Genomic DNA, 288,358 nt, shown 5'->3' with positions numbered 1-288,358 from the left:
ACATGAGGCCTGAGGGATTTGTGAAAACGCAATGCAACCTCCCTTTCTCGGTCCCTCCCCGGCGCCTCCCCAACCCACCCCCAGAGGGGTTACTCAGTTAGAATCCTGGAATTCCTTTGCATAACTCTAGCGGGGGTGGGGAGGAGGTGGTTGGGGAGGGGAGTGAGGGGGGGAGGCAGAGGACGGAAAAAGGGCCAAGCTAGGAAGGGACCGAATTGGGGTGGGGGGGGGGGTTCAGCCCCGAGGTTAGAGCTGCCCACTGCATTGCCAAAATCATACAGGAAGAATGACATCCAGGAAGCCCGCCTCTGCTTCTCCAAGGGGTGGTACTGCCTGGATGGTCTGACCTCGGACTCGGCCTGTCATTTCCTCCCTTCTGAGAGTCAAACATTCCTTCCCAGAGGTGGTTTGCAGGGTCAAGTCACCCCGGTGGGTGGCTGAGCTGGGACTGCATTTACCACAAGATGATCAGTTTTTCTGGTGTACAGGTCAGGCCGGCAGAGGGTCAGGATCCAGAAACAGGGTGGATATTGTGCCCCCGACGCCCCCCCCTTGTTACCGAGTCGCTTCCAACATCCTATTTCCAGGGGGCTGGTGTGCTGGGTCTTGGCTGTTCTGATCTCTGCTTCTTCTCTTCCCCTTCCTCCCAGGGAAAAGTGGATGAACCATCCACCAAAAGTGGATGAACCTCCCAAAAGAGAACTCTTTGTGAGTCACTTTTCAGTTTGGTGTGTGAGCTCTTTTGGGGCCGGGGACCTCGTCTAATCTTCATTCTCTAGATGGTAAGCTCGTTGTGGGAAGTGAACCTGTCAGCTAATTCTTTTGCATGTGCTCTCCCAAACACTTAGTACAGTTCTCTGCACCTAATAAGCACAAAATAAATATGATTGATTGATCCTTGGATTTCTTTCCCAGGGCTTGGAAGAGTGTTCTGCACATAGTGAGCGCTTAGCAAATACTATTACTACCACTATGACTAGAGGTGATGATGGCGGAGGTAGAAGTGATAAGCTAAATGATCTCTGTTCACTCTGTTTATCCTCCCCTTGTCCCTTCTCCTCTCCCCTTGTGTCCTGGGTAATTGAAATCCACATTATGGTCATTAAGTTGCCCCTAATTACACTCTGATGATTTTTTTTAACTTCCTGGGCAGTGCCTGGAGTGTCTGGGTGGTGAGGTTTAGGAAGAGCAATAATTAATATTTTTGCTCTCTTGGCTTTGATTATCTGGACAAAGGGATGTCCCCTCCCGGTGCTGGGAACCCTGAAGGAACTGCCTCGGCAACATTCTTGGTGGAGTTCCCTTGGCATCTGTGGCAGCGGTTGTGCAACTGCCACGTCATGAGGGAGAAGGGCAGGGAAGGCTTGGGTGGGGCCCTGAACACGCTCTGCCTGGAGGTCCCAGGGAAGTGCTCCGCTTCTGCATTTGGATGGTGGTAGCAGGGGCGGGATCTAGAGTTCAGTCTGGAATGGGGACCTCCCCCCGACCCCCCCCAAAACCTCCGTGCTGGATGCTCCAGCTAGCGCTCTGGTCATCTGCAAGGAAAACTCCCTGGCCCCAGTGCTATTCATCCCTGCTAGGCCTGGAGCCATCACTCCTGCTGGCTGTCAGAGTGGTGCCTGCCCTAACTCGATCAATCAATCAATCAATCAATGATTTTTATTGAGTGCTTCCTATGTGCAGAGTACTGAAGTCCAATGTCTAAGAAAATGCCAAGCCACCACAGGGTCTTCCCACTGCTCGTGAACAATACTTCATAACCAGTTAGTCCTGGGCCCAACTTTGTGTGTGCAAATAGCACACACACAGCTAAATGGCCCTCTTGGCTCTTCTACTGATTCTGGGGTTTGGAGGAAACTGCCCAGCTATTCTCCTGCACCTGCAGAACCACCTGCAAAATATTTAATACGGTTTTCGACCCTTGGAGAACTGCTGGGACAAAATGCTAGGTTGAGCTCTCAGTGGTTGAAATGTAGCCTGTGAGGAAGTTAATCCACCTTAAAGTATCCCCGTGCCTTATTTTCTTTATGTTTCCCAACGACATCATCCCTCTGCTCCACAAAATTCTTCTCTCTGACCGGTGTTTGTGAACAGCAGCAGGCTGCTCTGCCCCCTAGTGGTCGCTACCTCAAACTAAACTGCCTTGGGTTGGTTTTTCTATTCGGGTTGACTTCTGTTTTGGGTGTCCAGTAAAGAAGGATTTTTAAATTCCTGGAAAACAGCGTGGATCAAAAACACCCAGCTGGGTTGCAGGTATGATCTTTTAAAAGGTGAACACAAAGGCGGAAGATATTACATGGCCTCCCTGGTAGTCAGTCAATGGAATTCATTGAGCACCTACTGCTTGAAGGGCACTTAGTGTTTGGGAGAGTCCAATAGAGTGAGAAGATATGGCCCCTGACCTTAAGAATAATTAGAAAATATATATATTTTTAGCCTATGAGTATCTTTAAAAGGAAGTCACTGAAGGGACTGACAGAGGGGCTAGAATACCTGGAGAGATTTGCGCAGCCTCATTGTCCATGAATTTCATTTAGGATGCACTGTTGATTTGCATTGAATTGACAGCAACAACTCAGTAGAACAATTGAAAAGCAGCATGGCCCAGTGGAAAGAGCTCGGGCCTGGGAGTCAGAGGGCCTGAGTTCTAATCCTATCCCTCCCACTTACCTGCTGTGTAACCTCTGTACTTCAGTTTCCTCATCTGTAAAATGGGAATTAGGTACCTGTTCTCCCTCCCCCTTAGATTGAAAGCCCCATTAGAGGTTGTATCTGACTTGGTTGTTTTGAATCTACCCAAGAATCTACACATTAGAAAGCTTAGCAAATTAGTATAATTGTTAGTATTATTGTTGTTATTAGCTGAAGTAGTATTATTATTAAAACAAATCATGTGATGGTCCATTTAGCTCCACGGGGCTATGGCCTGCACCTACCCTGAGTATCTGGGCTAAGCAACGATATAGTAAACCCAAGTCCCTAATTGGGTGATGGATGCATCAGTAGCAACTATTGAGCATCCATCATTTCATTCATTCAATTCAATTGCATTCATTGAGTGCTTACTGTGGGCAGAGCACTGTACTAGGTGCTTGGGAGAGTACAATATAACAATAAACGGACATATTCCCTGCCTTCAGTGAGTTTACAGTCTAGAGGGCGGGGAGTCAGGTTTCAGTGCAACCTGGGCAATGCACAAAATGAAGGAAAAAGTGGTCCCTGCCTTCTGGAAGTTGAAATGTTAAGCCTGTATTTGTCTGATCAGGGAAAGAAAGTGTTTCTGTTCACTCTGTGAATTCATCATCTTTGAAAATAGCTGAAGTCCATCGTGTTCTGTTTCCCGATTTCAAGCTGTCTGGTGTCTTGTTGCCCAGGCTCTGTGTTGTACCAACCTGTGGTCGAAAATCTAACCCCATCTGCTCTCCCCAAAGTAGGGTGGGCATCTGACCTGGACCAGAAGGGAAGGGCTTCCACTCTTGAATCACCCCCACCACTTCCCAACCTGTGGTCGAAAATCTAACCCCATCTGCTCTCCCCAAAGTAGGGTGGGCATCTGACCTGGACCAGAAGGGAAGGGCTTCCACTCTTGAATCACCCCCACCACTTCCTGTTTCCCCTTGGAGATTTTCCTCTGGAGACCTTACTACTGAGTGCTGCGAGCCCAGCCCTGCTTAGTAATAAGAACAACAGTACAATACTTAGCTTTCAAGCAGCTCTGGATGGACATTAGTCATGGCTCCCTGCATCACCAAGAGATGGGTTAGGGCCACGGGTCACTAAGAATATTTTGCTGTGGCTACTATGTTACCAGCATCACTTTTAATTGCTTTGCCTTTTGAAACTGGGTTAATTATGATAGTGTTAATAGAAGGTAGCTTAGAAGAAAAAGCACTTCATAAATTCATGAAAAATGGAATATTCATAAAAACATTTATTATTTTGATCATTTTGCTGGTGGCCTCCCCAGGGCTATTATTAGGAGAAATACTGGGTTGGGGGAATGTGAGTTGCCTGACACCACAGAACACAGTGGAAGAGTAAATACTTTAGTCCAGAACTGTCTCCTGATCGTGTCCTCTTACCATGGGCTTCCTCAGCTAGAATCATCAGGAAAGTGAGAAACAGAGAGGTAGACTATAAAGCAGACTCTCTTCTTTCCTTTGGATTTGATAGGCACTTACTACACAGTTCGATTAGATTAGAGGTAGCCAAATATCTGAAACTGACCCTGCTTCATGATTCCCCTCTCCTTTTCCTCTTGCCAACTCAGTCCTTTTCCCAAACTTTTTTGACATTAGCCAGAAAGGAGGGGGTTTTCTGTGGTATTTAAGTGCTTACTATGTGCCAGGCACTATACTAAGCACTGGGGTAGATACAAGCTCATCAGGTTGGACACAGTCCATGTCCCACATGGGGCTCACAGTCTTAATCTCCATTTTGCAGATGAGGTAACTGAGGGACAGATAAGTTAAATGTCTTACCCAAGGTCACACAGTAGACACAATGCAGAGCCAGGATTAGAACCCAGGTCCTTCTGACTCCCAAGCTCGTGGTCTATCCACTAAGCCATGCTGAGGTTTGATACAGGATCCTATGGTAAAATATCCCATTGGAGCTCTGAGTCTATATTTGGCAAAGGGTTTGATCAATAGGAAGAGGCTGGGCTGAGCAGAAAAAGAAAGCCCAACAGCTGCAAAATATAGATTAATTAATCAACGGCAGGCTATTCCTAAATGCCATTCCCTTTCTAATTTAAGTGAATGATGTCAAATGTTGGCTGCTTATTGCCCCTAGGAATGTCAGGAAGATTGTATAGTTTTAATTCAGCTCCAGTGGGACTCATTGAGTTATTCCAGGGAAGTGGCAACCTTAGCTGTTTGTATTTAGAGGTGGGAGTGAGGTTAATACATAAATAAGATTATGTCTGGAGGAAGCAAATAGTTTTGATCCAGAATCTGTGCTATGGCAAGGTAGGACCTACTGTTTCAGGCCTCCATGAGAGGACATGGAGCAGGGTAGCAGTGTGGCCTAGTAGAGAGAGCACAGGCCTGGGAATCAAAAGGGCCTGGGTTCTAATCCTGGCTCTGCCATGTGTCTGCTGTGTGACCTTGGGCAAGTCACTCAACTTCTCTGTGCCTCAGTTACCTCATCTGTAAAATGGAGATTAAGACCGTGAGCGCTCTGTGGAACAGAGACTGTGTCCAACCTGATTAGTTTGTATCTACTTCAGGGTTCAGTAAAGTGTCTGGTACACAATAAGTTCTTAACAGATCCAAAAAAAAAGTAAGGGAGGGTAGTTTATCTAGTGACTGCAGTAGAGGGTATAGTAGAGTTTCTCATAGGCCTCTGCCCAACTCCTCTATGCCTCTGCTCTTGCCCAGAGTCAAGGTAGATTTAAAGGGCCACTATCCTTTACACTTGCTCTTTAATCTCTTAATCTGGTGAGTCAGTCCCATCTGGCCAGGAATCTAAATTCTTATATCACCAAGGAATTTAAAACATTTTACCTTAGCTGTACTGCCAAGAGCAATTTTTTCTATCATCTGGTTAAATTGGAGCTTAATTTAGTGGAAAGCAATTGGATCTGGGAGTCAAGAGACTTGGGTTCTAGTTCTGGATGTCACTGACCTGCTAAACCTTGCGCATGTCACTTAGCCTCTGAGTGCCTCAGTTTCTCTGTGCCTCAGTTTCTGTGCCATATGTAAAATGAGGAAGAAATACCTGTTCGACTTCCCACATTGACTGTGAGCTCTATGTGGGACAGAGACTGGGTCCAATCTGATTACTGTGTACCTGCCCTAGTCCTTGGCACATAGTAAGTGTTTAGTAAATACTGTCATTATTATTAAACTTGGAAATGCCTGTGAGCTGTTGTGTGTTTAGGATTATCTTTCTTAGCTGTGAATAACATTGAGGGTATTATGTTTGTCTGTTGCCCAGACAACATCTCCAAAAGTTCCTAAAATAATTGTGATTTTTTAAGCGCTTACTATGTGCCAAGCACTGTTCTAAACGCTGGATAAATTGGATCTGTGGGTAGAGGGAGGAGTGATGAAATTCCATGCGATGGATGGTCTTCTCATTATTACATCAATTTGGATTAATATGGCCATGAGTTTCTTATTTAACTCATCACAAAATTTGAATCTGGAATATCAGTCGGTGTTATTTATTGAACGCTTCCTATGTGCAGAGCCCTGGGAGAGTTGGTAGACATGTTCCCTGCCCACAACAAGCTTACCGTCTAGAGGATATGATGTCTTGTAACTGTCAGTCCATCATAATAGTGGAATACACTTACTGCCCAATGTTATTTCGAGGGGTAAGAGCAGGGAAAGGGAGCTGAAGAAGTGGTGAGAGACAGAGGATGGGAGAAAGATGAGTTGTGGAAGTGTGACAGTCAGCAACAGGGAGAATGTTGGTGGGAGGTGGGAGGAAGCTTGGGATAAAAGGCAAGAGTCAAAATTACAGAAAGAAGCTGTGGAAGGGCAGAATATGAAGGAAGGAACAAAATACATGCAACCCTGGAAAATAGAGTTTAGTTTCTAATTCAAGTAATAATCGTCACGTTCGTTAAGAGTTTACTTTGTGTCAAGAACCATACAAAGCACTAGGGTAGATAGTTCATTCAATAGTATTTCATTCAATAGTATTTATTGAGAGCTTACTATGTGCAGAGCACTGTACTAAGCGCTTGGGATGAACAAGTCGGCAACAGATAGAGACAGTCCCTGCCCTTTGACGGGCTTACAGTCTAATCGGGGGAGATGGACAGACAAGAACAATGGCAATAAATAGAGTCGAGGGGAAGAACATCTCGTAAAAACAATGGCAACTAAATAGAATCAAGGCGATGTACAATTCATCAACAAAATAAATAGGGTAATGAAAATATATACAGTTGAGCGGACGAGTACAGTGCTGTGGGGATGGGGAGGGAGAGGTGGAGGAGCAGAGGGAAAAGGGGAAAAAGAGGGTTAAGCTGCGGAGAGGTAAAGGGGGGGTGGCAGAGGGAGTAGAGGGAGAAGAGGAGCTCAGTCTGGGAAGGCCTCATGGAGGAGGTGAGTTTTAAGTAGGGTTTTGAAGAGGGAAAGAGAATCAGTTTGGCGGAGGTGAGGAGGGAAGGCGTTCCAGGACCGCGGGAGGACATGACCCAGGGGTCGACGGCGGGATAGGCGAGACCAAGGGACGGTGAGGAGGTGGGCGGCAGAGGAGCGGAGCGTGAGGGGTGGGTGGTAGAAAGAGAGAAGGGAGGAGAGGTAGGAAGGGGCAAGGTGATGGAGAGCCTTGAAGCCTAGAGTGAGGAGTTTCCTGTCCCACACTGGGTTCTCAGTCCAAATAGGAGGAAGAAGAGATATTGAACCCCTACTTTACAGTTGAAGAGACTGAAACACAAAGAATTTAAGTGTCTTGTCCAAGGTCACACAGCAACTAAGTGATAAAAACCTGGGTTAGAACCCAGGTCTTCTAAATCTCAGGCCTATTCTCCTCTCTTTAGCCCACTGTGCTTCTCACCAGCCTTAGAATAATCCTAGTGGAAATTTCTAATTTGTGGGATTTTAGAAAATGATTGTCCTCTGTGCATCCTGCCTAAATCAAATAAACCAGTCCTGTATTCTGGTGAAAAAGAGCTGACCAACTCTGTAGCCAGCAGTATCTAAGAAACAAGAATGACCATGAGTCCCTCAAGCTAGTCTAATCATGCTTTTCATTGAGTCGTTTATTCATTTATCAGTCTTAATCGAATCCCTATTGTATGCAGAGCACTGTACTAAATGCTTGGGAGGAAACAATGAAAGTGAAAGTCTCGGATGATCCATGCCCTCCAGGAGTTAGGCAGTTGCTCAAGATCTGATTTACTAATTGTTGCTGTCTTTTAGCTACGCTTTTAATGGAGCAAAAAGAATGTTTATGAAACTTGTAAAGTGTGCTTTCTGAATCTAAGGACTCCCTTGACTAAGACCCTATTTCCCCTTTCTCTTCACCTATGCACGTTGGTCCGTATCCCATCACCTGTACTTTGGCCTTACCCCTTTCTGTAGTTTATTTTAATGTCTGCTTCCCCATCTAAACTTCAAACTGCCAGTGGGCAGGAATCGTGTCGACTGTATTATACTTTCCTCAAGCGCTTTGTATGGTGCTCTGCACACAGTAAGCAATAAATAAATATTATCGATTGTTTGCTTGATTACCCTCTTGGTAGTTGTGGAGACACTGGAACCAAAGCTATTGGTATTTATTGAGCACTCTCTGTGTGCAGAGCACAGTACTGGGCTGTTGGGAGAGTCCATTACAACAGAATGAGTAGACAGTTAATGTAGGACAGAAAACTTCTAGGACTGGAAGTCCGGAGACCTGGGTTTTAATCCCCGCTCTGCCTTTCACCACCTGCTGTGTGACCATGACAAGTCACTTAAATTCCTTGTGCCTCAATTTCCTCATTTTAAAAATGGGGATTAAATACTTATTTTCTCATCCCCCTCAGACTGTGAGCCCCAAGTAGGACAGGGATTATGTCTGACCTGATTATGTTGTAACTACCTCAGCATTTACACCAAGCTTGGTGTATAGTAACTACTTAACATACACTTCCATTTAAATAGGCGTTGTCACCGACCATCTCCTTCCCACCTGGTTCTAATCCTTCCCTTTCCACAATTTCCACCCTTATTTCCCACTCCATCTTTTTTTTTTAAAAACTCCGTGCATTTCAGTCAGTGGACAACCATTAAATCCTGACCAGGAACCAACAACAGTACCTGCTTCTGAAATTTCAGGATTTTCTGCTTAAAAAAAAAAAAGTGTCTTGACACACTTGTTTCTAATCTAAGATGATCTCTATTTATTGTTGGGACACAGTTTACTGTCTTTATTTATATTGAATTTTGGAATGAGTTAAGATAACTCACTCTCAACTGACAGAAAACAATGGAGTAGCATTTGGGTAATTCTCAGTTGTTCTACTTCCTGGAGTGAGGGAACATCAATCAATGGAATTTGCTGATAAATAACTGCTAAGCCTTCTCTGCAGTACTGCAAATTGCAAGAGTTCTTCTTGTCCCTCTGTTGAAGGTCTTCAACCTGAGGCTCACGTGCCTTTGGATCTCTATTTCTTGTGGCCTGAAGGAAAGCCTTTTCCAGGCAACTCCTAATTGAATGGAGACTGATTATCCAGTTTTTGGATTATCCAGAGTCTTTGTTTCTCTGTCTGCTGCCCACCTTTCAGCCATGTCACTGCTCATTGGGAGAGAAGAGGAAAATCAAATCATTCAATTTAGCTACTGGTTAGTGAGTGGAACTAAAGGCCAAAATGAGGTTTTCAGATTATCTAAATGAGATTTCAGACTCTCCCCCAGGACAATAGATAATCGCGAATTGGTGTCTTTATATAATAAACCCTCATCCAGAACAGCCACACTGTAAATTCACCAGACCTGTTTTCACACTAAATCTATCTTGGCCCCATAGGAAGTGTTAGGGGAGTATGTGCTTAAACAGGGACAATGAGAATCAAATACTACATTTCATTTTTCTGATTCCCCATGTAAACCTGGCTCAAAAGCAGGAATCATCTCTGCCAATTGTATTGTACTCTCCCAAGAACTTAGTATAGTGCTCTGCATACAGTGAGCACTCAATAAACACCACTAATTGATTGATTGATTGACTGATTGAGAACAGGCACAGTAGGGGCCAGGAGTCTTGCTGAGGTGATTGCTGCTTCCACATATAAGTGGCGGCATGGCTGCTGCTAGGTTTTAACTCGCTTATCTAAGCCATGGCCACTTCCTTCCCAGTAGGTGAAAGGATAGAAAATTGAAGTAGGAAAGGGTAGACCTTCTACCCTCTTTTTTCTCACTCCCTTTTTTCTCCCGTTTTCTCACTTTTCCTTCTCTTTTTTTTCTTTAATTTCTTTTTCACTTCCCTCCCCTCATCTCTCTCATTTCTCTGTCTCCTTTTGGGGCTAGCCATAGTGACCAAAATGCTGATTGATTCCAGATCCCTACTGTTCTCACAGACTGTTCCTTTTAATAAATAGAGTAATAAAAATCTATCCTAACTGGGTTGGATAGACTCCATTTCAAGGTGGGTCAGCAATATAGATTAGCTGAATGTGGCACTGTCCTACCGATATGGGGATAGGAGGCCATTTTTCTCGTGACAAAAAGAGTCTTTCACCTTAGATCATCACACTTGCTGGGACCAGAAGAAAAGATGCATTGTTGGCTGTGAGTAGCTATGCATTTTGTTGGGATTTTTTTATTATTATCTCGATTAAGGTTTCTAAGTAAGTGTTTTTTTAAGGATGAAGTGCAGTGCAAATGATAAAGCTTGAAAACTCTGGTAGTTTAGAATTTATATCTTCCAATGCTATTGTGATATTTCTGAGATACTCTCAGAACTAAACCCCAGTCAAAATAGCCTGGTGTCATTTAGGAGAGGCCAAGTCCCTGATAAAAGAGGAGAATGAGAAATGAATGCCTGTGGAGAGGTCTCACAGTGTTGTATTCTTTCATTCATATCCAGACTTCCTGTCTATCCTATTTGAGACTTAACGTTGGTATTTAAGCGCTTACTATGTGCAGAGCACTGTTCTAAGCGTTGGGGTAGACACAGGGGAATCAGGTTGTCCCACGTGGGGCTCACAGTCTTAATCCCCATTTTACAGATGAGGTAACTGAGACACAGAGAAGTCAAGTGGCTTGCCCACAGTCACACAGCTGACAAGTGGCAGAGCGGGAATTCAAACCCATGACCTCTGACTCCAAAGCCCGTGCTCTTTCCACTGAGCACGCTGCTTGTAGCAGATGATTAATAAAATTAGTTTATTTGTACTATATTGTAATCATGATCCCATGACTATCCGCTATCTCATTAATGAAACTTATTTTGAGAATAATTGCCTGGATTCTGTCTTACATAATCTCTAGCTGGTTGTGAGTAAAATGTCCATTAACTACTTTACACTATTCATCGATTACTGTATGTAGGTGATACCCATCAGGAGAGCAGGTCTAGATGGGTGAAATAAACTTGGCCAAATCACAGTAATTGTACTGGTTGAAGAAAATACACAGAAAAACACAAATGGTCAAATCAATTATGTTTATCAGGGGCTATAGAGAGAGAAGAATCTAATGATGCCTAACTTATATTTTAGAATCTAGTATATTATTATTGTTCCCCTGTCATAATAATAGTAATATTTATTAAGTGCTTACTATATGCTAAGCACTGAAGTAGATATTAGGTAATTAGGTTGGACACAGTCCTTGTCCCTCATGGAGCTCACAGTTTAAGTCGGAGGGGGAACAGGTGCTTATCATCATCATTATCATCATCAGGTACTCAATAAGTACCTGCTGTTTCCCTGTTAAAACCATAGGAGCATTTAATAAAAGTAGAGGACAAGTCTCTGCCCTTGAGAAAGATAGGCTCTAATTGTGATAATGATTTGGATTCTAAATAGACATTGACTCCTTAGAGTCTATTGTTCTGGGTGGTGGTTTTAAAGTACCCTGCATTTATAATGCCCTGAACAGAGGTTTGTCAGTCAAGGCAATAGAGGCACATTAAGAAGCAGAGGGCAGTAAGTATGATTACTGTATCTATATCTCTTTTCTTATTTGAAGATGTCCCTTCTGATGATGGTAAGTGTATGTAGAGTGTCCTTTCTCAGGCCGATGTGTAGGGTACTTTCAGCTTCTATCACTATTTAAAAATCTGCTTATTGGAATCTTGATCATCCCACAGCCAGTACTCAAGTTCCCTGATTGCTGCATGCTAGTCTGGTCTGTTGGCTGCTGTTAGCATTCAAAATCAATCAACAGTATTTACTGAGTGCTTGGTATGTAATAATAATTCTAATGATGATGGCATTTGTTAAGCACTTATTATGTGCCAAGCACTACAAGCGTTTGGGAGAGTACAATAGTTTGCTGCAGATATATGATCATTTGAAACTTTGTTTTGCCAAATTTTGAAAAGTGCTACTTGCTTTGGTTCTATTTGTTTGCCAATAATGAGCTGCTTGGGGATCCTGTTCACATCCCTCTCCCCTCACCTTCCTCCCAGGGAAACTGTGATGAGTTTGAGTGTAGTGATGAGTTTGAGTGAGTGTAGTAGAACAGATGTCAGGATTCTTGATGTGGGTATCACCAATCTGCCACCTGCTGGTGGCAGATCCCTGCCATGGCTTATTTTGGAAGGGTTCTTTTTTCTATTTTTTAATGGTATTTAAGTGTTTACTATGTGTCAAGCACTGTGCTAAGTGCTGAGATAGATAGAAGTTAATCAGGACAGTTACAGTCCCTGTCCTACATGGAGTTCAAAGTAGGAGAGAGAACAGTTTTTGAATCCCCATTTTGCAAGTTGAGGAAACTGAGACACAGAGAAGTTAAGTGACTTGCCCAAGGTCACACAGGTGGGATTAGAACCCAGGTCCCCCGACTCCCAAGCCCATACTTCTTCCACTAGGCCATGCTGAGCACTGTTCTAAGCTATTGGGAGAGTATGATAAAGTTAATAGACATGATTCCTGACCTCCAGGAGCTTACAGTACATGAGAAAGACCCACACTAATGTTATTTACAGATAAATTGAAGGAAATGGGGCTGTGTAGATGAATTAATGACCATGAAATAAGGAATGTAAAATCTGTACAAAAGTACAGAGAAACCGTGTGGCTAGAGAAGCAGCGTGGCTCAGTGGAAAGAGCACGGGCTTGGGAGTCAGAGGTCATGGGTTCAAATCCGGGCTCAGCCACTTGTCAGCTGTGTAACTTTGGGCAAGTCATTAACTTCTCTGTGCCTCAGTTACCCCATCTGTAAAATGGGGATTAAGACTGTAAACCCCACTTGGGACAACCTGATCACCTTGTATCCTCCCCAGCGCTTAGAATAGTGCTTTGCAATTAGTAAGTGCTTAAATGCCATTATTATCATTAAGTGCTGGAGATGGTTGTGAGTACAAAGCACATAGTTAGCAAAGAATGCCTGAGTTTAAAGTTTAGGGGTAATAGAACCTGGGAAAAAACGAAATTGATCAGGAAAGACTTTGAGAGATGTGATTTCAGAAGGGTTTGAAGAGAGAGAGAGAGAGTAGTGGCTTGGTGGATATGGATGGAGAGGGAGTTCTGAGCAGGGAGAAGGGCATAAGGAAGAGGTTGGAGGTGCCCACCCCTCACTGCCATGCCCTTAGACACCTATGCCTGCTGCTAGTAACGTTTGTTGCAAGGTAGCCAAAAAAGAATGCAAAATGATTAGATTTAGTAGTAGTGGCAGCATTTATTGAGTGCCCATTGGTGCAGCACATTGTAGTAGGGGTTTGGAAAGTACATGTTCCCTGCCCACGGGGGAGCTGACACTCTAACATATGTAAATAAATTCTTAAGAGTTGTAGTTGGTGTTGGGAAATCAACCTGGGAAATCCTTTTGGAGGAGATGCAATTTTAGGACTTTGAATGTGGGAGTGCTGTGGTCCATTGGATGTGGGAAGGGAATTCCAAGGAGGGGGAACAGCAGGAGCCAAGAGATGGAAGTGGAACAGTGCAACTTGAGGAATAGCTAAAAGCGTTGACTGGTAAGGAACAACTGGATGAAGAGAGCAGAGTTATCAGAATTTTATTCAATAGTCTTTACTGAGCACCTCCTGGGTGCTGAGTGCTAAAGGTACATCTTCTTCACGAAGCCTTTCATTCATTCACTTATTCAATTGTATTTATTGAGGGCTTACTGTGTGCAGAGCTCTGTACTAAGCCCTTGGAAAGTACAACTCAGCAGTAAAGAGAGACATTCCCTGCTCCCTTTGGGCTTATAGTCAAGAAGGGGAGAGAGACATCAAAACAAATAAACAGGCATCAATATAAATAGAGTTATAGATATACACATCAAAATAAGTAAACAGGCATTGATATAAATAGAATTATAGATATATACATATATATATATATATATATATGCACAAGTGCTGTGGGGAGGGGGGAAGAGGAGAGGGAGCGAGTCAGGGGGAGGGGAAGGGGAGCTGAGGAAAAGGGGGGCTTAGTCTGGGAAGCTCTCTTGGAGGAGGTGAGCCTTCAGTAGGGCTTTGAAGGGTGGGGGGAAGTGTGGTTGATTGGCGGATTTGAGGAGGGAGGGCCTTCCAGGCCAGAGGTGGGACGTGGGCCAGAGGTTGATGGCGGAACAGGCGAGAACAGTCACCATAGGAAAGTAAGTAGCAGAGGAGCGGAGTGTGGGGGCTGGGCTGTAGAAGGAGAGAATGGAGGTGAAGCAGGAGGGGGCAAGGTCATGGAGAGTTTTGAAGCCAATAGTGAGGAGTTTGTGCTTGTTACAGAGGTTGATAGGCAACTACTGGAGATTTTTGAGAAACCTTCCCTGCCTAAGCCCTCCTCTCTTCTCTCACTCCGTTCTGTGCCGTTCTTACCGTGAGAAACAGTGTGGCTCAGAGGAAAGAGTACAGGCTTGGGAGTCAGAGGTCATGAGTTCTAATCCTGCCCTCTGCTACTTGTCAGCTGTGTGACTTTGGGAAAGTCACTTCTCTGTGCCTCGGTTACCTCATCCGTAAAATGGGGTTGAAGCCTATGAGCTCCACGTGGGACAACCTGGTTACCTTGTATCTGCCTCAGCGTTTAGGACAGTGTTTGGCAGATAGTAAGCACTTAACAAATACCAACATTAGTATTATTAAAATGGGGATGAAGACTGTGAGCCTCACGTGGGACAACCTGATTCCCCTGGATCTCCCCCAGCGCTTGGAACAGCGCTCTGCACGTAGTAAGCGCTTAACAAATATCAACATTAGTATTATTAAAATGGGGATGAAGACTGTGAGCCTCACGTGGGACAACCTGATGACCCTGGATCTCCCCCAGCGCTTGGAACAGCGCTCTGCACAGACTAAGTGCTTAACATACCAACATTATTATTATTAAAATGGGGATGAAGACTGTGAGCCTCACGTGGGACAACCTGATTCCCCTGGATCTCCCCCAGCGCTTAACAAATACCAACATTATTATTATTAAAATGGGGATGAAGACGGTGAGCCTCACGTGGGACAACCTGATGACCCTGGATCTCCCCCAGCGCTTGGAACAGCGCTCTGCACAGACTAAGTGCTTAACATACCAACATTATTATTATTAAAATGGGGATGAAGACTGTGAGCCTCACGTGGGACAACCTGATGACCCTGGATCTCCCCCAGCGCTTGGAACAGCGCTCTGCACGTAGTAAGCGCTGAACAAAGACCGACTTTTATTATTATTATTATCATTCTTATTCTTGTCGGTGTTTCGGGGCCCTCCCTGGGGGGGAAGGTCTTCTTTGGTCTCGGGTCCTGCCGGGTGCGAAGGCTGCGCTTGGGCCTTGGCCGGTCCTTGGGGCCGCGTCACCGTTCCGGAAGCTTTAGAAACGGCTCCGGCCCTCGAACCGTTATTAAACAATCGTCGCCCACGTGGTTTACCCCGGCTCACCCTCGCGCGCGCGCGCACGCGCCCCCCCCCCGCTCACACTTGGCTTTGGCGCCGAACCTTTCCCCTGCCGTGGACGAAACCACCCGCCCGGCGCGCGGAGGGGGAGCCCAGGTAGACCGGCGCCGCTCTCCCGTCCCCCTGAGCGGATCCCCGAGGAGGAGAGAGGAGCCGACGCCGACCGAAGAGCCGACGCCCGTCGCGACCCGCCGGGTCCGGAGCCAGGTGGGAGTCCGAGCCCGGGAAGCGGAGGCGGAGGCCCCCGCCGCCCCCTCCCGCGGAGGGTGTGCGATGGTTGAGTCCGGAGCGGGGACTCCGCCTCCTCGCCCGCCGCCATTTTGTTTGGCTGACTGGAGCCAGCGGGGCGGAGGGGGCGGGGAGGAGCGGCGGCCTCGTCTCGGGGGTCGGAGCCCCCGCCTCGCCTCGCCTCGCCTCACCGGGCGGACGCGGCCCGCGGCCTTCTCCCGCCCGGGGCTCGCCAAGATGTACATCAAGCAGGTGAGGCCGCCGCGCTGTCACCGCCGAGGGCCCCGCGCCCTCCCGCCGGGCCGGTCCTGCCGCCCCCCCCCCCCCCCCCGCACCCACCCGCCGCGGGGCCCGGGGAGGCCACAGAGGGGACACGGGGGGAGCCGCTCCGGACAGAGAAGGGGGGAAGAACCATCGCCACGCTCCTCCTGCCCCGGAGGGGGACCCCCGGCGGGGTCCCCGCACGCCTGGGTCATGATGCGGGGGGGGGGGGCCTCGGCCGCACCGACCCTGCGGGACACGTGCGGGGTGTCAACAGAGACTCCTGCCCGGCCTTGTCCAAATGCCCCGCTCCTCAGCTCTTTCATTCGGTCGCATTTAGTAATAATAATGTGGTTTTTAAGTGAGCCCCAATAATGTTGGTGTCTAAGCGCTTGCCGTGTGCTGAGCACTGTTCCAAGCGCTGGGGTTGATGATAATCACCATGGCATTTGTCAAGGGCTTACTATGTGCTGAGCACTGTTCCAAGAGCTGGGGTTGATAATCACCATGGCATTTGTCAAGCGCTTACTATGTGCTGAGCACTGTTCCAAGAGCTGGGGTTGATAATCACCATGGCATTTGTCAAGCGCTTACTATGTGCTGAGCACTGTTCCAAGAGCTGGGGTTGATAATCACCATGGCATTTGTCAAGCGCTTACTATGTGCTGAGCACTGTTCCAAGCGCTGGAGTTGATAATCACCATGGCATTTGTCAAGCGCTTACTATGTGCTGAGCACTGTTCCAAGAGCTGGGGTTGATAATCACCATGGCATTTGTCAAGCGCTTACTATGTGCTGAGCACTGTTCCAAGAGCTGGGGTTGATAATCACCATGGCATTTGTCAAGCGCTTACTATGTGCTGAGCACTGTTCCAAGCGCTGGAGTTGATAATCACCATGGCATTTGTCAAGCGCTTACTATGTGCTGAGCACTGTTCCAAGAGCTGGGGTTGATAATCACCATGGCATTTGTCAAGCGCTTACTATGTGCTGAGCACTTTTCCAAGCGCTGGGGTTGATAATCACCATGGCATTTATCAAGGGCTTACTGTGTGCTGAGCACTGTTCCAAGCGCTGGAGTTGATAAAAATGATGATAATGGCATTTGTCAAGCGCTTACTAGGTGCTGAGGATTGTTCCAAGCGCTGGGATAGATAATGATGGTGATGGCATTTGTCAAGCGCTTACTATGTGCTGAGCACTGTTCCAAGCGCTAGGGTTGATGATGATAATAATGATGGCATTTGTCAAGCGCTTACTATGTGCTGAGGACTGTTCCAAGCGCTGGGATAGATAATAATGATGATGATGGCATTTGTCAAGCGCCTGCTATGTGCTGAGCACTCTTCCAAGCTCTGGGGTAAATGATAATGATGATGATAGCATTTGTCAAGCGCTTACTATGTGCTGAGCACCGTTCCAAGCGCTGGGGTTGATAATAGTAATGATGATGGCATTTGTCAAGCGCTTACTATGTGCTGAGCACTGTTCCAAGCGCTGGGGTTGATAGTAATCATGATGATGGCATTTGTCAAGCGCCTACTATGTGCTGAGCACTGTTCCAAGCACTGGGGTAAATGATAATGATGATGATGGCATTTGTCAAGCGCCTACTATGTGCTGAGGACTGTTCCAAGCGCTGGGGTTGATAGTAATCATGATGGCATTTGTCAAGTGCTTACTATGTGCTGAGCACTGTTCTAAGCGCTGGGGGAGATTCAGGGTCATCAGGTTGTCCCACGTGAGGCTCACAGTTAATCCCCATTTTGCAGATGAGGTAACTGAGGCACAGAGAAGTGAAGTGACTTGCCCACAGTCAGACAGCTGACAAGTGGCAGAGCTGGGATTCGAACCCATAACTTCGGACTTCCAAGCCCGGGCTCTTTCCACTGAGTCTCGCTGCTTCTCAATAAAAATAATGTTATCTGTTAAGCACTTGCTATGTACTGAGCACTGTTCCATGTGCTAGGGTAGATAATAATAATCATGATGGCATTTGTCAAGCGCTTACTATGTGCTGAGCACTGTTCCAAGCGCTGGGGTTGATGATAATGATGATGGCATTTGTTAAGCACTTACTATGTGCAAAGCACTCTTCTAAGCGCTGGGGAGGATCCAGGGTGATCAGGTTGTCCCATGTGGGCTCACAGTCTTAATCTCCATTTTGCAGATGGGGTAACTGAGGCACAGAGAAGTTAAGTGACTTGGCCAAAGTCACACAGGTGACAAGTGGCTTAGCAGGGATTTGAACAGGGTAATCAGGCTGTCCCACGTGAGGCTCACTGTCTTCACCCCCATTTTCCAGATGAGGGAACTGAGGCCCAGAGGAAGTGAAGTGACTTGCCCACAGTCACACAGCCAAGTGGCGGAGCCGGGATTAGAACCCATGACCTCGATGTTTACATTATCTTTGAAAAGCACAATCCACAGAACAATAAAGCTTTCAGCCTACCCTACCTGAAAGTATTCTGTGGAATGGGTTACACCATGAAAAATGGTTGAAACACTCATTATGGATAGAAATTACTTTGACTCTCAAATCCATATGACGACAATATTGGATTGCCCTTCAAAGGGTGGCATAAGTGATTTGGGATCAGGAATGGGTGTATATCCCATACTGACTCCTAAGCCCGTGCTCTTTCCACTGAGCGGCGCTGCCGCTTTATTATTTACCAACTTTATTATCATTACTAAGCGCTTACTATGCGCCGAGCACTGCTCTAAGCGCTGGGGTAGATACAAGGGTCATCAGGTTGTCCCACGTAGGGCTCACAGTTTTCATCCCCATTTTACAGATGAGGGAGCTGAGGCACAGAGAAGTTCCCCCGTTTAGACTGTGAGCCCGTTATTGGGCCGGCATTGTCTCTATCTTTTGCCCAATTGTCCATTCCAAGCGCTTAGTACAGTGCTCTGCACATAGCAAGCGCTCAATAAATACTATTGAATGAATGAAAGTTAAGTGACTTGTCCAAAGTCACCCAGCTGACAGGCGGCAGAGCTGGGATTCGAACCCAGGATCTCTGACTCCCAAGCCTGGGCTCTTGCCACAAAGCCACGCTGCTTCTCTGAGCAGCAGCTTCTCTGAGCTTCTCACTTACTGAGCACCTAGTATGTGCAGATCACTGTACTAAGCGCTTATAATAATGGTATTGGTTAAGCCCTTACTATGTGCCAAGCGCTCTTTTAAGGGCTGGGGTAAATACAAGGGCATCAGATGGGGTTCACAGTCTTCATCCCCATTTTACAGATGAGGTAACTGAGGTACAGAGAAGTGACCTGGCCAGAGTCACACAGCTGTCAAGTTGCAGAACTAGGATTAGAACCCATGACCTCCGATTCCGGAGCCCATGCTCTTTCCACTAAGCCAGGCTGCTTCTCTGTCCGCCCTTGGCCTGCCAAAGTTGGCAAAGCGGGACTTCCCTTCGTGAGGGCCTTCAGAGGGGGGTCAGTTGGTGATTTGCTTTAGGTTCCAACCCTCCTTAAATCTTCCCCCTTCCCCAGTTTTGCCTCCTACACTTACCACCCATTCACCTGCCCGTCCCGGGCACGGATTGTCTTTCTCTATGGCTATATTGTACTTTCCAAGTCCTTAGTACAGTGTTCTGCGCACAGTAAGCGCTCAATAAATCCCATCGAATGAATGAGTGAATGAAAGAGCAATTCCGAAAGTTTGCATTTGGATGATGAGCGCTCCGGCAGCATGAAAATCCACCCCCCCGCTTCATGCGTACCCATGAAGTAGTTATTGAGATTTGACACTGTGCGGAGCGGCCCTTTCGTCCACAGACGCCAAACACGTACAGAAAGCCATAGGACCATATTGACAGCGGTTGAGGTATTTTCTCTCTGCAGATTGATACTGAAACCATATTGCTTGTGCAGTGTTTTACAGCAAGCAGGTGGTTGAGCTCCAGTTCGCAGGATTTCCAAGTTCCGTGCCGAAGCTCCTATGTGAGATGTTAAAAGCTTTTGAAAATTAATTTTGTGGGAGCGAATGTGGAGGGAGCTCTTCATGAGGTGATCGTTTTAAAACATTACCTTGTGGAGCACAGAAAATCCTTGAACCTTAAATTGCTTCTCCACAACCGCTTCTCTGTCACCGGGTGGTTTTCAGCATGAAGCGGGGCACATCAGTGACATTGAAAGTTGTGATGGAGTTCATTAATACCAATCAGTGGTATTTATTGAGTGCTAACTGTGGGCAGAGCACTAAAATAAGCATTAGGGAGAGTATAATACATTAGTCACTTAACTTCTCTGTGCCTCAGTTACTTCATCTGTAAAATGGGGATGAAGACTGTGAGCCTCATGTGGGATAACCTGATTACCTTGTATCAACCTCAGCGCTTAGAGTGGTTTGCACATAGTAAGCGCTTAACAAATACCATAATTATTATTAGAGTTGGTAGACATGTTGGCAACAAGTTGTCAGTTAAACCACAAATTCCCTAATGTGTTTTTTTTCTCCCCTGATGTTCCCCACTAGGGCAGTATAGAAGCCAACTGTTCAAACTATTCGAAGCTAAGACCAAAGCAGATAATGAAAAGTTCAGCTACTCAAACAAAATGGGGTTTGGCTATCTTGAACAGGTGCATTTGCTCAGTTTTAATCAGTTATTCAAGTTTTTTATTATCCAAGATAACCTTGGCTAATACTCCTGTATTTTCCTAGGGTATAAATATGCCGCAATACTATGCTTAGAGGGCTGACATTCTTCCTCTGTTGTGTAAAATATCGATGTATTCTCGTTTGATGTGGTGAAGGGAGCTAAAGGTAGAAAAATTGGTTGTATTTATTGTGCATTTATTGATGCAGAGCATTGCACTAAGGGTTTGGGAGTACAGTACTGTTGCCTACAAAGGAGTTTACAATCTAATGGGGGAACATACCTCAGTGAACAAATAAGAGAGTTTAATGAGTGCCTTTTGTGTCTCCCTCTCTAGACTGTAAACTTGTTGCGGGCAGGGAGTATGCTCTGTTGTATTATACTCTCCCAAGAGCTTAGTACAGTGCTCTTCACAGCATAAGCGCTCAGTTAATTCAGTCATTCAGTCATATTTACTGAGCATTAAAATTCCATTGATTGATTACAGAACACTATACTAAGAACATGGGAAAGTACAACAGACATTACAGTTAACTACAGAAATGGTAGTATAAGGATATGTGCATACGTGGTGTGGGGCAGAGGGTGGGGTGAATAAGTGCATAGATGGCAGAAGGGGGGGCGAATGAGGGAGGAAAATCAGATTAGTGGGGGAAGCTCTCCTGGAGAAGATATGATTTTAATACATCTAATAATGGGCAAGACTGGTATAAAATTTAGAAGGAAAAAGAGACTGGAAAGTTAGGTGAATAAGTAGTGCTTCAAAAGAGCACATAATGTTGGTATTTGTTAAGCGCTTACTATGTGCAAGCAGCGTGGCTCAGTGGAAAGAGCATGGGCTTTGGAGTCAGAGGTCATGAGTTCAAATCCTAGCTCTGCCACTTGTCAGCTGTGTGACTGTGGGCAAGTCACTTAACTTCTCTGTGCCTCAGTTACCTCATCTGTAAAATGGGGATTAAGACTGTGAGCCCCACGTGGGACATCCTGATTCCCCTGTGTCTACCCCAGCGCTTAGAACAGTGCTCGGCACATAGTAAGCGCTTAATAAATACCAACATTATTATTATGTGCAGAGTACTGTTCTAAGTGCTGGGGTAGATACAGGGTAATCAGGTTGTCCCTCGTGAGGCTCACAGTTAATCCCCATTTTACAGATGAGGTAACTGAGGCACAGAGAAGTTAAGCGACTTGCCCACAGCCACACAGACGACAAGTGGCAGAGTTGGGATTTGAACCCATAACCTCTGACTCCCAAGCCTGTGCTCTTTCCTTTGAGCCACACTGCTAGCGCATAAAATCGATATGTACAAAACTGGCTGCTGGGCGGTTGTAGGTGCAAAAGTGATGATGTGACAATTGAGGGGACATGGCCTGGGGAGAAGAAAACCAAGGAATGTCTGCAGAGGAAAGAAAAGATTGCATTTGTCTTAATGTCACTAGATATATATATAATATGCTTAGATATCCCCAGTATTATAATGCTTATAAATAACATAGCATGTGAGAAGCAGAAGCGCGCAGAAACCTGTGGAAGGTGTAGCAAATGCTCTGCTGAAGCATCCCATTGATATATTTTGTAATTTGTTTTTCAAAGTTTATTGTATGCAGTTGTTCTTTGAAGTATGTGTTTACTATATAATGGTTCATTTAGGTTTGCTTGACCCTGTTTCAAGGTTGTCTAGCATTTATTTGATTAAAAATAAATATGTATGAGTATATAAAAGTAATTTCAAAAGGCCCACCTTAGTGCACAGTGCCCATGCATCAGAGTAGACTTGGCATGAAAGATTGACCCCAGCCACCTTCATGGCTGTGGTCAAGGTCTCTCTTTTCTGTTCCTCGGTCAGCTTCCTGGGAGAATATGGCTGGAAGAGAGACAGAGACTCCATGCGTGCACCCATGTACATCTTGCCAAATTCCATGTGCATGGATCACACTGAATGAGACCATGTGTGTGCTGAGGACAAGGGGAAACGGGAGGGGGGGGTCTTACTGAGTGAAGGATTGTGTTTGCGTGGGTATTGCCAAATGAGGCAGTGTAAGGAGTTGGGGTAATGGGGGTGGGTTGTGGGGGTGTGTGCACACATGGAAGCTCATACATCCCTTACTGCTGGTAAAGTAAAGCAAGTCTGTGAATCTTTAAGAAAGAAAGTAATGTTATATATTAAACATCTTCAGCATTATTTAAATGTGAAAGTTGAAAGTAAGGAAGTGACATGATTTTATTACTACTTCTGATCGTGTTTTTTAAAATAGTTAATAGTGATTTTAATTTTTTTTCCATTAGGTTATCATCCAGGGTTTTAGAAGTTACAGAGATCAAACAATTGTCGATCCATTCAGTTCCAAACACAATGTTATCGGTAAGTGATTGATGCATTTGTTGTAGTATTTAGTAAGCATTTTTTCTGTGCCAGGCACTGTGCTGAGCAGTGAGGTGAATACAAGATTAACAATTTATTTATCTCTGAGGTTTGTTCACATTGGTGGTGATGAAACAAGGAAAGTCTAATTATCAACTCAATTTGAAATAATCCTTATGTTTCTGAATTTTATAATTCTTTTGATATATGTGAAGAATTTTTCTGCCTTTGAAATCCTTTGTTCAATTCACATTCATTTGCAAGTGCATTAAAAAAGTTTTGTTAAACTTCTCTGGGTAAAGGATGAGCATGTTTCATAATGCACTCAGTTCTCCTTTAAGATGGGTGTTACATTCTTGGTAAACCCCACGTGGAAAAAAACCAAAACAAAACAGAATTATCGTTGGCCTTGCCCAGTGCTACCTGCATGCATTTGACATTGCATTGTGTTCTGTTCAGTTAGCAGTGTGTTGTCAGAAGAATGTTTTCCAATTCCCTATTAACATTCTGTCTCTTCTCCCACCACCCCGAACCACACGCACACAGTTTGGTCCCCTCCCCAGTAAGGGAGAGGCAAGGAAAATCACATATAGCATGGGCTTTCTTCCTAGCCCTTCTGTTTCTTATACAAATATATATGATTTGTTAAGTACTTAGTAAGTGCCAGGCCCTATCCTAAGCGCTGAGGTAGATACAAGATCATCAAGTTGAACACGGTCCATGTCCCAAGTGGGGCTCACAGCTTTAATCCCCATTTTACAGATGAGTAAAGCAGAGATAAGTGACTTGCCAAGGTCATACAGCAGAAATGTATGTCTGGGATTGGACAGCAGAGCTGGGATTAGAAACCAGGTCCTCAGAGTCCTAGGTCCATGCTCTTTCAACGAGGCCACGCTGCTTCTCTTCCAAGCTTTCTTGAGCCAGCTTTCTTCAGTTGCTGTAGTCCTGGTATAGCTACTGCCTTTCTGTCCCTAAATACTGCCATCCCGTCATCTGATTGAGCTTTTAGTTTAATAGTTTCAGGATTCAGATAATTATTGCAGGTGTTGGGAGTAGTCAGCTTTCTAATAAGCATATAAAACTGTTAATACCAGCTACTACTGCCAGTTTGGTTTTTTTTCTGAGGTTCGATTTTGGACAAGAGCAAAGATTAATAATATAAATTTGTTTTTACTACTTGCGAGACCAGTTTTTTGTTGGGTTCTTTAGTTGCATGTGCTTTTGCGGTTGGCTTAGTTTTTTATGACTTGATTAAATTTTATAAGGCATTAGAAAAACCTCTGAAAAGGTGGTTTCAAATGTATTTATGGAACCAAGTTCAAGTTGTTTTAAAATGTATTTTCATAATATGTGTTCTTTAATTTCAGTGGGCAGAAATGGCTCTGGAAAAAGCAATTTCTTTTATGGTAAGTATTTATGTATGTCCAGGAATATGGCCAGGTATCCAGAACCTCAAATATTTAGCATGTGTCAATGACAATTGTACGTGCCAAGCAAAATTGTGCATTTTAAAAATAAAGAATGCTGAATGACTTGGCCCAACACCTTTGGTTATGTGTGTTTTATTTGCAGCAATTCAGTTTGTCCTCAGCGATGAGTTTAGTCATCTTCGTCCAGAGCAGAGATTGGCGTTGCTGCATGTAAGTGAGAGTGCTTTCCAAAGTAATTAAATCTGTGGGGATGATATATATTTAATAAAATTCTAAAGATTTTAAGAATGTTATGGTTCTTTTCCCATTTAGTTAATTGTATGGTTATGTAGTAAAACCTCAGGTATCTTCTCTGAAGATTCAAATTTGCCACGACACAATGTTTTGTCCTGATATCCTAAGTGTAAACTAAACCCTGTGGAGGGTTAATGAGGAGAAAAGACACACAAGGGGAAATGAAAGAATCAGTGGTTTTTCAACAAATTCTTTAAAGCATTTATGAGGGAATTATCTAGGATACGATGGTTCTGGCTATTAAGTCTTGATGAGAATAAAAATGAAATATGGGGACAAAAAAGAAATGGAGAAAATTGTATTTAAGAAGGTGAAAGCTAAATTTGTTAAAAGGACTAAGCTTATTCTTTTCCTTTAGGAAGGCACTGGGCCTCGAGTCATTTCTGCTTTTGTGGAGATTATTTTCGACAACTCAGACAACAGATTACCAGTGAGTTATCAGGTTTTCTATTCAGAAACAGTACTGAGGATTTTCCAAAGATTAGGGGGATGGATTTCTAGACATATTTCCTTTGTTAATAGTATTATGAGACATTTTAGTAGAATAATTTATCTACATTGCTTTCATTTTATGATTTTATCCATAATTGTTTTTGGCTATAACAGTGATTTTCCTGCAGAGTACCAGCTATTTAAATGTAAAGGACCAAAAAAAAAAGTACAAAATTGTGAGTCAAATGACATCATTAAATAAATTGAAGAGTAGAAAAGATTGCAAGATCCTCCAAAAATTTGGGTGACTACACTAAATTTTCCTAATCTTTGCCCTGTGGTGAATTTTTCCCTCTGTTTTCTTTAGATTGATAAAGAGGAAGTCTCTCTCCGTAGAGTCATTGGTGCCAAAAAAGACCAATATTTTCTAGACAAGAAAATGGTGACGTAGGTACTTCTTAACTTCTCTTCATGTACCCAAAATTTATGCTCAAAAAATAATATGTTTTTAACACACATCTATTTCTAGAGTACTTCCTTAAAGCTAGCATTAGTAATTAGACTTTGAACAGTTACGCTCTGGGGGTATAAAACATCATTAGATTCATAATAATAATACTGAAATTTATTCAGATCTTAAAGCACAGGGAAGCAGGTCTCTCATGTAATACTTCTTACGTTTTATGAATTAGTGTGGTTTTTGGTTTATCTTATATATTAAAATTTTATTATTGATAAAAAGGTTTAGCAATTTATTTATTTTTTACAGGAAAAATGATGTAATGAATCTTCTTGAAAGTGCGGGTTTTTCTCGCAGTAACCCATACTATATCGTCAAACAAGGAAAGGTAAAATTTTTTCTTGTGCATTTTTCTGAGAAATGCTCTAAATTTTGACACTTAGGAAAATTCAATTTATTGAAACTGGTACTTGCAAGTTTAACTATTAACCTGTTTCATTATATGTATTGTAAACTCACTGTCCCCATAGTTTAAAGGATGCATGAGTTTAGCAGCAATGCACTGAGTGAGTGAAAAGTGTTGTGAACTAGAACGTAGTGATTCTTGTGTCTTAAAACTTCTTTGGTCCCATGAAATCTTAAAGCTGGATTTGCATGTGCTTCAAACAGGGTAGAACATGTTATTTATACTTTCATTGAATTAATTTTCATAAAGACCACCTTCCAAGAAACCTATTTGTAGTTTTGAAATAATCTACTCTAGATATTCCTTCAAAATATTTCAAGATGGGGTTACATACAAATCAGAATAATAGGTTCTGAATCTTCAGAAAAATCACTTTTACAAAAGCATTCATTACTTAAATGTTTGCTATTATGTTAGAATTTACTCATTCAGCCATTGATGATGCATAAAGGAAATTATATAGCTAAATAATTATTTAAACTTCCATAGATTAACCAAATGGCAACAGCACCTGACTCTCAAAGGCTGAAACTATTAAGAGAAGTGGCTGGTACTAGAGTCTATGATGAACGTAAAGAAGAGAGTATTTCCTTAATGAAAGAAACAGGTAAAATGACTCTCGTCTTACTCTGTCCTTCTTTGTAAGTCAGTCTCCCTGATGCATATTTCCTTGAGAAATAAACAGTTGGGTAATTTGACATAAATCACATGGCAGAAATTTGAATTTGTACTGCTTTTTTTAACCCAAAGAAATAAGCAATATATCTGTATATATAAAACTTGTAAAGTTTCTCCCTCCTACTAAAACTGTGAGCCCCATGTGAGATGGGTTCTCTCCAACCTGATTAACTTTTTATCTACCCCAGCACTTCAAATGGTGCTTGACATATAGGAAGCGCTTCACAAACATGATGATAATAATAATAATAATGTGAGAATTTTGAGCCAAAGTTCAGAATTAACTGCCAGAGAGTAATTGTACTCACAGACTTCCCAACGTCTATTAGCTATATGTAAAGTATTCTTCCTATGCCTAAATTCAGCTCTTTGAGGTGCTCATTTGAAAGATCTTAAGATATCCCCAAAATTTATAATTTACTGGTTTTGTAGTTTAGCAGTATTTTTAGAGTGCCTCTAAGTAGATTAGTGTTTGGATAGAAGAAGACCTTGGTAGATTAGTTTTGCTGTAGTAAACGTAATCTGTCATAGGGTAGTTCAGTCTTCCTGGTAAGCTAGTAATGAGGGTAGGTATCAAGAATGGATGTGTGCACTTTAGGAGGCACCACATATAGACATTAAAAGTCCAGTTACAGTATTTGCAAGCAGGGGAATGCTTATTTTGATTAACTTTCTAGGTAAATAGACTCTGCCTTCATTCCTACTACGATTTAATGCCTTTACTATTAACTTCCTGTCTCAAGTTATGAAGAGCTCTGCTTTAGGCATGCATAACATTTATTTGAGAAATTCAATACCACACATATTTTGAAAGTGAGATTCCTGTTTGTTTTTTAAAAAGAGGGTAAACGAGAAAAAATCAACGAGCTATTGAAATACATTGAAGAAAGATTACATACCCTGGAAGAAGAAAAAGAAGAACTAGCACAATACCAGAAGTGGGATAAAATGAGGAGGGCTCTGGAATACACCATTTATAATCAGGAACTTAATGAAACCCGTGCTAAACTTGATGAGGTAAGCATTTATTTACATTTGTCACTGAATCAAAATGTTTTGTTATGAGTTTACCTATCCCGAAATACCCAGTTACTTTCAGTATCCTTTCCAAAAGACTCTCAGGAAAATTTCAGTGTTCTTTTTTCATTTAAGTAAACTGACCTAAGAGGAACATTTTAAAAATCTATTTTGATATAAAATAAAATAGTGGCATTTCAATTTCTAAGTGAACTGGATCGCAAATTCTTAAAAAGCCATTGTCGTAGTGCTTTTCCCCTTGAGTTCTTAACCAAATTGTAGCAAGAAGATAATTATCTTGGGCTGAATGGAAAACTCTCTAGAGGAGGCTTCCTTCTGTCGGGTGTAGGATTTCCGGACAGAAGTGGAATTGTTCTATTCTGGAATTAATACAGAATGTATTTCTTTGTCTAGGACCTAGGCAAAAGTTAAGGTAAATTTATTCTTGAGCAGTCAAATCTTGCTTCCTTTAGCAACTTCAGTCAGTCACTCAGTGGTAAATACTGAGTGCTTACCGTGTGCAGAACACTGTATTAGTCTCTTTGGTAACTCAGGAGGTATTTTCTTTCTTCATATTTTTGTTCTTTGGTAATACTTTTGATTAACCCCAACACTTCAATAATGGGTAATTGTACTAATTGTTTCCTTTTCAGCTTTCTGCTAAACGAGAGACTAGTGGAGAAAAATCGAGGCAATTAAGAGATGCTCAACAGGATGCTAGAGATAAAATGGAGGTAAATGTTATGGCAATTGACTTGAGCGTTGTAGATTTATAAACTTGAGCAGCATTACCCAATTATACTGAATAAAATATAAGCCCATATGTTTTCCCATCTTATGATGTAGAAACAGTTAAGATATATTCTTGATAAACTTTAATAATTATATTGTTGATTTGGACTTGTATGGGTGCCTTTGTGTATTGTGTTCAGTTATCTTGGAGGATGCATTAATTAGCTTAGGTGTAATGACATTTTTATTTTAATGTTCAACACTAGAAATATGGTGAACCAAAAATCGCTCTGAGCATGTGCAAGAAAGCAGTCCCGTGTTCTTCTCAATCAATTGATCAGTCAACTTATTGAGCGCTTACTCTGTGCAGAGCACTGTTGGGAGAATACAATGCACCAGAATTAACAGGCATGTTCCCTGCCCATAGTGAGCTTACAGTCTAGAATGGGAGACAGACACTGATATGAATAAATATTTTATAATATATCATTTAAGATATGTCTAAGTGCTGTGGGTTTGGGGTTTTCTCTTCTCCATTTTTCTCCGCTTCCACCCCCACATGGTGACCTGCCCCTCACTGCACTGAATACTACAGGCATCGACTTCAACATAACAATATAGTTTTGTGCCCCAAACCCAGAGGTGAGCCTCAGTCAGAGACCATATTTGTCATTTTAGGTTAATTTTCTTGAGCACTGTAATGGTTAAGACAAAAAAAAAAAAACCAAACCAAAAGACCAAATCCCAACTACTTGTTGGTGATCAGACTCACTTTAGCCTGGGCTCTCGGAGTGGGACTAGGAAGGGCCTGGAGACAAGCAGAGGAAGCCTCATTGCCAAAGCTAAATTCCAGAGGCCTCTCAACCTTCTGAGGTACAAGCCACTCGGAACCTGTGGAATCTTGGTCTGTGGAGAGGTTTCAAAAAATACATAATCCTGTATCTTGAATAGGTTTAGTCAGTCACCTGCACAGATACAAGGGGCTGGACCAGATTAGCTTCCGAGGTCCCTTCCATCTCTAGGAAGCTATGATTGCAAGTTGTCCTGCTGATGCCCAGCAGCCAACTGGCAGATGATGGCACTGAGAGGGAATGGCAAAATGGGTCTGGGAAATGGGGGTCAAAGTGGCAGGAGGAGAGGACATTGGAAAGTAGAATCTAATAAGGAGTTATACTTTTATTTGCATCATAATTTCCACTGATTACTTTCTTCAGGATATTGAACGACAAGTTCGAGAGCTAAAAACGAAAATTTCAGCTATGAAGGAAGAAAAGGAACAGCTTAGTGCTGAGCGACAGGAGCAGATTAAGCAGAGGACTAAATTAGAGCTTAAAGCTAAAGATCTGCAAGATGAATTGGCAGGCAATAGTGAGCAAAGGGTAAGTAAGATATCTCTTCCCCCCCACCCTTTAAAATAAAAAGGGGTTTCACTTTCAGCCACTCAGCCGGTAAACCAGACTTCTTCCTCACTTCTTCCTGTCACTTCTGCCCTGACACACATTAGCCCGAATTGCCCCCATATTCCACTTCCTTTGCTGCTACACTCAGAAATGATATTGGAAATTCAAAACTTTGCCAGTTTATTCCATTGCAGATATACTCTGAACTTGGGGTGTAGCCTTTCATTTTGAGCATGGGTGTGAAATTGGGGGAAGAAAGTTGAGGAGGGAGGATGGAGAAGGAGAGAAAGAGGACACAGAGTACTTATTCATGCTGCTCTTTCTCCTTTGCCATCTTTCTGATGTTTTCTGCATGTGTACCAGGGTAGAGCATGCCCTTTACCTTTTGCAGAATCCCTGCGAAGGATTCTGTTTCCCATCTCCTTGCCCTGCATTGATCCTGCCTGATCCTCTCAAGTAGCTGGAGGGATCCACCGAGAGTGGGTTGGAGGTTGGAACCATGGAGTTGGTGTGTTGGCAGCGTGAACCCCAAGGGACCACACAAATGGCATGCCACTTCTAGGCCAGGTTCTGTTGGCCACAGCTTGATAATTAGTGCCACACAAGCATCCCAATGGAGGCTGGCGTATCCCGGCCCAAAAGCGGCATGGCATCAGTGAAGCACCCTGGGGTATGCACTACCAGCCCTGAGCTGGGACTCTCACCCCGTTCCCAGTGGATGCTCCAGGCGGCTGAGGTGGAGTGGGTAGGGGCGTGGCATTTTTTTCCCCGGTGCTGCGAAGTGGGATACAGAAGGATTCTTCCTTGCTGCCAGGTGGCTCCCTCTGTATTCATATTTAAATTCTGGCAGAGCAGATTTGTCAGTGGAAATGGAGTCCTTCAATACTAATGGTTATTTGCCGCCTTGTGAGTAATTCTTTTTTAATGATTTTGTTGCTTAATCAATAACGTTTCACCTTCTACTCCCAGCTTACGAGATTTAATTGATGAGTGACTTTTACTTTATTTTTAGAAACGGCTGTTAAAAGAGAGACAGAAGCTTCTTGAGAAAATTGAAGAAAAGCAGAAAGAATTGGCAGAAACGGAACCTAAATTCAACAGTGTGAAAGAAAAAGAAGAGCGAGGAATTGCTAGGTCTGGGATTTTTTTTTGTTGTTTTTTTCTTCTAAAAGTAGAAAACTGCAGGTTAACTGTCTCTATCAAGTCATTAAGGATCAAAATTAAGTCTGTTAGGCCTTGGATTCTCTGGATGGCTCAGGGCTGGGGCCAGTCTAACCAGTGAGCTAGATCACCTCGGTTCATGGAAGCTACAGGAAACCTGGCATGTAAGCTGATGATTTGGGCTTCCCTTTGCACTCTTATCTCTGTGGATCTTCCACAGTGCCCCTACTGCTAAAGATGGTGGCAGGAGCAGAGGCTATTTAATAGAGGGTAGCTGAATCCCGGAGTTTCTGCAGTCTCATAGTCAATCTGAAGCTCCATGTCCCTGGAACCCCCTCGACACCCATGATCAGTCAGTGACATTTATTAAGTGTGTGCTGAGCACTATACTACGCACTTGGGAAAATACGGTATAATAGAGTTGGTAGACAACGTCTCTGCCCACAAGGAGCTTACGGTCTAGAGGGGGAGATAGACATTCAAATAAATTACAGATAGAGAAAATGGATGTGTACAGAATTGCTCTGGGGCTAAGGATAGGGTGAATGTCAGTTGCTTAATGGTACAGATCCAAGCATATAGGCAAGTGGGAGAAATAAGGGCTTAATCAAGGAAGGCCTTTTGGAGGAGAAGTGATTTTAGGAGAGCATTTGAAAGTGGGGAGAGAAGTGGTCTGTCAGCTTTTCAGGGGTAAGGAAGACGTGGACTTGTGCCCCTCCTATGGTGGCAGGGCCCTGTGTGAAGTGGCATTAGGTCTCTGGGGATAAAATGCCATTTCCCTTTCTTCCTTTCTCATCCCTGTCAAAGGAACATTTCAGAATATCTCCACATTTATATTGTCGTAGTCCTGAAAAGAAGGTCCTACCATGTTTTGTAGCTCTTAAAATGAACTTCGTTGTTACCCACCTTCCATATGCTTTTCCAGAATTACAAAACGTGTTGTTTAGACCTTGCTGAAGTAACTTTTTCTGCTCTAGAAAAAACTACCAGTCTGTAATGAACTTTTTCCCTCAAATACATTGACTGGCTGTTCACCAGTAAGAGTAATGAGGAAACGTTTGCATGTTTTTTGTTAAGAAACAAGAGAAATGGGGAAATTTTATATAAGAAATATTTTAATTATCTTTTCCACATTAGTTTTTTAAAATATTGTCAATAGATTAAAAGTAAGGTTCACTGCATACAATGTTTTGCCATTACTTTCAAAGAAGTGGGGCATCATTCATTTAGTAACATCTTGTTAATGTCATCTGCAGTACTTTAATTTTTTTAAAAAAATGAAATGGCCTGTCTCTCCTTTTGAAACATTCATTATTTTTGTCCTGTTATCACTTGCTCTAATCTTGATTAGGTTGGCCCAAGCTACCCAGGAAAGAACAGACCTTTATGCAAAACAGGGTAGAGGAAGCCAGTTTACATCCAAAGAAGAACGAGATAAATGGATTAAAAAGGAGTTGAAGTCTTTGGATCAGGCCATTAATGACAAGAAACGACAGATTGCTGCCATACATAAGGATTTGGAGGATACTGAGGCAAATAAGGAGAAAAATCTGGAGCAATACAGTGTAAGAATTTTAAAATTTTCTTGTACTCTTTCTTTTTGTCAGGTCAGAGGAATTGGATCAAATTGTAATAAATGTTATTTTGATTAGATAAACCAAAACAGGATCGTGTATGCCTGACAGCTCTGAAGGACTGTTGGTTGAAGGCATGTTACCTAGCAATACAAGCAGCCAGTGCCCTGGAGAAATGGCAGGTGGCCAATATAATAATAATTGTGGTATCTGTTAATCACTTATTATATGCTAGATATTGTGCTAAGCACTGAGATAGTACAAGATAATCAGGTTGGACACAGTTCCTGTTCCTCATGGGGCTCACCTTCTAACTAGGAGGAAGGACAGCTATTTAATCCGCATTTTACAGATGAGAAACAGAGGTATAGAAAAGTAAAGTGACTTGCCAAAGGTCACACAACAGGCAAGTGCAACCCAGTTTGGGGAAAAGGCAACATGGTTTAATGAAAGAAGATGATATTGTCTATTTCCTTCTCTAGACTCTAAACTCCCTGTGTGCAGGTAATGTGCTTAACAACTCTGTTGTACTCTCCCAAGCGCTTAATACAGTGCTCTGAATGCAGTGAGCACTCATTAAATATGATTGACTGACTACAGTCCCTGGCACGGAGTAAGGACTTATCTAATACCATTTAAAAAAAAAGTCCCTTTTCATAAAAAATAAAAACCTAAGAGGTGAAATATACAGTTGGTTGCTTTTATATGCTTTTTGAGTGGAAATACCCTTTTAACTTGTGTGATACACTTTATCAATTCTGTGTTCTCCAATCAGCACAATTCCAAACTTTAGAAAGGCCAGTAGCAGTTTCCCAGTCTCCAGAGCTGCTTTGAATGCAGGCAACATCTTAGCTAAGAAAGATGTAAACAAATAAAGCTTCATAGATTTAAATCAAATTGTAGAAATGCTCTGAGAGAGAAATTCTCAGACATAAAAGTTGTCCTGTCTATTTCCCCTCTCTCTCCTCTGGTAGGGCTATTAATGACCAATCAGTGGTATTTATTGAGTGTTTACTATGTGCACTGTACTAAGCACTTGAGAGTACAATACAAAAGAATGAAGTAGCCTGAAGATGGCCAGCCTATAGAAAAGGAGGAGAAACTAAAGGAAACTAGGTAATCTTTATCCTTGGTAATTCATAAATAATCAAATGGACTGTTTTCCTCTAAGGGTTTTTTTGGGGGGGGTTTTGCAGTGGAATGCCTTCAGGGATGAGACACTGCATTTTACATTAGATAATGTTTCTGTGCCTTTGGCGAGTTATAATAATTCAACAGTATGTTCTGGCGGACAGCTGGCATCCAATCAGCTTCATGTCAAGAAGCAAATTTTGAACTTTCCAACTGTCTCAGGAATTATTTTTTAAGAAAGTCAAGGACTAGTCAGGATCCTTTCAGTAAACATTTGTAGAATTGTGTAGGAATGAGTTATTTTCATATTTGTGTCCCCTGGTAAAAGGAAATTTTAGGATCTCATGCTGTTTCTATAGATGCTTAAAAAGAAATGGTTATTAAATGATTTTTCATTTTATTTGCATTAGAAATTGGACCAAGATCTTAATGAAGTGAAGGCTCGAGTAGAAGAACTGGACAGAAAATATTATGAAGTGAAAAACAAGAAAGATGAGTTACAGAGTGAAAGAAAGTTAGTAATGTCCTAAAATTTGTCTTCATTTTATGTATAAAATTAAACTGCTAAATATTTAGTTTCAAAACATCCAATTACAGATACTTTTCTACAGATTATCACATCAACAATACCTTTTAAAAGTTTTCTTTTAATATTCTGTAATTTAATTCAATCTTATTTTTATTTAATAGTTATTTGTGGAGGGAGGAGAATGCAGAGCAGCAAGCCCTTGCTGCTAAGCGAGAAGATTTGGAAAAGAAGCAGCAGCTGCTTAGAGCAGCAACTGGGAAGGTGGGCAGTAGTTCATTTTCTTCTCCCCTTTCTCCCTCCTCCCCCCCAAATAAGCCCCACCTGAGAAACTATTCAATAGTCATTTCTCATTATCTTACATGATAATTATTTTGCTAGTTGCAGTTGATGCCTTGAGAAACATTAGCATCAGCTTGTAAAATGGGGTTATTGGCAAATCATTTTGTTACCGTTGAATTAATAGTAATTCTAGTCATCAACAGAAATAACTGATATGTGGACACAGGTGTGGCGATGTTTCTTGAGGTAGGCTGCTAGTACTGGGGTTTGGTTTTTGAACTTTAGGTTTGGTCTTTCTGGTGAAACTTTGACCAGAAACAACGGGGTGTGTGTTTTTGCCTTGTTGGTTTTACTCACCATTGTTTTTTTTTTGTTTTTTTTTTTTTTAGGCTATCTTAAATGGCATAGACAGCATAAACAAAGTCCTGGAACACTTCCGACGAAAAGGCATAAATCAGCATGTTCAAAATGGATATCATGGCATTGTGATGAATAACTTTGAGTGTGAGCCAGCTTTCTACACTTGTGTTGAAGTAACTGCCGGAAACAGGTGAACTGGAATGCTCTGTGGACCCACTGTTGTGAAGGGGGTGGGAGACAAGGAAGAGAGGCCGAATGATTTTTGTAGCTTGTTTGAAGACAGAGGCATTTTTGAGGTTACTTTCTTTGCCCTCTCCTTTTCAGTTTTTATCATCAATGGTATTTGAGTGTCTTCTATGTGGAGAAGACTGTATTAAACATCTGGGAAACATCAGAACTTGAACTTGTAGTGTAATTTTCTCCCTGAGAAAACCATAAACTTTGAAACATTTCCCTCTGTTCCTACTTTTGTTGGATTTACTTTCTTGTTTAAAGTCACACTCGCATTCTTAAAACTGCCAACAGCATCAAAAAGAGAAAAATAAATGCTGCTTTTGTAATTTTCTCAAAGTTCATGTCTCACTTGAGAATAAAACAGTAATGCGGCTACTTCTGCTTAAATATAGATTGTTTTATCACATTGTGGATTCAGATGAAGTAAGTACCAAGATTTTAATGGAGTTTAATAAAATGAATCTTCCTGGAGAAGTAACTTTTCTGCCTCTCAACAAACTGGATGTCAGAGACACTGCCTATCCTGAAACCAATGTAAGTGCTTGTGTTCGTTTTTATCACACTTGCATCTTTTTTTAGTTTTTATATTGATATAAAAATTAAACAGCATGTCACTCATACTGATTACCTGAGGGAGACTACCATCTAGTAGTATGTAATTGTGTACTTAAGAAAACTTCTTATTTCTGGAATATTCAAATTAAGAAATCCTTTTAGCTTCTGCAGAATAAATATCCAAATCTGAAAGTTAGTATGAAAGGGTTTGTGTTTTACCGTATTCTATAATGCAGAGGCTGCATTCTTGCAAAACCTGGCATTAAGGAAAACTCACCAAATAGTACTTAGACATTTTAAAAGTTTTGAGGAATTGTTTCTGCCATCCCTGTAGCATGTTATATCTGAACAGTCTCATGTGGCTGGATAGGCATTCCCTAAAAGCATTCTAGCCAGTGTATGTAGTGAAAACCCAAGTTATGGTAGACCTGAGTACATTTGATAGTCCACTGTAATGTTAAGATAATTAGTAATTCTGTTCAATAAAGAGATGTCATTTCATTTTCAGGACGCTATTCCAATGATCAGTAAACTGAGATATAATCCCAGATTTGACAAAGCTTTCAAACACGTGTTTGGAAAGACACTTATTTGTCGGAGCATGGAAGTGTCTACCCAGTTGGCCCGAGCTTTCACCATGGACTGCATTACATTAGAAGGTATGTAGTCAACATTATTACCATTTTGGGGGGAAAAAAAAGCCCCTGCGATTTCCAGAAATTATTCCTACTGCATTATCTATCATATAATTATCTATGTTATATGTACATATAATTAGGCACTGCTGGTGAAATTCATTTTCTGAGTGCATATGTGTCCAGCTAGGCTAGTGTGGGATCCATAGTCATGGCTGCATTGAGCACACAGGTTGTTTTCTTGTTGTGATGTTGTGCTTAATGTTTGTAGCACTTGGTGGTGTTTTCTCTTTTTTGGCTCCTTGTCTTTCCATATATGTCTACCAACTTGTATACTGTACTTTTGTGTACTGTATTCTCCTCTCTTGATTGCAGTGTGGCAAACAACTTAGTTTTCAGCTGAGATGATGCAGCACTCTGTGAGGCTTTATTCTACTCTATTATTAAAATTCCTCTTCTTTGCTTTTGGTTTCCCAGTTTCAGCTGACAATTTAACAGCTATTTAGCAGCTGTCATCCATTCTCAGCTGTCCCACACAGTATAACTGCATTGAGGTAAACATATGATAGGAGCCTGACTTTGTTGTAGAATTTTGTTGTTTTGAAATCCTACCGACCCATTTGAGGTTCATTCATTCATTCATTCAATAGTATTTATTGAATACTATAGGTTGGAGAATGGCCCTTAAGTAATGCTGATGGAAGTGCTCAAATAGCTGAATGGGTTGCCTCTGGAGACTCCAGCTCTCATAAATGTGGAGAAAGTTAGATGGCACTACAGCTCTGTACAGTGCCACCTCCACATTCTGTTTGGCTGAGAATCTACCAGAGATTTTGCTGGCCTTGATTTGATTTTCTCACTTCCTTGGCTATTGTGACAACTTAATCAGCGGACTGTCTCGGTATCAATTTTGAGAAAGCTATGAGCTCTCTGTTTTTTCATTTTGTGTGACTCCCTGGTGCAGTCAGATAACGTTATCTTTGTTTTTTGTTTGGGTTTGGGTTTTTTTTTTTTTTTTAAGACTTACTGATAGCTCATAATATCTGGCTGACTCAGTGAAGTGGTTTACAATCATTGGACCTGTCTTTTAGGGTGTGTGCAATGTAATTATTTGTTAACAGCTACTCTTGAATGTCTCAGGATTTTGCTCAGTCTATTGAATTGGAGGCATTTGCCAGTGGAGCAGATGCATATTCTAATTCCTACCTCCAAGTTGCTTGTTATTTCCCCCAGCATGGCTGTGTAGAATAAATTATACAGGAACAGAGTCACTGTGCATCCCTGCTTTGACCCAGGGGTGGCGGGAAATGGATGGGTCAGGATGTCCTCAGCTCTGCCCATCCAGCCATGTCATCATGAAATCATCTCAGAAATTTTATTGAACTCTTTAGAGCAGCCAGAATTAATAATCAGTTTCTAAAGCCCAAGTGACCTTTTCCAACAATATGAATTGCTAGCCTTGAAAATGTATAACTTGTAGATATTATTGTAGGATGATGGAGAATGTTATGAATGATAATTTATTACTTTTTTGTGGGAAGGAGCACAAAAAGAAAATACAAATGGATTTGCATGATTCAGAAAAGTTAGTTTCTATTTATCAGTACCCCTTGTCAAGAAAAGTAACTTTTTTAAAAAGGACTATTTCCAGTTTTATTTCAACTCTGGGGAAAAAAAAAAATGGAGCATTAATCCTGCAATTTCTAAGTACAATTTGTATTAATCCTGCAGTTTCTAAGTGTCTGTCTTTTCAAGGGAGAGGATTCTCGTACTAATTAAGTTACCGTTACTGATGAGCTAGATCATCAAGGAACAATTCTGATGTATCCTGTAAATATACTGGACAGAGTCACCAGATTCCATAATTTTGTTCATAGGTGACCAAGTCAGTCATCGTGGTGCTCTAACCGGAGGTTATTACGATACAAGAAAATCTCGACTTGAATTACAGAAAGACGTAAGAAAGGCTGAAGAAGAACTAGGTGAACTTGAAGCAAAGCTCAATGAAAATCTGCGTAGAAATATTGAGAATATCCTTTTATGTTGCACTCACCAATTTTGAGGAATGGGTTGCTTTTTTGTTTTTAATTACATCATGTAGGTGGTTCTTTTCTACCTGGTGAACTATTCGTGGGTTTTCATTCATTTGCAAGCACATAAAACATCAAACCTCATTAGGATTCTTAATTTCTGCAGTTAGTGGGAGGATAAAGAAAATTACTTTTTGCGGTGGTAGTTTTCCTAAACTAATAGCAGTGATTCTCTTGGAGATGATGTAGGTGCTTGAGTGGGTGAGAATGAAAATGTTTCTTGTGCTCTATGAGAGAACAGTATTGATCCCAAAAATGCATCATACAATTGTTCACTCAAAATGCCGACACTAAATTGAACCCCCTGCAGATTAATAAATTATTTTGCTTATTGTGTGCTTTTTCTGATCCTGCTGTTTGTCAGCAGTTTTAACTACTGAATTTTCTAAGGATGTGGCAGTTCCCATAGACTTTGAGCTTCTTGTGGACAGGGATTGCATATACCAACTCTGTACTGTACACTTTCCAAGCATTTAGTGCAGAACTCTGCACACTAAGCACTCAGCAAATATTATTATTTGAATTTAAAGATCCCTACTTGATTTTGGGACTCTCTCCTTCTGACGCCCTCATAGAGCTTTTTAGAGTTGCCCTTGTCCTAAGAATCATTTTGGAGCATTGTTGCCAAAGTAGCAAGTAAGTATCATTTGCCTTCTAGAGCTGCCGGTGTGTACTCAGGTGGGCCAGGACTGTTGATCCCATAAGCACATCTGGCCACTCAATTTTCTCTCTTCCCCAGATGCTGTCAGGAACTCAAATGATAGCCCAAAATATATTAAATGGAAGAAGCAGGTTGAGGATTGGATTTTCTTATTTTGTTGTTAAATTGACCTTATGTGTGTTCTACCTATCACCTTATCAATTACATTCTTTGGTGAGAGAAGCTGTTTGAATTGAGAGCTGTTTTTTTGGTGTTTTTTTAAAATTCCAGTGGCATTTATTTGAATTCTGTGGCTGTTTTAAGGAAATATAAAATTATAATATGCCTAGCGGGGACTATTTAAAATACCTCAGCTCCTTTCTTCAGGGTAGCTGAATACATTTTAGAGTGTTTTCCTCTATAGCAGAATTAATAGAATGCTTATCACATTTTAAAGGATAATTTTTTTTGAACCATTGAACCACACACGGCTTAATAGTTTTTGATTTTAAATGAAAAGCTGGAAATTAATAGCTGTGACATCAGAAATGTTAATAATAACAATTATGGTATTTAAGCACTTACTATGTGCAAAGCACTGTTCTAAGTGCTGGGGTTGATACAAGGTAATCAGGTTCTCCGCACGTGGAGCTCACAGTCTTCATCTGTGGGCACTGTGGGCAAGTCACTTCACTTCTCTGTGCCTCAGTTACCTCATCTGTAAAATGGGGATTAACTGTGAGCCTCATGTGGGACAACCTGATTACCCTGTATACCCCAGTGCTTAGAACAGTGCTCTGCACATAGTAAGCGCTTAACAAATACCAACATTATTATTATTATTCATCCCCATTTTACAGATGAGGTAACTGAGGCACTGAGAAGTTAAGTGACTTGCCCAAAGTCACACAGCTGATAAGTGGCAGAGCTGGCATTAGAACCCATGACCCCTGACTCACAAGCCCGGGCTCTTTCCACTGAGCCACGCTGCTGCTTATAATGCTGTGTGTTATACAGATATAAATATAAAATTGTAATTAGATTCTTGAACACATTGCTTTGACTTTCATCAGTCATAATCATCTCAAGACATCCTTATTACTGTAAATACGTAAATTACAACCTTCTCAGATGTGGAATAATAAAGTACTACCAAACTCTCAGAATTTGTCTAACTGTGATGCAGATTAGGTGATTCATATTGCAGATACTGTTGTGGCTGGTGGAGGGAGAGGAGGTGGATTTCATAAGGAATTAGACAATTCTGTGGGTGAATCATTCTATCTTAAATTTTGGGTGACTAAATAGCACTTGTATGTCAGTAGGATTTGTTCTGATATTAATAGCAATTGTTCAGTTAGGCAGGTAGTTGCAGTGATTTAGAGAAGAGCCAAAAGAATTGAAAAGATTAAACTATTTTGAAAGTTTTTTGTTATGGATCCTTAAAAGGAAAAATTACACTTTAAAAATATTTGGTACTTGATTCAAATTTCATTTCATTTTTATGTGTGAAAAGTATACCTCCCCCCTACTTATAGCAACCTCACTGAGGGCCAGGCCCGTGTCTTCAACTTTATCAGAGTTTCCCAAGTGCTTAGTACAGTGCTCTACACATAATATGCCTCCGGTAAATATTGTTAATGATGGAGATGACTGAGAAATGTTTAATTTTTTTTATAATTTTCTATACTGAGCCTAGATTTGACTTTATTTTTAAAGTGAACACGGGTTTAACAGAATAATGCATTTTTCTTTCAGCTATCAGTGAAGTAGCATATTTATAACTGGAGTTGGAAATGGCAGAGTAATAAGTGGGGGTCCACTGATTTGTCCCACCTTCCTAATCTGTCGATTGAGTCCAATAGAAATATTCAGTTCCTCAAAAGCTTGAAAATTGCTCTGATATACCGCCTTTGAAGCTGAGTAGATAGGTTAGAGAAAGGAATAGAAAAAGATATCTGTTATATTAAAAGCTTGAATAGAATTTTCCTTATCCCACTGTATGGATTAATAACGAAATTGACCAGCTCATGAACCAAATGCAGCAAATCGAAACCCAGCAGAGAAAATTCAAGGCTTCTCGGGACAGCATATTGTCAGAGATGAAGATGCTGAAAGAGAAGAGGCAGCAATCTGAGAAAACCTTCATGCCCAAGGTACAGTAATAGGAACTCTTTTGGGATACATTTTATAAATTTTTATTTTGAGATGTTTATGGTATCTCCAGGTGGCATTAGAGATTATATTGTTTTATATCTATTATACTGTCTTCTGAATCTGCCTTTGCGGCCCTGAACTCTCACTTTCTCTGCAGTCTTGCATTTCCTCTTGCCTTCAGGACAGCTCTGATCGGGTGTCCCACTGACAACACCTCAAACTTAACATGTCCAAAAAAAGAACTCCTCAGTTTACCCCTGGTTTTCCCATCACAGTAGACAGTACCACTATTATTCCTGTCTCAGAAGCCCACAACCTGGGCGTTATCCTCGACTCTTCTGTCTCGTTGAACCCAGATATTCAATATGACACCAAAACCTGTTGGTTTTCCCTTCACAACATCTAAAATCCACTCATTCCTCTAAGCCTTACTACACTGATCCAAGCACATATCATATCCTACCTTGACTACTGCATCAGCCTACTCTGACCTCTCTGCCTCCTGCCTCTCTGCTCTCCAGTCCTTACTTTAACTATGCCTCCTCTATCATTTTTCTAAAAATAAGTTCAGTTCACATCTCCCCACTCCCCAGAAACCTCCAGTGGTTGCCCATCCACCTCTACATCAAACTCCATGCCATTGACTTTAAATTAGTCACCTCACTCCCTCCTATCTTACCTAACTGATTTCTTCCTACTCATCTCTGCCCCTCTGTCATCTATCTTGCTGCCGACTACTGTCTCTGGCTTGGAGTTCCTTCCCCCTTCATCTGCTACACTCTCCCCACCTTCAAAGTTTTATTAAAATCACATCTCGGCCAAAAGGGCTTCCCCATCTAAGTCCTCTTTTTTCCCCTTCTGGATCTGTACCTTTAGGCACATGATCTTCATCCCATCCTCAGCCCCACAGCACTTACATACATATCCATAATTTGCTCTGTCTCCCCTTATAGACTGTAAGCTCCTGGTGAGCAGGGAATGTGTCTTCCAATTATGTTATATTGTACTCTCCCAATTATTTAATAAAAAAATTCTGCGTAAAGTTAAGTACTCAAATACCATCTATTAATTTATTAGTCTTCATTTCATTGTGGTATTCTTGAACTTACTGGTTCAGTGATTTTGTGTAAGTAAATGAGGGTAGGTTTTTTGAACATTTATTTGAGAAGTGTTGTCTTGTAACTTTTAACTGTTTAATAATCTCTCTCTAGCAACGGAGCTTGCAAAGTTTGGAGGCAAGCTTGCATGCAATGGAGTCAACTAGAGAATCACTAAAGGCAGAACTGGGGACAGATTTGCTTTCTCAGCTCAGTCTTGATGATCAGAAGCGAGTAGATGCACTTAATGATGAGATTCGTCAGCTTCAGCAAGTAAGAACAATTCACTAAGGAATTTTTATGTTGGATGATGTTCCAGAAAGCTAAAATAGATGGCACCTATTATTAGTTTGTATAAAAAATTTGGACTGTAATTACTGTCATCTGGTCAGTTATCCAGAATTATCAAAATGTAAAACTTATTTCCTTGCATTCATTCCCACAGTGTCAAGACTTAAACAGAAAGCCTTACATTATATCAGGTATTTTTTTCTGAATTCTAGGAAAACAGACAGCTGTTGAATGAAAGAATTAAGTTGGAAGGTATCATTACTCGAGTAGAGACGTATCTCAATGAGAATCTGAGAAAACGCTTAGACCAAGTGGAACAGGTGAGGTCATTCATCTTCTGAAGAGTCCTTCTGTTCTGGCAAAGCTGAATTTATTTGTCTATAGTATCATAAAAAAAAAAAAAATCAGCCGATTCCAACTCGTATTTTTAGAAGCCTTTTTTTGTTAGAGATTTAGCAAATCCTTGATAGGTTCTAAATGTGTTTCCTTGTGTACCTTAATTAGAGAAATGCCTTGGAATCTTTGGGTATTTTCTGGTCAGTAGTTTAACTCTTGTTTTTATGATATAGGAATTGAATGAGTTGAGAGAGACAGAGGGAGGTACTGTCCTCACTGCCACAACTTCAGAACTTGAGGCCATCAACAAACGAGTAAAAGATACTCTGGCACGATCAGATGGTTGGTTATTTTATTTCTTGGATTAGTTGTGATGTGTACATTTTGCATATTGCCATAAAATTCTAAACACATTTATTTTAAAACAGACTTAGGGATTGCAGCAGATGAGCAGGGAAAATTATGTGCTTATTATTTTTGACTGTTATTTTGATACTTGACAATAAGTTGCTATTAATGGGCCCTAGAGTCTTACAATAAAAGAATTTTTGAACAAAGGCAGTCCTGGCCAATTTGCAGGAGTTAAGGTGCCTCATTCTCCTGAGTGATAATGCAGCATTACCGGGACATATGTTTTTCTGCTAATGTGTCTTCAACTCTTGGCCGATGCCTGAGCTGCTTCTCCCCACAGCCTGCATCATTCTATAGCATCTTCATCACAGATAGGCAGGCTGCCTAGTTTTCCTCTTCCTGGGATCGTTACTCTTCTCTTCCACTTACTGGTTTGGCTCCGTAGCAGATAATGTTCTTTCACAGTCAGTTTCCCCTAAATTCCTCTTAAACCAAATGCATCTGGTTGTGACATGATTTAAAAATAAAGCACTTACCGTCATGTGATTTAAATCTAACCCTTCGTTTTCTGACCTTTGTTTAAAATTTCAGGTATTAGAATGTTTTTTTTTTTTTTTTTTTTTTTTTTGGTTTTCACCATCAAGCTATGATATATGCTCTTTAGGGATATTGAAACACCCTCTCCCTCTGACAGTAACTTCAGCACTATATTATCTATACTTCTTCCTAAAGTCCCTGATGATTATCCCTGATATTGTTTAATGGAAATTTTTAACTAACAGCCACGTCCTGTTTGGACAATAAAGCTCTTTACTGTATTCCTGGAATTGGGGAACTTGAAAAACTTTTTGCCTCCCAACAAAGGTGTGAATGAGTTGTAATGACAAAGGCATGCAATTTTGGGGGCTAACATTATAAAGTGTTACGAAGCTAGGAAAGAAAAGTTATTCGATGCATGTTCCTTCTGCTGTGGTTTGAGTAGTTCTTTATCATTGATTTTGATTATATAGTAAAAAAAAAAAAATCTTTATGAAAGCTGAATATGTGAACATCGATTACTAATGAAGTCCTTTCTTCTTAATTCAGATCTGGATAATTCAATTGACAAAACAGAAGTTGGAATTAAGGATCTGCAGAAGAGTATGGAGCGCTGGAAGAACATGGAGAAAGAACATATGGACGCTATAAACCATGACACCAAGGAGTTGGAGAAGATGACAAATCGGCAGGGCATGCTTCTGAAGAAGAAAGAAGAGTGCATGAAGAAAATCCGTGAGCTTGGGTCTCTTCCCCAAGAAGCATTTGAAAAATACCAGACATTGAGCCTGAAACAGGTGAGCCATATTTTCAGTTTGAAACCCAGTAGCACACTGTGATTGTACCTTAACACTCCTATTAGAATTCAGCCTCTTATTCTCAGTGATTATTTAAATTCTCTTTTGCAGTTGTTTCGTAAACTTGAGCAGTGTAATACCGAACTGAAGAAATACAGTCATGTCAATAAAAAAGCTCTGGACCAGTTTGTAAATTTCTCAGAGCAGAAGGAGAAATTAATAAAGCGTCAGGAAGAGTTGGACAGGGGCTACAAATCTATTATGGAGCTGATGAATGTCCTCGAACTCAGAAAATATGAGGCTATTCAACTAACTTTCAAGCAGGTTTGATTAACTCGTTGAAATTCTTTAAAGAGAATCTTGCAGCCACTTAATTTTTTTGTGTTATTCTTAAACTTTAAGCCATCTCAGGCTGAGGTTGGGTATGAGATGCTATCATTTTTTTTAAATGTTATTATGTGTTTACTTTGTGCTAGGCAGTATACTAAGCCGTGGGTTAGATACAAACTAATAGGGTTGGACACAGTCCATGTCCCATATGGGGCTGACAGTTTTAGTCCCCATTTTACAGATGAGGTGACAGCCACAGCGGAAATTAAGAGACTTGCCCAAGGTCACGTAGCAGACAAGTGCTGGAGCCTGGATTTAGAACCTCAGGTCCTTCTAACTTCCAGGCCCATGCACTATGCACTGGGCTTGCTGCTGCTTTATTTGGGTGTATAAGAGCTGGTAATGAAAGGAAAAAGTACTGCCAAAATCCTTTATTTTATTTCCCTGCCCAGACAAGAGAAAGTTACTTATAGCTGCTTTTTTCAATTATTAAGAGTAGGGGTTTTCATTACAAGGATTCTAAATTTAACTACTGCTTTTTCCCCTCAAGGTGTCAAAGAACTTCAGCGAAGTGTTCCAGAAGTTAGTTCCTGGTGGCAAGGCTACTCTGGTGATGAAGAAAGGAGATGTAGAGGGTAGTCAGTCCCAGGATGAAGGAGAAGGGAGTGCTGAAAGTGAGAGAGGCTCCGGCTCACAGAGCAGTGTTCCATCAGTTGACCAGTTCACTGGCGTTGGAATTAGGGTAAAATAAACAATTTAAAATACATTTTTTCCCATATCAATCCCATGGAAAATGTGTGTTGACATTTAAAATGACAGTTGGTCAATTTAAGTGCGTTATCAGGAAAAAAAATCACCCTTATTTCACAAGTGCCTTTTAAGGGTGATTTTAATTCTCTACTTTCAGGGTGTTCAAGTCATTATTTGGTATTTTCATAGGTGTCATTTACAGGAAAGCAAGGGGAAATGCGAGAAATGCAGCAGCTTTCAGGTGGACAGAAATCCTTGGTGGCCCTTGCTCTGATTTTTGCTATTCAGAAATGTGACCCAGCTCCTTTTTACTTGTTTGATGAAATTGACCAGGCCCTGGATGCTCAGCACCGAAAGGCTGTGTCAGGTATCTTTTTTTTTTTTTTTTGGCTTTTATGTCTTCATGCTCAACTTGTAGTGGTGACCTGATTGGAGGTGATATTTCTTCTAATCCCTAGACCTGATGAATCAATAGTATTTATTGACCATTCACCCTGTGCAGAGCAGTGAACTGAACAGTTGGGAGAGTTTACTAGCCCTTAGGCATGATCCCTGCCCTCAAAGAGCATACATTCTAGTGGGGAAGACTGAGAGTAAAATAAATTATGAACAGAGGGAAGCTTTGGAGTTCAAAGATGTACGTTCGTGCTACTGCAGGAGTAGGGAAAGGAGTGAATACCTAAATGCCTAAGTGATGTGGAAATGGTGAAGAGGCAGTTGTGGGGGCAATGGTGTGGAGATGATAGATTAATCAGGGAAGGCACCAGGAGATTAAAACATGAATAAATCTAAATTTCAGCCTCACATATTACTGTTCCCTTGTGGTACTATATGCAAGAATATATTCAGTGCAAGAGGAACTACATGGCAATGTTATTGGTGTAGCTAAGAACAAAATACTAGTCTAAGAAGATGTTTTGTTTGAAACTTTACAGTATTGAGGAATATTCAGTGCCACCATTAGACACTTTTTGTTTGGCTTATATACCCAGTCCTTTTATAACCCTGGGGCAGCCGAACTCTGTGTTCCGGAAAACGTTGCAGCATTCACACTTTTTACTTTTGGTTGAGGATAGATGTTGTGTGCCTCTTAGATATATTTTTATACTAAAGAGAAAAGTGTGCCATAAGTTGTGACTTTATTTTGCAGATATGATTATGGAGCTTGCTGTACATGCCCAGTTTATCACAACTACATTTAGGCCTGAACTGCTTGAATCAGCTGACAAATTCTATGGTGTAAAATTCAGAAATAAGGTAAAAATTTAAATGAAATATTGGTTTCAGTATTATTTGCTGGGAACTTTTCTGAGAAAACAGCTATGCTGCCATGGTAGATTTAGTTTCTGTCAGTGGTTCGAAATATGAGTTTGCTTGGGGCATGTTTAAATTCTGTAATTGCTGTGGCAGTCTCAACTGAAAACATTTTCTCACCCTCAAAAGGAAAAAAAGTCAGTCTTTTTTCCCCCCCCCCTCCAGTCTTACGGTTTTCTCCTTTCTCACTGCTTACATAAATCAATTAGTGGTATTTATTGAGCATATGTGTAGAGCACTCCACTAAGTGCTTGGAAGAGTACAGTAGCAGAATTAAGACATGTTTCCTGTCCATAATGATATTCAAGACAGTACTTCTTAAGTCATATACACATGCTCCATTTTTTATACTTCATTAGTAGGAAAGTTATGCTTTCTTTGTTGCTCTTCAACCCTGCTTCTCCTGTAAAGAAGAATGAGGTTGAACAGAATCAAGGAAGTTGCAAATAAAGTGTTGATGACGTACTTCATGGATGCTGGAGAACAGGGCAGATAAGAGCACTGCCTTAGCTGGAAATTTGAGGCTTAGCCTGGTGCTGTCCACCCACAAAGTGGACATGAATGAAACAGAGCAAATTAGAAGCCCCAAATTCACTTTTGGGGAATCATGCCACAAATTCTCCAGGGAGTTCTGGGCCACTACTGGGTCAGCCTCGTTCATTTTACATCAACTCCCGTCTCCAAAGTGGAAGCAGAAAGAGCAGTTGCTGATAAAGCAGTAGAATTTCCTTGGGAGAAACCTGGCGAAGTTGTTCAGACACCCCCCTACCCCACCAGTGTGTTGTAACTCCCTAGTTTGGACAAAGCACCATTAGGCTGCGGTAAGAATAAGCATGATTTGCTACTTCCAGAAAGGAGCAATGGATAGTGATTTTGATTAAGATGAAATAAATACATTTTAGACCAAAACTGAGGTGGATTATACCTGTGCTAGAGATTATTCAATATTTTAGAGGGTACCATTCACCAAATTATTTCGAACATTAAATCAAACTGGGTTTTCATATGACTGGATACAGTAAATTCTGTTTGAAAGTAAGAGTTAGCATATTTGGTTAAAATTTGCATGAAGGAATGCTTGAAAATTGCTTCTTTACCTTTAAACAGTGTTATGTGGAACAGTTGCATCAAATAATACTGAACAAGAATTACTATTGAATGAATTGCTTTGCATTGAAGATATAATTTTTTCTCTTTGGTTTTGTGTTATCAGGTTAGTCACATTGATGTGATAACAGCAGAGATGGCCAAAGACTTTGTGGAAGATGACACCACTCATGGTTAAATGGAAGTGTGTTGCCAATTTGTTTGGAAGATGTGAATAGTGTGATGCCTATACCTGGGAACTGTAAATTTAAACCTAAATATTTGGTCATTGTTAAAATAGTTTTTTGAACTTATATTTTAACTAAGAAGGCCAGAGGATTCTTAGTTCGAGGGGAGCTTGAGTATCCATTTTATGTTTCTGTTGCTGTATTCTTTTATAAGATGCCTATTAATGTTACCTTTATACTTGTAGTTTGAAAACTTTATCTCCCTCCGATCTTTTTGTAAAGTGTCCTGTTGCTGTTTTAAATCTTTTTGAGAAGTGCTAGATATTCCCTCCTAATTATAATTTTATTGATTATAATGCCTCACGTTTTTTTAAATAGCTTCAATTAAACAATTGATTTTATGGCTGTATTTCAGTAGTATTGTGTTTTTTTCTGAAGAAAACCACAAGTTTATCATTGTCCTTAATGCTGAATTTTATTGTACCCTCAGGATATTGAAAAATGGAGTTGGGCTCCACCTGCAGGAAAATGGAATTCTGTGGGGGGTTGGTTTTTGTTTGGATTTTTTTTTGTTTGTTTTGATTTTTAAGGCATTTTTCGGGAAGTGTGAAAACCTTTTTAAACCATTTTAACATAGGGAGCTTCCATTTATTTGTTGGATGGAAGGACTAAGGGCCAAGAATCTGGGTAGCTAAAATAAAATGTCTTAAGTAAAGCATTTATTTAGTTAAAACATCTCTGTGCATATTTTTGAACCTCTCCATCTTTTCCTATGGATGTATACTGATAAGAAATGTGTGAAGTTAGCATCTTTTTTGTCCTGCTGAACAAAATTTGTTAGGTACCTTATATCTACAGCTGATTCATGAATAAATCATAATCATTTTTGGAGCACTTACTATGTGCAGAGCACTGTACTAAGCACTTGGAGAATACAGTCCATTAGAGCTGATAGACGTGACTGAGGTGTTTAAGAAAGCCAAACTATATTAATGTCATACTATTATACTGAATATAACTAGCAAATTCTTCTTCCATATACAGATTAGGCTACTGGAAAACTTGCAGTACATTATGCAAAAACGTGTCTTCATAAGAAATTACTGTAGTTGAAACATGGTGCATTTACTGCTCATAATTTCTGCTTCAATGTGTACTGCTTTTTCACCTGCTACGTAAGCCTTCTGTTATGAAACACTAATAAATAATACAAACTTGTTTATCCATGCTGAGCCTGATATGATAGCCAGTGGAGGACAGGGAGGAAGCCCAAGAATATTCATTAACACAGTTTTTAAGGCTGGTGATAGGGGAAGGTGTTAGTTCTATTCCTACCCAGAAATGAGTAGATAATTGTTTAGAAATGTTCCTAACCCTATTTTAGCTTTTTTTTTTTCTTTTTCACTTTGAATAATGGAGAAATGGAGTGGGGAAACATGCACTGCTTTCCTCAATCTTTTCCATGTAGAATTTTGGGGAAAAAGAATAAAGATGTCAGCACTGAGTTTGATGTTTGTATAAACATTGCCCCACTTTCATGTGCTTTTCATTTCAAATCTTTTAGTGAAGTAGCTTGATATTTCTTAAGCATTGGTTGAGGTTTTTGGGTTTTTTTTGCTTTTTGCTTTTGCTTTTTTTTTTTAAGAAAATGATTGTTGTACTCTTCTCTAGATTGTCATTTTTCAGTTATTGATATAATTTAGCCTCTCCTCTCTACCCCCACCAAAATTTTGTAAATATCAATCAAGTGGGTTCATTTAATTTCATAAAAGAAAGGAGATTCATATCAGTCCTACTTTATTGCTCCATGAAGGTCAGCATTTTGACCATAGATGTGTTGAGTTTTTCAGAGACCACGAACCAGATTTTCATGGTATGTTTTACTTGAGCTGGTTTTTAATCTTTGCCCTATTTTTTTCCCCACCTGTCTGGATGCACTCTGTCATCAATCGTCTGCCCTGAACTATTCCAGGGGAGACTGGGTTACTTCTGTATGCCAGCCATCTGCAAGATTGATGCCAATATTGCCCTATAAATCTGCCACCAAGAGGCACCCAAAACAAACCCAATCCGTGCTCCCATTGGTGATGTAGTCCCCTGGGTGTAAGGCGACTTGTGTCAGCCAGTAGGAGCAAAGAAAATGAGACAGCGAAAGGATCATGTTTGTAAGGCGCTCGTGGATAAATTTACACTCGAGGTATCATGTTGGTGGATATACCTCCTTAACAGGTAGTAGTCTGTCATTTGAGATTGTCTTTGATTTCTCTACAGCCCAGCACTCTGACACTTGATAATACCAAGACTAGTTTGAATTCAATTTCTAGATCTCCATAGCATTGGAACTGCAAGAAGAGCTTCTGAATGATTGGACTTTAGAGTTTCTGATGGAAATTTAAGAGTTAAAGGATTCAAGTAATTTCCCCCTTAGGGTGTCAGAATTAATACATTTAGGTGTTTTCCAAATTAGGCATTTTTTGCAGGGGGTGGCAGAAGGGTTATTTCTGTGAGCTGAAGAAGGAAATTTGAGTGAGAAGTTGCCTAAGATTAGTGAAGGAATATGGGAAGAGTTACAGTGAGAAATAAAATGACTGAAAATTGAAGTTTTTGCAAACTCTTTGCTTGGAAATAATTTGATCACTTAATGTGATATGTCTACAGATGAAGTTTTGTGTTGAATTGTCATACTTTACAGAATGTGGACTTGCACTTTACCTGAATTATTCATCTTTACGTGAATTATAATGGAAAAAGATATCTGGGTTTTTCCTCTTAATCCGCAGTGCTATTTTTTTCCTCTTTTCCTGCACTTGCTGAATAATCTTGGCCACTAGGGAGAGCTCCTTGCGTTGTTCCTGCTTACCACCTTGGTTCTTAACCTCATTTTTCACAAGGCATTTCTGTCCTTCACAGTAAAGTCTTACTTGGACAGTCCCCTTAACAGTGGGGAAGGTCAAAGAGTGACACTCTTGCTATTTCTTTGTTGTGGAAGTTGGAACTGCTGGCTAACAGCCTTGTTCCACAACACACACTGGATGCTTTATAGCCGGTACTAGCGTCAGTTTACTTTTCTTCTGGGAAGCAGTGCAGCTGTTTCTTGTCATTGTGCAGATATGTTGGGATTTGTCATTCTGTTTACATCAGATTCTGATGACTGTTCTTGGGTACAGTGTTTCTTATTGTGTTTGCCATGGTGGTTTTCTCTTGGATAGAGTGAGGGGGTCAGTGTCTCCTTGCAACTCCTCTCAGGCCACTGTCTTCCTTTTTTTATTTTTGGTATGGCATTCATTAAGTGCTTACTATGTGCCAGGCACTGTACTAAGCTATGGGATAGAAAGTAATCAGGTTGGAAACATCCCCATTTTACGAATGAGATAATTGAGGCATAGAGAAGTGAAGTGACTTGCCCAAGGTCTCAAAGCGGACAAGTGGTGAAACTGAGATTAGAACCCAGGTCCTTCAGACTACCAGGCCTATCCTCTATCCACTAGGCCAGGCTACTATCATAACTTTCTCTGTTCCCCATGCCCACTGTATTTACCCAGTCCCTCAGAAGAGTCTGACATTGTTGCCATTATTCCCAGAATGTGTGTGCTTACTTGGTTTAAATAAAGCCCCGTTACCGAAGCCTTTCCCCAAAAGAGAATTACGAAAATGCAAAGATGTTACTGCTCCTGCCCCCTAACTTGGATTTTGGCTGTAAGTTTAAATGGAGTTGAAGTTTCCAGGATTCGCTATGGACAATAGATTGTAAAGAAGGAATGTGAAATGTCTGTCTTCCCCATTAGACTGCAAACTCATGGGCAGGGAACGAATATACTAACTCCATTTTTGCTCTCCCAAATGCTTTGTAAAATGCTCTGCACACAGCAAGCACTCAGTTAATACTGTTGATGATCTAAATGCCACAGTGGGTCCAGGTGACCAGATCATTACAATAACTTAAGTTTCGTTGGTGGGCTAGATTGTACAGGCTTCATATGATGGGTAAGTGAGGCCCAAGGCAGCGAGAAGCTCTGGAAGTGAGACCGAGGGACCAGGAGAAGTCTGCTTTCCCAGCAAGCCAGTGTGGGTGACAGAAGATGAAAGGTCCTCTGGAGGGAGCTGCCTAAGATGTGTTGTGGAGGGGAGCCAGATGTCGATGTTGGCAAGGAGAAATGAGGGAATTGTATTCTGGGGGAAGGGAAGTTTGCCCAAATGGAGTAGGGAATTCCTTGGGACAGAATAAACTATTAGTAGAGTGGAGGAGTGTGGGAGGCTGGGCCTTCTGGTAATGACGATAGGGGGAAGGTGGTATGAGTCAAGGGAGAATGGATGACGGGAAGCCTAGTACCGCTCCGGAAGGTAGTTGCAAATCCAGCAGGCCATTACCCTCCACTGAAGTACCAAAATCAGGTGCAATGCCACCGTGCATTGGAGCTTCCATTTTGAAGTCTATTTAATTTTGAGGGTGGGGGCTGGGGAGAGGAAGGGTATTGGAAGAGACGGTCCAAATTCAGTTGGGATTGACTTGGTGTTAGCCTGGTCAGCCCCCATACGCCTTCAACTCAGACCTTCAGGCTCCACTGACCAATATAAGACCAGACCATCTGTTCGGAGCAGGCTGGACTAAGCTAGTTTTTACATTCTGGGCTTGGCCAGAGCTTGGTGGAAGTGGCACTTAGAGGGATCTGTTTGCCTGCTTTTAGCTTACGTTCCCCAGCAGCTACTTCCCTGCCCCTGCTCTGCAGTCTCCCACATTACTCTCCTCTTTCTCTTTCTGCCTCCCTCCAGGGACTTTGCTGGACTTTGCTTCCATCATCTTTGTTTCCTCCTAGGCTGCTGCAGAATTAAGGCCAGACCATTCTCCCTACTTCCCCTCAAAAGGAAGAGACCTGAAACAAAACTATCCCAGCCAGACAAGTCTCTAGGGAAGATCCCATAAATTCTTCCATTACATTAGTAACCCAAGATATTCTCTCCTCCCTAGGCCTTAAGGTTGTTGGTTTAGAATGTGTGACACCCTCCGGAGTGGATCATCGGAATGACCTTGTTGCTTCCCCAAATCAATCTGCAAACTAGGAGCCTGTAACCAAGGTAGCTTTTTTCCCCCTCTAATCGATTTGGACATGTCTTTCTGAGTTCCTCCCTCTCAGACCACCTATAAGCAGCTCAAGTTTTAAGACCAGTCTACAGAACAGAAATTCTGTACTTCAGATCACACCCCCAGTGGGAAAGCATTAGCAGTTGAAAGCTAGCCCAGGGATAATGTGTGATGGGGGAGGCACCGCAGTGACTAGAGAATAGCTACACGTAACCCTTGAGTAACTCTAGAGAGTTACTTTTATAAGTGGGGTTTCCCTGACATTTTAAACTTAAGTCCGGGAATAGAAATGATGCTTTTAATGTGTGCTAGGGATGTCAAAATTAACCTTCAATTAGCCAGATCCAGGACCACATTTTCTGCCCATTCAGCCTTTTCAAGTCATTTAAAAAAAAAAACCCAAAAACAAACCCAGTCTGTTTAAAGCTATTTGTAGATAAGGTATCAGAGTGATAAGTATGAACTCTGAGGTCCTTTAGTGTGGCACAAGCCATATTCCAATATGATTTTCCAATCAATTGTATTTGAGTGCTTACTATGTGCAGAGCACTGAAAGTGCTTGGGAGAATAAAATGCAGCGGTCAATTGTATTTGAGCGCTTACTGTGTGCAGAACACTACTAAGTGCTGGGGAGAGTACAATATAACAGACCCATTCCATGCCGACAACAAGCTTACAGTCTAGAGGGAGAGAGAGGCATTAATATAAATAAATAAAATTACAGAGATGTGCATAAATGCTGTGAGGTTGGAAAGGGGGATTAATAAAGGGAGCAGCAAGTCAAAGCAGCTCAGAAGGGAATGGAGAAGAGGAAAGGAGGACTTAGGGAAGGTCACTTGGAGGAGATGTGCTTACAATAAAGCTTTGAAGTTGGGGAGAGAATTAGCAGACACGTTCTCTGCCCATAAAAAGCTTACAGGTTTGTGGGGAGATACACATTGATATGAATAAACTTACAATATATAATAGATTCCAAACGTTCCTCTCACTCACACATGCTTACTTGCTCTCCGGTAGACTGACACTGGTGCCTTCAGCTGCAGAACACTTAAGTTAAATGAGAAATCTCTTAAGGGCAGTAACCTTTGCAAGAATACCACTGGAGGTCAAGATAATCGCCAGAAAGCTAACAGTTCCTTTTTATGCTGCCCAGCCCAGGGCTAGAGGTTACATACACAAACCAGAAGCATGTCCAAGAAGATTTAAGAAGAAAAACAAAGGATAAGGGTCACTGAAAAGGTCAGATTAGAAACCTGTCTTTCCTGACTCCCCTAGAGTTTGTCTATTTTGGTCAAAATGTAGTGCTTTAGACCAGTGGTGCCCAATGGGTGGTCTGTAGCACACACACGTGTCTGTGTGCTTGTGAGGCTATGCTCCCTGGAAAACAGACTTTCCTTAAGTGCAACGTGTCTCGGACAGTTCACGTGGCTCTCCGGAGCTAGAAAAAGAAAAAAGAGGGAACTTCCAGTGCCACCAGAATTAAATGGGACCGGCTAAAGTGGTTCAAGAGGGACAAAAGGAAACAAAAGGCAAGGAGGGTAGCTGCTGCTGATCACTGTGGGATACCGGACACTGAGTTGAATGCAGTGTCCCGTGTTACAGTGGGCACATGGTGGAGCATAATAATATAATGTGTACCATTTTGCCTAAGTTTCTGAAGACACTCAAACTTAAAATGTTTCTCTTGGGGGACCTCTCACCATCACCCCAACTCGTTCCAGAGCCTTTGCTTCCATCTCCCTGCAAGGTCCCATTGAGGATACGCACCTTTTCTGAGCAGCTCAACTTGATGGCAGGAGCTGAGGTGAAGGGAGGTTGGGTGCTTAAAATAAAAATACTGGACATAAAGGCATCTGGTGCCATATTGGGACGGGACAAACCAGCTGACAGCTGGACGGTCCACTAGAAAGCCGGAGGAATGCCCACCCTGGAGGCAAAGAGGAAAGGATTAGACAGGTGGATGTCTAGGGGGTTGTGTTGGTGGGGGGGCCGTTGGATTTGGTTTCTTAGGAAGCAGGAATAAAGGTGCAGGGCCCCTCCACTCACTCCTGTGAGAGCGAAGTATTCCATATCCAAACAAACAGCAACTGTAGAATTCCTTACATCCCAGCTTTATTGGGCTCATTCCTGTCCCTGTTTGGAACAGGGTTAAGTCACTGGGACTGAGCTGTGAAATGATCTTAAAGCAAAGAGGGAAGCTGGGATGGCTGCACCTGGCAGCTCCTTTGACAAACCCATAATCAAACACAAAGAAGCAGTTTGGCCTAGTGGATAGATCACGGACCTGGGAGTCAGAGGGACTGGGTTCTAGTTCTGGCTCCATCACTTGTTTGCTGGGTGATCTTAAGCAAGTCATTTCATTTCTGGGCCTCAGTTACCTCATCTGCCAAATGGGGATTGGTGAGCCCTATGTGGGACAGGGTCTTTGTCCAACCTGATTACCTTATATCTAAGCCAGCAGTTAGAACAGTGCTTAGAACATAGTAGCTGTTTAACAAATACCATAACCCCACCCCCCCTGGAAAATCAGAGGGACAGTGTTCCCAGGAGCCAGCATTTTTCGATCTGGGCTCATTTTGAGTATAAAAAGAGAAGAGGAAGAGGGAGGAGTCCTGGGCATCTTTGAGGTTTTGTTAGGGAATAGACTGAGGGTGGGGTGAGACTGGGTGGCTTTTCAGTAGCTGGGGCATTGTGTGGGGTGGGGGAAGGGGGCAGGGAGAGTAAGGGACAATGGGAATCCTGAACTCAGGACTTGGCAGGCAAAGAAAGGATACAAAAGATACCATCTGCAAATGCTGAGAGTTGTCGTTTATCTTTCTACTGTCTGTATTTGTTGTGTGGCAGATTTGGCAACTCAAGCAGTTGACTTACTATGGCCACATTGCTTCGTCCACTTCCCTAGGACTGAGAGGCCGCTCTGGGTGGGAGACTCATCATCACGACACTGGAGGATCTACTGAGCATTTCCACGAGACCAAGCCCTGGGCCGACCTTCTGAGGAATTATTTGGGGATGATCTTTTCACAGACCTGAAGGCAGTCTTGGGCCCGCAGCCTTGGTCTGGTTTTGAGTTTTCTGGTTTGTGGAGATGGAGGTTCTTGATTGGCCCAGGGCCGGAGACCCCAGCTGCTATTTTCAGCTAACGGCCCTCAAGAGAGCCTGGCCTGTGATGGAATGGTGGTTCTATCATTGTGAGTTCAAACCTCTAGTGCCGGAAGCCCATAGCGTGAAATCCCGATAAGGAGGAAATGCGGACCCTCTAACCTATTACCGTTAATCACCCAACAGTGTCAGCCGCCTGTTAGCATGTTGATTTTTTCTATCCTTCCCCTCTCCCCCATTCCTCCTCCGGCCACCCTCCCCCCGCCGTGCATTGGGAGGTGACTTGACGGACCAAGTCCTGGGAAAAGAAGTGGTATGGCAGTGATTTCCTCAACTCATTGGGGATCGGCACGATCCCAGTAGTGGATTGGGGTGGTGGGACTGGTCTGGCCCTGAGCCAGGGCTGTGGAATTTACAATCGTCGCCGGGCCCGTAATGCTTGGAACGGCTTTTTTATTTCGGGGCTATGATGAATTGGGCCATCTGTCTTCTGTATCCGCCCCCCAGCTGGCGTGTCAGCTCCGTCGCATAGCCAGCCACGGCCCAAGTCTCTGCCCTTCACTGGGAGTTGAGAAAGGGGATGAATCTGCCCTAGGGAACTCCTGTTGCTCTCCCTCTCATCCCCACCCTATGTTCCTTATAATTGATAAGGGCAACTGGGTGAGGGAAAAATGCTCTGTATTCATTCTGGAGACCCTTTACTGTTTTTCAGACTCTACCGTCTACGTGGAACTCCAAGTGACTTTCAGATGTCTTCCCTGCAAGGCCAGAAGAGGATGGGTAGACATGGGTGAGAAAACCATCCCTTTATGACAAGGGAGAAGGAATGGAGAACTTAAACGTCCTGTCTGAGATCTGTCGGCAAAACTGAAGAGGAGCTGGTACCGTTGCCTTTGTCTGATGTTCTGTCCAGTGGAAGAGAGCTGAGCCTTCTTAGGGTTCTGATTTGTACCCCAAGATGTTCCCTTGGACTGGAAGATCTATCTGGGAGGGTGGGCCAGGGACTAGGGTAGAAGGAGCAGATGGGAAAGGGACAGCGGAGCCACAGGTTTGTCAGGCAGGGAGGGAATCGATAGGGGTTGAGGGAATTAGCGGGAGATGAAATTCTGTCTGTAGGGCACTGGAAGGTTGAGGACTTAGTGTCTTTACACCCATATTGTTGCTGAGTCCCCAGTAGTGACAAATATTCTCTAGTGATGAAAATCACCCTCCCCACTGTACCAGGTCTCAACCAATTTTACCGGCTCTCCAAACTTAACTGCTGTCTCTGACCTCTGGGGAATTCTGCCATGGGAAGAAACTGAGACTCAGTTTTCTGCCTTGCTTCTAGGACCTGGTCTCTTCCCTGGAGTAAGCACGGTGGTGTCATCCTCAGAGGTCTGCTGAAGCAGGGAAGACAGAATGCTTACAACTGATTGGACAAAGACTTACTATGTTTCGGGAAAGCCAAGAGACTGGAATTCCAGCTAGCAGCCACAGATTTCAGGGTAAAATGAGGAGGTGAGCAGCCTAAACTAGGCACAAGGAAGCTGAATCTGGCCTGGTACCCCACATTCTTCTGGTCAGGTCCGACCCCCTCTCTATAAAGGAACACAGGGGAGAGGGCTGTAGGTGCACAGTTGTTTGGAGTGGACCGTGGGGTTTTAGAGGGTCCACACAGGCTTGAGCTGATGCCCACACAGTGTGACGGCCACCGGTCACCGGTCCCGCATGTGCAAGGGATTGGCCTCCACTCCAGCTCCGGCCTCTAGTTGGAGTCTAGTAGGGCTTTCTGAGGCCCAAGCCAGGAAGGGGTGCCCCCATCCCCCTACCTCTTCCCACCTTGAGCTGGGCCTGCATTTCTCCTCCTCAGCCTGAGTTCCAGGAAGCTACACTTTTCTCTATGGGGGACTCCTGTTCACCTCACCTCCTCGCTCCAGGGCCTTTGCATTTCTCTGGCAGGTCCCTGGGAGCGGGGCACCACTGCTCAGCCACAGAACTCAGTGGCAGGAGCTAAGATGGTGGGTAGCTAGGTGCTTAAAATAAAAATACCAAATATGGTGGCAGTTCATGCCTATCCACACCCGTCAGGACAGGCCAGCTGCAAAACAGATAAATAACTACCCTAAACTTCTCTCTAGCCTGAAGTGCCTCAGCTCTTGGAAGCTACTCAAACCAAGTGGATAGAGCACGGACCTGGGGGTCAGAAGGACTTGGGTTCTAATCCTGACTCTGACACTTGTCTGTTGCGTGACCCTGGGCAAGTCACTTCACTTCTCTGTGCCTCAGTTCCCTCATCTGTAAAATGGGGATTAAGATTTTGAGCCCCATATGGGAGCTAACCGATTTAGCTTGTTTCTACCCCAGTACACAGTACAATGTCTGGCACAAAGTAAGCACTTAACAAATACCATTGGAAAAAAAAAAAGATACCAAATCAGAGTTTTACTCCCTAGCTATATGCAGTTTAAGGGCAAAGTCTATGACTTGCTTTCATTTATAACACCCATGGTGTCTAATACAGTGTTCTACATGTGGCAGGAACTCAATTCAGCTGTTGATGTAGTAAGGCATGGCAATATGCTTAAAGGAAGAGCCTGGGACTTGAAACCAGAAGACCAGGTTTTAGTCCCAGCTCTGCCAATGGCCTATGTGTCTTTGGGCAAGTCACTCAAGTCCTTTCATGTTTGTCATTATCTTTGGTCCTTCTATTTCTATGTCTTTGCTAGCCCTCTCTTCCCTAATTCTTGGAATCCAGGGACCAGGCCTCTATCATATTCATATATTCTTTTCCAGAACTTTAATGGTGTTTTGCCTAGAATAACTACTACTGTTATTTTAACAACCTCTCTGTTTTTGCCATCTGTCAAATAAGGATCTGATTCCCATTCTCCTTTTTTTATGGTATTTGTTAAGTGCTTACCATGTGCTAGGCATTGTACTAAGCACTGGCGTAGGTACAAGCTAATCAGGTTGGACACATTCCATGTCCCACATGGCGTTCACACTCTTCCCCATTTTACAGATGAGGGCCCTGAGGCACAGAGAAGTGAAGTGACTTTCCCAGGGTCACACAGTGGATATATGGCAGAACTGGGATTAGAACCCAGGTTCTTCTGACTTCCCAGGCCTGTTCTCTCTCCACTCCTCTAGGTCAAGCCACTTCTCTTAGATCAATAGCCCCTGGGAAATGGACTATGTTCTATGTGACTATCTGAATAAATATGAAGGGAGAAACAGGTGGGGATAGCCCAGCGTTGCTCTTTTGAGACATGAGCCATTTAAGATGATGTAGGAGATATCCGAATGGCCTCAGCCGTGCTGGGAGACAGGAGACGGCAGTAACAGCCAGTGCTTTTTACCCTAGAAGCACAGTAATTGGCCACTGTTGTGCGCCCCTCCCCCTCGCCCCCCCCCCCCCCCCCCGCCCCCCCAGCAGCCCTAGCTTCTAGCAGTTTCAGAGCAGAAATTCTTATCAAAGGCAAAACAAATCATATTGATACATTTATTGGGGTCACTGAGAAAAGGAACATCTGGCCCCTTTGGTCAGGGAGATTCACACTCTCCCAGGGGGCTGGAGATGAAAGTCAACTTGACTTGTCAGGCATTTTTTTGGTAAATGTTGCATTGGGCTTCTGGGCTTTATGTTGCTGAGCAATTAAACTTTTACTAGCTCTGCTCACCCCACAAATCCCAGTGACTGACAGGGCTCTAAGCCCCCTGGAAATAATTTGAACATGTGGAAATAGGGTGGGGTGGTTTATTTTTCCCTCCCTTCATTAACACTCCTGGCCATAGGTGCCCAAACCATGTGGGGGAAGGGGATAATCACCCTCACAGCTGCCTGAGCTTAACTTCCAAGGCATGCTCATTCCAGGTCCCTGACAAGACTTGAGAATTTAAAATCATGCCTAAAAAAGACCCCAAATTGTGACTTTCTGGCCTGTTAGTTCTGGGAATCTGTTTCTTCACAGTCCTCATCCCCACCAAAATCCCCACTCCTTTTTCACTCCTGCACTCAAAAGTTGGGAACTGTGATTCTAGCTCAACATACCCTTTTGGTCATAGAGAAGTGTTTGGCAGGGCAGGTGCTTACTCTTGAGGTACTAGCTAACTCAAATCCATCCAATTTCCACTTTTCTCCTCCTGAAGTTCAGGGGACACAGGTAGAATGGGGCAGGGCCTCCAGAAAGAGGGATTGAGATCAGAAAGGGAAGGGAAGAGGGGAAAAGTCAGTCTCTTCTGCCACTTCTGGGCAAAAATAGTGGCAGGCCTAGCTGGACTGGGCTTCCCTGGGGCTGTACAGGCATAGGAGTTTCTGGAAAGGCCAGAATTACATCATTCTGAGCAGCATGGAAACTCCCACTCATGCCTGGTTCCTGAATGGGTCCAGTCCTGCCTTGGCAGTGTTGGCAACAGCAGCAGTAATGGATGTAGGAGGAATAATAATGATGATAATAATTGTTGTACTAAGCCCTTATTATATGCTGTTCTAAGCACTGTACTAAGCCCTGGGATAGATACAAGACTGTCAGGTGAGACCCAGTCCCTGTTCCACCTGATGCTCATAGTCTAAGTTGGAGGGAGAACAGGTATTCAATCCCCCATTTTACAGATGTGGAAACTGAAGCACAGAGAAGCTAAGACTAGACTCAGTTTCTCTCTGCACCTTGAGGACAGCACCTATTTTGGCTGGGGAAGAGAAGGCAGATGAGGAAGAGGAAGCTCAACATAATGATGATAATTGTGGATAAATAAGGATTATTGTATTTGTTAAATGCTTACTATGTAAGAGGCACTGTACTACTAGAAAAGCAGCATGGTGTAGCAGATAGAGCACAGACCTGGGAGTCAGAAGGTCATGGGCTCTCTAATTCTGGCTCTGCAATTTGTCTGCTGTGTGACCTTGGCCAAGTCACTTCACTTCTCTCTGCCTGTTACCTCATCTGTAAAATGGAGATGAGACTGTGAGCCGCACATGGGACGGGGACTGTGTCCAACCCAAGTTGCCTGTATCCACCTCGTGCTTAGTACAGTGCCTGGTGCATAGTAAGCACATAAGTACCATAATTATCATTATTATTATTACCAAGTGCTGGGGCAGATATATGGTAATTGGGCTGGACACAGTCCCTGTCCCACCTATCGCTCAGTCTTAATCCCCATCTTTCAGATGAGGTAACTGTGGCCCAGAGAAGTGAAGGTGACTTGGGATTTACTATGTGCTTGGCACTAAAGTAGATGCCAGATAATCAAATCGGACACAGTTCCTGTCCTGTATGTAACTCACAGTCTAAGTCGGTGGGGAAAACAGGTATTCAATCCCCATTTTACAGATGAGGAAACTGAGGCACGGAGAAGTTAAGTGACTTGCCCAAGGTCAAACAGTAGGCAAGTGGCAGAGCCGGGTTTAGAATCCAGGTCTTCTGAATTCCAGGCCTGTGCTCTTTCCACTAGGCTATGCCATTTCCTCTGCTCCACTTCCTTTTCCCTACTGCTGTGGCACTGCCACAGAGGCATCCGCTTTCATGCCATCCTGGCTGAAAGTGGGTCCCTAATGGACCCTCCACTGACTTATCAGATAAGTGACAGAACCCTCCAAAACACGACAGTATAACCACACTGGGCCGCCTGCTCACTCTAGCCAAGGTAAAAAAGCCCTGACCTCGAGTGGCTTTTCACACTACTTTCCTGCCTCTCTTCTCCTCCCCCCCACACCTCCTCCCTTCTCCTCTCAGAGCTGAATCCTAGGAGCGTAGGAAAACCATGTAGAGGCAGCTGTGAGCCAGGCCAAAAAGGAAGAGCATAAATAGCATCAATGAACTTACAGCTTCCCCCTCACTTGTCTGAAGGATCTGTGCATCCAAGGAAATCTCTGGATCTGAAGCATCTGCTTAGTTCATTTCAGGCTCTGTGAGCATTTCTCCATTTGAAACTAGCAGCTTGATAGGGAGAATCAGAGTTCCTAATCTCACTTCATTCATTTAATTGTATTTATTAAGCACTTAGTATGTACAGAGCTCTGTACTAAGCGCTTGGGAGAATAAAATACAAGAGTTGGTAGATGCATTCTCCGCCCCATGGAGCTGACAGTCTGACAATCTCCATAATGATAATATTTGTGGTATTTAAGTACTTACTTTGTTCCAGGCACTGTTCTAATGCTGGGGTAGGTACCTTATGGATACCTTGGATTGGACACAGTCCTTGTCCCAGATGGGGCTCACAGTCTTCACCTTCATTCTCCAGATGAGGGAACTGAGGCACAGAGAAGTGAAGTGACTTGCCCAGACTCACACAGCAGGTACGTGGCAGAGCTGGGATTAGAACCAAGTCCTTCTGGTGCCCAGGCTCTATCCACTAGGCCATGAAGTTCTGCTTCCTCAGGACTCTCCAGGACACGGGAAGGTCTTTCCCCTCCCCTCACCAGAGACTGGCGCCGTTCCCCTCCCTTCCCCTAACCCTGGACTCTGACTCAAGAACAGACTCACTTCTGTCCCACGACTCCCAGTCTCATTTGTCTGAGATTAATCAAACAATGCTGTGTATTTAGCATTCGTTTAGTGCAGAGCACTGTACTAAGCGTTTGGGAGAGAATCAATCAATGGTATTTACTAAGCACTAGCTAGCTATTTGCAGAGCACTGTATTAAGCATTTGGGAGAGTACTGTACAGAAAAATTAGCAGACGTGCTCCCTGCTCATAACGAGCTTAGAGTCTAGAGGGAGAGGCAGATTTACAAATTATAAGTAAATAATTGATAATTATATATTATAAAGTTGTGTACATAAGGACTGTGAGGTTGAGGGTGGAATGAATATCAAATGACTAAAGGTCACAGATCCAAGTGCATAGATGATACAGAAGGGAGAGGGAGCCAGGGAAAAGAGGGCTTAATCGGGGAAAGCCTCTTAGAGGAGATGTGACCTTATTGGAATTTGTTTGGAGGTCTCAGTTTACTACAAAACAGACGGTGGTTCACGTGCTTTAAAACCTATATACTTTTGGGCTAAACTGCATAGCTGTAGATCGCAGGTATAGGGAACATTATGTGCCATAACTGGCTTCCAGATTTAAGATTTCCACATGCTGATGATCATTGAGAGTCATTGAGAGCTTTCTGTCTTTTCTCAATCTTTTCTGCCAGCCTTTAAAGCCACTGTGATGCTTTGGCAAAAAACCTCATCACCTCAGGGTCCCTTTCCTTTGAGAGTGTCTGGGGCCAGGAATCCCTACAAGAGAACAATTCCAGCAGGTTTGAGTTACTCTGGCATTTTGTGTAAAGAGAAGGGGAGTAGCCTGAACTGGGGAAAACATGAGGCGGAGACCTAGCTCTCTTACTGGTCTGCTCTGTGACACTGGGCAAGTCATTTGTCCTCTTCAAGCCTTCATTTCCTCTTCTGGAAAATGAGGATAATATGGCTACCTTCCCCTACCACTCAGGAATGTTATGATGGCAAAACGAAATCACTAATGTGAAAGGTTTTGAAATACTCTGACTCGCTCCTTTTGCTCTTCCCCCTTCTCCCCACCCCATAGAACTTATGTGTACATGTATATGTCTATAATTCTATTTATATTGATGCCTGTTTACTTGTAGTGACTTCTGTCTTTCCCCTCCCCTCCCCCTCTCACCCCCCAAGACTGAGCCCGTTGTGGTTAGGGATTGTCTTTCTTTATTGCTGTACTGTACTTTCCAAGTGTTTAGTACAGTGCTTGGCACACAGTAAGTGCTCAATAAATACATCGAATGAATGAAATAATGATATTTATTGAGCACTATACTAAGTGTTTGGGAGAGTACAGTATAGCAATGTTGGTAGACACATTCCCTGTACACAATAATAATAATTGTGCTATTTGTTAACCTCTGGGGTAAACAAAATACAATCAGATCAGACCAAGTTCCTTTCCCACATGGGGCTCACTGTTTAAGCTGAGGGAGAACACATATTTAATTCCCATTTTACAGATGAGGAAACTGAGACATAGAAGAGTACCATGGCCTAGTGGAAAAAAGCACAGAGCTGGCAGTCAAGCAACCTGGCTTCTAATATTGCCTCCATTAGTTGCTAGGGCAAGTCAGTTAAATTCTCTGTGCCTCAGTCCCCTAATCTGTAAAATGGGAGATTACCTGTATTTCCTCCCCTTTAGACTGCGAGCCCCATTTGGGACAGGGACTCTGTCCAAACTGTTGATCTTGTATCCAGCGCTTAGTAAAGTGCTTGGTAGATAGCACTTAATACCACAGTTATTATTTAGAGAAGTTAAGTGACTTGCTCAAGCCCATCCAGCAGACAAGTGGCAGAGCTGGGATTAGAACCTTGGTCACCTGCATTCTAATCCTGTGTTCTGAAAATCCATCTAGAAATTCAAGGTATTGTTATGTAAAAATTTTTGCAAAGGAGAATTCTGGATTTTGGGATCACCTCCATCTTTTTAGAAGTGTCTGAGCATAAATGGACTTTAAACATTCTCCTGAATTGTGAAAACCAGCAAATAAAATGTGACATATGTTCATAGTCAGTGGAGGGGAGGGGTGGGGCTCTCTGGAAGCCTCAGAGAAAGGAGACACACCTAAATTAAAACAAAACACACCTGTCATTTAATAACTCATGGAATTCAATTTAGAATCTGTTACATTTTGTTAAAAAGTTGCCTGAGGCTCATTAATCCAATTGCAGTTCATGATTTTATTTTGGGAGGTGTGAGGTTGTTTTCTATTAAGAACAAAAAGCCACAAACATAGTGAGCTATTACTTTTCTTGGCAGAGGCAAACAGAACAATGATAACATAAATCAATATTTAGGGATCCAGGAGTCTGACTAACCATCCTTAGCACTGCGTGATCAGTGGCTGCCATTCGATGAACCTTTTTAATACAGACACAGACTAAGAATTAGAGTCTGCTGCTCTCTGCCTTGGAAGGGCGGGAGGTTACATTATTATCATTTCTCTCTTATCAGGAGAGACTAAAATAATAGCCAGTCAGGAATGCAGTCCGTTATCAGACTCTAACATGGCAGTGCAGCATTTACATCATGTTCTGTAGTTGAGCTCCTTGGTTGCGGGTTGTATTTGAGAGTGTCTGGAGCCATCCCCTGCTGGTGACAGCTTGAGTAAATGAAGAATCTCTCGTGGGGTGTTGGAGAGATATGCCTCCCCACTGATATCTTTTTACATTCCTCGGTCCTGATGCCACTTGACTCTGCCACATTGGGATTTATATCCACCCCTGCGGATTAGCTCTTGCTTCCCTTTCCTTTCAAATGACAACCTCCTTCTTGGCGAGCATCATCCAAGAGACTTTCTACCTAGCCAGGTGGCCGGTTCTTCCGTAGCTCCGAGGGCTTCATCGGACGGGTCACAATGTGCCCTAAACAACGAGAAGCTGTGAGGCCTAGTGGCAAGAGCAGGAGACGGATTCTGATCTCAGCTCTGTCCCTTGCCTGATGTGTGACCGGGGAAAGGCGGTTAACTTCTTGCTGCTTGTCTACTTATCTGTAAAATCACTTAGAGGGGTATTTATTGAGTGCTTACTGTGTGCAGAGCACTGAATTAAGCGCTTGGGAGAGTACAATGCAACAGAGTTGGTAGGTAAAGATTAAATACCTGTTTTCCCTCTCTCTTGAACTGTGAACCCTACGTGGGACAGGTCTGCTCTGATTCTTCTGGATCTGCCTAATATTTGTAAGCACTTGACAGCTACCACAGTTACTGTCTCTCAATCGTATATATCCCCATTGGACTGTAAACTTTCTGTAAGCAGGGATGGTGTCTTTTACTCCTATCGTATTCTCCCAATGCCTAGTACAGTGTTCAAAATGTAGTAGACGCTCAATAAATACTATTGAATGGATGACTAGTCATGTGGGGTGGGAAAGAAGGGCAAATTGAGGTTGGAAGGGGGGGTCCCTTGTCAATTCCAGGTTCCCCACCCAGCTTCTGTAGCCTGTCATCCCCTTCTCTTCCCCCTCCACCACCCTCAGCTCAGTCGTTGCTTTGAAAGTATCACTTGTAAGCAAGAAAGGCGAGGTGGAGTCAGCAAGCAGAACCCCCGGGTGGGCCGGCACTGTGATCGGGAATTCTCCGAGGACTTGGCTCTGCATACTTACATTCCTTCGTCTGGCTTGCTCTATGGGTTTTGCTTTGCTCTTAGATCAGGGACAACAAAATCCCCCACCATGGCTCCTTTCAAAATTTAAGAACTTAGTCGTCTACCATTCCTTATCGGTCCCTGGACATTTTTCACACACAGTGCCATGAATTAGAGTGAAATAGTCGGGGCTGGAAGTAGCACTCTTCTATGGCTCCACCTAAGATTCTTCTGGCTGGATCTGTTGCTGTGAATCTCCAAAACCTCACCCAGGAAACTGGAATTCAGTTTCCTCATGGAAAAATTCTAACCATAAGCAAAAATAATTTGTTTGGGTATTCTCCTTTCCTTGACACTCCATCCAAATTCAGACTGACTCTTGGGCAATTTCAAAGTGGTTCTGCTAAAGTCCTAGGCATGCTCTGTGTTTGCTTTTGTCTTCAGTACTCTCTCCTTTTACCTCGCCTTTCTATCAAGTTTCCCCACTCTGGTTTCCTTAGCATCCTCCTCAGCCTCCCCTTTCAGTCTCATGTTTAAATCTCTGAATAACAGGTTGGGAAAAGGGGTGGGTGAGACTGTGTAGATCTGGGGTAAAATTTTTCTCTCCTTCCTTTTCCATCTCCTCTTCCCCTCCACCCCCCCACCTTCCTGGGGAGGGCTGTACTTCAGTGGGGTGGGGGTGGGGTGTAAATAGACTAACAAGTGTTTGGGATGACACAAAGGTGCTACACAAATGTGAAACATCGATACAAAGGTCAGCTGCGTGACTGCCCAGTGAAATCAGCAGAGGCTGCAATCCTTAAAGCGTCATGCTGGCACTAGGTGACTCTGGTGTTTCCTTCCATAATGGTCACCTGATCTGTGAGTCGGTGGGCAAACTTAGCTGGAGATTTTGTTACTCCAACAGCCTGATGGACAGTCTGGGTGAAAGAGAAGGAGGAGAGGAGGTTATAGGCGGCGGATGAGAGAAACCATTTGCCGGAGAGAAATGCTGACGTGTTTGGTGCCGAGGGAGTATCTGCCTCATGATGCTGATGTTGTTTAGGGGTACATTCCAGTGTCTGGAAGGTGTATCTCAAAGTGGGCTGTTGTACTTCATTGCCCTGAAATCTTGCCATTAACTGAATAGGCCACATTTCTACACTGATATCCAAAGAATCCATCACGAGAACACGAGACAGCTTTAATTTCTCCTTGGGCACTTGGTGTCTTGGATTCCCTCATGGTAATCTAAGGGTGCCAAGATATTGTCTAGATCTTTTGGGACTGTCTTCCCTCCTTCTTCTGCTCCTTATAATGAATGGGAGCTCTCATGGTTCTTGATGGGAAAGAAAAAAAGGACCAGTGTCAGGTGGGTTTGGACCTGCTCCATGGAGCACCCCCAGCACTTATGTTCATATGTTTAATCTCTGTTGCTTCCCCCTACCCATAAACTATTTTAGTGTCTGTCTCCCCTGCTAGACTGGAAATTCCTTGAGGGCAGGGGTCATGCCTACTTTCTCTACTGTGCTCCCCCAAGGCCTTAGTGTATAGTATTCTGTTACTATTGATTGAATGACCTTCTGCCATTGGAGCTCCAGGGTCCCTTTCCTTCCACCTCCATCAGAGATAAGGCCTGTCCCAACTGCTTAAACGTTAGAAAGGTTGTGACCAAGGATAGCCTGACTGGAGTCCAAAGATTCTTTCTCCAGCTTGTGATGGGCACCTGGATTTTTTTTTTTAGGGTATTTAAGTGATTATTTTGAGCCAGACACTGTACTAAGGGCTAGGATGAATACAAGGTAATTATGGTAGACACAGTATGGGGCTCACAGTCTTTATCCCCACTTTACAGATGAGGTAAATGAGGCCCAGAGAAGTGAAGTGACTTGCCCAAGGTCACCCAGCAGACAAGTGGTGAAGTTGGGATTAGAACCCAGATCCTTCGGACTACCAGGCCTGTACTCCATCCACCTGCTTTCTCCTTGTTACTGTCTTTGTGTGGACTGTGCTTTTTCATTTATTATTTCTCAGTTATTTCCCAGCCTGTCCTCCCTGGCCATGGACTCTGCCTAAACTACAAACCTTTCCGCCCCTTACTTAGAGCCATGCTGGGACCTAAAACAGTGACAAACAAGTGGTCAGGAAGAGGGGTTAGAACAGTGCCCTGCACAAGGTACAATAAGCTCAATAAGTACAATTGATCGATTAATTTACGGATTGTTTACCTGAAGCAATGGGGAAGATTCCCACCTCCCAAGATCTATACTTTAACTTGTCTTATTTGGTTTATTGACTGCTGCTTGATGTTTGCAACCAGTTGCTACCTCTGTCTTTAACACTCTATGCCCAACCAGCTAGGGAGCCCTATGTGGAACATATGTTTGTGCCTTCCCTAGCTTTTAGTAAAGTGCTCAGCACAGAGTAAATACTGAATAAAAAGCAAAACTAACTTGGAACTGATCCTACTTGGGTGAGTTTTCCCCCTGCAATCACTTGCCTTAGCAAGTGACAACAGGGGAGGCAAGTAGCCTTCTGTAGTGGGATTTGGGGAGACTTTTCTCAATCTCCTGGAATTCTCCTTGAACAGAGCAGGCAGGATGGACAAAGAAGCAGGGTCAAAGCCCGCAAGGATCAGGCTGGTGATACTTTGGTCACTTTGTAAACCATCAGTTTACACTGATGTTCTACAGTACATAGTATTCTACAGAATGGTACTTTGTCAGAATTGGTTTGAGGCACAGACAAAACCCCAGCCCACCAATTTTAATAGGGCTCTTCCCACTTCTGTGATAACGGCAGAACTGTTCAGACACACAATCCCCAGAACCAAAACCTCAAAGGCTCAGTCCAAGTGGGGAGGGAGAGATGTTTACGGAACAGAATTATATAATTTCCACTCCTTAAATCCAGCTATTCCTACACTGTCTCCAACCCAGTTAGGAAGCCTGTGCTTGGAAGCCGCCTTACTTCACTCAGTAATTTAACAGTCTCAATTGGGAAGCTGTGTGGAGTAACAAAGGAAGCATATAGCATAGTCCTTGACTTCGAGGTGTTTACCGACTCATGAAAGACATTAGGCTAACAAATACAAACATAGAAGTGAAAATATAAAGGCACAGGACACAAAAGATACATCGTGCAAAAAACCAGAAACAGAATCTCAGAGAAGTTGAGAATTCAAAGGTTAGAGATATGAATCCTCTTGGGTTATGTGCTCAATCTTCATAAGGTAAAGTCCCTGTCTGATTTCTTTCCCAGATAAACAATCAACCAGTTCACTGCCTCAGCCCTGGCTAAGTATGATGATGAGTAACCACCTTATTTTTAAATAGCATCTTTCACACTCAGTATCTTCTTGGGGTTTGAAGAGAATTGACTGTATGTGAAAGAAAGGAAGGAGGTTTTTGATTCAAGGATCTGAGAAGCCCAGGTAAAAATTCAACCAAGTGGGATATGGGATCAGAAGGGTCAATGATTGCGAGGGGGCAGGATCAAAAGACAGATAAACTGAGAGGTGGGAAATAGGCCAGATATTGAAATAAAATGAACCGAGAAAATCAAAGATGAATGAGTAGCGCAAAGAGGATTACTTCCGACCATTAGAATCAGATGTTCATTGCCTGCCAAGATTTTCTACTTTTATGTAATACAATTAGTTTTAGATGTATAAGCTTAGGGTAGATTCCTAGTTTGTTTTGGTTTGGAAGAACATACTTTTCTTTAGTGTGACCACAGAGAGATACCTTACCAGACATTCATTTCACTGTTATACTTTTAGTTCTATCAACTAAAGATGAGTCACCCAATATTTCTCTCACTTCTGTAATTAACTTTGACTCATACTGCAGCCTATAAAAACCAGAGTAAGTGAACTACCCTCTCCCCATTCTACTGCCACCCCTTAGCAACAGGCTCTCTCCCTTAGCCTCATTTTCAAATGGGGAAAAAATGAGAAATCCCTAACTTGCTGAAAAATACAGGAGAAGATTCTTTAACTACACAGAAAATTAACTAGGGGATGGGGATTGGGATCAACACAAAATATTCTTTTCTTTCCTTCTCTCAAATTCCTATGAATACTAATGTGGATGTGTAATTGATTTATTTAATCTATTACCTTGCGTGGATATGACTGGAAAACAATCATTTTTGTCATATATTAGGATCCGTTAAGGAATCAAGAAAATAATGCAATTCTTAACTGAACTGTAACACTGTTGGCAGAGAACTTGAGTGATCTCTAGGCCATAAGCTCACTGTGGATGGGAATGTTTCTGTTGTGGTACTCCCCCAAGCACTTAATACAGTGCCCTGCACAAGGTAAGCACTCAATGAATACGATTGATTGATCATCTGGTCCAGCCTTCTGCTTCAGGCTTGTGAATGACTAAACCATCCAGGGCAAGTGACTTTTCCTACGAATGGAGAGTCCACAGTTTCCAGTGCTTAATCACTTGGATAGTCAAGAAGTTCTTTCTTGCTCCTCAACTGTTTTGAAGAATTATTGGCCAACATCCTCCTCCATCAAAAACCATAATATGTAGTAATTAAGTGACTCTCTGCTTTTTTTTGTTGTTAAACAATCAAACTCCTTTAACGTATCCTCATAGGAGCCATTTTCCATCTCTTTAATCAGTTTTGTGGTTTTTCTCTGGACCCTCTCCAGGTTTTATGCATCCTTTTTAATGTGTGGTAACAAACTGTAGCATTCTAACAAGGGTATGATCAGTGGGAGTTATTTTCCATTGTTTCCTTGCCTTATTTCTTCGATTTGCCTCAGTACTGGATTTTCACACCTTAGACTGTTGTCATAATCAATCAGTCATAAGTTTGTTACATTGTACTCTCCCAAGCACTTAGTACAGTGCTCTGCACACAGTAAGCACTCAATAAATACGATTGAATGAATGTATTCGTGTCTCTCTAGACTGTAATCTCATTTGGGGGCAGGGACTGTTATATTGTACCCTCCTAAGCATTTAATATTTGTCAGCTGTGTGACCGTAGGCAAGTCACTTAACTTCTCTGTGCCTCAGTTATCTCATCTGTAAAATGGGGATTAAGACTGAGCCCTTGGTGGAACAGGGCCCATGCCCAACCTGATGATCTTATATCTACTGCAGCACTTAGGACAGTGCTTGACACATAGTGAGCGATTAACAAATACCATTGTTATTAACTAGGTATCTTTGGGGCCGAATGGGCTCCTGGAAAGGATGAAGCAGAAAACAAATATTTTGATTATGTAATAAAGAATGGGGAGGGGGTAAGGTGAAGATACACAATTTTGGGCCCCAAGCACTTACCTCTTTCCTTCTTGGGTACTTCACAAGCAATCTCCAGTCTCAACTGTCTTTCCGCAGAAGAGTTATGAGAGCAAAGAAAGTCTGGCTCTGAAGAGAGGTAGAAATTAAAAGATAAAAAAGGACTATTAAATTGTAGCTGGATACCTAAGTATCCTGAGGCAAGGTCCTTTTTTAAAAATTGGCAGTTGCTGAAGGGGGTGACAAAGGGGATCCTTTAAAGGGCAAAATAAGCAGTGTTGAAAGCTGCTTAAAAATAGAGTTGAATGATTATTTCATTTTGTCCTTATGCCCTCAAGTGAACTGCTATAAAAATAAAAAACAAAGTGAAAAAACAAAAGCAAACCGATAAACAAACAATGCTTTAGAGTCTGTTACTTTGGGAAAGTTGCCAGCCCATTGATCATTCACAGTGTCCAAGTAAAATGGTTAATCTGAAGACAGAGTTTGCAGGTTTTGGGGTAGGAGGTCAGGGAAATGATGTTGCAGGGTCATGACAAGCGTTACACCACATGTGCCCTGAAGTGAGAAGAGGTCATCCCCCCTCCCCTAGGCTTCTTTAAAGGTGGGTTCCCTGGGAGCTAGTCCCGTTCTGGGGGGCACAGGGACTGAGTCGGTGAAACTGAGTGATTGAGGCGATGTGCAAAACCAGACCAAACCAGATCTGGAGTCGATCCAGGACCCAGCCCAGCTTGGTTCCCTTCTCATGCTGCCCATCACCGCCCAGCTCTAATAATAATAATGGTACTTGTTAAGCGTTTACTACGTGCCAAGCGCTGGGGTACATACAAGTTAATCAGGTGGGGATCCAGTCCCTGTCATTCATTTAATCGTATTTATATTTACAAATGAATGAGTTTATTGAGCGCTTACTGTGTGCAGAGCACTGTACTAAGCGCTTGGGAAATACAATTCAGCAACAAACAGGGTCAAACCCTGCCCACAACGGGCTCAGTCTCCTACTCTTAACCCCCTCTTTTTTTTTTTTTTTAACAGGTGCAGAGCAGGGAAACGACGTGCCCAAGGTCTCCCAGCAGCCACGTGGCGGGGGCGGAATTCATCCAATAGTATTTACTGAGCGCTTCCTACGTGCACAGCACTGGACTAAGCGCTTGGAAGTACAATCGGGCAACAGATAGCGACAATCCCTGCCCAATAACGGGCTCACAGTCTAAACGGGGGCACTTCTCTGTGCCTCAGCTCCCTCATCTGTAAAATGGGGATGAAGACTGTGACCCCTACGTGGGGCAACCCGATGACCCTTGGATCCTACCCGAGCGGTGCTCGACGCCTGGTAAGCGCTTAATAGTAATAATTGGAATTAGAACCCGGGTCCTCGTGCTTCCCAGGCCCGTGGTCTATCCACTCCACCCCGGGGGGGCCCGGCCCTCCTCCGCCGCCTTCCCAGCTGGGGAATCCCCGTCCCCGTCCCCATCCCCATCCCGTGCCCTGCAGCATCCTCCCCGGCTGATCCCAATGGGCCGGGCCTCCCGTCCTCTCTTCTCCCCCAGCTTTGGAAGGTCATTTGGGGTGGCGGGAGGGCAACCCGGCCTCCCCCCCTCTCCGCCCCCCCCCCTTCCCCAAAGGAGTGGAGCTTGGAGCCGTCCAGACTTGGAGACGTTTGTCACCAAATGGTGGGACTCTTCTGGGAGAGGTGGGGGCGGTGGGAGACTCTGGCAGTGCGGGGCTCCCCCCCATCCCCGCCTCCCCGTCCCCCCCCCCAGCCCTGCCTGCCCTCCGCTGCCCCTGCGGGGGCGGCCAGGCTCCTTGGGGAGGGAGGGGCCCGATGCCCCCCGGCCGCTCGCCACTGCGCGGCCCGGCCCCGCAGAGCGCGCCTCTCTCCGGCTGGTCCTTCCCGCCCCCGCCCCCGCTCCGAGGACCCTCCCCCGGGCGGCGGGGCTGAAAGGTGGGGCGGGGGCGGTGCCAACGGGACCCCCCCACACACACACCCCACCCCACCCCACCCCCAAGCCGGGCGGCGCCGCTGGCAGGACAAGGGCCACCGCGGGGACCCCGCTCAGGGCGCGCCCCGGACGGGGGTGGCCTCGTCCCCGCCGCTGCCATGAAGCAGGCCTCGGACACCAACGGCCCCGACAGGGATGCCCGCAGCCTGCAGCCCGCAGCCCCGGGGCCCTCCACCCACCGAGGGATGCAGCAGCAGCAGCAGCAGCAGCAGCAGCAGCAACCACCGCAGCAGCAGCAGCCGCCGCAGCCGCAGGCCGGCCTCCCCCAGATCATCCAAAAGTAAGGGGGTGGGCCCGAGCAAGGGGGGAGCGGGGGGCCTGCCTTTCTGACGCTCCGACCGCCTCCTCTTCTCCCTTCCTCCTCTGCCCTCTGCCCTGCCCCCTCCTCCCCTTGGGTTTGCCGCAAAGACAAGTTTCTTTTCGAGGGACGGTACCCCGCCACCCCGGGGGCCAACGTTTGCACGATTCAGGCCGCTTCTCTGGGGGGCATTGGGGGGATGCATCTTCAGCCTCTCTAACCCCCACGCCCGCCCCGTCAGTAATAATCACGGTCTCTGTTCAACGCTTACTATGTGCCAAGCACTGTACCCAGCGCTGGAAAGAGACGTTTCGGGGGTAGGTCGCCAACCCGATCTCTGGGAAAATGACATTTCCACCACCCACCCCCATCTTCTCTGTTGGCATTTTCTCCGGGTTCCCGGGACCTCTTAGGGGGGACGGGACGGCACCTCCAACAAGACCCAAGAAGGAAAATAATGTGTCTGGGCAGAGGTGGAGGCCGGCATTGGATCGACAGTTTTGGCTGTCCTTTCGACATTTCACCATGTGCCGACAAGCTGAGCTCTCCGGAGCTCCTTTTCGACACAGACGCTCCAAACGTCCAACTACTTGCCCCTTAATGTTACCGTCTCGTAGCCATGATGAACGTTGCAAGCTGGATTTTCAGATTCCATTTTTTTTTTCCTTTTTAACCAGGGAGAGGTAGATACCCAGTTACCCTTCGGGGACCTCACACAGGCGTCGAAAGCCTTTTCAGCAGCGCTAAGGAGAAATGACCTTTGGTGTTAGACTTCTTTTTCTTTTTAATCTCTCCGTTTCAAGTTTTAAAAACATCAGTGTTAAGGCCTAGATGGAGTGGATTGCTGTCGGCTTCCAGTAAAGTTCCGGAACTGCGAATTTTCACGTCTTACTCCAACAAAACGTTCAAAATTCATTAAAAAACTAGTGGGAGCTAGGTTTGGATGTCTAATAGTTGAGAGAAATCAACCAACCCGACAAATGCCCCAAATCCAGTGGTGCTGAGAAAATGTACAGCTATTAGCCAATGGATAGGTGGGTGGTAGGGTGGAGTGAAGGAGGTTCAATTCGTTTGCATCCTGCAGATTAAACAGAATTGAACTGGGCTAAAAGAAGACTGTCCGGTAAATTAGTCAGTGGGAATAAATCACATTTAAGGCTCATTGTCTTTGGCCTGGTTCGTCAGGAGAGGAAAAATGGGGGAAAGTTAATGTCAGTCATTGCTGATCTACAACGTGCTCGGGACTATGAAATGATTCAGAATGTTTTGACCCGCCCAAATAATTGAATCCAACTTTTATTGCCGCAAGTCGATTTTTCTCCCGAAGGTGTGGTAACTCTTAGGTCGGTTGAACCCTTACTTTATTCTTTTAAATACTTACAAAATCGATGTTTCTTATAATTGTTCTGTCATGGTTTTTCACAATATTGAAACTATCTCACGTCTCAAAGTATGATGTAATTCAGTTTTCAAAAAATTATTTTTAGGTCTCTGGAAGTATAAACAGCTGCATGAAGGTTATTTTAAGTCTACAGGGAATACACATTTTAGAATTATTAAATATGCCCCTTAGAAGCAACCTCTTGCATGATGAAATTGGGTCTGATTGATTTAATGCTGATGTATTTAACTCTATGAACAACGTTTTCCCGGGCCACCGAGTTAAAATGCAAAAATTAAGAAATCGCATATTATTTTCCCAACTTTTGTGCATGTGTAAACATGTATGGCATTTGGAGAGCAAGCAGGGGAAGAGGTTGGAAAACATTTGGAAATTGGTCACTAAGAAAGTGAATTTTAATCCCCAGAAGAGACAAATCATTTGTCCAGTAAACTAAGCCCTCAAGTTAATGAAATCAATTTAAAAAATAATCAAAACATATTTGTGTGATTTTTTTTTTAAAGATGGCCCCCACTTGTTTCTAACTCCTAAGCGTGAAGACAAGGAGCGCCTTCATTTTTTCTGACTTGATTTGGGCATTTGCATGTAGTAAGGGCAGAAAAGCCACGGCTTTTTTGCTAATGGTCATTGATGTCTTATCGTGGTTTGCTTCAGAATCTTTCTCTGGGAGGATGATTTGGGTTTTGACATACTCAAAAAAGCTGGGATATTACTGGGAGAAAGCATAAAATGGCAAACGCCTTACAGGTCCATCTTTGAGGCACTGCAATTTGATCGGGTTATTTTGAAACTGCGTTTGCATAATTTCATCTGAGCCACCATATTTGCATTATAATTAGCAGTCCTTTGCCCCAACCATCTTTGATCTAAAATAGTGGGGACATTTCATGTAGCTTCAAATTTTAGCACCAGCTTTTATTTGGGACAATTCTATGAACCAGATTTTAATGGAAAATTCCCATGAAAGCAGAGATCACAAATGGATGTTTAAAAGACTCAGTTTGACATTTGTTTTATAAGTTTTTGCACACATAGTGCTTAGGGACTGTGGAAGGAAGACTATTTTTGCCTCCTCCAAGATATTGAAGTATTAATGTGCCATAATTTGTATAAGTTAAACAATTCTGAATAGTTTTTTTTTATAGTTTTCCTAGACTATTTTCTGATTTTCAGTGATTTTATTTCTGTCTAAATTCTGGCCTGACTTTAATAAAATATGTTGGCATTTCAATCTGTTATGATGGAAAGTGTACAGAGCTGCTAATATGTATTTGATATCCAACACTGAGGCTTATTTAGTTTCCTTATCATTTTGCTCAGTTTCATTTTAAGTGGTCTGGCTGTTTTCCTAAAAAGTTAAGTATAACTAGAGTGTTGCTGATATGTCATGTGATGGAAAGGGCAATATTGTACCCAGAGTAACACTGAACAGGCACAGTTAACATATTACAGTTCATTAAATAGTCCACAAAGAGGAGACTTTGAATACATTCAGAAACAAGTTCCATTTTTTATGACAACAAGCAATGACTTGTTTAAGCAATTTCAGGAGAAGTGTAAAACATGATTAAATAGATATTTAGGGATATTCTCCATGTCAAATGTTTGCTAACATTTTATTTCAAATCATATGGAATGTTTACTTTGCATTTACTAGAAGTACCTCACTTTTAAAATTTTATCAGGAAAATAAAATCAAAAGTTCTTGATTATATATATATGTATAAAGGTGTCAGATGAGGGAATCAAGAGTGCCATAGTTGTTTAATGCATGTTTTTAATGAAATAAACAACTTGATTTTTCTTTTAGTTTTTCTCAGGTATATAGTTAAAGTTTACATCCACTTAGCAGTAGGCACATTTATACCTAGCGTGTCATTGAATAGGTTGTTCATATGCATTCATTCATTCAATCATATTTATTGAGCGCTTACTGTGTGGAGAACACTGAACTAAGCGCTTGGAAAGTACAATTTGGCAACAGATAGAGACAATCTCTACCCAACAAGGGGCTCTGGAGTGTTTTCTTCATGGGTATATGAGATATTGGGATCTCTTCATAAAGTTCTTCTAAATATTGATGTGAAAAAATAAGAGAATTAAAAAAAAATAAGAGATTCTCTGAAGAGAATCTAAAACATTTCGAATTTGTGTGGATAAAATGAATCATATCTCTTTGCTTTATCACAAAAACATCAACAGTACTATCACACTTCAGCTTACTAGAGTTTACAGCCCTATTGCATATTAATGGGAAGACATTTGGAACATATGGGATAAATGATGATGGCTCGTTTCTCCCAGGTCTGATCATTGTAAAAAACAAATCAAACCAACTAAAGAAAAGTGAACATGGCATAGATAAAAACTTTGATTTCTGAAAACCAAATAAGCTGCTGTGTGCACTTTGGAAATATTGCAAGTAGCAAGTTAGGAAGAGGATGTTGGTGATAATAGATGCATTTTTGTAGCTTCCTCTAATTGATTCACATGTTTGCAAATACATTGAGGCATTCAGAACCAGAGATAAGGTTTATTTTACCTCAGTTAAATTTAGCACTTCTGTGAATGGGCAGGGAAAGGCTTGCTCTGCATGGGGCAGTAACCACTCAGTAAATACAATTGATAAGTTTGGGTCGGAATTGGGGGAGAATGAGGATACACATGTTGGGGTTGAAAATCTTCAAAATTCCTTTATCTTTAATAGGACATTAGAAGAGGCATTCAGCACGAAAATAAAATAAAAGCTTAAGTGACTTACCCAGAAATGGAAAGGAGAGACGCTTTCTAGCTGCCGTGTATTATCCTAAAATGTCTACTCTTTTCAGCTTGTCCTAGAAAAGTCACAGATCATGAGTATTATTTTAAAAGATGAATTCATTTTCAGGTTTTGTTTCAAGTATATGATTGACATTTAAATGATAAATGTTGCTATCCGGTTATCGGTTTCTCGCAAACGGCTAGAGAGATCAGAAGTACGAAATGTGGTAGTACATTATTTTCATTAGTCATGGCAAATGAGTTTCTACACTTGTTGGAACTGTGTGCGCACCAGTAGTGCTGGAGGGAAAAGTAATGTGTCTTCTGTCAGTGACTTTTTTCCCCACGTCTCTTGCCTTAGTTGTGCATCAAGCCGACTCTTTCTGAATTGGAGATTTTTCAGCTATCTGCCCTTTTCCTTCGTTCTTGTTCTTATCGAGTGTGCCTCATTCTCTCATCAAAAAATAGTTAAATATTACTAGATTGTGAAGTCTTGCATCAAGCAGGTTCTTTCCAAACAGGAGATTTTCAGATATGTGCCCTTTTCCTTCATTCTTGTTCTTATCGAATGTCCCTCTTTTTCTCATCAAAAATAGAGTTAAATGTTACTAGATTCCTTCTGTCTTCCCCATTTCTTCTTCTCTTTGCTTAACCTTGGGCTTGAAGTTCTGAGCCTCTGAGCCCCCTCACAGAGCCAATATTCCATCCAGGGCTCAAAACACACTTCCCGTGTAAATGGCAACATGTAACCACGTAGTTTTGTAAATAGAGAATTTGTCACTGGGAAGATCACAGTGACACCTGAGTTTGGAATGTTCCCTTGAATTATAAAAGTGAACTGAGGAGTAGTTTGGCAGGCACTAATAATGAGCAAGTAGAGTTGAGGCTAAAGAAGGAATATTTAAGCAGCACCCCCATCTACAGCTCATGAGGCCTGTCAAAAGCATGAAGCGTGCACTTGTGCCAGACATCCCATTCAATCCAATTTTTTTATTACCAGTTACAGTAATTGCCATGTTTTGGACAGGACAATTCCCCAGCTGACGTGTATTTTATTTAGTCCTCTTCAACGGAGGAAACTGCTGCTGACTTACCCATGGTATGGGTAGGAGATCCAGGCCTGTGAAGGTTTACAAAAAGTAAAATGATTTGTATCTCAGAATGAGGATAAAGAAGCGAGAAAGGTAATTAGTGGCTCAAGGAAGAGAGTGAATAGAGTTTTGGGGTCTCTCCTTTCACATAAACTGTTTGGGTGTAGGGGATGGATGCTTGGGTGTTTTATTGGAAATCCAATATCAGTGTTTTTTTTTTTTTTGTTCCCATCAGTGAGAAGGCTGGGAAATGTTTGCTTTAATTAAGAAATCAGATCCCAACTCAGGCGTGAGAATCTGGGTGGCAAAGCCACCTAGGCAGGGTTAGTATTCTGCAGATGTGTGTCGATGCATAATGGGTGGTCATAATGGCTGGTGTAGAGGAGAGCCACATCAAACAGTCTAGGCAATTTCTATCTCTGGGTTCTACAGGAGGAAGACAAAGATACCGAAAAAATCAGTAAATAGGTTTTGTGTTTTCTATTTCTGATAAACACTGGTAATTTATTGGATTTGCAGGTGTGTGTGTGAGAGCGAGCATTGCAGAGCATCCCTATAATAATGATTAAAAATCCTCAGAAACGAAATATACAATTAAACGGAACCCTTCTTCCCTTTCTCTGACTCCTGTTGATCTTGCAGAGAGTAAATCCCTGCTGTTTTATAAACCCACAACCCCTTTCCCCATTAGGTAACAGCAAATCTGTAGGGGGAGAAATGGTCTATTTCTACTGGCCAGGTCCTTTGGAGTCAGTCAAGTGAAATTGTCTAATTACAGCCCATCTCTCTGCCTGTAAAAATATGAATAATCTCAGACTGCAGTCCATATTTGTGACTCATTCTTCTGGAGTGTTTGGTGGAATGGATTTTTTTTTTTCTGAATATCTTTTCCAAACTGCTTTCCCTTTTTCTGTTCCTTTCTGCATTGGTTAAGGATGAGATTCGTTTGTGAGCTCCAGGCTCTTTGCTCCCCGGCTCTTTCTCTAGTCCGTTAATAACTGTTCACTGCAAATCTGTGAGTTCACATACTCTATAAACCTGGGAAATTGCTGCTTCCAGTCTGGAAACTTTAATGTCTTTTGCTATGGTGACTCATTCAAAACCCATTTCCCAAATAAGTTATCAAACTGATGTGAGACAAGATAAGGAGATAAATATTTGGGTAATGAATATGTGATTTCTTTGTCAGACTATTGTATATTAAATACCCTGGATATTAGTAAATGTGAAGTGACTGCCTTTAGCTATATGAAGAAGTGTTTTGGGCTCTGAAGCAATATATTTTAATGAAAGCTATAAGTTTGTATCAGTACATTTGCAAGGCATGGTAGGAGGAGGAGTATTTACTAAGCCCTTACTGTGTGCAGAGAACTATACTAAGCCTTGGGAGAGCAAGCACAGATGGGAATTAGACATGGTCCCTGTCTCTCAAGGGGCTCACAATCCAAGAAGAGTGAAATTTCTAGTAGGTGTGTGTGCATTTGTGGTGAGATTTTTCTTTTCTTTTAAAAAGGAGTGCAAAATGCTTCATTCTTTGCAAAGCCTATTGTGAGTCTCTGGTTTTAATTTAGGGAATGCAAATGATTAGTGGTATCAATAAAAGAGAAGAAATTTTAATATTTTCTGCAGTTGGAAATTTTCCTTAGCAGTAAATCTTTTTGTAAAATTAGATTGCAGTTTCTGTTTAGAAAAGGCAAGATTCTTTAAAACTCCTCCAGTGAGCCTTTTTATTCACTGATATGTTAATAATCCTGGGGGATTAGTAAAACGGCATTTTCCTAATGAGTAAATTATCCTGTGATTAGATGAAAGGAAAAACTTCCTCCTTTAACTTCAGAAGTCAGGTTTTTTTTTGAATAAAGTTTCCTCTTTCAGACAATTTAGCCAGCTTCTTGACTTCTCCCTATATACAGGGCAGCCCCTTCCTTTAAGCCCCCTGCCAGTTTTATTTCTCTGGGGTGGAGAGGCAGTTTACTAACCGTCACTAGAGTGTACGTTTACACCACTGCACCCCCACCCCGATATCCTGGCCCGGCAATAACTACAATGGAGCATATGCACCTCTCTGGGCTTCTGTGAGGCTTAATTTAATCCTTGAAAAGTCCTGTAAAATCCTCTGAGTAAAAGTGGTAGATGAGTTATTAAGCGACAACTACACTTGATAGATTTTTCTTTTAAATGATCATATACCCCGTTTTAGAGTGTTGTCTGTCAACTGCAGTCAAAAACACAGTGTCCCCTTTCTCTACCCGGATTTCTTTACATGGGGGAGAGAGAAATTGGACCCACTGCTCTGCCCACCTACTGCCACTGGGCAAGTCTGTCTCGTTTCAGCTATTTCCCCGCTCAGTTGTCTGTCCTTCTATTCACTTATTGGTCTTTCTGCTCTTTGGCAATGAATGTATCAGTCAAGATTGTCCCCAGCATCCCTGCCAGACACCCAGCATCCCTTTAGCTTACAATGTGCTCTAAGGTCATTTTGCATTAAATACGTAGGCAACTCCTTTCTATCATTTTGGTACTCCTCAATTGGTTCCTCTTCGTGAGATTTGCTGATTAATAACAACAACAACATTAATAATGGTATTTAAGTGCTTACTATGTGCCAAACACTGTACTAAGCACTGGGGAAGATACAAGATAATCAGTTTGGATACAGCCCCTGTCCCCACATGGGGCTCATGGTGCAAGGGGCGGGCAAACAGGAATTTCATCCCCATTTTACAGATGAGGAAACTAAAGCACAGAGAAGTCACATAGCTTCCCCAAGGTCACACAGCATACAAGTGGCAGAGGCAAGATTAGAACTCGGTTCCTCTCACTCCCAGACCTGTGTTCTTCCAACTAGACCACCCTGCTTGAATAATTGTTGTTGGGAAAGGCACTTCAAAAATATCTTTCAGTGGAAATGAAATATTTATGATACTTTTTTCTATTTTTGAAGGGTGTGCTTCAGGTCCCCCATTAATCAAAACTGAATTTTCTAGCATGAGGTTCAGTTGAGCCCCTGTTTTAGAAGTGAGCCTCATGCAATGAATTTTGTAGTCCTGATTCTGGGAGATGAGCAAAATGATTTCATAGCAGAGTATTTGGGATAGCGAAACCAAATATCCGTGAGACTGATCTGTAGACAGATGTAGTTCAACTTTGCAAGTATCTTTAAAAAAAAAAGAATACCAGCCCCAGAGAATATTTGTTAACGCCCCCTCCACCAAAGTTGATAATACTTAAGTCTTGGCTTCTTTCCCATTCAGCATATAATCAGTGAAGGTAAACTTTATTATACATATTAAACTACATTCTAGGTAAATAAAACAAACAAAAACCCCCATAGAATTTTGGTGAGTGTAAATGTCAGCCCAAACAAACTTCTTTACTAGCCCAGCCAATTTTTTAGGAAGCTGCTTATTTAAGAGGTGGAATAAAGTGCACAGCAAAATCCTCAAGTTTGCAGGTGGCACTGTGCTTTTCCAGTGGTGAAATGCTGTGCAGATGGGGCTAAATTACTGGAATAACTCAGAAAGCTGAGTGCATAAGCCAAAAAAAAAGCAGAGGAACTCCAGTTCGACAGGGACAAGTACATTTACTGAGGGGAAAATAATCCAATCTATAACAGACCAAGAACCCCATGCTATCAGTCACAACTTGTGGAAAGAGATCTGAGAATTACTGTTGATAGTACTTTAATCGTTGGTCACCTGTCATGGCAGTGCAAAAGCCAAAAAGGTGGGCAGTTTCAGGAGTGAAACAAAATAAAATTTTGCCACGGCACAGCTGCATCTGAACACTGTATGCAGATTTGTTTGCCGGTAAAAGTACAGAGAAGGCAACCAAGGCATTCAGGGGGTTGGAGAAGCTTCCTTATAAGTGTAGACTGAACGGATTAGAATTCCAGTGTACACAATGAAGGCTCAAAGGAGACATGATTAGAATCCAGAAAATCACAAAGGATGAAAGGGAGAACACATGAATGCCTGTTCATTAAATCTTACAACAGGAAGAGGGGACACCCATTTAAAGGTGGTAAGAAACACTTCTGCAGTGGGTTAAGTGCAGAAATTTGCGTAGACTTAGAACATCAGGAGATACCAGAGGGGTTTGAATAAATGACTGGGCTTTCTAGATGAAAAGTTTAGAGGTTAGGTGCTCCAAATAGGGTGGATGTTTGTCTGGGGTGAGTCTCGGAGAGCGAGAATAAGGGGAGATCATGAGAATGGAAAATGAGAATATGGAGAGACCTGGAAGTATTTTTGTATATGTCTCCCCCACTGGAGTGTAAATTAGTTGAGGACAGGGATCATGTCCTCTAACTGTTGTACTTGCCCAAGTGTTTAGTACTGGGCTCTGCACACAGGTGTCAGTAAATATTCTTGATTGAGGGCAACCATCTGCTTTTACCTTTGCTGAATTTGGAACCAGTCTTCATATACAAAATAAGTTGTAGAAAGGAGCCAAGTTTAGTAGAAAAAGCCCTGGAAGTGAAACTCGGGAAATTTTAGTTCAGACTTCATCACTGATTGTTTGGCCTCAGGCAAATCTCATAGCTGCTCTGTGCCTCCATTCCCCAATTTTGTAAAGTGAGGACAGTAATGCCGATGTCATGCCCCTTCCTACCTCTCCTCCCTTCTCTCTTTCTACCGCCCACCCCGCACGCTCCGCTCCTCTGCCGCCCACCTCCTCGCCGTCCCTCGGTCTCGCCTATCCCGCCGTCGACCCCTGGGTCACGTCCTCCCGCGGTCCTGGAACGCCCTCCCTCCTCACCTCCGCCAAACTGATTCTCTTTCCCTCTTCAAAACCTTACTTAAAAATCACCTCCTCCAAGAGGCCTTCCCAGACTGAGCTCCTCTTCCCCCTCTACTCCCTCTGCCATCCCCCCTTTACCTCTCCGCAGCTAAAGCCTCATTTTCCCCTTTTCCCTCTGCTCCTCCACCTCTCCCTTCCCATCCCCACAGCACTGTACCCGTCCGCTCAACTGTATATATTTTCGTTACCCTATTTATTTTGTTAATGAATTGTACATTGCCTTGATTCTATTTAGTTGCCATTGTTTTTACGAGATGTTCTTCCCCTTGACGCTGTTTAGTGCCATTGTTCTTGTCTGTCCGTCTCCCCCGATTAGACTGTAAGCCCGTCAAACGGCAGGGACTGTCTCTATCTGTTGCCGACTTGTTCATCCCAAGCGCTTAGTACAGTGCTCTGCACATAGTAAGCGCTCAATAAATACTATTGAATGAATAAAGATGTCCTCTTGATGTCCTGGGGATGTCCCCAGGCCTCCCATCCGCCTTTGCTGAAGTATTATCAGGTCAAGCACAGAGCGGGGTATAATCTCTCTCCCTCCTTGCTCGAGCTCATCATCATCAGTGGTATTGATTGAGCACTTACTGGGTGCAGAGCGCTGGACTAAGCGCTTGGGAGAATATTGTACAACAGTGTTGACAGACACATACCCTGTCCACAGCGAGTTTACAGTCTAGAGAGGGAGATATAATTTAAAATATGCAAGTGCGTGCTGTGGGGTGAATATCAAATGCCCAAAGGTCACAGATCCAAGTGCAGAGATGACACAGAAGGGAGAGGGAGCAGGGAAAAGAGGGCTTAATCGGGTAAGGTCTCTTGGAAGGGACGTGACCTTAAAAGTGGTGTTCTGGTGTATATGGAGAGGGAGGGAGTTCCAGGCTAGGGGGAGGATATGGGAAAAGGTTCAGTGGTGAAGTAGATGAGATTGGGGCACAGTGAGTAAGCTGGTGCCAGAAGAGTGGAGTGTGTGGGCTGAACTGGAGTAGGAGATCAGTGAGGTAAAGTAGGAGGGAGCGAACTGATCGAGTGCTTTAAAAACCAATGGCAAGGAGTTTCTGTTGGATGTGGAGTTGGATGGGCATCCTTAGAGCAGCAGCATGGCTCAGTGGAAAGAGCACGGGCTTGGGAGTCAGAGGTCATGAGTTTGAATCCCGGATCTGCCACTTAGCTGTGTGACTGTGGGCAAGTCACTTAACTTCTCTATGCCTCAGTTACCTCATCTGTAAAATGAGGATTAACTGTGAGCCTCATGTGGGACAACCTGATTACCCTGTATCTACCCCAGCACTTAGAACAGTGCTCTACACGTAGTAAGTGCTTAACAATTACCAACATTATTGTTATTATTATTATGGGCAGCTATCGGAGGTTCTTATGGAGTGGGGCTACTGTCTGTGCAGTAGAATAAAGTATAGACTGGAGTGGGGAGAGAGAGGCAGTAGGAAAGTCAGCCAGGAGGAGAATGCAGTAATCAAGGTGGGATAGGGTAAGTGTGCTTGGATCAGAGTGGTAGCAATTTAGATGGAGCGAAAGGGTGGATTGTAGCAATGTCGTGAAGATAGAACTGAAAGGATTCGGTGACAGATTGAACATGTGGGTGGAATGAGAGAGAGGAGTCGAGGACCACGCCAAGGTTACAGGCTTGTGAGATAGGATAGTGATGTTTTCTGCAGTAATGGGACAGACATTGGAAAGACAGGGTTTGAGTGGGAAGATAGGGAGGTTTATGGGGAAGATCATTCGCCCATCGCTTTTCTCGGACAGGCTGTTCTCTCCTCCTGCAGCAGGGAGAGTTTAGTGACTATTTTAAAGACTTGGCATCTCTTAGTGGAGGGGAATAAGAGGAGGAAGATGCTACATAATTCAGGTTTTGCCAGCTACCTCTATTACCATAAATATCTGTAACTTAAAACAGTTCTAGATCATCAGTAAATAAATGTAACTGTTAGTGAAAAGAAATAGGTGGAAAGAATTTGAAGGCAGGAAAAATAAAGCACAGATGGTAATCAGATTAAGAAGCTTGATCTTGAATTATGCAAGTACCTTTATTTTTTTTTTAGTGTAAATGGAAACCTATACTCTGATTTAAATTCCTAAGCAAATCTGACCCACACATTTTATGTGGTTTTATACTCTGCCCGCTATGCATGTTAAGCAAGCCCTGCATTTGAGGATAGGGAAAGAGTACTGTATATAAACAGTTGTAATCCTCTCAGCATGCGCTAAAATAATCATAGAAATGATACCACAGTTTGATTTATAAGGCAAATGTCTGCCAAGCTTTACCAGAGAGCCCCAACACCAAAGAACAAAAACTGTGATTCAGGGGTAATCAACACGAGAAGCAGCATGGCCTAGTGGATAGAGCACGGATCTGGGTTCAAATCCTGGCTCTGCCTCTTGTCTGTGTGACCTTGGGCAAGTCACTTCCCTTCTCTGGGCCTCAGTTACATCATCTGTAAAATGGGGACTGAGATTGTGAGCACCATGTGGGTAGGGACTGTGTCCAACCTGATTTGCTTGTATCCACACCAGTGATTAGTACAGTGCCTGGCACGTAGTAAGCACATAACAAAATACCACAGTCATTATCGTCCTAGCTCCCCTTCTCATCAGGTGTCTGATTTCTGCCAACAAAGTTACAGGAAGTTGTAAGGGTATCCCGCAAAAGAAAAGGGACTTTTCCTTCTTCATAAATGTCCTTTGGCTTTAGAGTGCACTCTCCCCTTTTTGGTCCTCTATGTATATTTTCTGGAATTCCTTGGGCTAAAATGACCAGATATCCCACATAAAAAGTGGGGTGTTCATATCTTTTGAAGCTGTCATTGTCCACCCAGGTGGCCTGGATGGGGAGGACCCCTTTGGTCAGAAGTCCAAGAAGGGACCTGACAGGTGGGAGGTGGGCAGAAGTGGGCAGCTGGGGTCCAGCGGCAGAAAGAAGCAGTTGAGAAGAGGCTCCTTCTGACCCCAGCAGAACTCACACTAATGGGTCGTTATTTGTTTTTCTGACCTAGGATGGGCCAGTTTTGTCGGGGGCAGGCAACCTCTTCCTCTGCCAAAATCCTATCCTTCCCCACCAGTGCCACTGCTTCCTTCTCAACTGGTCAGTCACCTCCCTCCTCTCTCCTTCCTTAGGAAAACAGACTGCAGTGGGGAGAGGCAGGTTGGTCAGAAAGATGCTGTTATAATAGTCCAACTGAGCGGGGATGAGTAGTAGAAGACAAGGGTTGGTCATTAAAGTGGAGAACCGACGTGACTTAGAGCCAGACTGAACGCTGAAGGTAAATGAGAAAAGCTTCAAAATTGACACTGTGGTTGCAAGTTTGTGGGCCACGGAAGGTGGGAGAATTGTTAAGAGTGATTGGAAGTTTAGAAGAGATAGTTCAGGAGGGAAGTTTAGAGGAAATTTAGAAAGTTTAAGGAAAGAAGATGAGACAGTAGTGCCCCTGGATTTTTCTGCCTTTTTCCTGTCAGCACCTCAGTGATAGATTTGGATGAATTCTCTAACTCCATTTTCCCATTTGTAGCATAAGCATCATGATGTCTGCCCCAAGGCTTTGTGAACATCATAGACCTGAAAGGTGATTAGTTAAACTCCGTACTACTTGCCTAAACCAGTAAGAATGTGAAGAGGTCACTGGGCCAAGTTTAGCGAGCTAAGAGGGATGTGGACAGAGCATTACGATATTACTGTGGTGGTATTTATTACTGTGGTGGTGTTACTACTTATTATAATTTCAGTGTACATTGTGAATTACTCTTCTCTGTCAGAGACAATTTTCCCCAGAGCTTTAAATGTAAATCTCATTTGATCAACGAAAGTGTCTGAAATCATTACACAGTCAATCAATAGTATTTGTTGAGCACTTTTGAGCAGAGCACTTTGTGCTTGGGAGAGTACAGCAAAGTTAGTCTCCCTGTCCTGGGACAAATTGTGACAGGCATTTTCTTGGGAACAATGAGGAAAAAAAGTACACTTTATTAGAATTTGGAAGAAATGTCTGTACACAGATACAGGTGTAAGGACAATTCTCCCAAGTGACCTTTGGTCATTAGATAGTTCCCCAACCCTCAATCCCAAAGAATTTATGTGCATATCTATAAATTATATATTGAATTATTTCTATTCTATCTATCTCCTCTAGACTGTAAACTAATTTTGAACAGGAACATTCCCACTGATTCTGTTGCATTGTGCTTTCTCAAATGCTTATTTGGTATTCGGCACTCTGCATACAGTAAGTGCTCAATAAATACCATTGATGATGAAAACTGGTTGGCTTTTTGCAAGTAGACAAAGGAAAAAGGGGTATATTCTTTTCTCAGGTTTGTCGGACAAACTTTGTTTTGAAAAACCTTGCTTAGAACTTTGCTTCAGATAGAGGGGAAATGAAAAAAGGACTTTCTAATTTGTTTTATCAAGAACAAAAAAAAGGATGGTGTTCTGTCATTGTATGAAACCATGGCTCGTCCACATCTAGGGGCAGTTTTGCTCACTACATTTTAGAGAGAAGATTGTAGAGCTGGATAAGGTGTAGAAAGAAATAAGCTGGTGTGTCTGTGAGTGTGCGTGTTAAGGGGAAAGGCTTTTGTATTAGGAGAAATTGAAAAGATTAAGGACTCTTCAGTCTGGAACAATAAAGTCTGAAAGGGGATGTAGTTGAAGTCAATTGAAATCATGAAGGGCGTGAACAAGGCTAACGTGGAATAATTCATCAGTTCCCACAACAAGAGGACAAGTCTGTTGAACTTGATTAAGATGAAAAGACAGGTTTTTTTTTATAACTACAAGAAGTTGTATAGGCAGGAAATTTGGGGACTTGGGGTGGTTTAGGGGAAAAAGCAGGGCTCTGGGAGGCAGGAGATTTGGGTTGCAGTCCCAGCTCTGCCACTGGTCTGCTCTGAGACCCTAGGAAAGCCATTTAACCTCTTTGGACCTCAGTTTCCTCATGTGTAAAATGGGATACCAGCTCTCCCTACTTCTTATATTGTGAGCCCTGTCTGGGACAGGGACTGTTTCCAATCTTATTATCTTGTATGTGCTCCAGGCTTCGCTTAGGGCCTCGGTGCAAAACAAAACCCTTAATGAATACCGCAGATATCATTAGGTTCAAGAAAGGATATAAGTAAGTAAATGGGACCACCTAAAGGATTATTAGAATGAAAAGTTAGGGATAGAAGATAATGCATACCTAACTATGAGGATGGGTACTGAATGCTTGCAACCCACTGTTGCTTACTTTAGAAGCCAAAATCCTGAGCTGGTTTGGCCAATGGCCAGTGGGCCAGTGTGGCATTTCTTATGTTCTTATAGTCTTAATTCCAGAAGAGGTTATTGTTGGCAAGTCATCCAACACCATTGAATTTACTAAATATTGAATAATTAACACAACTCATTTGTTACAATCAGGGAATATGAAAATTATACATCCAGATATTAGAGCTCTTAGAGGTGGGGACGGATGGTATTTCTGTGGTTGATGGATGGTATTTCTGTGGTTGATGGATGGTGTGCTCTTCCAGGGACTTTGTTGTACTAAGGCAGGCACATAAAACCCATAGGCTCAGTCAGCAGGTCTAATTCTTTCAAGGTTCTCAGCATTTCTTTCCATCGTATATTAAGTGGGAGGAAAATAATGCTGCAGATGCCTGAACCAGTTGTTACATGGGGTTCTGAAAGACTAAGGCTTTGTTGAAGCATTTTTTAAGAAATCAGTTTTGTGTTGCAATTATCCTGCTTGATTATCCTGATTGGGGTGGAATTAGAAGCTCACTTCTCAAACCCATTAGTCTGCAGGCTATAGAAGGACTAAGGAGTTAGTAAAAAAAATTAGGAAAAACGATTAAGGCAGGCAAGGGAACGGCCCCCTGAAAGGAAGCAGAATTAATAATGAAAGAACTGCTTGTACCAAGAGGCAACTTGGGTGTACTGAACAAGGAGGATGAATAATGGAAGAAAGTAGGAATGAGTACAACATGGATAAAGTATTTTTCTCTCTACTCTGGAATACTGCAAGTTCTGTTTAGGGAGCACAGTATTTTTAAGGAAGACTGGTGAGCTCCTGGTTGAGATATAGTTTCTGCTGAATTACAGTGAATTCAGGCCCCCAAGTGCATTTTAAATCAGATTACCTGGGTAGAGCAGACAAATCCAGGTTATGGGTTGTTTTTGCTTTTTTAAAAATTTGTCAGGGGAAGTGGCTGCCAAATAAACTGAATAGTGTAAAATAAATTGTAATCTTGGGCCTTTATTATCCAGATATTTTACCAATGTGGCTTTATGCAAAGTGTCCATGGAGATCAATCGTTCCATCAATCAGTGGTGTTTATTCAGCACCTACCATGTATAGAGTGCTGGCCTCAAGGAGCTTCCAATCAAATGCAAACCCATTCAAAGCTCAAGCTTTTCTAATATCTAACACAGTGCTTTGTACATTATCAATTAGTGGAAGAGGGTGATTAAGGAAGGAGTGAAGATCCAAAATGGAAACAAGCACATTGTCTGCCGCCTTTATGATCCGGTTGGGTTAATGATAATCATGGTATTTGTTAAGTGCTTACTATGTACCAAGCACTGTTCTAAGCACTGGGATAGATACAAGATAATCAAGTTGGACACAGTTCCACATGGGGCTCAGTCTTAATCCCCATTTTAGTGATGAGGTAACTGAAGCACAGAGAGGTTAAGTGACTCACCCAAGGTCACGCAGCAAACAAGAGGCGGAGCTGGGATTAGAACCCACATCCTCTGACTTCCACAAGGCCATACTGCTTCATATATGTCACTCATCTTTCCAGCCATCAAATTTAACTTCACCAAGATTCAGCCAGAAGAACCCTCTATTTGTAGAATTCTAAGATTTGACTTCTTTGTGGTGTTTCATCTTCTCTGTAGTTTCCAGGACTAGTCTGTACAGGGAATCTTCCTGTTCAGAACATCATGTCTCCTTAAGTGGTGTAGGGTAAAAAGCTTTGTGGGTTCAAGAGGGGTGTGGGTAAATTCTTGGTCCTAAACAGAAACATTAGGACTGAGGAGGTAAAAGTTAAAGATGTTAGAGGGTCTATCATTAACTACGAACATGAATTTTCAAGAGGGCTGCCATCACACAGTTCTTTCAAGCATCCTGGTACACTTTCAAAAATGGAACACTGGGGTGAATGGGCTATTGCTATAAAGCTCTTTATGACAGTAGTAACTTGCGGGTTTAAAACAGGGTGGCCATATTTGACAAATGCAATTGTTAAATAGTGAGAAGTTTAAAATTCCTGTGCAAAGTTTTGTTCTCGTAATTTAGTAGAGTGATGCTGGGGGAGAGAATCTTCTTTAAAATTAGATACCGAAGATGTAAAGTTTGTTTTGTTTTTTCCTCCTGGCCTAATTAAATAATGACAGGACTTGTGGAGCGAACACTTAAAAGTAGGTGTAAATGGTTGTTAACAAAGGCAACGTTTCTAATAGTAGATTATAATGGAATTTGATTTCAGTTGCAATTTGATCAATTTCTTTTCTCTTGTGTAATATGTTTCCATCCAGCTGGCACCATTGCTGCAGTAGTTTCCTCATCTAAATATGAAATTGGAACTAAATGGCTAAATTGCACCCAAGAAGAGACCTAAATAGTTTTCTCTTTCCAGAAGAGAGCACCCTTTTAGGGGTGAGTCCTCCCTCCCATGTCTACATTTCTAGGAGCTGAAATGCTGCACTTTTAAGCAGGTGATTTGGTGGGAATAAAGACTTTTTTAAAAAATTTTAATCCTGTGAAGATTTACTGATTAAGTTCCTTCACATCAAAACTTTAACAATCCTTTTATCAAACGGCCGTCTAATATTTCATAAGTTTGCCCACCCTGCTTCATCTGTGGTATTGTGTGATCTGGCATAAGATTGAAATGCAGTAAATATAACCTTTCATCTATCTATAATCTCTGAAATGTCCCTACTACATGTGACCCATGGGTGTGTCTTAGACTAGTGCTGAAAGACTTGGGGAAGCCAACAGAAGGGTGTCATGATTTACAGACCGTTAAGATTTGTCTAAGGCTACAGCAGTTTTATTAATAGAACATGCTGCATTTCCTTTTTATAAAAATAAGAAGATCAATGTGCTCAGGAAAATGCCCGGTGACTTTCTGTCTGTAGGGTATGCTCATCATCCAGCTATAATTAAAGGGTGAAGTCAGACTGTTCTCGAACTCTATTTTTAAATCACTTTAGTATATGAATGTGAGTGCAAAATCTTTCTTTGGGTCTCCACTAATTAAATTATTCACTTCTTTGAAACATTCTCTTCTCAAATTACTGAGCTGTGCCGGGTTTACCAATAGTGCAGAAGCCCTGGATGAAATGAGGAGGAATTCAGGAACTCTGAGGATTTTCTCTTTGTGGATATTCTCTATTTCTCTTGTGGTATTGTTTTTTTGTCTACACAGTTTGTTTTCATCCTCTGTCTCTCTTACTCAAACCTTTGAATTAACAGCAAAACTAGTTAAAACACTAATACTCATCTTGGGCAATCTGGTATTGAAGAGTAGGGGCAGGTCTTCTGTGTGATAGTGTCTAGCTTCTAGTTCCCCAAGAGAAGAGCAGTTTTCAGGGGAAGTTTCACCAGCTACATCCATCACATTAAAGGAGCAGTGTTTCCTTCAAACAGAAAGTAAGAAAGTGCTCTGCCTTACTGTAGGAGACTTGTGACAACAGGTGTAGGAAAAAAATTCCTAAATAACAAGAACAATATTACTGCTACAGAATCAGTGGTGTGATTAAAATCAATAGGAAAATTCTCAGATTGGAATCGATCCTAAATTCTCCTCTAACAATTAGAAGATTATTTCACTTTTTAATCCACCTCTTCTTTTATTGGGCCATAGTGAAAGGAGGCAGCAAAGAGGGCAGAATTTACTCCAACTCTTAAAAGTACTCATTTAACAGTTTGGGGGTTTTGATGATAAGCTGGCAGGGCTCTTGGTTGTTTTTTTTTAATCATTAGTGGGAAATCCCCAAATAATTCTCAGAAAAAATGGATTAGCTTGAGGGAGTTTGTTTATAAACATCCTTCTGTTGCCAGTTCATTTTGTCTCTGAAAATGTGGTGGAAAATAATGAGTTTAGTTTTTTTAGTGGAGAAATGGTTAATGCTTTATAGTGGAGTTATGACAGTGCTCCTTATGCGGCTTTTATGAATGTATGCAGAGGACTGAATTCTGCAGTAATTTACAGTTGTGAAAATTTTCCCGTTTAGTCCATGGCTGTTTTTACACAATTATGTGAGAGCTCTACTCTATTTTTGCCAGTGCAGGGAAGACATTGTTAAGGATAAGTGGAAGATTAATTTAAAATGCCAATTACTTTTGCTAATCCGCTGACAGTGAAGTTGTTTATGGCTAGGAAACTATGAAAATGTTTCCAGCTCACTTCAGAAGAGGATCAGAGAGGAGTAGCATTACTTCCAGTAAATGTTAACCATTTGCATGAAACAACAGTCACTAAAATACTGCTTGAATTTTTCCTAAAAGTGCCAAAATGAAATATGAAGTGTTTACGGATCATTGCCATCTGTCTGAAAAAATCTTGCATTGGCTTTAGCTTGTAGTTCAACAGACCAAGTGATCTATTGACCAAGTAAATGCTTTAATGTTCTCTTCAATAAAAGGTTGGATTTTAATACAAAAGAACTAGAAACTGAAGCTTGTTTTCAAGTTTGAAATTTTGCCCATTCACTTAAATACAGTTCATTTTAAGGAACCACCTATTCCAGCCAAAACATTTCTGCTACAAAGCCAATTTGTAAAAATAAAAGATCATATTATCGTATTCCTTAAAAATGAAAGGGCAGAAAAATATGCTTGGTATTCATAAGTGAACACAATTCTTTGAATTTAGTGAAGGGCAAAATTCTTACTGCAAACTCTAGAATTATTTTTTGCCAGTTTTATTCTTGCCTTTTCTCAATTTGCATGCCTCTAATACACTATGTAAAGTAGTTTTTTTGTTGTCTTTATTTTATAGTCTTAATTTAGCTTAATTTTGTGCTGGTGTGTGTATGTGCGTGTATATGCATGCACATTTGTGGTAGGGATTAAGGGAATGAGATTTGGGTCACCAGGGATGTTTCTATGAAATTGTAAAATATCGTGTTGGTCTACTTCTGTTTTCTTTTTTTCCCCAAGTGTTTCCCAGACAATTTACCAAGGCTGCTGGATGGGCTCTCAAGAGTCCATTTGATGGTGCTATGTATTATGCAGACACAGAGGTTAAGTGAAAAACATTCTATGTCTTAACTAATTGCCTTTTTGGGTCTTACTCTGTAATTTAGAAAATTGGATTAGTTTTTATATTGGATTTGCATTGGGATAAACTGTTAGTAATAGCCGTTGCTTTCAGGGTTCATCCAATAGACTTCATTATTGCCGGTGGTTTCTATCTCCATGATGTGAAAGCATTTAATAATAGTAGTAGTTCCATTGAAATCCGCCTTGCTTTCATTCTTAGCCAGCAGCCTGTGGAGGTACTCAGAGAATAAAGTTTAAAAACAATACAAATGTGTACCTTTATTCTAACACTTCTGAATTTTATTTTCTGAGAGAGAATTTCAGGTCTAAGCAAACCACATACCATTTAATTATTTTCAAGAAAAGATTTGTAAAGGTGGTATGTTTGTATATTTAAAAATATAATCAAAATTAATCAAAATTTAGTCAAAATTAAAGGTAACCTACTCTATGCAGGTAAAAAGTTCTTTCTTGCTGATAGCAAGGCATTTCTTTGGAGGCCAAATGACTAAATCCAGTTCAGTCTTTTGTTGTAAAATCTTTTTCTGTATTTTCAGAAATAAAAAACTAGTATTTCTCGATGGTTCAGTCTCATAGGTAGCTGTCTGCATAGAAAAAAGTGTTAGTATGCCTTTTGAGGTTTTAATATATGCTATGAAAGAAAGCTAGAAATGATTTTTGATGAGAGTGACATGATGGTGATAGAACCTCTTCGTGTTCCTCTTCACTCTGATTCTGGATCTTAGGAACATATGTGTTCTCTTTTAACTCAGTATTTATGATCTTGTATATGTGCGGGCTATTGGGTGTGGTGGTGGGTGTCCGATTTTTAATTTCTGATCCCCGTTCACTTCACTGAAGCCTGGATAGAAGTAACAGGTGGTTCTGACACACCCTGGATTTTTCTGCAAAATTAGTTTTCAGCTCCTCTTTAATCCTCAACCTCCCAGTAAACTGTGTAAATAAATCAGTGGATCAGTTTCGGGACCTGTGCTTTTTAACCTCTCAAAAGGTCCCGGGAAATCACAGTGCAAGAAAGTGAACCTATGGGCCTCCGCTTCTTCATTTCACCTCTGGATAGTGGACGTTCTCTGACCAATTCCCAGAATTCTGAGCAGGTTGCTTCCGTCTATTGGATGGAGTTTTATAGTCTTTGTAAATGAATGGAGTTAAACTCCCAAGACCTCTTGGGCAGTGCCTACGTAACACTGACCTTTTGAAATTAAGTATCTTTTCCTCATATTTTTTCCCTTCATATTTTAATCTCTTCTGGGATTTCGTCAGCACTCAGATAAAGAATCTGGGGTCATTTTCTTTATGCAAGGATGCAGAATACTGCTTCAATCAATCATATTTATTCAGTGCCTAGTGCTTATTCAGAGCACTGTACTAAATGCTTGGGAAAGTACACAGCAACAGAGTTGGTAGACATTTCCCTGACCACAAGAATATTACAGTCAAGAGGGTGAGACAGACACTAAAATAAATTATGGGTATTTATGAAAAGCACTCTGGGGCTGGGGATGGAGTGAATATCAGATGCTTAAAGGGTACACATCTATGCTCAAGGGTGACGGAGAGGGAGAAGGGAATACAAGGGCTTAAATGAGGAAAGCTTCTTGGAGGAGATGTGATTTTTAATAAGGTCTTGAAAGTGGGAAGAGTGATGGTCTGTTTGGATATGAAGAGAGAAGTAGTTCCAAGCCAGTAGCAGGACTAGGCAAGGAGTTGGTGGTGAGATAGAGGGGATTGAGCTACAGTGAGTAGGTTGGTGTTAGAGGAGCAAGGTGAATGTGCTGGGACGTAAGAGGAAATCAGCAAGGTAAGATAAGAGGGGTCCAGCTGATTGTGTTCATTAAAGCCAGTGATAGGAGGTTCCATTTGAAGTGGAGGTGGTGGGACAACCACTTGGAGGTTCTCGAGGAGTGGGGAAACATAGATTGAAGGGCCTTTTAGAAAAATAAACCAGGCAGCAGAGGGAAGTTTGGACTGGAGTAGGAAGGGACAGGAGGCAGGGAGATCAGCAAGGAGACTGATCAAAGTGGGATAGGAAAAGTACTCAGATCAACACTGTAGCAATTTGGATGGTGAGGAAAGGGCAGATTTTAGTGATACAGTGAAGGTTTAACTGCCAGGATTTGGTGACAGATTGAATATGTGGGTTGACTGAAAGAGATGAATTGAGAGTAGCACCAAGGTTGTGGGCTTGTGAAACAGGAAGGATGGTGGTGTTGTCTACTGTGATGAGAACGTCTGAGGGAGGACAGGATTTGGGTGGGAAGATGGGGAGTTCTGTTTCGGTCATACTCAGTTTGAAGTTTCAGTGGGACATCCAAGTAGAGATGCCCTGAAGGCAGGAGAAAATGTGAGATTGCAGAGAAGGAGATAAATCAGGGCTGGAGGAATAGGGTAATCAGGGTGAAGAATCACTGGGGCCAAGTGGAAAAAGCACAAGCCTGGGAGTCAGAGGACCTGGGTTCTGTTCCCGGATCCACCACTTGTCTGCTATGTAACCTTGAACAAGTCACTTAACTTCCCTGTTCCTCAATTACCTCTTCTTTAAATGGGGAGGAAGACTGTTAGTCCTTTGTGGGATTTGGACTATGTCCAACCCGATTAATGCTTAGTACAGTACCCAGAACATAGTAAGTACTTAACAAATACCATTAAAAAAGTCATCCAGTTAATCAAATTTGAGTGCTTACTGTGTGCAGGACACTGTACTAAGAGCTTAGACACGTTCCCTACCCACAATGAGATTACAGTTTAAAGGAGAAATAGAGATGGTAGTGGAAGACTTGGGAGAAAGAGTCCTCCAAGGGAGTGGTTGTTAATGGAGAATAGAAGGGGACCAACATGTTTCTTGTGGACTGAACTGGGGGTTTTCAGTATGGAGAAAAGTTGTGCCCCCAGGTTCAAGGTTAGATAGGGGTGGGATCTTTGATTACTGGCCAAGAAACAATAATATTTTCTATATAAAATTGATACATCTTGTCAACTTGTTGGCTTACTGAGTCACTCTCTGTTGTAAGGTTCTGTAGTTTTATACCTCTGACTTGCAGTCCCTGTTATGGCTTCTAAAAATTTATACAGCTGCAGTAGACTTCCAAGGTAAAATACAGAAACTCCCTTTCCAGAGATATTTCTAAGATTAAACACCATTAGAAACATTTACATATCAGCCTTCCTTGGAGAGGAAATTGGGTTAAGGCATCCCCCCGCCCCCAAAAGAATTATGTACCTTTAATCTCTAGATTAATTAAAAATTTAAGCCTGCTGTTGACCCAGTGAAAAGAACATTGCTCTGGAAATCAGGAGATATGGGTTTTAGTCCTGGTTCTTCCCATTGGTGTGATACCATCAGTGGTGAAGATTTCCAACCCAAATTCCACTTTGGGTGTATCTCAAGGTAGACAGGACCAGCAGGAATCCTGAAAAATACCTGGTTAATATGGCAGCGAAGACTTCAGTGGCCATCAAAACAACTGCTACCAGACTGTGGCCTCCAGGGTCATAAATGCGTCTGGCATGTAAAGAAAAATCATTGCATGCATTTCATAATATCTCTGCCTATGTAGTTGTTCAGTGGCCTCTGTGCCCCGGTGGGACACCCGTTGTCTCTTATCTCTTGCTGAATTGTACATTCCAAGCGCTTAGTACAGTGCTCTGCACATAGTAAGTGCTCAATAAATACAATTGAATTAATGAATGATGGGCTCATGCATTATTCCCGGTGAGAAACGCCGTCATCACCATCACTCATCAGTTGTAACACCCTGTGTTGGCAAGAGTGGAAAGTCTGCATGTTTAACCATGGCTGATTAAAGCATGGTAGAAGGTATCCTAACGTTACCCACACTAGTTCTTTATGGATAAGGAGAAACCTTTTTTTGAAGGTGAGAACTGAAAGAGAGCAATACTTGAGCATCCTATGAAGAGTGGTAAGAAAAGTCAGTGATCAGTTACGAGTTTAGTGATAAAGCCTTTTGTCAAGATATGCGCAGAGGAAGCTGTCTTATAATTGTAGGTGATTGGGGATGTTGGTCCTGGCAATCTAATAGAGGCCCTGAAGATCATTATTTTACCTCCTTTATGTCTTCCAGGGTCCTGACAGGTTGCAAATGAAGGTATACCTAAGGTGGTTTTTTTTCTTATTTTTTGGGTTGTGAGGAGTGGGTGGGAATCCAAATTGTTACCTATATACAATAGTTTTCATTTTGGAAGGTCCTGTGCTTGAATAACAAGTGAATGGTACATTATACAAATCATGCTTTAGACATTTCAAATGGTCACACTTTAAATTCAGTTAGTGAGGCATCCACAAGCCTTCACAGTATTATTTAGTTTTCACATGCAATAAATTCTGGATAACAAAGTGGTATGAAACTTGTACTGGCCTTTTTTTTCATTGGTATATACACTCAATAAAGTTTAACATTCTTAAATCATTTAGATGCTTATCAAATTAGTTACAATTCTATGAATCCAAACTCTTTCCTATTTGAACTATGAAACCTTCACTCAATAAGTAAATATGTTCAAAATATATAATTATCTGTCATACAGATAGATGACAGAGGATGTTATCCCCTTGTAGCATAGAACACAGAGAAGCAAATGCCTTTTTCTTTTCCTTCTAGACTGTAAACTCATTGTGGGCAGGGAATGTGTCTACCAACCCTGTTTTGTCGTATTATCCCAAATGCTTAGTACAGAGCTCTGCACGTAATAAGTGTTCAATAACTAAGATTGATTGAGGTGGGACTCTTGAACGAAGCATCCAAGTGATCCAGCCCACCTTTCACAGGTTGTTCCCAGATTGAAGGGCCCCAAGGAGACCAGGTGAATTCTGGGGCCAATTCAGAAGTTTGGGTCTGTGTGAGAGGACCTAGGAGCACTGGATTTCCCTGCAACAGACTAGTTAGTGTTCTTCTGGCCTATTAGATTGTAAACTCCTCGAGGCCAGTGATGGTTTTTTTTTTTAAGCTTTCAAGCACCTAACACTCCAGTCAATCAATTGTGTTTATTTTGCCCTTTCTATGTGCAGAACACTATACTAAGCACTTGGGAGAGTACAACAGAATTAGCAGACACGTTCCTTGTCCGTAACAAGCTTACTCAAAAGTTACTAATGAATTTATGAATGATAAACTGGGCTGACTCCCACATTTTGTAGGAACCAGCCCAGCCTCCAGGGCTGAGGTGTCTTGACAAGCAGCTGTAATCCATTCCATGTCGCTCCCCCAAGTGTAGATTTATCAGCCCAAACTCCACTCAAATTGGCTGATTCTTTTTTTTTATTTTCCAAGAGGCTTGGGGTAGTTTGAATTTCATTTGTGGACAATTGTATTGCACAAATAAGATTTTAACTCTAATTCTATTTTTCCTTGAAAAGGGTGGATTGGAATAGGAACAAAGTAGGTAAAACCGGATGTTTCCATTGGCCTGAAATTCAGTATAACATCTGGAACTGTGCCTCCCATTTGTTGGCTGAGATCAAGAACCTTGAAATTGTTGTTGTTCATGTTCTGTTTGGGTCACTTGACTAATGTTGCTGACCACAGATAATCATATTGGGTGTAACAGAGAAAACTATTATTTTGAATACTGCGTATTTAATGAATTTAAAGTAAAAGTCTAGCAATGCATGAATTTACTGACAGGAATTTAGAATTAGGAGTGCATTTTTGTTAACATTCACAGAATAAAAAGAACAGTAAAACTAAATACTAATTAGGAATGCCATCATCACATTTTATGGAAGATAAGGACTACGTATTTTTCCACATTTTTAGGGGTTTTTTTCCTTATTTTTTGATATTTAAGCACTTATTATATGCCAGGCACTATATTGAGTTCTGGGTAGATATACTCTAATCAGGGTGGACACAGTCCATATCTCACATGGGGCTCACAGTATTAATTCCCATTTTACAGATGAGGTAACTGAAGCACAGAGAAGTTAAGTGACTTGCCCAAGGTCAAGGTTAAATAAATGGCAGAGCAGGGATTAGAACCTAGGTCCTTCTGATTCCCAGGTCCATGCATTATCCACTAGGCCATGCGTTTCCCTCCTTTGGGCTTTTCATGTGATAGTTGTATTGCAGGATGGTTCTCAGTTGTGAATTCTTTTTTTAATTTAATTTGTACACTTCATCCTTCAGAAACTTCATGACACATAAGTGTAATATTTCTGGTCTAAAAAAATAGATTTCCTTGATTCATGTGTCTTATATGGCTTCCATAGTACTTTTACTTATATTTTACTGGTTGCCACAAGTTTTTTGTTATTCAGACATGCCTTATTTATGGAACCAAGACTGTAGTCCTCTACACTGTAAGCTCACTGTGGGCAGGGAATGTGTCTGTTTCTTGTTATAGTGTACTCTCCCAATTGCTCAGTATAGTGCTTTGCACACAGTAAGCACTCAATAAATACAACTGAATGAATGAACCAAGCCATTTCTCTTTCTCCTTCCTTCCTCACATTCCTTATTCCCCAAATAGAATTCAAAGCACCTAGACATGTTTTAAATTTTGGGGGACCATGAATTTCATGATTTTAAAAAACGTCTTCAAAATCTGAATGCATTCATTTTATCTAAACGTTTATTATGGTTAGGTTAGATGCCTAGTAGATTTTAAAAAGCTAGATATAGCAAATAGGTATCTCAGAGCCTCAGATGGGATTGCCATTTTACAGTCGAATCCCAACTGAATCCCTCTCCAGTTTCCTTCCTCAGAACTATCGCTGGGGGAGGGCTACTGTTAGGACAAGACTGACAAGACCTGGAAGCAACATTGCCTAGTGGAAAGTGCATGGACCTAGGAGCCAGAGGACCTGGATTCTAATCCCAGCTCTGCCACTGTTTACTGTGTGCCCTTGGGCAAATTACATAACTTCTCTGTGCCTGTTTCCTAATCTGTAAAATGGGGATTGAATCCCTCTCCCTCCAATTTAGGCTATGTCAGTGCTTAGTACAGTGCCTCCCAGGCACATAGTAAGCACTTAATAATAATAATAATAATAATGTTGGTATTTGTTAAGCGCTTACTATGTGCCGAGCACTGTTCTAAGCGCTGGGGTAGACACAGGGGAATCAGGATGTCCCACGTGGGGCTCACAGTCTTAATCCCCATTTTACAGATGAGGGAACTGAGGCACAGAGAAGTGAAGTGACTTGCCCACAGTCACACAGCTGACAAGGGGCAGAGCAGACATTCGAACTCATGACCTCTGACTCCAAAGCCCGTGCTCTTTCCACTGAGCCACGCTGCTTCTCTAACCAGTACCATTAACCACTTAACAAGTACCATTCCAAAAAGTGTTGGGGTGATAACAGTGCTTTGAGAAATTGTTCAAACTTGATGTGAAATTCAACTTCTAACACAATTCACCTCCTTTCAAGTGTGATAAAATGATCAGTGGTTGTTACTGAATAACATTTTGAAGAGAATTTGGAAAAATTCAGAGTGGTAGGTGTGTGGTATACTGGGTGGTATACTGGGTGACCAAGAGTAGTGAATAGTTGGATTGATACCAATGTCTGTCATGCGAGAGAAAAAGTCATCCACGAGGTGCTGCCTTCTTGAAGATACTAAATTTAGTTACTCATGTTATTACCATCCCTTATATCTGTTGAGATTTATTTTTCAGTGAATAATTGGAAAATCTACTGCTCGGGAAGAGAGGAGGAGACATCTACAGTACTTGTTTAGCAACTGCAGTTGTTTACTAAATATTAAAAATGTGTTAGGTCAGTTGATAATTTTTGTCATTAAATCATCCCACGCCTGAAGGACAAGACAGTAAATGTCGGAATCATATTGTGAGGGGGAAGAGCTGGTGTGTGTGCCTGTGGAGCCAGGATTCCTTATCAAGGAATCCTGAGTGGCAGCTGTCTAATTCAGCCCTGCAGACAGAGATGCCATCTTTGCCAGACTGACATACCAAATTCCCATGCCAGACAGATTCAGAGTCCCAAGGTCACAAATGAATTTGTTGTGCTAGTGGTGCTTGACCTAAATAGAATGAGTCACCGAAAAGTCATACAAAGTTAGAGACAACAAGATTTGATGATCACCTTGGTGATTCCCTGACTCCCCATTTCTTTTCTGAGGGTCGGGGGGGCGAGGGAGAAGAGGGAAAAGGGGATGGGGAGTAGAAAATGTCTAATTTAATGTTGCTTAAAATAACTTGCAGCAAATTTAAAAACATAAACAGGAAAACTTGTGCTCCCAAACCTTATATTGCATTTAAATTTGACACCTATTGTACAGTCCAGACAGTCCTTAGGAGGGAACTTATTTGGTTTGGCAAAAGTCAGGAAGTTGCTTTGGGATTTTAAGCAAGAGCTGTGCCGTGAATTCTTCTCCCTCCCTCCCTCCTTCACCCCTGGTTCTCCTAGATACAATTTTGAAGCAGTTTTCAGGGGGAGGGAGGGGGAAAGGACGGCAACACTGGAAAAAGCTTGAAGCATTTGTTTCCTGCCCAAATGGCTCATTCATAAAACGCCTCTTCTCTCCTTCCAGATGGCTCTCCTCCACCTGTCATTTTTCCCTCTGCAGGGATGCATCCCATTTAGAGTTAGGATGGCTGTCATTTGGAAAGGTGTTAAAAGCACCACAGGAGTCAAATTTTGTTTAGACTTGCCTTCTCTACCCTCCCAGGAAAGATAAATAGCACAGTCACTGCCCGACATGATGTTTATTAATTAAATAAAGCTTTCCTAAGCAGGATGGCTTCTGGTTTTCTGTGACCTATTGCAAGTTTAATTACTCTTGGGTTAACACTACCAGTTTTTTTTTAAGTAACTTTTAAGAGGGCGATAAACACAATGGAAAATCTTTGAGCTAAAAAGAGGACTAAGCTCTTCCAGTGCTATAGTTCCCAGAGTCCAATGCAGTGTGAAAAGCTTTTAATTTTCATATCCCATTCAAGTCAGTATTGTGTGCTGCTGCTTGTCTAAATGTATTAGTACCGTAATGGGGCTCTGTGGCATAATCGAAAGGGATTAAGACAATAATAATAATAATGGCATTTGTTAAGTGTTTACTATATGCCGGGCACTGTACTAAATACTGGGGTGGATACCAGCAAATAGGGTTGGACACAGTTCCTATCCCACATGGGGCTCATAGTCTTAATCTTCATTTTATAGCTGAGGTACCTAGGACAAGGAGAAGTTAAGTGACTTTCCCAAGGTCACATAGCAAACAAGTAACAGAGCTGGGATTAGAACTCAGGTCCTTCTGACTCCCAGGCCTGTGCTCTATCCACTGGGCAATGCTGCTAGGAGGCTTGGGTTCTAAATCCCCATTCTACCACTGGCTGGCTCTGTGACCATGGGAAAGTCACTTAACCTTTCTGGGCCTCAGTTTCTTCATCTGTAAAATGGAGAAAAAATACCTGCTCTTCCTACCTCTTAGACTATGAGAACTTTGTGGGACAGGGACTATGTGGTTATTGTTTATCTACTGCCAGCATTTGGCATATAATAGTGGCTTAATAAATGCTATAATTTGCTAATTCTGTTGTGTTCTCCCAAGTGCTTAGAATAGTGCTCTGTGCATAGCAAGTGCTCAAATACGATTGATAATTATTGTAAAGAATTTCAACCTATGGTAAGCTAGTGAAGTTGGTGAGCAGTAGGAAAGTGCACATTTTATACTCTTTTCGGGTTCAGTTAAATATAGAATTTTCTTTGCATCAGTGCTTAGAACAGTGCTTGGCACATAGTAAGTGCTTAACAAATACCATCATTATTTTTATTATTAGAGTCATTCTTTATAAAGGGAATGACTTGATGTAAGGTTAGGGCTGTTGTGACAGTTGAGTTCTAAAGGCCTGAGGTGTTGCATGGTGGCTAATAATACTTCAGCAATTCTGACATCCCAGTTTACTCTAAGTGAATAATTCTAATAAATCCCACAGCATGACTCCAGGAATTCTCCATCTGCGGTTTTCTCCTGACACTCTGTCCCGGCACTGGAAGACTACTCATGCCATCTCCGCAGCAGGCGAAAAGCACTTTAGCTAGTCCTGCCAGTGGCTTAATAATCACAGCATTCCCAGGCTCAGGGGTCACTTTGAAAAATGCTCAAGGTAGGAGCCCTAAAACTCAGAAGCAACCCCTGGGTTAATGGAGACCTGGGAGGGGAATGCAAAGTTTCCAAGGGGTGGCCACAGATCTCCCTGAAGAAACCCTGTAATGACAAAAAGAATAATGGGTATTTAAGGGTTTACTCTACTGAATGCTGGGGGTGATAACACGATAATGAGGTTGGACAGTCACAGTCTCTGACCCTGATGGGTTTAGAGCTTGAATGCGTGTCCAGATTTCCGTAAGATGCCATTTACATTTCATTATGGATTTGGTGTAAAATTCACAGCCTCAGGTGTCTCTGGATAACTGTTATCTCTACTTTCTGACGGGGAAGCAAATATTTCCTGAGCCAGGACAGCCAGATGTCTGAAGCTGGCACTGCCCTGATTATTTTTCAGTACAGTAAAGAAGGGGTTGGTAAGCTTGTTTGTCAAGACACAACTGAGCACGTTTTGCAGTGAGATGAATCACTGACAAGGTGGCGGGTCTTTGGTAGAGCTTCCTTGCGTAGTCTTCCTGAGTGGCCTAACACTCTGGTCACACTGGTGACCCTTGCTTCTCTGTCAACCTTTCTGAATCATGATGACTTTTTTCAGCCATACATGCACCCGGGGATGGAAGGGGTGAGGGAGGGAGAGCAGAGAGAGGTGTCATATACTTTTTGTCAATCAGGATGAAGTAGTTGCGATCAAGATTAGTGATTCGTGCCTGATCACGATTTTTGGTGTCTGCTTCTTCCTTTTGTTCCTTTCCACCCAGAAGAGTAAGTTTTAGCATTATCAGACCTGTTTGCCCCTTCCGGCACCGATTCTAAAGCTGACTTCAAACTGAAAAACTCATTTTAGCAGTACTAGATTACCTGATAGGCTTTGTTTTGTTGCAAGCATGAAAAAATTGTAGCTTCATTTCTTCCACTCATGCACTGTCAGAGAGTGCTTTCACATGGTTCCCCAGTAATTTAAGGCCTCCTTGCCCTTGACAGGCTGATTTTTCCAAGGGCATATCAGAGACTCCAGATTCCACTATGTCAAATGCTTAATGCACTCCTTGTCACAACCGACTGGACTATAAGTGTGGAAAAGTTCAGTGTTACTTTTAAAGTGGATGATCTATTTTTGATACTGGGTCCTGCATTTTGTCAGGTCAGCGAGAAGCAAACACTTTATCATTACTCTTCCCTTGCCACCAACTTTTTTTTTTCTTAGTTGTCATTGTTTCTAAGTCTCAGAAGAGGTTTGGTAGTTCTATTGTACTCTCTTAAGCACTTAGTACAATGTTCTGAATACAGTGGGCTCTCAAATCATACAGATCGATTAAAGCATCTAAACGTTTTCTCCCTATTTCTGTGAGTGTGACCCAAGTACTCTGTAAGACCAGGAAAAAAAGGAAAAGGAGAGCTACTGGAATATGTGTGAGAAAGACTCACTAATAATAGTTTCGGAAGGGCTTGGGACACAGGTTTTAACTGCTAATTACTTTAGAACCTGGAAAATGAATAAATAAAATTTATAAAATAAAATAAAATTTTATTTATAAAATAAAATAAAAGAGTAAGTTAGCACTACTATTAGAATACTAAACATTTTTGACTTCGTACAGTGCTCTGCATGAAGTGCTTAATACCATTAGCTGACTGGAAGTAATAAAAAAGACAATTCCATCTTGACACATAGAGTGGTAGATATTAAAACTGTCACAATTCAATCAGATTTTTATACTCCAATTTTATCCTTGTTACTTAAAGTCCTTATTATTTAAAATACTTTACAGGAATTCCACCAAAGTAGAATATACTGTAATATAATAGGACTCTTAAAAATGACCCAAGAGATGAGGGAGTCAGAGATAAACTTTCAGCTGCAAATCAAAATGTGAATTCAAATTACATTATACCCAAATAAATGCTAGTTAGAAGATAACCACACTGTCTAGGATTGATCAAATTGGTTTACCAGAGTTGGCATTCATGCTCTCTAGATGAGCTTGTGAACCTAACTCCTTAAATGGAGAAAGAAAGAATAGAATGACTCCCATAGATGTGGGACTGGGTTAAAAAAACACATAAAAAATGCTCTATATTGGAAATTCTTGTTGGACATTAAAATTTTTGGTTTGGAACTTTGACAGTTTTTCAGAAAATTTTAAGTGGAGAGAGAGCAGTACTATAAAGTATTTGATCCTTATTTCTGTCTATGAAGTTATTTGATGGACTCAGTGGATTCCTTTTTTTTTTTTTTTAAAGAGTCCACTTTATTTATTGAGCACCTACTGAGAGTGGAGGATTGTACTAAACATTTGGGAGAGTTCAGTAGATATAGAAGCATGATCCCTGCTGATGAGGATTTTACAATCTAATGGAGGGAAGTAGATGTAAAATAATGTATAAATAAGAGGAAAACGTATTCAAATAATAGAGTATATAAATCGATATGTACAAAAGAGTGACCACAGGTTATGGGTGCAAAAGTGTAAAAGTGATGAAAAAGTACTGTGGTGATAGGGAGAAAGTGATTCATTTATCTTAGGGAGAAGAGAAGTTAATCCAGGAAGGCCCCCTGGAGGAGGTGGGATTTCAGGAAGACTTTGAAAATGGGGAGAACTGTGATCCATTAGATTTGCAGGATTGGAAGTTCCCAGCAGGAGGAAAGACAGGGCCAGTGTGTGATTTGGATGTCGTAGGATAAAATTATGGATTCGTAAGAGCTGATGGGGTGCCCTAAAGTCAGCGGTCAGGAGTTCTTCGACTTATTATTACACAGATATGTTTAATTGACCTGTGTCACTTGGAGATTTCTCTTTAGCCATGGTCTTCTGAATCAAAGTAGGACATTTATTCTTCAGAATTAACTATTTAATTTCTAATGCATTACTCTTTCAACTCAGCAAATCAACTTGATTTATATGAACAACTATGTATGATTAGACCATGAAAAAATACCAATCGAGGCATGATAAACCTGAGATGTTTGTGAGTCTTCTCAACTGTTATAAATAACAAGGTAAGATCTAATAAATCTTCCCTTTCTTGTCATACAGCTTTACAGCACAAAGGATTTAAAACTTTTCACTGGTGAAGAGAATCAGTGAAAGGCAATTGAAATCATAGTGACAAATTTATAGTTAAGCTGGGTAACAGACAAATATTCTTACTTTATTTAATTTATGGTAGTTGATTTTTATACTTGTAATGAAACAGTTTTAGTATATAAAATAAAACATTTGAATTAAATGAATACCATAATTTAATGTAATGATTTCACAGGAAGAATAAAATAGAATGTACCAAAAATTTGTGGATAAAATCTCTGATGTGACCTTTGTAGCATCATCTCAATCAGTATATTTTAGAATATCCATTTGAACTGAAATGTATGTCATTTTGAAAAATAAAACCCTTAACTCAGTGATCTTCATAGAATAAGACCAAGTTTATATGCCAGTCAGCATCAGGGAAATACTGCACACCAGTGAAGATTTTCCTTGGTAGTACAGAGTTTAATGTTGTCTGTAGGGTGGCTAACTCGCTGGTCCTGATTTTAAACTGCATGCTTTTTTTTGGTCTTTTTAAAGTTTTCATTCATTTTCAACTCGGAGCCTCCCTCTGAACTGGCTGCTGCTGCTTGGGCTTCGCTGATCGTATGGGTCTGGGAGAAGAATGCAAAAGGTGCTGGAGAAAGTTGGGGAGAAGCTCATGGGTCCCCTTGGAATAATGTATGAGGGTCACATGAAATCTGCATATATATGTGCAAAATGGCACGTGACATTGTCACGTTATGCTGTGTCCAGTGTACCAGTGTGATGTCACCTCAGGATCCTTCAGGGCTATCAGGGGCCCCCTTGGCTGTCATGAAATTCTGATCCTTAGATATCAAACAGCTTACTGACTCATGCATAGAAAATGAAATAGAAAATCAATCAATTAATAGTATTCATTGAGTCCTTGCTGTGTGCAGAGAATTGTACTAAACACTTAGAAAACTACAATACAGTAAAAGTTGGTGGCCCCTATCCTGCCAACAAAGGAGTAGTGTTGCTTAATGGCTAGAGCATAGGCCTGAGTCAGAAGGACCTGGGTTCTAATCGCAGCTCTGCCACTTGTCTGCTGTGTGACCTTGGGCAAGTCACGTCACTTCTCTGTGCCTCAGTTACCTGATCTGTAAAATGGGGATTAAGACAATGAACCCCTTGTAGGACATGGCTGTGTCCAACCTGATTAACTTGTAACGACCCCAGCACTCAGTACAGTGTCTGGCACATAGTAAATAATAAATACCATATTTATGTACGTAAAAGGAATTTACAGTCTAGATGGGGAGAAAACCGAATCAGAAAGCCAGAATATCCTTGGGAGAATGGCAGATTGTAGTGATTTGGGACATCATGCTTAACACCAATGTGGAGACCTACTAAGGACTGCAAACTGTGGGGTGTTCCAGCTTCTTTGGTCTGAGATCTGGATCTCCTATAGCAAGTACATTCAGCTTAAAGCATTTTATCAGAGTATCCTACATACCACTCTCAACTTTAACATTCAGCACAGGATCCCACTCATGAAGTTCAGGAACCCCTTCAACCTTCATACATTCAATTCATTCATTTAATCACATTTATTGAGTGTTTACTGTGAACAGAGCACTGTACTAAGTGTTTGGGAAAGTATAATATAACAAACAGACACATTCCCGTGGAACAGTTTGTCTCACCATAGTGTTCTGCTGTGACCCAGCACAAACTTCCCAACCACCTGCTGTATGGTGAACTGAAATGGGGCACACACAAGCAGAAAGGGCAGAAGCAACATTTTAAAAACCCGGTGATGCACAGACTGACTATGCAGAATAGCAGCTGCCATTGGGGAGCAGCTCTTCAGCAGATGGCGAGTCTTGGAGGAGGCATTCAGGGGAGAGATTGCTCTCTGGCTTCCCTTTTGAGTAGAAAAAGTGATATTAAAAAACAGCAAGTGGCAAATGCATCAAGGCAACAAAGAACTAGACACCTGTTCACTTGCTTACAGATGAGGAAACTGAGACACAGAGAAGTTGCTTGCCTAAAGTCACACAAGCAAGCATTTGGCAGAGCCGGAATTAGAACCTAGGTTCTCTGATTCCCAGGCCCGTGCTCTTCCCCCTAGACTACACTGCTTCCCAATTGCAATAAATGCCCACTTGCTCCAGATTTACATCAGGGTTCCATCACTGATTCTTTTCCTAATGAGACCCCTAAGACTTTCAAATGATCTTTACCCTTTGGAGACATGTCATTGTTTCTGCTTTTGAGGGTGCTTTACTGATGTAACCGCCAAGTGCTACGCACCTTGAACCACTGGGACTTTCAGCTGAGTCAAGGAAGGTTTTGAAGGAGGAGGGAAACCAGAGCTGCAGGGCTCTGAACTTCTACTGAGTGGTGGCACAATGAACTGGGGAGGTGGGTGAATGGTGAAATCTGGTTTTTACCACCTCTTCATACTTTCCCTCTCTGCCTGTAAGATCTGCTACCATGCTGAGACAGAGACTATCTAGAGAGTTGTGGTTGGATTGTTTTGTCTTGTTCTTTTGGTTGGTTGGCTTTAGTTTTGGCAGAGGGAGCTGGGGGGCTGAAGGGGGTGAGTATACAAAGCTTGAGGAGGTCATGAGAGCCTTCAGGTGGGAAAAGCATGGTGAAAAAGTTTGGAAATGAGGTCATAAGAGCCTTCACAAGTGGTGAAAAAGTATGGAAACCATTGCTATTTCAAAATGAGTTCAAGGCAAGGTGCTAGGCTGAATTGTCAGTATCCCATGTTTCCTTTCAATATTTCAATCAAAATGCAAGAGGCTGCAAACTTTGACTTTGCATAACTCCTCCCAAATTTTTGTTACCAGTCACTACTGGGCCTCTTGGGGGCGGGGAGCTGGGGAGGGGAAGCAGGGAGAGAGAGAGAGAGAATATGAATTTAGAGTGAGGCCCAGTGATCAGATATTGGTGTGGAAAGTGTTCGGTCATTACAGATCTCTCTGGAGAGCAAAGCAATGGGAGAAATACCCATAAAAGGTCAGAGTCCTGTTTGTATCACTCAGAAATGGGACTCTCTCAACAGATATTTTCAGGGAAATGGAACAAGGCAATAAAATAGGAGTCCTTCCAATATATACAGTAAAACTGGCAACTCTCAAACTAGATTTTTGTAGCCCATTTTAATGAGCATGTCCTTGTATAGGGCAAACATATCAGTTCTGCAAGGAACAGGGTTGGTGGATGTGTTCCTCGCCCACAGGGCACTTTCAAAGAAGACATATTTTCAACAAAGACATATTCTTCTTTGTCATCTTTGAAAATTAAAAATAGCTGTATATGTCAGTTCTATATTTGTTCATATCATATCAATTTTATGTCTGTTTTGGGATCTCTTTTACCCTATGAGGTTAGAGATTTTTAAATTGGCTTTTATAGGACTGTGCACCTTGTAGTCACTCAATCGATATCTCTTGATGATGATAACAACTCCTGTTGCCTCACTCTCACACCCCACTCCCCCAACCTCACTCGTCTAATTAATGATGTCTGTATTCTCTTCTCACGGATGAACTGATATGTTCTCTTTGCCTGCCATCTGAAAGATCAGTATTATAAATTTTGAACCTAAAAAAACCCTCCTGCACAGGTGCAAAAGACATAAATAATGCAATCGTGCATTGCTTAAGCCTTCCATATCATGAACTGGTTAATTATACTGCTTGCCTACTTGTAACTGAATATATTGTAGCTGGCCTTGTGCTTGTGATCAGCAGTGATTGATATTTTTTGTGAGGTAGCTTGTTAAGCTTCCCATACCATCCACCTCACTCTCTTTACAAAGTCTGCCTCACCGTTTCCATGTCTGTCAGTGACTCCAGACACTGCCGGCTCAATTATGGATTTAGACTGATTTGTCCCAACCTGTTGTTTTTTCTTCTTTTATGGTAAGAGATGCTGTAACATGTTATCTTCCTGTCTCCATCTAATATAAAGTGGCTTTGCTTTTTTTTTTCCGTTAAAGGAATAAAGTGCTATCATGGAAAAAGAGGAAGCAGGGTAAAGGGGAATTCTAATTGAAAAATTTCAAGAGCTTAGATGGTTCCAAAGTTGTATCTTTTTTTTTAAACGGGGAAGTCTTTATTACTTGACCCTAAAGTTTGACTCTATAGACGGCTGTAAGTTGTGACGTGTTTTCCAGTTGGATCAAGCTGGTGATTAGTGATAGGTTCTCTGTTGGGTTGGGCTGCAGGTTCCATTCATTCTTATCCATGTCTTCCTTTGCTGAATGGTCTGGCTTTTTTTCTTCCCATCTTCAGGGTTCTTCAGTAATTGTATTTCCTTCAAGTTCTCTGCATAGTCATTTATCTTAACTAAGGCTTGTTTGTATAATGTCAAACATAAGTACTGATAGTGAAACAAAATTTGTGATGTGCGTATTTGGAAACCTTAATCCCTTTTGGTTTGGTTGCTCAAACTTTTGATTATTTCTCATAGTTTTGGTTACTATGTGTAATTACTTTTGTACTTTCCAAGCACTTATTACAGTGCTCTGCACAGTAAGCACTCAATAAATGATTGAATGAATGAATGAATACTTTTGTCTGTCTTCCCCATTAGAGTGTAAGCCTCTTGACAGGGATCATATCTTGTGTTTTGCATTTATCGGGTGCTGAGTAAATACAGTAATTCTTCCTCCTCCTCCTACTTGGTCCCCTTTAGTTTCTTTTGTCACTCTATTTACGTTTGTGGTTAATTGGTCCTTTTAGCAAGTGAACTTCTTGGTCAAGGATTCAGAATCTTCTCTATTTTGTGCGGCACCGAGCACACTGTGGTTGCTAAGGAGGACTAACTATCATGCCATCCCACTTTTCCCTTTGCTGTCCAAACCCTTGAACAGGCTGTAGACACTATCTCCTCTTCCCCTTACCCTCCTTCACTCTGCTGAAACCACCCACCAAGTTTTCAGATGACCTATTTTGGTTCTGGTTCTCTCTCCAGCCTGATCATCCTTGGCTTATTTTACATGATTAAACCATTCTTACCTTGAAACTGTCTGGCCTTGGTTTTATAGACCTAGGACTGGTTTCCCTCCTATTTCCCTTGACACTCTTTCTCAGTTTCCTTTGCTGATTCTTCTTCTTCACTTAAGCTTTTAATAGTGGATGTCCTGCACGGTTCAATTCTGGTTCCTCTTTGTCCCCCTTATGGGGACTCTAGACTGTAAACTTCTTATGGGCAGGGAATGTGTTTGCCAAATATCTTTTGTACTCTCCCAAGTGCTTAATACAGTGCTCTGCACTGAGTAAGCACTCAATAAATACCATTGATTGATTGATGGATTATGTCTGTCAGCCCCATTAGAGTATAAGCTCTTTGAGGGTGGGGAAAGTGAGTGTCTTCTGCACCTGTCTCAGTTTCCCAAGCACTTAATGAATGGCACCCAGTGAACACTCACAAATGCTATTACTGCTACTACTAAGAATTCAGGGAAGGGGTTCCGTTGGCTGTACCTTGAACAAGGAAACGATAAATCAGACGGGTTGTAAACTTTTATGTTCCCGGTGGCCAAGTTTCCCTGAGAAGTTATTAGTCTTCCTTATTTTCTCCTGTTGGAATCCAGAACATTCTTCAGAATTCATCCTTTAGCTGAAGGGTGCCATCCACAGTGAATATTATAGAGAGTTCCTCCTTCTGGATTTCAAAAAGGATGATTTTTTTTTATAGTATTTGTTAAGTGCTTACTATGTGTCAAGAACTGTTCTAAGTGCCTACTACATGCAAGCCTCTTACTACATGCCAGGCACTTTACTAAGCACTGGGGTAGATACAAGCTAATGAGGCTGGGCATAGGCCATGTCCCACAGTAATAATAATAATGGTATATGTTAAGTGCTTACTGTGTGCCAAGCACTCTTCTAAGTGCTGGGATAGATACAAGGTAATCAGATTGTCCCACATGGGGCTCACAGTCTTAATGCCCATTTTACAGTTGAGGTAGCTGAGGCACAGAGAAGCTAAGTGACTTCCCAGGGTCACACAGCAGGCAAGTGGCAGAGCCAGGGTTCGAATGGATCTGTTTAGTGTTGTACTGCACTCTCCCAAGTGCTTAGTACAGTGCTCTGCACACAGTAAACACTTAATAAATACTGTTGAATGAATGAACCCAGGTTCTTCTGACTCCCAGGCCCAGGCTCAGTCCACTAGGCCATGCTGCTTCTCAAAGGACAGCTTAGATCTTGGGAATGAACTTTACTGGAACATTCTTCATCCTCAGCCAAACCCTGTCCTTCCCCACTCTTTTTTAGCTCTCCTAAAATGATAATCCGTATCCCAGGAACATTTCTAGATTAAGTTCCTTATCTTCGCAGTCATGCCATCCAATCAGCCTCCTCACCTGTCATGTATTTATCTCTTCAATTATTTATTTATTCCTTTGAAATTACTACCTATTCTCTGGTTCTTAACTATGGACATACATCATATTTTGTTTGTCTCCCATTAGAATCTAACTTCCTCAAGGAGACAGATTGTATCCTTCTGTATGTTTGCCAAGCATCTAGCACAGTGCTCCGTCCACTGGTACGCAGTAAATATTGTTGATACTCATTGAGTCAGGCTGACCCTGGGGGACAGGCTCTAAGAATTTAACATCCTTTACTAAAGAAAAATCTTATTAGCCAAGATTCTGTTCTGTGTCAGTTGGCGTGCAAGTTTCCAAGAACCCCTTGGTCTCTTGACAGAGAGCATGATACAATGTCAGAACCTAAGCTGATATAAAATATGCTGCTCCCAGCCAAGTCACGTACAGTCAGGTCAAGAAACCCATGGGTAATTTGCACGTCTGTACCACATGTTCATGAATTGTGCTGATGTAAATCTGTTTTTCCAGACTTCTATTTGATGGAGCAGTTCCAAACACCAACTTGCAGCAGTTTCAAAATGATTCTTTTATTTGGCCAAAGAGAATGGCAGTATCCCTAAAAAAAGGCATAGCTCCTTCCAAGGCATAAATTACACTCACCTCCTTTCCTCTGATCTCCATCTCCCTTTCTCCTTTTTCATGTAGGATATCCTTTGGGACCAGGCTCGGAATTCCAGGCATAAGAGGGTTTGGCTGCATTTGCTAATTCTGTTGTATTGTTTTCTCCCAAGCACTTAGTAGAGCACTCTGTATATAGAAAGCACTCAATAAATGTCATTGAGCGATCAATTGATTTTTGAATTTTGTTTGACTTTTTGGAACATGTAGGACAAACTCCAGGACAAAGATATTCATTTCCAAGTCCCAGTGGTTCTTCCTCAATGATATTTCACCTGCTTGCTCTTTCCTTAGTGGCCTCTCAAATCTTTGGTCTCTCAAATTTTAATGCTCACCACCTTTCTGAAATGCCATTTGAAGCACCACAGGGTCCTTCTCAGTCTCCAGTGACTTCTCAGTGCTTCTCGCATCAAACAAAAGCTCCTGACCATTCACTTCAGGGCTTCGTGTCGGCTGGTTTCTTCTTATTTATTGGCTTCCCCCACTCCTCCTAGCAACTTTGATTTTATTTATCTATCCATTTTTGTTTATTGAGCCTCTGGATTTATTATGATTTATTGTCACACATATGTCCATTTATGCCTGCTTGACATCTCCAGTACCCGGTAAACTCCTTGAAATTAGGAATTGCATCTTTTCTTTCTTTATTTTCCACAAATACCCAAACAGTAGTTATTCAGTAAATACTGCTGCTGATAGTAAATTTGGTAGAGAAGCAATATGGTGTAGTGGATTGAACATGAGCCTGGGAGTCAGAAGGTCATGGATTCTAATCCCGGCTCTGTCACTTGTCTAATGTGTGACCTTGAGAAAGTCACTTCCCTACTCTGTGCCACAGTTACCTCATCTGTAAAATAGGGCTTGAGACTGTGAGCCCCATGTGGGACAGGGACTGTGTCCAACTCAATTTGCTTGTGTCCACCCCAGCTCTTAGTAGAGTGCCTGGCACATAGTAAGCACTTAACAAACACCATAATTATAATTATTATTATTAGCCCTATTATCAAAAACGTTTGCTGATACTTGAAACCTGGTCCTGGGAAATTAATTATCCTAATTATTGGAACTCAATTCAGGGAAGATTGTTTTCATAAGAGCAGTCACATGCTACACCAAACCCAGAGATTCTTATACCAATTGGACGTAATGGATTGAGTCACAAATATGAGGACTGTTGATATGCAGATAGAGAGTGCTAGAGAAATACTTTCTCTTTTTATCCAAGTGTGGTAACCCAGCAGCTCTGCTGCTGCTTAGGTGTCTGATTGCTCCCATTATGAGATCTAGATGCTTTTCAGAGACTACAACAGTTTAAATGCATCCGTTGCATTTTTCATGCTCAGCAGTGGGTGCCTTTGTAAAGCTTATAATTAAATTGTCCCACTGAATAAATAAAGGCGATGAATAGTTCGGATCACTAGCATAGCATTTTATTAGTCTTGCAATATTCATGAGAACTGGTAGTGCTCAAGGTTTATGATCTCCATTTTGCAGAAACAAAGGCACAGCAGCCAAGAGGAAATTGACCTAATTCACAAACAAATTAGTAGGCAAGGTAGAGAGCAAAGAATCCATTTTAGGTCCTATACTCTTTTGTAGTGGGATTGGATGTGTCCATATGTTTGCTACATGTTCCTAACTGGTCTTTATTCTCCAATTGAATTGACGTTCTTTTACCTAATAATTCCTCATTTGTCTTTCAAGAATGCCAGTCAATAATGAATCAGTCAGTAAAACCACCAGTGGTAGTTGAGTGATAACTTTGATTATTGTATAAAGCACGTCAAAGAGTATTATATAAGTAGAAGACATGATCCTGCCTTCAAGAGGCAGAAAGATTTAAATTATTTACTAATAGGGGGAACAGGAGAAAGAACACACATAACTGTTGATAGGAGAGGTATAGCTGAATTGAAAAATAAGTGTAAATTAACATAAGTCGGGACTAAATAAGAGCTAAGGGCAGTTGTTGGGTTAACCTGACATAGGAGGCAGTTTGTATGGAAGTACCTCCTAGAAGGAGATAGGTTTTCAAGAGAGCTCTGAAGCTGGGAAGAGCTGTGGTCTGTAGGATTTCAAGTGGGGGAGGCAATCCATTCTGTTTCAAACCTCAACATCCATCTCTGACCTTAGCATTTTGCCATTTGAGCTGCCCAGTGGTTTCTTGGTCTTTCATTTAGGCATTTTTATTTTTTGTTAAGTGGGATGATATCAAGTATCTCAGAGGGGATGTCTCTATATGGTAAGCTAGTTGAGGTTGTTCCATCACATCTGAGAAAAGGTAATCTTCAGTTCTACAGCAACTTGGTTGGGCAGGTTGGTGTTTAATCAGGACAGGACTTTCTGTGTCTCTTCTTGAGCAGGGCCCTTTCCCAAATGACCCTAAACTAAAATCCATATTCTTTCCATTTGAACTGAGAGTGATAATAATGAGTCTGATTCTGTCTTCTTCTGAGAGGAAGAACTGCCCCCAAAGAGATCTTGGAGACTTTGTTGACTCTAGTAAGCACTTAACAAATACCACAGTCATCATCATTATTATCTTTGGTAAAATCAATAGAAATTCATAGAAATGTGCAAAATGCTGGCCATCATCAGGTAAGGAGTACAGAACAGAATGGAAACCATAGCTTTGCCACTGAAGAAAATCATTGGAATCTACATGAAATACTTCATGCACGTCTGGTCACCATGTCTTAGGAAAGAAACAGAGCTAGAAAAAGTACTGAGAGACAGCAGCCAACCAAATCCCCCAGCACTGGAACTAGGGGGCAGATAAGGGAATTCATTATCTAGAAAGTTGTGCAGGCACATAAAATCAGTGCATTCAGCAAAGCTTTGGTTAAATTCATGAATGGTAAATCGATGATGGACGATAAGAAGGGAAAACCTAGGGTTGTCAAAAGAATGTCATGAGCAACAATCAGACTGTTCCTCTGAGGATTCTTTGGAAATATGTGAAAGGCCAAATCCAGGGCTATTTAAATTCCTAGAATAACACTGGGTAGCATTTGTTATATTCTTAACTCCTGACCGTATCCTTCCAATCCAGTCCTCTCCACCAAACTATTCTTCTCCCTAGGTTTTGTACATCTAAAATTCTCTTCCAAATTTAATCAACCTGAAGTAGTTAAATTGTGAATTGAATTCATAAAGCACTACATGGAACAGGTAGATTGAAAAGGAGGCTACTTGTGAAAACTGGATTCTTCATTTACAATGGGAGAAGCAGCATGGCCTGATAGAGCACAGGCCTGGGAGTCAAAGGACCTGGGTTCTAATCCTGCCTCTGCCAATTGCATGCTGTATGATGTTGGTCAAGTCACTTTACTTCTCTGTGCCTCAGTTTCTTCAACTGTAAAATGTTAAATCAATACCTGTTCTCCCTCCTACTTAGATTGTGAACTCCATGTCAGATAGAGACTGTCCAACCTGCTTGTCTTGCATTTACACCAGTGCTTAGAAGGGTTCTTGACAAACAAAGTCAGCAAAGTCTCCAAGATCTCTTGTGGGGACAGTTCTTCCTCTGAGTAGGAGAAAGAATCAAACTCATTATTATCACTCTCAGTTCTTAGCAAATACCATAATAATAATGCTTCTACACCCCATTAGTAAAATAAACATTTCTCAGGACCAAAGACAAAGAGCACTTTCATTGTTTGGGTAGCTTTTGTCAGTCAATTATCCATTCTCTGTGATGAGGTGTTTATGGCTTGAATAGATTTCAGGATAGGCTTTTGCTGACAAAGAGTAGGCCTTTATTGGCCTTTGATACTATAATGGATTGTAATAGTCATGCCATAGGTCAAGCTGATTTTGATTGGTTTATTCGTTCATTCAATTGTATTTATTGAGCACTTACTGTGTGCAGAGCACTGTACTGAGTGCCTAGACTGTACAATTCGGCAACAGATAGAGACAATCCCTGCCCCCAAACGGGCTCACAGTCTAAACGGGCTCACATTTTAGAATTGAGTGTTTTTGTAGGGTACCTGTTTATTGTATTCTGCCAGCCATGTTCAAGGAAAAAGCTAGCAATCTGAAATCTGGTGGCAAAATACAATTCCCAACCTTGGGAAAACTCTTTCAACTCTAAACTGAGAGCATAAGCAGAAGTCCGAAAATCCCCCCTAAAGAGATTCCAATAGACTGCTTACTATCCTCCAACAGCACAAGCAATAGAATTTATAGTGTATCTACTCTCTGCAAAGCACTGTACTAAGCATTTGGGACAGTACACTAAAGATAGGCAATGTGAACCCTGTCCTCACCAAGCTAACAGTCTAGAGGAGACAGGCATTTAAATAAATTATAAATTGGGAGATTAATAGTTTGTATAAGATATGTACATAAAAGCTACGGTAGTTAAATTATTTGGGAGAGCTGAAGTGGTTTGAGGGGAAATAAGGTGGAGAGATTAGAGATTAATTGGGAAAGGCTTCGTAGAGGAGATGTGATCTTAGAAGAACTTTGGGAAGAGTTCTTGTCTGTTGGATATGAAGCAGGGAGGGAGTTCCAGGCTGGGCGAAGAATGTGAGCAAGAGATCACTGTCAGGAGAGGCAAAAACAAGGCCCAGTGAGTTGATTAGCCTAAGAGAAATAAAGATTGCAAGCTGGGATGTAATAAAAGAGGGTAGAAAAATAGGACAGCATTGTTAGATGTGGAGAGAAATGGGGAGATGTGTGCCAGTCTGACATTTAAAAAAATGCATCGAAACAGCATAGTGAAGCATGGATTGGAGAGGAAAGAGATTGGAGGCAGGGAGCTCAGAAAGAAGGTCGATGCAGGAGTCAATCCAGGATACGACAAGCACCTGAACCAGCATGGTGGCCTTTTGGAATAGCAAGGAAGGAGAGTATTCTGAAAATGTTGTGGCAACAGAACCTGTCAGAAGTTGTACTCTGATAAACTCCTTGTGAATGATGAGGCAAGCCAATTCTGTGGTTTGTGACTGGAAAATTAAAACTGGTCAAAAGGTTATTGCTCTGGTCTTCTTTACCTTCTGGCTCTGAAAATCAGAAAATGAGCAGAAATGATTGATAAACATGCACAAGTGCATATGCACACACACACGCGCGCACACACACACACACACACACACACACTCCATGTGCCACTCCAGTGGGAAAGGGAGATGACAATTTCACAGCAGCTGTCTTTTTTGATAAATGTCCCTACATAGAGTAACAGAGGCTGTGACATTCCTGTTATCCACTCTTGATAATCTGAAAATCTTTTGAGCTGGATTGCTCCCTCTAAGCCTGCAACACTGGAATGCCAGATAAATTCTGTGTTTCATTCCCTGGAGGATACATTATCCAACAGTTTCACAATAATCCTGTGGGGCTTGAAACTAAGAAGTCAAAATTTCTAGTGGGAGACCATTCCAAGACATCAGAAAGTTACAAATTTTCTGATTGTGTTATAGAATGCAGAAAGCTGGGGCAATTTTATTTGAAGCATGACTCAATTATATGGTTCTTGTCCACGTTAACCTCAGCTTTCCTCTTACAAACCACTTCAAATGCCACTTGGTTTGTGAAAACTATTATATGAATTGAAAACATAATTCAGCTAGATTGTAAACTTGTTGTAGGCAGGGAACATGTCCCCAACTCTGTTATATTGTAATCTCTCAAGTGCTTAGTACAGTGCTCTGCACACAGTAAGCACTCAATAAAAACGATTGATTGAAAACATTGTTCATTTTTTTCCAATTTTGTTTTACTCCTTGGCTGCCCTGACAAGAAAGGTTTCAGTGCACTTTAATTGTGTTGATAATTAGATCTTCAATGCATAAAATTAATGGCCGGTGGTGAGAGGATTTTCAAATGGGAATTTAATTCTGTTTTCCTTCTTTGCTAGACTATTTGCAGATTCCTCTCTGCCCTACCTAAAGGCAATTTTATAGGTTGAGAGTTGTGTTTGTTTCATATGGGGATTTTTTAAGCAGATGTACCTGCAATATTGAATGAGTATAATGACCTCATTTCATTTCCTAGTCCTCAGATAATATGGTGACCAAGTTCCCTGGTTCCAATGCTGAAGTTCGGTGGGTGGAACTGCAAAGAAAAAGGAGGGTGAGGAGAGTGGGAGAGGTAGGAATAGGAGGAAGGGAAGCAGCTTGACCTAGTGGATAGAGCAAGGGCCACTTGTCTGCAGTGTGAAGTTGGGCAAATCACTTCTGTGCTTCACTTACCTCATCTGTAAAATGAGGATTAAGACTGTAAACCCCACGTGGGATATAGACTGTGCAACCTGATTAGCTTGTATCTACCCCAGTGTCTAGTATAGTGTCTGGTCCATAGTAAGCACTTGACAAATACTGTAAAAAATAAAAAAAGGGAAAGAGGGGAAAGGGAAAATGGGGGGAACAGAGAGGAAGGGCAAGGAAAGATGACCTTGTTCAGGTAGGAATCTGATCAAGCTACCTTTTATCACTTTTGCCATTCTACCACCTGGCCTTAGCAGTTTAGTCAAGCACGAGGGAGAGAGGATGGAGAGGAGGAACCAAGTAGCTGGTGATAGCAGTGGCCATTTCTACCACCCCACCCCACCCCAGTTGCCGCCTGAGGGAAAATTCATATTATAAAATGTGTTTTGACTGATGTAATTGATATTGCGCTTATATAAATGAACATTTCTTTCAAAATAGCATCACTTTTTAATCTAGATAGATGAGCACTGTAGGAAGAACATTCCTTCACACCACTCTGACCAAGACACATAATGAAAAACGTGTTGTAGAAAAACTGAATGACCAGCAATTGTTTATTCCTTCAGTATGAACTAGGGAAACTGGCTGCAGTTCAGCAGTTCCTGCTCATCCTGTCAACCAGGAAATTAGAAATTGATAATGCTAGTAAATGGGTCCAGCTTGATCTCTAGGTGTCTGCAAATGTGAACCAAACCTGTGCTCCTTCATTTTATGAATTTATAAATGATATACACTGGAAAATAGATAATACCTGTTCTTCCAGGTATCTTCAGTGTTTTAACTTTCGCCTCTTTGCTTTTTTCCTCACTTGGATTGAAACAGCAGAGTGACACATGGTTGGCCATCCACAAAGGCAGTACAGAGTAACTTCGGTAATGTCTGGGAATTATTGGTATTGCTAATTTATTTAACCTCTTTTCAGTGTCTTGAATGTCCCATTTTTCAATAAAAGTGGCTTAAAAGTTAGGTTTGAAATAATGCCAAAGGATTATAGATGCTGAGTAATAGAGGTTTATGCCTGGGGGATAATAATAGTTGCCTCACTGGGTCGTGGTGTGGATTAAGGAGGGAATTTTTGGATGGTGCCTTGAGGTCTTTGTTATAAGAGTGCAGTACTGATACAAAGTGTTCTCATTCTCATCAGAGAGATTCTGCAGCTGTTTTTAGCTAATACCTAGGGGTCTGTTGGGAGGAAGGGATGTTGGGGAGACAGTATTCAGCTCTCTTTTTCTTGCTTTCAATCCTGGAATTGAATTCCTTTTGGCACTGGTAACTGCTGAAGAATTGCGCTCAGGCTTTCCCCTGGAAGCTCTCTGTAACAGCCATGAAGGAATTCTTCGTATCTTTATCATTGTATAAAAAAATCAGGGCTTTCTTCTATATAGTTCAGTTCTTTTGGCCTAAATTGCTCAGATAGAGGTCTTCAGAGCTACAGAATTCGGCAGAGACCTGAACCCATTTCAAATGCCACGTACAAGTTTCTTGAGCAGTTCCGTCAGTGAAGCTTCGTATCCATTCTCAAAAATAAATCGCAAAATGGGATGCTGGAAAATGAAGTTCTGGAATGAAGTCAGTGTGCGAGCATTGAAGCTATACAAATCAGAGCACGAATTTACTAAATGAGGCATGTGAGGAGGATGGATGACATTAGGATACCCAAACAGCTGTTTTGTGGTGAGCTGAAGTGGGAGACAACTAAAAGAAAACAAGGGGGGAACTAAGGAAATATTTTAATGATACAATAAAGCACAGTCTCAGACAGTGTGGTCTCACAGCTGGAAGACAACTGCAGCACAAAAACAGCACACATCAAGAAAGGAGCAGCTTGTTTTGAGTGGAAACTTTGAGGATTGGAAGATGAAAGCTAAAATAGGATCAGGTACAGCAGACAATGAACATTTCACAGAACAGAGTCTTTGAGAGTGCCCAGTGTAAATGTGATTGTGGGACCCATGTTGGCCTCTTCAGTCATATCTACTTCCTTAGGTAAACTTCACCACTAGTGGTGTCTCTTGGTATATGAAGGAGAACTTTTTTTAAGAACATGAGCCCGATGGGGGTCAGGGACTGTATCCAATCTGATTAATGCCTGGCACATAATAAGCATTTAACAAATACCATGCTAACCTTTATGTATTAGATTGTAAGGTCCCTCTGGGCAGAGATTGTGTCTATAATTCTATTGTATTGGACTTTCCAAGTATTTAATAGAGTACTTTGAAAGCAATAAATGCCATTTTAAAAAATGATATTTGTTAAGCACTTACTCTGTACCAGGCACTGTACTAAGCGCTGGGGTAGATACCAGCTAATGAGGCTGGCCATGGTCCATGTCCCACGTGGGACTCACAGTCTTAACACCCATTTTCATGATGAGGCAGCAGAGGAACAGAGAAGTTAAATGACTTGCCCAGGGTCATATAGGGTAAGTGGCAGAGCTGGGATTAGAACCCCGGTCCTCAGACTCCCAGGCACATGTTGTTTCCACTAGGCCATGCTGCTTCTCAACCATTGAGTAATTATATTACATCTCTCTGTTTACTCAGTAGTCCCTTTGCATTCAAGGATTTTATATTCTTGTTTTCACTTCTGAGCAGTTGGTTGGGGCCAGAGTGGCAGTTGCTATGGTGGTTGATCCCAGCCCCATCCCCAGCCTTTGACGACTGGCTGCCCAATTCCCCACCACCCCGGGAAACCCCAGGGAACCACGAGTTGTTGAATAAATTGGCACAATCCGGGGAAGATAGTATTGAGTTTCCACTTCATTCAGGGATGGAGGTGATCCCCCAGGTATCACAAGGGAGCACCTTGATAATACTTGCTAAAAATCAAAATATGTAGAGCTGAACTCAGTTCTCCCATTAAGCATGTTCTCACTGCACGCTGTGGATAGATGATCATAAGAGGATCAGGGAACATTCTCCTGATAATGCACGTCTGCCTAGCTATAAAATGGGGTGATGTCAGAAAAAGCAGTTGTACACGTGACATCATTCAAGGCATACATACTGAAATACAAATTTTCTTTATCGAGGGCTTCATCAGAAATTCAACCCCAGCATTATAAAACCAGAGTATACTCTGGATAACTTTATGACCACTCCCTTTTCATGGTAATTTTCCCTTGTAAAGTATACCCAGTGCACTTTGAAGAGGCAGAGAGAATTCTTAATTTTATACAGTTCTGAATGCCAACTGATAAAGCTTTATAAAGAAATCTATTGTTGGTTTTTTTTTTAAAGCACAATCACATTCAGCACCAAAAGTGTGGATTACAACACATTTTATAAAATTATAAATCTGTGATCTAGATTTCTGGATGTAAAATGGGGCTTAATGGTTGGGTCTTTTTTGTTTTTTTTTGCTAACTTGATATAGCAATTATCTTGTACTTTTATAAGATTCAGCTGCATATCCAATTCATTTCCAGTGGAAAATATGTTGGAAAATACTTAAACAAGGTCAAGCTGAAATAGCTCCTTTGCTGCTATACTCTCCTTCCCCTCCCTCAAAAAAGCTAATACGTTTTGTTGACTAACTTGTGAAAATCATTTAAAGATTAAGGGAGGACCATGCAATATAAAATTGTTAGGACTAAAAATTTCAGGGTTAGATACAACTTGCTCTCTGCCCTGAATTGCTTCCAATTGTTCTTTGCTTCCCCCTGCCTGTAATTTATTTTAATCTCTGTCTCATCTGACTATCTCTATTGTTCTCTCTCAGGTGCTTATTACAGTGCTCTGCATAGAGTAAAGACTCAAGATATACTACTGATTGATTAAATTTAAACTACTTCAGGACAGAATTTTCCACCCTATTTATAAGTGCTTAATCCACACTGAACAGGAATAAATGAAGAATTGTATTTTTGGCCCTGAATTATCCACTAGAGTAAAAAGTAACCACATAAACAAGACCATTTAGCTGTCAGACCAATCATCCATTCTGTTCAATATTCAGTCTCCAACAGTAGCAAATGAGCTCTGTGGAGGAACCATGAAGTATTTTCATCGATCCTGACATCCCCCCTGGTGATTAGGGATAAGTAATTTAATATCCTTAATTTTTGCTTCTACAACTCTGGCTTTCCCCTCTAGGAACCCATAATGGAGCTCTTGTTTGAGAGGTTTTCCAAATTATTTGAACCTTCCAGTATTTTCAACCTGTATAGCTTCCTGTGGTCCCAGATTCCTTTTGTTCACTGCCTGATGCCTGAAGAAGTGTTTTCCCATTATTTGTTTTAAGCCTTACAACTTCAACCTGACTCTGATTTTTTTCACTATATATACAAATTGTAACGATTGACCCAAGCTTTAGGAGATTTGTTTGTGAACGTGATGAATAGTATTTTCAGTTTTATAAGTAGTCCTTATGCAAGTAAATGATTTGATTAGTTTTCTTTTGATAAAAGGAGAGAATAGTGAATGTTTTGGATATGAATGAATGCACCGTGAAAGCCAGTGTTTTAGTTGGCCTCAACTAATAAAAGGAACTCGGTTGTTTTTTTAAAAAATCTTTTTTCTCTACAACATAGACTTTTCATAGGTTGGAATCCAGACTGAGAATTCGGTGCAGGGTGATCACAAAAGGGTTAGTGAAATTCAAGAAATGGTTTGGATTAAATACGCCCTTTAGTGGGTGTTGCTATATTTGGAATTTGTGTTCCATGGGTGTTGGTAATCCAGGCATGCATAAATTCAACATGAGGCATCATGTTGAGTTTACATTTCTTTGAGGACAATACAATCTGAAAATACCAAGGGACTAGTGCTAATCAATATAAGCGGTAGTTGTTATTCATTCATTCATTCAGTTGTATTTATTGAGCACTTACTGTGTGCAAAGCACTCTACTAAACGCTTGGGACAATACAATGCAGCAACAAAGAGTGACAGTCCCTGCCCACAACGAGCTCACAGTCTTGAAGTGGGGAGACAGACATTAGTACAAATAGACATCAATATCAGTAAATAAAAGTACAGATATATACATAAGTGCTGTGGGGTGGGGGTGGGGGAAGAGCAAACGGAACAAGTCGGGGTGACTCAGGTGGAAGTGGGAGATAAGGAAAAGTGGGTCTTAGTCTGGAAAGGCCTCTTGGAGGAGATGGGCCTTCAGTAAAGCTAAGTGCATTAGATTGGCCACTGGTCGCTGGTGACCTGGGAGAGAATGGTTTCAATGTAGTGAAGGGGGCATAACCTAGATTGTAGCATATCAAGAAGAGAGAGGGAGGAGAGGAAATAGAGGCTTTTAGTTTCTAACCTTCTTTAGGGCAGGGAATATGTCTACCAACTCTGTTATATTGCAGTTTCCCAAGTGCTTAATGCAGTGCTCTGCATACAGTCAACACTAAGTAACTGCAATTAATTGATGGAGGCAGCCAATGTAAACCAGTGCATTAGAGTTTGAACAGGTACAGGGTTTGGGGTGATAGGTGGGTGGTGTAGCAGGGTCGAGAAAATGATTTTTTAAGTGAGAGGAGACATGGGTGTGTCTGAAGCAGAGAGAAGGAGCCACCAGAGGATGATTAATTGAAGATAGCACTCGGTAAAGGAAGGGGAGTGGCACAGATGTTTTTCCATGGTGAGAAGGGATTGAGTCAGAGACACAGATGGAACTGGCCTATCTTGAAAGCATGCAGGTAATTACCTCTGAGAGATGGTGGGTAAGGATGAGCATGGTGGGTGGGGGAGAGCTGGGGAGATTTGGGGGAATTTACATCTAGTTTTGATTTTTGTCAACAGAGTAGGTGGCAAGGTCATTGGGGTGAGAATGTGGAGAGGAGAGGACAGTGTGGGTTTTATGAGGGAGTTAAAGGTCTGGAATAGTCAAGTGGGCTGATGATCACCGGAGTTGATGAGGTAAGATTTGTAATGTTGGTGAATGGAAGAGAGACCACAGCTATAGCCAGTAAGGATAACTTGAAATCGTCAAAACTGGCTTGATGCCTAGATTTCTGCCAGCAATGCTCAGTGACCTGGGACAGTGACCTGGGAAGGAGCAGAACTGTGGAGGTGATCCAAGGCCGGAACCAGGCACTTAGCATATAGTAAATGTTTAATAACTACCATAATAATTATTCTTATCTGGGCAGAAACAGGCAAGTCAAGAGCAAGGTTCAGCTGAAAGGTGAGCTTGGGAAGAGCCAAGAGTGTGAACTAGGGAGAGAGCAGATAAAAAGAGTCATATAAAAGATTGAGAAGCCAGTGTGGCCTATTGGATAAAGAACAGGTCTGGGAGCCAGAAGGCCCTGGGTCCTAATCCTGGCTCCACCACTTGCCTGCTGTATGACGTTGTGCAAGTCACTTAACTTCTCTGGGCCTCAGTTACCTCATCTGTACAATGGGGATTAAGACTGTGAACCCCATGTGGGACACAGACTATGTCCAATCTGATTAACTTGTATTTACCCCAGTCATTAGTACAGTACCTGGCATATAGTAAGAGCTTAAATTCCTTTAAAAAAAGATTATGCAGGGCTTTGGAACCAACTGTGGGGATCATTTTCTTGATGCAGAAGGAGATGAATAATTGTTTTTAATCTGCTTTTCATCTCCGTGAAGCTCTATATGAAACTATGTGAAAGGTCTTACTGCAACAGGTGAATCTGCTTGCCTGTCTAGCTAGTTTCTCATTTCTATACAGAGGCCCCAAGCATATATAATATTAAGAGCTAAGTCAGGAGACCTAAAAATTGATTCCTTGACTTTATTGATGGAGTATACACCAACTGTTCTTTTCCAGCATGGCCACAGAAAGGATAGAAATAGTTCTGAACATCTGGGGAGAAAAGCCCAAGCCCCACTGAGTTTAGAGCTGAGATGAAGTTGTCTTTTAGGTGCGGAGGGCAGAAGAGGGGAGGATGGCAACTTTTTATGCTAGTCAACACTGGTTGGTGCTATTTTTGGGTCTGTGGGGTATCCTACCATGGTGACATCTGTCCCCAAAGGTGAATGGTGGGAAGTCTCCCGTCTTCAACCCCTTGCTTCTCACACCCTTCCCCTGCCTGGAACATGCCCGCTCTTCTCCGATTTCAAATCTTCCTGAGCTGCTTATTTACACTCCAGAGAGACTGGACAGGGGACATGCTTCAACCGTCCTGACTGCAGCCTTGCACATCTTCTAAACCTTCCTGAAAACCCACCTCCTCCAGGAAGGTTTCTTCGGTTTGTCATCCCACCTGTCATCCTAGTCCTTACAAATTGATTTACATTCTCTATGTATTCATTTTTTCCATACCCCTGCAGTTGTTAGTTTTTATTTGCCTTCCTGTTCATATGTATGTAATCAAGTTATGTCTACCACATTAGAGTATAAACTTGTCAAGTCAGGGATCCTGTCTTTTACATTAATTTTACTCCCCCAAGTGTCCAGTACAGCATTTAGCACTCCTAAACACTATTGGATGATCTGGGTGAAAGGATGTCTGACTCCTCCTGCCCCAGCTATACACTAGAATGAAAATTAGCTCTCAGGGTCACCTTTAAGCACTAGAGATTACTATCTCGCTACACTTTCAATAATGGCTGAAATGCATTTAGCATCCACTATAGAGCCTGGAAGCATATTCTAAAGAATTTACATTCTTTATGTATTCAGTTTTTCCATACTCCTGCAGTTGTTAGTTTTTATTTGCCTTCCTGTTCATATGTGTGTAATCAAGTTATGTCTGCCACATTAGAGCACTCTTAAGGAGCTTAAACTCTAATAGAAAAGACAAGACAGGCAAGCATACCCTGGCACAAACATGTTTCTCTTTTCATAGTATCCATTCCCACACCAGTACCTTAAACTCTGTGACTTGGCTCAGTTTCTTCTGTTATTATTTCCCCTGAGGCGTTAGACTATGAATTTGTCCTCAGTCATCACCTCTTGCTGATGTGCTGGTGTTTTGTTAGCCTGCTCTTGCCTATTGCCTCTCCCTCATTCCTCGAAAGTACTCACCAAGTACCCATTATTGGCACAAATTACCAAATAAACAATTTATTGAGCAGTTATTGTGTGCAGAGCACACAAACACTAGGGAAAGTACCATAGAGTGAGAAAGACATGATCCTTGCCTTCAAGAAGCTTAAAATCAAGTGGGAATTCAGACATTAAAACAAATTACAGGTAGGGGAAGCAACTGAGTATAAAAATAGGTACATAAGTGTCATGTAGGTGGGATGAGTACCTAAGTGTTTAGGGATTAGAGACTCAAGCCCCAAAAGCCTGGTTCTGATTTACCCCGGGAGCGTGGACAGACCTGGTGGAAATGGAGGTAAAGGCTGTAGTACCTTGTTTATGAAGCCATTGGAATTTTTATTTTAAGCAATGAATCGTACCTATGCTGCTCCTCTGAGGACAAAGTACAGTGACTGTAAGCTCCTTGTGGGCAGGGAATGTGTCTGTTATATTGTTATAGTGCACTCTCCCAAGTGCTTAGTACAGTACGTGAGTACAGTAAGCGCTCTATAAAAACGACTGACTCACGGTGCACTGTCCTTCCCAGGTTCCTTTTACCAGCCAGTGAGAATGAGCAGCAACAAGGCCAGTGAACATGAGCCTGTTAGTGGTGTTTACAGTGTGCTTTCTGTGATCAGAGCACTGTACTAAGTGCTTGGGAGAGTACAGTGCAACAGAATTGGTAGACTCGTTCCCTCACCACCAAGAGCTAACAGTCCAGAGGGGAAGACAGACATTTATTATAAATTGCAGATGATGTACATATGTGCTGTGAGACTGAGAAGTCATCTTGAAAGATATGTGATTTTAATAAGGCTTTTGAAGGTGGGAAGAGTGGTGGTCTATTGGATTTGAAGGAAGAGGGAGTTCCAGGCCAGAGGGAAGATGTGGGCAAGGGACCAGTGGCGAGATGGATAAGATTGGCATCAGAGGAGTGAAGCATATGGGCTGGGTTGTAATAGGGGTTCCATAGGAGGGTGTGAGCTGACTGAGTGCTTTAAAGGCATTAGTGAGGACTTTGATTGCAGAGGTAGATGGGCAGCCATTGAAGGTTTTTAAGGAATGGGGAGACCCAAACTGAACATTTTTTTTTCAAAAAATGATCCCGGCTGTAGAGTGAAGTAAGGACCGGAGTGTGGGGAGGCAGGAGGCAGGGAGGACTGATGGTTCCAGTTTCTAAGCCCAAATGGCACACCCCTTGTACCTGCTCCAATTTCAGCTTCCACCTTATGACACTGAGCAGTTGCACCTCGTGCTTCGGAAAGCAGGAAAGCTGTTGACTCCTGAGAATTTAAATTGAAGTGCCTTGAGTGTTGAATTATGAATGAAACAGTAATGTGTTCAACGGATTCTAAATGAGGAGATCAGAAAGTGGTTAAAATAGATCTTGGTGTTTTATTGCAATCCCAGTGGGTTGGCAGTTAATTAGGATTTACTCTCGTCTGCTTGACAGTAAGGGTGACATTAGTAAGTACCTCTTCAAATCGTTTAATCACTTAAGAGTGGGAAATATCGAAAACTGAACAGGTTATTTATATTTCCCCATTGACTCTAGCCTTTTGCTTCTGACTAAATTTGCTGTCATCACTGGAGTTGGACTGATTGTAAGAGATTTTCCTTAACCTATTTGTGCCTTTAGCAGTTTTGCCACGCCTTTTGGGAAAACTAGGCATTAGAAAAACCAGCGATGGTACATTCCTTCGTCATGGCCAATGTAAGCATTTTTCAGCCTGAGAACCTTTCTGACCAGAGGGAATGCTTATTTTGAAGCTCTGCATTAGCACTGGGTTGGAAGTCAAATCTGAGTTTTAGCACCAACTCAATCACTGTTTGGCAGTGCATTTTTGGATCAGTCACCAAACCTCTCTGTGCTAGCTGAAAATAAGGAAAATAATCTCTTTCTCTTCCCTCCCTAATCCAGATGCTGTGAATAGATGATATGGAATGCTTGAGAAAGGACTTGGAGTTAAGGCCACTACATAAATCCAATATATTCAGGGTCAAGAAGTTGATTCTGCATAGGGGATTTTTCCTCAGAGAAACCATGTTGTTTCCTGAATTGAGGCCTTATGGTTAGTGGTTAGCATTTCTTGGGATGACAGACACAGTGAATGAAACATAAACAAGGATAGTTTTTGGTCCAGCTGTCCCCATTCTGCTAACGTGGGCAGAAAAACCTTCTTCCAAGCCACATCTTACTGCACGGAACTGGTTTTCTTTATTCCAGAGCAGGGTTTTTTTCCACCAACAGACATCTTTATTGGTGGCGCAGACTTCCTTTCAAGGACACTGGGTTTCGACACATTTTATTTAGCAGTTTTACGTTTTAGAGGAGCCTCGGGGCTCTCAGTGCTGGTGTTTGGAGAACGGGTTTTCAAATCCGCTGCTCTTGTAAAAACCCTAATTTTATGGTGTGTAGCAGAGTGGCATGTGCACAGTAGGCTATGCCGATTGATAACACCAAGGTTTTCCATGAAGCTGGGAAGGATTGACAGCCACAGCTTGACCACGATGACAGATGGGAATCTGCTGCGGTGGCAGGCGATCATGCCGGGCAGCTTTTAACACTGTGGCCGCGTCAATGCCACACACAACAGCAAAGTCAACTTTGTAAGGGAAGATGTTCCTCCACCTCTCCTGGCCTGCTCCAGGCCCTCTCCCTAGTTGCCCCCGGGCGTCTAGACCAGCTGAGATTAGGTTCCCGTTGCATCACTGGGCATTGAGGCACTCAGGCCTGGCGGAAGACCTTGTTTCTATCTTAGTGGGCTCAGAATCTGAACCCTGATTTCGAAGTCACTGGAGTGAGAATGTCCGAGCCATCAAGTAGCTCACAGGCTCTTTGAGCCTATCTTCTGAAGGTCTTGTTCTTTTTGTCTTTTTCAAAATGCCAAGTATTCAGGCATCCAGGCATTGGGTTGAGGTGACCAGGGTCTTGATCCCTTACTGGGGGAAAGGGGTGCAGGGATAGAGTCATAGAAGGGATGAGGCAGAAAGAGGGGAAAGCCCTGATCCATGGTAGACCACTGAAACAGGGGATGCTGCCATCTCTGCCTTGGAGGGATCTGCCCCTGGCTCAACTATGAGGCAGGTCTGTGGGGTCGGTGATTTGAGCTGCTGTGAGGGTCACAGCTGCCTGATCTGTACGTCTCAGGATGAAAAGCTGCCCTGAAGCTGGGCCTGCAGTCATGGCTATCCAATGGCACCACTCTCCTTCAGGAATTGTTCTATCCTGATTTGAGTACGGCATTAGCCACCTCGCTGACCTCCTGGCTTCCAGTTTTTCCCCTCTCCAGTTCGTGTTTCACTCTCCTGACCATATCATTTTTCTTAAGCGTGTTTCTGCCACATCTTCCCAAGCATCAAAAACCTCCAATGGCTGCCCATAACTCTCTGCTTCAAATAGAATCTCCTGACTTTTGATTTTAAGGCTCAAGGATCACTCTCTCTTCAAATATTTAACCACATTCTTGTCCATCTACTTAAGTTTGCAGTCTTTGTTCCCCTGAAGCTAACCTACTCCCTATATCTCATCCTTGTCTCTTCTGCCAACTTCTTGTTCATGCCCTCCTTCCTTTCTGGAACTCCCAGCCCCATTACATTAGGCAGATCACTACCCTTCCCATCTTCACAGCCCTTCTGTAATCACATCTCTTCCACGAGGTCTTCCCCAATTGACTTTAACCTTATACCTACTTCTAGACTGTAAGCTAATTGTGAGCAGGGAACACAATTCTCTGCACACAGCGAGCACTCAGTAAATATGATTGACATACCATCTATCTCCAGCTGCATTTTCAACACTTCCATGTCTTCTAAGCTCCCAAGTACATAATTTAAATACTGTATTCTATCTGTAATAAAGTACGGTCTCTGTCTCCCCAACTAAATTGCAAGATGCATGATGGCAGGGATCTTGTCGACCATCATTCCCACCCAAGTGCTTTGCACGTAGCACTCAGATGACCATTTTGTGTTTCCTTTTGGTTTTTGTGACAATTTTGTCTTGAAGCACTGAGAGCAGGTGGCAAGAGAGAATCTTAAATTTTAGGATTGTCCCACTACTTCACTCCTAAATGAGCACCCCTTCTTCCAAAATACTTCTGTTTAGATTACATTCTGGATAAGGTTTTTTTGCAGGGCACAGACAGTGACACCAACTATTTCATTACAGATAGAGAGTCTATTTTTGCCTTCAGAGTCTGCTGTAAGATTTAGTGGGATTTCCCTGACTGCTTGGTAACTTGGGGTGTTTTACTTTCATTCATTCATTCAATCGTATTTATTGAATGCTTACCAGGTGCAGAGCACTCTACTAAGTGCTTGATTGCCTGACACTGATCTTACCAGTGAATGAATGATCTAAAAAATAAAATTCGACTTCACCCAGACAGTTGGACCTGAAATTATAGGTTATTGTTATAAGATGATTTCTGATGCCCCGATCTTTAGGTGAATATTCCAGAAAGACTTCAAGATGGAAGGAGAATGCAAGTAAGTGTCACTATGCTAGAAAAACATTCTGTGCACCATAAAAAAATCCTTTATTTAGATTTTTTAAAACCGCAAAACAAGAATATAACAAGTCTGTTGTTTGTTACACCTTTTGGTAGTTTATTCCAAGTCTTTCTCTGCTTCTTTTGGGGGGAAATTGTCAATTTGTCCTTTTGGGGGGGGAAATTTGTCAATTGTTGTTTCTTGGGTCTCTGATTTTAATTTAAACAACCGTGAGTGATTTTTGAATTTGGATATGGACCTGCACACATCTGGAGTCTTTGAACTTAGGGAGGGTCTTTACAGGATGGACTTTCCAAGTGCTTAGTGCAGTGCTCTGCACACAGTAAGCACTCAATAAATACGATTGAATGAGTGAATGAAGGAGGGACTAATTCCGCCAGCGAGAAACGCAAGGAGGGTCTGGACTTGAAACTCAAATCTGGCCTGGTTGCTACTTGTTAGTGCAGATGCAAGGTCTAGTGAGGGGTGAATTTTTAATGACCAGCAAAAATGAAGTTTGGGGATTATCTATTCAATTATCCAGACCCCTTGCTTCCATTTTCCTTTAGGTATTCTAGTCTTGCGTGCCTGCTCTGATCTCTCCTTGTCCTCTTGCCACCCTTCCAAGAGGATTGAATGTAGCTGCCAGACACTTTTCCAGCCAGAGAAGCAGCGTGGCTTAGTGGCAAGAGCATGGGCTTGGAAGTCAGAGGTTGTGGGTTCTAATCCCAGCTCTGCTGGAGAGGGGAGAAACTGGAAGCCAGGAGATCATCAGCTGTGTGACTTTGGGCAAGTCACTTAACTTCTCTGTGCCTCAGTTACCTCATCTGTAAAATGGGGATTAAGTATGTGAGCCCCACGTGGGGCAACCTGATTACCTTGTATCTATCCCAGGGCTTAGAACATTGCTTGGCACAGAGTAAGTACCGTCATTATTATCATTATTATTCTTTTCCATACTCTAATTTATTATAATTGTTAGGATGGTTTTCATCTGGACTTTGTCCTTATGATGATTGGAGTGTAACTCTTTGTGTGTCTGACATATTTTTCAAAAGATTTGTCACTTTCTCTTTCTTATTTAGGCATTTAGTTTATTTCCCACACCAAGTTTTGGTCAAGGGAAATAGAAAATGATGATAAGTGGAAAGGAAAACTATCATCATAAGGCAATCTTACCGAGAAAAACTGTTATCTGATTAAAGATAAAAGGAAATATATATATATATATGTATATATAGGTTACACATAATAGTGAAGAAGTATGGCCTTCTGGGAAGAGCACAAGCTTGAGAGTCAGAAGACTTGAGTTCTAATCTTGGCTCTGCCACTTATCTCCTGTGTGACATTGGGCAAATCACTTGCCTTCTCTGTGCCCCAGTTCCCTCATCTGCAAAATGGGGATTTAATATCTGTGAATTTTACTTAGACTGTGATCCCTATGTGGAACCTGATTATCTTAACAAATACCATACTTATTATTGGTTACAGTTTATGATGTTTTATTTCTCTTTGGTAATATATTTTATTGTCTCTGGTTTTTCTTTGCATTCTTTTTTATTTGTTGGGGATGCCCTATCCAGACACATTTTCTACATGCAATCCTTTTTTTAAAAAAAACCTTTTAAACTTCATTGTTTACATTGGATATTTGAAATGTACTTTGCCCCTAGGACACTCCCTCCCCACTTCTCGAAATTCCTTCTTTATTATGTTAAGTTCAAAAGTTAATTAATCTTCCCTATTTGCTCCTCTCAAACCCCTAACTTTCTTCACATATAGATTTTAAAATTTACAGTTAGTGGAGGTATTTTGTCTTCCCTGCCTTCTCACTCATTTCTTTTCAACAGATCACAGTCTTTAAGTACACTTTTTGTCACTTTTCTATTATGCATAATTGACTTCTCAGTCTATTATTTTATATTTTTAAGCCTTTTCAAAGTTACATTCTGACACTGAAATCATAACTTCATCTCTTTCGTTCTTTCTTTGCTAATCTTATTTTCTTTGTTTCTCTTTTAGTGTTCTCTTGATGGTCTCCCATTAGTGGTTTGAAAAACTTAGTATTTGTATTCTTTGCCCTCCTGTATATTTGCCACACTTATTTCTAATTTTCTTTTCCTTGCTCCCTGATAAATCTCTGTTTCATCTAGTCTGTCCTCGACTACTGTATCAGCTTCCTCCGTGCTTTTCCTGCCTCCAGCTTCTCCTTCTGCAGGCTATACACCAAATACTTCTTGGATCAACTTTTAAGAATTATTTTTGTACTCATCTCTCCACTTCTCAGAAACCTTAAGTAGTGACCAGTTCTCCTCGGTAAAGAACAGAAACTCATGTCCAGTAGTTTCAAGGCATTCCATCAACTCACTCCCCCTTACCTTTCAGCTTTCTCCTACTACACCCCAGCTCCCAAGTCACTTCACTGTTACCTCATTCCTGATGTCCCTTCTCTAATTCCAGGCCTGTGTCCTTCCTCGTTACTGGAATTCCCCTCCTTTTTCATATTTGTCACACCTCAGCCCTTCCCATCTCCAAAAGCCCTTTTGAAATCCCTCCACCTTAAGAAAGCTTTGCTCCATTAAATTTTCTTCTCTCCAGGTTATATCTTCCCAACTATCATTTCAGGATTTTTACACAATCTCCTATTGCACTTCTATGCAAATTGTTTTACATACTGTGCTATTTAAGCACTTCTTCCTCCTAAATGTAAATTATTCTCTCTCGTCTTTTAGATTGTAAACTCTTTGTGTGTAGGGATTGTGTCTCCTGTATCTTCTGTATTCTCCCATGTGTTTGGTAAAGTGTTCCGCACACTGTAGACATTTCATACCTATGATAGATTGATTGCTTCCGCCTCCGTGAATTTCTACCAACACTGACATTTCAGTATCACATGCGAGAGTCTACTGACTATTCTCCCTGCACTGGATGAGGTCACTGGCTTCACACACATGGAAGTGATTACACTAAAAAGCCTTTTTTCTTTCCCTTCTTTAATAGCCTTCAATCCTATCTTCATTTGCTCTCCCCGAATGCCTATTTACCATTCAGAAAAAACTTCACCATCCAGGAGGGTAGAGGGCATCATTTGTCTCCCAAAAAAGAATTGCCAGCAAAGTGGCTGGGCATCCCTTCTGATTTGTGTTTCGCCCTTGCACCCTCCTCTTCACCCGGAGGCAAGGTGGAGAGCCTGTTCTTCAGTTGGGACATTGCCGGGTTTTTAGGGCAGTCACTGGCAGGAAAGCCAGGGCAATGGCAGTTTGAATTTCTTTCAAGGTAACCAGTGGTACCTGCTTCCAGATTGCCATAAACTCATAAAACATAAGCAAGCAGGCAATGGGAAATGGCAACAGCTTTTAGCAAGGATTGCTCACTAGCCAAATTTATATCAATATTCCAGAGAGAAAAGCCCCCTTTTACCAGTCTTCTAAACCACTGTCCCCTTTTGCTTTTATTGATTTTCTTCTTTTGATGGGAGGAGTAATCATTCTGTTTTGACTCATTGGCCCCCCAAATCTTCAAGCATCTATCTCTTTCTTTCCACTGTAATTTTCAGTCCAGAACCTGTCAAGGGAAGCCTTAGGCTCAAGAATAGAAATTGCACCCATTGTTAGACCATGCTTTGAAGGATGGAGCGATTCACTACTTACCTGGGGTCTTTTCTGAAGCGCCATTCCATACCCAGCTCCGCTCCATGAAGCCTGGACAGTGTTTACTCTTGTCCCTGGTCGCCTCACCACCTGTCAAGGGAAGCCTTAGGCTCAAGAATAGAAATTGCACCCATTGTTAGACCATGCTTTAAAGGATGGAGCGATTCACTACTTACCTGGGGTCTTTTCTGAAGTGCCATTCCATACCCAGCTCCGCTCCATGAAGCCTGGACAGTGTTTACTCTTGTCCCTGGTCGCCTCACCATTCCTGGGCTGATGCAAAAATGCAAAACCCCATTAGTGGTTCTGAAGTGCCATTTGACTCCAGAGTAAGTGGGCAGAAATAAAAAGCAGGGATCTTATTGGAAGGATAAAGGGTGAGGGTTTTCTTTTTCTTGTTTTGCAGTGCTGCGATTTGTGGGGGAGGATGGCAGACTCCCGGATCCATTGAGGGGGGTGAGGTGGGTAGAATGCCATCGTTTGTAGAGGCTACGAATAGAAGTGTCCAGATCCTGTCTAGTTCTTGGACGTGGGGTGCAATTATAAAGGTTGCAGCAAGTGCATTTTGAGCTCTCCCTGTCTCTCTCCTTGATCACTGGGATCTCATGTGTAGTTTCTATTCATGTCCCCAACTCATTTGCTTCTCTCAGATCCTTTTCATTTCAGAGAAAGCCATAGATTCTCTGTACGCATGACTAAGCTTCTGTCTGCCGCCTTTGGTATTTGGAACCATGTGACTATGAACTATGAACATGGAGAGGTGTTTGTCAGGCTCATTTTCCTCCTGCTATGAGAGTGCCACCTCTAAACTAAGGTAACAGGTGTATTTCAGGGCCAACATTTTTGGTTGTCAATCAGCCAGTCGATCAGTGGTATTTGCCTGCTGTGTGACTTTGGGCAAGTCACTTGAATTCTCTGTGCCTCAATTTTCTCATCTGTAAAATGGGAATTAAGACTGTGAACCCCGATTCCATTGTATTGTACTCTCCCAAGCACTTGGTACAGTGCTTTGCACATATTAGTCGCTCATCAATTGATTGATTCACTGGGATTGTGTCCAACCTGATGATCTTTTGTCTACCCCAGCACTTAGTACAGTGCCTGACATATAGTAAGCACTTAACAAATACCATTATTATTATTTATTGAGCCCCTACTGTGTGCACAGCACTGTATTAAGTGCCTGGAGAAGCAGTGTGGCTTAGTGGATAAAGCACAAGCCTGGGAGTCAGAAGGACCTGGGTTTTAATCCTGGCTCCGCCACTTGTCTGCTGTGTGATCTAGGGCAAGTCACTTACCTTCTCTGAGCCTCAGTTATCTCACTGTAAAATGGTGATCAAAGATTGTGAGCCCTATGTGGGAGATGGACTTTGTCCAATCTGCTTAGCTTCTATCCACCCCAGTGCTTAGTACAGTGCCTGGCAACACAGTGAGCACCTAACAAATAACATAAAAAAAGGTACAGAGTTGGTAGACATGTTCCCTGCCCTCAACGAGCATACATTCTAGAATTCTTCTTTAATGCTGTCTGGAAATCCAAATAGCGAAATTAGGGCTGAATAGCTGCTACATTTTTTGTATGAATGTGTATTTAATCCTTTGTACCTAGACGCCCCTTTAGACTGTAAGCTCCTTGTGGGCAGAGATTGTCTCTACCTACTATCCCAGCTGCTTAGTATATCTCCTCCAAGAAGCCTTCCCAAACTGAATCTTTTATATCCCCTATTTGTCCTTGCCTCTGTGTTGACTCATCCTTTGACTGTGTACCCCTTAAGGACTTGTATACTCAACCCAGCCCTATGGTACTTAGGTAAATATTCTTATACTCTACTATTTCCCCCATCCATAATATATTTTATTGTCGATTTCCCCCTGTAGATTGTAATCTCCTTGAGGACAGGGAACATGCCTACCAACTTTGTTGGACTGTTCTTTCCCAAGTACTGAGTTAAGTAGTCTGAACACAGAACTCAATAAATACCACTGATTGATTAATAGTACAGTGCTCTGCGTGCAATAAATACCATTGATATTGACTGATTTTTCCCTCCTTTTGACCTCTAGTGACCTATTAACCATGATTCTCTCCCTTCTTTTTTTAAAAAAATTATGCCTCTGAATTCTTGAAACTCATTTATTTCATCACATAGTTTTATGAAATAAGGCAGTGAAGATTGCATTTGTTAGAGCATCCGGCCATATTTAGTTAGGCAGTGGTTCTGTTTATCCCCACTCACCTTTTAACATGTTGAGGGGCAGGGTGGCTAAAAAAATTTTTGGAGGGCGAAGAGGAGAATGCCTGGGAAACATAGGATTGCAAAACTGTAGCTACAAATCCTTGCTTCAGATTTTAGACCAAATGTAAGTTTTTTCAAGAAGGGCCCCAGAGAGTTTGGTTTTCCATTATAGTGCTCTCCAAGTCTGCCCAGACCTATATAAAATGGCAATGGGTTTAACTGGCAACATGAAAGAGTTTGGTTAAACATGAGGAAGAATGTCTGACTGCGTGATGAGTAAGCACCAATAAAGACTGGCAAAGGAGGGTTTTGAATTTTCATACCTTGAAAACGTTTTAAAAAATAAAAAATCCTGAAGAAACCCAACCGTATGCCCTCAATCTGCCTGAAAGTAGAGGCTTCCCTGGATGGCCTCCCATGTGCCTTCAGTGTAATACATTTGTGGCTTTCAAGTAACATATTCCCAAATCTCTTTCCCCAATATCCATAGAGCTGTAGGAACAATTGGAAAATATTTGGTTGGATTTTTTTTTTTTATGTTTGCTTACCCTTCATTCCTTAAACTTGTGTGAAAATTGTTTGGGTCTATACTAATTATAATAATAATAATGTTGGTATTTGTTAAGTGCTCACTATGTGCAGAGCACTGTTCTAAGCACTGAGATAGATATAGGGTAATCGGGTTGTCCCACGTGGAGCTCACAGTTTTAATCCCCATTTTACAGATTAGGGAACTGAGGCACAGAGAAGTGAAGTGACTTGCCCACAGTCACACAGCTGACAAGTGGCAGAGCTGGGATTCAAACCCATGACCTCTGACTCCCGAGCCCGTGCTCTTTCCCCTGAGCCACGCTGTTTCCCTCATGTTTTAATCTGGTTAAAATCATATTGGTTAGCCTCTATTCATTTTTTTGTTTGTTTTTAACCTAGATTAATCATTTAAAAATCACACCAAAGCCATATTAAAAGTAATGTCTAAATCCTGATTCAGCTCCAGTGAAATTCATTCAGTAGATTTAATCAATCAGTGGTCTTTATTAAGTACAATAGAGTAAGTAGAGACAATCACTGCCCTCAAGGAGCTCACTGAATGTCTGTTGGGTGCAGCACATTATACTAGGCACTCAGGAGAGTACCAACAGGAGAAACACTTCTCTGTCCTCGAAGAACTTATGATCTCATGGGGGAGACAAGGCTGTCATAAATAAGTATAGGAACTGGGAACAGCAGGAATGTAGAAAAATTAATTATTTAAAGTTCATGAATTAATGTATAGACAGTAACGCAGTTATTTGATTCTAAACACCAACATTACTGAGTTTAAGCAGAATAATTGGTGAGTTGTGTAGACTCCTCTGGTTAACATGCCTGTAGAAGTGTTTTAAAAGTGACACACAGAATTTTGTTTCTGTCACATTTATTATATGGGGTTGTCCATAAACCCAGAAATATTTTCTCTGAACACTGCAAGAGTAGAAAAATGATGCTTGTTAGAGCAAACCAGACCTTTCACATAGTTGACTGGTGACAGCTCAGCTCTGGGAAAGGAACATTTCTCAACTTAAATCTTAGGTCAAAGTTGATAGTAGGTAAAGAACTGTTATTTCCACTGCACCTCACCAATGGTTCCCTGGGGACATCTTCATTATGATGGGCCATCAGCAGAAGAAAGCACGAGTGCATTCTCAAAAAAACTTAGACACTCTTAATACTTGAGAGAGGGAAACTCAATCTTTTGGCAGCAAATCTTCAGTAGTATGCAGTTCAGACTGTCAGCATTTAAAATGAGTCACTGCAAAAGTGAAGGTTTTGAGGATGATAGGGTGGGGAATTTATATATAAAAATGTATATAAAAGAAAGTATCAATGCAGTTGAAAGACAGTTTCCCAAAGATGCCATCAAACTCACATACCTACTGTAACTTGCTTCTTATGTTTGTAATGCTTCCCAGCAGGCACCATCCCCAGTGATGGCTACATATTTTCTCTGCACTCACCATGTGTGTCAACACTTTTACAGCTGTGATGAACAATCTTCTGTTTTAAATTTCATACATTTTTTTGGATTCAGTTACCCAGAAATAAGCCTGTCTCTATCTGGTATTTCTTAAGTGTATAGATTATATCAATGTTTAAAAATGGTTTCTTCCTTTTTTTTTTTTGTGGGGTTGTGGGTGGGGAGAATATCAAATGGACAAAAGTCACAGATCCAAGTGTATAGATGACACAGAAGGGAATGGGAGCCAGAGAAGAGAGGGTTTAATCGGGGAAGGCCTCTTGGAGGAGATGTGACTTTAATGATGCTAATGTTATGTGACACTTGTAACTAATGCTATGTGACGAGTGCTTTCATCTCAGTTATCTTAAATGCAACTTATAATGTCCATGTAGGAGTAATAGTTACAGTATTTAAGTGTTTACTCCATGCAAAGCCCTGTACTAAGTGTTTAGTGGTAGATACAAGGTAACCAGATGGACACAGTCCCTGTCCCCATGGGTCTCCCAATCTAAGTAGAAGGGAAAAGAGGCATTGAATCCCCATTCTGCAGATGAGGAAACTGAGAAACATTGGAGTTAAGTGACTCACCCAAGGTCACACAGCATGTAACTGGTGGTGCAGGAATTAGCATCCAGGACCTCTGACTTCCAAGCCAGTGCCCTTTCCACTAAGCTTCACTGGAAGAAGCTGAGGAGTAGGTATGGTCTCTATTTAGGGTTGAGGAAACTGAAAACAGAGGAGTGAAGTGACTTGCTTAATTAATCCCATTTTCAACAAAAGCATTTATTATGTCCTAAACTCTGAGGTAGATGCAAGACAATCATTTGGGACATGGTCCCTGTTCCACAGTCTAAGAGGGAGGAAGAGCAGTTAGTTTCTCCCCTTTGTACAGGAAACTGAAGCACAGAGAAGTTGTGACTTGCCCAAAGTCACACAGCAATCCAATTGCAGAGCTCAGACTAGAACCTGGCTCCTGACTCCCAATCCCATGCTCTTTCCTCTAGGTCATGCCGCTTTCCAAGGTCATCCAACACAACTAGAACTTGGATTCTGCTGTCCTGTTTCTCATCCTGGTATATTTTTCCACTTGGGGCTTTTTCCATTTTTTTCCACTTGGGGCTTTACAGTAGTACAGCTGCAAATGAAGACTATACACCCACAGCTAGTGGACTTGTTACCTATTTTTCCTTGCCTTTAAAAAGCCACTTTACTTTTTTGAACAATGGTACTTGTGTGTGAGAAGCAATGTGGCATAATGGAAAGAGCCTGGGCTTGGAAGTCAGAGGTCTGAGTTCTTGTCAGCTTTGTGACTTTGGACAAGTCACTTAACTTCTCTGTGCTTCAGTTCCCTCATCTGGAAAATGGGGATTAAGGTAGGGAGGGGATTAAGAAGGGATTAAGGAGCCCCATATGGGACAACCTGATCACCTTGTGTCTACCCCAGTGCTTAGAACAGTGCTTGCCATATAGTAACCACTTAACCAACACCATTATTATTATTATCATTATTATTAAGCACTGTACTAAGCACTGGGGTAGGTACAAGATAATCAGGTTGGACACAGCCCCTGTTCCACATGAGGCTCACTGTCCAAGTAGGAAGGAGAACAGGTATTGATTCCCCTTTTTACAGATGAGGTGACTGAAGCCCAGATAATTCAAGTGATTTGTCCACGGTCCCATAGCAGGCAAGTGGCAGAGCAAGGACTAGAACCCAGGTCCTCTGAATCCCAAGCCCATGCTTTTTCCATTAGGTCACACAACCTCTCTCGACAAGCACATGAGTGTAAATCCCATCTTCTATTCTACGAAACCTTCTTAGGCCCAGAAGGTGGAGAATTAGGGGCTAAAATCCTTTATGCCTTTGAAGAACAAATGCTGTTTGGGGCCTGAATGATACAGATTAGGCACTAGATCAGTTACTTTCTCAGCTCTCAACTTCATAGTGTCTGAGGGCCACAGTGTCTAATTTCCATACGTATATTCTTTCCCAGCTCTTCTTAATATAGTGCTGTAACGCAGTTAGTCCTTAATAAATACTGTTAGTACTACCAAGCCTCTGATTCTGGTTTGATTTTACTTTAATGTTTCCCAATCATGTATGTTTAAAGTGCACACACGTGTGTTGCATACACACACACGCGAGCTGGAAGTTGAAATGTTTTGGGCTTCCACAGAGAAAAGCATTTGACAAAAGCTAATTATTCCTAATCTTCTTCCCCTTCCCAAATAGAAATCCTGGTTTATTCTTCATATCTATATGCATTTCCATCTGCTCAAGACTAAGAGAGGCATCTGGTTCAGGCAGCCCTGACGACTTCACTGCCACCTGCTGAGGGAGATTAACACTGATGACACACAGCAATTTTTTTCTTTCTTTTTTTTTTTTTAAGGAAGAGAAGGACTTGAGAGCCTGCGTCCTCAAATGGTAGCTGGGCCAAGGCGCTTTCTGAATTTTGATACAGTGTACTCATTCTCTTGTAGACTGACCTGCCAAGAACTTATCTGCTTGTTGGCTCTCCAGTTATGAGACTCTTGCTATGTTCCCTTTTGTCTTTGTAGTGATAAGGGAGAGGGAAATGACCTTAGAAATTGGCAGCACTGGAAGTTTCATGCCCCAAAAGCCCTCTGAGCATTTTTACATACCAAAAAAAGATGAAACTATCTCATCAGTTGGCAGTACCTGCACAGATGCTTAGACTAATAACATTTTTATATTTATAAAAAGGATGGTATTTGTTAAGCGCTTACTATATGGCAAGCACTTTTCTAAGCTCTGATAATTATGGCATTTGTTAAGCGCTTATTATGTGCCATTCATTGTACTAAGAGCTGGGATACATACAAGTAAATCGGATTAGACACCGTCCCTGTTCCATGTGGGGCTCACAGTCTCAATCCCCATTTTACAGATGAGAGGACTGAGGCCCAGAGAAGTAAAGTGACTTGCCCAAGGTCACAAAGCAGACAAGTGGTAGAGCTGGAATTAGAACGCATGACCTTCTGACACCCAGCCTGTGCTCTATCCACTGCACCATGTTACTTTGTTTTCCTAAGTGACTCTCAAAAATGTAGATTAGCAAATTCTTCCTCCAAGTGGCACTGAGATTTAATTTCATTAGGTAGGTGTCTTTACTGAACCAAAAATTGCTTGAAATCTTCTAATTAAATGGCAGTGTTTACTCAGAAATCCACATGCAGGAAATAGTTAAAATTTCATTTTAACCGTAGAGAAGGTTCCCTGGGTGGGGAAATGAAGAAATCGTACACCTACTCAAGTGCTGTGTACGTTGTCTCAAATTAAATGTGTTTTCCTGGTTATAATAATAATAAATTGGTATTTGTGAAGTGTTAAGCGCTGTTCTAAGTACTGGGAAAGATAAAGTTAAACAGGTTGGACACAGTCCTTGTCCCTCAATGGGGTCATAATCTAAGTAGGAGGGAGACCAGCTACTGAATCCCTATTTTACAGATGAGGAAACTGAAGTTAGTAACTTGTCCAAGGTTATATAACAGGCAAGTGGTAGGGCCAGGATTAGAACCCAAGTCCTTTGACTTCCAGGCCATGCTGCTTATAATAGCAGATTTATTTTTTGCTCCCACAGACTTTCATGGTGTAGTTATACCATGGTAATGGGCGTGTGTGCACACATGCACACCACAACCTATACCCACCCAGTTTGAGAATTTAGAAATTAGAAATCGAAGGCCCTGATCTCTTTCCTTCTCTGCAGTCTCATATTTCCTCCTGCCTTCAGGACAGCTCTACTTGTCTGTCCCAGCAACATCTCAAACTTAACATGTCCAAAACAGAACTCCTAATATTCTTGCCCAAATCCTGTCCTCCCTCTGACTTTCCCATCACTGTCGACACCACCACCATCTTCCCCATCTCTCTCATTGAACCCACGTATTCAGTCCGTCATCACATCTTGTCAGTTCAACCTTCACATCACTGCTAAAATCCACCCTTTTCTCTTCATCCAAGTGCTACCCTGTTAATCCAAGCATTTATCATATCCTGCCTTGATTAATGCATCAGCCTCTTTGCTGACTTACCTGCCTCCTGTCTCTCCCCATCCCAGTCTATACTTCACTCTGCTGCCTGCATCATTTTTCTACAAAACCATTCAGTCTGTGTTTCCCCAGTATTCAACAACCTCCAGTGGTTGCCCATCCACCTTCACATCAAAGAGAAACTCCTTACCACCGGCTTTAAAGCACTCAATCACCTTGCCCTCTCTTACTTTACATCCCTGATTTCCTACTACAGCCTAAATCGCATACGTCACTCCTCTAATGCTAACCTACTCACTGTACCTCAATCTCTCCTATCTCACCACTGACCCCTTGCCTATGCCCTGTCTCTGGCCTAGAATGCCCTCCCTCTTCATATCCAACAGACATGTCTAGTAACTCTTTTTTTTTTTTATGGTGTTTGTTAAGAGCTTATTATGTGCCAGACACTGAAGATATACGCCAATCAGATTGGACAGTCCCTGTCCCCAAGATGGGTCTCACATCTTATGAGAAGCAGCGTGGAGTAGTGGATAGGACATGGGCCTGAGAGTCAGAAGGTCAGAAGGTTCTAATCCCGGCTCTGCCACTTGTCAGCTGTGTGACCTAGGGCAAGTCACTTCACTTCTCTGGGACTCGGTTACTTCATCTGTAAAATGGGAATTGAGACTGTGAGCCCCACTGGGGAGAGGGACTGTGTCCAACCCGATTTGCTTGTACCCACCCCAGTACTCAGTACAGTGCCTGGCACATAGTAAGCACTTAATAAATACCATTATTATTATTATTAGACATGTTCCTTGCCCACAAGGAGCTTAGAGTCTAGAACAAATACACCATTACCATCATTATTATTTATTGTTAATATTTTTTATCCCAGCTCACACTCTTCTTTCCTAAAAAAAAAAAAAAAACTAAGCTCCTGTCTGTACCTTGCTTTCCACTGCCACCTCTGACCCATTGTACCCATCCTTCCCCTGCTAGAAACTCGATCCCCATTCATATCTGCCAGATTCTCTCCTTCAGACCCCTCATGTAGAAGCCATCTCCTCCTTTAGGCATCCCTCAACATGTCACCCCATCAGCCTCCTTGTCACCTATGTGAAGATCCATTTTATTTGTATTTATTCCATGTATTTGCACATCTTTTTATCCATTTTTGCTTGTTTCTGCAGTCAGGGAAAAACTAGGAATGACATCAAGAGGATGTCATGAAGAGCAATAATCATACTGTTCTCTGAGGATTCTTTGTAACTAGGCTATTTAAATTAGGATAACTCAGTGTGGCATTTTCAGGCAATCAATTAATGGTATTTATCGAGCACTTACTATGTGCAGAGCACTGTCCCACATGGGGCTTGCAATCTATCTCTTCCCTATTTTACAGTTGAGGAACCAGTATATTTAGACCTAGAAAAACAGTGACAACTATTATAAGAAAAAATAAATTGGATTTTAAGCCTCATAGGGCCCACTGTATCCTTCAAGGCTTGGAGAAAATAAACCAGTGAGCTGTTGGAAAAAATGTGGAAAATCAATCAGGGAGTTTTTGACGGGACAGGGGCTTTATCGAGTGAGATAGCAGAAACAAACGTAAGACCATGTATGGTCACCTTAGCCGTAGTGGAGAGAATATGGGAAGGGGAGCCAAAGGGCTTGAGGCCAAGTCCTAGCTCTGTGGCTGGTCTTCTGAGTGACCTTGGGCAAATCACCTAAATTATTCGGACCTCAGTTTCCTCTCTGTAAAATGGGAATAAAATTGATTGTGAGCCCTGTGTAGGAGAGGGACTGTGTCCCATCTCGTAACCTTGTACCTTCACCAAGCACACAGTACATAGTAAGGGCTTAATAATAAATGTTGTCATCATTATTTAAGACAGCTTTAATAGACACCCTTAAATTTGCTTTTTTAAATGATCCACTGATAGTGTAAAGCTTTCCGTTAATTACAGAAATTCTCTTGTCAAGGAAAGTTACTCTTCTCTCATATTTTGTCCATTTCCCCTTCCCACCCCCAACCCCACCCTCCTATCAATTGTTTCCAACCAAAAATAATGCCCCAGAGTGTAGCTGGGTGTTCTAGGGTCCAGATGTGGAATGAAAAAAATGAGTCTTCTCCCCTTGACCCCTCTATTCCTCCCTTCCTCCCCACCTCCCCACCCCATGGAATCTAGCTTTCTGGCAAGCCACTTAGACAGACAGGTGTGACAACTTGGGAGTTGGCTTTGGGTTGGTCACTTGAGCAGGCTGTTAATGAGCTGTTTTATGCTTCCTTGCTCTATTGGAGGCTGTTATCATTCTGAGACTGAGATTGAATTTCCTTTGAGAACCTTTGAGAATATTATTGTTCACAATGCAGTGAGGACTTTTACCCGGCCCAGTCATGGTTTTACCCATGAGGATAGGTTTCCCCTCTTACACTAACGGAATTTTCTCTGTCCAGAATTGAGGTTCACCGGCTGCTGCCATTTATGAGCTTGAATGATTTCTCTCGAGGGTCTTGTGATGCTGTGACAGAACTTTGCTATTCCCCATCTGTGGGTCTCAGAACAGTCAGCTACCGTGGTTCACGTAAATTGTAATTTTAGCCATACCCCAATCCTTAGGGATTTGGCCAAAGGAACTCCCCACTTTCCTTTTAATGGGATTTGTTAAGCACTATGTCCCGGGGACTGAGCTAAGCACTGGGGGGATAGAAGGTGATCAGGTTGGGCACAGTCCCTGTGGGACTCATAGTCTTAATCCCCTTTTTAGTCTTATTCCCCAGTTTAGCGATGAAGTAATTAAGGCATTGAGAAGTGATTTGCCCAGACATGTGGTGGAGCGGAATTAGAACCCAGGTCCGTGCTCTTTCCACTAGATCATGCTACTTCCCTCCTCGAGTGCAGTCATCCCCCCGGTGGCCAATAAGAACTCCTACTGAGCCCCATTGGAAGAATCTAGGTCAAAAGAATTTGGTTTTCAAAAGAATATCCTTTGCCTCCAGTTACTGCAAATGGAAGAAAAAGCTTTCCCCTACGTTAGCCTAAATGTGTCAAAAGTTATTTGGGCTACATTTCTGAGGCACGGAAATTGCAGGATAATTTGCACAACAACAGTCCCTGCTTGGATCACAACCCCATACGGTCTCCCAAGTATTTTTCTCACTTGGCTAAGTTGGTCTAATGGTGGGGAAGCTTCTCACTTGTAAATTGGTCCGATGGTGGGGAAGCTTCTCACTTGTAAAGCATCTGAGGCATTTGACTAGAAATGTTTCCTCCCTAGCTCAGGAAAAGATCTCCATCTAGTGGTAGTTAGCCAGCGAGGTAAACACACTGAATCCTAGTACTGTGACTCTCACGCCCTTCTCCTACCAATTAGCACTTCTTCCAAGAACAGCTTTAATTTAGGCATCTTTAACTCTCCAATTTGGCTAGCACGAGCACCTTCTCATCTACTATTCTGTGCTCTTAAGCAGTCCCCCTCTACCTTTCTCCTTCACCATTTCTCGCACAGTCTACAAATCTCATCTCATTTCTTCGTCAAGAGAACAGTGAATCCTGAGTAAATAGGCCTGGTGTTGGCTGTGGTGTAATCATTAACCCCGTCCTCTGTCCCCAGACATTTTCATATGGCAAAGTTGAGCCCGGATCCAGACATCGATAAAACAGCTAGACATTAAAGGTGTCTGCTCTACACCGACGATGGTGTTTTAAGAATCTGCAAAACAATGTAGGCAACCAATAACCATGAAGAATTTAAAGATCGTATCTTGGCCTCCACTCAGTAAATTTTATGTACGTTTTCACTGTCCATTCAGAGTTGAAAGCTGTTATTGTTCAACAGCGAAGTGCTCGACAAAGAAGTAGATGCTCAAAAACGGAATATTCACCCTACTTGTCAATTTGGGATGATAGTGTGGTAGCAGTGGGACACTGAGCTGAAGACTGAATCGAAAGTCTACCCTGCGGTTGTAGTGTATAATTTTTATATATATCAGTGAGACCTGTGCAAACCACAGATGCTCCACTGGTCTTTGACAATTCCGTCAGTGTCACTCCAGCGACAGAATCAAGTGGGCCCCATCTAGGAATATCAAAACAATGCTCATCCAATTGGGCCGACAGCATGGCCCCATGGAAAGGGTAGGATATTTGGAGTCGGAATATCTGGCTTCTAGACCTGGCTCTGCAACTTGCCTGCGGTGTGACTTTGGACAAATTTTTTAACCTCTCTATGCCACATACTCTTCAGCTCTAACAAGCGAATAAAATACCTGTTCTCACTCCCATTCAGGCTGTGAGTACTGTGTGTTTAGTACTGTTATTTTTTGTATTTCTGCAAATGCTTGGCACAAAGTAAACACTTAATATCATCATACTGGTCACAACTCAGTTTTGCTGGGTGTGGTAAGTGAAAAGAATGGATGTTGTTTTAATGGTATTTGTAAAGCGCTTACTGTGTGTCAGACACTGTACCAAGTGCTGGGACAGAGAGAAGTGAATCCCTCATGGAACTCACAATCTTTCTCCTCATTTTACAGATGAAGTAACTGAGGCACAGAGAAGTTGCTTTTTTTTTGGTATTTGTTAAGGGCTTACTATGTGCAAAGCACTGTTTTAAGTGCTGGGGAAATACAAGGTGATCAGGTTGTCCCACGTGGGGCTCACAGTTTTAATCACCATTTGACAGATGAGGTAACTGAGGTACAGAGAAGTTAAGTGACTTGCCCAGGGTGACCCAACTGACTAGTGGCGGAGCCGGGATTAGAACTCGTGACCTCTGACTCCCAAGCCTGCGCTCTTTCCACTAAGCCACGCTGCTTGCTACAAGTCGCACAGCAAACATAGGTCAGAGCCAAAATTAGAATCCAGGTCTTCTGACTCCGGGGCCCATTCTCTTTCCACTGTGCTATGCTGCTTTTCTAAGGGAACTCTATGCAAGGAGGGCAGAAGAAACATTTGAAGATACACTAGGGTACAATCTCAAACAACATAACCCAGCCATGAGTTGCTGGAAGGCTACAGTGATAGACAGAGGAGACTGTCCAAGGCCAGTAGCCATGAGAGAGCTCTTTCAGAGCAGGGATTTTGATAGGAAAAGGTAAACCAAAAAATAGGGCAGGGTGAGAACTGCAAGTGACTAATGCATCAGTGCAGTAAAGGATGCTATTATGTGTGCATTTATGGAAGGGATGGCAGTCTCAAATTAGCTTTCCAACCATATCTGAAACCAAGGATAAAATTGCACCACCAATTGCATCATTTTTGGATCCCAAGCTAGCTATGTGTCTATATGAGTGAGTTGGGGTGCATATAAAAGGGTACACTCCATCAAGGAGGCCCAAATAAATGTTTTAAAAATATAGTAAATCAATAGGCAGATCAGCTTGGGGTGAGCAATCAAGAGAGATGTTTGAGTAAGCACTTAACAAATACCACATTATTATTGAGGAGCAGCTTGGCCTAGTGGAAAGACAGAGCATGGGCTTGGGAGTAAGAGGACCTGGGTTCTAATCCAGACTCTGCCAGTTTCCTCTGTGACCTTGGTCAACTCACGTAAGTCCTCTGTGCCTCAGTTTCCTCATTTGTAAAATGGGGATTCAATGCCTGGTCTCCCTTCTACTTAGACTGTGAGCCCCATGTGGGACAGAGATTGTGTCTAGCCTAGTCTATTTGTACCTACCCCATAGCTTAGAGAACAGTGCTTGACAGTAAGCACTTTAACAAATAGAGTAGTAATAATAACAATATTAATATTTCTTTCCTCTAGCAGATGCATAGAGAATATCAGATGAGCAAGCACCAGGCCCCTCAAGAGGTAAACTCAGCAGTGTGCCAAAAAGATTTCTTTAAGTGTGTGGAATTAATAAGTAGATTGCATATATAGTGAACTATAGCGTCTCTGTCTCCAGCAGGATTGGCAGCATTGACACATGTGATTGGATTAACAGAACAGTCTCTCAGTAACAACAGCAGTTTATCAGAAAGATGTCAGATGATGAGACGTTTTCTCTGCCCAGTTCATGTGGTTTCATCAGACCCTTCTCCCATCCCAGATGAATTTTCTAGATTTTTCTTTAGTAAAAAAGCATCACAGAGCTCTGAGACTTTGGGATCCATTTCCGATGAAGAACCCGTATCAGTAATGTAGCCATAACAGATCATTTGAAGATCTGGGAAATGATTCTAACCGTCTGTGAGTGTGTAGGCAACAGAAAGAATGCGTGAAGTGTATGATTTGGGAGATCCACTTGGTCTACTTTTGTTTGCGCCCCGTTGAACCACTAGGTGGTGATATCAGCCAGTTGGCATGATTGGCATTGTAGCCGATGACACTGGGTGCAAAAAAGTGGGTAGAATTCAGAAGTTGGAAAGTGTGGTTCTTGGAAGCGACAATATTAGAGAAGGTTACATTGATTGTAGGGTTCAGGCTGAGTTTTGGACTCAGGAGCCGGGGCATCTGGCACTGAATCAAACATTCTCTGTGACCCTGGTCAAGCCAGTTCACCTCACTGAATCCTGGGTCGTGCTGCCTCAAAAATGGAGAGAGAATCTTTACTCCTTACTGCTCTTAGGGCTCTTTTATGACCATGAGGTCGTTTAGGTTCCTCGGGAAGAGAGTCCTGAATGAAGTAGGGTATAGGGCAAGATCCCTACCTTCAAGATGGTTATAGTCCTATTGGAAGAGCAGACACTAAAATAAGTTACAAATATGGGGAGTCATGGAGTATATAAGGCATGTGTATCATCAAAGGTACTTATTGACTGCTTGCCGTGTACAGAGTATTGTATTACATCATTGGGAAAGTACAATTCAGTAGAGTTGGCAGACCCAATCCATGCCCTCAGGGAGCTTACAGTGGAGTGAGCATTATGGTAACTTAGAGTTGCGATGGGGCAAAGGTACTGAAGTGGCAGTTAGGGGAGTTGAAGTGGGAAGATTAAAGATTACTCAGGTAGGGCCTTCTGGAAAATATGGGGAGAGTGGTGTGTCTGATAGGATGGGGAAGGGAGTTCCGGGCTGTGGGGGAACGCAAACAAGAAATTGGCTAGAAACAAGAGCCAAGATACAAAAATTGGTTATCTTGAGGGGAATGAAGATTATGAGCAGAAACAGAAGCTGCATCTTTCTTTAGATAATGAGAAACTTCATTGTGGCACTCTAGCATTGAATGTCCTCTTCTTGGCAGTGGCACTAGAAAAATGTCTTCCTTGGGGATGTATTGCATTACACATTTACTCCATACTTCCAAGAACGTTTTCCAAAACTCACATTGCACCTCTTACAAGGTATGCTGTTTTAAGTATATTTTTTCCCATTGAAATCCAGATTTCTCAGACAAGTAATAGCCACTAAGCTCCCTAAACAAGTGATATTTACTAAATGATGAAACTTAATTGTAATATCCAAGATGATGATGATGGTATTTGTTAAATGCACTGTGTCAGGCACTGTACAAACTAATCAGGTTGAACACAATCCCTGCCCCACATGGGGTTCATAGTCTAAATAGTGAGCCCAGGGGATTCAGAGTTGGGGATTTGTCCTTTACTGCATCTGGAGTACTGATTTAAAAATTGAAAATAATAATAATGATAATTGTGGTATTAAGTGCTTACTATGTGCCAGACACAGCACTAAGCACTGTGGGGGGCAATATAAGCAAATAGATTTGAACACAGTCCCTGTCGTACATCGGACTCGCAGTCTTAAACCCCCATTTTAGAAGAAGGGAGCTGGAATTAAGTTCCTCGAGGGCAGGCTTCATGCCCAGTAGGTTACTGTACTCCTCTAAGCATGCACTGTAGTACTCTGCACCCACCCACGGATGGACTGACTGTTAGGGGGCAGGATCCCCTTGTCGCTAGCGCCACTGCCTCTCTAGCAAAAAGGGAATTTAGACCTGGAGTTCTAATCTTGGTTTGACTTTGTTTAATCTTGGTTCCCCCCCCTTTCCCTCTGCTCCTCCCCCTCTCCCTTCCCCTCCCCTCAGCACTGTGCTCATCTGCTCATTTGTATATATTTTTACTACCCTATTTATTTTGTTAATGAGATGTACATCCCCTTGATTCTATTTATTGCTATTGTTTTTGTCTGTCTCCCCCGATCAGACTGTAAGCCCGTCAGTGGGCAGGGATTGTCTCTATCTGTTACCAAATTGTACATTCCAAGCGCTTAGTACAGTGCTCTGCACATAGTAAGCGCTCAGTAAATACTATTGAATGAATGAATGAATGACTGTAACAAGCCATTTGCTCTTTCTGGGCTCCGGGGTTCCTCATCCTGGGGCAAGCCATTTGCTCTTTCTGGGCTCCGGGGTTCCTCATCCTGGGGCAAACAGTTTTGGTTACTACTTTTAGTCGTTAGGGGAAATGAAGAATTAAAATAACTATCCAACACTTAAAGGGCATGAAGAACCATTAGTGCATTTGGGCATATTTTGTCTTAAACTTCAAAATGGTCATGTAGTTAGTTTCAATAAAAAGTTGGATTTGAATGGAAAATTCTCCTACCATTTAGCAAATGCAGAATTCAGCTACAGTATATTATGCTGGTTTTGGAACAGAAAGTGGGAATTTACCAGTGGTTGTATCATGTTTGAGCTCAGTGGACCCATATGCCTACAATCCATAGTTAGATGGTCTAAACACCTTGAGGGCTGTGTCACTGAGTGAAGAAAATCATGTAAACCTTTTCAGCTATTAATAATTGTGGTATCTGTTAAGTGTTTACAGTGTACCAAGCACTGAACTAAGTACTATGCTAATCAGTCAGGGTGTTTATTGATCCCTTACTATATGTAGAGCACTAATCAGATCAGAAACAGTCCCTGTCCCATATAAGTGGGAGGAAGAACAGGTATTGCATCCCCATTGTACAGATGAAGACTTACCCATCATTACACAACAGGCAAATGTCAGGGCCGGGATTAGAACCCAGGTGTTCTTTCCACTAAGCCATGCTGGTGTTGCATGAATGCTTCAAAATTGGGTATTGTTAGTATCTGTTTTAATCTATGTAAATTTTATGGAACCCTATGTCAATCACAAGGGAAGAAGGAACTTTGAGTAATTATAATTATTGTGCTATTTGTTAAGCTCTTATATGTGTCAGGCACTGTACTGTCCGCTGGTGCTGATAAAAGAGAATCAGGTCCCAAGTGGGGCTTATAGTCTAAGTAGGAGGGAGAACAACTATTGACTCCCTATTTTGCAGCTGAGGGAATGGAGACATAGAGAAGTTAAATGACTTGCCCGAGCTCACACGGCAGACACATGGCAGAGTTGGGATTAGAACCTAGATCTTCTGACTTCCAGCCCTCTGCTCTTTCCACAAGGCCTTGCTGTGTCTCTGTTCAGGTATACATGTCTGGCCTGAAGCCAGTGCTTAGCATAAAGCAAAGGGGACCAAATGGGAGAGGAGTCTAGGGAAATTGAGAAAGGAACTTCTGAGAGGCTCAAAGAAGTAAAGGGTATGGCTGAAGCCCTGAAAAATTTGAAAGGCCAAGAAGGTCGGGGAAAAAATAGAATAGAAAAAAAATAGAAGATGGAGAATACAGAAAAAAGTGCAAATGGTCAAGATAGAGATGAGAGAAAACAAGAGATCTTAAATTCCCCACAAAATCTAGTAAATTGTAATTTGAATTTTTTGTTTCTCATTAAAAAATTAAGCTTTCTCTCATAAATACAGTAAACTACTCTGTTCTTGTCAGTTGCACAAAGGGCAGTGATTTGTTTGTAAGTTTTATGATGGTGTCCATTTCTGGTGGTAAATTAGTGAATAATAGGATGATACACAAGGTAGTCAGTGACAATACAAGTTAATTTATAGGGACTCACTGTAAAGAATAATGTGGGAGCATTACAATAAACCACACATGTCAAAATATTAGAGAACAAGCAATCAAACCCTTGACTCTCACCAAAGCCTATTTCAGAATTTGGAGACCTTTTCCCCTTAATGTCTTTTTCTCTTCCCCACCAGCACCCAACATCATACCCAGGAACAAGTATACAGTCTTTTTTCTAAATCCTCTGAAACTCTCCTTCCTTAGTTCAACCTGCAGGCTTCAAAGGTTTGTTGGCACACAGACCAGAGGTAGAGAAACTTTTTTGGGGATTGAAATGGAAAAAAGTCCTTTATTCAAAATATAGGTGTGATCATGCTGGAAAAAGTTAAACTCGTTTATCCCAAAGAAGAAAGCCAGAGAGGTAACATGGTTGTAGTCTACAAATGCCTACTGTGAAAGACTGTTCTTTATGAACATGGAGAAGTAGTAAGTAAATAGTATTTGAGTGTCCACTGTGATCAAACCACGAGGTATTGAGAAGCAGTGTTCCCCAATGGTTAGAGCATGGGCCTGGGAGTCAGAAGGACCTGGTTTCTGATACCGGCTCCATCACTTGCCTGCTGTGTGACCTAGAGCAAGGCACTTCAGTTCTCTGTGCCTCAGTTACCTCATCTGTAAAATGGGGATGAAGACTGTAAGCCCCATGGGGGACATGGACTGTGTCCACTCTGATTATCTGTATCTACCCCAGTGCTTAGAATAGTGCCTGGCACATAGTAAGTGCTTAACAAATACCTTTTTAAAAAGAGTGCCAGCAGCCACAGCAGCCTCAATTTTTTTTTCATGTAGAGTGTGCACATAGCACATGCATTGATGAATGATTCATCTGACTCCCAGCCTGTCAATACTTCAGTGAGATTGGCATTGTAGGGGTGGAGAGGGAATCAGGGAAGAGTAGAATAGATAAGGTTCTTTTCAACCCAGGGATTCTCTGATAATGAAGTTAGACTCTCTTCCCATGCCATTGTTATTACAAAAAGAGTACCACCGTAAACTGCATGCAGTTAGAGCACAAACAGTTCTTTCCCTTTCAGTGCCTGCTGGGCAGAAACAGCAGCCAAAGATCACTTGGGTCTCGGAGGCAGCGTAAGCATAGAGCTGGGGGCTTAGTAGCACCTACCACTAAGGCCCCCACTCCAATGCCCGAGGTTTGTAAATCGCTTATTCCAGACTAATACCCAAAAAGATAACTACACGAAATCACCCAAATCGGCATAAAACCTCACAGATTTCCAGTTCTGCTAGCAAAAGCAGTCCTACATGGGATTATTCCAGTGATGCAGCTTTTAAAAAGTGTCACTAGCTTGGCATTCTCTTGGGCTTTCCCTGGGATTTCCCTTTCTAGAAGTCTTGGCTGACTGGGTTGGGTCCTTTCACTTGTGTTTTCTCCATCCGCCCAAGTAAATCGCTAGCTGGTTATAATCCCATCCTTTGAAAAACTACCCAAACCAATATTCCCTCAGGTTTTCTGGAATTAAAAGGCAAGCCCAAATGCATGCCATTTGTAAGTCCAGTTAGTTAAATATAGCTGTTCTAGCCAGTTCCAAAGGGAGAGTTCAACATCAACAGGAAGGGCTATTCAGCACATCATTCCCAACAGAACCCCCCATTTCCCCATCACATTCAGCAGAATTGCCCCCAGGCACAAATCCGGCTGTAAAAGCTTCAGTAATGCAGTGGGCAAGTACCCACGGAATTTTGGTTGTTGTGAAGTCTTGGTAGGTGTTGTCCGATTCCTTATCACAGACCTATATATGTCCGCTTCAGGAAGGTTGTCTGTTAGACTTCTTCAAGGGAACTGTTCAGGGTTTTCCTTTCCAGTTTGACTTTAACTCTCAAAGAAGTGTTTCTAGAGCCTTTCACCCTTTAGTTTTGAGCCTGTCCCCTTTTTGTTTCCTTTTGCTTTATTTGTTCCATCTTAGCTCCTTCTGATTTTATTTTCAGCAACAGGGATATTTTTAAACCCTTATCCCTGTTATCTCTAAAATACTCTCCTTAAATAGAAAAACCCAAGTGAGCTCTGTAGGGGAGAAAAGAGAATCAGTCAACTGATTGCTCTCCCTTCCAGTTTCCTTCCTAGGCCACAGCCTTGGGACTATCTGAGACAAATCAATTCCATTTTGGAAGATGGAGGGTCTCCTGAGGGAGCAGAGATCTGGAGAGCACAGTGGCCCCTACCTCCTTTAAGCAACAATCCCCCATTGCTTGTGCCCACACCGCTGACCACAGGAACCAGCGTGGCAGTAGGAAAGATTAATACTAGAAGCAGTAAAAGAAGGGGTGGGCAGTTGCCCTGGGTTCTACCTGCTTCTTCAAAGTTTTGAGTTTGGGACAGAATGCTGTTCTTAGTGGTTTTGGCATTAGAGGCTCCAGGGGCCTTCACTGGCCTCCATCCCAGGAAATTTAATCCACTTTAAAGAGCCAAACTGTTGCTTGGCACCATTCCCACAGAACTTGAACTCAGATTTTGTCAACACCCCTGGCCTTCCCTCCCCTCCGTCCCCTCCCCTCCCTTCCCATGGTTTCTTTAGCAATAGAAGTTAGCAGCTCCTTATGTACCCATGTAAGGGTGGTGTCCTGCTCCCGGGGCCAGCAGACCCACTCAGACCTGCTCATGTTGTGCCACGATGGCTGTCTAATGAGATAAAATCGATGACAGGGATTTAAACGACTCACCCTTCAGTAAACCAATAGTTCACCGCTTGTCCTTGTGCGTGCCCACATTATTTTAACATTGACTGAGAACCTACTCTTCATCCACTAAGCCGTGCTGAAAAGAAGGCTGCCATCCTGGAGAATTTCCCCACCCTGTCCAAAGTTCAGGACTATAAATCAGAGAGCAAGAAGTATTACTGACCAGAAAGCATGCATTTCCAGGGCTGTAGTTGGCATTTTCAGTTTCTGTGAAACACTCTCTTACTGTCTGACCCTGCCTAACTTTTTTTTCCCTTTCAGGCTGTGTACCTATGTTAATTTGCACTTAGGTACTACTAGTCTCTGAAAGACCCTAGCATTGCAATAAATTCCCTGTCAACTGGTTGCTGATAGCTCGAACTCACTGGGCTGAATTTTGCCTCTGTTATCTTTTAAATAGTCTCCTTAAATAGAAAAGCTGGAGTGAGCTCTGTAGGAGAGAAAAGAGAACCAGTCAACTGATTTCTCCCTTCCAATTTCCATCCTAGACCACAGCCTCAGGGCTGTCTAATAATAATAATGGTATTTTTTATGCACTTACTGAGAGCCAGGCACTGTACTAAGCACCAGGGAAAGATACTAGATAATCTGGGTGGCTGAATTAATGAGAGGTAGGACTTGAAGTGCTAGCAAAGACTCTTCCAGCATGGATATTTTGATTCTGAGCCAGGGCACTGAAGAAAAATCATGGCAGTAACGGAAAATCCTAAGTGCACTTGCAGCACTGACTATTCTAGGGCAAGTTGGGGGTTGGAGAGCCATAGGAGATCTCATTCTTTCTCTGGCTTTGTCTCCTTCACTAACTCAGGGCAAGTAAACTGCTGACCTTCCTTCTCTGCCTGAGTATTCTCATCTGAAAATGGGGGTAATCACCCTGTACTAAGGTGTGGTGAGGACTCATTTGGTAATGCTGTCAAAGTCTTTGAAGCTGGGGAAATATTACCCCAGTGTTAAGTATTAGTAATTATTGTTATCATAGCGTGTTATCCTAGCTGGTAATTTCATCAGATTTTATTGTCAAGAGAATCTTCCAGTTTTACATCGTTGCACTGAGATCCAGTCTCAGAGCTGGACAGCAATAAAACAATGAAATGCATTGTGCACTTACTAAACCTAACCCTTCTTTGCCTCAAGAAAGTATCTAGCATCATTCAAGTACCAGCATTAGCAGTGAAATCAAATGGAAAACAGTTGGAGAAACATATCTAATTACATGAATTACATTTTAAAACCCCCTGAATTCCTCTCCCTGTTTTCTCCCCTAGGTTTTGGCTTCTCTCCCATTTAAAACTTAGTTGAAGGCAGTGTACATTAAAATAAAGAATCCGAAATTCAGTATTCACTTTTTTCTTCCTATTTTCCTATTTCCTATTTTCCCATTTTCTTCCCATTTTCCTGTCACTTCCTTCCCTACCTCTTTCTGTGAGGGAAATGCCTAAAATGTCACTTCTTCCATAGGAAGAGAGTGGATTTTCTGAAAACATTCATTCATGTTTTTGGGGTTTTTTTTTTCTTTTGTTGAAGGGGTGGGGGATGGGGGAAGACAGGCACTGGGTGTTTGATCTCTGTCCAGTGGCTATGTATTTTATTTTTCCTGTAATTTACTCAGTAGTCACTGGGCAGAAGTTTTGCATAATGCCTTCTTGCTCCTATTTTGATGCTGGCTTTCTTTAGCAACTCATCCAACTAGCCTTGGGAATAGAGTTCAAGTACAGACTTGAAGTTTGGGTGTCTGTGTTGTTAAACCATGAGAATTGCAAAGTTGCATCAATATTTAGAGAGTGTTGCAAAAGCACTGTTAATTACAGATTCCCTGTTCTGCCCAACACAGACACACAAATTCATTGCTGGACTGGCTTTAAGGGCTAACATAGATGAGGAGAAATTATCTCAGCCAAATTGATCTCAAGTCCCTACAACTTTTGGGTATATTGCATTATAAGCCAATTGAGTGGTATGGAGCTTACTTGATAGAGGCCTCTAGAAAGTTTGTGAAAAATGAGTCCGAAAGACTTTAATTTCGTCATTTGAGCTTTCTGGGGCACCATGAGATCATTTCATAAGTTATGGGATAGCAACCTGTGAATCAGCCTAATCAATTTTAGCAGAGCCAAGTCAGAAGATACTATTCATTCAATTCATTCATTCAATAGTATTTATTGAGCGCTTACTATGTGCAGAGCACTGTACTAAGCGCTTGGGATGAACAAGTCGGCAACAGATATACTGTAAGATACCAAGTCAGAAAATACTACTGAATAAGATATACCAAGGGATGTTATTTTAAAAAACTAAATCAATTCTTCAGAGCATCATCTTTCCAGGGTCAAACTGAAAATATACCCACCTGTCCCCTGCTGCTTCCCAGTGAAAGTTAAGGATGGAGGAGAGTCCTCTGCCTAATTAGCCCTTGTGAGACATTTAAGTGGGCATTGAGGAAGGGTTACAATTTAGATATATATTTGTGGTGGAGGCTACAAGGAGCCAAACTAGAGGGACTCAGGCTCCTTTCTGCCATCAATGCCATTTTCTTCACCTTGGTCAGGTCTCAGAAAGGAAAGTTATGGTGGAGATGTAGGACCTCTTGCAAATGCAGGGATCAGTTCAAATGATTCAATTAATAATACAATAATAAATGTGGAACTTGCTGAACATTCCCTGAGAGCCGAACACTGTACTAAGTGCAGGGCTGGAAGGTGCACGATAATCAGAGAGGACACAGACTCTGTCCCACATGCGGCTCACAGTCCAACTTGGAAAGAGAACATGCATCGAATCCCTATTTAACAGGTGAGGAAACTGAGGCACAGAGTAGTTAAGTGACTTGCCCAAAGTCTCAGAGCAGGTAAGTGGCAGAACCGTGATTAGAATTCAGGTCCTCTGATTTTGTAAACTCCTTCAGGACAGGGACCATGTCTTTTATTTCTATTGTCCATTCTCCAATAGCCTAGCATAGTGGTCTGCACGTTGAAGGTACTCAGTTAATGGAGCTGCTGCTGCTGCTGAAATGAACTGTCTTTGCAAGGCTCTGGGAAGTGTGGTTCCACAACGTGAGAAGGGGGGCAAACAGAGGCCAATAGAGTCCTTCAGTTCCATCTGGGAGGGCTCCCTGAAGTGCAGGGCCCAGCTCCCTGTCTCTGAGGATTACCATCAAACTGATGGACTTGACACCTGTTGGACTCTCACATGGGAGTACTCTCAGATTATCAGCCAAGGACATAGTTTGCGGATTTAAGGAGGAAAACCTACCACACCAGCTTGCTGAAGGTTTTGGACTCCTGTTAAGTAGCCTTTTGTGAAATCTGGATGCCCCAGTGTTACATGATTAAGTGTCAGCTATGGGGGTGGTAGGATCTGACCATGGGGAAGGCACAATCCATCAGCAGCCCCTCTTCTTACACCCTGAGCCTCAACATTCCCACGCGTCTTGGTGACAAGGGAGGTGATGCCTCTGATGCGCACAAGATTGAGTTACCAAAAAGGTTGGGCCAAGTGCCTCCAACTAGTGCTGATTCTGGCAGCTGGAAGGTTGGAGGTGGGCAGAGGGTACTTGGCCACTCTCTACATCACGTTTTGACCAGTTGGTGGCTGGATCAAGTTTTTTTTAATTTTCAGCTTTAACTGTTAAATCCCTGAGTAGACTGGACTGTTTGGTCTTCTTGACATATACGTTTATCTATCTTTGTTCATAGATAGATACAGATATGTGTATATATATATATATATATGTTTGTGTATATCTGTGGATATACACCTTCATATTATAAGATGATGCCATTGATAGTGAATGACTTGCCATATGAAGGAGACTGAAAGGCTCAAGTGTGACAAGCAATCCCTTTTATGCTGCACAGTTGTAAATACTTTCCCTCCGACTATGGCTGTTGCTACCACACACAATTCCTGGCACTCTTTTTACTTGTTTTTGGTTTTGTTTTTAACCGAGATTCTGTGGCCGCTCATTCAATACTTCATATTTATTGAGTGGGTACTGTGTGCAGAGTTCTGTACTAAGCACTTGGAGGGTGTGGGAGGGTGCAACACGACAATATAACAGTCATATTCCCTGCCTCAGTGGATCCTTATCTCTGTCATATAGAGCAAAAAGGAAAGAAGACATATGGAAGACCAAATTTCCTGCACTTCTCTATGTGATCCTGATGGACCTTCAGAAAATGTAGACCACCTGTAAATGGAAAAATCCTTCATGAGTAAATCCTTTGCTGCTAAGGAAGGTCCTTTTTGCTTTGATTGGCTCTTTTCTTGCCTTGGCTCTGTGCAGAAGTTTGCTCTCTTTGATAGGGGGAATGGAAATCCTACATTCTTAGAAACCTGACTATGGCCCAGACCTCTTTCCTCATTTCTGTCCTGCTCTCCTGGGGGGGCAGCCTCCCTTTGTGTGTTTCATTGTTGGGACTGTGGCTCCATTTTTGCAGTAACCTCCTCCATGCTTGCATCTTTTGTTTATTTCCTTTGAAGTGTCTAGGGTAGTGTAGTGGAAAAAGTGCAGAGCTGAGTTTCAGAAATCCTGGATTTTTCTCCCTGCTCTGCCACTATAATCTTGATGGTATTATTCAAACTTGCTGGGCCTCAGTTTCCTGTGAAACAGAATTAATATTATCAGTCCACCCCTACCGTATGGGGATATTGTGATGTGATCCCTGAAATAAAAGCACTTTTGTAAAGAAAAATGTTAGCTAAACGCAAGATTTTTTTCATTAAGGCTGGATCTGCCTTTGGACAGATGGCATCTTGTGGACCTAAAAATATTTGTAGAAATCCAGGGGCCACGGTGAAGTGGCTCTCTTTTCTCTATTCACTTGGGCCACTGGGACTCTTGGACAGAAGGTGGCTAATCCAAGCAGGCACCAGGTTTATCCCTGCACACTGGCCAATGTCAGGCAGCTGAGGGACTGCTCTAGGCATTCAGTGTGGGTGGGAGGAGGTTACAGCAAGTCCTGGCTCTCAATCCCAGGAATTAAGGGACTTCAGCAACATTGGCTACAAACCCTGCCCCAGACTAGATTTGTGATTGGTTGGAAGAATATCTTATTTTTAAATTCTAGAAAGTGCTTCTGGCAGAGCTCTGAAAGCCTCATGCAGCTGAGTAAATGGGGAGAATCGCTGCTTATCATCCTGATCCATTTCTCCCCCCTCGTCCCTCTTTTCTCCTCAGCAGAACAGATACAATAAACAATCCATGAAGGTTTTGAGCAGTAGGTATCCCTAAAGAATGGGCCAGCATCCTAAAAACATAGGCAGTGTTATTACTGGTTCAGGCCATTGGTCCATCTATCGTACGGTTCCATCACCCACACTAATGACAGAATATTTGAAGAAAGCTCTCTTCCTTGCCATCAATCCTAATGGTTAAATATGGGTACCATCTAGCATCCCTAACCTTCTCTTCAATAACTTATTTTAGAATATCCATCTATTAATATATCCAACTCCCTCTTTTATCTCTCCCCTTAATCTACACATTTTATCCCCAGCCCCAAGAGTTTAGACTAATTTCCTTTCGTCATCCCCTCTCACCCCTCTATTTCAGTTCCCTCCCTGTTGATCTGATTGTGATCATAGAGTGAGGGGCAGAAAATATCAATGAATCTTGTGTCTTGTCTAAATGGGGTATTAGAATAGATTGGAATGGAGAAGCGTAATTTTCTTTTACATGGTAGTGGATTTTAATAGCTTTTGACTTGCAGCAGATGCTTCTTGGGGTTCCTGGTGGAGGGAGACCCCAAGAGTAAGTCACAGTAGCAATTGTGCAAGAAGTCAATCTAACAATAATGGAGGAATATTCTAATTGCATTTTCTTATTCTGAGAGTGTGTTCCTTCCTTCTGCTGGGTTAGCATCCCCAAACTAATGATAAGGAGTCTTTTGTCCTTGTTCTAACTGTTAATCCACACTCACAGGCAATAATTAAAGATATGGTTCTCCTCAGGAGCAAAACCCTCACTCAACATGTTGGGATGGGATTCTCTTCAGGAGCTGACAAGCAGGGATTTGCAGTAAGTCTAAAAAAAGACAAGGGGAGAACAAGAGACACAGAAAAATGCATTCCCTAAAAGGGGAAGAGAGAGATGCAGCAGCTTGGGTCATTTTGAACTACTTTGATTAGAAAACTTCTTTGAAAAGAATGAGAAAGGAGAGAGAGAGAGAGAGAGAGAGAGAGAGAGTATGTGTGTGTGTGTGTGTGTGTTTGTGTCATGCAGAGCAGCAACCAACCGGCCCACCTTGATTTTTATTTTTTTTTTCCATAAGTCAGAAGTGTCAGGACTGGCACCTTTAGGTAGTTGTGATTGTTGGCAGCAAATGCCATCCTGGTAGGAACTGATTGTGAACTGGCAACAACTGTGACCAGATAAGGGAAGAATGAACCCTTACTCTTTTGCAGGAGCTTACAGGGGGACGTGGAAGGCAGGGTGGCCAGCTGGGCAGCTGAAAATGTTATTAAGGCAAATCTGATTGGCTTTCACCTTTATTTTCTATCCCACTTGATGGAAGGCAGGCGTTTGGGTCTCGTTTCAATTTTTGAGGGAGGGAGAATTGGTCATCTGTTTCCCAATGAGAGATGGGTTCCATGTGGTGAAATTCTGAAAAATTCACTGTATCCATTTGCCTATGGTCAGTGTATTGGAGGAAAAGAGTTTTAAGCACTTAATCATTGTGATTTCTTTAATGGATATTTTTGATCATGTGTTTTAGGTCTTTGGTGGTTCTGTTTCAGACTTTACAAACTTACTCCATCTCTGGGCAACTCTGATGACTGTCTCTTTTAATCCTGATGTGTACATACAGTTGGTTGGAAATTATCCCCAGAGAGGTTTTTTTTTTTAAAGCAATACAGTAGACTTGGATGGCAGCAGTCTGTAGAAGAGAAAAAACTAGGATAGGGAGAGGGCCAGTTATATTATGGGAAGAAGGCAGAGTAAGGGTGATACATATCATATCATTCCCTGACTGTAATAGCATATTGCATTTGATCAGGATCACTACCATGAGACAGGACCCATGCTGTTAAGATTACCGTGGGAACATCATTACGAAGAAAGACCCAGGGCAAAGGGGGCATGGATTTCTCCACATGAGAAACTACGGGAAACTGACTCTAGTCCCAAGTGGAGAAGGTTTAAGGATGGGGAAGGGGGGCAGACAATCAGATGGCCAGCCCTCCAGGGGAGGGTGAAAAAAAGAGTTTTGGGTTGTGGAAGGGGTGTCTATGCCCCCTAAAATGAAAGATCAGTTTGTGTGCCTCCTTGGTCCAAAGCATATGTCAATAAGTCCAATGCTAAGTGAAGCCAGTATGGCTGCAGACCTGAATATCTTATGAAAATGATTTACATAATTTATCCCATTAGCCTGGGCCGTCCTTCCTCAGATTCTCAGGAGACCTGTCTGGGCGGCCCTGGGGTGTTGATATGTGAAGAGACTGAGAACATATGGCATTAATATCAACTGATATTGTTTGCCATTTACACTCTGCATGTGTAATGCAGCAAGAATGACTTCTGGGTACCATGTGACCCTACTTCTTGTACTCGATATGTGATGGTGGTAAAGAGGAGTGGAGGGGTGGGGGGGTGAGGAGGATTTTTTGTTCTGTCACATTTCCACTCCCCAACTTGTGACATTGTAAGAGGAAGCTTGAAAATAGCCAGCGTGCAGAAAGCTGGGAGAATGTCACTGGAATTTCATAGGGAGGCACATGCGCAGGAGCAAAAATGACTACTGGCTCTAGTCCCTGCAGGTCAGGACTGTCTGGCGACACGATTTTTTGCAGAAAGGTAAGACTGAATGATGTCACACTGGCTGTCTCGCTCAAGAGTAATGGAGCTTCTTTTTTTTCCTCATTTCAGGAATTTTAAGACAACCGTCCTCTCCCAAGTTTCTGAGGTTAAATGTTTGTGCATGCGTATACGATATTTCAATGCCCACCAACTGTTTTCATTTTAGGGAAAAAAAGAATCACAGACACCAGGGGAAAGAAATGGAGGGCTTGCAAGAAAAAGCCACTCTTGTAGATCTGCTACTTTCTTTCCTTATAACCATGCCATTCACAACCCCGGTTTGAGACTTTCAATCCTGCTTTTATTTTCACAAGTTGATAAGCGATGTTAAAAGGGAAATCATCTCATAGCAAGCCTAACGTTGTGGTTAGGGTTTATAAGGAGTGGAAAGTTACACATTCAGCTTGACCCTTGGCTTGGAAAATGGGATATTCAGCATTATTGAATCGTTCACTTAAATCACTGGAAATTTCCAGAATCCGAATGTGAATGCAAAGGCAGAGATTTTTGCAATGGCCCAAACATAAAAATGGCCCATTTTCATAAAATGCAAATTCAATTTAGCCTGTCTGGGTGAGGATCATGGGGAGAATAAAATGTTTGAACAAAGGGAAATTTACAGAGAAAAATCAATTTCAAAATCATTATTGAACCCTCCAGAACTGGGCATGGTACAATTTTTTATAAGTAAACCAAGCTTGAAATTCATGTCAAAGCAAGAGTTCAGTAATAGCCTTTTTGGAATCTCTAGGAAGAAAAAAATACCTGCTTAAGCCTCTGAAGTAAAGATTCAAAAAACAATTTTTTATGTCAATGTTATGAACTATCCAGACACAGGGAAAGCCTCAAGTGACTTACCTCTTTGTTTTTATCCCGGGCAATTTACAGCAGCTTCAGCATATATGGTGACGATAGAGGAGGGTTGGCTTTCTGCATGCGGCTGTGCAGAAGGAAAATGAAAACTTTACCAAGAGAAAAGAAGTGGGGTTCACAACTTATAAAATTTTGGCAGTGGATGTGAACCAAAAATCCCATTTTACTGCTACACTTACCATTTTATGTTGCTAATGTATTCTCATTTGGGTTTTTCTTTTGCATGTCTGCTCAGAGACGTCTGCTAACTGTGAAGTTCGGGGTTAATATTTTCACACACTTCCCTCCCCCTCCCAAACAGCTGCCACATAGAATTTTGAGGAATTTGATATTTCCAACAAAATGACTTCCTTATTTACCAGAATAATGTTCTAATCAATTTTACCATAGAGCGATCTCTGTCCATGTTAACTCGTGGGTACTCCTAATTAGCAATGGTTGAAACAGCAAGTTGTATGTTCAGAAGATAGTTAACAATGTCAAATTTACAATGGAATTTAGCTGTGTTTGTTGCTTCTGCCACAATTACTCTTGACCTGCTTGGATTTTACCCAGAGTTCGGTAGTTTTGTTTTTTTTAAAGTATGTGAAATACTATAGTACTTGTTTTCCCTAGGCACTTCAGTGCCGTATGTAGTCTAACAGTGCTAACCGTTACTTATCTCTGGTTTCTTTGCTGTTCAAAGGAAACATGTTACATCCAATTTGCTAGGGCTTATACCCTGCCATAGAGAGCTGAAAATAGCTGTTGACCTCTGCAATTCTTTGGTTTTGAATATACCTGCCGTTGTGGAACTTCATGAAAAAAGAATCTTCAAATCCTTATCAACTAGTTATCAGGCTTTATCCTTATATTTTTCATGAGAATTTTTGATTGACTTGAAAGAAGTATTTGTATACAGAGGTATTAATAATGGTGGTTAACATTCTAACTTCAATTAGACCGGTCTTTTAACAGCTTAGTCCAAGTCCTTGAAAACTGTGGCGGAAAACTGTTAATTTCTGATACCGTCTGTCCTGCAAAGGCTAGGTTGCCATAGGTGGGGACTGAGGAGGGTGAGAGGGCGAAGACAGGATGGACAGACACTATTGCTGCTGTTACATGTTGTGTGGTTCTAAATATCTGTAGGCATTGTAATTTTTTTGTGCTTGAAAGCAGCTTGAAATCAAACAATATAGGCCATGGTGATCCAACAATATAGGCCGTGGTGATCCATCTAGATTACTGTGGGAGGAAGATATTAGGAAAGGAATAGTGCTTTAAACTCAAAACTGAAAATTATAGACCAATTCCAATATTGTTCTTGGTATGTATTTTTTCAAACATTTAGATCTTAACGTCAGAGTGAGTCCACTGAACTGAATGTGGTTATGAAATCATTTCACTGTCTAACCCCTTAGTTCCAGATGGCTTTGGGAAGCAGCTAGCTTAATAATCCTAGATTTATTTTAGTACAATGATGATCAACTGATTGTCCATGAAAATTTTAGCATTCTGAAGAAGGATCATTCCCTCTCTTGTTATTTCCCAGTTGAGTGTGAACTGAGAGACGTCCTACTTATCTGTGGGAAAAATAGATAGTTGTTTATTTAAAAAAATTTAAAACAAAGGTTTTTAAAACAAGAAGGAAACCTTTAAATTTGGTCAGCTTTCTAATTTTGACTCTAAACCTAACAGTGTAGCATAGTGCTCATAAAGATTGCAGTAACAGACATAATCGCATGAAAATTACCTTTTGAATGTCCCAAACCTATGGGGACTGGGGAATAAGCTATTTGAAATATTTGTAACCCATCTTAAATGCAAACGTTCATGTGTAATTTATTAAAATTAAATATTGGTCCACCCTTAAAAGAAATCTATTTTTTCATAACATTTACAGCAATAGTTAACAAAATTAAAAGCCATTACCATTCTTGGACAGTAAATTTACATTAGGAGCTGTAGATTATAATAATAATTGTGGTATCTGTTAAGTGCTTACTATGTGTCATATACTGTTCTAACTTCTGGGGTAGATCAGGTTGGACACACACAGGGCTCAGTCTTAATCCCCATTTTCCAGATGAGGTAACTGAGGCACAGAGAAGTTAAGTGATTTGCCCAAAGTCACACAGAAAATGAATGGCAAGTGGCAAAGCCAGGATTAGAACTCAGTTCTTTCTGACTGTCAGGCTTGTGCTCTATCCACTAGGCCATGCTGCTTCTCAGTAGGCTCTAGACTATAGACTGTCAGCACTTTGTGGGCAGGGATTGTGACTACCAACTATGCTGTATTGTACTATCCCAACCACTTAGTACAGTGCTGTGTTCAAAGTAACCACTCATTAAATACCACAGTTAATAGGAATTAGTCTGCAACTTTTTATCTGAAGGGGATCAATCCATTTCAGAAGAAATAACTACGTTACAGGGATTCTGCTACCTGAAACTGTTAGCTTTTGCCTGTTTTAACTCTTTAGAATAATCTCATCATCAGTGTCTAGTTTTATTTTGGTGCAGTGGGTGTTCAATTCTGTCACCATCTGTGTGTGCACTTAGAAAAGACACCTCCAGGATATGAAGTAAGCGCATTCCAGTTCTCTGTCTGACACTTGGGATAATTTAAGCTCCATTCTGTTTATTATATGTATCTTCAGTGTAAACATTTTGAAACTTATTTCCCATTTTTTATGCCTGCAAGTAAAACACTTTCATCCATACAGTTCAAACTGTAACCACTTCCCTTTCAACCTGTAGCTGAGAGATGAAAAGTAGAAATAAACTCATTGGGTTTAAAATGTCATATTTTAAAACGTTTTCTTTGACACAGTTGGAAGCCTTAGATAAAGTACAGTTTTCCAGAGATTAGGGCAGCTGGTTTTATCTGCAACGTTAAAAATTTTAAACTTTGTAGAAAAATGTTTCTCAAGGAATTTTCAGAAAAAAAATCCCATGTTATATTGTATATATCTCTATAAATATGTGGCCAACTAATAATAATGGTGGATTTTATTAAGTGCTTACTATGTTCCAAGCACTGGACTGAGCACTGGATTTAGATACAAGATAATCAGATTAGACACATTCCCCATCCTAAACAATAATATACAAGATTCACAGACTAAGAAGGAGGAAGAACAAGTCCTATATCCCAATTTCATGTATGAGGAGACCGAAGTACAGAGAAGTTGTGACTTGCCCAAGGTCACACAGCAGGCAACTGGCTAGAGCTAGGACTAGAAACCAGGTTCCTGACTACCAATTGCATGTTCTTTCTAGTAGTCTGGGCTATGCATATGTAGAATATGTATATATAGTATCACATAGGTATATATCACTATGGATTTATATATCATATCTAAATACCTATGAATAGAAAGCAGAACCAAGAAGGCCAGCGTGAACTTTGAAGGATTGAAAGAGAGATTGGGTTTGGTGATAACAGGGCATTGAGCTTTATATCAAATTGAAGCTGAAGTGGTGTCCAGTTCTACAAGGCTGACTTGAAATGAACTTAAATGTACTCCAGTTTCACTTTGGATAAGACATTTCCAATAAGAAAAAGACAACGCCTAGTTTACAGTAACAGTGGATCTGAATGTTGGTAGAATGTGGATATTTTAAGGGTTTAATATATTTATTAATTTAATGTATATAGATGTAAATAAATTCAGGGGATCGAGTTGCATTATTTTTTTAAACTGAAGTAAAAATCAGATTTGAGTTTCAAGACTTGAGCTTTACTTTAGATTTTATTTTTATGATTTACATGCAAAAACATCCAAATGGAAAGAGTTTCTTAAGCAATACAGCCATTTCTGCTTTGGTGCTGTAGTTGTGTTCTCGAAGAACTCTGTGTCATGGGAAAACTATGTCACAGTAACCTTTGATTCAACCGGAGTTAATGGGTTAGGGGACAGTTGGTTCCAAGTGACCACTGTGGTTCATATTTTTGGATACAAATTCCTATATTATTGTTATGATTAAATTGTCATGGCTGCTTTATATGTGCAGTTCCACAAAGTTACAGAAACAGAAAATGCTCTGTGATGTAACACAGGTAGAAGCAGGGAAATGTATCAGCATCATGGCTGGACTTACACTACTTACCTGCACATAGCTACTTCTCTCAACACTGAATCTACAGACACCTACTTTGTTCCAGAATAAACTCATGTTGTGGGAAGAAAATCCCCTAATTCTGCCACCGTATTGTATCCAAATTGTGAAATGAAAACATTTGTTTCTGGTGATTACAAATGCCTAAACGAATGTTCCACATCACAGCCGACTGAGGACATTTGAGGTTGCCAAGGCAACCTTGACTAATTTAGTGTATTCAACCAGCACAGATCCAAAACTGAATAAGAAAAATAATGGCATTCTTCTAGGGGATAAGCAAAACTTGACCAAAGCGACTAAGCAAGGAATTTTCTAACTCTACAAGTTGGGAGAAGGGAAATTTCCCAGAAAAACAAAAGCATATGATACCTGCTAAATAATAGACAAATTATCCAGATATTGCATTCCAAAATGTGTTGATGATATTGATGATTGTGGCATGCTGACGATTCATTACACAAATTAGATTTCATAGCACAAGTGATTTGTATGTCAGTTTGTCCGTTTGGGCAGTGACAACGTTAATGAAAACTTAAAATTAATAGGAATTAAATTTTGAGAGGTTTAATCCTAAATTTTAAAACATGATAGAGGGGGATGATGGAAACCACTCAAATTGGATAAAACCCTAAAAATCCATGCCTTGAATAGTGGAGCAGTTAATTACATTTCTTTTGAAATAAAATTCCGTGATTCAGTCTAGCCAAAGTTCACCATAAAGAGAGTCAGTCACTCAGGATTTAAGAATGCAATGTAGACTGTGGCTTTTTCCTCCTTCCTTTGGTTCTCAGTAGCATAGTGTGATCCCAGGAGATCTTAAAAGAAGTTTTATTTTATGGAGGAGAAGGGAAGTGGAAAGCCGAGGGAATGACCTTGGAAGAAGAGGTGCTGTTCTGTAAAATGGGAGCCAGCAATAATTCCTGGAAAGAGAGTGTTTGTCCACCCTCCAACCACCCGCAAGGAGATGTTGGTATGGGGAGAAGGTGGTCTGATTCTCTTAACATCAGGGGTGAAAATAAAAATGTTTTCTGGGTGGAATGATTAGGCAATTACAACTTCCAACAGCATGGAAAGCGAACAGGACATGGGTGTTGGGGGCAGAGCTGCTCTGGTTGGCCCTGCATCTTGATGAGGACCATGGCAGGCAAATACATCCACGACACGGCTGTGGAGCCACATTCCGCCAGCTGAAAGAGCTGAATCAGTGGGAATGCAGGCCTGCTCTTCCCCCATTCTCAGAGGTATTCCGAGGTCCCTTCAGGAGCAACAGTGGTGTTTGCCAACTGCAAATTCAGCCACCTGCTCCTGCTCTGGACAGCATTCGGGACCACACGGCAGTGAAGCCAGCTCTGCACACACACCTCTTAGAGCCCTCGAACCACCACTATGCCCTCTGTGGACTTGCCCTGTCCAGAGCCCCTGAGCAGACGGGCTTGTCTCTGGCTTTGGAGATGTAGCAGAGGGAAGCTCGGAGCCATAGAGGTGAGGAAAGAAGTCCATTTGGAAATAATTCAAACCTCAGTAGCTGCTCCAGTGCAGTTCCTGCTTTTTTACTAGTGTGGTTCATGGTTACTCCCAAGTCTGGCTAACTTGTGGTCCTTTCGTTTCAGAAGGAGAAGAAGTGGTATACTTTTCTCTTCTCCATCTCTAGCCTTGAACCATCTCCTTGAATGTATTTCCTTGTTTTTTAAAAAGAGGAAGATAGCGAATTCACCACAGAGTTGCCTTAACATTTGCAAATCCAGCTAAGCCACACTTTGAAATCCAGGTTCTGAATGTGGTTTTGCCACTGGAAGAAATGGAATTATAGATTTATGACCTATAGTCATATCCTTCTTCCTACAGTTCCATTGTTCTGTCCATGTGCTTTCTGCTGTGGAATGGAGGGGCAAAGAATGTTTTCAATATGCAAGAAACTACTGGATTTTTAATTTTTTTTTTAAAGTCAGGCGGTATGGAGAGTGGCTGATGGCTAACACAAAGCAGTCTCTGTTTTAGGGCTATAAAATGGAGAAATAAAGTGTTCTGGATGATGGAAGCAGCTTCCTGGGCACGGAGAGTTCACTGTTTTCTCAAACATGCTTGTCTTGTGTGGGCCTCTACAGACGTGCTGATCAGAGATTTCCCAGCTCACCAGCCTTGCTCGGCTGGAATCACCCAGGCCACACAAGTGGGTTTAGAATGTCCTTCTTTATAGATTAAAGTGGTCTGGAGAAGATAGTTTTATATGTGTCATAAGGAGCACGTCTCCACGTTTTTGCAGGGATACGTGTTGGATGTGCTTCGTCACTTGTAGGAGATACGTATCCACTAAGACAGTGGTGTAGATAATTTGCTGTAGGTGCATTTTCTTTATAGGTCATTCCTAATTAAATAGCATGTGGATTATCAATCATCTGTGCTGTAGACTTTACTGAACTGCTTAATGGAAATCTTAATGCAATTGCATGATAATCTAAACTCTGCTTAAAGAACAGAAAATTTATACACAATGGGTTTTTTATTTGTAGCATTTTAAACATTTCCCTCGAAGGTAAAAACATTTACAAACAGCTAGCTATTTACTATTTTCATCACTTAAACCAAAATCTCTATACGTCAAAGGAAAGCTCACCCCCCAAAATATCCAGGCCTTATAGTCATTAGATTGTCTTGCAAGCAGAAACCGAGATCCTGGTATCCATATTTGAAGAGGATGGTTTCCTGTAATACTCTTGCCCAAATTTACATCTTATTATATAGCATAAAATGACAGAAAGTGTTAAAACAGGTTATAAAGGCACTACCAAATAAATCACTGCAGCTGCTGTTAAATTCTGGGGTGCCTATTCTATTGAATGTCCTTTCAACCCTGTGGAATTAAACTGTGAGAAACAATTCTCATTTGGATCTCCTGAGTCTTGCTTCCTTTTGTGCAGATCCACTTACCTTCTAAGTTCTCTTTTTCTTCAAGGCTATTAGGTGCGTTTATTTCTGCTGATCCAATACATTATTTTTAAGCAAACCCGGTTTTATCAAATCCCGCCCCAGTGATATTGAGTCTTGCGTATGAATTTGTTGCAGCGTCATCCTTCAGTTCTAAGATGAGCCTAATGATGCTGAAAAGTGTGAGCGTTGTTGAGAGAGAATCTCATGCGCATTTGTACACTGCCTGTGAAAATACAGTAGTGTACCTTTTCTGTGTCTTTGCCGTTTGGAGTGAGCATTGCTTAGACACCACTGACAAGACATTCACTAGAGTATTTTTGCTGTCATGACGATGGTTTGTGCCGAGGCAACCGTACGCTTAGCTGGTCCCCATTCCCAATAGCACAAATTGCAAGATGGCTGGTAGGGAAAACTGTGTAGTCTGGGGTGAAGAAACAGGACATCTCTGAGACTTCAACAGCAACAGATACATCACTTTCTCATTATCCATTTTGTAAGCCATAATTAAGTAAGACCCTCAGAATGACTTGATGAGGGTCAAAACATCTTTTCCTTTGTATATGAATTAGGATGCTATCGGGAGACAGAATTCTTCTAGAGGATGTGATTAGCCTTCTCAGCATGCTCAATTGATTTATGGCCCAATCAGTCATATTTATCAAGTGTTTGCAGAGCACTGTACTAAGTGCTTGAGAGAGTACAATGTGACAGCATTAGTAGACACGTTCTCTCTCCACAGTGAGCTAACAGGCCCAAGCAACCTATTGTATTGCTCCCTGCCAGTTCACCTCTGTTGGAAGCAGCTTGGTGTAATGGGTAGAGCATGGGCCTGGGAGTCAGAAGGTCATGGGTTCTAATCCCTTGACTCTGCCACTTGTCTGCACTGTGACTTTGGACAAGTCACTTCACTTCTCTATACTTCAGTTACCTCACCTGTAAAATGGGAATTGAGACTGTGAGCCCTATGTGGGACAGGGACTGGATCCAACCCGATTTGCTTGTGTCCACCCCAGTGCTTAGTGCAGTGCCTGGCACCTGGTAAATGCTTAACAAATGCCATAATTATTATTATTAAACAGTGTGTTTACAGTATTCCCCCTCCCCCCACCCCTCCCCCCGAGTTAACCATTTTATCTTTTTCTTACTGAGATGAGCTGGGCTTTCTTTCCAGGCTGATCATTACCTATTGAGCACATGCTGCATACGGAGCTGTGTACTAAGTTCTTGAGAGAATGTAATAAAAGTCAGTCATGGTCCCTAACCTCTAGGAGTTTACAGTGTAATGGGGGAGAGCAACAGACAATAATTGTATGCATATAGTGGGACCAAGTGAGGAAACAGAGAGATGACTGGAAAGTGAATAGATAACTGCATAAATTGATAGATATAATTTTCTCAAGGTGGATATTGAGTTGGCAAGGCCTGGGGTGGTAGAAGGAAGACCTCAAGGAAGACCTCTGCTACACAAGGTTTTCCAAAGGGCTTTGGAGATCCTACCACTAGTTACTCCTGATCAAGTCAACCAATTTGGTAAATACTTGACTCAGAATCCTAAACAATAAATTCAGTCCATCAGTGGTATTTATTAAGTGTTTTCAATGTGCCAGGCACTGTAATAAGCTCTGGGGTAGATACAAAATAATCATGTTAAACACAGTCCCCATTCCTCATGGGGCACACAATCTTAATCCTCGTTTTATAGATGAGGTAACTAAGCACAGAGAGGTTAAGTGACTTGCTCAAGGTCACATAGCAGACAAGTGGTGGAGCCAAGATGACAACCCAGTTGCTCTGACTCCCAGGCCCGTGCTCTTTCCAATAGGCCACACTGCTTCTCCATCAGATGAAACATAAATTGGTAAGACTGGGGAGAGATAGTCTGATCATACATCCTGGTTTTGCCAGGCAGTTCCGGTTTGTACACTGCCCAGACAAGTGAAAAAAAAATGTAAAAATGCCCTGTAGTCAAACCAGACTGGTTAACCTACTGGCAACGATCCCTGGCCATTCTTGCTCAGTGTTAATACTTGGACTCTTATGTCTGGATAGAGCGTACTCAGTTTGGAGAACACTCCGTGATGCTTGTTGTAGGACATAGACCGTGACACGCCCATTGTGTGCCCCCTTGCACGGTTATCAAGAACTGGTGTGGCAGGCAGGCATGCTTGAGAGGGGGTCCCAATGTCCTGCTTGCTAGTAGAACAGGATTACCGTCAGCCTAGTTTTCAAAAACATTACCATGGAATAAGCAGGAAGGACTGGGAGAACTATCATCTCATTTGTTTTTTGAGTAGAACATTCCACGAAAGTGACGCACATCTCCTAATGAAACATTTGCCAGTCTGAACTGAGTCCGATTCTCCCCCCAGACAGAGACACTTTGCAGTATTCAAGAGTTACAGCAAATCACAGTAAAATCCACTGATTTTCAGATGGATTTTCCCTCGATTGTAATTTTTGGGCTCCACATTAATAGAAATGCTGGAACAGGAACCAGACTGTTTGGCCGTGGCATGGCAGATTCATTCCAATGGATGGGTCACTTATGCAATTGAACCTTTATATGTTGACTGTACCCGCAAAGGCTTGCAAGTTGAAAATATTTACTGTTTTCAGGCAGGTACATTAATCCATGTAGATGGACCACTGTGGTCCAAGATAATGGGAGAAGAATGCAGGAAAGGGAGAACAACCCAGAAACAGATGAGAGAAAGAAGCACATTTGCAGAGACAGGAGAGGGAAAGAGACATAGTTGCAGAGATGGAAGAGGGAAAGAGACACAGGTGGAGAGACGGGAGAGGGAAGGAGACAGGTGCAGAGACAAGAGAGAAGGACACAGGTACAAAGAAAGGAGTGAGAAAGACACAAGATGCAGGGACAGGAGAGACTTGGGTGGAGACAGGAGAAGGGACACAGTTTCAGTGACCGGACAAAGACAGGAGAGACACACACAGATGCAGAGACAGGAGTGAGAGAGATGCCCATAGATGTAGAAATAGGAGAGAGACACAGAGACCCAGACATACACCCCACTCACACTTCCTTTCACACACGCCATCTCAATTCACCCAGATGATCTTTCCCTCAGACTGGGACAGCAGCAGCAGCCACCACCGCCTCATCAGACTGGGGCCGGAGCAAGAAGCTCAACTGCCAAAAATGGGGGAGGGGCACATCAGCTGCTGCTTTCTCCCGCTTCCCTGCCTGCGGCCAGCTGTCCCGACTGACTTCAGGCAACCTCACAAGGGGTCACGAGTTTGACCCTCCCTTCCCCCCCGTCCATCTCCCTCAGTAGCATCTCTGGCTGCTTCTTTTTAATCTCTCCAACTCTTTCCCTCACTTGCAAGGAGAGGAGAGGTGATGGTGCTGGTGCTGGTTAACTACAGTTTCCAAAGGAAGGTCAGGACCTCCAAGCAGACCAAAAAGCGTCAGAAATTGAGTTGGAAGGAAGGTCAAAGGAGAAAATGAGTTAAAAGAGGGAAGGGGAAGGGCCGAAAGGGAGAAGAAGAAAAGAGGAAAATCAGGGGAGTGAGGGGGAGATAGGGCAAGGTGGGGGGAATCTTGCTTCTTATCCCTCCTCGTCAGCTCACTTCTACCTGGACCCAGCAGTTTGAGTGCTACCAGTTCTGCTGTGAGCCATCCTGGTCCTCTATGGTGACCCAGCTCAGTGTTCAGAACCTTAACCTAGCAGATAAAGCACAGGTTTAGGATTCAGAAGGACCTGGGTTCTAATTCCGGCTCCACCATTTGGTTGCTGTGTGACCTTGGGCAAGATACTTCATTTCTCTGTGCCTCGCTTCCTTCATCTGTAAAATAGGATTAAGACTGTGAGCCTTGTGTGGGACAGGGATTGGGTCCAACCTGTTTTGCTTTTTTCTACCCAACACTACCACATTAATCCAAGCACTTATAGTATCCCACCTTGACTGACCTCTTGACTGACCTCCCTGCCTCCTGTCTCTCCCCACTCCAGTCCCTACTTTATTCTGCTGCCTGGATCATTTTTCTATAAAACAATTCCATCCATGTTTCCCCACTCCTGGAGAACCCCCAATGGTTGCCCAACCACCTCCGCATCAAACGGAAACTCCTTACCATTGACTTTAAAGCACTCCGTCATCTTGCCCCCTCCTAACCTACCTCCCTGATTTCCTACTACATCTCAGCTTACATACTCTCTTCCTTTAATGCTGACCTGCTCATTGAGCCTCAGTCTTATCTATCTCACCACTGACCTCTCACCCACGTCCTGCCTCTGGCCTAGTACTCCTTCCCCCTTCTTATCTGACAGATCACTCTCCCCACCTTCAAAGCCTTATTAAATCACACATCCTCCAGAGACTTTACCCTACAAAGCCCTCATTTCCTCTTCTCCCATTCCCTCTTGTGTTGCCCTTGCATTTGAATTTGCACCCTTTATTCAGCTCACCCTCAGGCCCACAGCACTTATGCACATATCTGTAATTTATATTAATATCCATCTCCCCCTCTAGGCTATAAGCTCTGTGTGGGCAGGGACCGCATCCACCAACTCGGTTATAAGGTACTCTCCTAAGTACTTAGTGCAGTACTCTATACACAGTACTTGCTCAACAAATAAGATTGATAGATATTTTGAGACCTGGATCATTCTTCTAAAATGTCATTCACCACAATCTCTCCCCTTCTCAAAAATTTCCGTTGACTAACCATTTCCCTCCACATCAAGCAAAAACTCATGACTGTTGACTTCAAGGCTGTACGCCAGCACTCTCCATTTTACATTTAGGCTCTCTTCACCTACCACTCCTCAGTCTATACTTTTCACTCTTTCCTAGCTCCCCTCCTAAGTTTTCCTTGCCCTCTTTCATCTCATCCACCTCCAACCCTCGTTCATGCTGCTCCCCTGCCCTGGACAACACCTCTCCCTTGCCAAATCTGCCAAAATTTAGCCTTCTCCACTTCATAGCACCACTGTAATCTCACATCTTCTAACAAGCCTTCCCCAGTTAATTTCCAACTCTTCAAGTCGTTTTACTTCACAGCCACCTCTAGAGCATATGAAATTATTTATGCCCATCCTCAGCGTTTGATCATATAAGTATATTCAATAGTACATTCAATTGTTTATTTTATTCCACTGTAAACTTTTTATGCCTATCTCTCCCATTAGAGTGTAAACTCCTTGGGGGCAGGGAAAGTCATGTGCTTATGTTGTATTTCCCAATTGCTCAGTACAGTGCATGTTCCCCAGTGGGTGATCAGTAATCAGTCAATCAATCCGTGGTATTTATTGAGTGCTCAATGTGCGCAGAGCACTGTATTAAGTGCTTGGGAGAGTACGATTATAATAGAGTTGGTAGTCACAATACCTGCCCTCAAGGAGTTTACAATCTAGTGAGGGAGACAGACATTAAAATAAACTACAACTAGAGGAAGTGGCAGAGTATAAAGATAAGCACATAAGTGCTGTGGGGCTGAGGGTGGGCTGATAATTGTATTTATTGAGTGCTTACTGTGCGTGGAGCACGCTCCTAAGTGTTTGGGAAAGTAGAGTATAACAGAGTAGGTAGACACATTCTCTGCCCACAGCGAGTTTACAGTCTTGATAGGGAGACTAAGATTAGACCCATGTTCATAGAACACACAGAGGGAGGGTGAATAGGGTGGGGAAAAGAGTCTCCCATCAGGAACAGTGGATGAACCTCGCTCCCAAGACTTCAGAACCTGAGCATTTACTTGAAGGAGTTGATTGCAGTGATAGTGGCTTTCCCAGGGTCACTTACAAATTGTCCCTACCAGTGGTGTTCCCCCTCGGACTCAGAGTACAGTAGATGGATACAACGCTTTTGTTCTTTCCCAAGCTCTTAAATTCAATGATTTACACAGAGTTAATGCTCAATCAATACTGTTAGTTGATGGATTGATGAGTAGGAGGACAGGAATGCAGAGGGTGGTTTTTTTTGGGGGGGGGGGAGTGTTATATGCAGGACTTATTTTGGGACAGAATGACCACAGTATAATGGCAATGCTCTGTGCTAGTGCCATGACCTAGGAAGTAACCTCCATTGTCTTGGCCACCCAAATTAGTCAGCTGTTCTTCAGGATTCCTGCCATGTTTATCCATTTCATGCAGTGGCCCAGGTGGCTTTTTGATAAAACACTATTTGTATTTATTGAGCATCATCTACTGTATGCAGATCATTCTACATCTGTCAGAAACCTTCATGGCTGTTGGCATAGTCCCAGTAGACATTTCCCTATTTGCAGAGTTGGAACTAAAACTCAGCTCTCCTGATTCATAGCCATGTTCTTTCCACTGGACCAACAGCATGACTGTCCATAAATCACACTGATTGACTATAGTGGGAAGACACACAATCAATGCAGAATAATGATGTCTTTAAAGCCTCTGGCTTCCTACCTTTCACATATTCCTCAGGGAGTTATAATAGTAATAATAATTGTGGTGTTTGTTAGTGCTTACTACGTGCCAGGCACTGTTCTAAACTCTGGGATGGATACAGGTAATCAGGTTGGACCCAATCCACGCCCCACTTGGGGCTCTCAGTCTTAATCCCCATTTTGCAGATATGGGGACCAAGGGCACTGAGAAGTTAAGTGACTTGCCTACAGTCACAAAGCTGACAAGTGGCGGAGCCGGGACTAGATCCAGGTCCTTCTGATTCCCAGACCTGTGCTCTATCCACTAGTTGAGAAACCGACCTGGGGCTTTCATATTTTAAGATGATTTTGTTAGTATATTGTATTTATTGGGTGCTTTAGAGTGGCTGAATAGAGCCATATGTGATTCTTAGTCCTTTTCACACTGAAGAGATGGATATGTTGCTTTCCTTCTTATTCTTGTGAACGGAAATAACTTTTCTCCTAGTCCAGAGTTTCACATATCTGGGTTGAAAAGTCAGCACTTTTTTTTCCAAAAAACAGTCCACAGGCAAAGATCAGGCAAGAACCAGTGGTCATTCTTGGGTTACGAGGCAGTTCTTGGAAAAAAGAAAACCACACCCTTATTTACCTTGGTTATAGAAACCATACTGGTTCCGTATTAGCACCTTGTTAGGAAAAACAGGGTGTTTCTGAACCAGGGAGCAAAGATTGGACTGGGTTTTGGATTTGACTTGTGTGTACTGCTCTTTCCAAATCAGTCACTGAATATTGGCCAGGCCAGCCTCAGCTTCTTTTCACATTCTGTTCAGATTACTCAGCCAGCACCTTTCAAGCCTCAGAGGCCAAAGCAAAAACAGCGTCAGGCACTGCAAACATCAAACATGACAACACTTTAAGGGACAGCCTTAAAGGGAGTTCAGTTTCCCACGTCAGCTCGATGGTTTCCCTTGCCCCATACCTGACCAACTGGAGAGAGATTAAGGTTATTTTGATTCAACAGGAAAGCTCCAGGGGAAGAGCTACCTAGGGAATCCGAGTCATTTACTGGTCCTGGGTTATGTCTTTGGGGTGATTGAGTTGATGAAAAATGGTGGATTAGGTTTACGGTCAAATGATGAGAATCTCACTTCCTGTTTCTCATTGGTTCAATGATTCCTACAACCCAGTACTCTCCAAGAACACATCTACCATATTTGGGGGCTTTTAAACTCATTTTAAGAGCAAAAATGATGATCTGGATTGGGGCTTTGGTCCTGGGGGCAAGTTATTTTCTTAGCATGCTGTGGAACAGAGAGAATGGAAAGGAAACTGTGGCTAAGCCAATTTAGAAGCAGTGTGTTCATGTAAACTTGTTTCTTATTGCAGTGCTGCCAAACTCCTGGACAAAAATCCATTCTCTATCAGCACCCCGAACCCCCTGCTTCCGTCTCCTGCGAGCCTCCAGCTCGCCCAGCTGCAAGCCCAGCTCACACTCCACCGGCTCAAATTGGCCCAAACGGCGGTCACGAGCAACACTGCGGCCGCTACGGTGCTGAACCAGGTTCTTTCCAAAGTGGCCATGTCCCAACCGCTGTTCAACCAGCTGAGGCCCCCGGCGGTGCTCAGTGCTGCCCAGGGGCACGCTGGCACGCCCCAGCACCCACCGGGGATGCCCAGTGCCCAGTTCCCACCGGGAGGGATCGCCTTCCCCTCTGCCGGCCAGGCCGGGCCGCCCCAGGGCCCCGGGTTGGGGCCGGGTCAGTCCCCCGGCACCTTGATGATGCACCCTTTCATCGCACAACCCCCTCCCCAGCCAGCTGTCATCCTGGGCCTTGGAAAGGGGGTCCCTTCCCCGACGGCGGTGGCCGCAGGGTATTACGACTATGGCAAGCCCGGGGCCCCTCAGGTATATGCCTCAGAGGCAGAGCCCGGGAGCCAGCCAAGCTTTCTGCCCAGTTCGGCCCCAACCCCTGGAGGGGCCAACTATGAGGGCCATTACAGTCATGCAGGACATCTTAAGCCAGGCGGCCAAACCACATTTCAGAAGGACTTCTACGGACTAAACCCCCAAGAGCAGCACGTGCCAAGAGGACAATCCTTGGGCTTTTCTGGTGACCAGCATGTGACCGCTCACCCGCCTGGGAACCAGAAAGTAGAACCAGCCTCAGTCCCCCTCGGGGCCGGCACAAACAGCCACTGGGAAAGCCCCCAAGGCTTCCCCGGCCAAAGCAAGGGCGACCTCGTGGCCGGCTCTGGCCTGTGGCCCCCGCCCACCAGCCAGCCCTACGAGATCAGAAACGAGCTTTACGACCCCGAGGAGCCGACCCCCGACACCAAATTCGGCCCCGGGGGGCCCGGCCCTTTCGGCAGGCTCAGCGACGGCCAGACGGGCTTCGGCGGTCCCCGGATGCGGCAGCCCGAGGAACAAGGCCAGAGCCTCCCGGCCCTGCAGCCCCAGGACCTCAACGACCTCCACGGCGTCACGCCCCTTCACCTGCCACACGTCTGCAGCGTCTGCGACAAGAAAGTCTTTGATCTGAAGGTGAGTCGGAGACAGGCGGAGGACCCCGACGTCAGCCGTTAGTGCCCAGTCCCTCTGGTAATGCTGGTGACGTGGTCATGGCGTAGTGGATAGAGCACGGGCCTGGGAGTCAGAAGGACATAGGTTCTAATTCTGGCTCTGCCACTTGTCTGCTCTGTGGCCTTGTGCAAGTCGCTTCACTTCTCTGTGTCTCAGTTATCTCATCTGTAAAATAAGAATTAAGATTGTGAGCCGTATGTGGGACAGGGACCATGTCCAACTGATTTGCTTTATCCACCCCAGTGCTCAGTACAGGGCCTGGCAGATAGTAAGTGCCTAACAAATACCATTATTATTATTATTATTACTAGGTGCCAAGCATTATGCTAAGCATTAGGTTTGATACAATATCAGACTGGACATGGTCCCTATCCCGCATGAGGCTCCCAGGCTGAGAGGCCGCTGCCTTCTACGGGACAGCAGGTTTGAGCCCCTGGAGTGGAGACATGCTGAGAGAAGGGAGAGGATTTTGTTAACTGAATTTTCCCATCTATCTTGTTACCCTGTTTTTGAAATTCATTCATGCATTCATTCAGTCGTATTTTTTGAGCGCTTTCTGTGTGCAGAGCACTGTACTAAGTGCTTGGAAAGTACAATTCAGCAACAGAGAGAGACAATCCCTGCCCCCAGGGGGCCCACAGTCTAGAAGGGGGGAGACAGACATCAAAACAAGTAATCAGGCATCAATAGCATCAATATAAATAAATAGAATTATAGATTGCACATCAGAATTTTAGATCACCCTCAGGAAATGGACATTTTCCTGAGAAAAGCATTGAGCAGAATAATAATAATAATTGCAGTCTTACTGGTAGTATGTAGGTAGTAAAACTATGTATTTGCCAACCACTGTGCTAAACTGGGGTAGAAGCAAAGCAATTAGTTCAGAGGTCCTCTATAACCTCCCCCAGTGCAGCGGGGGGCAAGTTTGTGTTGGAAAAGTTCTTCGAATCACCAAAAACTAAGGTGTCAGCTGAGAAGTTTGATCACTCAACAAAACTAAGCCCTCGGCTCATTTTTTTTAACCTTTGGTTTTCTCAGTCCATGTGCACTTTTCTCCTTTGAAAATTAGTTATTCATTGCCTGCTGTTCCTTGCTTAATTTACCAGTTCAAATTCTTCCATTTGTGTCATGTGTTAAATCCTTTAGCATTTTCCTTGTAACAGCCAGGAAGATGTTGTACAATATCCCAGAGTAAAAGCCGAACTCAGAGCCAGAGACGGGGAAGTGGAGGGAGAGCAGGGAACTTGTCCTGGGCTCTGCATGACACGGGGCTTTATCCAGGCCTAGGACCCTGGGTCCTGCTCTAGTCAGTGGTATGGGACCTCTTCCAGCCATAAAGCAGAGCTAGTAAACAGCTCCGGGACTGCTACTGCTGCTCCGCTCTCAAATTGCTCGGTCTCCAGGGCTCCCATCACGACCCATTTGCCCCTACCTCAGAGGGTGCTGCCAGGGGGCACCACTGGATCCTGGCCATGGCACTGTATGTGGGGAGGTGGCAGCCTGAAGCCAGCTGCGCTGCTGCCCCGGACCCTGGAGCATTTGGGCCTGTCAGATCCTTGACTCCATCTTCATCTTCCTCTGATTGGGATCATCCAACATCATCACGGTAGATCTCTGCCCCTGGACCGAGCCTTGGAAAATAACTCGTGTGTCTTCTTCCATCTTCAGCTATTTTTGCTGAAAATACCCTCTCTCGTTGACACTGATAAAGCAGTCTTTACTGGCAAACGAAAATGCCAAGTAAAAGCATCAAGGAGCTGTGATGGAAATTACAATTCTAGTAGCTCCGTTAAGGAAAGGCAGTTCAGAACTGTCTCATTCATATACATGTCCAATACCTTAACTACATTTAAAGTAGCCATCTCTGGAGAAGAAAGATGGAATAATTGATTAGTCCCAGTTCAGCCTTTGCTTCTTTCTCTGCTGACTTTTCTCCATCTCTGTACACCGGTGTCTGTGCCAATCTATGAGATTGGTGACTTGATATGTGAGCGTGTGATGTGTGTTTTTCTTCAGATCCATGAGGGTAAACCAAGCTCTATTTGGAATGGAAGGGAAATTTGATGTCTAGCACAATTGGGTCTCTAAGCCCAGGCAGTTGAAGGTGGAGGCTCAGAGGGCAGAGAGGGATGATGAAGAGGCAAGAACAGGGAAAAAGAAGAGAGGGATTGAGAGAACAAGGGGTTTTGAAACAGAGGAAGTGGACTTGCTGAAAGGAAGAGAGCTTGGGGGATTCATGACCACAGTGACCACAAATTGGGAGGGACCACAGTAGGAGCTCAATAATTACGCTGATTGATTGAATGATTGAGTTGAGTGGGCAGAGTAGGGAGAAGCAAGCCTCAGATAAAGTGCGTTTTTATCTAGCCTGGCCCCTTGGATTTTTCAGTCGCAGCTTTTGCTCTCTCTCCCTGCCCTCAGTATTTGCTGTGATTGATCACCTTTGGTTTTTCATCTTCTCCTTCTGATTTAGGACTGGGAGCATCATATTAAGGGGAAACTGCACACCCAAAAATGCATCGTCTTTACTGAAAAGTTAAGTAGTGGCTCTGGGAGCTGATCTCTTTGGTGTCTCAAATCATTGTATTTCAAGTGTAAGCAGTGAAGTTCCTCCTCTTTGTCCCTCTCATTCCTTTTCCAGCATGGGTGTCCGGTGTATTGTGGGGGCAGCAGAAGGAACATTACGCACCTCTCCAAACAGCACAACTGTCTATAACTCTCCTGGCAACGAAGGTGAATAATCCCCTGCATGTGAGTGAATAGATGGCCAAAGTAACACGGGGCAGAAGTTTGATTTGTGAATAAACATTACGTGATATGTTCCATCATTAAAGCTTCCCGCGCAGTTCCACTCTCGCCAAAGTCTTGAAACACCGACTGAAACGAGCAAACCTGTCAGAATTTTAATGTTTTTTTAAGATTTATGTCCCTGTTGTTGGTATTTGTCGATAGAGGCCTGGAGAATAATTGTCTTTCGATTAGGTATGCCCAGGTGATTACGATTTAAATGCAGTTAATAACTAGGTTTTCATTAGGTGTGTGTGATTTGTTGTTTAGATTATACCACCAATATTGGATCTGCTTACACTCCAGCTCCCACAAGGCCCTTTGCTCAGTCAAGCCCTGCATTCCCTTCCACTTCTTCTGGGACAAATGTGAGTACATAAGCGTTGTTCATTCTCATTCACATATCACGTATTTGATATTGCTCGTCTGGGATAGTGCGGGACAATTCGCTTCTGGCCTGTCTAATCAGTAACTGCAGTGCAAATCCTCCACTTGAATGGTCGGTCTCTTTGCAGTGTGGAGGGAAACTGGGGTTGGGGGAAATGTCCCCTGTCAAAAGAACAAAGCTAGTTTCTTCAAACCAGAGAACATAAAAAAAAGTCATTGCTGTTAATCAGAAAATATGCTTTCTGCATTCTTAGCAACAAGAAAAAATCAAATTTTTATGGTTCTCAATTGTTTTTTTCTCTTGTGCCTAAATAGGTATAAGCAAATTACCCAGAAACCAGCCAGATTCAAAAGAAAAAATGTATTTTAAAGCTCGGACTAATATTAAAAGCTAGATGATGTATTGATAGGTCTACATAAGGCCCATTTTAGAGTATTGCTTATTGCCAGAAAATTATTTGTGTCCCCTTTTGTCACACTTCCAGCCTTTTTTCTACACCCACACACCTCAGTCCCCCGCTTCCCTCATTGCCTTTTCTTGGCTCTATCTCCCTTTCTCCCCTCTGGCTGTTCCAACTCCCTCCTTTGCACTCCCTCACTTGCTACTCACTCTCCTCATGCATCCCCATGCTTCCCATGGCTTCCCTCTTTTCTGCCCCGCTCACTCATAAAATGAATGGACTATAAAAGTCAAGAATGAAACAAAAAACATTTCATGCATAGGCAAGGAACGTGTACTTTCCCAAGTTTTTAATAAGTGATCTGCACACAGTAAACAATAAATATGATTGATTGATAGATATTTGACAGCAAATGACCATTTTCAAAAACTGTCTTTTAAGCAACCATCTTTTGTCTTATTAGACTGTAAACTTCCTGAGGTCAGTTTGTCCCACCAGTTTGGGTATCCAATAATTGTTCCTAGTGTAAGAGAGTGGCGTCCCACTCTCGAGTAAAGGGATATGAGTCCACAGTAATCAGTTTAAATTAGCGGCGACCCGAGAACAGTACTCTAGCATATGGTCCCTAACCCCGGAAATTTAGGGAGTTTGGCAGGACAGTGGAAATGTAGGCAGTCTCTCCAGTTTGTAGGCAGCCTCTTCCTTTCTGACCATGTTTATGAGAAGAACATTTTTCTGGGGGAGGAGAGACACACACACCCCCATCCAGGAGAACAGCCTCTTCAATTCATCCTACTCCCCTTCCCCTTCTCCTTCCCACACACCTCACTCAATCTCGTTGATTCACAGCTGTAATATGCTTAGTGGCCTGAAAGGCCAGAGCATCTGGCCTAATCCAAATTTGGAGGAGTTGATGGGCATGATGAATTACAGTAATAAGCCTTTTGGGCTTTAATGTACTTGATTACTCTGGTTGGCTTTTGTGGATTCTTAGAAGGGTGTTGTGAAGTGCTCGGGGCTGGGAATAGTGATGCTAACATTACTGACCGACTTAAGATCCTATTACACTCTGGACCAAAGAGAGGCTGAGGAAGCCATTGAGCACCCTGCTGAATGCCTGGCTTGTACTGTTGATTTAACTCTTGACTCAATTTAAGTGATTATTGCGTAGTTAAGCAGATAGAAGTTTATAATATGTGTTTGGGCTGTGCCCAGTGGGGTTAGGCTATACCATTGTACGTGTCCTTCCTACCATGAAAAATCCCCTAGTCCTTTAACCAATCCTAAATCCTCTTCCAACTTTCAAACTCTACTTGTAGCTTATTTTTTTGTGTGAATCTTTCCCAGATTAACCTCCTCCGACTCCAGTCTTTCCAAACCATCAATCTCCACTTCAGTAACCTCTAAGCACTTTAATTTACTTCTGTAGGCTTTTTATTTCTTCTGTTTGTGTTCTTCCATAGGTAATGCATTTCATGTTTTATTTTCCTGTGCCTTTATGTTTATTCTCTAAGCTCCTTGAAAACAACAGGGCAAGTTTGATGTGAGGGCTTTTGGGGCTGCAGCCCTAGGCTCTGGTTGGTGGCAGGAGGGGTGACCAGATGCTCCTCCTGGAGATGCACGACTACAATCATGGCTTTCCAGACCCTACCAACATAATCACCATTTGGAATATAATGAAGATAGTGCCTAAAATCGACCTGCAGCCCCCACCACATGGCCCTTCCAGCTGACTCGGATGCAGCAGATGCATACTGACCTATTAAAATTTCTCAGCTCTGTAAAGGAGGAGGGAGCTAATGAAGGTGGGGGTTGGCCTCACCCAGGAGGGTGAGTCTTGTTTTTTCTGCAGCTCCCCACAGGACCTAGTGTCTTGTTAAGTACTGTGTGCAGAGTGGATCCTTGGTCTTTGTCTCCAAGTGGAGCAGTTGAGACTGACTGGATCACAGGGCAGCTTGAGAGAAAGGGAAGTAGGTCCTCCCAGGACTGAGAAGCCTTCTCTATGGCCTTGCCTCTGGAATCGGGGCCCTTTCTTATGGGGCTGGGGATTCTTTGATCAATCTTTTCCGTCATTTACTTTCAACCCTGATACAAACGGTTGACGTTCATCCACTGTGGAGAAATAGTCACATTGCCTCTTTGGGCTAACCTTGAACTCCTGGTATGGTATGCCTTGAGGTAAAATAGGAAATCTCCTTCTCTCTTTTGGGAATGGTTCCTGTTTCTTTTTTTGCAGCCAAGAAACCCAGAAATCCAGCAATTGACCAAAAGAAAAACTTATCTCCTCTATCGTATTCAGGAAAGTTGAAGTTAGGCTTGACTTTGAGCTTCAAGAATCTCTCTCTTTGCCTTAAATAAGGTTCTATCCTGTTGAGTATTCTTAAAACTATCTTTCTTCCCCACCTCGGTGTTTCTTTTGTTAAAATTCCTGATGGGATTATTTCATTGTCATTGTTATCATCACCAACATCATTAGTTACTTTTTTAAGGACATATGGACTCTCTCGAACTTCCCACTGAAAGAATGGTCCTGAGACTAATATACAAATTATGTGAACCTGGGTAAGTCACTTAACTTCTCTGAGCTTCAGTAACCACATCCGTAAAATGGAGATTAAGATTGGGAGTTACATATGGGACATAGATTGTGACTAATCTGATTACCTTAGTACAGTGTCTGGCACATAGTAAGCACTCTACAGATACCACTAAAAAAACCCCAGAAGGTTTGTCAAGAACCATCGTGGCATTTATTATCTGGAAATGCCTAAATACCTACAAAATAATGCATTTTATTGAAATGGAGGCAGGAGGGGGAAGTTTCCTTCCTTTTCTCCAGCAGTAGTAATAGTATCTATTAAGCTCTTACTGTGGGCAGAGTACTGTGCTAAACACTGGGAAAGACTATGCAGGTGGGAATTAGACATAGTCCCTGTCTCTCAACTACACTGATTATTTTTTAAATGCAGCTTTGTTTTAGTTCTCTGAGTGTGCTCATGATCATGCAGTTTACCTCTTCCTTTTCATAGATGTCTCTTTAACTGTGTCCCCAGTTCTGTCTTTCCCTGATTGAGCCTCTGCTGTACTGGACTATTTTTCCACTGCAGTTCTCTTTAGGCTTTATTAGCTCTGGTGTAATGCCTTCCTTTGTGTAGGGAGGGGAAGCTGGGGACAGCTATTTTGTCCAGAACTCCGGATTAGTGGGGATTAAGGTATGGAAACTTTATGTATTAAATGTATGGCTGATAGTGTCAATCTTTCTCAGGTATTGAAGCCCCAATCTCACTCCAGCTGTTCTCTGAGAATCATCACTCTGTGAATAAGCGTGCACGTCAGTTGCCTTCCATGTTAACAGATTGTTGCTCTTCCTGGAGAACATTTGTAGTTGGCATTCCATTCTCAAACAGGGAAAAAAGGGTATTTTCTCTTGAACATTCTCTGAATGTGAATACAGGTTAAATGGACTACACTACAGTATTTCTTATAGAGGGAATCTAAAATTCCTTGGAATACTAAACCCATTCTTCATTGGTTGTCATCGGGAATTTTCACTTAGTAAAAGTGGCATTGGGTCGAATCTCTTGGGAATGTCATACCCATTCGTTTCCAGCTTTGGCTTGGAGAGTAATCAAAATTATGTTAAACAGGTTGAGGCAATTTGCATATTGCCTTTCATCAGCGGGACTGAGGAGACTTGAAATATTTTGCAGTATTCCTTTCCTCAGGAATATTCTCATTTAGTCAAGCGATGCCATGTGACAAAACAGCAGGGCAGCTATACTTGGCTCCACAAGTCATGATGAACAGAGGAATCAGGTTTCTGGAAGGGGCTGCCTATGCATTCTTCGGCTGTAAATAGCTTTATATGTCTACAGAAGGCACATACCGCATGACTGCCACTCATCCCTGTAAAGCTGCCTTTCGGTTTTCACAGCTCTGTGATGTTTACTTAGCACCTGGTTCCTTCTTATCTGACTCCTTTTGTGCTATACCTAGCTAATTTTTTTCCTCTTGATCCAGCTTTTCAGATTGTTTACATCTTCAAGTGACTTCGAGAATTGTACATTTGTACTGTAAATATGGGGAAACTGAGGCAGAGAACAGCAGACTGACTTACATAAAGTGAGTTAGGGCCCAAATCAGGATTAGGGTTGAATGAATGTGTACTTCCAGGGACATTCTGAATCTTATCCTGCAATCCTCCATATGTTTTGGATTTTTGCCTTTGTTTTCAGTACCACACATGGCATCTATGTTAAAATCAAAGTAGTGTGTCCTAGTGGATAGAGCACATAACTGGGAGTCAGAATGACCTGGGTTCTAATTCCAGCTCTTCCATGAGTCTGCTGTGTGGCCCTGTGACCTTGGGCAAGTCACTTCTCTCTGCCTCAGTTACCCCCTCTGTCAAATGGGGATTAACACTGGGAGTCCCATGTGGCACATGGACTGTGACCAATCTAATTATCTTGTAGCTACCCCAGCGTGCCTGACACAGAGTAAGCACTTAACAGATATCGTAAAAAAAAAAAAACCCATCCTGTGCATATAAAGCAGCCATGATTTGGGTAGGCAGTGAAACAGGACCCCCAGGGTCAGCATATTAAAAACAGATTCATTCATTCAGTGGTATTTATTGAGTGCCCACTTTATGGGGCAATGACTCCTCAGCCCTTGAGCTGGACTCCCTGACTTGCTCATTCCAAATCTCTATTGAGACCTGAGAGTTTCCCTTTAGAGATGAAATGATCCAAAATGGGGGATTTCTGGCCTGTTATCTCTTTGAAGCCTTGTCCCTCTCCCAGTCCTCGTTGCCCCCTACAATCCCAGCCCCTATTTCACCCCTGGGTTCATAAGGCAAAAACGGGCACCTCTGGTCTTACACCTTAAAAGAGAACTCTCCAGATGATGAATTAGCAATGGAATCAAAGGCAGTCTATCTGCCAAGATGCCTATCTCCACACCCCAGAGCTGCTGTTCCCCAGAAATGTAAAGTGCCAGTATGTTCAGCCTGAGAAGCATAATTCTTGTATATATGATTTGTATTTACCTCAGTTTGTTAGGCTGACATTGCAGCTGCAACTGTAGAAAGCAAACAGAGAATGCAAGTATTGAGGAACCAAGGAATGCATTTAAATAGAGAAAATATGCTCCTTGTGGGCAGGGATTGTACTATGTTGTCCTCTCCCAAATGCTTAGTATGGGTTTTACACACAGTAAACACTCAATAACTACCACTGATTGAGAAGTTTTAGACAGTCGTTCATTTTGTTCCCTTTCCTATAGCTGTCTTAGCTGTGAAATTGACGCCAGGCTTTTGAGTTAATGGTAAATGTGAGGATGTTTGTTTTGCGGAGGTTCAACTTCCAGCCAGTCAGTCAGCTGTTGAACAATTAATGCCTTAATAAAAATCCCTTGGGTTTTCCTGTCGCTCTACCGAAAAACAAAAAAAAAGCAGTGACACAGCCTCCATTGACTCTTCAGTCTCTAGGCAACCTGGTAAGCAAAAAACTATAAAATAAGTACTTTAGGGCATGCCTATTCTCTTTCATTTCCTCTGCAAAAAGTCAAAACACAAAGAGGACTCCAAACTCCAGACAGGATGTTTTGGTAATGAAAATCCAAATAACAATCCCAACCGTAATTTTCAGTTTGTTAACTCACACTCCAAGCCGCAAATTCCCAGGAACTCTGGGGAGTTGGCTCTTGCAAGGTCTATGGATTTGCATTTTTCTTTGAACTGTTCACCATATTTAAGGGCAGAGTGTCTTTCCTCAGGTTATAAATATGAATTGGCAAAATGGTAGTGCTCATGGGCTCTTTAAAGCCCTTCACTTATTTATCCCCTGACAACTATACAGACTATCCTTAGGTAGGTTCAATTTCATCCATCTCACAGCATATGTAGAAACTTCTCTGAATCGAAGAGTATAATGCCTCCTTTCCATTTACAGGTGGAAATGTCAGAGATCTGCCATAGCATTGCAGTCTCTTTTCCTCTTCCTAGAAACAGTTATTGCTAGGTGAGCATTTGATCAGTGCTAGCATCCAAAATTCATTCCAAGGAAGAAAATCCCTGGTGAACAGTCCAAGTGAAGAGAAGGGATAAAAAGTTTTATTAATTGAATTACAACTTGTCTGTCCCTGCACATTAATATCTAAATACTACAGAGGCTGCTCCAGCTCCCTCTCCATTTCTATTATTATTATTACTACTAATAATAATGGTGGTATTTAAGTGCTCAGGGAGTTTGCAATGTAGTGAGGGAGACAGACATAAAAGTATATTACAAATAGGATGAATAAAGTATATGAGATAAGAACATAAATGCTAAGAGGTTGTGAATACTTAAGTACAATGTTGGTGTGAAAGTACTGGGGAGTTGGTGGAATATAAAATGGGGAGGTTAGAAATTAATTGGGGAAGGCCTCCTGGAGGAGACATGATTTCTATTGCCACAAGAGAAGTGATTCTAATATTGATTCTTGAGAGGCACAGGGGAAGAGCTAAAGAATGGCACTTCCATATGTTTGCCTCGATTCTTCTCAGTATCCACAGAGGAAAGTCACCGCTGGCCGTGTAGTTCACATCTGCAATCTCCCTGAAGGAAGCTGCACCGAGAATGATGTCATTAACTTGGGACTTCCCTTTGGAAAAGTAACCAATTACATCCTCATGAAGTCTACCAATCAGGTACCTGGCTTGATTTAGCTTTTACCTTTCATTTCTGCTGCTGTCAATACTTCCATACTCTTCTAGACTGTACTGAATATTCTATAGCATGAAAAATCATAGTTGTATAGCTAAAAATCAGACCATGATGGCCTCGGCTTCCTGAATCTGTTGGACTGGGCATAGAACCGATCAGAACTGTGCAGAATCAGATTTTCTAGATTATGTGTTCAAAGTCTCCACTAATAGAACCGAGGGAGGGACAATAAGGTAGGATATGTGCGAGGTAATGAATGGAAATCATACTGTCCCCCTTGAGAATTTAAGTAATTAATTATAGTATTTGTTAAACACTTTCTATGTGTAAAGCTTTATTGTAAACTCTGGGGTAGATACAAGTTAGGTTGGACACAGCCCCTGTCCCACATGACAGTCATGACATATGACACACATATGAATAGGAATTTACTAAAACTCACAAGGCTTCTGGGTATTACCTGCCTCATATTCAGAGACAAAGTAGAAATTAGAGAGCTTGGATTCAGAAAAATCCTGCTTCTAATTCTAAATCGAGTGAGATTGTCTTAGAATGCTTGTATATGCATCAGAATGCTTAACTCGGAGCCTCCTTACCACATCATTATTTTTCTTATTCTAACGGAGGCAGACAGTTCTCAGAGAATGTACATTCATAGTTAGAGACCCCAGAATCAGCTGCGAACTTTCATGAACTGATAATCAAGGTTCTGCTCTAGGGCCCAGAAGTTTTAAAGATTTGCAAAAAGTTCCTGAAGGAGTTCACAGAAGTACTGAAGGAAAATGTAGGAGTCCTAAGCCCCCAATCCTTACCCTTACTTCCCTAAATGGAATGGAATAAACATATTCATTATGGAGCCCAAAATCTGTTTTCATAAGTAATTATGTAACATGTTTATATCAGGTAATATAATGCATTTCTCCTCTGTTAGGCCTTTCTGGAGATGGCATACACTGAAGCAGCCCAGGCTATGGTACAGTACTACCAAGAAAAGTCTGCTGTGATAAATGATGAGAAATTGCTCATTCGGATGTCCAAAAGATACAAAGAACTCCAACTGAAGGTAAAAAGGGAAAAAGGGAACTATGACTATATCACGTAGGTCAGGAACTTGTTCTGCAAAGCATATAACAAGTTTTCAATTCGGTTAAAGTCATGAAACAGAGCCCTAAGTATTTTCTGGTTATGTGCCAAATTGCCTTGCACTTACTGTGTGCAAGAAGTCAAAGATTTAGGTCTGCGAGTGTTTTTTTTTAACAATTTTATCTTTAAAACTCTTCAATTTTATCTTTAAAACTCTCTTCCTCAGCAATTTAGTTTGAGACAAAGTAATATATTTTTCTGATTGATGAAAGCTAATTGCTTGACTTGACTGCATTTAAATTATTTCACAAATTCCATGCTCACCACTATTCAAAAAAAAGTTATGGCATTCTCCCAATACTTTACCTCAAACTAGAACTGAATTTCAACATTAAATTCTCATCAATTGATGGGAGATGGCATATTATTCTAAATTGTTATTAGTAGTAACTAGAAATAGAATAATACGGTGTGGGAATTTTTTTTTCAGTTAATCAAAAAACTGCCATATGTAAATTATTCAGACAGTGAGATGCAGACATTCACTTTGACAAAAAGCCAGATCACTAAGGGCAAGATGTATTTGGGGGCATCTAAATAATCTGGATAATGTGTATGTGTAGGCTCAGCCCCTAGCTTGAATATTTTATTCATTCATTCAATAGTATTTATTGAGTGCTTACTATGTGCAGAGCACTGTACTAAGCGCTTGGAATGAACAAGTCGGCAACAGAGACAGTCCCTGCCATTTGATGGGTTTAGGAGATGACCCATTTGGAAATTGAGAGGGGTCTAAATACACCACAGGGGAATTCCCTAGTTCAGGGAAAAGAGAAGAACAGCATGATGTATATGCCTCCACAAGTGATTCTCACTACTTGGTTCCATAATTCATGGTAAGAATAATAATTTCTGATGCGTTCATTGTGCGGTTAGAAGTGGACCAACTCAGGTGGTGAACCCTGTTGGAATTCATCGTTCCAAATGCTAAGCATGTTTATCTGGGAAAATCCTTCCCAGTGTGGTGCCTGCTTCAGCTAGAGTGTTCCCTTCAAGGGCTTTGAGACTCCACAACCATGAGGTTGTTTCACCAGCCCTATTAGGGAAGGGAACAAAGTCATGGAAATCACTCCAGTGGTAGAATCATGCCCACTGGAACCAGTCTCCAGACCTGCCCCACTAGCTTGTCCCAAATAGGACTCACCCAGTATCGCTATTACATTGGGCACTGGAAGAGGGCACTTACTCTCTTCCCATCATCCTCAAGGAATATTCACAGAGATGTAGGATAGAGCCCATTCTCCCCAGGAGAGTCAGTCTCAACAAGAATAATTCTGAGCCCAATTAACCCTAATTTTGAGGGATGTATGGCTCTGAAGGAAGCAACAATGTTATAAGCACCCACAAATGGCGCACCACTCAGGCTATGGGAGATATAAATCATTGAGCATTTGGACAGCCCCTGACTCTTAAGGAGATTACAGCATATAGCAGCAGCATGGTGCAATGGATAGAGCACAAGCCTGGAAGTCAGAAGGACCTGGGTTCTAATCCTAGATCCACCACTTCTCAGCTGAGTGACCTTGGGAAAGTCTCTTAGCTTCTTTGTGCCTCAGTTACCTCCTCTGCAAAGTGGGAATTAAGACTGTGAGCCCCATATGGGTTAGGGATTGTGTCCAACCTGATTAGCCTTGTATCTACCCCAGAACGTGGATCAGTGCTTGACACAAAGTAAGCGCTTAACAAATACCACCACATAGGATTTCTTCCACTCTTCCCATAACAGATTTGAAACTGCAGCCAGGCCCGGCAGAGCACTACTGAACCCTCTCTGAAGCAATTCTATGTGTCCAAATGCCTGAAGGCTTTCATTATCCCACCTCTCACACCCCCAGATTGTAGGTAAATGAAAGGCGGGTATTTATATTATAGTTTACAGATGGCCAAAGTGAGGCCCAGAGAGTGAAGGGATTTATCCTGAGTCACCAGCCAGGTAGTGGCAGGAGCTAGGGCTCAAATTCACTGGCCAGCATCCCTGATCTGATAAGCCCTCCCCTCAATCGCCCTGTTAATGTAGCAGGTCGTCCTTCTTTTCTTGAGCCAGCAGCAAGTACTATTCTGTGACTCCCCCAGGAACCGTGTGAGCCTTCAACTTAATTTTAGAAGTGGCAGCAACAGTCATACTGAGGCCAGGTCAGTGAACATGGATTTGAAAGCTCTGTACCAGTTCCCCTGCATGAGAACATCCTGAAAGGCAAATGCAGACATTCAGCTTTCTGTTTCCCTACTTGCCATTTCACTCAGGGGCAAAATGGAGAGGTCCTATGCTGCTTAAAGCTAAGTAATTTTGTGAGGAGAGGTTTGGAAGATCCTTGATTTCTTTAAAATCCCCAGTTGATTTTGCCATAATTGACAATATTTTGTGGCTGGAAGGTGGCAGTGGTTGTCATAATTATTATTTTCTACCAAAAGAAGTAAGACAAAATGACTAGGTTACACTCTCCAAACCCTAAAACATATAGAGATTTAAATCAATGAAGTCTCCTTTTTTTAAAAAAAACTATTTGCCAGGCACACAGTGGTATTCATCTTTGCAAAGGCTTTGAGGGATATTTGTGTCTAAGCTAATGGAAACAAGTTTTTTTTTTTCTTTTTTAAACAGTATCTGTTAAGTGCTTACCATGTGTCAAATACTGTTCTAAGGACTGGAGTAGATACAGGTTTATCAAGTTGGACACAGTCCCTGTCTGACATTGGGCTCACAAGTCTGAGCATGAAGGAATAGGGTTTAATGTCCATTTTACAGATGAGGTAACTGAGGTACTGAGACATTAAGTAACTTGACCAAGGTGTCACAGCAGCCAACTGGCAGAGCTGGGATTGGAATCCAGGTCCCCTGACTTCCAGGACTGTATTCTTTCCACCAGGCAATGCAGCTTCTCAACCATCTTTTCAACCGCCTCAAATATCCACTTTCGACAGTATCTTCTGCTCCTGTTTAAAGCACAGTCAGTGATAATTTGAAGAACAAATCCTGAAACTCAATTTGCTTAACTGCGGAAATGCATGCAAACTTTGAACAGAGGTTTCTGTGGATCCCCTGTTTTGTTCTATTTTGCCCACGCAGACAATGTTTTCGTGGCTGAATGTGCTTCAAGTATGTCTCCTGATTGGCTTACAAGTCTGCCTGACTGCAATTTCACCTCTGTCTCTCTCACTTCCTCCCAATCCTTTAGAAAAGGAAATGTAGCAAAATTTAATATGTATCTTTTTGTTCTTCCTGTCTTTAGAATGAAACTATTTTACTGCCTTCTATGAACAAAAGGGGGTGTTGGGGGGGGGGGGCGTTTAGTCCTTCTTTTTCCCCCAAATTGGGGTTGGTCACTCTGTAGGCATCAAATGTATCTAGCACAGAAATGTGAGGACAGTCTTCTTTAGGGGCTGTTAACTCTAGATATTAATCAGGCTCACATCTATATGACTAATTCTTTCACTAACCACAGACAGATATGCAGTTAAAGCTACTCCCTTGTGTCTGTTCCTGGATCACTGTTGCTAGTGGATTTCAGGAGAGAAACTCCTCATTTAGGATATCTCTTTCGACTTTGGTCTTGAAAACTCAAACCTCCATCTCTTCCTTATAGTATTTCTTTGGTTCCTGTGCAAATTGAGGACCGGTCATTCACTGATATTTATTGAGTGCTTACTGTAGGCAGAGCCCTACGCTAAGCATTTGAACCAGTAGCCACAGATCATGCTCCCCAGCTGAGAAAACTCATTTGGGATTTTAATGGGTTTAGAAAAGTGAGCTAATCTCTTCCTTGCTAAAGAAATGATTAACTTCCTTGGTTATACTCATTTTCTTTCTTTTTTTTTTTGAGTGGGGAGAATAATTGCTTCATTCTCTCTGTACACAGGTTCTGATGATATTTCTGTTTTACATTGTTTTCCCTTCATCTTATCCTTGAACTCCCAAGGACTTAGTACAGTGCTCTGTACACAGTAAGTGCTCAATAAATACCACTAATTCATCTTCCCTGACCACCCCTAAGCAAGGAAGAGAAGGAAGGGAAAAAGAAATATGTTGCGGAGACAGGGCCAGGAAACTGGTCACCAGGTCAGGCAGTGCAATCTTCTGGTCCGAAAAGGGTCCTACTATTAGCATACTTGGGCAAGCTCCGACGTCGGTTTAACGGTGTGGGCTGTGTGACCTTGGGTAGATCATTTAACTCCTTTTCCTCATCTGTAAAATGAGGATTCAGTGTCTGTTCTTCCTAGTTCGACTCCTGGCTCTGCCACTTGTCAGCTGTGTGACTGTGGGCAAGTCACTTAACTTCTCTGTGCCTCAGTTACCTCATCTGTAAAATGGGGATTAACTGTGAGCCCCACGTGGGACAACCTGATTACCCTGTATCTACCCCAGCACTTAGAACAGTGCTCTGCACATAGTAAGCGCTTAACAAATACCAACATTATTATTACTACTTAGACTCTGAGCCCCATGTGGGATAGGGGCTGTATCTGACCTAATTATCTTGTGTCAACCCCAGCACTTAGCGCAGTGCTTGGCCCATAATTAATGCTTCACATATGTTATGATTATGATTTCCAAAGCTTGCCATTGCCTGCACTGAGCAGTATCTAGGGCATTTTAAAAAGCCTCAGACCTTGATTTTGTCTTGGGCAGATTTAAGACAACAATAGAAATTTCTTTAGGGAAAAGGCAGTCTAAACAAAAACAACACTTGCCGCCTGGCAAAAAGGGCTATGATTCTGGGATTCTGTCCTGGTGCCTGATTTTCACTGTGCCTCTGGCAGTGCCCTTCTGTCGAGCTTTGGACTGAATTGGGAAACCAAAACGTGTTTTCTTGAAGAAGGGGAAGGCCCTCCTGTTGCACTTAGGAACTTTTGCCGACTAACTGGTGGGGTGTTGTGGTCCTGGCCGTTTTAACGGCCACTAGAGGATGCTGTAATCAGCGAGGAGTGGCTACAGGTCGTTGGTACAGTTTTCTTCAAAGAGAGGAAGACTAGTCCCACAGTCCCTTTCAGCCACAAAAAGCAACGTGTCAAGGAAGTGGAGGCCGGAATGAAGGAGTGTTGCCTGACCCCAGTCATGTGAAATGAACCAAAGCCCTTGCTTGGAGCCAGACCTGATTCACAGCCTCCAACCCCCAGCCCGCTCCAACCCCCGCTCCCTCGCCTGACTGCATCTCCTCCTCCTGCGCATGCCAACGCACGCACACACACACACACACACACACACACGCACAACCTGCAGGCCCAGTGTAACCTGCCAGCATTGCTGCCAGTTCTTTGCCTGTCAATCCTCAGAGAAGGGGACTCGAAAAGGAGAACAGGTCATGCCAGGGCCTGGGCCTGGGAACAGGAGAAGGGCCCAGAGTGTGGAGAACTGTGGGTCAGATCAAGGAGGTGGGGGGAGGGGGGCAGTAGCAGAAGGGAATATCTAGGAAGGTTGGCAAGGCATAAAGGATGAATAGGGAAGCAGAGGTGGCTGGTTTCCAGCAGACCTCCTTTTCTGTGTATGGGACTTGATGAAATAAGGGACACAAGCCCCTTTCTGGGTTCCATGGCCCCTTCAAGAAGTGACTGAGAGAATGTGGTAGATCAGGCAACTAGGAGGGCTTCACTTGAGCCTTATTTGTGGTCTCCTGCTGCAAGATGCTTTCTCCTCTTTTGGATTCATCTCATTTCATCTCATCCCTCTCCCACCATCAATCCCTTATATTATCCAGAATCTTCAAAGCTGCCACTTTCCCTGTTGGGCCCTGTCAAGCTCACCCCAACAAAAGTACCCCAGCACTTAAACACAAACAGGATCCTGGACCTGAGAATTCCCACTCAATGCTGTGCACACACACAGAAGTAAAACAGGAGTATATTTGTAATTTTATTTATTGTCCTGTTGTCTTTCTCCCCTCCTCTAGACTGTAAGTTTGTAGTGGGCAGGGAATGTCATTGTTTATTGTTGAATTATACTTTTCCAAGCACTTAGTACATTTCTCTGCACACAGTAAGCACTCAATAAATATGATTGAATCAATGGAAGGTATAGGCATTTGCAGAATTATCTTTAGTAGTTGAATGTGTCCATGCCCCACATTTAGAGTCCATTTGTGATTATTCGGAGTTCCATTATCCATTTGTGTATTATCCAGACCCATTATGTTGCTTGCTAGGCTTACTCTTAAAGAATATTCACTGCTCTTTGACCTGCAACTAGAGAGTGCGCTGGGGAATTAAAAGAAGACAAACCTCAAGCCATCTAATAACAATGCTCTTAATAACTCTGGTTTAAAAAGAAAAGAAAGGAGTTTAAAACTGTTATCTAAAATCACATTTGTGGATTAAAATTTTAAATTAAAAATTTCATTTGTCATACCTGTCTTGATTACCTTGGGATAATGGAGAATTGGCTGAATCTTGGTTCTTAGTATGGAAGATCCCCAGGACAATTTTTTTCTTTTTTCTTTTAAGAGAAGCTACATTGCCCTACCCACTCTAGGAGCTTTTTAAATGTTGCAACATAATAATTTTCCAAACTCCCTTATGAAGCAAAAATCAGATAATCTGGATGGATGTGTGATAGTCATTTAGAAGTAGCAGAATTTATTTAGCACACTGTCATGACCACCCACAAGGCAGGTAATGGTCTGTACTCTTTGTTGATTGGCCCCAGAATATATATCCAATTATTGGAGGAAAATCTACTTGCTCCCTGCCCTCTCCTCTCCTTGCCTCAACCTTTCCCTGCTCTCCTTTGTTCCCAGTGGTTTTGCTGCCCGACCCCATACTCCAAACTAAACCTCTTCCTCCGTCTCCTCTCCAACTATGATCTAGCTTTTTTTGTTCTTTTAACCAACCTTGGTGATGTTAGTAGCTGCCACCACACACATGTGGCAAACACATGGCACCGTCCCCCTACCTCTTCTGCTTTCCACTTCCCACTTATCCTCTCAGTTCCCACACTTGCCGAAACTAGGGGGACAGGGATGGCCCACGGCAGGATGGAAGTGGGAGAGGTGGCATGATCTCCTCCCAAGTTACTGTTGCCACTAATACCACCTGTTCCTCCATCCCTGTCCTCAATCCTGTGGCTTTAGCGGGGGTAGAGAGTCAGGGAAACAGAGAGCAAGGAGAAGAAAGGGTGGCAGGGGAGTGGGGACGCTCACAGAAGCACCAGTAGTTGTGGGTTTTTTTTAAAAAAAACCAACCAAGAAAGATGACCAGAATGGTAATGGTAAGGGGGTGAGGTGAATTCAGTGGGCAGAGAGCAGGAGGCAGAAAAACCTCTGAGAACAGGAGAAGGTAGAATGGAGTGGGAAGGGGAGAAAGATCCAGGGAGGAATTTACAGTGTCATTTTGACTTCTTTGAAGTGATCAGCTGTATTGTTAGGGCTGGATCTGGAAGAGAACCTAACTAATTTTCCACAGGATTATGGACAAATGTACCCCGCAAAAGAACCCTTCACAATGCAATCACATATTCATTCATAAGTATTGTATTTGTTAAGTGCTTATTATGAGTCAGGCACTATACTAAGCACTAGAGTAGATACAAGAAAATAAAGCCTCAGTGGAGGCTCACAGTCTAAGTAGGAGGGAGGACAGGTATTGAATCTCCATTTTGCAGGTAAGGGAACTGAGGCACAGAAAAGTGAAGTGATTTGCTCAAGGTCACCAGAAGGTTCGTGGTGGAGCCGAGATTAGAACCCGGGTCCTCTGCCTCACAGGCCTATGTTCTTCCACTAGGTCATGGTGCTTTCCATTAAACTCAGCCTGGTTTTATCATGGGTTCTGCCCGAACTCACTAGTGAAGCGATTTACAAGAAAAATATACAAAGTCCTTGTTCTCAAAGAGTTTATAATCTAGTCCTAAAATATATACAAAAGTTTACAGATAAGTCTAAAAGCAATGGGGAAACTGTAGTGGACAATATGGATAGAGCAGTAGGGGGTTAGTCCATAGAAGATGTGTTTTCAGTATGTTGTTTTTTTAGGGTGCAAAAGCTGTAATTTGGTGAAAAGACATAGAGCGAGCACTAAATGAGTGGAGGAGGCAGAAGAGTATAGTGTGAACTGGAAGCTCGCTGTGGGCAGGGAATGTGTGTATTGTTATATTGTAGTCTCCCAAGCACTTAGTACAGTGCTCTGCACAAAGTAAGCTTTCATTTCATTCAGTCATATTTATTGAGTGCTTACTGAGAGTAGAGCACTGTACTAAGCGCTTGGGAGAGTACAGTCCAACAATACATAGACACATTCCCTGCCCACAACAAGCTTACAGTCTAGATAAGTACAGTTGACTGACTGAATGCTAAGGAGGTTGGCTTGGGCCGAGTGAAGAGCACAAGCAGGAGTGAGTGAGAAGAATTCGCCAAGATGGTATTTGTTGAATGCTTACTATGTGCCAAGCATTGGGCTGAGTGCTGGGTTAGATACCACATAATATGTCGAGTCCAGTCTGTCCCACTTGGGGCTCACGATCTTAAGTAAGAGAAAGGACATGTATTGAATCCCCATTTTAGAGATGAAGCACAGAGAAGTTAAGTGACATTCCCAGGTCACACAGCAGAAAAATGGCAGAGCTGGGATTAGAGCCCAAGTCCCCTGGCTCCCGAGCCTGTGCTCCTTCTTCTAGGCCTCACTGCTTTTTAGTTAGGTGTGAGAGAACCTTAAAGCTAAAGGTCAAGCGTATAAAGCTGATGCAATTGGGAGCCACTGAAGGTTTTGAAAAAGGGGATTAATGTGATAAGATCAGCGTTTACATGAGGTCATTCAGGATGATTATTAGAGAAAAGTAATAACTGTTGAGTCCAACTCTCTGCTCCCTGCATTCCCTCCTCTCACTTGACATGGCACATGCTGATACAGATACAGCAGCCTTCTCTTCACTTCCACCTTATCCCTGTCTGGAGCCCAGCAGGTATCTTATCTGCATTTCCCAACAGAGTCACAGTGAGGATATGAAATGCAGGACTGCCCCATAACAGGCATGTCTCCAAACAGCTCTGGGTACAGGGCTGAGTCCTTCCACCCTTGAGCTCACCACCAAAATACCTCCTCTCCACCCCACCTCAATTAGAGAAATAAGGCCATATAAATTGATTGTGTTTCTTCTTCTATTATTATTACAATCCACCTCCAACACTATTATCTGCTTCTGCCAGGGGGGAGAATAGCCTTCCCCAAACAGTGGAATGGATAATGCTCCTAGAAGGCAGGGATCATGTCTGCCAACCCTATTGTATGGTCCCAACCACTTAGTACAGTAGTGCTCTGTGTAGTCAGTGCTTAGTAAATACCATTGATTGTTTCATAAAACTAGTCATTTCTTCAGTCTACTTCCCATCTGGGGCTTGGCAGGGTGTGTGTGGGCATGGCATCTCTGATTTGAAATTGCTTTGTCTTTGCCTAGAAACCCGGGAAGAATGTGGCAGCCATCATTCAGGACATCCATTCTCAGAGGGAGAGAGACATGTTCCGGGAAGCAGACAGGTAACAGAATATCTCTGAGATATACCATTGTCTGGTCCCCTCAGGAGGTCCAGACAAAGGGCAGGGAGCAAATTCTAAGCCTTCCTGGACCATCAGCTATAACTCTTCATGAAGATGTGTTATTGGGCTGGGCAGATAAGATATTATACTAGTTGTCTCATGACCCAGACCTGGGTTGAGTCTCTGACCCTCTCCTCACTGTCCTGGAAACCTTTTCACTTGCCTAATAAAAAGGTTGGGTCCCCCGAGCAATTTTCAGGAGAAACACTTTCTAGAGTTTAGCTATCTAAAGCTGCAGGATGCCAGGACTGCTTCCAGGTTCAGCCACCTTTCTGGTCAACAAAGGAGGAAAGAAGTAGCTATTAGCATTGTGACCACTTAGAGCATTCACAAGCCTAAAACAGTGGGTGATTTGTCTTCTTTTGGCCATGTTGTCTGAGAAATACTGTAGGCCTCTCTGTACTTTAAATGGCAACAGCATGGAATTTATGGGCTTCAGGAGAAAAGTGGACAGCACCAAAACCTGACTGTTTTCAGCTTGTGGAGAGAGATAGTCTGGGAGCTGCAGCCTGGCTGTCTCTGGTTACAACTCAAGTCTGATTTGTCTTGATCAGTCAGTCAATCAATGGCATTTATTGAGCACTTACTATTTGCAGAGAACTCTACTCAGTGCTTGGGAGAGTACAATATAGCAGAATTAGCAGACATATTCCCTGCCTACAATGAGTTTACAGTCTAGAGGATGAGAGCAGAAGTAGAAAAACAGAAGCACAGAGAACTCTAGATCTTTATGGGCAGGGAATGTTTCTACCAACTCTGTTGTATTGTTTTATTCCAAAGGCTTAGTACAGTACTCTGCGTACAGTAAGTGCTCAGTATATATAATTGCTTGATTAATGTGATATTAAAAATTGAGGTATTGCTGTTCTTCCCAAACGTTTAATAATGAAAGCAGTTTTTCACTCTTTTCTCTCCCTGCTTTTCTACTCTTCTTCCCCGTGTCTTCTATTCTCTTCTTTTTAACTTTTCTCCTGTTGTCATTTTCTTCTTCTTTCCCTCCTTTTCTCTTTCTCTCCTTTGCTCTCCCTTTCTTCTCTCTCTTCCTCTCTGGTCTCTCTGTCTTTTTTTTTCCCTCTCTCGCTCTCTCTCCTCACTTCTCCCACCACCATGTGCGTTTGTGTGTCCACTTTCCCCCATAGATATGGACCCGAAAGGCCACGGTCCCGTAGCCCTGTGAGCCGGTCCCTCTCTCCAAGATCTCATACTCCTAGCTTCACATCCTGCAGCTCCTCCCACAGCCCAGTGGTTACCTCACGGGCAGACTGGGGAAATGGAAGGGAGGCATGGGACCAGTCTCCCTTTTCCAGGAGAGAGGAAGACCGGGACCTGGTTCCCTGGAGAGAGAATGGGGAGGAGAAGAGGGACAGGACGGACACCTGGGTCCATGATCGGAAACATTATCTCCGGCAGTTGGACAAATTAGATTTGGATGATCGGATCGAAGGTCTGAGGGGACACCGAGAGAAGTACACCAGGACCAGTTCTCCCAATCCTCTTCACCCTTTGTCTGGATATAAAAGCCGGGAAGATGACTATTACCGAAAGGAGTCTAAACAGAAAGCTGACAAATACCTAAAGCAACAACAGGATGCCCTGGTCAAGTCCAGGAGAAAAGAAGAGTCGAGATTAAGAGAAAGCAGACATGCCCACTGTGAGGACTCAGGGAAGGAAGAATCGGAGCAAAAGGCCCACAGAACTTCTGAAAGCTCCAAGCAGAAACAGAGTGAGAAGAATAAAACCAAGAAACTGGATAGAGACCAAGAAGTTGCTGCTTATCTGAAAGAAAGTGAAGTAGCCAAGCGTGAGGTAGTAATCCCTGTGGCCCATCTCCAATTAATGTAGAATATGGTGGCATATCCAATTTTCCACCTGGACAGTTTGGGTCTTAAAAGTAAAGTTGTTGGGGGTTATTTAATGGCATTTGTTAAGCACTTCCTATGTGCCATGCACTCTACTAAGTGCTGGGGGGAGGTACAAGATAATCAGGTTGGACATAATCCATGTTCCACATGGGGCTCACAGTAGTACTCCCCATTGTACAGATGAGATAACTGAGGAACAGAGAATGTAAGTGACTTGCCCAAGGTGACACAGCAGACAAGTGGCAGAACTGGAATTAGAATCCAGGTCCTCCTGTCTCCCAGACCCCTGCTTTATCTACTAGGCCTCTCTGCTCATTGACAGAGGGGGTTGGAGCTTCAGGGATTTGTGGTATTTTTTTAAAATGTCTGCTGTGGCCCTAGCACTGTACTGAGTGCTGGAGTAATAATAATAATAATTATTATGATATTTGTTAAGTGCTTACTATGTGCCAAGCACTGTTCTAATTTCTGTGGTAGATACAAGATTATCAAGTTAATCACAGTCCCTGTCCCATCTGGGGCTCACGGTATTAATCCCCATTTTACAAGTGAGGGAACTGAGACATAGAGAAGTTAAGTGACCCAGGAGACAAGATCATCAAGGCCCACATGGGGCTCCCAGCCTAAATACGAGGGAGAGCAGGTATTGAATCTCCATTTTGCAAATGAGGGAACTGAGGCACAGAGAAGTTAAATGACTTGCCCAAAGTCACACGGGCAGACACGTGGTAGAGCGGGGATTAGAACCCAGGTCCTCTGACTCCCGGGCCCGGGCTCTTTCCTCTAGGCTGCACTGCGTCTCACGCTGTGGTTTGATGCAGAGACAGTCTTTGTTAATCCATTGTTTAGGGTGGAACTCCAGTGTTATTCCTTCATGTGTTCATGGGCACTTGTAAAGATCCCCACAGACATGCACTAGATGATCTGGCTAGCTAAATTCGGTCTGTAGTCTAGAGCAGTGACCACTGTTGGTACTGCAAAGAAAGGAAAAGAAATGAAAGGAGAGCCTCCCACCAGGTTATATTATGCGTTTCTCCGGATAGCATTAATTGTAGCACTATTTGGCTTCCCCTTTAATAAAAATGCTTTGCAATTATGTAGAACCTTTCATCCAGGAATCTCAAAGCCTTTAACAACAAGAGCGATTGCTTCAGGTCCCACAGTGAGTCAAAGGGAAGACTCTGAGTTCCCAGACTTGTATTCTAACCACGAGTTACCCTGCCTTTCCTTGTTAGCACATGGGAAAACTGTGGGAGAGGTTCAGCATAATCAATGTGCAGAAAGATTTCTCCCCATAGGATTGTGACCTTTTTTCTAGTCTCTGAGATGTAGCAGTGGAAACCTGGGAAACATTGATTCCAGTCTCTCTTAGAAAGAAACAGCTTCAAAATCTCAAATTTTAGTATCTGGTCTGCATCGGGGTGTCCGTTTCCTCATCCTTGTCCTTGCCCCTGCCCCAACCGCTGTTCCTGCCCCTCTCCTTGCCACCATCCCAGTCGTCTGGCTGATGCAGTCAGTCCCCATTCCCAACCCTTGCTCCTGCTCTGTCTGCAGGTAATGATGATGGTATTGGTTAAGGGCTTACCATGTGTCAAGCACTGTTCTAAGTGCCGAGATAGAGACTGGCTAATCAGATTGGACACAGTCCCTGTCCCACATGAGGCTCACAGTCTTACAGATGACCCATTTTACAGATAGGTAACTGAGGCACAAAGTACTGAGGCACTTGGCCAAGGTCATACAGCAGACAAATGGCAGAGCTGGGCTTAGAACCCAGGTCCTTCTGACTCCCAGGCCTGTGCTCTATCCACTCTCTCTCTCCTGGGCTCAGCCCTGTTGTCCTGATGGCTCCAGACTCTCCCTGGCTTCCCCTTTCTCCTTCTCCTCATCTTCCTCCTCCTCTTCCTCCTCTTCTTCTCAGCAGCTCTTTCCCATCCTTACCCCCTCCCTGGGTATTTTCCCACCTTGCCTCTGCCCTGGCTTCTGCTCCTGCCCATCCTGCAGGCCAGCCCCAATATCTATTTGCCAGTGGAAGTTGTCTCCATCCAGTGAGTGCACTCAAAGGCAGTGACCCAGACACAGATTCACAGTAACTAGTTGACTTCCTTTTATGCTATTTTACATATCCTTGTGAGGTTCCCTAGAGGTCTAGATAGTTGGCCTTTTACTATAACAAAAAATTGCCTTTGTTTCACTTGTTACTGGTTTAGTTAGATACACCTTTCACAGAATTTAGAAAACAGTGGAAATACACTGCTCCTTGGAAACCCATGAATAGTTCAGTGAAGGAAAGATTGAATGTGGCTACTTACTTTGACCACTGAGAAAAGACAAGAAGGAGTCGATCAATTTTTGAGCATTTACTGTGGGCAGAGCAGTGTAATAAGCAGTTGGAAGCATGCAATAGAATTAGTAGAGCTGATCCCTGCCTTCCAAAAGCTTACAGTCTAGACGAAAGGTTTCAAACCACAGCACAGAATAAGGTTAAATTCAGTTAGGGCCAACTAATGGAGAACTTTCCCTTAGTGGATGTTGGGAAGAATAGGAAACTATTTGGTTCAAGGAAGGGATTTAGATCAGATGAGCTCCTTGCCTAGGGCAGATAGCCAAACCAGTATGGTCTTGAGGTGTTTTCCAGCTCTAACTTACAGCAGCCTTCTCTGATGCCAGAGGGATTGGGTGGCCGGAGGCATTGGGAGTGGACCATCATCATCAGTGGTATTTAATGAGTGTTTACTGGATGCAGAGCACTGTACTAAGCCCTTGGGAGGGTACAATACAACAGAGTTGGTAGACACGTTCCCTGTCCACAATGAGTTTACAGACCTCAGAGCCTTTTATTTTGAATCTGGCCTTGAACACTAAGGGCCTGAAAATTGGTAGTGCTCTGAGATTGGAATGAACTGATTTGGAAACCAAAGTCCAGTTGTGAGAGGTTCAGACGTCTGATGGGTAACCTAAGAATATCATCCTCTCATTACTGGATCCTTTGACTGACCCTGAGCTCATTTTTTTCTAAGTCGAAAGTAAGATAAGTGGCAGACAAAGGGAATTATTGAGGAGGCAGGGTAACTCTTGCCCCCCACAATCTTTTTTTAATGGTATTTGTTAAGTGCTTACTATGTGCCAGACACTGTAATAATCACTGGGATCAATACAAACTAATCAGATTGGACACAGTCCATGTCCCACATGGGGCTCACAGTCTTAATCCACAATTCACAGAAGAGGTAACTAAGGCATAGTAAAGTGAAGTGACTTGCCCAAGATTACACAGCAGAAAAGTGGTAGAGCCGAGATTAGAACTGGGTCTTTCTGACTCCCAGGCCCTTGCTCTATCCACTAGTCCATATCGCTTCTCAATGCTTAGCATCAAGAATTTCCTGTCCCTTTCTCTGTTAGACTTATTCTGCCAAGCATTACTAAAGACACAGATGCTGTTTTTTGTTGCCTTCAGCTTGACAAAGAGGAGCCCGGCCTCACTGGGAAGATCTCACATTCCCCAGACAGGCAGCAGGGAGAAGCAGGTGAATCTGATCAGGAAAACTCAAGGAAAGAGAAGGTAATTCTATCTGGAATACCTCCAGTGTATCTGGAGTACTTCAGGTTTATAAAGGAACTTGGGGAATTTTCCATTTTGACATGTGATATCCCTATTAAATACCAGTTCTAAGCATTCTATTAATTATTTCCTAAATTAATTCTGTCCCATCCCCATCCTTCTTTTTGCTCTAGCCCTCCCATACTTTCCTCTGAAATACTTTTCTAGTTGCTCTTTCCTCAAGTAAATTCTCTTTGCTTTACATGCATAATATTTGGCTGCGTCCATTAAAAACAATTATGCCTAAAAAAGGACTATATGACTTGGAAAACTGCACCTAGAAATAGAAACCCAGATCACTTATGAGCTGTAGACAAGGAAGAGAGTGGGTATTAAAACGTAAATTCCCAAGACATTGGATTAACGATCCATCAGCAGCAGTGGGACAAACTGAATTAGAATGAGAAAAATCCAGTTACAGTTCTCCCTGTTTGGTGCTTAAATGGCTCAAAGCAATGTCCTTGGAAACTACCCAGCTCCATATCTCTCGAGTCATGAGCTGACAGTCAGATGAGGAAGATATCAATATCTGAGGCAAGAGAAAACTGATCTCTAGATCCGGAGACAGAACTTGCCCTCCTAGGCTTAATACTGCCCTGGATCTTAGATACCATATTTCGGAAAGGGCCGGATAATAATAATAATTCATAATTATGGTATTCGTTCAGTGCTTACTATGTGCCAGGCACTGTACTAGATGTGAGGAATCAACAAGTCATATTTATTGAGCGCTACTGTTTGCAAGGCACTGTACTAAGTGTATGGGAGAGTACAATTCCCTGCCCACAATGAGCTTACAGTCTAGAGGGGGAGAAAAACATTAATATAAATGAATAAATTATGGATGTGCACATAAGTGCTGTGGGGCTGGGAGGGAGGATGGCAAGTCAAGGCAATGCAGAAGGGAGTGGAAGAAGAGGGAAAGAGGAACTAGTCAGGGAAGGCTTCTTGGAGGCGATATGCCTTCAATAAGGCTTTTGAAGGTGGGGGGCGGGGGGGCGAATAATTATCTGTCAGATATGAAGAGGGAGGGTGTTCCAGGCCAGAGGCAGCACTTGGGTGAGAGGTTGGCAGTGAGATAGACGAAATCGAGATACACTGAGTAGGTTGGCATTAGAGGAGTAAAGTATGTGCGCTGGGTTGTAGTAGAAAATTAGTGAGGTGAGGTAGGAGGGGGCAAGGTGATTGAATGCTTCAAAGCTGATGGTAAGGAGCTTCTGTTTGCTGAGGTGGATGGGCAATCAGTGGAGGTTCTTGAAGTGTGGGGAAAGATAGATTGAAAGGTTTTGTTAAAAAATGATCTGGGCAGCAGAGTGAAGTACAGACTGGAGTGGGGAGAGACAGGAAGGTGGGGAGGTCAACAAAGAAGCTGGTACAGTAATAAAGGCAGGATGTGAGAAATGAAAACATATATCTTTGCACATAGGGTGCAAGATGATTTGTTTCAGCCAGCTTGCAAGGTGCCCAGGTTAGTTTCCAAATGATATTAAAGCTGCATGGAAATAGCCACAAGAAGCATGTCTCAATTTAGGAAATATCCCAGGATCATAGTTGAGTGTATAGTAGGCATCTTAAGCAGTGGCTTAGAATCATTTTAAACACTTCAAGTTAATAGTGGTAGCTTGCTACAGCTCAGGTGTGCACAGGTGGAGGTTTCTAGAGCCTCAAATTACCAACACGTGTTTTATGCACCAATAGTAATGTCGTATTCTATAAGAATGCATGTCCTGCAGGGTAGGTTTTAAGAGGTTACCTCTCAGAGCAAATACATTTTTAATACTGAGGTATAGGGAACAGGAAGGCCTGACTCAGTGGTCACTATAGACACTGATGGCTATTTTGTTAGACCATTGAATTTCATAGCCACTTTATAACTCACTCTGTGTTTTTGAACAGGAACAAGATTGGGAGAGTGAAAGTGAGGGGGAAGGAGAGACCTGGTATCCTACCAATATGGAAGAATTAGTCACAGTAGATGAGGTAGGAGAAGAAGATTTCATTATGGAGCCAGATATTACTGAACTGGAGGAAATTATGCCAGTCATCCCCAAGGACAAAACTGGCCCCGACGTGTCTTCCTGTGAAATTAGCCCCTTGGAATCAAAAAACAACCACAGTGAATTAACAAAGGGTGAATCAACCAGTGAAGCATCCCTAGAAACAAGCTGCAGGTCACCGAAAGGAAGTCCTGTCACTCCGGGGGTTGGTCCAGATGACCTAGGAGATGAAACATCAAATCTAAATCTCGAAGCCGCACAGAAACCTGATGAATTGGTGGAAGGATGCACCCGCAAGGATCCCTTCTGTCCTGATCCTGAAGAAGAGCAAGTTGAAAGCTCCGAGGGTCCTTTAACCCCAGAAGCACAGAAGACCCTTTCCCAAGAGCCAACCGAGGAGAGTGTCCAGCTCTCTTGCACCTTTTTAGGTCACTTCAAGCCTGTGGCCTCACCAGCTGACTCTGCTCCAGAAGTAATGCCTGCAGAGGAGAACCCTAGCTCTCAAGATGAGACGAGCCTCAAAAGCCAAGATTGCCAAGAAATATTAACCCAGGGTAACTATGCTGTGTCTCTGAATTTTATGGTTGGGTAGGTCATTGAACTTTTAACTATCTAGAAGAGGAACATGAGATTGCAAGCTGTTTATTAATATAATTAATGTTGCTTATAGCTTTAAAGGAGACCTATAAGTAACTCGGTAAGAGAAGCAAGCTTCCATAAGCCAAGTTAAACCATTAGAGGCTTTTAGTCAAATGGTGTAAAGGAAATATGATATGCAGCCAAAGGTTTTCTGGGAGGCATAATCAGATAGAGCAGGCAGTCTCCTCTGGGTTCATGTGAGTTGAGATGAACACCAGCAGTCCCCAGCTAAAATTAGTTTGGATTATCAGCAAAAAACGAGTAGCAGTTCCTGCTGATCAACAAGGAGTAGGGGTATCTTTTGTGTCTGCATGGCACAGACGCACAAAGGCAATTCAGGACATTTATTTCTGACCTGAATGACGTGAGAGCAGTGTGTGGGCTTTAATATTTGTGGTATTTGTCAAGTGCTTACAATGTGCAGAGCCCCATACTCAACGGTGAGGTAGATATGAGATAGGTAGATCACAGTTCTTGTTTCTCATCGGGCTGATAGGTCAAGTAGGAGGGAGAACAGAGTATTTCATCCCCATTGTACAGATGAGGAAGCTGAGGCATAGAGAAGCTAAGCGCCTTGTCCAATGTCACAAAACAGTCAAGTGACAGAGTTGGGATTAGAACCCAGTTCCTCCAATTCCCAGACCCAGGCTCTTTCCACTAGGCCATGTAACTTCATGCTGCTTTATTGAGAGGATTTGAATACCCCTTCAGCTGTAAGTGCTCGACAGTGAGCAAGTTTTGTTAACTCATGTAGGTGTGCTTGGATGTAATGAATTTCTATATTGCACTAAAAACTCTGATACCTTAAAACATGTTTAAAATGGAGAAAACATGACTGTAGAAAGGCTTTCAACAAAGGCAGTGAGATTTAGTGAAGAGAGCACTGGGTTAGGAGCCAAATGGTCTGGATTCTAGTCCCAGGTCTGCTTTTTGCCTGCTGAATGATTTGGGGCAAGTCACAACTTCTCTAGATCTCAGTTTCCTCATCTGAAAAATGGGGATAATGATACATTCCTCTCTTTACCTCACAGAGATGTGAGGACAGAAATTGTGGAAAAATCAAGGCATTCTACAAATTCAAAGTGTTATGATTATTACTATAGTTACTTCACAGACTGAAAGATTTAGAAACAACACAGACTGAGCCCTTCCTGAAGGTGAGCCTATTTAAAAGCAGTCTCAGGTGATATAGCAATATTCCTAAGAGGGTCACCCTAACTTGGGAGTATGTATTTTATAAGTTAACTTTTGAAATAAAATCAGTGGGAAAAAAATAAATTCATTTCCCAAATGTAAAGTTAAAGATCATTATTTTCAGAGCGGTAGATGAGTAAGTTATATTCTTTGTGAAACCTGCATTCTCTATGGTATCAAATAAACATTACTAAATGTTATTGATTCTGGCCTGTAGTGTTTGAGACCAGCATAACTTGGGTTCTATGTAATAAACTCTTCTATCCCACTCAACACAGTGTACTGCACTAATCAGTAATAGACTTTTACTTATCACAAGGTCTGTATAACTGCTTCTCATCTGTCTGCTTCAGAATCTCTCTGGCACCCCTGCCACCAGTTGCATTCTGGTTAATGAGAGAACTGGGAGACCCGAACTCTGACCTTGAAAGGTAAAATCAAAAGTGGAGCCAACTTCTCACCCTGTTTCGTTCAGACTGCCTCTATTTGTCTGTGTCGGCCTGAACATGCATTTAGCTTTATTGATTTGTTATCTCACAGAGAATTTTGAGTTCATATTTAGTAATAATACTTGACAGGCTTGAGGTGAGAATTTCACCAATTTCTCTTGCCAATGTTAGTCCTGAGTGTGTCAGCATAATTTGGGTTCTTCAGGAAACACATCGCCTGACTGAGTAATGTTGGTGGGAGTGGACCATCTAGGCTGATGCCAGGGAAATGAGTCAACCCTGGCTTCAACAATCCATTTTCACCCAACAACACTTAGGCACTGGACCAATGGAAATGCTGAAGCCCTTAGTTGCAACAGGCACGTCATAATTTGCCAGGAAAAAAAACATTGCAATTAAGATATTTTGGTGATAATTAGTGATTGTTTGCCTTCTCCATGCTATTAAGAATCTGAAATGAATGTCGTTTATTTGTCCAGTAACAGGAAATGCTAGGAATAGATTCTGAGACTTCTGATTAGCATTTTGGGTTCCATTCATTCGTTGTCCACCCTGTCTTTCAGAAAATTCTGGGTACCTGGAAATCAAATCCCTGGAATACACAGAAGAAGAGACAAAACAACCACATTCTCTGTCTTCCTGGGGACAAGAGGATGTGTTCAGGGAACTTAGCATTCCTTTAGGTAAGTGTCTTACAGGGTAAAGTTTTTAAATTGTGAATCCCCTGTTGACCCCAGAAAGCAGACTGTGGCCCAGCTTCTTTGACATTATTCAGGGTTTGGTGAGCTGTCCCAGGAGAGCAGATCCAGGATGCCTTTAATCAAGCAGCTGGAGCTTTGGAGAACCATGTCATTGCAAAAGGCTAAAATCTCTCCTTTAGAGGTCAGGGATTTCATTTACGAAGAAACAGGCAGTGAATTCAGTCCTCTTCTAAGAAGATATGGGGGTTAGGGCTTTTGCAGATCACTCACTCCTCCCCCAAATGAAGATGGCATGCTTCTTCTTAGGCCTTCAGGAAGCAAACTTCTAAAAGTCCAGCTCCCCCTCCTTATGACTTAGACTGCAAGTACCCCTCCCCCACCCGCCCCGATGTGGGACAAGACTATGTCTGACCTGATTAACTTGTATCCACCCCAGTGTTTAGGACTGGGCTTGACACAGTAAGCGCTTAATCGCTTAACAAATAAGGGAAACAGTGTGGCTCAGTAGAAAGAGCCCGGGCTTGGGAGTCGGAGGTCACGGGTTCTAATCCCAGCTCCACCGCTTGCCAGCTGTGTGACTTTGGGCGAGTCAGTTAACTTCTCTGTGCCTCAGTTCCCTCATCTGTAAAATGGGGATTAAGACTGTGAGCCCCACGTGTGGGACAACCTGATCACCTTGTATCCACCCCCCCCAGCGCTTAGAACAGTGCTTTGCACTTAGTAAGTGCTTAACAAATGCCATCATTATTATTATTAAATACCATAGTAATATTAACCATTCCATAAGTCCACAAAATGGTAGAGTCCACTGAATAATTTTCCAAAAAGTGAGGCAGAGAGCACTGTACTAAAGAGGGGGTGTGGCAGCAGTGAAGGTCATCCCAAGTGGTCAGTGGGCTCTGGTCTGGATGTGAAGGCACTGAAAATAAATAGAAAAGATGTGACGCAGGGGTTGGGGGGTTGGCCACAGGAGAACTGAAGCCTTGCTTGGGCCATAAACCTGTGGTCCAGTCTGGTCCAAGGTGACACCCAGTACTGTGGCATTATACAGAAACCAACACTTGAACTATCTGAAGAAAACCTTACATTACCTCTGGGGATGGAGTCGTGCAAGGGCAGGGCACTTATTCAACTGTAGTTTTACCTGCTGGGTCTTAACAGAAAGTGGAAAGGGAACAGTGTGGAGACAGTAACATATGGACAAGAGCTTCACAGCCCCCTCAGTGCCCGAAAACTAGGTTGAGGAGAGAAAAGGGGGCAGAGAAGGGAGAATCTCATTCCATCACTTTGGGAAAAGGGGATGGAAAAAGAGAAGCTCATTCTAGCAGCCCCCCAGGTCAACCTAAGTCCTTGCTGGGCTCTATGGACCAGGCCTGCCCCTGAACCAGAACACCTAGGCTTGATTCTGGAGTGAGGAGTGAGAGCAAATGTACTTCAAACACACAGACTTAGATCTCTCTGAAGGTATTTCTAGCCGAAAGTTGAAAAACATTGCAACTAGCACAATAATTCAGTCCTTCAGGAAGGGTAAATTAGGCAAGGAAAATTCAGAGAGGCTGATATGGTGTGGGTTCACCCTGGATACCAAATTTCTTTGCTCTTATTGTTCTCTGTCCCAACTGCAACATTTTGATAGTGAGGATTATGAAGAGCAAATTTCCTTCTTTTGTTGTTGTTGGTTTTTTGTGGGGGTTTTTTGCTCAGAGCCTGTCATATGCCAGCAAGGTGTCCACCATCCAAAAAAAAAATATGTTTTTAGATTAATCCTGTTGATCCTGGCTAACAACGGTTGGGCTGTAGCTGTTTTCAAATTGAAAGAAATTCTTAGCTTCAGGTTAGACATATAGGGGATTCCTTTTGAGTTAAAGAGGCAGAAGAAATTGCCAGGACCTTTCTCTTTGTGTTATTTTGGGATTCCTTGGTATTAAATCCCAGAAGTCTGGTTCTGCCCAAAGTCTTTGGTTTGGGCTGGAAACAGTCAGGATCCTGGGCCTTGGGGAAAGGCCCCAGGCAGCCTCAGTCTTGAGGCTGGGTACAGGGTCTCTTTGTCCACTGCGGGGGCAGTCTGTGTTTATGTCCCGTGACCCAAGTGTTGTCTCAACTCTAAACCAGCCTCCAGGGCTAGCAAAACAGCAGTCTACATGGCTTCAGACTGCAGTGGCTCGTAACTCACCCAAATCCCGAAGAATGAGTAGATTGGGGGTTCATCCCTGGTTGGACTGGATCTCTGGGGTGTGCAGTTTGAGGGAACAGCACTTCACCCCCTGCCCTGGCACAAGGGGAACCTCAGACCAGGTCAGTCCTGAGCCCCAGAGGTATAGGTAGGACTGAAGTGGTTTCATCATTACCAGGAGGGAATTGGCAAGCTAGGAAGTACTTAGTTCTCTGTTTCAGGTTTTCTGTTAAGCGAACAGTAATACTTCCCAAGGGTTCAGGGATGGCTGATGTAGGCGCTCATGTGTGACTGCAGACCCCTCCCTGTGAAACGGCAGTGCAACAGAGCTATTGTCATCAAAACCAAGGACCAAGTGCCACCTCCCCAGGGGCCAAGGCAGTGCTGGTCAAAGGACCGCCATGGCAAGTAGGGTGTGGAGGGCTGAGACCCAAAAGCCAGGGTAAAAGACTCAGATTGCATCTGTTGTGTATGCAACTCTGCCTTTTAGGGGCTCTGCTTCTAAAATGCTTCCATGTTTACTTAATTCTCAGACATATTGTTATGACAGGATTAAATAAATAAATGGTGGTATTTGTTAAGAGCTTATTATGTGCAAAACACTGTTCTGTTCTAAGCGCTGGGGGATACAAGGTGATCAGGTTGTCCCAAGTGGGGCTCACAGTTTTAATCCCCATTTTACAGATGAGGTAACTGAGGCACAGAGAAGTTAAGTGACTTGCCCAAAGTCACACAGCTGGCAAGCGGCAGAGCCGAGATTAGAACCCACGACCTCTGGCTCCCAAGCCCAGGCTCTTTCCAGTGAGCCACGCTGAGGATTATAATGATCCTTACTTAGAAGCTGTCTTTGGAAAACAAATGCTGCTTTTAGATTAGCTGGGCCTAGGAGTCAGAAGAACCAGTTTTCTAGCCCTGGTTCCACCACTTGTCTATTGTGTGACCTTGGGCAAGTCCCTTAACATCTCTGTTTCTCAGTTACCTCATCTGTAAAATGGGGATCGAATCCTCCTCCCTCCTACTTAGACTGTGAACCCCATATGGGACCTGATGATCTTATATCTACCCCAGTACGTCGTATTGTGCTTGCCACATAGTAAGGGCTTAACAGATACCACATTTATATAGGTAGAAGAGGTGGGCTAAATTATATTTCCTCCAAGTCACCAAAATTGACCTTGCTTGGACAGAAGTAAGGCATGTAGGGGGAGATAATAGGAGGTAGCATCTTCAGTAGAGGTCAGACAAGAAATAATCAACGAATCAATCATTGGTATTTATTGAGCACTCCAGATAGAGTACTCTACTAAATACTTGGGAGTACATAGACAAAATCTCTGCCCTCAAGGAGTTTACTGTCTAGTGGAGGCATTTACAGTCTAGCAGATGTAAATAAAGTGATGACTTCTCACCCCCTTGATCCTGTCCCCGTAAGGCAGCTCTAGTGAGTAGGATTTGGAGAAAACATTATATTACCTGGGTAAAGGGCAAAATTTCTTTCTGTCCCAGAAATTGGAAGATGCAGTATTACTTCTTTGGGCAGGTAAAGCCTGGAATCAGGAGTACGGATCAGGTGACCTCTTTAAGTTTTCTTCCAAAATCATGGTTTTAGTCAGCCTGGCTTACTAGAGAGTTGATAAAGTATTTCTTCCATGGGCACAATTTTACTTTTACCACTTGCCCAGAATGGGAGAAATACGTAGATATCATCCTTAATTGTAGGGTTAAGAAAATGAAGGTAACATTTTATTTCCAGATACCAGTTCTAAGAATCACAAATTAGTTATACACACAGAGATAGAGTCCAGAACTCACCATCAGATGCTCAGATCATTAGTGAGCTATCTTTCTGAGAATGTTAGTGGCAACTTTGAGGTGAAAAAATAAACTTAACTAATAGCCAGACTGGGCTTTTTCTCTATCTCAGGGGCTCAGATGTGTCTGCATGATTCAGACGGGGGCTCAGATGGGTCTGCCTGATTTAGACAATCTCATCTATTTATTTAAAGAAACAAACAAACAAAAAAAACTTTCATGACTTTTGGGCAACGCACAACTGTCTTGGAGCCAGTTATCTTTGGACACTAATTCCCCTGCCACTTCTCAGGCTGATATTAATGGACTTCTCAGTATGAACATGTTATATGCATCTCTCTATATGCATTCATCCTAACCTCATCAGTGTTATCCACCTACCCTATATAGCCTTCAAGGAGAGGCAGATCCCAAACCCAGAAGAAAGTGATGGGGCGTAGTGGAGGGCCAGAGAACTTACGCCTTGGTGCTAATCAGAGAGAGGGCTGTTGTGTCTTCTGAAAGAGGACCAAATTATGGGGTGTGACATTATATAAATCTAGGGTAATACACTTCCCCCACAAGGAATCTGCAGAAGAGACTTGACTGTTTACCATTTCTAGACTGTAAGCTCTCTGTGGGCAGGGAACATGTCTATCATCTATTTTGGATTGTACGCTCCCAAGAGCTTAGTGCAGAGCTCTGTACATGGTAAGCACTCAATAAATGTCATTGATTGATTCCAACAAAATCCAAGTCGGCTTCAAGCAACTGCTATTTCTCCGGACCCTTTCCATTTCCACCATTCTTTCTGAGTTATCCCCTTGCAGGAGCCCACCCAAACAATAATCTTTTCATGAAATGGTCATATACTAGATTCTTCTGAGTGGGGTTATCCCCAAGTAGTAGGGAAAGCCTGGCTTCTAGCTCCAGCACTCCATCCCCCCCAGAAGGTGACCTTGGACAAATTATTCATCCCTATCCCCATCCCCATCTGCAGAATAGGAACCTGAAGTTCTCCCGATCCTGGTCTCCCTGGGTGAGTAATCACAAGAATATAGCCAAAGGCACAGAAGTCACACCCCAGTTTGCCCCCCTTGTTCAGTTGAGTACATGCACCTCAATCTGCGACCTTTCTACATTTAATATTCACCCCAACCCCACAGCACTTATGTACATGTCTTTACATTTTATAGATTATAAAATATTTATTCATATTATTGTCTGTCTCCCCCTCTAGACTGTAAGCTCATTATGGGCAGGGAACATGTCTACTAATTCTGTTGTATTACATTCTCCCGAACATTCAATACAGCCCTGTGCTCATATTAAGCACTCAAAAAATATAATAGATTGATTATATATGCTGCCTTTCCAACATGTTTGATTCCCTGTGTCTTTGATTAGGGGTAGAATTTGTGGTACCCAGAACAGGGTTCTACTGTAAGCTGTGTGGACTCTTCTACACAAGCGAGGAGACTGCAAAGATAAACCACTGTCGGAGCTCTGTTCACTATAGGAACCTTCAGGTATGACCCCCACTCACTTGCCCCCACCCCTTCATACCTTGTTTGAAGTGTTGGGACTGAAGCATCAGCATTGGATTGTATTCAAAGCTCCACCTGGATCTCCGGGAGTTCTCTGACAGAGAGCCTGGGGGAAGGTATATTCTGTAGGCCTCAGGCTGGGTTTCTGACTCTGGGATAGGCTGGCAGCAAAAATTTTGCCTGCTAACCTAGTGCTGAACTTTCTGGCCATAAGAGGATGAGCCCCATGTCCTTTGGTGACTTGGGAGTTTCTCAGGCATGCTAGAGTGATAAGAGGTGATAGTTGAAAAAAACACACCAGACACAATTGTCACTGCTTTGGGGACTCCTCCTTTGGGCTGAAGAGATCCCAGACCCTTCTTCCCTGCCATTCCAGAGAGATTGAGGGTCGGGGGAGAGTAAGGTTCTAGTTCAGTGGTTTCCCCAACCTCCTGGAAATTGCATGGTGGGGCTCAGGCTGGAACTTGCTTCAATTTTTCACCGAAAGAAACTTGGTCTGGAGAAAGAGTCGCCTAACATCACTGGCAGCCCTGCAGGACCATGGGGTTGGCAGGATGGCATCCCGGGGAGAGCGAGGAGGGAGGATTCTCTGATTGAAACCTGTTCTGGAAGATTTGCTGGAAAAAATGGTGATTCAGCATTTCTTCCCATGACCAATCAGTGAACTGGGGAGATCTGGACACAAATCCTAGTGCGAGCCACCAGGGCAGCTGGATTGAGTGAAAGACTCTCCCCTCCTGGACTCAGTTGGCAAGCCACTCCAGAGAGTGCAAAAAACGTGGCTTCCTGAGCTGTTTAGAAGGGAAGGCAAATCCCCCAAAGGCACACGCTGCATAACTTTTTCCTAATTCAGAAGCTGATGTTATGGCTGTGGGCAGCTCATAAAACTTCCTGGAGTGTCCCTGGCCATGTTCGAATGGGGCAAGGGTATTTTTACACGGAGGAGATTCCATCTGGGGCCAGAGTCTGCCTGGGACACCTGTCGTTAGGTAATAACCCACCGTGATTATCCACTAGTCCCACGGTCCCATGTCCAGTACCTTCTCCAGAAGCCTGATGTTAGCCCATCCGCCTGATTAACAGTCACCTTTTGGAACATTTTCTCTTCTGACCTTAGTCCCCTGAGAGGGCTACAGTGCAGGCTGGCAGCAGCCGTCAAGCAAATGCACCCCCCATCCATTCAGGGGATCTACACCAGGAAGAATATCTGGCAGGAAAAAAATTATACCCCCACAGAGCTCAGTCTGGTGCTTTGGAACCCAGACCGCTCTACAATCAAAAGTAAAAAAAAAAAATTACAGGTAAGCATGGGAGATTTCTCTCAAGCTGTTAAGAAATTTAAATTCTCATTTTGGGCAGGTGATGTGCCTGTTTATTGTTGTAGTGTACTCTCTCGAGTTTAGTACAGTGCTCTACACACAATAAGCGCTTAATAAATCCAATTGAATGAATGGATTCTATGAAGAGCTTTGCTATCGGCATTAGGTTTGACCCATGCCAACATGCTTCTCGAACAAAATGGACAGAAACAGACTTGGACTTCAGTATGTCTACATTCTGAAGTGATTCAACTTTAGATTCTTTTCCGAGTCTGTAGAGGCCCAGGATATTGCTCTCCAAAAGCCAGGCTTGCTTTCTTCATTCTCACTCCTTACACAAACCCTCTCTGTGGATAATTTAACCATACTGTGTGCGGCACCCTTATTAAACAGGGAGAGGCAATGTAGCTCTCTAGCTTCCTTGGCTGGGGGAGGGAGAGAAAGAGAGAGAGAGGAAAAACTTGATTATCTGCAGAAAAGAGCCTTTGTTTTCAGAATGAGGATTCTTCAAAGCCAGGTGTGATGAGTGCCAAGCTTCAGTGTCCCCAGCTCTAAGTTAGCCATAAAGATGGTGGGGTACCTTTCCTCCTCTTCCCCACCACTCACCAGGGTTTCTACCTCTGGGATTTTCAAAATGTTTTCTGTTCATCCCTATGCAAAGTGGCAAGCTGGAAAAGCTGTGAACCGATGAACGGGTGCTGCTGGAGCTTTCCTGGAGCAGAAGGAGCAATTTGGGAGCTCCCAGTGGGGAAGCTCATAGGGGCATTCAGCCCTTCAGCTGAAAGGAGAGAATTGGAGGCAGCAAGAAGACGATGGGGCAGGGGCAGGGCTGCCATATGGATGCTTCATTCCCCCAAGGCGCTGCCCCTCCAGACTTCAGCCATACCTCATAATGGAAAAGTAATGTGTTCTCATTACAGCACCCAGTAGCCTCCTGGTGTCAACTGTTCCAAACAACAGATGAATGGAATATACAGTTGAAACCACATGGCATTCATTGGACTTCAGTCCCCACAGGAAACAGCAAGGAAATGGGAAGGGAGGGGGGAATTTGGCCTTCACTTATTTTTTTCCTGCTAGATGGGAAACAGCGGGAGCAATCAGACTGACTACCCTCTCGGTAGTGCCCGACTGCCCCTTTTCTTATACAACCAGGGTGAGTGGATTTGAATTTTCAGGTCCTCAAGCTACTTCCTTAACATCGGCAGAGCTAGAACTAACTAGACTCCCAATCCTGTGTTCTTATTGCTGCTCAGGGACATCGCAGAGGGGGTTGGATGGGGCAATCCTTAGCCATCCAACTGATAAATGGTTGCAGTGATGAGAGGAGTGCCACGACGGAATGGCAGCAGCAGTTTCCTTCTTCAAAGCTTGCAGCATTAAGAATTCATAAGGGTCTTTTCAGAGAGAAGTCTGCCATCTACTGAACCTCGGGTCCCACATGCTGCAAAAGCAGGTGGGGCCTCAGCCCCATCTCCTTAAACTGAGGCCCAGTGAAAGGGACTCTGATAGCTATACTCACCTCTTCTTCCCTAGGAAGGGCTCTGGCAGAAGGAATCCATCCTTGCATGGGTTGTTTCTGTATGCCGCGCTGTATGAACTAGAACAAGCATGGTGGAGAATTCCAGCTCTATGGGATGACCTATTTGCTGGTTCTTGCACAACATACTTCAGCCCAAACCAAGGAAACAGCAGAGCTGTTTCACAGGTAAATGCTTTCCCTCAGGAAACAAGCACCAGAAAACAATCCTGAGAAGGGTCTGCATTGCCTCCTTTACCAAAAAAAAAAAAAAAAAATAGTTTCTCAACTGAGCGAGGTGTCTCCATTCTTCCAGTCCCTCGGGGTAGATTTTTCCTCTCTGTGTAGCAACTGCTCTTTGGCCTTTCTCTTTTGCTCACAGAAGTATTTGTCCCAGCTGGCCGAGGAGGGCCTGAAGAGGAGTGAAAGAGGCAGCAGCCCGGTGCCAGAGGACATGGGAATTGTTCCACATTTTGAAAGGAAGAAGCTCTGATGCTCCAGCAGGGAAGCTAGAAAGAAGAAAACACTGGTGGGTGCACTCAGGAGCCAGCCTGGGGTCCATTGGCATTGACCGTGAGGATGGCAGCACATTGAAGAGCGTAGGACTTATATTTTCTTCTGTGGGAATGTAAGGGAAAAAAACCCCAAAAGTATTTCCAGAGGGATGCAATTGTTCCAGGTCCTGCAAGCGGAGGAGAGCTGTTCCTTCTTTTTCCTGCATTCTTTGTCAAAACCATGGTCCTTTTATAAAATCCTCCTGCTCAGGGATTTCCTCAGTGTCTGGATTTTGGGCAAGCTAGAGCAGGGCACACACATGGAGGATGGATCATGCAGGGTCAGCAGTCTGAAAGTAGTTGTGGTAGGAGTAGTATTTATTAAGTGCTTACATTGTGCAGAGCATTGAACTAAGCACTTAGGAAAGAGTGTACATGTGGGAATTAGACATGGAGCTTGTCCCTGAGGCGCTCACAATCAGTGAAAGCAAATCTGCTTGGCAAGAAAGAGAAACTTTGGGGGAAAGTCTCCAATCCTAATTATCATGGGTTTTGCTAAGCATTTGCTATGTGCTAAGCACCATGCTGAATTCTGGAGTAGAGACAGGATAGTCCCTGCTTGTGGTCCCCTCAGGACAAATGTCAGGAATGGGACCTGAAAGTATTGTGCCAGTCCAGATTCAAAAGGGGAAAGAAGTCAGAAAACTAGTGGAATGACAGGGTGTTCATGAAACTTGCCATATCTTTTTCATCCTCCAAACACTAAACACCTTTTTAATAGTTTCTGTTTGGGAACATCCTGAACATTCACCAGCTTTGTGTCTTAATGCACCTTTTCTCCTAATTCATTCTTTCCCTTCTTGATTTCAGGACAAATTAGGTCTCTCTCTTCCCTGCCATCCCCCTTCCCCCCTAACCAAACACACACTTTAAAAAAAAAAATCTCCGACAATGAATTCCATAAGCGTTGAACTAAACAACTTCCTGATCCTCCAGCTAAAATAGCAGTTGGTATGTGGGTTCTGGACAAACGACTGCACTAAAATTGTTTTCAGCATTTGATTGAAAAACATAAAAACAAGGAAACTGCAGGCCAAGGACTCTGGCCTTATCTCACCCCGTTGTGCCTGAGCACTACCTTCCCAAGTAGTGCTCTTATCGGGAACCTCCTAGTAGAATGATTTGAAAGGGCCATGGCAGTTGTGATCCTCCTCCAAGTGGATCACTGGGAGTTGAGAAACAGTTTAAGCTAAGACCAGCGCCGAAGGTTCTTGCAGCACTGGCTGGATATTTAGTTTCCTTTCATGTTCTTAATTTATTCTGCCTGGAGATTGCACTGTTTGTACAGAGTTGCAGTCTCCTGCTCTGGGGCTTTTTCTGCAGAGCCACCACGAAGCCCATGGCTTATATTTCTGCTCCATTTCAAAGGTGTTTTGTGCAGGAAAAACTACTCCCAAGCACATGCAGGAATAAAATGGCCAAAGGTGACATTCCTATGCTCTACACACCTAATAGCTTTAGGCCAGACGGAGAACTCAGGTTAAGCTTTTGCCAGAGGGTAAAGCTCAGGAAGGTCAGCAGGAGAATTGGGTTGGGGTGTTTATGTGAAATTGACCTAGACATTTTGGGCCTAGGAAGGATTAGGCTGAGAGAATAGCCACAGTTTCACCGAAGCCATTAGCAGATTTGCTGTGAGCCAATTATTAATTTTTTTTTATGGCAGGTGATAGTGTCCCAGGGACTTGCAAACATAAGGCCTGCCCAAGGACCTTCCCACTGGAGCCATTTAAACACAGTTAAATCCGATAAGATGCTTGGGTGGAAACTTTGAGTGAAAGGCAAACGGAGAGAGGGAGAAGGTAGTCTAGGGAAGGAAGGGAAAGCAGGGCTGCTATTTTCCAAGTTAGGAATTGCATCCTGGCTCCAGACTGAGGCTGCAGCTGGAACTCAGAAGAAATCACCTGATTGTTTTAGGCCCTCTGGAAGGCTGGTTCCTGGAAAAAGGAAAGGGTTGGAAAATGCTGGCTTTTTCCATTTCCAGAGTTCATTAGTCCAGGTGCCAAAGCTGTTTATTGAACAATAAGTGCTTTTACCATGCTCTGTGCACCAGAAACCACTTCCTTCTTTCTCTGAAGTGTTCTGGCAGAGCCCTGAAAACCATGTTTCTTCTTCGTGAAGGTCCATGGAAGGAAGCAATGGGACCATTTCCTTCACTTTGGCGGGACTCTGTCGTTCACTCCTACTGGCTTGGTCGTAGGACTCGGAGAGTGGCGAAGGACTGCTTCTTCACTCCCTGTTCCTGTAGGCCTACCTTCCGGGGAATTTGTTTTCATCCAGTTTGAAAGGTCCCAGATAGTTAATCACTGAAAGTGGGGTTTTATAGAAATGGAGACTGACCCTTAAAGTCAGCCCCTCTCCTGGGTTACTGTTAGGTTGCCTCTGCTGAATGAATGTCTCTCCAGCAGAGGTCAGTTAGCAACTCCCGGGCTTTCTCCTTACCAGGCTCAGTCAGGATCCTGTATTTTAAAAATTAATTCTAAGATTTTATATATACATATATACATATATATGTATATATGTATTTTTATACCGTTGGCATGATTCTTCACCAACCTTGTAATTTGCACTTCTTATTTGTATGTGTATAGCACCGAATACAGTGTCAAGTGCAGCCAGAAAAATATTAATTTTTTCTTAAAAAAAAGGCTCCTCAATGTCTGTGAATCATTTGAAAGTGAATCAACCATAGGCTTCCCAGAGAGCAGCCATCCTGAAAAGAAGATGCATCCTTGTCTTGGTTAATATCCCATGCAAGACTTACTGTTTTGTAGCATCAACAACAAAAGAAAATGTGAAAGCTAAGCCCCATCAGAAATGACAAATTCAACATTGACTGAATATCAGCAGAGCACCAGACTCTTTCTAACAGGGTTTTATCCTTCTTGGACTATTTGAGGCTGTGATCTGTTGAATTATACTTGAACTGGACCAGAACATATTTATTGAGCTTATATAAAAAAATCTTGTTAATTTAACTTTTGGCTTGTAAACATTTGGAATTTGTTAGAATTTGTTGAGTGTCATATGAATCGTCACCAGTTTTACTGATCTGTGTTACTGATCGCAAAGTGTTTCAAGTTCTTTCTTAAAAAAGAATGATTTTAATAAAGAGAATTTTAAAGCACCTGAGTCTTGGTTATGGTTTATTCATAGTAAATTCTCTGAGTCTTAATGAGGAAGGTCCAGCAAGCAGCAAAATAAAGATTTGGATTCCGGTAGCCAGTCGTGGTGTACAGTGGTGACAAGTTTAATGAGGGAGTTAGGGAGGGGAGGAGGAACATTTCTTGGGGTGAGGCAGGGTTATAACTCTTCAGGCCACCAGAGATGGAATCCTGAAGTCCTGGAGATAAAATGGCCTTCCAGAGGTCATCCAATCCATTCTCCTGTCTTCTGGGAGAAACGTTTGGGGGAATTACATCTATTCCAGATTTCCAAGTGTCTGTTCTCTTTCTTTTCTCATTTTGCTAAAGGAGTCCTCTGCCTCCCCCATGCTCTTCAGCCTAGAATATCTTCCCTTGTGCCTCCCTTTGCCCATTGCTCCTGAACAGAGAAGTTATCTTCGGGGTAATAGTCCTTGAGGCATTCCCCAGCCTTCTTTTCTCCAGGCTAAGGAGTTCCAGCTACATCAGATTTTCCTCCAACATTGGGTTGGAGAGGAGAAGGAGCCCCTGCCCTCCTCCGCCCCGCCGCTTCTAACACTATGAAGTACAGGCAGACATTCCTGTTGAGCTTGTTACTCCTCCCTTCCCCAAGCCCAGGGCATGCTGTTCAGCCTGTTATGGCCACACCACCTCTGCTGCTGTATCTTCTGGCAAAAGAGCACCTCCTCCTATAATCCCTTTCCAGTGAGTGGGAGGTGCAGGACTTTCCACAACCCCAAAGCCTCAGACTGTTTTTGAGGACTTCATCAGAAATATGACAAACACTTGTCACAGTTTTCTTACCAAGCTATAACTCAACTACCTCGCCCCACATTCTCTGCCCAGCCCTACTAGAGATTCTTGGATTCCTCAAACAGAGCCAGGATAAAATCATGGGCCTTCTCTTTTCCAGATTCACCATTGTGTCCTGGAGAGGCAGAAGAGGGATATTCCTGAGGCTGCCAAACAGTGACTCAACCTGGAACTGTCTCTTTTCTCTAGGGACCTGGGGTTTGGATATGACCCAGACCAGGATCCGTGTCAGATGGAGAGGTTCTTCCACAAAGGAAAAAACACGACACTGCACCTGCCCTCGAGGAGTTTTCAATCTAATGAAACCGGTAAAAGCTATGTGTCCTGTTTGGTGGCAGTCATTACGATGTGAGCACAGATTCACATGTTAAATACAATTGTTGACGTCCGTAATTACTGTACTTACAGAGAAGTTGGTTTCCAAACACATGCAGCTCAAATGTTTTACTTATTTTTTTAATTGCTAAAGAAGTTAGTCGTAATTAAGAAGGCTCGCCCAAAGATCTCATAGTAGCTCTCTGTGCTATTATGGGATGCAGATCTAAGCTTGATTCCCGAGCTGGGCTGCTGTTTCATGAGTAGCTGTGTTTTCGGAAAGCAAGAGTACTGGTCACCCTGAAAGAAGAGTAAGGAAGATCCTCTGGGAAGCAGGAGGATGATGCCATAGGTTTTTCAAGACTCTTTCTAGTCCTAGGACTCTATGGTCCTGCTTTCTGCAAAAGAGAATAGTATCCTTTCCATTTGAATTTTCTGTCATTCTCTGTGCCCAGCACCAACCTCAAGCTAATGGCCTTTGGGCTTTCCTCTATGCAGTTCCCCATTACAGAAGGGTGTAGAGCCAGTCCTGCCTCTGACTGCTCCCAGGAACCTGATTTCCCCAAGGTACTCTGGTGCCAGACGGTGTTTTAGACATTCCTGTTCCCTTACCTTGCTGCTGTTCTTGGGGAAATCCCCAGAGACCAGTCAGGTTGATCGGGGATGGGAAGAGGAAGGAAGAGAGGCAGGTAGGACCACTGCAAAACCAGGACAAGATCTGTGAATTGTGCTGACCTCCAGACCAGTCAGTAGGCACACTCACACAAGATTACCTTCACCACCAGTCTGCTATCTTTTCTCCATATATCAACCTAGAAGTGGTCAAAGCAAACCCATCTTTCTTTGACACAGATCATATCCTCTCAGCCCTTTTGTGCCATCTCCACACTCACAGCCTCCTATAACATTTCTGCACATGCACGTATTGACTTACATGCCCCATTATATAAGCACTTAACTCATCCGCACATCCATCTTTCCATTCTTTTCCTTCTGTCTGTAAATTGTTTTGCATCTGCCTCCCTTTGCTAGATTGCAAGGCCTTTGAAGACAGGGATCGTGTCTTCTCATGCTGCTTCAGAAGCAGCATGGCATAGTGGTTAGAGCACGGGCGTGGGAATCAGAAGGTCATGGGTTCTAATCCCGGCTCGGCCACTTGTCTGCTCTGTGACCTTGGGCAACTCACTTCACTTCTCTGGGCCTCAGAGGCACCTCGTGTAAAATGGGGATTGAGATTGTGAGCCTCTTGGGAGCCTCACGTGGGACAGGGACTGTGTCCAACTCGATTTGCCTATTTCCACCCCTGCGCTTAGTACAGTGCCTGGAACATAGTAAGTGCTTAACAAATACCATTATTATTCTCACCTCATTGTCCTCTCCCAAGTTCTTAGTAGAGTGCTCTGCTTGATAAGATGCTTAATAGATGTTTAATAAGTATGACTGATTGGAGCCCAAACTACTTATGGGATTGAAAATCAGACTGAAACCCAGAAGAGATCGGCTTTTTTCTTTGTCTTGCTCTTTAAATGAGACAACAAACAGCAGTCCCAGTTCACCCCAAATGCTCAAGGGTGGAGAAGGCCAGATTTCCATGTTTGGGTGGAGGAGCAGGGAGTTTGAGGAGAGGGGAATGAGGTGGGGAGCTGAAGTACATTGCCTTTTGGACCTGGTTCTAGCTAGGTGCTGATTTGGGAGCTGGCTACTGTTGCTACCCGGGAGAGGTTTGGTAACAGCGTTAGGAAGGTAGTGCCTGAAGGTAGAAGAAAAGTTAACTCAACACTGTTTGCTCTGCCTGGAGCCTCTCCTTTTGACAGCCAGATCCTGTTGTTGCCACAGAAGCAGGTGACCGAGGCTTTCCCCTGCATGCCTTATTCCTTTCGCATTGGGCCTTTTTGCCAGGCTGGGATAGTGTGTGGGCAAGGCAGTTATTCATGGGGCACCTCCCCAGTCCTAGGCCCCTCTGCATGTTTGAGCAGATTGGTCTCCCAGCTCTGCCAGGCCCAAGATAGGCCTGCTGAGCCCAAGCGGATTGCTGGGTTGCTGAGGAGCTTCTGGGTGTGGAGGCTTTAATGGTCTGGGAATGAATCTGGTTTTATGGCAATTATGTCAACACTGGATTTATCTTTTTGGTTCACTCATACATCTGGAGACCACACCCAACTGACAGGCACACAGCACATTCAGCAGCTCCTTAGGGGGACAGAAGGGTGTTTTTCTTGACCCTCACCGGAGGTCAATTTATGGGCTGTTTCTTGGGGAGGAGGATTTGATTAGGTAGGTATTGCAAGTCCTAAGAAAATAAAGGACCTTTACGTAGCTGGGTGATCATGGCTGGATCACTCATAACCTGACACTGTGCAGCCTCAGGCCCTTTGGACCTAGAGTCAGGGGAGCAGGAGCTAAGAGAAAAGTTTCTCCAAAGGGCTTTGTTCTGACTTAATGCCTTCCTGAGTGCCCCAGGGTTTCTGGGAAATTGATCAATGGAACTGAACTGACATATTGTTTTGCTAGGGCAACTAAACTACCATATAATATTATACTACTTTTTGCCAGCTTTTGAATCTTTGAAGACCTGTTTTTTCTGGGTCTTTCTGTGTGCTTCGTTTATATGCCTATAGCCTAAAGAGACCATAACAATTCTAACCAATAAAGGCCACTGGTTAATGCAGGGCCCCTCCTGCTTATAGTATTTTCTTCTTTTCCTTCTTTTTTTTCCCCTGTGCTTGGCTCTTTGTTTCTTCCTATCATCAAATGTCCCATCTCCCTGGGCTCTGATCACTGACTCAGAGAACAGAAGGGATTTACTGCATCTGTCCTTCTAAGCTCCTTTGCCCTTTCGATCAGTGTCGCCCATCTCACAGCAGAAATGGGAAAATAGTAGTTGCCTGTATTTGGGTCTGGCTATCAAAAGGGGAGGCTCCAGGCAATGCAAACAGAATTGTCACCCTCTCCTTTTCATAAGGAATCCAGAGGCATGAAGTCTTCTGATTCCCTACAGGCTAAAGAGTTAGTTATGTGATTAATTTCCAATTTTTCACAGTCACTTCCTTCTCCCCTGCTATCCCACCCCAACCCGCAACACCCCCACTCAGTGTATGTCGCTGAAAAGCTGCTGGTGTCCGCGTTTTGGGTTTGGACTCAGAGACGGTGAGTAGCCAGAATGGAGGGAGCCAGCAGTCAGGGATCCAGCACATCAGCACCTGGTAGGGCAGGGTGACATTTAAGGGATAGTCTCCATGTTGACCAAAAGAACTGATTTCCAGATAACTTTGATTCTGCAGACTTTCAAGCCTGGCTTTTTAAAGGACCCTTAGCCATAAAATCAACATTCTTTCAGCACTGAAACTTCAGCCCTCAAAGAAGCAAGTCGCCAAAGCTTCAGGGGCTCAGTGATTGGAGATCTGAGCCTAAGGGCAGATTCTGTGCCAGCGCACGTACACAGCAGCATGTAATGCCAAGAGATGTATAACTGATGCAGGTGTTTTGATGCACTGATAACTGATGCACCCACTGTTTTGCCTTTTAGCTGTTTCCTTAAAAGTTTTCACTCCCATTTTTGACCTTGCTGCAAACCACAAGTGACATCTCTGTTCTGTTTTTCCTATTGTTGGTAAGTAGCTAATTGCTGATATTGGACAAGGAAGCTCATCAGGCTCCTCTAATGCCACATTTTGCTGGTTTAGTTGAGAAATAACCGAAGACTCCAAGAACATACTTGTCAGGATCATATCTGTTCAGTGTCTTATTTCCTTCTTGAAAAGGGATTGTGAGAGTCTGGGAGTGAAGGTTTGGATAGTCAAAGCTGCAGAAAATGAAGGCTGCTTTTTTGCCGAGGGATTTGGAGGAGTTGAGGCTGACCCACATTTTTTCAACCAACTGGCACCAAAGGCTTATCTGTCTTTCAGGTGAAATTGGAAACCCAGGGAGCCCAAGGGTGGTAATAATTTTCTGTTCCAGAGTTCTGTACAGATTGTGTGTTTCTTCTGACACTGGTTATCCTCTTTATTCTACCACTTTGCCTCTGCCCTGTTACTTAATGTGTGTCTGACACACTGTTCGTTTCTCTGAGTGGGTACTGTGGAGAAGCATATCAGTGGAGTTCTGAGAAGCTGAACTTCACATGTGTGTTGGGTTGGAGTGTGTGTGTCTGTGTGTAGCACCATGTGACTGTTGAGCAAGAATGGCTCATTGAAATTAGCTCATGTAGTTCAGGGAATCAAACCAGGAACTGACAAACTGTTAACTTGCTGATTCCCTCCTGTGGTTCTGAGTCATGGACACTTTTGCCTGAACCCCTTAGTTCTGCTTGGACTCCTCTGGGTTTGGTCCAGAACGAAATTAGCTCTGGGATCCACGGGACAGAACCCTGCCCAGGCTGAGCTGGGCTTCTAAGGCCCTGAGCCCCAGGGGCCTGTGTCCACCCAGGCTAACGCTGAGTCCAGTTGGATAAGCCTGCCCTTACCTTTGTCTCTGCCAGACCAACCCAAAAGAGGGACTGGGAGGAAAAGGGCTAAAGCAGAGTTAAATGTTGCAAGGGCAAAGAGCGGATCCTGGAGTACAAATTGTTTAGCTTCTCACTGGGCCACTCTGAATGTTGACTAACCAAGAACCACTTTTCACCTTGAATCAATCGGTCAATCAGTGTTATTTATTGAACACTTACTGTGGGCAAAGCACTGCACTAAGCCCTGCAGAGAGGACAGTACAATAGAGTTGGAAGACACGATCCCTGCCCGCAAGGAGCTTCTAGTTTATTGCTTTTATGACCTTAGCTCCCCTCACTCAGCCCAGTCTCACATTTAGAATCTCCTTTAAGTTAAGTTGACTGGGACCCCCATGTGGGATAGGGGTTGTGTCTGATCTGATTATCTTGTATCTACCTCAGTGCTTAATACAGGACCTGATGCAAAGCAAGTACTTAAGAAATGCCATCATTATTTTATCGTTATCATTATTAGTGCTGCTGATAAGCAAAACTAATCCATGAACATATTGAGCCAATAGCCAATCAATAGCTGATGTCATAGGAGAGAAAAGAAATCTTTTAATTTATTTGAAAGCTGTCATGCTCTCTTAGAGCCAAGGGAATGCAGCCTCAACTGATTGTTGACCTTATTATCTCTTACCCCAATAAATCAATGGTTTTTATTGAGCACTTACTATGTACAGAGCACTATACTAAGTGCTCGATAGACTACATTATAATAGAGTTGGAAGACATGTTCCCTGCCCATCCACTACCCCAGTCAGACAAGCCTTCTAAATTAAGGTCTCCCGAGATGAGGACTCATAATTCCACAGCCCACCCTGAAAATATTGGGAGGATAAGATGAGGGGAGTCAGGCCTGGCTCTTGGGTGGAAACTCCGGAAGTTCAGCACTTACATGGTTTTAAGGGGTGTCCTGAGGACAGTGCTTGCATTTTGGTGTTCTTGGGCAAACCTGCATTTCATGGCCCCTGCCCAAGGGGAGAGGGAGGAGCTCAAAGAGTAGAACTACTTACTGCCTTTAATAATTCTGCCCCTTAAACCACCCCATTTCTGAATCTAGTCAGAGAGGCACTGGCTTCAGGACCCAATATGGCTCCTAGCCGGGATGGAGAACGGGGAAGGTTTAAGGAGCAGAGTTCCTGAAGTGGCAAGTAATTCATCTCTTTAAATCCTTCTGTTCCTGACCCTGACCTGGGGCCCCCATTGGAATCCACTGCCTATGGTGGGGAGTACGGGAAAGGGTGGAGAGGACCCTTCCAAACACTGTCAGGCACCTCTTGTACCCACCCACAATCAACTCGGGGGTGTTAATGTGGTTAATAATAGTAATAATTGTGGTGTTTGCTAAGATATGTGCCAGGCACTGTATAAAGTGCTGGGCTAGATAAGAGATAATTGGATTGGACACATTCCCTGTCCCACATGGAGCTCACAGACTTAATCCCCATTTTACTGATGAAGAAACTGAGGCACAGGGAAGTGAGGTGACTTGCTCAAGGAAACAGAGCAGACAAGTGGGGGAGCTGGGATTAGAACCCAGGTCCTCTGACTCCCAGGCCCTTGCTCTTTCTACGAGGCCACACTGCTTCCGTCTCTCAGATCCGGAGACCCCATCTTCCTTTGGCTTCCTATCCAGAATCCCAACCCCACCGATGTGGTATCAGTTTTCCCCGAGGTGTTGGTCTGGGAGTTCCAGGAATTCTTGTTATCTCAAGGCTGAACTTGATGCCATGTTCTGTGTTGCCTTTGTTGTTTAGTGGTGTTGGAGTTCTATTTCCCTCCCTCCCCACCCCATCCCTGTGTGAAGCGATAACAATAATCACAAATTATGGTGGCATTTGCGCTCTCTTTGTCGCTTTCCCCAGCCCTTAATAGAGTCCTTTGCAAAACGATAGTGCTCAACAAATGTCAGTAATATGAGTGGCAATGATAATACATAACAGCTGAGAAATTCAGCACTTTTTCAGATAGTATTGCTTATCTTAATGTATTGGGTAAATATTAACTAGTGAATCCCACCAACAGCCCTAGATAACAAGTTACAGTTGAAGGAAACCAAAACACACTTTCTCCTCCCCTCTCCGCTGCCAAAGCTGTAAATGAAAGGGAAGGAATCGCCCAAGTACTGACTGGAGGGGAATGTTCTGTGTGCAGAGGGAAGGACATAAGCCATTCAAAAGCAAATGGGGAAGACTGTGTACCTGCCTGCTGCTGGTATTTTTTTATGGCTTTTGTTAAACACTTCTATGTGCCAAGCACTGTACTAAACAGTGGGGTAGATGCAAGATAAGCAGGTTAGACACAGTCCACATCCCACCTGGGGCTCACAGTATTAATCCCTATTTTACAGATGAAGGAACTGAGGCCCAGAGAAGCAAAGTGACTTGTCTAAGGTCACACAGCAGAAAAGTGGCAGAGCCAGGCTTAGAATCTGCCTCGCCGAGCAGCAGAAGGCCTGGTCGTTCAGCCTTCATGAATGCCCAGTGATTAAACCCATCCAGTCTGTTGCTGCACCACCACTTCCCGAACCGGGCCATGGGGAGCTTCGGGCAATGTCCTCCCACATGAAAAAAAAAAATGGGAATGGCTGGGTAGCTGGCAGGCTTCAAATGTTTTAGTATCCAAGAGAGGCTAATCAGGAGTAGGGCTGGGAGTTAAAACCTCATTAAATCTCTCAATCATTGCCAGTTTTCTTTTCGTCCTTTTGTTAGACTGCATAACAGCTGCCTTGTCCTCTGACTGGCATAGGGTTCACCTGCTTATTCCCCAGATTCTCTCTGCAAAGACTTGAGTTTGAGATAGTACAATAGAGAGAAAGAGAGAGAGAGTGTGTACGTGTGTGTTCCTCATGAACTTAACTCTGTTAAGTTTAGAGACCCTCTCACTCAGGTCTCCTTCTCTATGGACTGGTGCCTCTTGGGGCTTGAGTGATTATAGGCCTAGGAAATGCATTTTTGTTTACAGACATTCTTGGTTAATCCCTGTGTTTGTGATGCAGGTGGAGTGTCCCTGTTTATCTTCCCTAGATAGCAGTTTGCTGATTGCTGCACAATTCCACCTGGATCAGAACAAGTTGTGAAACACCAGTCTCTCTCTGTCTCCCTCCTTCTGCTTCCCTCCCCATGCCCACACACTCACCCACCTCCCTGCACATTCTCTACTCAGAGAAAATTAGAAAACCTAGCCCATCTTGTCAGTGGCAAATAAATTCAATAAAACTCCTTCCCCACCCAAGCTTTACAAAGGAACAAAAACCTTATTTGGAACCCAGCAAAGGTTTCTCATGCCCTCCTGATTCCCCCTTTCATCCTGATTATGGAGCTTTTCTCTCTCCCCTCTCAGCCCCAACCCTGCCCCACTGCACCCCCATATCCCATACTTCTGTAGAGGAACTTCATGATACTATTATTGGGTTGGGAAGAAGAAATGGGATCCAGAGGACCTGGGTTTTAATTTTGGCTCTGCCACTTGTCAACTGTGTGACTTTGGGTAAGTCACTTAACTTCTCTGTGCCTCTGTTACTTCATCTGTAAAATGGGGATTAAGACAGTGAGCTCCACGTGGGACATGGACTGCATCCAATCTGATTTGCTTGTATCTACCCCAGCACCTAATACAGTGCGTGGAGCCAAGTAAGTGCTTAACAAATGCCATTTTTTAAAAAAAGAAAATTGAGAAAAGAGGGGCAATTATAATAGCAGGAACAACCAGTAAACTGTGGGTGCTTAGCTTAGTGCATTACAGTACTACTTAGTGCTCAGTACTACTACTGCTGATGGTGAAAGGTGATACAGGCTCACATTCTCTTTTTGAATATGTGTATCTGGACACCAAAACTATTTCATGTGCTCGGTATAGTCCTCAGGAAGATCTTCTCTACTCCTCTGGGTCAGACCCTTGAGACTCAGTGAGAGAGAGTGTGAGTGAGTTTGTGCATGGTTCTGGAGCAGGACGGGAAAAGTTGAAGTTAAAGGAAGAGAGAAGGGAGTTGAAAATCTCCCTCAGCTGCTGTAAGAGCAATCCCCATCCGAAGGGCAAATTGCAAACTGCTATGGCTAGGGCTGGCAGCCCTCACTGTTTACTAGGACTTGACGTCACATCGATAAATACCACACAAACAAGTTTTAGCAAGATCTGAATCTCCCCACTCTACTCGAACAGACGTCGTCCAGAAAGACCTTATGCCACCACCAGCCCTACAGAAGCCCTACAGATTTCAAAGGCAAGTTACCAACAGAGTTAGATTCTCCCAGGGCCGAAGCTATCCCTTACGAATAAATTGGGGCCCCTCTGCATTGGCACCAAATTCTTTCTGTCTATTCGAGGCTCTGAGTCCAGGAAATACAGATTTAAGACTCTATCTCAATTCTAACAATACTTCAGAAAGCAGCCTAGTATCACAGTCCAAGTTTCACCGACCCGCCCTCCTCTCCGAAGAACACCTATGGTCTTTTCTGGCTTTGAGTCTCCTCTACTGGTCTCTGAAAAGTTTGCAGTCTTACACATAGAAGGTGCACACTCAAGTCTGGCCCAGGCCCAGCTGGGCAAGGCTGCCCGAGCACAGAGCTCGGGACGCTTGTTTATGTGTGATTAAAATCCAAGGTCAAGTACCAGATCAGCTCCAACTGGTTCTTGCAAAGAGCAAGACAGACACACTATTTTGAGAGGAATGGATTTTTTATTTTCAGGTCAACAAGTTGGCTCCCTAGGACCTAATGCTTGAACCTGAAAAGGCTGGAGAAGCTTGTGTTGGCAAGAGAAGAGAATGCTTCTGATGCATGGGCCAAAAGACCTAATGGACCATAATGGAGGTAGGAAATAAGGCAGTTCATGAGGAATGAGTGCTAGTGGTGGAACCAGAGGGCTAGGGAAGTGCAGAGCAGAACCAACTGTGCAGACCTTGGGGAGAAACTGCCTGATCTCCAATGGGATTGAAGTAAAATTAATCAGAATTTCAAAGTCCTCTTCCCACCTTCACAAAGAAACATGAAGAAGCGTGGTCTGAGCTTCATGAAACGATATACTGTATTGATCTTCATTTTCAGCGACAGACTTGGCTGGTAACTGATTTTGAATGGAACAGAAACAGATGAAACAATTTTGCATTGCCCTATTAAGTTTGCAGCCATGGGCTTACCATAATACTGTTCCCTTTTGTTTGTGAAACGATAGGTTAAGACAGTACACACAGGGAGATTGAGTGTTTATGGGTCTTCCTGCTTGACACATTAGCAGCTGCTCTAGTGGTAGCTTGAGTGGGGCCACTCAAGGAGGCCCCAGTATCAAGGTCGAGTCTGGACATAACATGGACAATTCTGGAGTCCTGGTCTAAGTCCATCTCTAAAGTAAATCCGTCGCTAAGAGTAAGTATGGCTTAGTGGAAAGAGCATAAGGCTGGGAAGTGGGAGACTAGAATTTAGTTCTAATTTTGCCATTGGCCTGGTGGGCGACTGTGGGCAAGTCTCCTTAACCTTTCTGTATCTCTGTTTCCTTACCTGCAAAATGTGGATTATAATAATAATGACAATAATATCCACAATAGTTTTACTAAGTGCTTACTGTGGCCCAAGCATAGGGGTAGATAGAAGATAACGAGTTAGCACACAGTCCCTGTTCTGCATGGGGCTTACAGTCTAAGAGGGAGGGAGAACAAGTATTTTACCCCCGCTTTACAGATGAGGAAATTGAGAAGAGAAGTTAAGTGACTTATCCAAGGTCACACAACAGGCAACTGTCAGAGCCCCTCCCTGACTGCTTCTCCTTATCTCACCAGGAAGTTGTGATGATAAAATGTGATAATTGATGTGAAAGAACTTTGGAAAAAATAAAAACACAAAGACATTACACCCTGACATCAGGGTTTCTTGGATAAGGGTCACGACAGTGCTTATATACCACTTGGCTTCTTACCCTGCAGCTTTTAGGAAGCTTAGAGCACACCTCATCATCCCATTTTATTTCCCCCACCTTGTAGAGAAGAGCAGCAGGAGTTGATCACTTCTGAAATGTACATTGCTGTGACTGCTCTGCTTTGTTCCATGTGCTGACTCACTGGAGCTAATTATGGAATAACTGCTTTAGAAACTCATTTTACCAGTTTCCCAGTAGCCAAAGAGAAATGCTGCATTGGCTGAGCACATCAGATGTGCTTTAGTGGTAGCTTTATGCCTTGGGCCACAGGTAGGCTGGGACACTGATTTAGGCCTCTTTAATTTTTCCCCCTAGATGATTATGAGGATTGACACAATTCTGTTTTTTAGAGTGTTTAAAGGGGAACACTCTGCATCTTCACCCTCAGCAGAAAACTTCAGAAGGAAAGAAGGGCATTTAATGAAATTCTTGCAAATGGTTTGCCATTGAATTCTATTTACTTTCCTGCAAATGTTACTTGATCACATTGGAAATGCAAAGACAAAACAATCTCTAACTGTGTAGCAAAACTGGGAACCAACATAAAAGTGGTGTCTGTATGGGACAAAATACAATGTAAATTTGGGAAAAGTTGACTGAATTCCATATTTATTCATTGCCTTCCCAGATTTTGTTTCATCTGCCAGTTAATGCTAAGAGGACTTGCCTCTTGACTGATTGCCTCAATTTGGACCCAAAAGACTAAAATGCATTAGATTGTTGTCAAGCAGATAGGATTTTCACCTGTAAGACTATGACCTCATTTGTGTCTTTTGATTGGTCTGATCATCTGCCTGATTGACATCTATTGCCCAGGAGTGTTGTTTGCTCTAAACTGCTCCCACTCACGTTAGTCTAGACTATAAAATTGTTGTGTGCAGGGAATGGATCCGTTTTAAGGTTATATTTTACTCTCCCAAGTCCTTAGTACAGTGCTCTGTACACATTAAATGCTCAATAAATACAACTGACTGACTGATCGAACTCACTATCTGTCTGTCCTGAGGCCTCCCATTCTTCATCCTATCCCTTTTCCACCTGTGTATAAGAACCAGGCTGGAAAAGTGGATGCACTGATGTCAGGGTTTCCAAGGTGGACGTCTAGGAAGGGGGTCTATGAGTCTGTGATTTCCAAAGCAATCTTAAGCTACACAGGACTATCCTGATATTGGCTTGACCCTTAAAAGTTAGGCTTTCCTTGGGCTTGAGTCAAAGGTTGGGTGTAGTGGAAAGTTCCTTTCATAAAATACTCCTGACTCTGGGCAGCTATGACCAAGGAGAAAGAAATGTAATATGTAATCTACTCAGTATGGAGCCTCGACATGCCTTCATTTATCATCAGTATAAGAAATGACTGCTTTTTACAGTGTAACAACCTTTCTATTTAATGTGCTGAAAGTATTATTTGATCTTGCTACTTACGACTCCCTGCCACCTTGCTTCTGTTACTCCCTGCACAATTACGCTTGCTAAACTTTTACATCGCTTCCTACACCCATGATGTAGAGAACACGTGCACTGTGTCGCCACACAGCATCTCTTATAATATCCCCACAGGCTAATTCCCAACTGACTGTGAAAGCTCGAGAAAATTTCACAGATTCTGTATCTCATAAAGTCCTAAGTCTGCAAATGAAGTAAAATTCTTCTTCTTCTTGTTATTATTAGTAATAATAATGGTACTTGTTGAGTGCTTACTATGTGCAAAGCACTGTTCTATGTGCTGGGGTAGTCATTCAGGTTGGACACAGTCCCTGTCCCAGATGGGGCTCACAGTCTTCATCCCCATTTTACAGATGAGGTAACTGAGGCCCAGAGAAGTTAAGTGACTTGCCCAAGATCACACAGCAGAGAAGTGGCAGAGCCGGGATAAGAACCCAGATCTTTCTGACTCTCAGGCCCGTGCTCTAGCCACTAGACCACTCTTTCATCTTAATCTTTTTCATGTGGGCTTTTTTAGGGGGTTAAATCTGGGCCTGTATACATACTTTCCTACTTCCATATTTTTCCAATTACAATGTTTAACAAACTACTCCACTTTCGATTTCCTCCCGTTTTCAACACTGATCTGAAGTTTATCTCAGAGTTGCCATCTTCACTGTGACTGAGCCTTCATATGAGAACAATCTGCTTGATGTAAAAATTCCTATTGAGTCTGACTCTCCCATACTGTCAACTACTCCCTGAGAGTAAGTAAGGCTCTTTCTGAGGCCTCTGAACTCTCTGAGTCCACTACAGTTTAAATGATGGATGTCTTTAGCGCCCTGAATGCTAATCTAGTAGCAGGAAAAAATTTATGCAACTTCCCAAAGAGCCTGTACCAGCAAAATCTACCTTATTTACAAGTTAACACAATAGTATTTCCCTCCATTATTCAGTATTTGCTGCTAACATCATGAATGTGGGGTGGGAGCTGTGCATGTGTTTTAAAGATTATTTTTGAGTAGAGAAATTTGTTTGGGCTCCCAGTAGGGAGTGGGTCACCTAGTGTACTAAGCACATCCATCGATCAATCAATCAATGGTATTTTTTGAGTGCTTACTATGTGTAGAGCATTGTACTAAGCTCTTGGGAGAGTACAGTGCAACAGAATTAGCAGATACGTTCCCTGCCCATAATGAGCTTACAGTCCACATAATATTAGTTGGGATTTTATGGGCCAAGGACACAGAAGGTGCCCTTATGGCCATATTTCCAGTCTGACCAAACAGTTCAAGCATTTCCAGACTTATCTGTGCCTTCTTTCTCAGTTGTCCACTCTAGATCATTTCAGGGCTATTCCCAGAGAAGCAGCATGGTCTGGTGGATAGATCATGGGCCTGGGAATAAGAAGGTCATGAGTTCTAATCCTGCTCCACCACTTGTCTGTTGTGTGACCTTGTGCAAGTCCCTTCACTTCTCTGGGCCTCAGTTGCCTCATCTGTAACATGGGGATTGACACTGTGAGCCCCACATGGAACAGAAACTGTTCAAACCGATCTGCTTATATCCACCCCAGTGCTTAGTGCAATGCCTGACACATAGTAAGCACTTAAATTCCACAATTGCTATTATCATTATTATTATTAATAATAAGAGGTTGACATCTGAGAGGCAAGATGGCACCTAGGAAAGAGGTTGTTCATCAGGTCAACTAGGAGGAATTGACTAGACTTCGGTCTAATCTACCAAAATAACCCTATTGACATTCTGTCAACTATTATCTTCTAACCTTACAGTGATGCAGTGCTATGAAAAGTATAGAAGAAAATCCCTTTCATAGGTGGTTAACAAGTCAGTTGACTTGTTAGTATTGTTGGTTCAATATAAACTCAGAGTTAATCACTTCCTCTTGAAAAAATTGTCTCGAGTTTTGGGTTTCTGCTTTTGTAAAACTCATCAGAGAAGTGACCCCTCCCTCTCCTTCCCTGCCCCCGCCCTCCTCCCTCCCCTCACCAGGTCCCAGCTTTTGCTCCCTTCATGGCATCCTAAACTATTTGCTCCCTGTCTCTCTGGACACCCCACACACCTTCCCTCTATTCTAGATATATTCTTTTAACTGATTTTTTTCCTCTACTGCTCCAAACCTATTGGACTCCGTTAGAGACCTTCCTGCTGCAAGCAACTTTGTGTCCTTTTCTTTTTCCTTGCCACTGTTTCCTCATGGTTACACTAAGATTTGGTTCGTGGGCCAAAGGCCTAGATCTGTATGTTCCAGGTTCTATCCAGTCAGGCCTGTGATTTACAGCAGAGTTGATGTATACTTCTTCCAGTAGTTTGACCATCGTGAGAACTTTGAAATAACACTGACAGAGCTATACATGCCATAAGAAAAACCTTTGCTCCGGAAGAGAAACTTTGTAAACTGAAAAACACCCTGCTCCTTATCACTGAAAAATTATCACTTTTTTCTTCCTGAATTCTTGGGGTTTAGAAGATTTGCATGCAGTGTTTTGAAGTCTTATTGTTCCTCTTTCTATGTCTGCCCACTCTCTGCTATGCTATGGAACAGTTATAATACTAAAACTGCAGAGAAAGATGTTTCCCTGAGTCTGAGTATCAAAATTTGTGGGGCCTGGGGTCTTTACCACTTATTCTGGGAACAGGTCATTTTGTTATTCTGTTCTTCCTAAGCACCTAGTACAGTGCCCCACATGCTCTATGCATAGCTATTGATTCACACCAAGAGGGAAAAAAATCATTATTAAATGAAAGTTACAAAGTGTTTAATGATGAAACAGACTTCATGTGCTAACAAATAACATACCATATGTCCTTGATTTTCTCTTTCAATTTAATGCTAGTTTTGTTTCTTTTAAGTGACAGTAAGTTTCCATCTGTTCAATAATTTCTGTTGAGGCTCTCTTTCTTTTCTCTCTTCCCTTCCTCTATCTCTTTCCCTCCTCGCCATCCTAATTGTTTGGGTTTTCCCAAACCTGGCTCCCCAGCTTCATATTTTCAGACTGGTATCTTCATGCATTTTCCTTTTTTGCTCTCACCCCAAACCTCTCATTTATCCTTCCTTGTTTTCTGGGGTGAAACGAAGACTTAGCTTCAAACTGTGGTGTTCAGTTTTCCTTGAGATCCCCAATCTATGACTCCAGTCAATCAATCAATGTTATTTATTCAGTGCTTACTGTGTGCAGAGCACTTCATTAAGTGCTTGGGAGAGTATAAGATAACAAAAGTTGGTAGACACATTCCCTGCCCACAAGCAGCTTATGTTCTAGAGGACTCCTGGACCCCTCAGCCTTCGGAGTCACCTTGGGGAGGTGCCCAGGATTTAGGATGAACCTATTAGGTGGGTAGCTTCGAAGAGATAGTGAGAATGGCTGGAACAGGTTGAGATCTACATTCAGAAAGGCCCTTGATGGCAGAAGATAAGCTAATGAAACCCAGTCGGTTTGCTCTTTGGTAAAATTGCCCTGTATAATTAAATATGGTGATGCAGACAGCAATGTTTACAGTAATCAAATAAAACAAGTAAGGTAGGTTGGTCCCGGGCCTGACTACTGGAAAGTTTGAGTAGTGGAGGAGTTTTTCAGGGGAAGGGAGCTTCTGGATAGTAACTTCAGTTCATAGGGAGTTACAAGTAGGATGGCTGTAAGTGATCTCAGGGAATATTATCTCCAGTCAGTATTTTTCAGCTCTAGTTAGGAGGACTAACTTGTCTTCCAAACCAAATGAGAGCTGTGATTTGGGAAAATCTTTCTTATCTACTGCAAGAGTGGGTTTCTGAATGCAAAAGCTAAAATCTGGATGCTCTTTGGAGGGGAAAAAAAAGTCTTGCTGATATACTAGACCATAATAAGCTTTGTTAATCTTTTATATTTGAGAGACTCCCTTCCCACTGGGACCCTGACACACAAATATAAGCACCTTTTAGCCAATGAGAACATTTCCTCATCTTCTAAAATGCCTTCCAATTTTTACACCATCACTAAAATCATAATGGACTCTGATGGACATCTGAGGGTGCATCAGAAATCTGAAATAAAACCAAGCCAGATATGGAGCTCTTATACTGAATTTTTGTGAAAGGTTTTACTCTCCTGTCTTCTTTTGGGGGTTAGTTCTACCCTAAAGTTTTCTGGCAAAGAGTTCAAGGGGGCAAATTAATCTTCACGGCTACCTAACTCTTCTATAAATTAAAATTCACTTCGCTTTTTTCACTGGCTCTGGGCTTACAGTAGGTAAAGTAGATTATGTTGATCTGTTGGACAGCGCGATCTGAAAGTGATTAGGTAGGACTATAGTGGAAAACAATCAGCATCTGGTCTCAGCCCTCTGTGGAAACATGGTCCTCGGCACCCTGAAGTGTGTAGCAAGCAGTGTAAGGGGCTATGACAAATGGTGACTTCTCAATAAGTAACTTTCCTTTCCAAGCAGATGTTGTCCAAGGAAGCAAAAGGGTGTTAGACAATCCCAAGGGTTAGTAATACTTGGTATTTACCCTGTTCTTTTCATCTGTAGATCTGCAAGCAATTTACCAACATTATACCTTGCACCAGCAACTCTTTGTGCTCTTGTGATGTGGAGAGGTGATATTTCTTATCCCTAGTTTATAGATTGAGAAAGCTAAGCCCAGGGGTTACATGAGATAGTCTCAGTGTGAGCCAAGCCAGGGAACAGAAACTCACAACGGTTTGAACTTTCTTCCTTAGAACTGGTGACCAAACCAAGCTTTGAGAGAGAGAAATGTGTTGCAATCAGTCAATCCATAGTAATTTTTAATGGCATTTGTTTAGGGCTTACTATGTGCCAGGCACTGTACTAAGTGCTGAAGTGGATACAAGCAAATAGGTTTGGACAGAGTTCTTGTCTCACAGTCTCAATCCCCATTTTACAGATGAGGTAACTGAGGCACAGAGAAGTGAACTGCTTAATACAGTGCTTTGCAAACAGTAAGTGCTTAATAAATACGATTCAATGAATGAAGTGACTTGCCCAAGGTCACAGCAGACGAGTGGCAGAGCTGGGAGCAGATCTCAGGTCCTCTGAGTCCCAGGCTTGTGTTCTGTTGCCTATTTACTTGTTTTGATGTCTGTCTTCCCGCTTCTAGACCGTAAGCCCGGTGTGAGCAGCGATTGTTTCTCTTTATGGCTGAATTGTACTTTCCAAGCGCTTAGTACAGTGCTCTGCACACAGTAAGTGCTCACTAAATGCGATTGAATGAATGAATAACCACTATTCATTCAGTCATATTTATTGAGGGCTTACGGTAAAGTACGATACAGCATTTGGGGAAGTACAATACAGCAGTAAAGAGAGACAATCCCTGCCCACAAAGAGCTCACAGTCTACAGTGGGGTAGACAGATATCAATACAAGTAAACATACATCAATATAAATAAAATTACAGATATATACGTAAGTGCTGCAGGGCGGGGGCAGGGGGGATGAGCAAAGGGAGCAAGTCAGGGTGACATGGAGCTGGTTCTCATTTATGGAGTGCTTACTGTGTGCAGAGCACTGCAAAAGCAGTCGGGAGAGTAAAATATAACAGAATTGTTAGACGTTCTCTGCCCAGAAGGGACTTACATGCAAAAGGACTACATATCTATGCTGTCCAGGCAGAATGAGCAAATTACAGCCCAAGGGCCATGTCTGGCTTGACTGAGCTTTCAATTCAGCCTCCCAGAGTCATGCTGCAGGAGGGTTATGCTGCCCCTCCGCCCCCATCCTCTTGCGAACAGCATCACTGGCCACCAATGTAAAAAAAAAATCCACCCAAATCAGAATGGAGTCACTGCAGGTAGGGCCAAAAAAGAGAAGGTAGCAACAAGGCCTCAATTCATATTTTGTTATAGGGGTCAGTTCTTTAAGATTGGCATGGCCTACCACTGGGATTCAGGAGACATGGGTTTTAGTTTTGACTCTGCCACTTGCCTGTAGCTGTGACCTTGGACACCTAACTTCTTTATGTCTGTTTCCTAATCTTTAAAATGGGGATAAAAATACCTGCTCTCCCTCTCGCAGATCGTGAGCCCCATGTGGGATAGGGATTGTGTTTGATTAGCTTGTATTTATCCTAATGCTTTGGCTCATTTTAAGCACTTATTAAATACCATTATTATTATTATTATTACTATTAATGAGGTCATAGGGAGCCAATCTATAGCTTGCAGTTTGGTGCCCTAGGAACCAATTATTGGGCATTTGGCATTCTCCATTGAGTCTGCTGGTTGTCTAGGTCATATCTCCAGGAAAGTAACAACCTAAGAAGTTTGTTTCAGGTAGGAGTTTTAGTGACAGACTAGTGAGGATTCTCTATAATCTCATCTGTAAATTGAGGGTTTATGTTGGGAAGAAGTAATTCTTGCTTTGGGAAATTCATTTAAATAGGCCACAATTCAATAGAGCATCTGCCTGGAGGAGTCTCTTATCAATAGCATAACTGTAATCACACAAAAATATAAAGAGGACCAAGACATTAGAGAATGTCCTTGAGCTGGTTCATTTCACAAGCTATCTTTTTTTGGTCAAGTTTTTTAAAAACTACTTTCCTGAAACTGCGCTTGAATGTCTAATCCATCCTGACCACCACTGCCCAAATGAGCCCTATTTCATCTGATTTTGGAAGTTCAGCAGACCTAGGCCTGGTGAGTACTTAAGGAATTCAACTGGAAATGCTGGGTATTCTGCCTGCCTAGGAAAGAGCTGGTTACCCCCTTCATTTCCCCTACTTCCTCTTCCTTCTGTCACCTATGTACCTGGATCTGTGCCTTTTAAGCACTTGATATTCACCCCCTCTTTTGCCAACAGCACTTTTGTACATAACCATAATTGATTTTAATATCTGTCTCCCCTTCAGACTGTAAGTTCCTTGTGGGCAGGGAATGAGCCTACTGATTAAATCTTATTTCCTCCTACTTAGACTGTGAGCCCCATCTGTGGCAGAGACTGTTTCTGACCTGATTAACTTGTATATCTACCTCGGCACTTACAGCAGTGCTTGGCACATAGTATTTAATAAATACCATAATTAATCAGATTAATTGGAAGCAGCAAGGCATAGTGGATAGAGCACGGGCCTGGGAGTCAGGCGGTCGTGGATTTTAATCGCGGCTCTGCTGTGTGACCTCGGGCAAGTCACCTCACTTCTCTGGGCCTCAGTTTTCTCATCTGTAAAATGGGGATTGTGACCGTGAACCCCACGTGGGACAGGCAATGTGTCCAACCCGATTTTCTCGTATCCACCCCAGCGTTTATTACAGTGCCGGGCACACGGTAAGTGCTTAACAAATACCAGAATTATTATTATCTGCCAAGCTGTTAGTACATTGATCTTCTCACGTTAAGCACCACTGGTAGATTGATTTATTGACTGAGCTGTTTTCTGTGATATGACCCCATAATACAATTTGGGGGAGAGTTGGAAACATTCTGTGACTCCTGCAAGAGTTCTGTACCTACTAAGCAGAACCCAGAGACTCCACCTCACCTGGCAACCCCACGGGCAGAGGTGGAAGAAGGAAGAAAGTCGACGCGGTTATCGTTTGTCTAATGTTTATTGAGTGCCACTTGGAAGTGGCAGACTGTACATATGGCTGAGGAGTTGAAGCGTAGGTGGGGAAATCAACGAAAATAGGCTGCTCCATCCAAAAAACTAATGTTGGGAAGAACAGCCGTGAGTCTTGGATCACATGTCCCTCATTCCCTTCTTTTTAACCCCCTCCTTACCTCTCCACTCATCTCTTCCTCCATCCCCCTCTCCTTACCTCTCCACTCATCTCTTCCTCCATCCCCCTCTCCTTACCTCTCCACTCATCTCTTCCTCCATCCCCTTCCCATCTACCTTTTCACTCTCTCCCTTTCCTCTGGTCCTCTCAGCTCAAGGGAGGCTACTGACATCCCTCACAGGTAACTGAGGCCCAGAGAAGTTAAGTGACTTGCCCACAGTCACACAGTATGGCTCAGTGGAAAGAGCACAGGCTTGGGAGTCCGAGGTCATGAGTTCGAATCCCAGCTCTGCCACTTGTCGACTGTGTGACTTCACTTCTCTGGGCCTCAGTGACCTCGCCTGGAAAATGGAGATGAAGACGGGGAGCCCCACGTGGGACACCCTGATTCCCCTGTGTCTCCCCCAGCGCTTAGAACAGTGCTGTGCACAGAGTAAGCGCTTAACAGATACCAACATTATTAGTAGTAGTAGTAGTAAGCGCTCAATAAATACTATTGAATGAATGAATGGACGACCTCACACACACCCTCGCCTGCCCCGCCCCCCTCGCCATTTCTCTCAGTGTCTCCCCTCCTCGCCGAGGGAAGCTCCCGCACATGCGCAGTACCGTCCCCTCTCCCAGACTTGCCCCCCTCCCCCCCCCCGCCTCCTCGCTCTCTCCCTCCTCCCCTACCTATCCCGCTCCTCGTGCCGACCCTCCTAGCTCCACGATTGGTCGGCTCGCCCCCAGGCCCTGGCCAATCACAGGCCTTCCGTCGCCCCCGTGTTACTGGGTAGAACAAAACAAAAACAAACAGAGCGAGAAGGGCCAGAGAGGCGCTGAGGAGGCGGCGGCGGCGGCGGCGGCGGGACTGGACGCGGGGACCAGGCGCAACAACAGCAGCCCGAAAGGGGTTAGTACCGACTGGGCGGCCTAGAGACGGGGTGGGGGAAACTCCCGTACCGACTCACGTTTTTCAGTTTCGCCTTTGGCCCCTGGGAAGGCCGCGCACACTGGAGAAAGGAGGGGTTAGGAGCCCCAGCTCCTTTCTCAGGGGTCTCCCAGTCCCAATCTTCTCAGGGCTCCCCCTCAGAGGAGCTCCCAGCTCCCCCTCAGTGCAGCCCCCAGCTCCCCCCCTCAGTGCAGCCCCCAACTCCCCCTCAGAGGAGCCCCCATCACCCCCTCAGAGGAGCCCCCAGCTCCCCCTCAGTGCAGCCCCCAGCTCCCCCTCTCAGTGCAGCCCCCAGCTCCCCCTCTCAGTGCAGCCCCCAACTCCCCCTCAGAGGAGCCCCCAGCTCCCCCTCAGAGGAGCCCCCAGCTCCCCCTCAGTGCAGCCCCCAGCTCCCCCTCAGAGGAGCCCCCAGCTCCCCCCTCAGTGCAGCCCCCAGCTCCCCCCTCAGAGCAGCCCCCAGCTCCCCCTCAGAGCAGCCCCCAGCTCCCCCTCAGAGGAGCCCCCTAACTCCTGTCTCCTCAGTCCGCCCCCAATCTTTCTCTTAGAAAAGCCCCCCACCCACCCTCCCCAGCTCCCTTCTCCTGACGTGGGGCGTCCCCACTTTCCCCCCCGAACACCTGAGGAAGCTGCATTTCTTCCTTCCCCCAACGAGCCTTCTGGTTTTATCCTTTAACCGAAATTCTGATAGGTGTGTGGAAGCTCCCACCCCCCCCCCCTTTCGCCCCCAAATGGAGGCGAGGTATGGGAGTGGGGGGAGCTGGCGTAGAAAGGCCTCCTCATCTGCTCTCCTTTTCTCCCCGTCCCTTCTCCCTCCCCTCATTTCCTCGGCTTCATTTTCCTGCCTTGCCTCCCATTTCCCTCCCTCCTTTTCCCTCCTCCCACTGCCCGCCCCCGCTCCACGTTGATCGGATGAACCAAATATGAAGGCAGTAAGGCTTTAGGCCTAAGGCCCTGCTTCCTGATTTACTTTGGGTTTGCTTGCTGCTTCCCTCCTTTAAGATCGTTTTATATATATATATCTATAGCTGTGGATATATATATATATATCCTCTAACTTCTAACAGCAGAATGGCTTGTTAAAAATTGAATACTGCCAATGTTGGCCCCTGAATACATTTGAGTTTGAGCCCATACCTCTGTATTATTGATTAAACTGAATAGTATCTTCAGGCAACTTTGGGTCATTTTTTTTTAATAATAGACAAGAAAAGGAAATTGCTCTAAAATAGTGTCTGGATATGGCTTCTTTTCTTGCAGAGGCCTCTTTTGCATCTTTAAAGCTGTATCCATGGACATAGATATACATATATCTATGGATATATACCTATATCTATGGATATATACCTATATCTATGGATATATACCTATATCTATGGATATAGGTATACATATATTTATGGATGTAGATATATATATGGATACCTGGAGGGTGATTTCGAGCTTCTGTTCAAAGATAAACGGTAACCCTTATTACCTTTTTCCTACCCAGCTAAGAAAAAACAACCTAGTTAGGATAAAGGCCAGATCCCCTCCACACACACACACACAATCTATAAAATATCAGACTGGTTTGGAAATTTGGTGATGGAATCTACAGAAGAGCTTGCATTCGACTCCAGGCTATTAAAAAAATAAATGTCATGAAGTCCAGTCATTTGGAAAGGAAGGTGGTAAAGCAATGAATTGTAATTTTTAAATTGAAATATTTTCGTGCCTTTTGTCATCTTCAAAGCTGCAGGGTTTTTGGTGGTGGGGTAGTGTGTGGATAATGACTTTGTGCAGGCATCTCAAAGAGGCCTCTCTCTAAGTATTTTAACAGCAGAATGGCTTGTTAAAAATTGAATACTGCCAATGTTGACTCCTGAATACATTTGAGTTTGAGCCCATACCTCTGTATTATTGATTAAACTGAATAGTATCTTCAGGCATCTTTGGAACATTCTTTTTTAATAATAGACAAGAAAAGGAAATTGCTCTAAAATAGTGTCTGGATATGGCTTCTTTTCTTGCAGAGGCCTCTTTTGCATCTTTAAAGCTGTATCTTTTTCTAGTGATCAAGTATAAGATTTTTTTCCAAACCTCTTCACTGATGAGTCATGAATAATTGAAGGAGGAAAAAGCATTTAATAGAATCCTAGGTCTTTTTTCCCCATTTTAAATCTACAGAACCATAAGAGTAGATAGATGTTTTTTGATATACTTAATTTCCTGAGTTTGGAAGCAAAGAGCTTGATATTGCCATGTATTTAAAATACCATCCAATTACATATTAAACATAATCATTCCTAATTGATGGAAAAACTTGAACAACTTAATCAATTATGCACACCGTTCTGCACAGCAGAGATATTAAGCACACAAAACGTCATCTTACCCCTCCCTATTCATCAAAAGGCAAATGTTGCTATCAAGTTTTACTTCTTGGGTGTGTTTTCACTTCCCCTAGATGCAAGACACGTTTGTGATAATTGGCTAATGGGACATATCTTTGACTGCTATATTGGATATTCAAATAGCTAAAAACTCACTGAGACCACTTTTCTAACCAACTGATTTCTTCTATAATACCATTAATAATATTATTGAAGTGTTTGTGGAGAGAAAATGTGCAAGTGTCAGAGTTTATCCATCTATGAGGTCTAATTTACTCAGTTGATCATGAGAGGATGAGAAAACATGAAATTATGGAAGTGGGAAAAATGAAGGAGGTATAGGTATTTTCAGACAAGCCTATTTGCAAATTATAGACTATATTTGCTTCTAGTACAGATGAGCTTTACAAATGTACATATGCTATTTTAGCTATATGGATCCATAGAAAACATTACTGTTTGTTTGCCATAAAATAATGGCATATTTTGTAACAAAAGAAAAAATGCATATTTAGTATGGTAGAACATTTAGATGATGTAAGATGTTTTGTCATGGATTTTTTTAACTTACATTTTCATTCCTAAATCTATATTTGATGGCACTACATTGTTAAAGAGAGGCTATTTGTGACAAGCATCACTTCTTGTGAAATTAGAGAAGTGTTCCCATTTTGTTCATTTCTATGATGATTAATATGTTTCAGTTTTCTAAACTATATTAGTAACAGCAAATTGTTCAAAAATTTTAGCATTAAATAAAAGGAAGGCCCTTTAGGTATGTCAAGTGCTCTGTATGTAGTCGAAATAGATTGGATTGAAAAATAAAACTGATTTAATCTTTGATTCCTGTAAGGTATGGCAGTTTTTGTATCCCTTTTAGAAAAGACATAATAGTATTTTACCTATTTTACCCTAAAATTTTATATGTGGCAATATTTTCCCAGCTCTTGGTGTAGAAAGCCATTTTAATGTGTGCATTTTATTTTTCAAAAGGAGGGCGTAATGTAGTGGAATGAATGTCTTGGAACATTCTACGAGGAACAAAGAAAGCAACCTCACAAACTAGGCAGCCTATCTGGGTTCCCCACCATTGTGAGTGCTAAAGAGTGAACAGTCTTAACAAAATAGTAGCCCCTTAGCGCACTGGAGAATTCTGAAAGATTGGATGTTACAATTTTCATGGTACTGAAAGGAAGATATTTTTAATGATATTCATTTTTTCTTGTCATGTAAATATAAAATAAAGAGATATTAAGGTAGTTGAGACCCTAACCAGCTCTGAACCTTCATACAACAGCTGACCTCTTAAGAAATGTTTTATCTTCCTTTCTCTAGAAAAGAAAGGTCTTTTTTCATAAGATTCCACAACCTTTATTACATTTTAAATTGTAGCATATGTTTCACTGAAAACCATTTTGGTAGGTATCTTTGCCCTATCAAACAGTTTTTGAAAGAGAGTATTTAGCACTAGGAGAAGGAAAACTGAAACATGTGTGTGTGAATGTTCCAATGAAGATTCTGAGTCTATTACAGAAGTCTTTGTAGACCTCACACCAACATGCTTCCTAGTTGCTGGTTTTATTATGCCACCGTGGGACTAGTCTGGCTCTAGAAAGATAAGGGTAGTTAAAAGGTGGAGCCATTTATCCACAGCCATTGTAGAGGGATGAGACATTAATAACTCATTTATGCTACTCAGTGATTTTGCCAGAATGGTGGAGGTTATATTTTGGGTAAACTCCCATTGAGCAGTTCTGGTATTTATTCTATTCTGCTACTTGGGTTTAAGCAGACTGATTTTTATATTCTGCAATAATTTACAAGATGTAGCTCTCATAATATTCATCTCTGGTTTCCTTGAAGTGATCCTGAGTTCTGGTGTTGGTAGGAGGATAAAAAAATGTAGCTAAGGTGATGTTAAAAAGGCAATACTTATCAGAGAGCCTTAAAGATCGCGTGATTGATATTAGGGGTGGAAGGAAAGTGGAGTGGTTAAAGAATGTGCCAGATTACTGTGAATAATTTCAAATTGGAGGCTTTTTTTTTTATTCTTCTGGCTCTAAATTGATGTGGGCGCTGGGTTGACTCCCACTGGCATTTGTGCCAAGAATCAGACTTGTCTCCGGTGTGGTGCCAGTCCCTGACCAAGGCCATAGAGTGGGGTTTGGGCTGCAGTATGCCAGGTAGCCAGTTGGCCACTAGCAGGGCTGTCAGGACTGCAGTGAGCTGCCATGGCTCTAGGGCTGGGGGCTGAGGGGGAGGCGGGCCTGCCCTCCTGTTGCTTTTGTGATTTCAACCATCACAACAACCTGTGGGGTCCCTTTGTCCACACCGGGCTGCAAAGTGAGCTGAAGTCTAACTGTGCAGTTTAAAATGCCCCTACATCCCTCCCCACATTACCCTGCTCATACATAATGGCTAGTCCTATCACGACTACTAGGCACCTTTAAATGCCTTGCCCCACTCCTTATTCCAGTGTGGATCCATTTTTATTTTCAGGTCTGATTTTATATTTAAGGATTTGCGAGAGCTGCTAACTATGAAAATGGAATGGAATGAAAGTTTTAATTTACTCACTGGAAAATTATGGGTTGACATTTTGTGTTTTATAGATTCCTAAGGAGGCTCTCATCCTTAATCAGGGCAGGTGAAATTAAACTTGAAAATGGAAGTAGAAAATGAGCAGGTTCTAAACGTTAACCCCCAAGGTAAGTCATTTACATTGTATATTTAAACCATGTTTATGTGAGTGTGCTGAAATGTACTTCTGAAAAAATATAGAGGAAAAATCCCTACTCAAATCACATCTCCTTCAGGAGGCCTTCTCAGATTTATTCTCATTTCCCTAATCTACATCCCCCCTCCCCCAACTGCCACTTCAGTATTTCCACCTCATCTAAACACTTGATTACTCACTAACTGCTCTCCCTGTCCTCCTGCTCCTCCCCCCCCCAAGGACTAACATACCTTTCTTTATATTCTGCTATTTCCTAATTCATTTTAGAGCCTGTCTCTTTTGCTAGATTGAAAACTTGCTAAAGACAGGCAGGGATCATAGCTACCAATTATTTTGTAGCCTCAGAAGCATTTAGGACAGTGCTCTGCCTACAGGTTATCAATAAATCCTATTGATTAAGAATTTATTTTTACTTGAACTGTGGAATCACGATGTAAGAATCGTACATGTTTCTTGGCATTATTTAAAATGAAAGTTTTCAATTAGTTATCCTTCTGATACTAACTCTGTCACAAATTTGAGACTCTGACTCTGTCATTCTCTTAATGTGCTTTTATGGAACATCCTTACCAAAGAAAAAATATGTCGTCTCACCAGTTTGCCTTTTTTTCCCCCTTTATTTCCCCTTCAACATACGTTCCCTTCATTGCGTCACCTACTTTTATTACAACCCCGCTACTTAATAATGAGGTCTTCATCCTTTGAGCAGTAGCATAAAGGAAGAGAACAAAAATGATCATGCCTATTAATCTCATAAAAGGAGATGGTTAGTAATTATATAAAATGCATTCATTATTTTACTGTATTAAATAGTATTGCTAGAACTTCTCAAGGGGTTTCAATGTTATTTCTCACTCATTTTAAAGATTTATAAAGTAAATATTTGATGTGTGGGTATGTATTGATTAATTCATGGAAGTTAGGAAAGGGCTTATCTTATTTTAATACTTTAAAAGTGGATATTTATAGGTATCTTTCAGGAGATTTGTAAGCAAAGTGACAGTGGTATTCTCGTGAACATCTTAATGCTATGGGAAAAGCTTAGAAATGAATATCATTCTGAAAATTCTGACTTATAATTTCAGGATAAAGTCATAATGTTACTTTGTGAAGTGTTTGAAATCCATTCTAAAACTTGTAAAGTAGACAGCATGTGCTCTTGTATTACACTATTTGAACTTCATTTCTTTGATCATGTTGTGGACACTTGCATTAAGACTTTATTCTGCAATGTGTACAATTTATACAGCTTTCTTTGATGTGGGCAGACCCTTTGAAGTCTAACCTACTTCACTGTTTTATTTTTTTAAAAATCTGAAAATGAGAGAAAAATAAAGCTGAGAATATTGCTACAGTAAATATTCCTCAGAAGATAATGTGCCCAATATGTTAAAATACTCACTTTTTAGAGAGGTAAATGTGAAAAACAGAAGTTTGTTAGTGAAAGGATCATTAACCCTAAGAAATTAATCTAATATAAAGGGTTTGCAAACTGCTCACTAAAATTTCTGCATTGTTTCACCTTGCTTGATTTCCTGGTATCGAAGTTTATGAAATGTTCAGTTGGGTTGAAATACAGTAACAGTTCCTATTCAGAGACAGTCTTTTTATACACAGAAAGAAAACCATTCATACATAGAAAATATTCTTGAAGTCATCATTCAGAAGATAAAACAGGATAGTCTATCAACTTGTTTTTTGATACTAAATATTCAAGGTTGACAAAGTAATCAGAACAAAATACCAACAGATGTAGGCATAGGTGCCATTTTTAAATTTTATTTTGAGGTTGAGAGTTTAAAGGTTTTAGAGGTTTTAGGGATAATGGAGCTTGGAAGGCCCTGGCTTTAAAGGGTTGACAGGTCAGGAAGCCATCATTTTGGGTCTTTTGATCCCTGATAGGAAGCTCTTGGGTCTTGCCAAAGACCCGGGATGAACAAAGTAGAGGTCCATTCAAAAGACTGTTGGGGGAGATTGCCCCTATAGAATTAGCACACATGGGTGAAGGGATACTGCAGCAGAGAGTGAGGAAACAATGGAAAATATTCATAGAAGTTGATGGTTTTTTCCTTTTTTCAGCCTTATATCTCGTTCACTTACAATCTACTATGTTGGGGAATACATCTGTTGTTGGAGTCGACTCAATAGTATTCATTCATTCTTTCAGTCGTATTTATTGAGTGCTTACTGTGTGCAGAACACTGTACTAAGCGCTTGGGAAGTGCAGTTCAGCAACAAATAGACGATCCCTGCCCACAGTGGCTCACAATCTAGAAGGGGGGAGACAGACATCAAAACAAGTAAGCAGGCATCAGTAGCAGTGTTATAAATAAAAAGAATTATAGCTATATGCGTACTAAGAGAAGCAGCATGGCTCAGTGGAAAGAGCAGGGCTTGGGAGTCAGAGGTCATGGGTTCGAATCCCAGTTCTGCCACTTGACAGCTGTGTGACTGTGGGCAAGTCACTTAACTTCTCTGGGCCTCAGTTACCTCATCTGTAAAATGGGGATTAAGACTGTGAGCCTCATGTGGGACAACCTGATTACCCCTGATCTACCCCAGCGCTTAGAACAGTGTTCTGCACATAGTAAGCGCTTAACAAATACCAACATTATTAAGTGACAGAGCCAAGAATGAAAACTCAGGTCCTCTGACTCCCAGGCCAGTTTTCTTTCCACTGGGCGACACTGCTTTTCAAATTACACATATTTTTCTTGGTGAATTGATTGTAAATTATATTTAATTTTGGTTAATTTATACACAGACTAAGAACTAACAGTGCAGTCTATTTAAAATTTTGAAGGCACAAGTCTTATTGTAAGAATTAGATTTTTGGTCATTTGACTCCTTATTTACCTCAGACACTAACATTCAAAGTGATTTTACTCCCTAAAGTTACTGAAGACAACTATAACGTATTTCCTAGGTAAGCTTGTTGTGGGCAGGGAATATGTCAGTGAACTCTATTATATTGTACTCTTCTAAACACTTAGTCCAGTGCTCTGCACACAGCGCTCAATAAATACAGTTGATTCATCAACTAATTTAGTTTGGAATGCAAACTAATTTTTCTTTCCTCATTTTTCTCTCAAGAACCTGATCATTTAAGTGACTCTCTGTTTTCTGGTGATGAAGAAAATACTGGAACTGAAGAAACAAAGAATGAAATAAATGGAAATTGGATTTCCGCATCATCCATTAATGAAGCTAAAATTAATGCTAAAGCAAAGAGGCGGTTGAGGAAGAACTCGTCTCGGGACTCCGGAAGAGGAGATTCTGTCAGTGATAATGGAGGAGAGGCATTAAGAAGTGGGGTTACTGTACCAGCCAGTCCGAAGGGAAAGTTGCTGGACAGAAGATCCCGATCAGGAAAAGGAAGGGGGCTACCAAAGAAAGGTTGGTGTAAACATTAAACCAAAATATTATAGAAGGAAATGATGTTCTTATTCTCCCAGAGTGTATTTTTTTAACCTTGCAGAAATACAGTTTTAAGAAGGGCAGTAGAGGCCCATTGATTTTTCTCTGTCTTGTACAAATATAAGTACATGATTTTGCAGGCTTATTAAACTTAACTGCTTTATTTCCATTTTTTCATTTGTGCTGGTTATTTATTTTGATGTTTGTCTCCCCCTCTAGACTGTAGGCACAGTCTACCAACTTTGTTGTATCCTACTCTCCCAAGCGCTTAGTACGGTGTTCTGCACACAGTTGGCACTCAACAATACCACTGATGATGATGATCTTTTGCCAGCTTTGCCCACTCTGTTTTACTGAGCATGTGAACTCAGTTTTTCCTATGAGCTCTATGCAACTGGTGTGGTTCTTTAACCATGTAATAATATTCAGGCAAAGGCTTGATCAGTGGGGAGTCTTTTGCCATGTATCTGACACACTGCTGAGTACATGTGAAGACATGCCCGTTGTTAAGGATCTGTGCTAGAATGCTCAGGTGGTATTCTCATATAACTGATACAATTCCTAACATGGTAAGGTGGAATAATACTCAGGGGAGAAATAAAAGTGTCTGCAAAAAGTCTAGCATTTTGAGACACCCCAACTTACATAGATTGGCCTTCCATGACAGTCACATGGGGTGTATAGGAACATTGGAGAAACATGTTTTCATATTGAGATCAAGTCCCTCCTGGGCAAAACCCATATATCTCATTTTGAATTTGGTGACTTTGTTGGTATACCTTAGCTTTTCAAAAAGGTTATATTGGGAAACACTATAGCATTAACAATTTAAGAAGTTTGGACTTGCTTCTTTCCGTATATAGAAATATCTTGTGATTATATTAAACAGCAGTAAAAATAAGCTTAGGGTCCTGCCATCAGTGGAAACTATTCCTTCTCGCTGTCACAGAGCTCCGTGTCTCCCCGCCACTATACAGCTCCATTTTTCCTGACTGTTGCTTTAGAACTCCAGAAGAGAAACCTGGCAGGGGTGGGAAGGTAGGAGCCTCCCATGCTGGTGGGAAGACATAGCCTAGCAACAGCAGGAACTTAACCCTATTTATACAAGAGTGTTAATATAAGCTATTTGCAGCTTTGATGTTTGCAGCAAGGCTTTGTGTTCAATTGCTCTTTGAACTGTAAAAAAGGTGACCACAGAGTTCACTTTGGAAACGTGAAGCATGTAAAGCGTGAAGCCACAAATGGCACTATTCTTTAATTGAATGTCTGTAATGATAAATGCTATGGAAAAGATACATCTAGAAAATATCAGTCCTTAACTTTTAGGGCTCGAATTGGGGCATTATTTCAGAAAAATGATGACCTTGAAGTAGGAAGAGAATTCTCAACAGCGCTAGTTGTTCAGTAGCAAATTGCTCCATTGGTCACTATGTAAGTGTGAAGACTCTAATCCACGTTACCAATAAAAATATTTAAAAATGAATCCATTAGTGATAATTGAATTCATTTCAATTAAGCCAAGTTAGTTTATACAGTCAGCAGTTAGTCTGCATTTCTCAATGCAGCATCTGCATTTCTCAATGTAGCATCTTGTACTGTGACAGGAAGTAATACTCTTGGTGGGCCACACTGATCAGGTACTTTGAATTTAACAGCCTGGAGTCCAGGATATTAGGAAAGGTCAAGTATTTGCTTATGATTTCCTCGCTTAGCACATGCAACAGTCTTCATTTTTAATTTCACAATATTTGAATTGTTTATGATTCAAGAATGAGGTAGAAGTTTTCTAGACACCAAGTGGCCTAGAGGGTAGAGCCCGGAACTGAGAGTCAGAAGCACTTGGGTTCTAGTCCTGGATCCTCCACCTGTCTGCTGTGTGACCTTGGGCAAGTCACTTAACTTCTCTGTGCCTCAGCTACTTCATCTGTAAAATGGGGATTATGACTGTGAAGCCCCATTTGGGACATGGGCTGTATCCAACCAGATTACCTTGTATCTACCCCAGTGCTTAGAACAGTGCCTGGCACAGTAAACACTTAACAAAAACCTTAAAAACAAATCAAATCTAGCATATTTTGGTGTAGATTGAACCTTGTAAAATGCACTGAATTTTGCCGTCTGTGTTACTTGAGAAAAGGACTATACTACATGCATTTGAATTGCTTATGGGCATTTGATGTTTATATCATGACTATACATTGTGACAGAGGCTGCAGAATAAGGTTGTGGAGACTCCATCCATAGAAATTATTTCAATATGATCTGCTCAGGGTGGTTTAGTCATTCACCTAACTGGAAATGGGAGGCTGCATCAAATGCCCTCTAGTCACTGTACCGGGAATGGTACAGTGTTGTAACAGAGTTTCTGCTCACTGAGTAGTCGTGATGATGATCTAAAAAACACTTCCAAAAAATAGAGTTCTTTTTGACACTGGATTTTCAAAATCCCGTGATATGTAAACTTTGGTAAAAAGAGATTCCAAAATAGTGACTCTTCGCTGTATTAAAATGTGTCTTTTGCCATTGCTCGATTTGTTCCAGGTGGTGCTGGAGGCAAAGGTGTTTGGGGCACACCTGGACAAGTGTATGATGTGGAGGAAGTAGATGTTAAAGACCCTAACTATGATGATGATCAGGTATCTTTTTGTTGTTTACATTTCTAGTGGGAAAAAAAAAAACCTAAGTGGAAAATGTATCAACTGGTTCTAATGGGGTGGCTCAGTGGAAAGAGCCTGGGCTTTGGAGTCAGAGCTCATGAATCCCAGCTCTGCCACTTGTCGGCTGTGTGACTGTGGGCAAGTCACTTAACTTCTCTGTGCCTCAGTTCCCTCATCTGTAAAATGGAGATTAAGACTGTGAGCCCCACGTGGGACAACCTGATTCCCCTGTGTCTACCCCAGCGCTTAGAACAGTGCTCTGCACATAGTAAGCGCTTAACAAATACCAACATTATTATCACTCATTAAATCGAAACAGCCTGTGACATTTCTATTACTTTTGAGGATAGATGCCCAGTTTTAATCATCAGTGTTCTAGCTAGTATTCAGGGCAGTGAACATCTGGGGTAAGTACTCTTTTGAGTACTCCAAGGTAGAACTCTGATAGTACCATAAGATTCCCCAGTAGTTTCCCACCATTCTGTGACTCTTAGGACTCAGAGCCCCCCAAATCATAAGGGAACCATTTGGATTGCCGCTAGCCAGTCCTCTACCCTAAGGGCTGGCTGCTAAAGTTTGGAGGAATGCCAGAAGCCTCACTCCCCACCAAGATGCCAAATGCCTGAGCTGGTAGGCTCCATATATGCAGATTGCTCTGTTTATAAACAGGTAGCTAGTATTTACAGGTAGCTAGCATGCACACCCTGGCAGGGCACACAGATCTCTTGTCGTGCTAACTGGGGCCCCTGTATGAATATGCAAATACAACCCCCATGGAAGGTGCCCCAGTATTCAATGAGCCCCCTACTTGGGTGTGCCTCATTATTTTTCAGGGGAAGTCACCAGAGCCTAGTTCCAATCCCAGCTCTGCCGCTTGCCTGCTCTGTTATCTTGAGCAAATCGCCGGGTGTCTTTATGCCCCAGTTTATTCATCTGTGAAATGGAGATTCTCCATTCTCCCTCTGACTCAGACTGTGGGTCCCATGTGGGACACAGACGGTACTTGACCTAATTATCTTCTATCCCAGCGGCGCCCCAGTGTTTAGTACAGTGCTGACACGTTAGTATTAAATTACTATTATTATGTGGTTTCTGAAGTCCAACACAAAGGAAGCATTTGCCATGCCTAATTCAGCTCAGTTATTTCTTGTTTTTAGGAGGAGCCAGTGTAACTGTTTTCCATAAAGATTTGGTGTGAACTAAAATCTTAAAGCCTTAAATTTATTTTATTAAAGGGACCTTGGTAGTTAGCAAAGCCCAGTTGTTTAAAAAGTGAATTAAAATGAAAACTACAGCCCAACTTTTTTTTCTACTGGAATGAAATGTCCTTCTGTTGGAATTGGGGAAATAGGTCATATTTGAGCTTTGTTAAAGTTTAGACATGTAGGTAATGGGAAGGAGAGCTTGTGTAGTTAACACTGAAGTTAGTTATGGGGACAGACACACAAGTAATGGCATTATATTCAGACACAGTGATAAATATGCAGCTTGTAAATAGTCTGGCAGTAAGTATATGCATATTCTCAAGATTCATTCAATGGTATTTATTGAGCGCTTACTATGTGCAGAGCACTGTACTAAGCGCTTGGAATGTACAAGTCGGCAACAGATAGAGACAGTCCCTGCCATGAATTTGGTTTTCATTGATTGGATTACTACTGCCCATACAATTTTATAAGAAATGTGCAATATCCCGACTCAGCCACTTGTCAGCTGTGACTGTGTCACTTCACTTCTCTGGGCCTCAGTTACCTTGTATAAAATGGAGATTAAGACTGAGCCTCACGTGGGACAACCTGATTACCCTGTATCTACCCTGGTGCTTAGAACAGTGCTCTGCACATAGTAAGTGCTTAACAAATACCAACATCATTATTATTATCTGAAGATTGAGGGAGTGTTTCAATGTGCATTTTCTTTTTCCTTTTCAGGAGAACTGTGTTTATGAAACTGTAGTGTTACCTTTAGATGAAAGGGCATTTGAGAAGACTTTAACACCCATCATACAAGAATATTTTGAACATGGAGATACTAATGAAGTTGCAGTAAGTTAAAAAAAATCTCCTAAATGTAATTTAATATGGGAAGAAAGAAATTCTTAGTGTTAAGTTCCCCAGTTAATATATTTGAAGTTTTTGTTTTCTACCCTAACATCTTGTTCACCTATGTGTGTGACATTTGAAGGTTGGCTAGACCCTTTCAATTCTTATCTTGAGTCACTGTGTTAAGGGTGAGTGAATTTTTCTTTACAAAAGACAGTGAGAGAGAGCAGTGGCCTGGGAGTCAGAAGGACTAGGGTTCTATTCCCGGCTCTGCCACTTGTCTGCTGGGTGACCTTGGGTGAGTCACTTTTCTTTTCTGTGCCTCAGTTCCCTCATCTGTAAAATGGGGATTAAGACTGTGAACCCTGCTGTGGGTTTTGTTATCTACTGCCTGTGAGATTGGTAGGGCAGAGAGAAGGAAAGACCTATGTAAGAGTCACTGAATGAGATAATAGTTCTATAAAGTGATTATCACAAACTGAAAATAAAGGTAACTTTTTATTGTTAGTGTATTAATGCCTTTATGTAGATGAACTTTGCCCTTTTTTTAATATAGTGGCCCATAAAGAGGATTTTGATTACTAAAAGTGGATATGACATGTAAATATTAACAGCCCCCAAAATATCAGGCCCTTGTTGTGTTATAATCTTGTTAAGATGGAAAGAAACTTGCAGATTTTCAGCTAAGGAAAATTTTAAAGAATATATTTGGTCAGAACCTGCCAAATGAGAAAATCAGACTCTCTGGGAAATGGTGTGTTAGTAATCTAAAAAGTACTGCATTTACAGTAGTGTTTCTTCCTCAATTGGTCACTCCTTTTAAGAACTAGACTTTCCATTTCCATCTGCTCTTTTTCCCCCAAAGCCTGCCTGCCTGATGTCTGTGTTTCTCCCTTCCCAGGTATCACTATTTATCAGTCAATAGCTCTTATTGAGTATCTGCTCCAGGCAAAGTACTTACTGTCCTAAGTGCCTGGGAGAGCACAAAAAATGAGATGATCCCTGCTCAGGAGCTTAAAATGTAAAGAGGAGACCAACACAAAATAACAGAGAAGAGGAGGAGAATGGAAAGATGGATAGTTGGAAAAAGTGCTAGTTGAGTTTGTGAACAAGAAAAGTGCTGTGAGTAGCTGTGAGTGCCTAAATTCTGAGGTGGTAATTGAGGAGCTATTACCTACCAGCCCTGTCCTTGGTTCCTCCCTGTATACCATTCCCATACTTAAAATCCAAGCACTTGCAGACTTGGAAGAGAAGGAGAAAGGCAAGGAAGAGAGTTGAGGTAGGAAGTAAGCAAACTGTTTTTCTTCCCTCCTTGCTTTTTGGTCTTATTCCACTTGCACCTTATCTTCCTCTTCTATGTCTTGCCTACCTCTCTAATACTTTTCTCTCTTTGTCCTTTTTCCTCTCTCTATCACTCTCTTCTCCCAGGCTCTTTAACCTCCGCTGTTTCCCTAGCTGCTGAAGTAGTGCGTTGAAACCTGGGCCCAGTGCAGTCCAACATTAGGACCCCTACCCCTAACTGGAGCCCTCCAAAGTGTGAAAACTCCTTGTCACTATTGCTAGTGATATCATCTTGGCTGTGTTGCTGTGGACAGTGTGAGAGATCATGAAGCACCACCCCCTTTTCATATTATTATGTCTATTCTTTGCATCTCCTTCATTTGTATTTTCCTAGCTCCGTAGTTGATTCTGGTATTGGCTTTCGTCTCATTCCCTCCATGGCTCCTCAGAACTCCAGTTTCTCACTTCCATTTTGGTTAGGAAAGGGCCAGAACATATTTAATACCGGTTCAGTGCATTATCACATATAGTATTTACTGAATGTCATCTTTATGCAGAGCACAGAACTGAATAAGTGCAGTCAGGAGCTGTAAAAGATTCCAGAGCTCTAGAGGTAGTATGAAAAAAAATTAAGACATTTCTCAGAAGTGCCTGAATTGTTCGTCTGGAAAGAAGCAGCAGAATTTATCTCCACAAAGGAGTTTTTGATTTTGTTAATTCATCTTATTTAACATTTATAAAGACTTTGTTTTCTTGCATAATGTAATACGTCTCTCTTTTTTTTATAAGGAAATGCTAAGAGATTTAAATCTTGGTGAAATGAAAAGTGGAGTCCCAGTGCTGGCCGTGTCCTTGGCATTGGAGGGCAAAGCTAGTCATAGAGAAATGACATCTAAGCTCCTTTCTGATCTTTGTGGAACAGTAGTCAGCACAAATGATGTAGAAAAATCATTTGATAAGTTACTTAAAGAGTTACCTGAACTAGCGTTAGATACACCTAGAGCACCACAGGTTTGTATAATATATATTTTCTATCTGTGTATCCTTTTCAAAATGGTTGCTAAAGTACTCCATAGATAATGGGTACAAACATTTTAGATTTAAGACCTTTTACACACTTGGATACTTTTATATTATATGTGCATTTATTATCTTAATAACCTGAAGCTTAAAAGAACACTCAAGAGCCAGGCCCCAAGGGTTTCTAACCGCCCCAAATGATGGCTACAAACTAGAAATCTGAATAGTTTTGTTTTTTAATTGGGTGTCTTCACAATGTTATCACCCACTTTTTGAAGTATTAATAATGAATTTGCAGCATTGGAGGCAATAGTGGTTTAGATAATAATGCCAATTTTTTTAAAGATGAGGGCTGCTCTTATAAAAAAGCTTTTATTCCGTCCATTTGTACCTAATACACTCTGAGTTAGTATAGATTTTCTCTAGAAAGTGATCATTTTTAACACTTAGTAAGCATATTTTTAAAAATAGTGTTGGTTTTCTGTTCTTGAAAGTTTGGTTCATTTCAGACATTGTTTTCTTGTTGGATTGTTGAGATGGAGAAACAAAAATGCCTTCTAATCATGATTGGTGCTATGTAATTTAGGAGATCAGAAGTGCCATCACAGAGCACTAAATGTTTGCCCCTACCCAAAGATATGCAATAGGGAATATGCTGCTAAAAGTACTTCTGCATGGGGTTGGAAAGATTTTCAGTATTTAATGAGGAACATAGTCTGTAATTTTTAATGACTAATTTAGATGAGAAATGCCTTTACCCTGTCAGACCAGTGGATCCATCAGCTCAGTATTCTGGGCTGTATTGCACTTTCCTAAGCGCTTAGTACAGTACATATCAAGTGCTCAATAAATATGACTGAGTGATTGAATATTCTGTCTTTGGCAGAGGCAGTAATATCCTTGGAGGAACTGGGTGGTGGTGACATTCTTTTGCAACAATTTTAATGTTTAAGGAAGTAGCATCAGACTCCCTAACTTTTTTCCCCAATAGTAGTTCCTCATGAAACTTCACCCATGAACTTAGCTAAACCACTCTTAACTGCCATTTTTGAAGAGTAAAGGAAGAAAATTTATCTAACTGAAATATTCACTTTATGCCTAAATGATTACCAGTGGGCGAATTCTTTTTTTGGAGAAATTATTGTAAATCTTTTCTTTTCCATTACAGTTGGTGGGCCAGTTTATTGCTAGAGCTGTTGGAGATGGGATTTTATGCCATACATATATCGATAGTTATAAAGGAACCGTAGACTGTGTTCAAGCTCGGTAAGTAATTGTACACATGCCTTTCAGCTCTCTCAATGTTTAGAATTTTCAGGGAGAATGTTTTCATAATTCCTTTCAAATGAAATTTCTATAAAAAGCAAATATTATGATTGCTCTGCCTGGCTTTATTCCATGGCAATAAACCAACATGGACAAATCTCTCATAAAATGTTTTCATTTTATTTTCAGTAAGTTTTGACCTACTTTTCAAACCTTTTTAAAATTGTGATAGTGTAGTCCCTGGGTATTTTTTTTCCTATTAGTAGGAAGCTAGATATGGAAAACTACTGTGTAATGTGTTAACTAACCACTAGCTGAGACCTGAGGGAAATACACAGGCATTTTATGTCACCTTTTCTTCTCAGGTTCCTATTCCATTTCCAGTTCTTTTTCTTTGCCTTATTACTTGGCATTTTCTGGTTCTTTTTTTTTTTTCAGCTGCCCATTTATTTCCCCTTTTATCTTTCTCTGTCTCATCTCCTTTTTCTTGTCTCACACCTGCAACCCTCATAATCTCCCAAACCCACAGTCTCAGGCCTGCCTCTAATACACACACAGCTAGATTCTGGTTGGGACCAGAGACAGGTATTCACATTTTTTAAATGATACCCTTGTTTTTCTCAAGTTTAGAATACAGAATAGACTTTACTGTGGAATATCATTTAAAATTTTATTTTTGGGATCTTAATTGAAAAATTTTATCAGCAAAAATCTGATAATATAAATCCTCGAGACCAGTCTATAAAATTAGAGATTAGTGGACTAGGCCTTCAACTTGAAGATGTCGGTGCTGGCATGAGACTCCATCCATGAGTGGGAGTGTCTTTGAGAGAGAATCTTGTACCTTTTGCCCATGGATATACAGTACTGCTCGTTTTCTGGCCCTTTGTTATTTAGGTGAGCACTGCTAAGACACCAGGTCGTCAATGGGGGAAAGAGATGTCTTGCTGACTGTGAGCACGTCCTCCAGACTGTAAGCTCATTGTCGTCAGGGATTGTCTGTAAACTGTTATACTGTACTCTACCGTGAGCTTAATAGTGCTCTGCACTCAGCAAGCTCTCAGTAAATAAAATTGACTGTTTCTGCAGTAGTGGCAGTGGTTTATATTGAGCCATTCTTACTCTCTTGACTGGTTCCCAGTGTCTGGGGCCCACATTGTGAAATGGCTGGTAGGGAGAATGGATCCAGTCTGTGGTCAGAGAATGAAATCTCTCTGACTCCTCACCATAATAACAGTAATAATAGTTATGATATTTGTCAAGTGCTTACTATGGGCCGAGCATTGTTCTAAACATCAGTAGACAGTATACCCATACCTGTTTGATAACTCATTATTCTCAGGGTGGCTTAGGATTTTCCACTTTATTGTGAAAACTAGTGGAAAAGAAATTAAAACAAGAAGTGAACTGCAGGAACAAGAAAATACAGTTGTACTCCAGAAATGTAGAACTGACCCAGCAACTGGCTAACTAAAGAAATCCCTTCTTCTTATCCCCATCAGCTCTCCAAAGCGAGGTGACTTTAGATTCTATCTCAGAAGGCCATCCATCTCACCCAGTTCATAGGCTCTATCCTGATTGATGAATTTTCATCATTGCACAGTGACCCAATCAGAGCGGGTACAGTATGTTAGTAACACCTGTAGATAGTGAAGGAGTAAGGTTCGGTGGGGCAGAGAGGGGAGAAAGGTTTATTTTTTAAAAAACCCCAAAAAACCCTACCTTCTGAACCAGGCCAGCCGGAGTGGGAAGCCATAAATCCCCCAAATCCCAATCCCCCAAATCCCCCTTTTATGTATTAGGCTAATGGAAAATAATAGAGTTGTTAAAGAAATGGACTTTCATTTGTTTGAATCAGTACCATAAACTAATTATATTTTCCTTCTTTTCAATCTTTTTTACCCCTCTCTAGAGCGGCATTGAACAGAGCCACTGTGCTCCTGAGTATGACTAAAGGTAGAAAGCGTAAAGACAGTGTGTGGGGTTCAGGAGGTGGGCAACAGTCAGTCAATCATCTCGTTAAAGAGGTACTGTCAGAAGCTATATGCATGTTAATTTTTATTAATACAGGATTTGTGTTAAAATGAGTTTTTCAAATTGGCCTTTTGAGAGAGAAACTGCATTTTTGACTTTACATGTTCAGGTTTTTATAACCTGGAATTTAGCAGCGTGGCCTAAGTGGAAAGAACACTGGGCTGAGCATCAGATAATGACCAATATTTATATGGTGTAGACTGTCAACCCCTTGTGGTGCGGCACGTGTCTACCAACTGTGTTATATCCCCACCAGTGCTTGGCACAGTGCTTTGCACACAGTAAGCGATCACTAGATATGACTGATCCTCAGTGTCATAGGCTTTTAGTATAAAATATGTGGAGGATTTTCTTCCCCTTTAAAATGAAGCCTCATCTTTGGCAATGCAGTTTGTGTGTGTGTATTCACACGCACACACACACACACACATTTTTATGTGTGTATATGAGAGAGAGAATATACACATATATATTACTGAAAAGGGTACTTTTCACAGTACTTTTCAGGAGACCATACAGGTGGAATGTACTCAAGCAGCTGTGAACAGGCAATGACTAAAGAAGACTATTGCTAGCAGAGGCCCTCAGTTTACAAAACTTATTTCCAAACCTTTTCAATTTGTAGCTAGGGCCCTCTGGTGGTCTGTAAATTTCACTCTGGAACTTTTTTAAGTCAGCATTAACTTTTACATCAAGAAGTATTGTCTGCTTAACAGTTTTGGTGGGAGAGAAGAGCTCCACCTCTTCTCCATTCTTGACCAGTTCACTAAGGATTCTGGTTTGTAGGGGTTTGCCTTAAAAAAATAAATAAATAAAAATTCAGATGTCATTCCTAGGCCATTACCTGTTTCATCAATGGGCTGATAAGTCATTCATATTTAATAATGATGATATTTGTTAAGCGCTTACTATGGGCCGAGCACCATTTTAAGTGCTGGGGTAGATACAAGGTAATCAGATTGTCCCACGTGGGGCTCACAGTCTTACTCCCCATTTTAAAGATGAGGGACAGGGAAGTCACTTGCCCAAAGTCAAACAGCTGACAAGTGGTGGAGCTGGGATTAGAACCCACAACCTCTGACTCCCAAGTCCATGCTCTTTCCACTAAGCCATTTCTGTTTCTTAAAATCCCTTCAACCGTTAGGAAGGGTAAACGATTCCCTTCAATTTATTTTTCATCAGTAATTGTTACTTGATTTGTGTCCAACAGATTGACATGCTGCTGAAAGAATACTTACTTTCTGGAGATATATCTGAAGTTGAACATTGCCTTAAGGAACTAGAAGTACCTCATTTTCACCATGAACTTGTATATGAAGTAAGATTAGCATCAAGTTGCAAAGATACTATTTGCTAAGCCAAAAATTAACTTCTTCTGTATTTTATGTAGTCATATTTTTCTCTATCTCAAAAATATCCTCGTCAGTTAAACCTTAAATCCTTCATTTCAGGCAGTTGTGATGGTTTTGGAGTCAACTGGAGAAAGTACTTTTAAAATGGTACTGGGTTTACTGAAATCTCTTTGGAAATCTTCAACCATTACTTTGGACCAAATGAAAAGAGTAAGTATATATTCTCTTGTAGAAAGGAAAATATTTGGAACTTTCTTTCTCTTACATTTGCCAGGGCTTGTGGGTTCTCTAGGAATGGCTGCATTGTCAATTATAAGCTTAGAGAGATCAGATGGGGCCAGTCTAGCATGGTATTTCACTATGACTGGAGCATCCGTCAGTTTTTCTGTGCCAAATCTGAGAGTCGATATTTCCAATAACAGGCAGGGTTAGACTAGTAACATAACTGAACTGTAACTTAGTGTTTTAAAGAAAATATTGCAGGCTGTCAAACTCTTGACCTTAATTCAAAAATGATAGAAACTTTTTATGTCACTTTGCGGTAGGCTACCTTTCCCTTTGTTTTAATTTCACTGCCTTTTTGCCTCTCTTGCTGTGAAAGGTTCTTCTTGTGTTTTCTACACTTGCTGGCTTTTCCATTCTACAAAGGACAAATGGGCCTTTCTCAATCAATTTTATTTATTGAGCACTTACTGTGTGCAGAGCACTGTACTAAGAGCTTGGGAGAGTAAAGTGTAACAGAGTTGGTAGACACTTTCTCTGCCCACGATGAGCTTCCAGTCTAGAGGGGATCCACTATTTAGTTTCCAAGAGAGGCAGCAAATGATATTTGGAGGAATATTATGGTTACCTACCTTCCCCAGCCATTTTTTCCCCTCTAGTCTCTTGGCCATAAATTTATCTGTTGATGTTTTGAGCCTGCCCAAGTTTCTGTGGTAGTAAATTCCAATGTGTCCTACCTGCTGTGTAAAGACATGTCCTTTTTAAATTTGAATCCACTTCCATCACACGTCAGAGGGTGCTCCTTGGTTCTGATATTGGAAAAGTTGGTGTCACATACTTGTTTTTTTCTGCTACACCTAGAATTTTGTGGACTTTAATCTGTGTCCTTTCTCAGCATTCATATGTCTCGATAGAGAGGTCTTGGTTTTTTGGTTTTGTTTTCCTGTCGCAGGTATTGTTGGGCTTTGTTGATTTTTCACTTACCCAAATGAAGAGGAGGGGCAAGCCCCAAGAGGCTTTTATTTGATCTTAGAGTGCTGCATAGGGTGACATTATTGGGTAGGGAGTTTGGTACCCTCTTCTGTCAAATGAGATCTCATTTTCCTTCAGCAAGTCTGGCTGAGGAGATGGTGGTTTTTTTATTTGTTAAGCTCTTACTATGTACAAGGCACTGTACTAAGCACTGGGGTAGATACAACTTAATCAGGTTCTCACATGGGACAGAACGGCAAGCAAAGACTCATTTGCCATTATTTTCACTCGTTTGATTAAGAAGGCATCCAACAAGTGATTTTTCTGAGGACATGGGGAGGTGGGGGTTAAGCAAGAGGTGTCAGAAGAGTTACTTGGGGGCTAATCGGCTTAAAGCAGTGTAGCCTTAGAGAAACATTGCTTTTTGACTCCTTTAATGAGTAACTCCAATTTTTCTTGTCATGGTGCTCTAAATCAGAAAAACAAACATTTCTAAGAAACCAATATATTTCCTTGTTTGTCCAATACCACATGCATTAGGCACTTAAATACTGTATCGATTGGTTAATTAAATGAAAGCTTTTTTCCCCACCATTAAGGTATTGAGGTTAACCTTTTTGATTGTGGTTTCATCTTCCTAATCCTATTGTTGCAGGGTTATGAACGAGTTTACAGTGAGATACCAGACATTAATCTCGATGTGCCACATTCCTACTCCCTGCTGGAGCGATTTGTAGAAGAATGTTTTCAGGCTGGGATAATTTCCAAATCACTGAGAGATCTATGTCCTTCAAGGTACCATTTCCTCTTCAGATAACTGTATGTGGGTTGGATAGAGGTAGCTTTAAGTAGAACCTGGAAGACACATTCATTTTTATAGGATCCATTAATGGCCCTTACCAAAAATGACACTGTGGAGTTGATACATTACTTAACAAGCAGTGTGTCGCTTTCCTGTATCACTAGGCTCAGGTCCTACATATACATTGTAAAACAAATTATTTCACTAATGCCTAAATACCTCAGCTAGTGTTAAGGTCTCGTCCTTATTTAAGGCAGGGACTCTCACATTAAAGTCAGATTTGGAAACAAGTAATGAAAAATCCTAGTTTTGTGTTGTGCTTTTGACAGTATTCATTCTAATGATGCAGCTGTGGTTTCAAGTAAATTTGTAATTCAGAAATTGTCTTTTTCCTCAGGCTTTAAAGCAATCATGATTCTTTTAGAAGGACTCTATTCAAAGTAATGATGCCTTGTAAAGGGCTGAGAGCACTCAGTAAATACTTTCAATAAAAGCCATGCTAAGTTTCCTATTTACATCTAAAAAAATTCAGAGGTGAGATCATCTTTTAATTTGAAAGATGGCATAAAAGGATGGGAATTCAAGTTCTCAGACCTTTCAGTTTTGAAACTGAACTTGATATCTGAACTAGCTAGAGAAGTGAGGAAATATTTCTGTTTTAGGGAAATTGTCCATTTTTGGCTGTCTAGTTAAAAAAGGAAATTGTAGTTCACTGTCTCAGGTGATACTCAAACACCCATCAGCTTCCTCTACCATTATCTTAAAACAATACATATGTATGGACTTAAAGCTCGCGAATTTTGCTTTTTCATTGCAGGGGCAGAAAACGCTTTGTAAGTGAAGGGGATGGAGGTCGCCTTAAACCAGAGAGCTACTGAATACAAGAACTCTTGCAGCCTTAGATGTTATACAAACCTATATCTGAATTGAAAGGGGTTGCTTAGCACAGTTTTTTTTTTTTAGCACTTGTTTTGGGTACAAGGTGTTTTTGAATGTTTTATAAGCTTCAACATTCAGGATGGATTTTTTTTTTTAAAGGAAAATTTTTCTTTGTGGATAATAAAGTTGAGGGACGGACCAAGCCACAGCTATGTGGTCTATTCAAATAAGCTACCCTTTTCTAAGTGCCATGTTTATGACCTAATCATTCCAAGTTTTGCATTGACGTCTGACTGCCACTCCCTTTCTTTCAAGGACAGTGTTTTTGTAGTAAAATCACTGGTTTATACGAAGCTTTATATAGGGGGTAAAGTTAAGCCGCTGAAACCCCATGTTGGCTGCTGCTGTTGAAATACTGTGCTTTGGGAGGTTAAGAAAAGGTTATTTCTTTGTTTTAAAGAATTTTAAGAAAATGGGTTAGTCATGAGATTTATTCATCTTTCCAGGGAACATACTGATTGGTCTTAAAGACTAGAGTGTTCAGTAAATGGTGGCTGGAACATCTATTTTTCTACAAAACTGGAAAAATGAACCAGGTTCTGAAAGAATGTATTACAAAATAAAATTTGTGAAGGAGTATCAGACTTGTTCTTCAATGAGAACTCTGGTTTAAACATCTACCCAAAATCTAATGTGAACAAACAAATGGAATTTTACAGACAGTACTACCTTAAGCTGCATGCAGTAGTTTATGAATAGTAATTACAAGAACAAAGCAACAGTATTCCCAAGATTCTCCAAAGGGTGGTTATGGAGTATCTCCCACAGTCACCAAGGCAATTCATGGGTCCTAAAGGGAGTCGTGGGAATCTTGGTTCAAGCTGGATACCTGTAAGTGCACCACTAACTACTTAATGCACCCAAAGAACATCCACACACTTGGGGATTTTGGATAGAAGAAACCTCTGTCTCTTGCCTGCTGTCTTCTTCTATGAACTGTCTCCACAACCCCAACTCTTCCCCCTCGGCCCTGTGTTTGAATTGTTTACATCCACCTTAACCTGTCCAACAAAAAACAGTATGTCCCTTCCACTTTCAGCTTTTGACAGAATTGAAGTGCTGTAGCTCCAGCTCAAAGAAATGATTAAATCAGGTGATCAGCTTGGAATGTCCTGCACCTTTGGGAATGTGACAGAATGCACACCACCCCACTTTTTGATACCTTCCATGGCTATACATTCTTCTCCATATCACGCAGTGACTCCTGACCATTGGCTTGAAGACATTCACTCTTCAACCTTATCTTCTCTTTTTCTCACTACAGCAAAATTCACATTCCTCATTCTTTTTGCTCACACCCACCTTGCTGTCAAACTCCCCTCATAACACATTGCTCTCCCCAACTCACCTCTCCAATCAATTATATTTTATTGTGCTCTGTACTACACACTTGGGGGAATATAACAGAGTACACAGACACAATTTCTGCCTCAAGGAACTTACAATCAGATATTTCCTGATTGACTTCTGATCTCCCTCTCTTTGCATTCCTAGCTGCCGCTTCAGGACATCCTCACCCTCTAAGCACGTAACGTTTATTGGTACCTGCTGGGTGTGAATGCTTAAGAACACACAAACCCTCATCACACGTCCATATATATCTCTATACTTAGCTGCACTTTATTATAGCCACTCCATCTTCCACTGGACTGTAAACTCCTTGAGAGCATGGGTCCTATTTCCTAATTCTGTTGCTTAGTGAGATGCTCCCAACACAGCAGATGCTCAATGAATACTAACAGAAGGCCCTAGAAAGCGTTCTAGGAAGTACAAAAAGAAGTGGCATGCCCCTTTCCCCCTCCCTTTTTATGGTACTTGTTAAACTGGGGAAGCAGCATGGCCAGGTTCTAATCCCAGCTCTGCCCCCTACCTGCTGTGAGGCCGTGGGCAAGTCACATACCTATTCTTTGCCTCAATTCCCTCATCCTCAAAGTGGCGGTTCAATACCTGTTCGCTCTCCTACTTAGACTGTGAGGCCCATATGGGACCTGATTATCTTTTATCTGCCCCTTCAAAACCTCATTAAAATCACATCTCCTCCCATAGGCCTTCCTTGATTGGGCCATCTTTCCCCACAACTGCCTCTCCCTTCTGTATAGTCTCTGCACTTGGCTCTGTACCCTTTAAGCACTTGATATTCACCCCCACCCTCCATCCCACAGCACTTATTTACAGATCTTTAAGGACACCCTCTCTAGCCAACTGAAGATTTGGAACATGCCTACCAACTCTGTTACAGTGTATCCTCTCAAGCGCTTAATACAGTGCTCTGCATCACAGTAAGTACTCAAAAAATACCATTCATAGATTGATCGATCATCCTCTTCCAGGAGGAGAGGGTGGTGAAATGAGAAACACACCAAACCCAGGATACCTGCAGAATATTGGCCGTGACTGCCTTGCGGCCTAATTCCCAGGCTGGTTCGGATGGCCTTCAGCTGGTTGCCTACCCTGGGCAGTCTTTGGATTGAGGAAGGTTAGTCTGGACTTTTTCAGTCTTACAGTTAATGCCAAGTGTCTAGTGATGTTACGTACGCCCCTCATGGAGTCTAGTTGTTCAGAGGTTTTGACAAACCTCCCCAGTCTGCCCCACACTTTTCTCTGGTCCTAATGTCTTGGTGGCAAAGGGGAAGGGTGACTTGAGCTGCATTCTCTTCATACATGGCTAAAACATTTACCGACAGTCAATATAAGTTTTGTGTTGTTTTCATGGCCTCTGCCACCTACCCCAGCCTTTTATCCAGATTCAGTCCAGCGGTCAGTTCTCCTCTCTTCCTCTCCTGCTTCCTCCATTCAGCTTCCATTCCACTTGGCTGAGTCTCTGGCCTCACCTCCCCGACAGGTGCTGGAGTGTATTAATGATATAGATTAGGTAGCAAGGCAACAGGTGCCCAGGCAAGCCAGACACTGAAGTGATGCTTGAGTTGGCACCAGAGGCCCAAGGCTCTGTATCTCCCAGTTATTTTGTAGGGGCCACTATCAACGCTAAATGCTAACTCTGTGCAGACCACCGGATGAGGTGGGTGGGGTTGGGGGCTGGGGAGGCTCAAGGTCCCAAATGTCAAATGCCAATTGGAACAGTTAATTGTATTTAATGAGCACTTACTGTGTGCATTGCACTGTATTAAACACTTGGGAGAATACTGAACAATATTTCAGATGCATTACCTGCCCACAATGAGCTTTCAATCTAGAGGACAAGCTTACGGTCTAGCATTAATCCAGCCTCTTCGCAGACACCCTGGCTTCCACCGCTTTCTCCTTGTAGCCCCTCGACCTGCCGGGGAAGCCGAAAGAAGGGGCCTCAGGAGCAACTGGTGCTGCTGCTGTTTGAACCGGGAAAGGCAACACTCCAGGCTGCTGCCCGGCTCAGCCAGGGCAGCGGAGCCGACAGCAGTCCCTCCCCACTGCATCAGGGCCGGAAACACTAGGCGATCATCCAGACGCAGAAATCCAGAAGCTCGGGAGACATCAGTCAAGGCAGGGAGATGCTGTTCCTTACGACCTTTATTAGAAGGGACAATTCTTCACATGCCGCATTGCAGTTTGGACTAATGATCCACATAAACACTCCACCCACTTACATTACACACAGGACACTGGTAAAGCACAGAACGCTTTACCAAGTGAAGGCATGAGAACACTCGTTTTCTACCCACACATACCCACCTTACATTATATATGCTCTTTTAAGGAAGTCAACTTATTCTAATGGTAATAATAACGCTGAGGACGTTAGTATTTGTTAGGCACTTACGATGCGTAATCACGGAGCTAAGTCCTGGGGTAGATATGGTAAAGTTGGATTAGACAGTCCCTGTCCCACATGGGGCTCACAGTCCAAGTGGGAGGGAGAACAGATATTACCGTTTTGCAGAAGTGGAAACCGAGGTACAGAAGTTATGTGATTTGCCCAAGGTTACACAGCAGGCAACAGGTATTAGAACTCAGGTCCTCTGACTCCAGGCCGTGTTCTTTCCGCTAAGCCAAGCTGCTTCCCATGCATTTTAGAATGCAGAATGTTGATGCAATATTTAAAATCTTCTAAACGGAATTTCTACACAACCTACACTCCCAAGGTTTGAGATCTGAAATGGAATTACACTTACCTGCAGTTGCAGCAGGAGCCCGGGTCACCAGTGTTTTATCTTAGCTACAGTGGGGAAGGGACGGCTGGCTTTGGGGTGGGCCTCAGGAAGCCCCCCATCTCCTTCCAGCATCAGCAGCACCAGTGTTCCCTTCAGCACTTGGAGCCTTGTTCTATGAGCTGGAAGGAGCCTTTTAGCTTAACTGCAGTTCAGTGAACCAGACTGTTGGAGGAGGAAGAAGAGGAGGAGGAGGAGGTGACATCTGAGCCTCATCTCTGAGCCTGGCATGGAGCTAGGGAAGCTCACTTGGACAGTGTCCGCCAGAAAGCGGGTCACGTTGGGGCCTGCGGGACATCTACATCTGGAGCGATACACAGTGAGGTACAACTGAGCTTCACCATATTTTGAGTAGGCCTGACGACAGATGGACTGAAAACTGCTACTTACAGCAGCAGTGTTTCAAGTAACTAGGCAAATAACTACCACTGACTGGCACAGGGGAAAAAAAATGGAGTCTTTAAAAAAAAAATATCTGGACCCTCACTACTGCATTTTTGTTAAAGCATTTACAAAATGAAGCCACCTATCTCTAAACTACAAGCTCGTTATGGGCAGGGTACCTGCCTGCTAGTTCTGTTGTACTGTACTCTCCCAAGAACTAAGTAGAGTGCTCTGTGCATATTAGGCGTTCCAAAAATACCACTGATTGATCTGATACAATGATCACTCATTTTTAAATGACTTATTTATAGTTCAAACTGAAAATGAGGTTGTTCGGTAGGCAGTTTTGATTTCATGGACATCTGAAGTAGGATGACCTAGTGGAAAGAGCAAGGGCCTGGATCTAATCCTGGCACTGCTACCTGCCTTTTGTGTGACCCTGGGCAAGTCACTTCTCTGTGTCTCAGTTTCCTCACCTGTAAAATGGCGATTCAATACCTGTTCTCCTTCCTACTTAGCCTTTGAACATAATCTGGGACAGGAACTGTAGCCTACCTGATTATCTTGGATCTCCCCCAGCTTGGTACATAGTAAAGTGCCTAACAAATACCACAATTACACTTACCCTTTTACTATTTTAAAATAACTCGGAAGTCATTTAAATGCAACTATTATTCTCAACTTAAAAACAACAATATAAATTGTTTTACAATAATAGGAAGTAAATAGCCAGTAAACAACACAAAGGTAAGTGACTCATGATTCACTGGTTCATTTGCTGCTGTGCCTTTTCTGCCAGTTCCTGTTGTCGAATTGTTTCCTGCGCCGCCTGCTGCATTTTTTCCAACTTCTCCAGGGTAAGTGATTTGAGGGGTAAAAGTTTGGGTTTGCACAACACCATAGTGGCCACGTCCTCCACAGATAACTGCCCTAAAATGAAAGTGGAAAAAAAAAGTGTTAGGAGGAGACTAACTCATCACTAGCTCTAGATGTTAAAAAAACTTCTTGCAAATAAGCAGCATGAGGAAGTAAAGAGACGCCTATTGCCTGTGTTTTGGCTTGATCAATCGTTTCAACAGTTTGAGCTACTGGGGTGCCAGACCACACAACAAAACAAACTCCAGCTTAACCACGGAGGAGAACATAATCAGTGATATTTACTGAGTGCTTACTATATGCAGATCATTGTACTACATGCCGGGGAGAGAATACTACAGAATTAATAGAAACGTTCCCTGCCAATAACCAACTTATAGTTACATTTCAGAACTCACATGTTTAGAATTTTCTTCTCTTATAAAAAACTTACTTGGTCTGTGAGAGGATTTGCTAGCAGTACTAACTAGAAAACAATCAGTAATTTCCCATCACTTTAACTCTCTGTACACCACACTGCCCACACATGACTTTTCAACGAAGAGGAACAAGATAATCAGTCACGTGACGATACACATTGAGCAGAATGCTGGCAGAGTTCCTAGAACCCTTATATCTCTAATATAGTTGGCTTGGGGTTCCAAACTAAAGAAAACAGTTGTTTTTTTCTTTAGCAGCTTTGCAAAGCTTAAATCCCCCAAAAGCTGGAGAGTTAACTTTAGAACTACTTTACAGAATATTCTCACAGCATAAATGTGACACCTCACTTCAAATACAAAAAAATGCAGAATGTAGAAAATATTTTCAGCAGTATAGTCGGTTCTCTTATAACATGGGGGTTGTGTTTTACAAGAAAATTGCATTAAGGAAAAAGGTGGTGTACTCTCACCAGGCCAATGTCAGACACAGTCACAAAACCATTTCTTCACACATTGCATTCCGTTGTATCCAAAATGCATGTGCACTCTTGGAAAAAGTCCCCTAACTCCACAATTGCGTTCTATCCAAAGCGCGTAATTAAAGCACCCACTTCGGCAAAACTGATTGAATTTCAGAGTAAGAATGAACTTCTCCTTTACTTTCACTTAACTAAGATAATAGCAATATTTAAATTGTAAGCCTATTTTTATGGCTGATAAGATCCACTTTGCAACAATTATATAGAAAAAATGCCACCAAAGGATTAGTTCCAAGAATACTAAGATTTTTGAAAATGATTCAGGAATGAAAATTACAATCGGAATACAGGATGCATAACTAGTTCTAAAGGTTTCTGCAGTGTCTAGCACACTGTGCATAGCTTTAAAGTTAACTGACGGTGACTATATAATTACCTTGCTTAGGAAGGACCTCACGGAACATCGACTTGACTTCTGGCATATCTGAATTGCAGTAGACTTTATTTTCCTTTAAATAAAATAACAGCAGGTATTAGAGCTATTCTCCAGAACAAATGCCCAAATTGCTTAATAAATTCTGTTTAAAATTCATTTGTTTAGGCTTCAGAACTGAGCACCCTAACTCTTTGAATTTATTTTTCTTCAGATTTAATTGGTTCAAGAGAAAAAGCATGCTAGCAACATGGAGCAGTCATTCTCCTGGATGAACAACTGGGAAGTCTTGGTCCGGTAATGAAGAGTTTGGAACTAGACCTGCCCAAAGGCACTGATTTAAAAACTTACACAATGCCAGTCACCCACTATTATCTCCACCAGCTGCTTTCCACCTGAGCCAGTGGCTCCAGCTGTTATACACGGTGAACGGAAAGAGGGCACAAACAAGCTGGGAGGGCAGAATCAATTATTTAAAGACACAGTGAAGCACAGCCTCAAGCAATTAAACACAGCAATGGTCTTTTGGGAGAATACCCGAGGAGTTGGACCCACCTGATGGGCAGCAAGGAGAGTGACCGTCTTCCTTGGGCAAAGTCTTCACCAAGATCGGGGCACCAAGAGGCAAGCTTGAAATCTGAAACAGACAAGTTTAAGGCAAATCATTAGTGTGGCAAGGAGCTGTCTTTTCATACAACAATGCAGAAAGGGATATTGGGCATGTGCGGGTCTCTTCAGTCACAGTGTCCCTCAGGGGTAGAATCTCTCCAGCATGAGCATCTTAAAAAAACAAACCATAGCTCTCTGGATGGGGACACACACATATAGCAGTTTATTAGCATACGTGGGTTTTTTTATTCACAGTTTTTGCCCACCCGTGATTTGGTGGGCTTCGAGCTCCCCGCTGGCTGCCTCTTTGGTGGCCATGCTTCTTGTGGTGGTTCGTTGGTCACCCCCTGCCCTCCCTGGAAAGCCCCGACAGCTGTGAGTTGTTGAATAAACTGTCATCATTGGGCACAGGTACTGTTTGTGTTCTCCTCTCACCTGCAGGTATTTCTCTAACTAATCCCCTGTGAATATAAATACACTTGGTTCACTTAAAACAGTTGTTCCATTCTTGAGAAACCCCTTGTGAAAGAAGATCCCTCTCAACTGTCACACTCCATCCAGAGAGTTCAGGCTGTCATAAAAAAACTTCCCTAATAGTGTTCCCAGAAAGAATGGTCTTCGGAGTCAGAAGACCTGGGTTCTAATCCCCACTCTGCTGTCAGCTGTGTGACCTTGGGCGAGTCAATTAACTTCTCTGGTCCTCTGTGAGCCCTGCGTGGGACTAGGACTGTGTCTAACCTGATTATCTCTTATTTACCCCAATGCTTAGTATCTAGCAGGAGCTTAACAAAATACCCTAATTACTAATTATTCAAAATATCCTGCTAAAACAGTATTGGAAGAAATGTGTCTTCCGTGAATTGTTTTAACTACATAAAAGATGACCTCCTAGTTAACCCAAAGTTTTAAGCCAGTAAATTTATTGAGCCTTATCAGCAGACATCCGTGGATTCCTCCGATCTCAGTACTTGTGGTTTTATGCATTTTTTTCAATTGGTCGACTGATGACCTTCTGATTACTCAAAATGCAAATATTTTCTGTGTGTCTCCCATTTTGGTGTACGCACCTTGTGGGCAATGGTGCACTTTCCCAAAGTGCATTGTCCAGAGTGCAAATTATTATTTCTACTACTACTACTGTAATGCTCTTTCAAGACTTGGCTGATTTCAATTTATGAACAAATCTTTTTCTGCCCCACCAGCCCATTTATTAGCACTTCATGATACTGCTGCAATCACGGCCTTGCGGATACAACATAACAGTGATGGTGTTTGTTAAGCGCTTACTATGGGCAAAGCACTGTTCTAAGCACTGAGGCCTGGAAGCCAGAAGGTCACGGGTTCTAATCCCAGCTCCGCCACCTGTCAGCTGCATGAACTTGGATAAGTCACTCCACTTCCCTAGGCCTCAGTTCCCTCATCTGTAAAAAGGGGGATTGAGACGGTGAGCCCCACGTGGGACAGGGGCTGTGTCCAACCCGACTGGGTTTGTACTTGGAGTGCCTGGCACGTAGTAAGTGCTTAACAGATACCATAATAATTGTTACCATCTGCTTGGATTGCTTTCCCTCTGGCAAGTCACACAAGTTCAGGATGCCATTTATACCCCGCTGGGAGGGAGGGAACCTCGATCCTTCTCTCTCTCTCTCTGTCCCCTCCGCCCCATCGGGGTTCACGGTGGACACCGGGGTGGGGGGCAGGGTAGGGGGACCGGAGGAGGAGCCGGGAGTCTCATTCATTCATTCAATCGTATTTATTGAGTGTTTACTGTGTGCAGAGCACTGTACTGAGCATTTGGAAAGTCCATTTCGGCAACAGATAAAGACAATCCCTACCCAACGACGGGCTCACGCAGAGGGAGGCTGGAGGAAAGGGAAACGGGGGGCAGAGGAGGTGGGCTTGGGGGAACGGGGTGGGATTTCCTTCTACCCTTCCTCTCCTCTCCATTCATATTCATTTAGACTGTGAGCCCATTATTGACAGGGACTATCTGTTGCTGTATATATATATATATATATACACACACACTATATATATATAGTATACTATCTGTATACTATTGAATGAATTCCCCCTACTCCCTCCCTCTGCTCTTCCCCCTTCCCCTTCCCACAGCATTTGTGCATATTTGTACATATCTATTGCTCTATTTTATTAATGATTTGTTCATTAGTATTTATTGAGCGCTTACTATGTGCAGAGCACTGTACTAAGCGCTTGGGCACTGTACTAATGATGTGTATCTATCTCTGATTCTATTTTTCTTGATGGTATTGATGCCTGTTTACTTCAGGAAGCAGCGTGGCTCAGTGGAAAGAGCCCGGCCTGGGGACTCAGAGGTCGTGGGTTCGAATCCCAGCTCTGCCACTTGTCAGCTGTGTGACTATGGGCAAGTCACTTAACTTCTCTGTGCCTCAGTGACCTCATCCGTAAAATGGGGACGAAGACTGTGAGCCTCACGTGGGACAATCTGATTACCCTGTATCCACCCCAGTGCTTAGAACAGTGCTGTGCACCTAGTAAGCGCTTAACAAATACCAATATTATTATTGTTTTGATGTCTCCCCGTTTGGACTGCGAGCCCATTGTTGGGCAGCGATTGTCTCTGTTGCCGAATCGTCCATTCCAGGCGCTTTCGTCAGTGCTCTGCACTTAGTAGGCATTTGATAGATACAACTGAATGAATGAATGCTCTGCACATAGTAAGCGCTCAATACATACGATTGAATGAATGAATGCTCTGCACATAGTAAGGGCTCAATAAATACAATTGAATGAATAAGCGCTCAATAAATACGACTGAATGAATGCTCTGCACATAGTAAGGGCTCAATACATACGATGGAATGAATGAATGCTCTGCACATAGCAAGCGCTCAATAAATACGATAGAATGAATGAACGAACAGCAAGGGCTCAATAAACACGATGTTGCAACCTGATTATCTTCGATCTCCCACATCGTCGAGTGGCTAACTCATACCACAGCACAAATGCACGTAGCGAGCTCATTCAAAATGAATGAATGCATAGTAAGGGCTCAGCTCACTAAATACGAATGAATGAATGAACAGTAAAGGCTCAACAAACACGATGTTCCAACCTGATTATCTCCCCCAGTTTGGCACAACATCAAATGCCTAACACATACGACGACACAAATGCACATAGCGAGCTCACTCAAAATGAATGACTAGTAAGGGCTCAGCTCACTAAATACGAATGAATGAACAGTAAGGACTCAATAAATATGATGTTCCAACCTGATTATTTTCGATCTCCCCCAGCTTGGCACATGGTCGAGTGCCTACCCCATACCACGACACAAATGCACATGGCGAGCTCACTCAAAATGAATGACTAGTAAGGGCTCAGCTCGCTAAATACGAATGCATGAACAGTAAAGGCTCCATAAACACCATGTGCCGACCTGATTATCTCCCCCAGCTTGGCATCAAGTGCCTACCCCATACCACGACGCAAATGCACATGGCGAGCTCACTCAAAATGAATGACTAGTAAGGGCTCAGCTCGCTAAATACGAATGAATGAACAGTAAAGGCTCCATAAACACCATGTGCCGACCTGATTATCTCCCCCAGCTTGGCATCAAGTGCCTAACACATACCACGACCCAAATGTACATAGTGAGCTCACTCAAAACGAATGATTAGTAAGGGCTCAGCTGGCTAGATACGAATGAATGAATGAATAGTAAGGGCTCAATCCGGATGGGTGGGGGGAGGGAGATGGCCGCGGCCGCTCCTGTCGCCTCCCGCCGGTCGAGGCCCGCGGCCGATGAGCCTTGGTGTTCCCCCCAGCCCCCGGGGGCAGTGTGATGGCCGCCCCCGAGAGCTGCCGGCCGGTCCTACCTACCTCCCGGAGGGCGTCGTCCCCGCCTCCAGGCCCCGCCCTCCTCCCCCTCCCACCGCCGCAAAGCAGGCCGGGAGCCCGGGCGCCGGGCACTGCGCATGCGCGGAGAGGCCGACCGCTCCCCTCCTCAGCGGCCCATGGAGCGCCCCGACGGGGAGGCTTCCACCCCTCACGGTAACGGCCCCCGCCGAATTTCCCCAAACGGAGCCCGGCCATCCCTGGACGTCGGCTCTCTGTTTATTCAGATCGTAATTGTGACGGAGCTTCCCACCGACTGGTTCGAAAGGGAGGCAGCCGTAGAGCGCGCATTCGTTTAGCTGAAGGAGGAGCCAAGGGCCGGCGGCCACCCCTACCACCTTATGGAGACAACTTGCAGGCTGTTCCAGTGGATTTTATTTTCCTTCAGTTGTAGGCCTGCAATAACCAAGAATATGGAGGAATCCTGTGGACCTGAGGGTGGAAACTACGATCAGGAATGATGACCTCAGTTCCCTCCGTTCCCTCTCTGTAAAAAGGGGATGGAGACCGTGAACATGGGACGGGGACTGCGTCCCACCCCATTTGCTCATATCCACCTCAGCGCTTAGGACAGTGCGTGACACGTAGTAAATGCTTTATTCATTCAGTAGTATTTATTGAATGCTTACTATGTGCAGAGCAATGTCCTAAGCGCTTGGAATGTACAGATCGGTAACAGATACAGTCCCTGCCCTGTGATGGGCTTACAGTCTAATCGGGGGAGACCGACAGACAAGAACAATAGCCGTAAATGCCATTATTATTATTATGATCACCTCCTCTTAAGGCCTCCAAATGACCCAGGCGGGCCTGGGCCAAAGCAGGGCTACTGATTGCTGTGGGGCTTAGGTTGAAAAGATGGAAAGACGATATTGAGGAGCTTGCAGCTGAAGATGTTCTCCTTAATCACCTTCCCCTTGCCCTTGATCCAGCTGTAGACATTTATTCTGAAGACTTTGCATTATCCAAATGGCTCGTCAGGAGGTGTTCCTAGCTGTATGGAGAAGGCAACGTCCTTCAGAGCACAGGACAGTTGCCGTGTGCAGGCCTGAGAGGGAAGGCCCTAGCCTCATTTCATTGCTAGGCCGTGCAGCTGCTGCAGGGTGGGTGGGATCCCTTGGGTCATCACCTTCAGCGGGATGAGTAGTAGTAATAGTATTTAGCGTGGCTCAGTGGCAAGAGCCCGGGCTGGGAAGTCAGAGGTCATGGGTTCGTAATCCCGGCTCTGCCACTTGTCAGCTGTGTGACTGGGCAAGTCACTTCTCTGTGCCACATCTGTAAAATAGGGATGAAGACTGAGCCTCACGTGGGACAACCTGATGACCCTATATCTCCCCCAGCGCTTAGAACAGTGCTCGGCCCATAGTAAGCGCTTAAGGAATACCAACGTTATTATTTATGTGCTTACTGTGTGCCAAGCACTGTACTAAGTGCTGGGAGAGAATATACGTGAGCCCCTTGTGGGCAGGGATCGTCTCTGTTGCTGAATTGTACTTTCCAGGTGCTTATTACAGTGCTCTGCACATAGCGCTCAATAAATACGAGTGAATGAATGCAAACAGTAAACATTCAATAAGTGCAATTGAATGAATGAATTAGACATTGTCCCTGTCCCTTGGGGGACTCACAGTCTAAGAGCTGCCTCTACTTATCTCGGGGAAGCTAATGACCTGTAGTTTTAACATCACAAAAACCTGGGACACTAGGGCTGGGAATCCTTAATAACAAGCCCATTTGTGAGCATGAGATAATCGTTCATTAGAGCGTAGCAGGTATATCCCGGCTCTGCCACTTGTATCCCGGCTGTGCCACTTGTCAGCTGTTTGACTGTGGGCAAGTCACTTAACTTCTCTGGGCCTCAGTCACCTCATCTGTAAAATGGGGATGAAGACTGTGAGCCCCACCTGGGACAACCTGATTCCCCTGTGTCTACCCCAGCGCATAGAACAGTGCTCTGCACATAGTAAGCGCTTAACAAATACCAACATGGTTATTATTATATACTAAAGTTTCTCAGTCTACATCCTAGAAGAGGGAAAAACTAATTATGCACGTGGGCAGTACGGCAGCCCTCCTGAAGGTGGCGTGGTTCCTCTTCATCTCTGTCGACGGCGGTGTATTGGATGCCACCTGCACGCCCAGCACAGAACACCCCTACTATCACTACTACTAATCGTGTTATTTATTAAGTGCTTACTATGCGCCAAGCCCTGTAGGAAAATCAACGTGGTTTAGTAGAAAGAGCACGGGTTTGCGAGTCAGAGGTCCTGGGTTCTAATTCCGCCTTTGCCACTTAGCAGCTGTGTGACTTTGGGCAAGTCACTTAATTTTTCTGTGCCTCAGTGACCTCATCTGTAAAATGGGGATTAAGACTGTGAGCCCCACGTGGGACAATGCGATTACCCTGTATCTACCCCAGTGCTTAGAACAGTGCTCAGCACATAGTAAGTGCTTAACAAATACCAACATTATTATTATTATTATCACCCCAGTGGTTTGAACAGTGCTTGGCACATAGTAAGCGCTTAACAAATACCATCATTGTTATTATTCATTTGATCGGATTTATTGAGCGCTTACTGTGTGCAGAGCACTGTGTTGTTATTACTACATGCTGGGGTGGACACAAGATAATCAGGTCAGACAGAGTTCCTGCCTTCCCCAAGGCTCACAGTCTAAAGAGGAAGGAGACCAGGATGAGGAAACTGAGGCAAAGAGAGATTTAGTCACCTAGTAACCACTTGGAGAACACGCAATAGAGACAAGATGGGACCTTTTGACAAATGTACAATACATCGGTCCTCTGTTTCCCCCTGCGTGGCAATGCTCTCCTTTCTTTAATTTACCTAGCTCATCCTTCCCCATCTTCAAAGCCTTTCTAAAAAGCCACCTCCCTCAAGAGGCACTCACTGATTGATTCTCCCCTTTGTGGTCTTGTCATCCCATTAGCCATCTTAGCACTCCTTTGTATAATTGTTTTTTCATTATTTATTTGCTTTGGCATTTACTAGGTGCTTCTACTTTGTGGGGAATGGTACACTCGGTTCTGATTTCCATATGTGTTTTGGCTGGAACATAATAAGGAAATGGGGGCCGGCCTGCTGTGTCACTGTATGCCTCTGTGTCCACTGGTGTGGCCTTGAACTCAGCATGAGTTTGCCAAAGTGTGAGGTTTGATAAGAAGGCAGCCCAACTCCTGTTATAGGAGAACTGAAACTGATAAGAGAAATAATTCACTGGAAACACAGCAGTTCCGCAAGAACTGGAGCAGCAGCATGGCCTAGGGGAAAGAGCACGGGGACCTGAGTTCTAATGCTGACTCTGCCAAATTGTCTGCTGTGTGACCTTGGGCAAGTCTCTTAACTACTTTGTACCTCAGTTTTCTGACCTTTAACTTGGGGATTTAATAACTGTTCTTCCTCCTACTTGGACTGTGTCCACCCTGATTAGCTTGTATCTTTCCCAGCACTAAGTATTTGACCCATTCTATGTCCTTAACAAATACCGTAACGTAACAAAAACCGAGTGTCATTTCATCACTGATAGGAGTCAAGTCCTCAAGTTCCTCACTGCTCCAGGCAGGGTGGCTCAGTCTTGGTCTGATGAACCACCACAGCCTTACCATTCCACAGTTAGAATAGCCAGGCTTGTGTCCATCACCCCTGCTCTGCCGTAGCTGAAGAGAGGAAAGGGAGAAGACGTAGGCTCCAAGCTGTGTTGACAGGCGTCATGGTGCTGGGGAGGAGAGGGGAAGACTGCAGATTAGATTCCTTATGCAGCCCAGCCCAGTAGCAGAGGGCCCAGGCCGCAAATAATACCTTTTGTTTTACCATTCCTAGCTACACTTTTGCTCTTCCAACTCATTCATCCATTTAATAATATTTAGACTGTGTTCATCAGTTTGTAGGCTCTTCTTCCCAATTGTCCATCTCCTTCAAGGCAGGCACCCCTTAGTATTTATTGTCCCATAGCAGTTTTGCAACTGCTACTTTAGTCGCCCCAGAACGGCTGTGGCCATGTCTTTGTGCTGCTGACTGATGGTTTTCTGATACTCAACCCAGCCCCAAAGTACTTAAGCAGATATTCTCATGCTCTAGTATTTCCCTTAGCCATAATCTTTTTTAATGTCTGTTTCCCCCGTAAATTATAAGCTCCCTGTATGCAAGGGGTCATATCTACTAATTCTGTTGTACTTTCTCAAATACACAGTACAGTGCCCTGCACACAGTGAGTGCTCAATAAATTGATTGATTGGGGGTGAGAGTAACCTGTGCTATTATTCTCCCCACTCCTGCTCCTTTTAGTCTCTATGGTGGACAGCCAGCAGTGGATTTGGACTATTTCAACTTCATCCTTTCTCCCCGGGCTGGGTCTCTCCATACCTCCCCATCTTTGCACACAGTAAGCGTTAATGAAACAAGACTACAGTACTGTAGGAGTGTGCTAACTTTGGAGATATATATCTATATCTATATATATATATTTATACATAGTTGTCCTTTATATTTGAAGAAGACACAGATGATGGTGAGTGCAGGAGTGCTGAAAAGGTAAATGTGGGACCCACAGTCCTGGCCACACTGAATAAAGAAAAACATTGTTCCTCGTTATGTTATCGTATTTAAGGTTTGCAGCAACTGGCCCTGTTATCTTTTCTCTCCTTGTCGCTCATTCCTCATGAAACTTATGCTCCGAATGCCACTTCTCTTTTGAAAGCAGTGTGTTGTGCTTATAATAATAATAATTGTGGTATTTGTCAACACTATAATGCCAAGGACTAAGCACCGGGGTACAAGACAATCAAGTTAGACACAATCTTTGCCCCACATGGGGCTCCAATCTAAGGGGAAGAGTGATCAGATATTTCATCCCCATTTTTCAGATGAGGAAATTGAGACACAGAGAAGTTAAGTCACTGATTTATATTAATGTCTGTCTCCCCCTCTAGACTGTAAAATCCTTTTGGGCAGGGAATGTGTTTACCAACTCTGTAGTACTGTACTTTCTCAAGCACTTAATACAATATTTGGCACACAGTAGGCACTCAATAAATACCATAAAAATGTGATTTACCCAGGGTCACATGGCAGGCAAGTGTCAGAGCCAAGATTAGAAACCAGGTCCTCTGACCCCCAGGCCCATGCTCTCCTCAGCAGCTGACTCCCAGTTTACAGCTGGCATTCAGCATTGTCTGGGGTTTTATTTTACTGGGTCCTTAAAATATTTCCTTTGCTTTCCTTGTTTTCTGTTTCCCAGTTTTAGCTTTCCACACAGCCATTGCTTGTGTATCCTACTGTCGCTCATTCTCCTCTGAGGTACCAAGCTGAATCTCAATCAATCAGTGGTATTTATTAAGCCCTTCTTGTGTTCAGGACACTGTACTGAGGGCTCAGGAGAGTACAACAGAGTTGGTAGACATGTCCCCCGCCCACCACAAGCTAACAGTGTAAAGGTGGGGGGAGTAGCTGTGTTAAGACCACATAGCTCCAATGCTAGGAGACTGACAACTTTCCAGAACTTCAGTGTTCGTCATCTTGTCTAGCCACTTGCTGTCGAGTATAGCACGTACATGTCGCTGATGACTGCTCAAGGGCCATTAGGAAATTCTTTATCAGTGGGATATTTTCCATAAGTAGACAAGCAGCATGACCTTATAGAAAGAGCATGGGGCCTGGGAGTCAGGAGACCTGGGTTCTAATCCCGGCTCTGACACTTGCCTGCTGTGTGACCTTGGGCAATTCACTGAACTTTTCTGTGCCTCAGGTTCCTCATCTATAAAATGGGGATTATCTGTTCTCCCTCGCCCTTAGACTGTGAGCTCCATGTGGGACAGGGACTGTGTCTGACCTGATTATCCTGTATCTTCCCCAGTGCTTAGTATAGTGCTTGATACATAGTAAACATTTGACAAATACTATTTATTTGTATTTGAGCAGCAGCAGCCCATGCCTCGGCTTCTCAGCCCAACAACTGCCGACCATTCCAGCTGGGCTCCCCTGCTTTTCCCCACCCCCCCAGTGCCATCCTGGGGTTTCGCTCCGGACCTGCTCTGTGAGAACGCCTTTAGCTCCAATTCCAGTGGACCATTGACCCACAGTGCCAGGAACCCCTGCTGTTCCCTCCCACCCCCATCATTCTCTCCTAGGACTTTGTCCTGGGCGAGCGAGGCCGTGAGGGCCTCACATTTCAGCAGCGTGAGGCCTCCACAGATTTTAGAACGCTGGGAAAGGGAACGCAGTAGAAGGGAAGGATGGAAGGGATGGAGAAAAGGGTGGGATCCAGAGAGCCATCCAATATTTTTCTCCTTTTTTAACCATTTTAAGCAAGAGGGTGGTTAAAATCACTTAGTCTTTGGCTTTCGGCGTTGTAATACCAGCAAAAGCCATGTTTGGCTTCTCTTGTCTTATTCTTAATTATTCCGCTCTATTCCTCACAGAGTCTCTCTTTTCAAATCTTTTCTTAACCAAGTTAGAAAATCTTTGAGGCTCACGTTTCCTTCATCATACGCTGCTGTAAAGAAAACTGCTGGCAACTCAGAATGATCATTATTGAAAATGACAGCCTTTGTACACATCAATCAATCTCTGATGTAATATAGTAAGGGCGAGATTTAAAGCGTTTAAAACAGAACCCGTCATTTGAAATGCAAATAAAATATGCGGCTTTGGAACTAACTTTCCTT

The 288,358-nt window shown here is 42.6% G+C and overlaps 4 protein-coding genes and 1 long non-coding RNA gene across 8 annotated transcripts; 3 read left to right on the top strand and 2 right to left on the bottom strand.

Annotated features, from left to right (window-relative positions):
- Positions 1-15,859: 15,859 nt before the first annotated feature.
- Positions 15,860-48,291, top strand: SMC3 (structural maintenance of chromosomes 3). The gene is made up of 29 exons (XM_029080502.2): positions 15,860-15,967; positions 22,874-22,949; positions 24,317-24,355; positions 24,522-24,589; positions 25,032-25,103; positions 25,473-25,552; positions 25,875-25,953; positions 26,521-26,638; positions 27,551-27,726; positions 28,380-28,460; positions 29,673-29,837; positions 30,871-30,992; positions 32,371-32,584; positions 34,135-34,238; positions 34,415-34,514; positions 34,922-35,082; positions 35,519-35,660; positions 36,190-36,340; positions 38,194-38,346; positions 41,051-41,202; positions 42,415-42,573; positions 42,804-42,911; positions 43,161-43,269; positions 44,365-44,612; positions 44,724-44,936; positions 45,493-45,684; positions 45,882-46,059; positions 46,843-46,949; positions 48,220-48,291. Exons 1-29 carry the CDS (start codon positions 15,953-15,955, stop codon positions 48,289-48,291), a joined length of 3,654 nt encoding a protein of 1,217 aa, XP_028936335.1. The 5' UTR covers positions 15,860-15,952.
- Positions 48,292-65,023: 16,732 nt separating this feature from the next.
- LOC114817225 lies at positions 65,024-71,914 on the bottom strand. Its single transcript, XR_003765072.2, has 2 exons — positions 71,827-71,914; positions 65,024-65,818 (listed from the first exon to the last, which is right to left on the bottom strand). It is a non-coding gene; the product is annotated as an uncharacterized LOC114817225 (long non-coding RNA).
- A 1,900-nt stretch (positions 71,915-73,814) lies between these two features.
- Positions 73,815-227,851, top strand: RBM20 (RNA binding motif protein 20). 3 transcript variants are annotated; one of them, XM_029080497.1, is made up of 15 exons: positions 73,815-74,067; positions 181,081-182,236; positions 184,752-184,813; positions 184,920-185,011; positions 185,336-185,433; positions 192,401-192,544; positions 193,492-193,623; positions 203,080-203,159; positions 204,359-205,025; positions 208,539-208,643; positions 210,579-211,233; positions 213,525-213,644; positions 219,034-219,155; positions 222,394-222,540; positions 226,708-227,851. In XM_029080497.1, exons 1-14 carry the CDS (start codon positions 73,886-73,888, stop codon positions 222,502-222,504), a joined length of 3,726 nt encoding a protein of 1,241 aa, XP_028936330.1. In that variant the 5' UTR covers positions 73,815-73,885; the 3' UTR covers positions 222,505-222,540; positions 226,708-227,851. The 3 variants fall into 3 exon arrangements, with proteins under 3 accessions (XP_028936330.1, XP_028936331.1, XP_028936332.1); XM_029080498.1 differs by lacking the exon at positions 226,708-227,851 and adding an exon at positions 225,211-225,694; XM_029080499.1 differs by lacking the exons at positions 208,539-208,643; positions 226,708-227,851 and having other exon boundaries at positions 222,394-225,694.
- Positions 227,852-247,192: 19,341 nt separating this feature from the next.
- Positions 247,193-271,022, top strand: PDCD4 (programmed cell death 4). Its single transcript, XM_003430722.5, has 12 exons — positions 247,193-247,288; positions 252,312-252,407; positions 255,530-255,832; positions 258,395-258,489; positions 260,442-260,555; positions 262,623-262,844; positions 264,022-264,119; positions 266,032-266,146; positions 267,364-267,471; positions 267,605-267,715; positions 269,355-269,494; positions 270,319-271,022. The coding sequence occupies exons 2-12, from the start codon at positions 252,365-252,367 to the stop codon at positions 270,377-270,379; spliced, it is 1,410 nt and encodes a 469-aa protein (XP_003430770.1). The 5' UTR covers positions 247,193-247,288; positions 252,312-252,364; the 3' UTR covers positions 270,380-271,022.
- Positions 271,023-275,623: 4,601 nt separating this feature from the next.
- On the bottom strand, positions 275,624-281,735 carry BBIP1 (BBSome interacting protein 1). 2 transcript variants are annotated; one of them, XM_029080334.1, is made up of 4 exons: positions 281,662-281,735; positions 277,732-277,813; positions 277,180-277,252; positions 275,624-275,899 (listed from the first exon to the last, which is right to left on the bottom strand). In XM_029080334.1, the coding sequence occupies exons 3-4, from the start codon at positions 277,223-277,225 to the stop codon at positions 275,733-275,735; spliced, it is 213 nt and encodes a 70-aa protein (XP_028936167.1). In that variant the 5' UTR covers positions 277,226-277,252; positions 277,732-277,813; positions 281,662-281,735; the 3' UTR covers positions 275,624-275,732. The 2 variants fall into 2 exon arrangements, with proteins under 2 accessions (XP_028936167.1, XP_007665869.2); XM_007667679.4 differs by lacking the exon at positions 281,662-281,735 and having other exon boundaries at positions 277,732-277,863.
- Positions 281,736-288,358: the final 6,623 nt, after the last annotated feature.

This window comes from Ornithorhynchus anatinus, chromosome 16 (assembly GCF_004115215.2).
Source record: "Ornithorhynchus anatinus isolate Pmale09 chromosome 16, mOrnAna1.pri.v4, whole genome shotgun sequence".
NCBI classification, from domain to species: Eukaryota; Metazoa; Chordata; class Mammalia; order Monotremata; family Ornithorhynchidae; genus Ornithorhynchus; species Ornithorhynchus anatinus.
Note: the sequence above shows the minus strand (reverse complement) of the source record. Positions and strands in the feature narration are given on the sequence as shown.

What these genes read in the sequence shown, in the direction of transcription:
- SMC3 (XM_029080502.2), top strand. An exon ending in GAAGAGCGAGGAATTGCTAG is followed by an intron (nt 30,993 to 32,370) that starts GTCTGGGATTTT and finishes AATCTTGATTAG; the next exon opens with GTTGGCCCAAGCTACCCAGG. An exon ending in TACTCTGGCACGATCAGATG is followed by an intron (nt 43,270 to 44,364) that starts GTTGGTTATTTT and finishes TTCTTAATTCAG; the next exon opens with ATCTGGATAATTCAATTGAC.
- RBM20 (XM_029080497.1), top strand. Translation starts at nt 73,886, where the DNA reads ATGAAGCAGGCCTCGGACACCAACGGCCCCGACAGGGATGCCCGCAGC. An exon ending in CCACTTCTTCTGGGACAAAT is followed by an intron (nt 185,434 to 192,400) that starts GTGAGTACATAA and finishes GATTCTTCTCAG; the next exon opens with TATCCACAGAGGAAAGTCAC. An exon ending in AAAACTCAAGGAAAGAGAAG is followed by an intron (nt 208,644 to 210,578) that starts GTAATTCTATCT and finishes GTTTTTGAACAG; the next exon opens with GAACAAGATTGGGAGAGTGA.
- PDCD4 (XM_003430722.5), top strand. Translation starts at nt 252,365, where the DNA reads ATGGAAGTAGAAAATGAGCAGGTTCTAAACGTTAACCCCCAAG. An exon ending in GAGATACTAATGAAGTTGCA is followed by an intron (nt 260,556 to 262,622) that starts GTAAGTTAAAAA and finishes TTTTTTTATAAG; the next exon opens with GAAATGCTAAGAGATTTAAA. An exon ending in GTAGACTGTGTTCAAGCTCG is followed by an intron (nt 264,120 to 266,031) that starts GTAAGTAATTGT and finishes ACCCCTCTCTAG; the next exon opens with AGCGGCATTGAACAGAGCCA.
- BBIP1 (XM_029080334.1), bottom strand. Translation starts at nt 277,225, where the DNA reads ATGCCAGAAGTCAAGTCGATGTTCCGTGAGGTCCTTCCTAAGCAAG. An exon ending in TGAGGTCCTTCCTAAGCAAG is followed by an intron (nt 275,900 to 277,179) that starts GTAATTATATAG and finishes CTTTCATTTTAG; the next exon opens with GGCAGTTATCTGTGGAGGAC.